At 45.5% G+C, this 288,358-nt stretch overlaps 5 protein-coding genes across 7 annotated transcripts; 2 read left to right on the top strand and 3 right to left on the bottom strand.

The window, feature by feature from the left end:
• Positions 1 to 16,091: 16,091 nt before the first annotated feature.
• On the bottom strand, positions 16,092 to 99,521 carry TPCN1 (two pore segment channel 1). Of its 2 annotated transcripts, none has more exons than XM_088443489.1 (28): positions 99,501 to 99,521; positions 96,800 to 97,091; positions 95,407 to 95,516; positions 81,698 to 81,874; positions 72,313 to 72,426; positions 71,974 to 72,104; positions 66,903 to 66,991; positions 65,931 to 65,965; positions 65,749 to 65,807; positions 65,568 to 65,667; positions 63,209 to 63,325; positions 62,508 to 62,632; positions 62,251 to 62,299; positions 62,083 to 62,146; positions 61,253 to 61,297; positions 40,157 to 40,213; positions 39,109 to 39,162; positions 38,576 to 38,648; positions 38,266 to 38,373; positions 37,942 to 38,013; positions 37,699 to 37,788; positions 25,433 to 25,548; positions 21,469 to 21,515; positions 20,181 to 20,249; positions 19,869 to 19,953; positions 19,378 to 19,505; positions 19,198 to 19,278; positions 16,092 to 16,794 (listed from the first exon to the last, which is right to left on the bottom strand). In XM_088443489.1, exons 2-28 carry the CDS (start codon positions 96,903 to 96,905, stop codon positions 16,696 to 16,698), a joined length of 2,400 nt encoding a protein of 799 aa, XP_088299615.1. In that variant the 5' UTR covers positions 96,906 to 97,091; positions 99,501 to 99,521; the 3' UTR covers positions 16,092 to 16,695. The 2 variants fall into 2 exon arrangements, with proteins under 2 accessions (XP_088299615.1, XP_088299614.1); XM_088443488.1 differs by lacking the exon at positions 99,501 to 99,521 and adding an exon at positions 99,101 to 99,298.
• DRC10 (dynein regulatory complex subunit 10) lies at positions 99,280 to 107,419 on the top strand. The gene is made up of 5 exons (XM_088443490.1): positions 99,280 to 99,527; positions 101,913 to 102,748; positions 104,424 to 104,657; positions 105,694 to 105,765; positions 106,939 to 107,419. The coding sequence occupies exons 2-5, from the start codon at positions 102,008 to 102,010 to the stop codon at positions 107,236 to 107,238; spliced, it is 1,347 nt and encodes a 448-aa protein (XP_088299616.1). The 5' UTR covers positions 99,280 to 99,527; positions 101,913 to 102,007; the 3' UTR covers positions 107,239 to 107,419.
• Positions 107,420 to 108,294: 875 nt separating this feature from the next.
• RITA1 (RBPJ interacting and tubulin associated 1) lies at positions 108,295 to 116,951 on the bottom strand. 2 transcript variants are annotated; one of them, XM_088443493.1, is made up of 3 exons: positions 116,663 to 116,951; positions 113,203 to 113,514; positions 108,295 to 110,904 (listed from the first exon to the last, which is right to left on the bottom strand). In XM_088443493.1, exons 2-3 carry the CDS (start codon positions 113,478 to 113,480, stop codon positions 110,478 to 110,480), a joined length of 705 nt encoding a protein of 234 aa, XP_088299619.1. In that variant the 5' UTR covers positions 113,481 to 113,514; positions 116,663 to 116,951; the 3' UTR covers positions 108,295 to 110,477. The 2 variants fall into 2 exon arrangements, with proteins under 2 accessions (XP_088299619.1, XP_088299618.1); XM_088443492.1 differs by lacking the exon at positions 116,663 to 116,951 and adding an exon at positions 114,943 to 115,208.
• DDX54 (DEAD-box helicase 54) lies at positions 116,841 to 132,083 on the top strand. The gene is made up of 20 exons (XM_088443491.1): positions 116,841 to 117,205; positions 118,890 to 119,004; positions 119,268 to 119,338; positions 119,423 to 119,611; positions 119,732 to 119,781; positions 120,134 to 120,175; positions 120,285 to 120,380; positions 120,478 to 120,599; positions 120,720 to 120,781; positions 120,873 to 121,004; positions 121,229 to 121,439; positions 121,872 to 122,006; positions 122,090 to 122,317; positions 123,348 to 123,421; positions 124,152 to 124,340; positions 124,425 to 124,567; positions 124,986 to 125,093; positions 125,197 to 125,301; positions 129,678 to 129,772; positions 131,395 to 132,083. Exons 1-20 carry the CDS (start codon positions 117,086 to 117,088, stop codon positions 131,646 to 131,648), a joined length of 2,541 nt encoding a protein of 846 aa, XP_088299617.1. The 5' UTR covers positions 116,841 to 117,085; the 3' UTR covers positions 131,649 to 132,083.
• A 57-nt stretch (positions 132,084 to 132,140) lies between these two features.
• CFAP73 (cilia and flagella associated protein 73) lies at positions 132,141 to 165,923 on the bottom strand. The gene is made up of 7 exons (XM_088443494.1): positions 165,838 to 165,923; positions 162,790 to 162,895; positions 160,699 to 160,803; positions 146,944 to 147,144; positions 146,032 to 146,253; positions 144,213 to 144,371; positions 132,141 to 135,831 (listed from the first exon to the last, which is right to left on the bottom strand). Exons 1-7 carry the CDS (start codon positions 165,891 to 165,893, stop codon positions 135,751 to 135,753), a joined length of 930 nt encoding a protein of 309 aa, XP_088299620.1. The 5' UTR covers positions 165,894 to 165,923; the 3' UTR covers positions 132,141 to 135,750.
• Positions 165,924 to 288,358: the final 122,435 nt, after the last annotated feature.

A 288,358-nucleotide genomic window follows, 5' to 3' on the forward strand; every position in this document is an offset into this window, starting at 1 on the left:
TATGGTCAGCTGAAGATGATTTTGTAAAACAACCGGAGTCTGCACCAATATCAGAAGGTCATCCAGATATGGCAGTATTCTGACCTGAATGTCCAGGGAAACCATGTAATCCCGAGGCTCCATTGAGTTTCCATACGAAACTTGGGTACATGAATAAACCTGTTGAGGGTTTTTAGATTTAGAAAAGAGCGATGAGCCCCATTCGGTTTCTGAACCAAGAATAGATTGGAATAATAACCTCTTCCTTGTTGCGACACAGGAACTGGGATTATTACCCCTTAACGATACTGGATCAGAACCTCTATACACACCTTCCTATACCTTCTAATATCCTGCCTATACCTTCTAAGGATGACGCTAATTTGCATACGCAGTCATACAGTAAATAAAGACTTAGACCTGGAATCTGTGGTTCCAAAGCACAAGTATTATTCAAGTAAAAGTTCAGACAGTTACACGCAATTGATCCAGAAACAATTTAGGCGCAAAAGGAATTATACAGACCCAAGTACAGTATACATACACAGCGCTTCCGGTACCAGGTGTTAGGCATCAGCAAGAAACCCCTCGTCTATCAGCATGCAGCACGAAGACTAAAAACCCAGTGTTTGAGCACACATATTTATACCCCCCAGGAATAGAAAAAACAATAGAGACATTTGTTGCTGATGCTATTGGTTCCCAAGGGGGATCCATCTGTTACGGAGCATTTAACAGGCTGGTTCAAATAGACTCTCTCTGCCTCTAACAGCTGGGGGTCTCTCCCTTCCCGCCCCCTGTAACATCCTAACAGTTAATACATTTTGTTGCTTGAAGTCTCTGCGATCCATAACTCGAGAATGCATGATGCTATCTCCCCACCGATAACACCGGAATACTGTAGAAAGAGTACGCATCAGTACGAAACCAAACACGGCTTGTTTAACATGTATAAAACCTTAGTTATCAAATATCTTTATTTCACAGCATTTATATTAACTGAACCAACTTAAATCGTATATCTTAAAGCTAATGGAACCTTGTAAGTGAATATGTAATGTGTGAGTGTACGGGGTTTGATATGAAGACGCTAGTTAACTTGGTGCGGATGCATGCGCATTTAGCTACTAAACGGTGTTTTCATTCGGGGTCTTGTGCATTCACTAATATGCGAAGATTTTAACAGCGCTATTATGCGTATTATTGTGTATATGAGAAATGATGGGAGATGCAATCGCATGGTGCTAATAGTATTATCGCCACATGTACTAAAATGTGAGTTTATCTAAAATGGCGCTTAGGCGGCCATTCGCAAAATGGCGTCTTGTGATCTCATTTTCAAGATGGCGTCTTGCGGCCAGTCGTAAGATGGCATCACCGCGATTCAATTTTGAACTGAACTTGTCTCAGCCAATTACTCAGCTTCGACAGTCCACCCTTTGATAGCAAACATGCTATCACAATCTGCTATTAGAATTTAATTTAGGCTTACATTTACATATTATTTAGTGTTATTGTGGGATGGCACAAGGTGGTTCTTAATCCATCAATAATGTGTCTCTGGGTGGGGACATAAAACTACTATTATACGCACACTGCGGATCTTGGAAGATCATATGAAAGGTGTGGGAATGCACCAGTCTTATAACAGCAGTCTTGAAGGGGAATTGAGACTTTACATTATCTGAGGTGTTCTATAAATAACATTTCAATAATACATTCTATGCATGTCTAAATATAATACATCAAACGATAGTATTTCTAGTTCAGGGTTGTAATGCAGTTCTATATTTACCTCGGTATACATATTGTCATTACTGACCACCATCATAGTTTCGTTCTTACGTTTTACTCTGTTTTTACATTTTCCACACTTCAACACAATAGGAACACACTGGACGCATATGCCAGTTATTATGATGACAATTAGTATAAGGATCAAGAGTTTGCCTATGCTGGCAATCACTTCCCGGACCCATTCCCCTAGACCTGAGAACCATTTCACTGGGTTCAGCCATGAAACCCATCCTTCTATCTTCTCCCCTACTTCAGCCACTGAAGCGTTATGGTTCTTACAAAACTCCCATTTTAGCTGCAGAATTTCATCCATCTTCCGGTCTACCACCTCCTTGGGGTCGCTTGTATCATTGGTTACATAGGTGTAACATTTTACTCCGAACTGGGTGGCCAGTGTTACGCAATATCCTCCAGTAACAGCAGTTAAATAATTCAGCACTAGCCTGTGTTGCACCAGTTCTTTCTTGTACGCTTGCAATTCTCTCCCTGTATACCTGAATGTGTCATCGTACATCTCGGTGATATTATATATCAATTTAGCAAGTTCCTGGATATATCTAAAATTTAATGTACCCCGAGCGATCCTGGTGGGATCCAATGCGACTAAAACTTGAAAGCCAGTTGTCTTACTGATTAACTGAGTGGCTTTATGTACGTCACCAGGTATCATATTTCTTTTGCCTCTGTGTTCATATTGTGTGTGAAGATATGGTGACGGTGTTTTTATGTATACCCAGCATTTCAACATGTGTGAGGGTCATAACTTCTGGGACTACTCTTCCCAGGTAACACAAACCTTCGGAACTCGGGGAGAGCCATTTATACGATTTTCTTCCACAGAAGGCATCCTGGGAGCTGAAATCTTAACTGTTTGGTGCCTGGATCACTCCAACCACATTATCCCCATGGTATCCCTGTGAATCCCTATGGACCCTGAAGAAGAAATACTCAGAGCAGCCTTTGAAAGGTCTACAGTAAGAGATAGAGTGCATCCGGAAAGTATTCACAACGCTTCACTTTTTCTACATTTTGTTATGTTACAGCCTTATTCCAAAATGGAATAAATTAGTTTTTGTCCTCAAAATTCTACACACAATACCCCATAATGAGAACTTGTAAAAAGTGTTTTTGCGAATTTAATAACAAAAAAAAAACTAATATCACATATACATAAGTATTCACAACCTTTGCTCAATACTTTGTTGATGCACCTTTGGCAGCAATTACAGCCTCAAGTCTTTTTGAATATGATGCCACAAGCTTGGAACACCTATCTTTGGGAAGTTTCGCCCCATTCCTCTTTGCAGCACCTCTCATGCTCCATCAGGTTGGATGGGAAGCGTCGGTGCCCAGCCATTTTCAGATATCTACAGAGATGTTCAATCGGATTCAAGTCTGGGCCACTCAAGGACATTCACAGAGTTGTCCTGAAGCCACTCCTTTGCTATCTTGGCTGTGTGCTTAGGGGCGTTGTCCTGCTGAAAGATGAACAGTCGCCCCAGTCTGAGGTCAAGAGCGCTCTGGAGCAGGTTTTCATCCAGGATGTCTCTGTACATTGCTGCATTCATCTTTCCCTCTATCCTGACTAGTCTCCCAGTTCCTGCTGCTGAAAAACATCCCCACAGCATGATGCTGCCACCACCATGCTTCACTGTAGGGATGGTATTGGCCTGGTGATGAGCGGTGCCTGGTTTCCTCCAAACATAACGCCTGGCATTCATGCCAAAGAGTTGAATCTTTGTCTCTCATGATCTAAAAGTCCTCCAGGTGCATTTTGGCAAACTCCAGGCGGGCTGCCATGTGCTTTTTACTAAGGAGTGGCTTCTGTCTGGCCACTCTACCATACAGGCCTGATTGGTGAATTGCTACAGAGATGGTTGTTCTTCTGGAATGTTCTCCTCTCTCCACAGAGGAATGCTGTAGCTCTGACAGAGTGACCATCGAGTTCTTGGTCACCTCCCTGACTAGGGCCCTTCTCCCCCGATCGCTTAGTTTAGATGGCCAGCCAACTATAGGAAGAGTCCTGGTGGTTCCAAATTCTTCCATTTACGGATGATGGAGGCCACTGTGCTCATTGCGACCTTCAAAGCAGCAGATATTTTTCTGTACTCTTTCCCAGATTTGTGCCTCGAGACATATCCTGTCTCGGAGAGCTAGAGACAATTCCTTGGACTTCATTCTTGGTTTGTGCTCTGACATGCACTGTCAAGTGTGGGACCTAATATAGACAAGTGTATGCCTTTCAAAATCATGTCCAATCAACTGAATTTACCACAGGTGGACTCCAATTAAGCTGTAGGAACATCTCAAGGATGATCAGTGGAAAAAGGATGCACCTGAGCTCAATTTTGAGCTTCATGCCAAAGGGCGTAAATACTTATGTACATGTGATTTCTTAGTGCTTTTTTTTTTTTTAAATTAAATTTGCAAAAATCTCGAAAAAACTTTTTACATGTAGTCATTATGGAGTATTGTGTGTAGAATTTTGAGGACAAAGGCTTGCGACGAGACCCTTGTGGTAGGGTCTCGTTGCCGCAAGCCCCAGAGAGATTTCAGCTCTAACAGAGCCGAAATCTCTGCCACTGACATCACTCGTGATGTCAGTGGGGCCGCCCCAAACGGAGGCGTTCACATGGGAACGCCTCCATTTGGGCAGCCACTCTCCCAGTCCGCCCACCAAAGGGGGCGGGCTGTCACTCAACATCGACAGCTCGTCCCCTTTGTTGCGAGACCCGGAGCGACGGAGTGCCCGTCGCTATCCGGGTCTCACGCATGCGCACTGGCCCACCATCGACCCGGTTGCGAGCGCACAGCGCTTGCGACCTGGTCTGAATCAGGCCCTCTGTCCACTAGGTAGTGACAATAGTGAGAGCCAGTTTGCTACGCTATTGGAATCAGTTATTAAATTCCACTTCAGACTCCTAGGTGAGGGGTGTGTTATGGATATTCATCTCCCCAGCATTTTTCACTACCAGCCTTCCTTGTACCAAGTAAAGTGTCTGTCTTGATAGAGGGACATATGTTACAGCTGGTGCAATAATTCCGAAACCAGTGGAACAGAAAGGGCCATGTGACTATGCAAACTTGTTTCATGGTTCAAATCCATTTTGATCCTCAATACACTTAAAAGTTATGGTTGGGTGGACAGGTTGAAGATAGAATCATGGAAATCCTTCAGCAACAGCATGGAACAGGGCAAACTCTTGGTATCCAAGGATGCTTACTTTCATGTTCCAATTTAAAAAAAAAAAAAAGAAATCCACAATGGTTTTTCAGATTTGCATTTTGGTCCCAACATTTCAAGTTTCAGGCTCTGACTTTAGTGTCATGTGTATTCACAAATATGATTGTCATGGTCACTATTCTAAGGTCCAATAATATACGGATTATCCCTTCATGAACAATCTCAGACTTTTCTTCATGTTTTTCTAGGTTTCATTATTGACACGCAGCAGTAGAGGGTGATTCTTCCAGGAGACAAATAGACATATTAAACAGAGCAGTATTAAGGTAATTATGGTTCTCTGACTAATAATCTTTTCTGTTTGAAAGTTAGTGGTAAAATGGTGACAACAGTCAAAGCCATAAAGTTTGCACTATTCCTTTCCATGGCTATTCAAATTGAGCTAATCTCGAAAAGGTCCCATCATCAAATAGCCAGACAATACATCAAACATTCTCCAAGAACACAGCGATCACTCCTCTGGAAGCTGAAGGATGACAACCTCAGTAGGGTTAAACCTATTGCCAAATGTAATTGGTTAAATGTTACATTCGATGCCAACCTTTAGGGTCAACTTTCATTGCCAGTTTCAGGGTCTGTGGTCCCCAGTGGAAAAGAGCTCCTGATCAATTTCTTGGAACAAAGGAGCTTCACTAAACATACTAGTTCAGGTGTATATTCTATTGTGAGAAAGTACCACATGGTGGCGTACATCAACCACTAGCCATGCACAAAAAGTTCCCTTGCTATGAATGAGAGCAGGATCATGTGCTGGGCACAACAAGATGTTCTGATGATATCAGCCATGATTATACAAGAGGTGAAAAACAGAGAGGCCAACTGCTTCATCAGACATGCTATGCACACTGGTAGGTGGTCCCTCAAACACGACATCTTCCAACAAATTGTGTAGATATGGAGTCAACAAGACTCCATATCTTATCTTCTTCAGAGATTGGACCAACTATCCCAGGAACTGATTTACCATTTGTGGTCAAAGTTTCCAGGCCCTGTATTGACTAATATGATAACATTCTTGGAGCTGATGCTGGCTTTGGGGTAGATATACTAAAGTGCGGGTTTTTAGAAGTAGATATGTTGCCTATAGCAACCAAAGAGATTCTAGATATCAATTATCTAGCAACTTCTAGAAGATAATATCTAGAATCTGGTTGCTATGGGCAACATCACTTCTAAAAACCTGCACTTTAGTAAATATACCCCCATTGTCTCTCACTTCTTTGGTGAGCATGTCACCCAGACACCTGCTAATTTATTGTACATGTAGTGTGCTTCTTGCCTTGATCTTTCCCTTCATTAAAGGCACTCTAATACTAGGGGTCCTGTGGCCAAATTCCCTAATGGGAATCACTGATAAAAACATTAAATTAGAGGATATGGTTCAATGGGTCTACAATTTCTAGTTAGACAGTGATTGTGGGGCCCATTTATCAAAGCTAATTTGAGGTAAATTCCCCGAAAACACCTGTTTTCAGGGGTTTACCTCAAATATTAAGTATCCCCCGGATGGATGAAAGAGGGACCGAAGCAGGTATCTCGGATACCTGCTGCGATCCCTCCATTGCCGCCTGCAGCCGCCTCCCCCATAGGTTTCTAAGGTAGATGCGATGCTGCCAAATGTATCAATATCGGGAATGCGAAGCATTCCCGATATTGGCCCCAGCAGCTAACGCCATCTGAAGATAGTGTTAGCCGCTGTAGTCTATGGGGACTTACCGCATTTCAGTCGGCGGAGGGATCTCCCAGAGGATTCACTGTTGTATCTGTGATAATGCAATTGATGCAAGGACCTCTCCATTCATATATTTTCAAGACATGCTTGATCAAAGCTGGTAGTTTAAACAATTCCAGTGAAGTAATGTTGGACTTGATCATGGTGCATCCTGTCAAATTAATCTGTAAATCCATTATTCCTCTCTTTTTCATATTATAGAATGAACCTGTACTTAGCCAGTGCAACCACAAATCTGTTGAAGTAGTTAGACTGTCGTAGCTAAACTGGATTATTATATGTCTACACTACTACTCCACTCATGCACACATAAAAGGAGATGAAGGCCAACATGCAAGCATGACGCTTCTAATTTGCTGAGGAAAACTACAGATCATAAAAGTTTGCCATAGAATCCTCTTAGGCTGTTTCCACTGGTTTCAACCTACAGCATGTAATATATTGTGGTTGTCTGCTTAAGTTAGCTCTAGAGCATGAATAAGGCAATATATAAACTGGCTAAAAGCCAATATACCCATAACATCTTCAGGTGGGTGCACACTAGGACGACGGATCAACAGCAGACTGGTACGTCGTCCTAGCAGCTGATTGGTAAGTATACACACTTACCAATTGGCCGCTCGATATGTCTATGCTGAGATAACAACTATATTAGCAAATTTGAGATGTCAGCGTCATTACACAGTCATATCTTTCAGATATATTGGTATAAGCTGTGATGCAGGGTCGAGGTGATATGTCAGTGATCCATGTTGTTCAGACTTAATGAGTGTACACACCCGCCAATGCACTCGCGATATTTTGCTCAACAATAGAACAAGCACTGTATCGCTACATATGTACCCAGCATAAGCCTTTTACTGAATAGATCTTCTTCCTCTTGTAGGTTACTATGTAGCAACCTATTCAATAGACAAGATAATACCTGCAGAACAGGGCTGGCTCGTGGCACGTTATGTCAGTGGAGTCTCACAAGAGTAGAAGAACCGCTACCTGGCTGACTCCAGGGAAGGGGGGGGGAGGGCAGTGGGAGTGTAGTGAAGAACAGGACGGCTTTGGATACCAAGAAACTTAGCGCCGACCCTGCTGCAGAATCTATAACACTGACCTGATCTCAGACAACACACTTGACTAAGCCAAGGCCACTGCCAACTACTCACATGCAAACATATGTTTACCAGCCTCTTTCTGCGTCTGACATAAAGGCCTCATGAATTAGTTCAATGCACGTGGCAGACTCATACTTATGACAGGGGAAGACACTGGCTGTCATTTACTGACCACTTTGGATTTCATACAAACTGGTGCTATCACACAAATTCATATGTAGATATCACACGCAAAGGATGCCTAGTGAGTTCAGTATTAGCTGTAAGTGACCAATAGCTTTATAATTAGTCAGTGTTAGTTCCAGTAGGGAGGAGGGTGGTATGTGTGCAGATTGGATTATTCTGTACTAGAGGAAACACCAAAAATTGCTGTCAATAACCTAATACAGCAAGGAGATGATGCAATTTAGGCCGTACATCGCCACGATATTCGGCTGCACATATACTTGCCCTCAACATCACTACCTTTCCTGCTCCTCTGTATGATGAAAACATAGCTGTGTTACTTTTCAGAAAAGCATATCATGGCCATTGTGTTTAACAGAATCGCAGACTAGGATTCAAAATCCTTCCTAGAGATAAACTGATGAATTGATGAGAATGGTACACCAGGATCATTAGCTAGTTGTTTCTGATGGCCTGTTTGCAGGTTGACCGTCCAGCTGATAGATCGTGGCAGCTACATTCAGCAGCTGCCTATTTGGACTAATTATAAAAGATGATTCCATTGGATTTCTAAAGCAGTAAACAAGTGTTGGGGGGCTTGTATTTCATTTTTAAATGGAAAATGTGAATTAGCATTTATTAATAATACTGTCAAGAACCACTTTGTAGAAGCACTTATTTATGCAGGAGTGAAACTTAAATCAACTACCCTCACCATGGCAGGCTCCACACTTCTTGTAGTACTTATATAGGGATGGGACTACTGCTACTTACAAGCTTAGCAATCTGAAAAATATAGGGTGAAAAACAGAGTATGTCAGAGAAAATTATTGCAGCCCTACATTGTATATTATGAATTCCCAAACTGCTCAACCTTGTAACCCAGAACACTAGGACTTTTCACACAACCAAATGTATCGTTTTAATTTTCCAGAATGGCAGTGGTAACAATGGTGGCTGAACAAAAGAATGTGAGTGTGGCAGGAGAGGACTGTAAGAGGAAGAAGAATGAAAGTAAAATAAATAACTAAGTTATGATATAAGGAGAATCTTGGTTACTTACCATTGAATCCTTTTCTCTGAATCAGGCTGGGGGACACTGGACCATGGGGTTATAGATGGGACTGCAGGAGCTGGTACTTAAACTAAACTTGTAGCTTTAACCCTAAGCTCCTCCCCTCTGCAACCCCATGACTTCAGTACAACTTCAAGAGTGCCTGGTAAGGAGAAGCAGTAACCCACTGAAACGGTTATAACTAAAAAAAAATTCACGGAACCGCAGGGACCAACTTGGTCAAAAATACAACGCAACACGATTGAGCGTGAGGGAGGGAACACAGTGTCCCCAGCCTGATTCAGAGAAAGGGATTCAAGGATAAGTAACCAAAAATCCCCTTCATCAAGGCTGGGGGACACTGGACCATGGGATGTTCAAAAGCTGCCCCTAGGGGAGGAAATGCTCAGGCTGCCTGACCGGAGAACTGCACAACCAAAGTGGGCGTCGTCACAGGCAAAAACATGAAACCTGTAAAACCGAGGGAACGTTTGGACAGAGGACCAGGTAGCTGCGCCACAGACCTGTTCAGCTGAGGCCCCTGTGGCTTGCCACCCAGGAGGTTGCCACCGCCCGAGTAGAATGAGTCGACACCCTCTGCAGGTGCCAGTCGCCCCACATCTGAATAGGCCTGAAAGATGAAAGAGCGGATCCAACGTGCAATGGTCTGCTTCGTAGCCAGCCAGCAACGTTTCTAAGCGTCGTAGAGAACCAGTAGGGAGTTCGTACGACGGAGGGCAGAAGTTCTGTCCAAGTATATCCGCAGGGCCCGGATGACGTAAAACAGAGCCAGATCGTCCCGGTCCCGGGAAGCCTCCGATGGGGAAAACACAGGAAAGACAATTTCCTGGTTTAAGTGGAAAGCCGAAACAACCTTCTGTTGAAACCGGAGAACAGCCAGATCGTCATGGAATATGAGGAACGGCGGTTTGCAAGACAAGGCCCCCAACTTCGAGACCACTGAGATGAGGCAATGGCCATGAGGAAAATCAATTTCCATGTGACAAATCTATGGTCCACAGAATCCAAAGGCTCAAAAGGAGCCTGCTTAAAAGCGGAGATCAAGGTCAAATCCCACGAAGCTACTGGCGGCTGAAACAGAGGTTGAACCCACAACACTCCCTACAAAAAGGTCCGAACCTCTGGCAGGAGCGCCAGACGCCGCTGAAAATAATTTGACAGAGCCAAAATGTGTACTTTCAATGAGCGAACCCGCAAGCTGGGCGCCAGACCTCCGTGAAGGAAAGCTAAAAACCTCGGAAGGCGAAACCGTGATATGTGAACTTCGCGCCGTTCATACCACAAGATGTAGATCTTCCAGACCCTTTGATAGTTGCACGACGAAATCAGTTTCCAAGCCCGCAACATAGTATGGACCACGGAGGGGGAAAACCCCTTAGCCTTTAAAAGCTCGGTTTCAAAAGCCAAATCGAGGAAGGTGCCAAAACGGACCCTGCAGGAGCAGATCTGGGTGCTGCGGAAGGCGCCAACCTGGACCTACGGCCAGCTTGAGAAGGGAAGCGTACCACGAACTGCGTGGCCAGTTCGGAGCCACGAGAATCACTGGAACCTGTTGCTCCTTGATCCGCCGAAGCACCCGAGGTAACATGGGAATTGGAGGAAAAAGTTATGCCAGACGAAAACACCATGGAATGGTCCTGGAATCCACTGCAAAGGCCAGTGGGTGCCTGGACCTCGCACAAAATCGGGAAACTTTGTAGTTGTTCTGAAATGCCATCAGGTCCACCTCCGGAAGACCCCACTTCCGTACCAACTGATGGAAAACCTCCGGATGGAGAGACCACTCCCATGGCAGGAAGGTGGTCCTGCTGAGGAAGTCCGCCTCCCAATTTTCCACACCCTTAATGAATAACACCAAAAGTGTTGGCACAAAGGCCTCTGCTCATGTTAGAATGCGGGCTGCCTCTGCCATTGCTGCTTCGTTATTGGTGCCACCCTGATGGTTCACATACGCCACAGCCGTGGCATTGTCCGACTGGATCCCCACCGGCCAAACGGCTAGGACGGACTGGGCTGCCAACAGAGCCAGATAGTTGGCATGGAGCTCCAGCACATTGATTGGTAGGGGCAGTCTCCGATAATGACCAAAGACTATGAAGACGAAGACTCGATGTCACAGCACTCCAACAGAGAAGACTTGCAACTGTGGTCACAATGACCCATCTTGGAGAGACCAAGGAACGACCGCGGAGCAGGTGATCGGAAACCAGTCACCAAGGTAGGGATGCAGAGTGCTATCCGATAGAACCAGAAGCTGAGATGAGAGGTCCTCCGTGCATCCTGACCAATTTCGGAGAATTTTCCACCGGAAGTCCCGCAAGTGGAGACCATTGTACCCAGCAGCTTCATGCACAGCCAGAGGGACGGGCGAGGTACAGACAGTATAGTAGTGACCAAATCCTGGAGAGCCCGGGTTTTGGATTTGGGCGGGAAGACTCGCTGGAGTGAGGTGTCGAAGATCACTCCCAGGAACATCAGGCAATGGCAAGGCGTCAGGTGAGACTTCTCGAAGTTCAGGATCCAGCCGTGATCCTGAAGCACCTGCATCGTGTTGTCCAGATGGACCTGCAACTGGGAAGCTAAATCTGCTTTCACTAGCAGATCATCCAAATAGGGAACGACTGTTATCCCGTCCTTGTGCAGCAGGCTCGCCATACCCGCCATGATCTTTGTGAAAACACGCGAGGCTGTTGCCAAACAGAATGGCAGGGGCTGGAACTGATAGTGCGCCGGGCCGAATGTGAACCAAAGGAAAGAGCGATGATCCACCCAAATAGAAACATGGAGTCCCTGACATCGAGCGAGGCCAAAAATTTGTTGGCAGACATTCCCTGGATCACTGATTGGAGAGATTCCATGCAGAAACAGTCCACCCACAGTCTGGTGTTCAAGGCCCGTAGATTAAAGATTGGGCGATCGGTGCCGTTGGGTTTCCGAACAAGGAAGAGGTCAGGGTAAAATCCCCGTTTCCGTTCCGACGCTGGAACCGCAACAATTACTACTTCCGAAAGCAGATAACTGATAGCCTGGTCCAAGCCACTCTCTTTTCCATGTCCTGGGGAAAAAAATGCGGCAGCGGACCCCTGAGGTTGATGACATATCCTTGGGAAATAATGCCCTGGCCGACGACGCCACCCACCGGTCCCTGAGCTGGAGCAGGCGTCCGCCTTCCCTTGACCAGACTGGGTGGGCACAGACCCAGTCAGGCACTAGGCTTCTAAGAAGCCTTGGCTCCCGAGCATCTGTAGGTACCAGAAAACCTGCCCCGAGGAACAGAACCCCTGCTGGGAAAAAAAAATGACCTCAGGCAGACTGACCTCTAGTAAAAGCTCCCCCTTGAAAGGAGGAGCGAAAAGCACAAAACCATGGTCCCCGCTATTTTTGGGCCACCACGGACAGAAAAGTACTTTTCACCCCGGTAGCCTCAGCAATAATGGTGTCCATCTCAGTGCCAAACAGAACGCCCCCGCCAAAGGGGAGAGATTCCAAAGAACTATTGGAAGGATTCAGCGTCAGTATCCCAGGCACAAAGCCAGAGCGCCCTCTGAGCCGAGACGGCTGTAGCCAAAACCATGGAGGCCAGCAGAGCGCCGTCTTCACACATACATTCAGCCACCCCGCGAAGCTGTTCTGCCAAGTCCATTAAAGCATCTCTGGACAAAGTCACCCTGAAGTCTGGCAACAAGTTTGTCGACACATGACTCCATGTCCCAAGCAACCCATGCCGAGGCCAGCAAAGGGCGAATAATGATCCCCGAGCCAATAAAAATAGACTTCAGGCAACCTTCCAACTTCTTATACAGCGGATCCTTGAAGGATGCCGAACCCTGTACCGAAAGCGCAGTGTAATTAGCCAAACGTGCCACTGCCGCATCCACCTTGGGGGGGGTTGCTCCCACTTGGTGACATGGGCTGGCGGAAGTGGGTAAAGGGATGCAAACTTGCGGGGAACACAGAACTTCTTATCTGGGGCCTTCCATGCCTCTACCACGAGATCTGAGGAAGCAGGGAAAGTAACAATCCTCTTGCACCTACGCTTGAACTTTCCCAACGCTTGTGCTTGGGCCTCCAAGTCCTGGCTGGCCAGAGACTGCCGCACCACAATAATGAGGTCTTCCACCCCATGACCTAAAGAAGGCTCCGGATTCTCCCCCTTGGGGAGAACCTCCTCTTCCAGTAGTTCACCTTCCTCCTCCTTGGACTCCAAAATGTCTAGCGGTCCCCTGGAAGAAGGAAGACACTTATGCACCTCGTGCAGCTTAGGATCCTCAAAGAAACGTTCCATATAATAGGAAAGTTTCCCGAATCCCGCCACCATGCGGTCCACGGTACGAAGCCAAGGTGGGTCGTACCCCAGCAGGGGGACCACACCAGCCGCAGCTGGCGACCATGCATCCTGTATGGAAGAAACAAGCGCGGCAGGTGTGAGAGTCTGTTTCACCTGCTGACACACCATGAGCTACACTCATAGCCTGTGCCCACGCCAACTCATCCGGGGTGGACGTGGTGCCTCCCGTTGCCTTCTCACCACTAGCCCCCGCCTTACAGTCTGCGCACAGCGCTCCAGAGTCCAACTGTCCACAGGGAAATTTCACATGAAACTGGGCACACGTAAAACACAATGCCATGGTAGCGTTTTTTGCTCTGACATCCTTCAGTTTGTCCGCCATTGTCTCCACACGTTCCCACTGATTACAGTGGACGCAGGCAGGCAAGAAACTAAACAGGTCACTGAGAACTGTCCCACCAAACTGAGCAAATACTAAAATATTGGATACTTAAGACTTCCTGGACAGGCTAGTAGCCACAGAGGAGAGGGGCTGAAAGAAATCCCAGCATGAATTCCCACTGAGCCTACAGAGGCAGATGCCATGGGAGAGCACAGTTCTCCTGTGCAGTTAGTGAGGCTAAACCAAGCAGCCGCCCAGCAGGGGATAGACCAGCAGTGACAGGCTCCGTCCACCCTGCACTTTGCGCTCTCTTTTACTGTCCATTAAGTGCTACTTCCCCCCGTGTGTAAAAAGCACTTGGAATGCCTCACTGTGGGCAGCCTGTAGCTCAGCCCACCTCACAAAGTGGCCATCCCTGCAAAGCCCAACAAGATAGCTGCCGCCATCCAGGACTTCGCGGCTGCCCGGCACCCTCTATAAGGGTGAGGGTGCGCTGTGTCCCCAGGCGGTCTCTCCATCAGCGCACCCCCGCCACGGCTGCCACACGCTAAGCTGTGGCTCCCTGCCACCGCTGCACTCACACTGTGCGCTGCAATAGGCAACGCACAGAAACCTAGCTAGAAATAATAAAAAAAACATTTTTACAAAGATAAATAAACTAAATAACTACAATTGGCTTCAGAGCAACCCCAACCCGTGCAGAACTCCTCAGGCACTTAAATTTACACTGAAATCATGGGGTTATAGAGGGGAAGAGCTTAGAGTTAAAGCTACAAGTTTAGGTAAGTGCCAGCTCCTGCAGTCCCAGCTACAACCCCATGGTTCAGTGTCCCCCAGCCTCGATGAAGTAGAAAATAATTTTTATCGCTATGTGGATGACTGAGGATCTTATGCCAAATACAGTTGATTAAGTGGGTATTCATAAATGTGCAGCAAAAGTGATTGACATCTGCAAAAGAGAGGGAAGTTTGTCCCTGCAGGGAACTTGCTGAAGAGACTGGTTTTTCCATGTGTGTGGGGGAAGAAAGTAACCTAAAGATACATATTCTGGAGACCACAATCAAACCAAGTCGTGATGCCCATATACAATGCAATTGGTGAGATTGCAGATCTGGTCATTGAGCAATCAACCAAAGAGATAATCAACACACATACTGTGACTGAAAGGTGGTGACTAAGTAAACACATACTGTGACTGAAAGGTAGTGACTAAGTAAACACATACTGTGACTGAAAGGTAGTGACTAAGTAAACACATACTGTGAATGAAAGGTAGTGACTAAGTAAACACGCACACTGTGACTGAAAGGTAGTGACTAAGTAAACACGCACACTGTGACTGAAAGGTAGTAACTACGTAAACACACACTGTGACTGAAAGGTAGTGACTACGTAAACACACACTGTGACTGAAAGGTAGTGACTAAGTAAACACGCACACTGTGACTGAAAGGTAGTAACTACGTAAACACACACTGTGACTGAAAGGTAGTAACTACGTAAACACACACTGTGACTGAAAGGTAGTGACTAAGTAAACACGCACACTGTGACTGAAAGGTAGTGACTAAGTAAACACCCACGCTGTGACTGAAAGGTAGTGACTAAGTAAACACACACTGTGACTGAAAGGTAGTGACTAAGTAAACACACACTGTGACTGAAAGGTAGTGACTAAGTAAACACCCACTGTGACTGAAAGATAGTGACTAAGTAAACACCCACGCTGTGACTGAAAGGTAGTGACTAAGTAAACACACACTGTGACTGAAAGGTAGTGACTAAGTAAACACGCACACTGTGACTGAAAGGTAGTTTCTAAGTAAGTAGTAGTGTGGGAGGTAATACTTTACTCTGTAACCGAGCTGCAGTGTGATGTCAGGTTAAACATTGGACAATGGACCTCATTCAGAGCCGCTCGCAAAAAGCGAGCTCTCGCTCTGAATGAGGACGGGCGCTTTGCAGGAAGCTCACTACTGACATCACTGGTGATGTCAGTAGGGCCGCCCACAAACGGCAGGCGTTCCTTCAGGAACAGGGCGAGCTGTCGATCAATATCGACAGCCACCCCGTTTGTAGCGAGCGAATTTCTCACTCGCTACGGGGCTTGCGCATGCCGCACGTGCGCAAAGCACAACCATCGACCCCCTTGTGAGCGGGTCTGAATCAGGCCCAATATGTTTTACCTTCATTGTTAACATTTGAACATTTCAATGTTAGAGTTTAGAGGTCTTGAAAACTATCACATTAATCACAGCACTAATATACATTAATACATTATAATTATTAACTAAAGTACAAGACAAGATTGGAAATCTGATGCCCTCTACTAGCAACATTTATTATAAAAGAAAATTAATATTACAAATATAGGCTTTTGTATATATATTTATATATGTGTGCTTCTTCTTCACTGCTGTATAGAGCTAGCTAGTGATTCTGTTCTACTGAAGGAACATTGTTGGCGTGGTGACCACCACAGGAGCGAGGCCTGATTGTCTGCAGAGTGGGAAGGGAATACTGGAGGGAGTGTCCATTTACTCAGTAGTCTTATGGAAGCAATATAAAACTTACCAAACAGAATAGAAATTATGGAACCTATATGTAATAATGTGTTGTTCCCATGTGTAGTTGCTGTATCACATTAGCTATGCTGAATATTAAGATGTAACTTTATAAAAACAAACAATAAAATAGATTATATAAAATAAAGTATGTTAAAGTGTCCTGGAAATGTTTCAATTGGACTTACTAACAGTCCTTCACTAGACTGTGGTCAGAAGAGATTGCAAGACTTCTATTAAAGGCGTATACTCATCACACACCATTGGCTTAATATCCTGGTCACTAGCTCGTATAGCAGAGTCCATATATTAAATACTAATGTGATTGCATAGTCATACAAGTAAGAGATGTGAAGACTTTTAGTTAACAGTACGGGAACGAGGTCGCAGGACACCCTGGGCAGGCTGCAACTCCACCATCTTCTTCCTCTGTGTCTGAGCATGCTCCTTGTACCATTCCTGGTGAATCAAAGGAATACAGCAAAATCAGAAATCACCTAATATTGACATAAAACAAACATGAAGCCTGACAATAACTAGAATCTTTCACGTATCCTGAACAAATTGCATCACCTTAATTAACATAAATCTTGCAATGTGTGCAGTTACCCTACGCAGAATGGTTTTATTATAAATCGGAGGAACTGGTTTATGAAATGGATAACAGATTGCTGTATAAAGGCCACATGGGTGTATATTGGGAAATAAGAGACAATACATGGAGAGATTAGAAAGTGAAAGTGGGAATTTGGGCAGCTTATATCTCACTTGCTAGCAGAACCTGGACAGGTCCTTTAGTAGAAGAGAGAGACAAGAAGTGCATGGATTTGCCAACATTAATGTAAGTCCTCTGATGGGCATAGTTGGGTGTAACTTAGATATACTGTATATGAAAACAAGTCATTAGAAATGATTTAATGAGATGTAGGGCAGCTGCAGAGCATTTCTCTCCCTGCATAATGACCTGAGTTTTACAGGTGCTGATGTTGGTAATTGGATGTTTACCCATGGTCAATGATAATTTGGACTTGTTCATAATCCAGCCATGTGACTCTGGAAATGAGAACGGTCTTACTCAATGGATCAGGCCTTCATAATATTATCGGAATACATGATTATGAGCCCCTGATGATGCAGAAGCAAGACTTTGATCCATGGAGACCATAGGAGTATTAGTCCCATGCCTGCTTAGCCCCAGAGGAGTGAAAGGAGCTGGTGCCACTGAAGTAATGTGGGTTTATTTCAAGAACAGTCTTTCTTGAAAAAGGCAAGGAAGACAACAAATTTTAGGAAGTATTGTTGGCCGAAAAAACAAAACAAGAGTATTTAGAGTGCCAGCACTGCAATGGTTGAGGATCTGACACCTAACCTGGCGAAATCCAGGTTTGCAACATTTGTGTAGGACAATGCATGAAAGACATTAGAGGTAAGATGCATCAACTCTGCCCTAGGTGTGCCACTTTGCAATCCATCTAGGAGGTATTCCACCCATGTGAAAATCACTTTGGCCACCCAACCAGCAATAAAGAATGACTTAAGTGGCATAAACAGAGGTGAAAAATGGACTGTCTAACTTCTTGTCCGAGAGATCCATACAGGACGTCACATCCGATAGAGCAATCGTAGTCCATCTAGATAGCTGCAAAATCATAGACTACAAAGGTGGAAGAATGAAAGATTGATGGAGCCCAGCTCACTCCTGCTGGTTGTTTTCTCTGCTTTATGCTCTACTGGCCTCATCTCAGATTTTTTTCTATATGTCCCGCTAAGCTTAAGCAGCAGCCCTAGATTTAATAAGACAGCGGCTAAAACTCACCCGGTGATAAAACAGGATAAGACTATTATTCTTTTCCCAGAGCAGCCGACTTCCATATCACGTGTCTCATCCCCACAATGCAGACAGGTCACAAAGCAGCAAATCTGTGATCAGAGAAGGGATGTGCAGTCTGCACCACATAATCATTCTCCTCCTTCCACAGGACCAGAAGGAGTTCTTAGGCAGGTCATGTTATGCATCACAAGGCTGCAAAGTTGTTGTCTATTTTTATTCTGGACATTCTCTATCACTGGGCATATTAAAAATAACGTTCTACAGGACGATGAAAATATCCCTGTAGAACGGTTATGTGCCTGTTCCACCCATACACTTAAGTTATAAAAGTTGGTGGAAAATCTGGTCATCAAGAAGTCACATTGGATTTTCAGATTTGTCTTTTATAGCTTGTAACACTTATTTATATTACAATAAAATGCCTGTAGGTATATTATTTATTACAGATTATTATTTGAATTTATTACTGAGATTAAGGGTAATGTGCAGTCCTGATGGGGGAAGAGTCAACTGCCTAATGGAGTATGGTTCATTTGTATGTCAACATACACTGAACGAAGATTCATATTTAAAATGTAAATGATACAAATTGCGTATTGGGCTGTCACCGATTTGTATTTGTAACTGCATTTATTGACTGTTTAGTGCGATCTTAAATGTATAGTGGAACTATTGCCCTTTTGTGACCTATATAGGTACGTAACAAGAAACCTGCTCACTATTTTCTTTTCAAGATATGAGCCATTCATGCAGAAAAGAACGTGTCTGTAGAGTACAGGTTTAGTCACCTGGAGCATTACATGACACAGAAAAGCGTGTTTATGGGCAGCACCAAATCTCACAGCTCAGGCAGGATGAGACGGTGTACCTTAGGGGTGAATTTATGACATGCAGGCTTTTTGGTGGTTTGGAAGAGTGGCAGAAGGAGTTTAAGTCCCCAAGCAAGTCAGCACTGTGTGCCTGGTTTGTACACACAATGACAATTGTACCTTCGTTAGAGTACGAAGACATAAAAGAGATTTCCTTCTCACCTGAATCTCTTCCTCATACATCTTCATGCTCAAATCACTCTTAGTTTGAGATCTTCGACCCATGAACCGCACTGATGCTGCCTGAAACAAAAGATTGGAGGGCGATTGAAAAAATAAATGGAAAGAAAAGAAAAGAAAAAAATTGTAAAACTGCTTACGGACTTCAGCTGAGTGACCCACCTGGTTGGATTGTAAATGGGACAGCAATTTCCGTAGTTGACTTTTCTCATCACTGCTTTGTGCATGCATGAGTATCAGGGTCAGCTCTTCTCTGTCCACCTCTTCCTCAAATGTGATTCCCTTTTCATCTACAGAGCAAGTAAAACATCATTACTAATTCCCACAACTAAGATACTCTAACATAAACAGAAATGACAGTACAGCCTCTACTGTCACTCTATTTCACAACATTATACCACCAGGTGATACTTACGCTCTGCTCCAAAACTGCCGGTAAGATACACCAACCGACTGCCGTGCATTTTGCTTCTAAATTTAATATCTAAACTTAATAATGAACGATCCCCCAATGGAACATAAACTGCTGCTTATTTCTCTTACAGTGACTGTGTCTAATAAAGTAGATGTTCAGATGTTATTACACTCTATGATAGTGTCTGCCTGCTTGGTGTCTGTAGGGACAAACCCTCTAAAGCAGTTTTACCACTTACTTTCTGCATCTTTGTTCTTTCTGCCGTAATTCATTCGGAATACAAAGGCATCCAAGATGCAGGCAACAATAATGGTAAGTACCACCTGTAAATATATCAAGGTGTGATCTGGTATGTTTTCTAGTTATTATTTAACATTTTTAAAGGGGAAAACACATTTAAAGGATCAACATGCAAACCCCTGTATACCTTATAATAAGATGCATTCAAGCGTACAACAAATATACATGACAGCAGGCTGGGGATGAGAAGTTTTACAGAGAAGCAGAAATAGTACAAAGGAACAAATGATCTCATGCATAATGTACTCACCATGGTGACAATGTAAAACACCATGAAGTATAGCCGTGCCCAGTGCGAGGTTTGGGATGTGACTCCTTCCTGTAAATACACATCTTACATTTTAAAATTACAATAGTATGGCATAAAAGATTTAGGGATCCATGTACTAGTAATCGCGGTACTGCCATGATTATTACGCATCTATCTCGCAGGGGATATGTTAATTTTTAATGGAATTATCTCCACTATGTACCAAGGGGAACTCGCAGGGACAGTGGCTGCTGTAACTGCTGCCACTGCAATTTATATCCCCGGCAAAATGTGGAGGGCTTTCACAGAAATGAAATACTTCCCAGGGGGAAGCTGACAAAAAGTCCGGCTCCAGGAGAAGCAGCACCCTGTGATAACACGGGATGGCACCCTTAATCACCGCGTGTCCGAAAAGGGGAAGTGGCCTAATTTCCATAGACCATGCCCCCAAGATGACGTAACTTGGGGGCGTGCCCGTATGGCACGCCTCCCATTTGACGTCAGGCTGGGGGCGAGCCCAGCGCTACGTCAGTAGCTGGGCTGGCCCCAGCCCTCTCCCTGCACTGAAAAGACACTGCGCGCATCCATTTAACTTCACCGGCACAGCCGCGCTCTGCTTAGCAAAGCAGAGCTGCAGCGGTTTGGGTCCCCAACTTCCCGAACGCCCACGGGACACTTCGGTCCGCAGTTGGAACAGCGGGACAGTGCCCGAAAAACTGGACTGTCCCACTGAAATGGATGGTTGGGAGGAGTACACCCAACTGGTTGAACACCCCGAGAGCCGGCCCTGGCTGACACTGCGCATGCCCACAGTGTCAGCTTCCGGAGCCCACAGTAGTTTACACCAAGATGATGTAAACTACTGGGGCTGAACTCTGAAAAGCTAAATTTTTTGGAGTTTAGTACATAGGGGTCAGATCGTAGTCCCCATTGTTAATAATGGGGACTGCGATCTGCAGCGCTAACTAGCACTTTGACTGAGAGTTCTGTGAAATCTCCTGCATTGTGCTTTTAGTATATATGAAAAATAAATAAAATTATGCAGAAAATGCAGTTTCTGCATAATTTTATGTGATAAAAAGATTGATACATAGGTCCCTTAATCTGTTACTACCACATCTGAAATGCTACTACAAGATACAGTATGAACACTAACTGTAAAGGGTAGTGCTACAGCCATAAAACAAATTGAAAGAAATAAAATAGCCATTTCAAGCCTACATGAATAAGCCTACAGAAAGGCTAAAGCTATAGAACAGAGTAAACTAATCTAGGATGAGACACTTACCATAATGATGTACCAGTTATTCACCACTGTCAGCTCAAACAACGTCACTACAAAAGAGTACAAAAACAAGCACCATTTATTGAATATTCAGTCTAAATTGAAAAGTAAAAACAGGGGAATTTTACTAGACAATTTTCAAGGAGGCCCCTTATATCTGTGCAGATTACTGAAAATGTTGAAACAATGGAGATAAGGATTTGTGCCCTGTCACTGAAGGTACCATCTTAGTATAATGGTTGCTGCTTTTAAAAGTGGAAGAGGGTTAAAGAACCTCTCGTGGTGACTTTAGAATAGAAAAGATCCTTTGTCACAGGTTCTACCAATTGAAAACTAAGTATCACTTATTATAAATTACTTCAAAGTTCATCACAGTAGGTTCAAATATCACAATGATAGAAAGGAAAGCATCGCCTTGCATGCAGCATATAGAAGAATAATTGCATAAATCAGTTACGCGTTTCATGGGTATGCTGCCCGTTTCTTCAGACTTGTTTATGCCAACTCTGCTTACAGGACATGACTTTTAGTATCAAATATCAAGGCCAGTAAGAATATATACAGAAAAAGGAAAGAACAAGTCAGAAACCAGCAATTTACACGGCACCGTCATAGTACACCCTGAGAACAGGTTTCTATGGCGAGTGAAAAATCCTATTATTTTAAAATGTTATTATGAGAGTACAAAAGACTGGGGATGACCTAAAAGCAGAACATGGCAGAAACGTGATGACGAACCGAACAGGAAGCACAAGCAATTAATGAGGATCAACGGCCTGTAAACCTGTCCTGCGAAAAACCACCAAATGAAGACATAAAATTAACAAACTACAAAATGCAGTGAATGATTGGAAAAATTACAACACCGTAGCCTAACAGAATTGCACTAATGACATCATAGTGAACAGAGCTGGATGAAAAAAAAAACAGCAGTGAGCTGACATGACCCGGACAGCCAATGGGGATATAGAAGTGGAGGAGCTTGAGCTTTTTCCTGTACATTTAAAATGCACAAGTTCCCGCAGTATCCTAAACTCTACACCCCAATGTATCCTGTGTCCCCCAAAAGGTTGTATAGTGTTATGCAGTCTAGCTTACCACAAAACTCCTGCAGACTAATAAAGGTGTTCACCTATAACAGCCGCCTTTCCCGGGTGAAGTAAGTTTACCCGGTACTAAGATGCGCCAGGACTTAACTCAGGCACAACGAGTCAATGTCGAAACTAGGCAGCACAAGGAATGGGCTGAGGTGGGAGCAGGAGGGCATGCAGGTCCAGAAAAGGGTAGATTACCAAGTAGATGCAAGGCTGGCAAAGACAGTGCAGGCAGGGATTCCTACAAGCAGGGACAAGAAGAAATACAAGAATGGCTGGCAAAAACTGGCAGAAAACGACAAGATTACTTGCAGCAGGTCACGTGACTTCTGGCATGACAGAAGCTGTAACCGGCAATGCACCAAGTGCCTGACTGTGCTTCAACCATTCAGGGAGCCAATCAGAACCGCAGAACAGAGACGGTCCCTTTGCAATTCATTACACTGCAGCTGGGTAGCTGCACATACAGAGACAGGCCCCTTGCTATTAATTACACTGCAGCTGAGAAGCTGCACTAAGAGAGGCAACATACAATGAATTATACTGCAGCTGAGTAGCTGCAGGTACAAAGAAAGCATCCCGGATTTAGTAATAGCCAGGACCAACAGGCAGTGCGGCCGCAGAGAGTCACAGTTGCCTAGCAACTGTCAGGATCATCGGTCATTGCGGCTGGCGTGACACAGTGTTCTGGTCGCTTAGCAATGACCGGGACCCGCCGGACCAGTGAGTCTCTGCGGCAGCTCCTAACAGAGTATTGTGATTTGCAGTCATTAACAGCTGTATAGCAATTGCCCTCTATGAGACACACTATAAATGTACTAGGAAAAAGGTCGGTCAAAACAGACAGTCGGACATGATATAAAGCAGCTGAGAGAGTACTGAGTATTTAGAATGGAGCAATAATTTCATTATTTCTAAGAAACATTAATGGGATCCTGTTGATGGAGTTCCTCTCCTGGGCCTTCAGGGGAGACTAGATGTTCAAGGAGGGAATAATAAATGGAAAGTAATCTAGTGCAGAAGATGACTTCCTACTATGTTTTCGGGACGCTAAAAGTTCATTGAGAAGATAGCTTGGAATTTAGGGTCTTTTTCAGGAATTTCCCATGAGACTCCCAGAATATACTACTTGTGGTTTGTGGCTAGTGAAGAAGGATCCTACAAGAAATGGAAAAATTTGGAACTAAAATCTGAATGGCAGTGTTTACCCGCAAGTAGGAAGACCCTTTCCAAAACAGTTGGTACAAAAGCTCTTCAGACAGAATTGGTTTCAGATCAAAACCAGAGAGCCGAGAGTCCTCAAAACCTAAAGAAATCATCTTACTCTTGTTCACAGCATCTAGACTAATACCTAAGCCATGGGACCTGCGTGTGATTGTAAAGCTGACCATTGGCATGGACTTCCAAGGAAATAATGGTGAAGCAGTTGCCCGATAAGATTACGGCTATAAAGTCTTGCTAAACTTCTTTGTCATTGTTTTACTGTAGAGCCTCCTGTGACTACTGCTTAGCAGGGGTAGCCATGGTAGGTCTAAGAGTTGTTGCGAGAAGAGGCGTAAACTGGCAGAAACTACAATGGGCGATCTGATTCAGATCTTCTGCCACTGGAAACTTGCAATAAAGCCCTTTAGTGTTGAATTACCCCGCCTCCAAGTGGTGAATGAGCAAATACTTCAGTTGTCTAAACTACCATAGAACATTAATAAAAAATTACTACAAATAAAACTGTTTTGGCTGGAGATCTATTTTTAAGGTTTGAATGGGGAACTCACTATATTTTATACTGCGACTTGCTCTCTTGTGTTCAGTATAGAGCAGTAGTTCCAAAACGTTCTTGAATCATGGTAACCTGAAGTATCAGCATTTTTTTCATGGCGCCCATAGGCCAAAAGTTTCTTATTGAGAAATTCAGAATTGAATATTAAAGTATATTATGCTTATAGGTCATCTATAGGGTCAGTTATATAGTGATTGACAGGGTTATGCTTCTGTTTGTCCACATATTCTATGATTGGCAGCCACCAGCACTGGTTTTGCCTATCACATTGATCATAAATAATTTGACTTGGTCCTGGACCACCAACTTGTGGTACCCCTGCAAGTGCTCTGCGGCACTCCGTTAGGGAGCCAGTGGTATATACAATAAAAAAACTGGTCCCCCCAGGATGAACAGAGATAGAGCATATTATCATACCAATCTGCCCCCAAACCTCCATTGCCAGTTCCCAGTTTCAAACCACTGCTTCTTATTGGGGTAGATTGAACTTTTGTTTGCCACTTGAGAAAACACTATCAATTAGTTGCCAACCACTAGAAGAAGGAAATGACAGTTTTCCAATATTACTTCATATAAACCAGATTGATCTTCAAATAAGTCTTTCAGAACAGTAGAATATTCCATATTTTGGAATATGTGCATACCATAATGAAATATCTTGGTGAATGGAATCCAAATCTAAGCACAGAATGCGTTTATGTTTTATATACACCTTATACACACAGCCTGAAGGTAATTTTATACAATAATTTCACTAATGTGGCTTAAACAAAGTTTGTGTACATACATGAAATTCATATATGTTTCATATACACTTTATACACACAGCCTGAAGGTAATTTTATACATTATTTTTATTAATGTTGTGCCTTAAACAAAGTTTGTGTACATTGAGCCATCAAATAGCAAAGATTTCACTATCTCAGTCACGATTTAAAAAATTTCGTATTTCGGAATATTCCGTATTTCAGAATTTTTGGGTCTGGGAGACTCAACCTGTAGAGACCATTGTTAGATAGATATAAAAGTTCAATGGACACATAAGATCTTATGTTTTATAGCAAGATCACAGAACAATGCATTTTACAATTCTTACCAAAGCTAATGAGGATGTTGTCAAAGTTGTTTAGGTAGTAATAACCCTGTTCAATTTGGGTTTGGTTGCCCACAGTATGGTTCAGCAAGCGATAAGACTCTGCCACTGTGCTAGTACTATGGGAAAATAGACTGTTAATACTGCATGGCCACAAAAACAATCACAAAATCATCTCTGGCTAAGCAAAACCTACAAAGCTCTCTGCTATACCTAATACTAGATCTGACCATGTTATTTACTTTTAAAAGGGTTGGGTATGGATTGCCGCTGGTCAGAATACCGACAGCGGCATCCCAACAGTCAGAATCCCAACACCCATAGGTAAGTATGCTAGCACTAACCCTAACCCCTGCACTAACCCTCCCTCCTCGGTGTCTAAACCTAACCTCCCACCTAGTGCCTAAGCCTAATATCCCCTCCCTGCACCCTAAACCTCCCTCCCTGGGGCCTAAACCAAACCTTCCCCTCTTCGCACCCTAAACCTCCCTCCCCGGTGCCCGACCCTAACCCTCCCCTTAGTGCCTAACCCTAACCCTGCACCCTAACCCCCCCTAACTGCCAATACTTACCTTTGGGATGCCGGTGGTCGGGACACTGCCGTCAGGATTACGGTACCGATATTTAGACCGTCGGTACCCCGCACGCCGAGATGCCGACTACATCACCTTTTAAATATGGAGTGTGTAAAATAGTGCATCTGTGTGTTTGATGAGAACAGTGGAGCTATGCAGCTTTAATATATACATAACTAAATAAACATAAGCATTAGTAAAGCACCAAAGCATATACTAATATAGAGGACTACCAATCCCAACATCCAAGTGATTTGGTTACTTTGTAAGAATATCATTGTGTCAGAAAGTTAGGAGACAGAATTTAGGGAAATCACCTCCTGTAATAACTTCATTCATTACCAGGGTGATGTATTCAGTAGCTGGCCAGGTACAGACAGAGAAACTTGTGGAGTTTGCAAAGAAAATTATGTACTTTTTGATCAATCATTATGGGCCAAATGTAATAGGTAGTCAGTTTTAGTAACAGTACAAACTCGCACTTTCTCGCACTTTTAAAAAGTGCCAGTTTGTACTGAAACTCGCAAATTCAATAGCCTGCGAACTTTTCAGCTCGAGGCTACTGCATTTGCGAGTGCAGGCGAGTTTAGGACTATGTAAACTGACACCTTTTAATGCGAGTAGCATTAAAAGGTGCGAGTTTTAGAGAAGCCATCACAGATCAGTGAGATCCGTGATGGCTTCTGTGTGTGTTAAAAAAAACAAAACGTGCACCCCCTCCTCCAAAAGCATAACCAGCCCCGGGCTTTATAAAGCCTGTTCTGGTTCTAAAAATACAGGGGCCAAAATGCGTAGGGGGCCCCTGTATATTAAGAACCAGCACAGGGCTTTGTTGAGCTGGTCCTGGTTCTGGAAAATCAGGGGACAAAACGAGTAGGGGTCCCCTGAAAATTCCTGAACCAGCACCAAACTCTTTCTAGCAGGGGGATAATGCCACAGCCAGGGAAAACCTTTCACCGGTTTCCCCGGCCAAAGCATTATCCCTGACTGCTAGTCAGTCCAGGCCGGGAATCCCTGGGGATTTGGGTACCACCCCAATAAAGGGGTACCCCTCTCCAGGGCACCCCAGGCCTAGACTGATAGCCCGGGGCTATCCCCGGCACCCTAGGGCGGTGGGTGCCGGGTTGATAGTGTAAAGTGAAAGTGTAAAATTAAATTTACCATATTGTCTTTATTTGTAGAACCACAAGTACCAGCAAGCCTCCCCTGCATGCTGGTATTTGGAGAACCACAAATACCAGCATGCGGGGCATTACGGGCCCGCTGGCACTTGTAGTTCCACAACTAAAGAAATACGTAAAAAAACAAACTTACACCGTGAAAGTATAATTTTAATAAAACATACATGCACACTCACACATACTCACCTATTATCCAAAGTAATCCATAGGGGTGTACCTGAAAAAAAAATCCATACTCACCTCTCTTATGCGTAGATCACGTCCTCTTCTCCAAGTAGGCAATCCAGGGGTTAAAATAAAAAAACGAAAAAAAACCGATCTATGCGGACTGAGCAAAGGTATGTGTGTACACATACCTTTGCTCCGCGTAAATGACCGGGGCACACGTGTGCCCCGTCAGTGCAGGGGCCGCCAGCCAATCAGGGAGCATCTCCGTCGGAGCAGCTCCCTGATTAGCTGAATGCGGCCAGCCTCTGTCTCCCATAGCCGTCTATGGTGAGAAATCCCCATAGCCCGTCTATGGTGAGAGCCGCTACATAGTAACCGCAAGATTAATTGATGTTAATCCTGTGGTTTACATCAATGATACAATGTCGCGACATTGTATCATTGATGTAACCACAAGATTAACATCAATTAATCTTGCAGCCTAACCCTAAATCTCCGGGGGGGGTGTGCCTAACCCTATACCCCCCCCCCCCCGGGAGCACCTGACCTAACCCCCCCGCGGCTGGCCGCGCCTGGCTAACCTTCATTCGGGATGCCGGGCGTCGGGCTTTTATTTTAAGAAGGTAACCCATCCTGGTACGAAGAACAGCTCTATCCTGTTGAAAAATCAAAGAGAGGGAGCAACAAGAAAGCGCAGCAAAATCAGAGACCATGCGGGCAGAGGAGATAGTGAGAAGAAAAACTGTCTTCGCTGTCAACCACTTGAGGTCTACTGATTTCAGGGGTCAAAATGGGGAAGCCTGTAGAGCCCTGAGAACCAAAAACAAATCCCACGGAGCTACCGGAGGGACAAAGGGAAGCTGAACCCTCAGAACATCCTGCAAAAAATGTTCTAACATCAGGCAGAGGGGCGATCCTTTGCTGAAACCAAACTGATAGTGCAGATACTTGAACTCTCAGGGTGGCCAGGCGGAGACCCAGGTCTAACCCAGCCTGGAGAAAAGCAAGCATTCGTGAGACCCTAAAAACTTCAGGGTCATATTTTCTATGTAAACAACATTGAAAATACGAGTGCCAAATTCTGTAATAGATGCGGGCAGAGAAAGGCTTTCGTGCTCAAGTATCATCTGAATTACAGGGGTAGTAAAACCCTTGGCTCTTAAGATAGAAGACTCAAGAGCAACGCCATCAAATACAGACGAGGAAGGTCCGGATGTAGGCAGGGACCTTGTGCTAACAGGTCCGGCCTTAGAGGAAGAGGCCACAGAGTGTCTATTGACAGACTCCGTAAGTCGGTGAACCAATGGCGTCTGGGCCAAGCAGGAGCTATCAGTATTACTGTGCCGCCCTCTTACTTGAATTTCCTGATGACCCTTAGGAGGAGGGAAAGTGGAGGAAAAAGGTTTGCCAGACTGAAGTCCCATCTTACTTCCAGAGTGGCGGCTGAGGGGTCTCTGGTTCTGGATCCGTACCCGGGGACCTTGTGATTGCGTCGTGAGACCATCAGGTATACTTCTGGTAGTCCCCATTTGTCCACTAGGACCTGAAAGACTTCCGGATGAAAAGCCCATTCCCGTGTATGACCTGACGACTTAGGAAGTCTGCTTTCCAGTTTAAGACTCCGGGGATGAATATTGCAGGAAGATGACATTCTGCCCAGACCAGAATGTTTGTCACTTCCCTCATGGATGCAAGACTTCGTGTGCCTACCTGATAGTTGAGGTAGGCTACTGCGGATACATTGTCCGACTGGATTTGGACAGGCATGCCCTTTAGGATATCCAGTGCTTGAAGGAGTGCTCTGTATACTGGGCCTGATTCAGACCCGCTCGCGAGCGCTCGCAAGTGGGTCGATGTTGGGCCAGTGCGCATGCGCACGACGGACCCGGCTCCGTCGTGCGCACGACGGACCCGGCTCCGTCGTGCGCATGCACGAGACCAGGATAGCGACGGGCAAGCCGTCGCTATGGGTCTCGCTACAAAGGGGGCGTGCCGTCGATGGTGAGTGACAGCACGCCCCCTTTGGTGGGCGTGCCGGGGCAGGGCTGGCCAGACGGAGGCGTTCCCATGGGAACGCCTACCAACTGGGGCCAGCCCCACTGACATCACAAGTTATGTCAGTGGGAGTGCTTTCGGCTCTGATAGAGCCAAAAGCACTCCAGGGCTTGCGGCAGACGAGACCCTACCACAAGGGTCTCGTCGCAAGCCCAATGGTCGCGACCATCTTTTTGGCCGCTCGCTATAGCTGTGGGTGGTCGCCCACAGCTATGCGAGCGGCCAGGAGGCCGCTCTAAAATCAGGAAGGACGGCCCTGATTCAGAGCGAGCGCTCTGTCAGAGCGTCTGGCTCTGAATCAGGGTCACTGCACGAAGTTCCAGGATGTTTATGGACAGGTGACCCTCTTTGGACGTCCATCTTCCCAGAAAAGTATGATGACCTGTCACTGCGCCCCATCCGCGGAGGCTGGCATCCGTGGTGAGGAGCACCCCATCTGGTACCCAGAAGGGGCGACCCTTGTCCAGATGAGACATTTGCAGCCACCATGAGAGGGAAAACCAAACTTCTCAAGAGTGGAGGGTTGCCTGGGACCGTATCAGATGATACTGCCCCTTCCACCGGGAGAGAATCAGTCATTGCAGAGGCCTGGAATGGAACTGGGCATATTCCACAATGTCAAAAGTGGATATCATGGACCCCAGGACCTGCATTGCTGAGTGAATGGATACCCTCTGATTGCGGAGCAATTTGCGCACCCGCAATTGCAGAGCCAAAATCTTGTCCACTGGAAGAAAGAGCCTTTGTGCCAGGGAATCCAATAGCACCCCCAGATGTACTGTACCATCTGCTGTGTTGGAGAAAGGGAAGACTTTTTTCCAATTGATTATCCAGCACTGCTCCTGCAGACAGGCAGTGGTCAGCTGGAGATGATGTTGCAAAACCTCCATAGACTGCCAAAATCAGGAGGTCCCGAGGGGCTGTGGACAAACCAAAGGGCAATGGTAATGTTGCTGACGGACAGCAAAACTCAGAAACCGTTGGTGTAATAGTGCAAAGGTACATGCAGATATGTATCCTGTATGTCCAGGGAACCATGAACTCCCCGGTTCTATTGCCAGCATAATCGACCTAAGGGTCTCCATACGGAACTTTAAGCACATGGATGGACCTGTTGAGAGATTTCCGATTCAGAATTGAGCGATGAGACCCATTTAGCTTCTGAATCAAAAAGAAATCTGAGTAATAACTCCTTCCTTGTTAGTCAAAGGAACCGGGATGATCACCCCTGAATTGAGCAAGACATGAATGGTCTACTAGAGGGCAAGGGCCTAGAAAAAAATCTGATGGGGGAGTTGTGCAAACAACCTTCTGGGGAGTAACCCTTTTGGAAGGCGACACGTAAGAATCCCCAGTAGGGAGGGGGATTTCCCACCTAATGCACTCTCCCTATGGGAGAGGGTAAAAAGACACCAGTCTTTTTGGAATCTGGAACAGATTATCTGAAGTGTTCCATGCTTCCCCCATAAACTCAGTGAGCTGTTCAGATTGAGGTAATCTAGCCTAAATCACTTTTTGGTGTCTGAACACCAGGATTATTAGGCTTTTAGGAACCAGTACTTCATCTTCTATAATGAGGATTGAATTAACCACCCCAGCTAGAGAGGAACATCCACTGATAGTTGACACTATTCTTCTCCAAGATAGGCCCAGAGGGAGAAACGTATGTATCATCTGCCTCCTCAGATGATATATCAGAATGAAAGCAGGGTGGACTGAGAGGATGGTGCAGTCCATTTATATGCTTAGATGGCTGATGCCTTATTTGCATGTAACATCTGAAGATACGTAGATGCTAAAAGCCAGATTCTGAACTGAATGGACATAACCCTCCATCCAGGAAGGCTGTATGGGAAAAGGAAACAAAGCAGGCTGTAATAACTGTGGGAAATCCAAAGTGTGAATCAGTGTGGGGGCTGATAAGCTATCCACTAACTGCGTCACAAACTGAGACCAGGAGGACATTCAAGGTGACTCCTGGACAGGTGCTGGCGAGGCGGACTGTTGTGGTGTATAACAATTAACATACAGTCCATCCAGTATGAAATCCTGAGAGGCCTACTGCACAGGATTTACATAAACCAAGCACAGGGACAACAGTCTCCTGTTTACCCCTTTGTCCTCACGGGAAATATTTGTCAGTAACCTACAACAAGTGTAGGGTTAACAATGCAATGTGACCCCCTTCACAGATACAAATATATGTGAAGTACTCTCTAACCCCTATACAACAGGTAGTTGGGGGCTAGGAAAAAAACAAAAATAAAACAAATATCAACTACCTAAACACATAGGATTGGTAGGATCTACATGCATATAAATATATTTGCAAATGGGCACTAAATCGCAGTCACATTGTTATTATATAAGTGCAATGCATACAACTATACTTACAAATTGGCACTGAATAAATTTATGACCAAATAGTGGTGCGCTAATAAAAAATGATTAAACACACTAAAATAGGATTGACAGGGCAGAATTTAAACCAAGACGCCAATATTTTGCTCAATATATTTTTTATATATCAATAACAAGTATCAAATAACAATATACATATACCAGATACACATAAAAAATTTATAAAATATAGACCACAATTCGGATCCTCATATATCTATACTAGGACCTAACATTTAGTCCATAGTGCCACAGTTAAGTATTAATATTTTAAAAACACTTGACTCTCACCAGACTTGTAAATATAAGGAAGTTCTTTTAATAGTCCCACGGACCAATTTTCTTCAGTTTTAATAAAAGCGGCATATTCACAATGATAGTCCTTTATAATAAAGAACTTTTGGTGTGGACAATCCCAATCAGCCCGCATGCATAGTTAGAAGGCTCCGGTTTGAAGGTACATAAAGGCTCCAGTAACGTCAACCTGTGACCGCCTCTCTTCAGCCGCTTGCACACTCCGACTGCTGGAGATTAACCTCCGTTTGATTTGCAAGTAATCAGCTTCAGTGATGTACAGAGGCACTAATTGAGTCAACCTGTGACCGCCTCTCTCTTACCGCCCGTGTGCTGCTAGTCCTGGGAGTCCGTCTCAGTTAGCATATATGCGGCTCACTGTATCTATGCAGCAAAACTTCCAATCAAAGCAAGATGATGTCTGGCAAGAAGTAACAACACAATAGTAGGTATCTCTGACGCGTTTCACTTCCGCCTATGGAAGCTTTATCAAAGAGTATGGATACTTGTGGCTCCAGATTTTTCCTTTTTAAACCTACTTAATTGAATAATAATTGGCACAAATCTTTACACCTGCTTAAACAGGTGTCTCTAATGGTCATTAATCACATAAAATCCCATGAAGGGTTTTAAAAAATAAAAACAGCACTTTATTGGCGTCAAGGTTAATCATTTTATATTCATAATTATGCATCTACTAAGTCTATACCCATATATGTTGGATGATTATAAATCAAAATAAAAAGTATATATATATATATCTATATAGAGATAAAAGGTAAAAAATAATAAAGATACTATTAAATCAATCCTATACCGGGATTCGAACCCCGGTCTTAAAAACACAGATTCTCAAGATCAGACTCTCTACCTCTACACTATCGTCATATAGGTACCAAACAATCAAATATTAAGTACATCTCTCAATTTTAAATAACTTTACTGAGATACATGCTTTTAGTCAAACTCTCTCGTATTTATCTTATTTTATTTATATTTTGGCAAGTGTACCCACTACTCACTATCAACTTCAATCCTCCAATGAATATTGTGATAGGGAAAGCTACACAGAGAGACAATATGATGTCTGGCAAGAAGTAACAACACAATAGTAGGTATCACTGACGCGTTTCGCTTCCGCCTATGGAAGCTTTATCAAAGAGTATGGATACTTGTGGCTCCAGATTTTTCCTTTTTAAACCTACTTAATTGAATAATAATTGGCACAAATCTTTACACCTGCTTAAAAAGAGGTTTAAGTTACACAGTGTATCTCAACATTTTGATCTAGTACATAACGGTAATCCCGCTGGATTGATGATTACAGGGGTACAACATGTATAGTCCACTACAGGGGGGGGGGGATAGGTATAAAACTTTATGTAGCAAGGAGGCATTATGGATTTTTAGACTCCAAACACTCTTCCCTCTGGGACTTAATGATAATATTGATTTTGAATCATTTGCCAACTAATTCGAGGATTGTAATGGATCTTATGATTGCTTGTTTGGATTTATTCTGTCAGAAGGAGTATGTATGAGAGTGGGACAAGTGGAGTGAGAAACCATCTAGATTACTGAGGGTGAGGGATGCTTTTTTGTTAAAATGCAATATCCTATCGGGCTTGTAGTTTTTACTGGTGATTAGGTTTATTTGCCATAATGAGAGAAGGAGGTTCAACATGCTATATTAGTACAACCAAACAGGGATCGAGAGAGGTGATAGTGTAGAGGTAAAGAACATGATTGTGAAGACTCACACACCTTGAATACGTGGGTTCATATCCCGATGTAGGAATGAGATATATATTTATTATACAATATGTTTAATCTTGTTTATATGGTTATTGACAGGTGAGACAATCAGATAACTCACTCTGGATTTATGTATCTTATTTAGTTAGTTACATCGGGAGGCTAATTTATGAGTGAGAAGTAGTGAGAGGTTTCTTCTAATAATACTAGATGTGAGGGTTGTCATTTTTGATAACATCATGGTAATGTGATATATTGTCTCTCTGTGTAGCTTTCCCTATCACAATATTCATTGGAGGATTGAAGTTGATAGTGAGTAGTGGGTACACTTGCCAAAATATAAATAAAATAAGATAAATACGAGAGAGTTTGACTAAAAGCATGTATCTTAGTAAAGTTATTTAAAATTGAGAGATGTACTTAATATTTGATTGTTTGGTACCTATATGACGATAGTGTAGAGGTAGAGAGTCTGATCTTGAGAATCTGTGTTTTTAAGACCGGGGTTTGAATCCCGGTATAGGATTGATTTAATAGTATCTTTATTATTTTTTACCTTTTATCTCTATATATAAATATATATATATATATATATATACACACACACACTTTTTATTTTGATTTATAATCATCCAACAATATGGGTATAGACTTAGTAGATGCATAATTATGAATATAAAATGATTAACCTTGACGCCAATAAAGTGCTGTTTTTATTTTTTAAAACCCTTCATGGGATTTTGTTGTGTGATTAATGACCATTAGAGACACCTGTTTAAGCAGGTGTAAAGATTTGTGCCAATTATTATTCAATTAAGTAGGTTTAAAAAGGAAAAATCTGGAGCCACAAGTATCCATACTCTTTGATAAAGCTTCCATAGGCGGAAGCGAAACGCGTCAGTGATACCTACTATTGTGTTGTTACTTCTTGCCAGACATCATCTTGCTTTGATTGGAAGTTTTGCTGCATAGATACAGTGAGCCGCATATATGCTAACTGAGACGGACTCCCAGGACTAGCAGCACACGGGCGGTAAGAGAGAGGCGGTCACAGGTTGACTCATTTAGTGCCTCTGTACATCACTGAAGCCGATTACTTGGAAATCAAATGGAGGTTAATCTCCAGCAGTCGGAGTGTGCAAGCGGCTGAAGAGAGGCGGTCACAGGTTGACGTTACTGGAGCATCTATGTACCTTCAAACCGAAGCCTTCTAACTATGCATGCGGGTTCTTTATAATAAAGAACCAAAAGTTCTTTATTATAAAGGACTATCATTGTGAATATCCCGCTTTTATTAAAACTGAAGAAAATTGGTCCATGGGACTATTAAAAGAACTTCCTTATATTTACAAGTCTGGTGAGAGTCAAGTGTTTTTAAAATACTAATACTTAACTGTGGCACTATGGACTAAATGTTAGGTCCTAGTATAGATATGAGGATCCGAATTGTGGTCTATATTTTATAAATTTTTTATGTGTATCTGGTATATGTATATTGTTATTTGATACTTGTTATTGATATATAAAAAATATATTGAGCAAAATATTGGCGTCTTGGTTTAAAATCTGCCCTGTCAATCCTATTTTAGTGTGTTTAATCATTTTTTATTAGCGCACCACTATTTGGTCATTTTCTGTGGTTATTGCCGATTTTCCTGAGAAAATTTATTTTTTAGTAGGTATACACAACCTACTGGTGTGTGCTGCTGTATGGTGATCTAGTGGGATTGTTTTTGATTAGCGCCCAGCTTTTTTGGTGTGTTGGGGTGGTACTGAATCAATTTATACAAGAAACAAAAAGTTGGTAGGATTCTAGTGCTATATACCTTGGTCCTAGGAGAAAGGTATACTCAGAGAAAGAGCCTAAATCTCCCCTCAGTAAACACTCAATTGCAGCTGAGCATCTCTAATTAATTAGGAGAGAGGGGGTGGGCAGCTCAGTCTTCACAAGCAATTGTGAAGTACAATTTAATCATTGCACACCTGTAGTTGAGGGTTAAATGGAGCAATAGCAGTGATAGTTATAACTGACAGTAAAAAATAAAACCTGCATGAACTTGTTTCCCCTTATGCCAGTGGGTCCTAAACTGTGTGCCGTGGCACCCTGGGGTGCCTTGGGACATTTGCAGGGGTGCCTCAGGTTAGTGGTCCAGCATCAAATCAAATTATTTATAGTCAATGTAATGTAAATATGTGGACAAACAGAAGCACAAACCTGTCCACCATCACATAACTGAACCTAAGGATGACAGGCAAGCAGTGTTTACTTCACTGTACTACTTCACTATATTTTTTTCTGAATCTCTCAATAACAAACCTAAACTTAGGGGTGCTGTGAAAACAATGGTGATACTCTAGGGTGCCGTGATTCAAAAAAGTTTGGGAACCACTGCCTTACACTTAGCATATATACATATAAAAAGTAACAATGCAATGTGACCACCTTCAAAAATATTTAGTAAATGGGATGAGGAGAAATAACAGTGATAGTTATAACTGACAGTCTTTCAGAAACAAAAAAGGCAGTATAATACACAGCAGAACTAGCATAAGTCACATACAATGCATTTAAGCAATATATTTGCAATAAGCTCTTTGTCAACTACAAAAAGCACAAAGCTTAGTAGGATATTGAGCTCTGTATAACCTGGCCACCAAAGGAGAGGTATACAGGGAGACTGACCAAACCTCCTGAGATTCGCGGCTACAGTAGAGCATTTGAAAGTGGTCTCTGGGCGTTTCATATACAAGGGAAGCAGGGAGGAGCAACCCAGACGTGCAAAAGCATTGCCTCTGGATCAGCGTCTGGGCTGGGGGAGGGGCTGCCGGGGAGAGCCTACTTCCCCTAGGCTGTATCAGTCCACCGGGCGCACTGGTCTTTTACATGGCCGCCGCCACTGTCCCCAACGCCAGATTTATATGTCCCGGTGGTCTCCCCCGGTTCCCCACAACAGAAACCTCCAGCAGGTCTCCACTGCTGGAGGCACGAACTGCCACATGGTTCCCCACAAGCAGGGAACCACCTTACCTGTGTCCCCGTGTCTTCTGGTTGCAGTCCCGGGCCCAGTGTCATCGCCAGTCAAACTCTGCTGGCGCCCACCGAAATCACCAGTTCCCTCAATGGTGTTGCGGCGCCGGCGGGGGTAGATGGAGCAGCAGCACGGGCGTCCATTAGGACACCTAGTCCTGCATACTCATTGGAAGAAAAAAACAAAAACAAAGCTTGGGACTGCCTGAGCAGTCTAAAAAGGTGCACTGATCCTGCGCACCAAACAAAAAACTGAGTGCCAGTAGCCAGGGGCGGGATATATATGGATGAGGACCCAGTACATCCTGGGAGCTAAAGCTTGTAACTGTTTGGTACCTGGATCACTCCTACCATATAACCCCCAAGGTCCTGTGGACCCTATGGAACCCGAAGAAAAAATGTATAGCAGCATGAGAAACGGATCAACAGATATGTGCTGCAGAGGGGTTGGGTGTGGGATGACGGCAGTCGGAATCCCGGCTGTCCCGACAGGGCTAGCATACCGACACTTGCTATTCTGTATGCTAACCCTGCCCCTCACCCTACCCTACCCTCCCTCCTCAGTGCCTAGCCCTAACCTCCATCCTAGTGCCTGAACCTAACCTCCCCCTCCCCGCACCCTAAAAAAACCTGCCTAACCACTACACCTAACCCTCCCTCCACCCCACTACTTACCTTCGGTATCCCCGCGGGTGGGATGCCGGCGTTGGTATTGTGAGAGAAGTCAGTATTCTGGCACCAGTAATATCAGTGCTGGCATCGCGTTTGCCGGGATACTGACTGTATCCCACTGCAGAGGTAGGTTATACTTACTTGCAGCAGTTGGGGTACAGCACCCCTGAGAAGAACTCCATGCCCACAATGGAAAAGGAATAGTAGAAAATAAGTAGAGTTAAGCCCAGGCTGTGGGGGAGAAAAGCATAATGTTAAGGTAAAGAAACAATGGATAAGGAACTAGATGGACACATAAAACATGTCAGTAAAATGAATAGACAAACAGATGTTCCCATAGGAAGAATCAGGTCTGTGGATTGAGTAAGGAAGAAGTCCTATTACCTGGCCATTCTTGGGAGTAACTCAAACATGGTGTCTAACACTGTTCTGTAACGCTTCTTCAGTTTGAACAGCCTAGAAGGGATCATAGAGAGTGTGTTATGAGATGTGCATTAGAGACTGGAGTTAGAACCTGGGAATCATTATTACTCTGCACTTTCCCCCACAGGTTGCTTGTGTTCCTGTGTTCTAATGGTGAGGTGTGTAAGACACAGATATAATTATATGGCAGGAAGGATACACTAGAGTCTCAGACATGTTATTAGGGCTCTCCAAGTAATCTATGGAACATATGACATAAAAAACATAAATCCGCTACAATCTGACCTGAGCAGCTGCAGGGGTCTCAGCACTACAATAAAATAAAACGGCTTCACGTTAAAGGCCAATGCCAGGAGTCCCAGCAGTGCCAGCATTGTGACAGAGAAATCAAACCTAAGAGAGAAGAATGGGGTATGAACTATTAGTTCAGCACATCAGGCAGCCCAGCACATATACAGAACAGGTGATCATTTACAATACAACATAACAAGCATCTTCATCTTTACAAGCTACACAAGGATGACTGTCAGCAAGAACATTGCCAATGAGATCTGGATATATCTGTGCTATACACTGTACCACAAGGTCCACTCACAGGTTCCACCCTGATGTGAAATATTTCAGTGGGCCCAGACCAGTCACCTTCACAAGCACTTCAGACACGTAAACTAGAGCAGGAGATAAAAACACACTGGGGTTATTAAAGGAATCAGTGGTGGGAGGTAGGTGTATGTGTGCCTGCTGGGGAGGAGGGGTCACATAGCTATAGGTTCTACTTAGCCTCTAAGTAGCTATGATTAGAGAAACTGTCCTTAATACTTTTAGCTTTGTTTATGTCCCACTGGCCTTTACTGTGACAGGCAGAGATCAATTAACATAAAATAGTAATGGGTAGCAGTTTGGGGCTTGGGTCTATCCAATCGCAGATCCTATCCATTCATCAGACACATCATATACAGCTTGAATCTACAGCACCCCTTCATAACAATACCCTCCCCACCCCCCACCCATTTGGCACTAGTTAATAGGAGAACAGCTGTCTGTGATGTGATGGGTCCCATTTCAGCTAACCTTGTGGCCATGTACAAGCTGGTGGTGGGGAGGCACTTAGGAAAGTGTGAGACTTACTTGTGAGGAAAACAATGTAGCTCCATGGAACACCTTGTGGAAAGAAGTTGCCACCTAACGAGAAAAAACATTCAAGGAAAGGTATTTAAGTGAAAGTGCACACACCTCACAGGCAATTGTGATTTACTGTAAGCTGAATATATAGAGGCCACAAGGTGAATTATGTTTTTTTTAGGTAGGTTTAGCTTTTTACCAAATACTACATATTTTCTGCTTATTTGGTACCCACTTCTGTGCAAATTTAGACCAATTCACCCCTTAGGTCTGAATATGTTCAAGTAAACTCCACTTTGATTGGTTTGCTTCTATCTAATTATTTATAAATAAAAAACTTATTGTGATTTAACTTTTATTGGTTTAAGCAACTACCAAAGCTCAAAATATTAATTTCGAGATATGAACTATTGTTGCTTTGAGATAACCTGACGTTACATTACCACGACAAGCAGCTGCCACTAATCCCACTTATTTACTACAGTGTCCTTATGGGGACTGATCTAGGGTAAAAAAACAAAACAGACTGACTGGTTGTCACATCAGTGTCCCTGCCCCTGTGTATCACTCAACTTATCCACTGTGCATTGCCACAAAGCAAGCCTGCCTAGTTACCACTGACTGAGTGTTTAGTTAAAGAACATAGGGGAAGATCTGTACTAAGCCTTGGAGAGAGATAAAGTCCCAACCAATCAGCACCTAAATGTCACTCACTGAAAAATGACAGAAGCTGATTGGTTGGTACTTTATCCCCATCCACTTTCTCTCTCTCCAAGGCTTAGTACATAGACCCCCCCAAATTCCTTACATGGAAAACTGCAGCAAATTATTGATCATGACAGACATTTATATTTAGTCCAGTATAGCAGTCACTCACATCACACACAATATATAGTTGAATGCATTTGTTGCCCAAAATTCTGTAAGGACAGGCAAGTTAGTAAAAGCACATTTCTGTGCACATGTTCAGTCACACGCATCCAGTTATAGAGCACTAGCATTTGCACGTGTACATGTCAGCCATACTAATGTCTAAAGTTTGGGCTGAACTCACTTTTCACCATAAATGTCTCAATCAAAATCCAGAATCCATTTATAGCAACTACAACATCTGGAGAAAGAAGAGAGAGATGATGATGAGAACTTGTAAAACTCGGTATTTGTATCAGAGCAATACAAGATGTTTCCACATTAGGATTAACCTGAAATAGACACAGTGTGATCAGTGATCGCAAAATCTGCGCTACAGCGTGATTTTATGTGCTGCAGGCAGTGAGGGACTAGGTTTTTAAAAATGAGCGAGTCCTGCAGGACGCGCTGTGTGTGCGCCACAGCAGCCAATAACATCCTCAGCATCTTCCCAACCAATCAAGACCAGCAGCGTCTCCTCATACAATCACCTCCAGCAGAGTCTCCTCATCTGCCAGCACGCTCTCCAGGCTCTGCATCACGTAACCTCCTTGGCTACAGCAGCAGCGTTGTCGGTGGTGCTGGGCCCCTCCAGCAGTCTGCGCACCATCCCCGACTCAGTCAGCTCTCTACACACAGGAGGCCAGGGAGCTGGACACTGCCCAGGACAGGAGGGAGCTGGGAGGTTTACACCTGGCTGCTGAGGGACTAGCTGCAGCTCAAACTAGAGGCAAACAACAGTAACCCAGTCCTCCAATCCCCGCCACCTCTTTGGTACTTTCAACAGTCTCCTCCGCCCCCCACCACCACCCCTGCTGCAACCCCGCCTCACCCACCATCCGCACCTCCTGGCCACCTCATCTTGTGCTCCTTCAGCCCCACCACGGGTGATGAGGTCCACTCCCTCATCTTGTCCGCTCCCCCTCCACCTGCCCCCTTGACCCCCTCCCTTCTCGCCTTCTACGCTCCCTCTCCTCCACTGCCTGCTCCCACCTTGCTCACCTTTTCAACTTATCTCTCTCCACCAGCATCTTTTCCTCATCGTTCAAACATGCTCTTGTCACACCTATTCTTAAAAAACCCAACCTCGACCCGTCCTCACCTGCCAATTACCGCCCCATTTCTCTTCTCCCTTTTGCCTCCAAACTACTTGAGCGGCTTGTCTACAGCCGCATCACCAGCTATCTCTCTGACAACTCCATCCTTGATCCTCTCCAATCTGGCTTTCGCCAGCGTCACTCCACTGAAACTGCCCTGGCCAAAGTCACCAATGACCTACTTGCAGCCAAATCCAGGGGCCACTTCTCTCTGCTCATTCTCCTGGACCTCTCTGCAGCCTTTGACACCGTGGATCATACTCAACTCCTTCGCACCCTTTAGACCTTTGGCATCTCTAACGCCGTCCATGCCTGGTTCACTTCTTACCTCACCAACCGCTCCTTCTATGTGTCTACCTCCGGCTCCACCTCCCCCCCTTCCACCCTTCCCATTGGTGTCCCACAGGGTTCTGTCCTGGGCCCACTGCTCTTCTCCCTGTACACTTCTAAACTAGGAGAGCTCATCAGCTCCTTTGGCCTCCAATACCACCTCTATGCCGATGACACACAACTATACCTCTCCTCTCCTGAACTCTCCCCTTCTGTCCTTTCTCAGGTAACCAGTTGCCTCTCCGCCATCTCTTCCTGGATGTCCGAACGCTCTCTGAAGCTCAACATGGACAAAACTGAACTCATCATCTTTTCCACTAATAGAGTCTCCACTCCAACCAATCTCGCTATCACTGTTGACAACACAATCATCTCCCCTGTCCCCCAACTTCGCTGCTTGGGTGTCACCCTTGACTCGACCCTCTCCTTCACAGCCCACATTCAATCTCTGGCTCAATCCTGTCGGCTCCAGCTACGCAACATCGCTTGTATTAGGCCTTTCCTCTCCGAGAAAGCTACCAAACTGATTATTCATTCACTAGTCATTTCTCGACTTGACTACTGCAACCTTCTCCTTACTGGCCTCCCACGTTGCCATCTTGCTCCCCTCCAGTCTGTTCTCAATGCGGCAGCTAGGCTTATCTTCCTCTCCCGCCGTTCCACTTCTGCTGCTCCCCTCTGCCAAAACCTGGACTGGCTCCCATTCCCCTATAGACTCCTCTTCAAACTCCTCACCTTCACATACAAGGCCCTCTCTAACTCTACTGCTCCTTACATCTCAAATCTCATCTCCTTACATGCTCCCTCCCGCTCACTTCGGTCTGCCAATGACTGTTACCTCTCCTCCACCCTGGTTACTTCATCTCATGCACGTATCCAAGATTTTGCTCGTGCAGCCCCCCTTCACTGGAATGAGCTCCCTTGCTCGATTAGGCTCTCCCCGACCTTGCAGAGCTTTAAACGTGCACTGAAAACCCACCTGTTCATCAAAGCGTACCCTTCCAACACATAACCACGTCACCAAGTCTCTGTCCCTCCTGCCTCAGCCATCTCTACCTCGCCTACTTCCTGCACTCAGGTCCCCCCTCTACACACTCATGCCTCATGTCATCTGTCAGTCTCCCCTCTCCCCTAGTTTGTAAGCTCCTAGGAGCAGGGCCCTCCTCCCCACTGTCTCACAGCATTCTTCTCTAGCACTTCTATGACAGCCTTCATCTTCCCAGCTGTATTGTGTATGGAAAATTGTGTTGCTAATTGTTACTTGTGCTCTGTTTATAAGTTGGTTACTGTATTGTAATGTAATGTTCTGTGTACCCTTTACTGTATGTACGGTGCTGCGGTCCTCTTGTGGCGCCCTATAAATAAAATGTAATAATAATAATAATAATAGCAACCCAGCCAGGGGCTCCCAGCAGGAGGTAGCCACTGCCCTGACTATCTACCCTTACCCCCAAGCACTGCCTCCAGTATTGCCTGCCCCTAAACCCTTCCTTCTCCCCAGTACCGTCGTAGCTGCTATCTACACTTACCCCATACCTACAACTAGTATTACCTGGCCTAACCTCCTCCTTGTCCCCCTGCACAGTACCAACTGCTATATGCACATACCCCTTTCCTACACCCAGCACATGCCCTTACCCCCCTCTACCCAAACTTCTCCCTGCCTCAACCCCCAGCTCTACCGCAACTGCTACCTATCCCCAGCACTGCCACCTGCCCCCAGCCCTGTCCCAACTGCTGCCTACCTTTAGCCCCCTCTCTACCCCCAGCACTGCACCTGTTCGCTATGTGAGATCAAGGCAATGTACTTATAAGCATTAACCATACTGAAAATATGAGTGTGGACTTTCCATAGTGTACAGTATGTGTAAGGCATGTGGGGTGGTCTCATGGCATATGAGCTCAAAAGCATACATTGTGACGGTACCCAGAAACTGTGGAGTAGGACCCCTGGGACCAAGACTGTTTTTCGCTCAGCGCAATCACTGATGATATCTACATGCATTCATTTAGATAGCCAGTTTAATCATTTTACACCTCTGTTCCCACATCACTGAACAGGTACCACAACAAGCAATTAAAAATCTACATAGAATACAAAAAATGTCTATCCGGATAAAAAGAAATTAGGTTGGTTGATACACACAATATGCCACAGTAATAAGGCCACAGGGGATCATGTAATTCAATTCCAGCCTGAACAGCCAGCTGTATCCAAGGTCTACCCAAAAATGCAGCATGTGCACAGTAAATGGCCAAAATGAACATGAATGCAGCTCACAGCTTGGTCTGGTTAGTGCTCAGGAGAAACAACTGCATCTGCCCATGTAAGGTTACTGGAGTATTTTTTTTTAGTCACACATGACTAATTTACCTGATTTATGTAAGATATCTATATGAAATAAGCCCCGTAGATATCAGTGAGTGGTACATGAGATTTAATTCTGGTCACATTCACAGGCATTACAGCAAAAAGTGTGAAGCATTGCATATCAAACAGTCACCAGCACGGTGCTCTCATTTATTTGTGCACACTCTGTGACTACAGGGAAGAGGAAGACTGGAATAAAGGGATGAGCGCCATATGTGCACTAACCAGGCCCTACACACACCACAACACTAGGAGTGGTACTGGCCTCTAATGTTTTGCATTTGAGCTGAAGAGGTGAGAGGGCTTTTCTATATAATTAATGTAGAGACACTGCAGTAATCTTAAAATGTATGTGATATAATTATAATACTCTGCATTGCTATGTACTAGGTGTTAATTGCAGTATTATATACTGGACATATACGCTTTAATTATTTACATAGTATATGAAGCTTTATAAAATCCAAGAAACTTCGGCTGTTTAAAATGTAGGTGGGGGTCATCACAGATGGAGTTGCATGCAGCTGGGTGGATGAAGGTCCCAAATCTCAAGTTTGCCCCATAACTCAAAGACCACAAGCTACACCACAGGATAAAAAGTTGGGCGCTATGGAAGGTAATAAATTATGTACAGTAGGTCTGAACTATCCAATGTAAGTTCTATAACCTCTGCAATTATATCCAAATAAACAATTTTACTAAGAAATTAATGGGAAACAGTGCTCATTCCAGCACATCAATATATTACGTAAAGTGTACTACAAGGGGACATTGCTACTGAATTCATGATGAATTGCATTAAATATATGTTACAAGGTTTTGTAGTATTATGCAATTTAAGGGAAAGGGAGAGGTATGGTTAACTATGTTTCTTCGAAGTTCATAGGGTCCACAGGGAGACATTGAGGTGTAGTTTTGACCTGGAGGACTGGACACCAACAGCAAAGCTTTTCAATCCCAGGATGATCCGGTTCTTCCCTCTATAGCCCGGCCACAGCTTGAGGGCACTTCAGTTTTGTTACCAAGCCCAAGGCAGGAGCAGGATAGGAGAGAAGGAAGACTTGTACACTAAGGAATCACACTCACACACAGTAAAGGAAACAAGTGACCAGGAGAAGAAAACCCATAGAAGCTAGGAGCATTAGGGTGGGTACCCTGTGGTCCTTATGGACTTCGAAAAAAGAAAGAGAGTTAACCAAAGGTAAGTTTTACCATAGCTCTCCTTTTCTTCTTCAGGGTCCATAGGGCTCCAAAGGGAGACATTGGGGATGTCCCAAAGCAGTTGTTCAAGGGCAGGAACGCTCCTGAGCTGATAGGAGAACCTTACAGCCGAAGGAAGCATCCTGAGGGGCAAATGTATCAAAGACATAAAACCTAAGAAAGGTGTGGACAGAAGACCAGGTGGCCGCCTTGCATAGCTGTTCAGCTGAGGCGCCACGTCGGGCTGCCCACGAGGGACCCACAGAGCGAGTAGAATGAGTAGAGACTGTAGTCGGCACAGGAAAGCCCGTCTGCGAATTCATCTGGCCAGAGTCTGTTTGTTAGCTGGCCATCCCTTCTTGTGGAATCCATACAGGACAAAGAGGGAGTCCGATTTCCGGATGGAAGCAGTATGGTCCACGTAGATTTTTAGAGCACGGACCACATCCAAAGAGGCCTCACCTGCCAAGAGGTCTGGTGAATTGAAGGCCGGAACCACAATTTCTTCATTCAGATGGAAGAGAGAAACCACCTTGGGAAGGAAGCCTGGGCGTGTTTGAAGAACAGCCCTGTCCTGATGAAATATCAAAAAGGGGGAGCGACATAAAAAGCATCCCTAAATCAGATGGCAGATGCTATAGCTAGAAGAAATAGTCTTCGCAGTGAGCCATTTGACAGCCACATATTCCAGGGGTTCGAATGGAAGTTCCTTAAATGCATGGAGCACCACTGACAAATCCCATGGAGCCACAGGAGGGACAAAGGGAGGTTGTATTCGTAGAAAACCCTGCATGAAGGTGTGAACATCTGGTATAAGAGCAATTCTACGCTGAAACCAGAGACCTGCATTTTCAGAGATGCTAGGCAGAGGCCTAAATCCAATCCAGCTTCAAGAAAGGCAAGAAATCTAGAAACCTTAAAGACCTGAGGGTCATCGTTTCTTGGAGCACACCATTGGAAATATGTATGCCATATTCTGTGGTAAATCCTGGCTGAGGCTGGTTTACGTGCTCTCTCAAGAGCAAAGCCATTAAAGACAGACGGGCTAGGTCCGGATGTAGACATGGACCCTGAGACAACAGGTCTACTCATAGGAGGAAGCTGAAGAGGAATGTCTATGGAGAGCCTTTGCAGATAGGAGTACCAGTGACGTCTGGACCAGGCCGGAGCTATTAACACGTTTGTGCCTCCCTCCTGTCTGAACCTTCGAAGCACTTGAGGAAGCAGGGATATTGGAGGGAAGAGATCTGCTAAATGGAAGTTCTATTTCACCGACAATGCGTCTGCCGCATCGGGGTTCTTTGTTCTAGCTCCATAAATTGGAAGTTTGCTGTTGTGTCTGGAGGCCGTGAGATCCACCTCCGGAAGACCCCATTTGTCCACTAGAAGTAGAAAGACTTCTGGATGTAGAGACCATTCTCCTGCATGCACGTCGTGATGGCTGAGGAAATCCACATCCCAATTGAGAATCCCTGGATTGAAGACTGAGGAGATGGCTGGGAGATTGCGTTCGGCCCAGGTGAGAATGCGAGACACTTCTGTCACTGCTGACTGACTTCGAGTGCCCCCTTTGTGATTGAGGTAAGCAACAGTCGTGGTGTTGTCAGACTGTACTTGTACTGGCCTGTTTTTCAGAATATTCTGAGTCAGAATGAGAGCTCTGTAGATAGCTAGAAGTTCCAGGATGTTGATTGGCAACACTGCCTTGACTGGGGACCATCGGCCATGGAAGGAGTGCTGGACAGTTACTGCTCCTTACCCTCGAGGCTTGCGTCTGTGGTGAGGAAAGCCCAGTCCGTGATCCAAAAGGGACGACCCTGGTTCAAATTGGAAGTCTGTAGCCACAAGGCTAGGGACAGGCGAACCTCTGGGGGGAGGCTCCTCATCTGGGATTTGAGTAGATCGGATAGACTGTTCCACCTGCAGAGGATCAGGTGTTGGAGGGGCTGGAGTGAAACTGGGCGAACTCCACCATGTTGAAGGTGGACACCATTGATCCCAAGGCCTGCATTGCAGAGTGAATTGACACTCTGCGATTGTGAAGCAGTCTGCGTAATCTGTGCTGTAATCTTGTCCGCCGTTAGGAAAATTCTCTGAACTCGAGAGTCCAGGAGGGCTCCCAAATGTACCACCCTTTGAGAGGTTGTCAGGGAAGACTTTTTCCAGTTGATCAGCCAACCGTGCATTTGTAGAAAGGCAATGGTTACCTGCAGATGGCTGCCAACAGCAAGAGATCGTCTAAATACGGGAGTAGTCTGATCCCTTGACGACGAAGAGAGGCCGCCATAACTGCCACGATCTTGCTAAAGACCCGAGGGGCCATTGGGAGGCCAAACGGCAGAGCCTGGAATTGGTAATGTTGCTGCAGTGTAGCAAACTGGAGATATTGTTGATGAGAAGGCGCTATAGGTACATGTAGGTAAGCGTCCTGAATGCCTAGGGATACCATAAAATCTCCAGGCTCCATAGCTAGGATAATAGAACAGAGGGTTTCCATATGAAACCTGGGTACCCTGATAAACTTGTTCAGAGACTTGAGGTTGAGGATAGGCCGATGAGACCCATTGGGCTTCTGAACTAAGAAAAGGGTAGAATAATGGCCCTTGCCGCATTGTGAGGAGGGGACCCAAATTATTACTCCTGAATTCAATAAGGACTGAATGGTTTTTTGAAGCCACAGAACCTTGTCCGATGGAGGTCCTGTGCAAAAGAACTGTTGAGGGGGGTCACCTCAGGAAGGAGAGGACATATCCATGGGAGACCACTTCTCTTACCCAGGCATCTGACGTGGTGTGATGCCAAAGTTGGGCAAATTGAAAAAGTCGGCCTCCCACCCGGCCCAGTCAAGCTGCAGGCTTGTTTTCAGACTTGGCAGGTGGACGTCTAGTAGCCCAGGCTTGTTTGGCCCTAGGCTTGGAGACCTTGGCTGATGTCTATTGGCGTGGAAAGGACTGACCCTTGGGTTGCCTTGAGGACGAAAGGACAACGTCCGCGGCTTTGTATTATATACAGAGGGCAGGAACGCCGTCATGTTAGCCGCCAAAGTAGTCACAATATTATCCAATTCTGGACCAAATAGGATGTCTCCTGAATAAGGCAGAGACTCTAGAGCCCATTTTGATTCTGAATTGGCTTTCCAGGAACGTAGCCAAAGAATACGGCGAGCCACTACTGAAGTGGCAGATATCCTGGAGGCGGGGAGAGCCGTATCCATAGCTGCTTCACCTAGGTAGGAGGCTGCATCTCTAATGTGAGATATGCAGGACAGCTGTTCCCTCGGGCCTCTGCCCAACTCTCAATGGCTTTTGCCACCCAGGCCGTAGCCCTAGCAGGACGCATAATACAGTACAATGAACACCTTGCAGTATGTGTAATATGGCACAATGTAGTGTGCAACCTCGCTGTATATGGCACAGTGTAGTGTGCAACCGCTCTATATAGTATGTGAAAGTCCTCACACTTAAATAGCAGATGTGAGGTACAATGAACCCCCCAATACCTTAGTATGTCAGGGTATAGTAGAAAAAAAGAAACAGGTATAAACTGACAGTATAGAAAATAGAGATTAGCGCTAGCACAAGTCACATACAAACACAAAAAAAAACATTATGTGTCTGTAATGGCCACTAAAATCAACAGACCACAGTGGCTGGTAGGATATAGCGCTGTATAACCTGGACCGTGGGAGAGGTATACAAGCAGACTGGACCCAGCGTTTCCCAGAGACCTGCTTACCTAAAATGTTTGCGCATCTCTGAGGGGGCGGAGGGTGAGGGAGGAGCAACTTAGGGAACACCAAGACCACAGTGGAAAGGCGCCTTGAGCTGGGGGAGGGGCTGCAGGGAGAGCGTCTTATCCCCTGGCTGACGCTAACCACCGGGTCCCCTGGCCTTTATAATATGCCTCTGCGCCAGTATCGTTATGCCCCAGTGGTCTAGTGGAGTAGTGGGTAAGCCAGTGTCCACATCAGCGCTTCCGGTCTGTCTCCTGAGACAAGACTGCACTAAGATGCGGGTCTCTGCGAACGGGGTTCCAGTCTTACCTGTCCCCTGGATTCCGGGCTGCAGTCTGGGGTCTGGGGAGCCTGCTAGCTAGTCCCCCACAGAGCCCCATCAGGAGTACCTAGCACAAGCTTGGTGTGACGGCGCCGTGGAGGGGTGATGGGGTGGCAGCACAGACGTCCGGAGGACAGTCTGGTGCTGCTCGCCCGTTTGGTAAAAAATAAAAAGTAAATTAAATCATAAAATTAAAGTTCTGGCTGCTTAATGCAGCCCTCTGTTATAATGGTGGTCCAGCTCCTGCCGGACACCAAAGAAACTAAAGTGAAGTGCCCTCAGGCTGTAGGTGGGGTATAGGGGGAAGGACCGGAGCATCCTGGGATTGAAAAGCTTTGCTGTTGGTGTCCGGTCCTCCAGGTCTCACCTACACCCCAAAGTCTCCCTGTAGAGCCCTATGGAAGAAAAACAAGAGATATGGTAAGAACTTACCTTTGTTATCTCTGTTTCTACGAAGTCCATAGTGTCCACAGGGTGACCTTGGGGTATAGCTGGATCCTGGATCCTCGGGCACCACGGAGTTAAAGCTTTTAGCTGCTCCCAGGATGCACTTGGGTCCAACCTCCCCTATACCCCGCCCCCGAGCCACAGGCACCTCAGTTGGTAAGCAGCCCAGGCCGGAGGAGGAGACGAAACAGAGAGAAGGAAGACTGGAACACACAAGAACCATACTCACAGAAATGGGAGACGGAAAACCGGTGACCAGTCACAGAGCCCATATGAAGCCAGGTGCGTCAGGGCGGGTGCCCTGTGGACCCTATGGACTTCGTAGAAACAGAGATAACAAAGGTAAGTTCTTACCATATCTCTTGTTTTCTACTTCAGGGGGTCCACAGGGTGACCTTGGGGATGTCCCAAAGCAGTCCAACTAAGGGCGGGGACGCTCCTGTGCTGATAGGAGAACCCGGCGCCCAAAGGATGCATCCTGAGAGGCAAAGGTGTCAAACGCATAGAACCTCAAAAAGGTCTGAATGGAAGACCAGGTGGCCGCCTTACAGAGCTGAACAGCAGAGGCGCCATGGCTAGCAGCCCAAGAAGGGCCCACGGACCGAGTGGAATGAGCCTTAACAGAGGCTGGAACAGGTAAACCCTCCTGCATATAAGCCTCAATAATAACAGAACGAAGCCAACGGGCTAGAGTCTGTTTGTTGGCAGGCCAACCCCTCTTGTGAAAACCAAAGAGGATAAACAAAGAATCCGACTTCCTCACAGAACTAGTCCGGTCCACATAAACCTGGAGTGCCCGGACAACGTCTAAGGAAGTCTCCCCAGCCGAAAGATCAGGTGACTGAAAGGCTGGTACAACAATTTCCTGATTAATGTGGAACCTGGAAACCACCTTAGGCAGGAAATCAGGACGAGTGCGAAGCACCGCTTTGTCCTGATGAAAAATCAGAAAAGGGGGACGACAAGAAAGCGCCCCAAAATCTGAAACCCTCCTGGCAGAAGCAATTGCCAAGAGGAAAACAGTTTTAAAAGTTAGCCACTTGAGCTCCACTGACTCCAAGGGCTCAAAAGGAGGACCCTGTAAGGCCCGAAGAACCACCGCCAAATCCCACGGGGCCACAGGTGGCACAAAGGGAGGCTGGATTCTCAAAACACCCTGGAAAAAGGTGTGTACGTCCGGCATAGCAGCGATCCTGCGCTGGAACCACACCGACAGAGCAGACACGTGTACCTTCAGTGAAGAAAGACGTAATCCTAAGTCCAAACCCGACTGAAGGAAAGCCAGAATACGCGAAACCCGGAACACCTGGGGATCATAGTTTCTGGCCTCGCACCACTGAAAGTAAGTGTGCCACACTCTGTGATAGATCCTCTCGGAAGCAGGCTTGCGCGCCCTCAGAATGGTGGTAATAACGGAGCTAGAAAAGCCCCGAGACCTCAGGACGGCTGTCTCAAGAGCCACGCCGTCAAAGATAGTCGACCCAGATCCGGGTGAAGACAGGGCCCCTGAGACAACAGGTCCCGCCGTTGAGGTAGGAGGTACGGAGCGTCGATGGACAGGCTCCGCAGATCGGAGTACCACGGCCTTCTGGGCCACGCTGGGGCCACCAGAATCAGTGTGCCTCCGTCCTGTTTGAACTTGCGCAGGACCCGAGGCAGCAGAGATATCGGAGGGAACAAGTAAGCCAGTTGAAACAGCCTTTTCACCGACAGCACGTCTATCAGACTTGCGCCTGCGTCCCTTGTCCTTGACCCGTACACAGGCAGCTTGTGATTGTGACGGGACGCCATCAGGTCCAGCTCTGGCAGCCCCCACTTGTCCACGAGTAGTTGGAATACCTCTGGATGAAGCGACCATTCCCCGGGATGCACATCGTAACGGCTGAGGAAGTCTGCCTCCCAATTGAGGACTCCTGGGATGAAAACTGCCGAGAGAGCTGGAAGATAGCGCTCCGCCCAAGCCAGGACGCGGGACACCTCCGACATCGCAGCTCGACTGCGAGTCCCTCCCTGGTGATTGATGTACGCCACCGTGGTGGTGTTGTCTGACTGCACCTGAACGGCCCTTCCGTGAAGAGCGGTGCCGGACGACTGCAGGGCTCTGTATACTGCCCGCAGTTCCAGGATGTTGATGGGAAGAATCGCTTCCTCCGCCGACCAACGACCCTGAAGTGACAAGGAGCCTGTCACCGCCCCCCAACCCCGGAGACTGGCATCTGTCGTGAGCAGAACCCATTCCGGGATCCAAAAGGGGTGCCCCTCCAGAAGATGAGCTGTCTGCAGCCACCAGGCTAGGGACAGACGCACCTCCGAGGACAACACCAGCATCTGAGAGCGGATCCTGTGTGGCAATCCGTTCCATTCCGAAAGAATCAGCCCCTGCAGGGGCCTGGAATGGAACTGGGCAAACTCCACCATGTCGAATGCCGACACCATGGACCCCAAAACTCTCATCGCTGAGTGCACCGACACTCTGCCACTGCTCAGACAACTGTGAATCCGCAGCTGTAAGGAGGAGACCTTCTCTGGAGTCAGAAAAATCCGTTGCTGACGAGAGTCCAGCAGGGCCCCCAAATGAACCATCTGTTGTGATGGGATGAGGGAGGATTTCTTCCAGTTGATCAACCAGCCGTGCGCCTGTAGACAAGCGACCGTCAGGTGGAGATGCTGGATCAGTACCTCCGGGGAGCTTGCCAGCAAGAGGAGGTCGTCTAGATACGGTAGCAACCGTATCCCCTGGCTCCGAAGGTGAGCCGCCATGACCGCCATCACCTTGGTAAATACCCTTGGTGCCGTGGAGAGACCAAAGGGTAGAGCCCTGAATTGGTAGTGGTTGTGGAGAATAGCAAACCGCAGAAACCGTTGGTGCGATGTTGCTATAGGCACATGGAGGTAGGCGTCCTGGATATCCAGGGAGACCATATAATCCCCCGGTTCCATCGCCAGTATGATGGAACGCAAAGTTTCCATCCTGAATTTGGGAACCCTGAGAAACCTGTTCAGGGACTTCAAATTGAGGATGGGGCGATGAGAGCCATTGGGTTTCTGCACCAGAAACAGCGTAGAGTAATACCCCATCCCACGTTGAGACTGTGGTACGGGTATAATGACCCCCGCCGTCAGCAAGGCCTCTATGGCTTCCTGAACCTGCAAGGCCTTGGTTTTGTCCTGAGAAGGACTTGTGCAAAAAAACTGGCAAGGCGGCCTGTGCCGAAAAGACAGGGCGTACCCCTGGGAGACCACTTCTCGCACCCAGGCATCCGTGGTGGTATTGTGCCAGCACTGGGCGAATTGAAGAAGTCGGCCTCCCACTCTGGGGTCCCCCAGAGGGAGGCCCGTCCCATCACGCAGAAGGCTTATCTTCTGGCTTGGAAGAAGGGCGCCTAGCACTCCAGGCTTGCTTCTTTGGCTTTGAGGCGGTCTTGGGTGCGGACTGCCTCGGGAAAGACTGACCCTTTGCCTTGCCCTGAACCCGAAAGGAACGAAACGCCGAGCTCCGGACCTTAGCAGGTGTAGTAGCTGAAGGGAGGAAGGCTGACTTGGATTTTGCCAGGGTATCTACTATTTTGTCCAGGTCCGGACCAAATAGTAATTCCCCATTAAAAGGTAAGGCCTCCAAGCCTTTCTTTGAATCCGCTTCTGCTCTCCAAGACCGCAACCACAAGGATCTACGAGCAGACACTGCTGCCGCCGAAACCCTAGAGGTCAACAGGCTAGCATCCAAAGATGCTTCTCCAATGTAGGAGGCGGCATCTCTCATCTGTCCTAACAACGCCCTCTGGACGTCCGGAGATTCATCCGTAAACGTGTCCTCCAAGGCGTTGGCCCACCCCTCAATGGCCTTGGCCACCCAGGAGATGGCCATGGACGGCCGGGCTACAGCCCCTGAGAGAGAATAAATAGACTTTAGACAAGTCTCCACCTTCCTGTCCGTAGGATCCTTCAGCGAGGATATAGACGGCAATGGCAAAGTAGCACTCCTGATGAGGCGTGTTACATGGGAATCGACTGCAGGCGGAGTTTCCCATTTCTTACAATGCGCTTCCGGGAATGGATAATTGGACGCCAAACGTTTCTGTGGCAGGAAACGCTTACTGGGCGTCTGCCAGGCCACCGCCATGTGATCAGTCAACTGATCAGACAAGGGGAACGCTGTAGAAGTAACCTTAGCTTTTTTTAAAACTAGGATACCTTGACTTGGGAGCGGGTGTCTCATCCTCAATCAGAAGAATGGCCCGCACCGCCTTAACCAGAGCCCGCACATTGATGGAAGACTTAGTGTCTACCTCCTGGACTGAGGCATCTGAGGCTGAGTCATCCTGCACCTCACCATCATCCGAGGACCCCTCAGAATCCGAAAGATGCGCAGCCTGTGCCATGACTGAGCGTTTAGACGCCCTGGAGGGCACGTCACTACGCAACATCGACTGAAAAGCCGAAGATGCTGCCGCCAAATCTTGGACAGTGTGGGAAAGCGCATCCACCCAGGGTGGAGGGGCTGTCACAGGAGCCTGAAACGGCACCACAGCCGGCTGTGCCACAGGGGTGGACTAAATATACATTGGCAACCCCGCATAGGGACCAACAGGCTGAGACCCCGGGGGAGTCTGCAATAATTGTGGGACACCCGGGGAATGGGGGATGGCAGGCTGGGGCAACGCCCTAGTAGGGGCGGCAGTCGGGACCGACAGACGGTCCGCGATGGACACCAGCACCTGGGAAAACATCGCCCATGGTGGCTCCTGCGACATGGGAGGTTTAGACGTACCAGGGACCGCCTGGCACCGTCCGCACAGGCTGTCCTGTGACAAATCCTCCCTATCCACTCCTGCAGAACAGCGCCTGCAGGAGAACAATGCCGGAGCCCCGAAGTGCTCAATCTCCTCCTCAGACATGACTTAGGAAGAAAACGTGCGAACTCACCAGTGTGCTGAACAACAGCCCACAATATGGCACCGTGTAGCACACAACTGTATGTGACGGACCTCACAAATAGGTGATCTATATAGGTGAGGTCTGTAGAAACACCCTTCCCCCGCACACCTGTAGGGCTTGTAGGAGAAGGAAAGGGATAGGTATAGGCTGACAGTAAGTAGAAAAAAGACACAGACAGGCAGCACTAGCAAAAGTCACATACCATGCAGGGAGATATACTCACTGCACCTTTCCACTACAATCAACCTCCCAGATTCAGTGTCTGGGAGGGCTATAGTGCTGTGTACACTGTCCTTGATCGGGGAGAGGTACACAGGGGGACCGGTCCGCGTGCTCCCTGAGAGTATCCACGCTGCCAGTAAGAAAATGGCCGCTGGAGACCTCAGAGGAGGAGTGGCCCGAGTAGCTGCAGCTCAGCGACGCCAGACTCCGAGCTGAAAGGCGCGCTGAGCTGAGGGGAGGAGCCGCTAGACAGGGAAGGCTTCCTCCCCTGGCTAGCATATTTAACCCCCAAGGTTGCGGCATCCCGCTTGCCGCTTAATTTACCCTGGTGGTCTAGTGGTCTGACGGGGTATGCCTCCGATAGAGGGGGGGCCCGCCGCCACCGCTAGTGCCCCCGGTCTGTCCCCTAGACCGGGGGCATGGGACTGCATATAAAAGGCATTACCCGCGCACCGCCGCTAATCAGCGGTGCGTGGCTTACCTTAAGCTCCCCGGCGTCTTCCGGCAGCAGTCCCGGGGGAAGCCAGAGTCCGGCTAGTACAGACTCTGGCTTCCCCCGCCGCGATCCCCAGTTCAGTGCTGGCGTCGCGGCGCCAGCAGGGAGAAGGAGCGGCAGCGTGGGCGTCTGTACAGACAGCCCAGCGCTGCCGCTCTGGAGAAAAAAACTATAGTAAAAATAAATTTAACCTAGTTAAATAAAAAGCTTTAGGGGGCTGCTCCTGCAGCCCCCCCCGCAGGGTGACCCGACTCCGGCCGGGCACCATCTTAAACTGAGGTGCCTGTGGCTCGGGGGCGGGGTATAGGGGAGGTTGGACCAAAGTGCATCCTGGGAGCAGCTAAAAGCTTTAACTCCGTGGTGCCCGAGGATCCAGGATCCAGCTATACCCCAAGGTCACCCTGTGGACCCTGAAGTAGAAAGAGGAATTTTCTCATAATCCATCTGCAGGACTACTCTGATATATATGCCGGACACTAGGAGCAAGCAGTTAACTAAAGTAAGAATCCACCTCCCTATATCAATGCCGTCCTCCGTTTGCCAGTTTATTTTCTAATAAAGTCATAATGGAGAAAAAACACAAGCAGTCCAAACAACAAATAACAGATCCACATGTAAAAACTGAAGAGAAAGAATGTGGTGTCCCCAAGATGGATTATGGGAAATGGATTTTACGGAAAGAACAAAAATTCTGTTTTCTCCAACATCCACTCTAGGGGACACTGCTACTTTGGGATTTTACAAAGCAAGACAAACAGTGGTAGGAACTAGGGATGCGCGCCGGACCATTTTTGCCGGATTTGGATTAGGTTCTAATTCGTCGTCCGGCTTTGGATTTGGATTTGCCAAACTGCGGTGACTGGCTTTGGATTTGGATTTTTTTTACAAAAATTGACAAAAAAAAGCTAAAATCACATAAATTGGTCTTTTTTTTCTTTCTAGAGTATTATTAACCTCAATAACATTAATTTCCAGTCAATTTAGACCATATCACAGCTTATAATATTGTTTTCAACATTATTGGCCAAAGGTTGCAGTGAGCTTACTGGTTACTAAGCGACAAAGCAACGACACAGACACCACAGTATAAAGCACATCTATGACACATTGCCACACAGCAGTGGCAGAAATGAAAAGTAGTGCACCCACCCAGTGGGGTACGGCCAGCAGAATCACAGTACTTGTTTACATAGTGGGCTACGGCCCAAAGAGTCACAGTGCATAATCTTATTCACATTACACCGCACATAGGGCCTGATTCACATTACACCATAAAGTAGTGTCTCTTATTTATGTTACGACACACAGTAGTGCCCCTTTTACACAATGCCCACAGTAGTGACCCTTTTACACAATGCCCACAGTAGTGCCCATTTTACACAATGCCCACAGTAGCGGTGTCCCTTACACAATGCCCCCAGCAGTGGTGCCCCCTATGCAGTCCCCTTAGTAGTAGGGTCCCCTATGCAGTTCCCCCAGTAGAATGCCCCCCAGTAGTATGCCCCCCATTAGCAGGCCCCCCCAGTAGTATGCCCCCCATTAGCATGCCACCCACTAGCAGGCCCCCCCAGTAGTATGCCCCCATTAGCAGGCCCCCCCAGTAGTATGCCCCCATTAGCAGGCCCCCCCAGTAGTATGGCCTCCCCAGTAGTAGGCTGCCCCAGTAGCAGGCCCCCCCCAGTAGTAGCCCCCCCCAGTAGTAGGCTGCCCCAGTAGTAGCCCCCCTGTAGTATGGCCCCCCCAGTAGTAGTAAGCCCCTCCCCAGTAGTATGCCCCCCCCATTAGTAGTAAGCCCCCCCCTGTAGCAGGCCCCTCAGTAGTATGGCCCCCCCAGTAGCAGACCCCCCCTAGTAGCAGACCCCCCAGTAGTATAGCCCCCCCAGTAGTATGGACCCCCCAGTAGTATGGACCCCCCAGTATTATGGACCCCCCAGTATTATGGACCCCCAGTAGCAGACCCCCCCCAGTAGTATAGCCCCCCCAGTAGCAGACCCCCCCCAGTAGTATAGCCCCCTTTCAGTAGCAGGCCCCCCCCCAGTAGTATGGCCCGCCCGCATCCCCAGTAGCAGACCCCCCCAGTAGCAGACCCCCCGCAGTAGCGCCCCCGACCCTTGCACAAGTAAAAAAATAAAAACTTACCTGAATCCCCGCTCCCGCGCCGTCCGCTCTGCTGTCACACGCTGAGGAGGGAGCCGGAAGACGGAGCTCATGTGTGAGCTCCAGCCGGCTCCCTCCGTGCAGCAGCCAATGAGAGTCTGTGTGACTCTCATTGGCTGCTGTAACAAACACACAGCTGCCGCTGGCGGCTGTGTGTTTGTGTCTAGGAGCCCTGATGTCGGATTCTCTAGTGAGAATCCGACATCAGGCGGCCGCCATTCGGCCCCGAACGGGGATCCGAGTCAGACGGTGAACACCCGAACAGGGTTCGGGTGGACTCGGATCCCCAATGTTCGGAGCGGTTCGGATTCCACAGAATCCGAACCGCTTATCTCTAGTAGGAACACACTGTTAAAACTGTGCTCAACAGCTTACGCATAAACTGCCATCTATCGCAATAAAAGTGTGAATTATAAAATGTCAAGAGCATGTTCACAGATGACCAGGTTGCTGCCCTGCACATCTGAATGGTCGAGTCACCCCACCGGACACCACCAAAGGTTGAAAAGATAGATGAGCCGTGAAAAATTCTGTCAGAAGGAAAATCTATCACGGGAGAATTTGCAATAGAAGGCTACCAGCTCTAGCACTCGTCCATGCAGAGGCAATGGCCAACAGAACACAAACTACCAGGTAAAAAAGTGTAGCTCCACTGTTTTCAACAGTATAATAAACACCCACTGGAAGGGAATAAAAAAAACAATAGAAGGTCCAAAGGAGGCAGCAAAGGGACATAAGGGTGTTAGAACTAAGGACCCGATTCAGACGCGCTCGCAAGCGGGTCGATGGTGGCCCAGTGCGCATGACGGAGCCGGCTCTGTCGTGCGCATGCGCGAGACCCGGATAGCGACGGGCTAACCGGCACTCCGGGTCTCATACCAAAGGGGGCGTGCTGTCGATGTTGAGTGACAGCACGCCCCATTTGGTGGGCGGGCCGGGGGAGTGGCTGCCCAAACGGAGGCGTTCCCATGTGAACGCCTCTGTTTGGGGGCGGCCCCACTGACAGCACGAGTGATGTCAGTGGGAGAGATTTCGGCTGTGAGAGAGCCGAAATCTGTCTGGGGCTTGCGGCAACGAGGCCCTACCACAAGGGTCTCATCGCAAGCCTGATGGTCGCGATGGTCAAGACCATCGCGACCATCTTCCTGGCCGCTCGCTATAGCTGTGGGTGGTAACCCACAGCTATGCGAGCGGCCAGGAGGCCGCTCTAAAAAACAAGAAGGCCGGCCCTGATTCAGAGCCGGACGCCTGCTCGCTCTGAATCAGGGCCGGCCTTCTTGTTTTTTAGAGCAGTGAAAAAATTGAGGCTGAGATCGTTCCCTAGTAAATGATTTCAAGGTGGCTCCCACAGCTTGGTCTGAAGATTGGCATACGTAACATTTTGTGGCCAGTATTATGTGTTGAAAAATCATGTGAGCTAGTTCTCTCCTTTAGTTTTAGAGCAGAAGTGGGAACATGGCTTAACGTAGCATCCACCAAGTATACTGGAGAGTCCCAAATCCTAGCTCTGCATATAACGGTACAGGTGGTATACCATGGGGTCTAACTCTGGATTACCCCAGTGAGCAGAGCTCATGTTGAAAATCTCATAATAGAACGTCTGCTACTCAGTGTGAACAGTGTGCCAGCTAAATCGTCCCAATCTAACACCCTGTGAACCACTGAAAGTTTACTTCATGGGCATTAGGCACTGGATCCTACTCCCCTGAAGCTGTGCCATGCCGGGATGCCCCACAACCAATAGACCCTGATCAGGGAATATATGTGACTGCCCTCAGTTCCAATAGTAATGGGATAAGGAGTTTTGTTCTGCAATTGTAGACCCAAAATCACCAACCCACCACCCCAAATTGCCAGCATTTGCAGTCACACAATCCCAGACTGAGGTGTCTATTTACTAAGCCTTGGTTGAGATAAAGTGAACGGAGATAAAGTACCAGCCAATAAGCTCCTAACTGCCATTTTTCAAAAACAACCTGTGACATGGCAGTTAGGAGCCGATTGGTTGGTACTTCATCTCCATTCACTTTATTTCCATCCAAGGCTTAGTATATAGACCCCTAAGAATGGATAATCCTTGAGCAGGTTGGGTGAAAAGAATCCCCACAGAGACGCTTGCGCAGATATACAAAAAAAATCTGCTTCTCCCAACAAATTAATAGTTTTGGACTACCTCACTTGGAACTGAAGTGCAGTGTACTCGAGTGGAACAGAGCAAACGGAACCTCACCAAAAAGAGGCCACCTGCCTCCCTAGCAACAGCCTGCAGTAAAAGACAGGATACCCAGCAGAGATCTCAACTAAGGCTGCATTGCCGTAATATTGGATTCTGGGAAAAAAAACACCTTCCGTCTCCTGATGTCGAAGAAGAGAATTCAAAATATCATACTGTGAGATGGGACAAGACTGGATTTGGGAAAAATAAAGTCTATCCATAATCTTATAGCATTGAAACAACAATGCTCAGATGTTGACAGAATTTTGATTGACAATTTTTTTTCCCTATAGATAACAATTTTCACTATTATTCCGTATACATTAAAATAGGGAATAATAGTGACTCCCTCTGTCTTCAACAAGCGTCCATAGGGGTCATGCCTTAGGTGACCACACGTGGAGCGTGTATTCACAGCACCTGGCATTCCCAGGTGGGTTGCCATACAAGCACTTACTAGGACCAAGGCTGCATAGCCACCAAGATCAGCAAGATTGGGCATGTCAAGGGTGATGTGGCTGTACGTCATTGTCTAGAAATGGAGATTCTATACCAAAAATCATATGATGTGCCCTCAAAAGCTGTATAACACCCCCATTTTTCCAGTTTTGGTTGAAATTTAAAGTTTAGTATCTCAATGCACACTGAAATTAAAGCATAAAATAAACAAAAATAAATAAATCATAGAATCAGTTTTTCTTTAATTGTTTTACAGTTAGAATGAACGGAAAAAGGGGATGGGGGGAATAGAACATATGGCAGAGATACACAGTCAATGGATACACAATGTGTACGTCATAGACCACAAATGTAGAGTCTCTTGGGCACTTGTTTACTGTGAGATGCCTCCCTCACAGAATCATTTTAACAAAATTTAATTTAAATTTTTGACTCATCAAAGTAGCCACATTTTGCAGATATAAACAACACACTTGTGGCATTCTTTCTACAATGAAAATCAATATTGTACTGGAAGCTCTTCCCAACCCTGTTGCAGAAGTTCCCACAACTGTGCTGTAGGTTTCTTTGCTTTCATCCTTTAGTCCAGTTCATCCCAAACCAGCACAATGGAGACTGTGCTTCAGAGGTTTTTCCTTTACTTTTTCTTACTATATATTGAGCTCCCATATTTGCACAGTCCTAAATGTCTGTTTCTTGTTTCTACCTGTTTGCGGGTGACTATACCGTTTGGATTTGCAGTGACTCTTTTGTGACTCCAATAGTCAACATTTCCATGTACTAATATTTGTCACTATTTTCATACTGATTTTTGGTGATTATTTGTTTGTACCGCTACACTAGATACTGACTGAGCAGCTCTCAAGGGTCACTTTTTTTCTCGTTTTCTAATATAAATAAGCCACCATAGGCATCTGCATCATTAGTGTAGGGCTACCACTGTAGCAGCCCCCACTATTCCTTGCCATTGGCCATCAGAGTACTCTCCTGACAGACTCCTCAATAAGCGCAGTTCCTGCCTCTTACAGTGAGTCTGCAGTAGTGATCCAGGAACTTATCATCAGGGAGCCAATATTCTGAGTGGGACTGCGACTAAACAGACATCGCTAATCAGCACCATTGGACCCACTCAGTAGCACCCTGAATCCCGACTGGGCGCGGATTCTAACAGACACTACTATAAGCTTTCAGTTCACTTCCACCACAAATCAGACATAAAGGAAAGTAATGTAAGAAAAGGCATGTCATTGTACTCACATACAGCATATTGAAATGCTCTGGAATTTGCCAAGACATTAAAACCTGAAGAAACAAACAAATCATCAGCAAGTGGATCCAACAAAAGATCATCATGTGCAGCAAGAAAGGTGCTGTACCATTGGCAGTGTACTATCTATGCTCTTGTGACTTGCCTCATTAAGGTATACAGTACATTGAGCCATGTCAACCAAGCAAGATAGTCTGCATTGTGTTCTGCAATGTTGTCCATTTGATTAACGCAGCTAGTATGTTGTGTTACATTGTACACTAAATAGAACGGCTGCAGTGCAAAAGCTACAGCATATTGTCAGGTTGTGTCTTATCACAAAGTGCAGTTGGTGCCTAAAATACAGAGTAATCCTTGTGAGACTAATGGGCTTGAATAAGAGATAGACGCAGCTCACATCGCTGCTGTGATGTGAATATATGCTAATGCAGCAGGAGGCAGCTGAGGAGAAAAGCCGTCTCCTGACAGCATTACCGATCCAAGCATTGGATCATCTGCGAGACCACTGGCCATCTGGAGTAACCCTGAGGTTACTCAGATTGGCCCTCACAGCCCCGTGGCTGAGGCCACGCCCAGGGGGGGGCCCAAAACAGAGAGCGGCACTCTCTACCCCATTCCCAAACTTCCGCAGCCTGTCAATCAGACTGCAGCTCAGGGGGCACTGCGTGCGACGACACAGAACCTGTTCTGCACATATGCAGAATGGGTCCAGTGCATGCGCCCCACCATCCGAGATGTACACAAACCATGTAATTTGCATACGTCTCTGAATGAGGCCTATAGTAGAGCTGGAAGACGGAAGCAGCTATTTCCACATTACCTTTAAATATAAGCAGTGCTGTAGGAGGCAGGTCATCAAACCAATGCTCACGGACACGCTGTACCTGCCAAAGGGAATTGATTCACATAGTCCATAAGTGGAATGTATCATCACACATCACATCATATTGTGTATGCACACGTACAATTACTGTAAGTTATATCTTACCTTCCACTTCAAGTCCACCACTTCATAGAAATGGTAAAAGTCTTTTACTCTGCAAGACAAAAACTGTAATCAGCCATTAAGCAGTCAGTTTTATGCCGCATTTACAAATTGATTAAGATGCTTCATTGAAAATAGAATGACATAATAATGAAGTGTATGCTAATTCAGTAACTCCAATGCGTAATGTACCCTTTAATGTCTGCATATAAAGCTTCTCCCTGACCAAAACAACCTCCATCCTTGAAATAAAAGGTTACCGGAGATTGTCTGTCCTGCTCTGCTTCAAGGCCCTGAAGCATAGATATCGGTCACGAGTTGACATTCGGGGCTTGTAGAACTTCATCATCCCATCAAAGTGCCGAAAGGAAATTCCTGGTGGACCCTGCAAAAATATATATATATGACAGGTGATGGAGCCTTCAACTAGCCAAATACACCGCAAGTCAATCAGCCAGGATAACAGCTGAGTAAATGAATTTGGCAGCAGACGTAAAGGACAAATGTCACAGATCTGGGTATTTCATGGTGGGTGGAACATATGGATTGGATGGTGCACAATGTTTCCTATCATATAACTACATAAATGGATACAGTCATCAGCCGACATGATTTAATGTCCTGGACTATCACAATTCTGTCTGATCTGATCATTTTAGGGCCATACAGTTAGCGAGCAAATGTTTAGCATTCGCTTACAAAGCTGCTTTAGGCCACATATCTCTCCTAAGATCTATTCCTGACAGGTGAACAAATGAAAGGTGGAAGATTACACAGAGATTATGTTGTACTTTCAATCACTGCCTCTGTATCTCTCCATATACATCACAGATCTCTATGTGAGCTTCAATGTCTCCTCTATTCACCTGGCGAAAACAGCACAAAGAGATGGCTTTAAATAATGCCTTTGCCGACACTTACTGATATTATGTTATATTACCTATAGCTTATGTTTCCGTACCTGTGGACTGACCAGCAGTTGATAACTGTGCTGAGTAGCTGTGCGCTTGTGCAGAAGTAGAGACTTGAATTTCTTTTTCTCTATGTCATTGAATGTGTCAAACACAACTGCTAGAAGCTGAGAGAGAGGAATCAGAATCACATAATCAATAAAAGCTAGCATAGCAGTCCCTGCCTTACAGTGAGAGGAGCAAAAGGATTGGTCGCTCAGGTGTTTGGCTCACTTTGCCTATAGGCATAAGGTATTTAGGACCTGATTCAGAGCCGCTCGCATCCAGCGTATGCAAATTTCTCAAAGTGACGCTATGGGAAGCGCTCGCTCGCACGCCAACGCATAAGCACATCCACTTTGGTGGTGCGAGCGATCGCTCTGTGTATGCAGACACCCACTAGCGTATGTAGAGACGCCAACTAGCGCACGTCATCTCCAGGAAGTGTTTTAAAACATTGGTACATCGAGCACCATCGGATGCGATTGAAGCGCTTGTGGTCGCCTTACCCTACCGCAATCACTGCGAGTACTTCAGTGTAAAAACCAGGCATGCGACGTGTACTGTGACGCTGCCTGTTAATTATGCACGCCTTAAAAATGGCGTGGAAACACCCAGGCACGCCTGCGTTCGCACCTCCACTCCCCCGTTATTAGTGTCCTGCCCCTGTCACTGGGCTGTCTTCGCTGGGCGAGCGAGAGGGCTGTGATCGCATAGAGTAGTTCGCGCACGCGCAGAACGAAGCGTGCACATGCGCGTACGCATACCATCGGGCCGCTTGTGAGCGGCTCTGAATCAGGTCCTTAGTTAGCACCCTCCATTAAGCTACATATATTTTTACTGGGTCATATGGGAACTGTAATAATGCAGAGGCACAGCAAAAAGGGTTTCTTTGTCTGTTCTACTGTGCATCTATTTAATCACAGCTGGTGCGGTATCACCAGAGATACACTAGTATGTAAAGTGCCATTGATTGAGATTAAAATAATTTTTGCTCCATAAAAAACAGTACTACAGTAATGATCAGATTCAGTCTACAAATGCAAAAATATTACATGGAAGCGTTACTGTAATGGCATATTTACATGCACAAAGCTTTCAGAAGTGTTGGTAATTGTACCTTTGCCAAGTGAGGACTTGTGTGTTATCTATGCTCACTATAAAGCTGAAACTAATCCCTAATATCAAAGGTATAATTTCATCATAATGCTCTCTATTCATTAGCATAACTGTGCGGGTCTCATACACAGGGCCATTGCTATTCTACTAGTGGGTACGGGGTGATCTTATTAGCTGTTCATTTGCAGTAAATTTTCTCTCCTCCACTTTTTGTTGCTATAAATGGACTGAGACACTTGCCTTTTTACTTTTGGTAGCCTATAGTTATTTATTACCAGTTATTTATATAGCACACACATATTCAGCAGAGCTTTACACTAGAGGTTATTTTTTGTTTGAAGACAATTAACCTACCAGTATATTTTTGGATTGTGGAAGAAAACCAAAGCACCTGGAGGAAACTCCCATGCAAGCACAGAGAGAATATACAACCTCCACACATTTAGGGCCATAGTGGGAATCAAACCCACAACCTGAGTGCTGTGAGGCAGTAACGCTAACCATTACACAGTCTGTGCTGCAGGAAGTCTATAGCTGCCTTCTACACCTCCTGTGGGATGTATTGCATGTCCGGTAACAACCTGGTAAATTTCACTCTCGCTTTGTAATTGTTTACCACTGTTGAGAGTTCGACTGTCAGGAATATCTTAAAACATCTAGTTGCAGATTTATGGAATGAAGATGCTTGCATTTATCATTATCTGAATGAGGACAATAAATAGATATATAGTGTTGGTGACTACTATATATCGATAGATTTTTTAGGTCTTTTCGTCTGGCAGATATGTTCTGGTGAAAAATAATCTGACGTATAGCAAAATTTAAAAATATCACTCTCTGCAGAGGTCCATGGAAAGGGTACCACAATGTGTGTATCAGGAATACAAATAGGCATATTTATGTATAAAATAATGCATGGAGCCTCCTATTTCTTTAGTTTGTAACGTATAAAAATTGACTTAAACAAAAAAGTAGAAGGATACCAATAAGTCAACTAGACTTCACCGAAAAATATTTTCTCAGCAAATACCAACAAAAATGTTGGTACTTTTTTTGCCGAAACTTAGTCATCAAGTATTGTTATATTTTGTAATACGTATTGAATAATACAACTATAAAATATCACTCATCTTACACAACTAAACACACATTGGAGAGGGTGGATGACCAATCTTGCCTGGTTGTAATAAAGTAATATTGCCACATTTATGTGAAATGAAATAAAAACATAGGCTTTGCTTACAAGCTCACCAAATTCATGATTAAATATAGCTCAATAGACAAGTACACAATGAAAAAGACGCAGGACCACTTGTTTCGTGAATATGCCGGCATCATGACATCAGGGAAACTAGAATGCAGAAAGCACATTGTTACCAGGTGGAACAACCACTTTATCTAGGTTATAAATAGGAAAAATAGAAGAACTTACTTGGCAGTTGTCAGGAGCACAAACAGACTGACAAGACTATTCTCCAGAGTGTTGAAATACTGAGTATCAATGGGGACAAGGATTAGTTTAACAAACGTGCAAGAGCAGAACATTTACATATAAAACAGAAACGTTGGTTAGACGTATTAACTACAAGAAGACTGCTTACAAATATCACTCACCAGATCAGATGCATTGGGAGAAAATAAGTAGAATCCTAAAAACAAGGAAAAAAATATTTTTCAACAAAAGCATACACTATGGGTCTGGTTCTGAGGTGGGAGTATAGAAGAAAAAAAAAAAAAACTTTGCAGATGTAAAATGTGCAGAGAGAGTTAGATTTGGCAGGGGTGTGTCCAAACTGAAATCTAAATTGCAGTGTAAAAATAAACCTGCCAAGAATTTGTGGGCTACATGCAAAAGCAGCCTGTATTTACCCTGCATGCAAAATAAATAAATGTATTTGCATCCCTTGCAATGCAGCATGGTTTGTCCAGGTACACAGGGGCTGATTCAGAGATGGACGCAATGTCGATGTGGGATGCATTTTTTGCCAGTGCGCAAGCACCAAATTCTGACTGTGCACGCATGGCGATGAATTAGCGACAGCGGTCGCTGGGAGGTACCGGGGGTGGTTAGAAAAATGTTGGTGTGTCAGGACCATTTTCTAGGTGTGCTCTAGTGAGCCTCTGCAAATTAGTTTGCAGCTGGAGAGGCCCTGGCATGTTAGGAGAGCCGCTCTGTCTGAGACATCATAGGCTTGCTCGATGTGCGATCGATGTTTCCCCTCTTGTACGGCGGATGTGAGACGCCAGGAGGTGGGCGCCTCAGTGCACACGACACCAGCTAATTCATTAGCATATTTGCGAAAGTCAGCTGCGCACGACGTCACAGTCACGTCCGGGATTTGTATCCATCTTTGAATCAGTCCCATAGGTTTTTGCTCTTTTTTAGCTTTACTCCTACCTCAGAATCAAGCCATAAATGTCTCATCTACAAAGTTCTAACTAGAGTGGATTACGGGTTTTGGGAGCTGCTAGTCTACGAACAGTCACTACACTCATACATAGCTCTCTTGTCTGAACGCAAGAGCTCTCTATTCCAGACTGGACAGACACGAGCAATGTTCATTAACACATCTTTTGCTTACGTACCAAGGATGGCAAAAATGACCATGAAGAATAAGAGTAGAAGTAGAATGTCTATAAAAGGTGGCAGGGACTGGAAAATCTGGCGCAGGTTCCTGTGAAGCAATAGCATATATATTTTTTTAGGATTGTGTCCCAGATTCAGTCCATCCAATACTGCACTGACATAGATTAACACCCAATCTCCCCACACATGTACTATCTTAAACTCAACACAATCACCACATATAAAAAAAAAAAGTATGTAAAAGGGTTCACATGAGGTTGCAAAGATGTTAACAACATATGACTGTGGTGCATTAGACCATGGGGATATAGATCCTCTATTAGGACTTTCTCATTTTTAATAAAATCTAAGTATTTGTGCTCCTGCCTTCTACATATAAACTCCGTTCTTTTATTACCAAAGCCAAAACAAGACAGAACCAGAGGAAAACTAGAGCAAGCAATAAATAACTTCGCCCCACCAAAAAAAGAGAAAAATGGGTAATCTTTGGTAAACTTTCATCAAGAGAACTGCAGCACAATAAAGGGTGGGAGCTCAATGACTTCCAATTGATTCACTGAAAGTGTTTTAACAGAAGTATAAACACCCCCAGCTTGTTATTCAGTCAATAGAATAGGGTAACACTGAACCCTTCGGGTGAGTACACTCACATGATTTCTGGTCACAGTACCCTCTAACCAAAAGAAGAGTTTTTGGATGCAAAAACATTATTAAACATTTACAATTTGGTACAAGTTTGTACTGAAGACCACTTGACAGTATCTTAGCAGAAGCTCAATGCTGCTCTGCCCATGAAGTGCTCACTGACATGGCAGAATGAGATATAAGGAACAGGTTTCTCCATCCCAATGTAAATGTGTAGAATCACAGAAGTAATCCATCTAGCTATAGTCTGTTTGGAGGCATCAAAGAGGATCATAAGATCATCAGTCTCTGATTCTGACCCAATCGCAATGTCGTGACTTAAGTGAAAATTATAAACCACCTAAGGTCAAAACAGGAGTTTCATATAGAGAATGGCTCTATCCTCATGAAAATCAGATAGGAACATCTATTAGACAGGACATGGAAATGGTCAGAAGAAATAACCTTCCATGTGAGAAACCTGAGTGCTAGCTTCTTATGGAAGACAACAGAGTGTGCAGAAATCTGAACCTTTAGGGAACTCAGGGCCTGATTCAGAGCCGCTCGTAAGCGACCGCTTGTTCGCTCCGAGCGATGTTCGCACATCAGCGCATGGATCGTAAAGCGCATGCTCCAACCAGTCAGAGCGGTTGGAAATTGTGTGTTCGCAAAATAGCGAGTGCCTGCTAATTTGAGTGACAGGATGAGGTGTTTGTGGGTGGTAACAGGGGAAGCTGCTTGAAAACGGTGAGTGGAGATCCGAACGCAGGCGTGCCAAACGGTCAAAACGGGCGTTTAACGGTGTGCATAATTAACAAAGCAGCGTCATCGGCCACGTCACTTGGTTGTCTCTTAGCCTGAACTGTTCGCATGATTGCGGTAGGAAAATCTAACCACAAGCACTGTGAGCAGTTCAGACGCCTTTCAATGTACTCGATTAATCTAATAAATAGCGGAGATGACGTAGGATGCGAGCGGCCAGGGGGCGTCTTTACAAAATAGCGCGTTCAGACATAGAGGCGTCAACAGACCGCAAAGAGCGAGCGCTCAATATAAATAGTCAGCCCCTTTTTCTAAACGAGCAAGCGCAAATAGCGTCCGGCACTGAATCAGGCCCTCAGTTTCAATCCATTGCTGTAGTCATCCTATCGGAACAGTAGGGAGCGGGTCAACTAGAAAGAAGGTAGTGGAAACTTTATAATCTAAAATAACAATGATCTTACATACTCTATGGGTTTATAACAGCATGATCATCATCACCCTGTTGTACAAGCCCATCTTCTTAAGAATCATGGCTTCTACTGCCACACCGTTAAAGGCATTCATGCTAAGCCCTGATGGTTAAAACAGTCGCAGGGCTTGGAGGACGGTGCCAATAGAGGCCCATTAACATCCTGACAATGTCTGGGTACCAGGACCATCTTGGCCAGTCCGGTGCCAACAACAGCACCCGGAACCCTTCTCTTCTTATGTTTTGAGAAGCATTAATACTTGTGGGAACAGATAAATTAGATGAGAATTGTATGGGATCATTACAACCGTCTACAAGAACCACCTGTGGATTATTGGTTCTTGAGCGCAATCACTCTACCTTGTGATTCATTGGAAATGCCATCATATTGATATCTTGGGCTCAACCCCTCTAAACACAATGTGCTGTAATATATCCTAGTTGAGAGACCATTCCCCTGGGTGTAAGACATCCCTGCTGAGATTATTGGCCAGTAAAAGGGGGTTTGGGGTGTTGTACGAGTGCTGGTGCTGGGCATTGACAAGAGGTTACAAATCTCCATTCTGTTATCACTGACTGTGCCATCCTCAGTACATGTGAGCGAGGGCGAGGCCTCTCTCCTGTCCCTAGCAGCCACTGAGAGGTAACTGGAGAAGGGGGGCTCCCCTCTAATCTACTGTGCAACTAGACATCTGAGGAGATATAACTTACACTGCTACAAATACTTATTTAACTTATGGATGATTTAAAATTAGATGGTTCCTATATATATATATATATATATATATATATATATATAAAAAAGTTAGCTCACCTAAATATACACATTTGTTCTCTGCTGACTGGAGATGCTGTATACAATCATATTTCACAAATGTCTATATACTGTAGATCTGATTTGTTACAGATTACGTCTTTTAGAGACGTGTAACTTTACCCAACATAATTGGAGAATCAGGCTCCCAGTTTATCACCACTGGTACATATGAACATTGCTGATATTGACTGAACCTTTTTGTTCTTCCCAGCACATGATGAGGGGGATTGAGTACAATTGGTCGACATGCAGTAACTGATTAAACACCTCCAGACTTAGAGCCTGATTCAGAGATGGTCGCAATGCTGATGTTTTCACGAAAGACCAATGTATTCTCAGTGTGCATGTGTCGGAGTCGTGCTGCACATGTGCCGCGATGGTCTTGTGATGGCGGTCTCAGAGAGGATTTATGTGCAAAGGGATTGACAGTCAGGGAAAGTTTGCAGGCGGTAAAGTGGGGGAGAGGACGATACTCAAACGCAGGCATGTTGCTACCATTTAAGGGCATGTCACAGCCTGCTACTGTGATACCGTATGCAGTTGTTAAGGCTCCAGAGTCTTAGTTCCGTTGGCGTTCTGCGCGACCATAGGGTTACTAATAAGGTCAACCAATGTGCATCTGATGGTTGCGTCCTTGTACGCAAGCGGGCAATCTGCAATGCTGCAGGAGGGCATATCAATACAAATTCTAGCGGCTGCGACACTTGCATATTTTCGCACAGCTGCTGCATACGGGATCACAACGCATTTAGTGTCCATCTCTGAATCAGGACCTTAGACATGTTAATCTTGATCAGACATGACAGAAGGCCACTACAAATTATACAATAACAAAAGTGGACCTTGCATTCGCAGACACAGAACCCAAAAGTGGAAATGTTAAGATTAACACTAATCCACTCAGACAACCAGCCCCAGCTCTAGAAATCTTTCCTACAGCTGTGGATTCCGGAGAGGAGAGCAGAAGCTGCTGACAATGTGTCTGATTTTTGGTGGGTTTCAAATAAAGAAGTAAAGCTCCCATGGAGGAGATGCTATACTGAATCAATGTTGCACCTCATCCCATGACCCAGTACAGCAATGGCCATCATCTTGAAAGCGACGGCCCCCTCCTGGCCTACATACGGAGGCGCAGGCCATGGGACAGGGAAGTGACTTAAAGGATCACTTTCCTAGGTGCGTGTTCTGAAACTACTGTACCCATAAAAAGGTGCAGTAACAGCACAGGGGCCTTGTGCCTACATGCGCTAGTAGCAAAGTAGTGCCTCCTTAGCAGAGAAGCACACCACCACAGCTGTGAAGTCAAAAGAAAAATATGAGCTGTACATTGAAAATAAAAAAGATAAAAGTACAGACTGTCCTTGCAGCCAAGCTAGAAACATTATAGTCCTGAGTAATGGCGATTAAGATCGAGGAGCACAAACCGTTTAACTTGATGTAAAGTGCCAAACTACTCATGGAGGCTCTATATCCCCATGATCCATGGTTCCAAACTGAATTAATTAGAAACAAATATATACACATTACATATTATATGAATCAAGTAGTTGTAGCTTTACAAATTTACAGATGTGTTCTTCTACACTTAATACGCCGTGCTGCACTGCATTGTACGGATTCATTTGATGTGAAACACTGATATCTGTGTGCGTCCGAGTCTGTAAATGAAGCACGACGGAAAAAAAAGCTGCGGGTGCTGCATCGTAGCAATACGTATACAAATTCAGACTCAATTGTATACAAATATACAAGTGTTGCATATCAAATTAATCAGTGCAGTCTCCTAGTGTGTCCTTGGTGCATTGCATTGCAACTAAAACTCATTTTCGGTTGAAAAGGATGCAAAAAAAAGTCGCACCCACCTAGGGGCTGTTTGGCGTGACGGCAGCAACAGTGTATGAGGACATATCTGTATAAATCTTTTCTAACTGAAGGTATCCTAGATAGACTGTGTGGAACACAGTGATTAAAGGTTTTCCGCACCAAATTTCCTGTGGATAAAAAATCCTGGGTGGCTGTTGGCTGAGTATAGAATGACAATCACTTGGAGCAACTTAATCAATTACAAAAGTCAACGACATGTATTCAGCACAGTGCAATAGCAGGTAACCAGGGGGTGATAGGAGGCAGAGACTAGAAAGATAAAAGTCATTTTACAAAAAGATTTCACTGTCCATTAAGCCTTGGATAAAACTGATGCACGTGTAATATGAAAGCTCTTCATTTAGGTTATTTATAGGGATTTTATATACTGTATAGATCTGAGAATACTAGTACCTGCATAACTTTAAGGTTCCCAAATCCAATAAATTACATAATCTACATTGCAATGTCCACTAGTAACACAAATACAACACCCTGTCACACATATGCACATCACACAAAGGACTGTTCTTACCTTCGCACAGCCCCACAGTACCTGCAGTCAACTAAGAAAATGGGGCGCAGGGCTCTTGTTACCCGCACATGGGAGGTCTGTCTCACTAGCACCACAATGGCTTCAACAAATTGAACCAGAAACACACAACTCTGCAGAGAAGCACAGATAAAGCAAACGTGATTGTGTGTTTGCTGTATGCGTGGTCACGTGTCTGGGTACACGTGTAAATGCAGGGTACCTAATCTCACAAATAAATAAACAATGCTGGATATTCCAATACAAAATATATAAATCTATACTCAATTAGCTATAACAGAACACGGTATGTATGGTCTGCCACACTGGTAGGGTACTGACCTTCAGCATAGTCCTGCGATGCCTCAGAAACGTCCGAAACCCAAGCCATCTCATTTTCATGCCAAGCTCAAATACTACCAATGCCAGGGCCAGCAACTCCAACGTGGCATGGACCTGCAACGTTATACAAGTACAACAGAAAGAGTGAGTGAGTGATATCACTAGGGATGATTTTACAATGATGGGCTCACTATTTCTCTTCCACCAGCAGTACTGTAAACACTAGGCCAGATATTTGATTTTCTGCCCAATAATATTTAACACTTTAACATTAAAACATGAGGGTACAACAGCAAATGTCTCATTTAAAAAAAAATATATGGCATTCAAAATACTTATAGAAATGTATTAGTGAATTGCGCATTAAATATTTTGTTTTGCTTTTGCCAGCAATTACTCAAATGTCCCAATGTATTTACAGTTGAATAAATGTATTCCTATTTATTCCTGGAGCTGTTTGTTTAAGCGGTGAGCGAGTATTAGCCCTAAAATAAAGGTGGAGTAGCAAAGTATCTAAAATGTACAGAAGGGCAAAAACTCTGAGCAGCTTGCTGGAAATGAAGGTTCAAACCCTAGACCCAACTCCTTGTGACAAAACCGTTTATTTCTGTGTCTCAAGTAAAAAAAAAAAAATGGATAAAGTACATACAAAAAATATAACATGTACATATATGATATCATTCATAAATTGTAAACAGTCTAGCAGCTTCCTGAAATCATAAGAATTCCAGGATAACTCATCGGTGACCAACCAACGAGCTTTCCTGGAATTCTTCCTTTTTCCCGTATCTGCAAGACTGTTTACAATTTATGAATGATATCGTATATGTACTTGTTATATATTTTGCATGTACTTTTTATATATTTATATATATATATATATATATATATATACACACACATATATATATATATATTATATATACATACACACTATAATATATATATATATAAATATTTTTTTTTTTTATGCTGTGACATTGCTAATTAATTACATTTTAATTCTATTTATTGGCGCTTCTAGAACTTTTTATGGCATTTCAGTAGGAAGGCTCCACCGCCTCCTGCCCATTCCAATGCTGGTTCACTGGTGTGTCCTCTATAATGTTACTATTCCACTGCCAACTATGAGACTGTATTGACATATTGTTGACTTTAATGATATCCTTTAATGGAATTAGATTAATGTGTTAATAAGTTACTTTCCTAGCCTGTTTATCTATAGTTTACTTCTGCTGTCTCTTAGGCACTAGTCTCTTCTGTGTAAGCTTTACTATTTTCATTATTTTTTGTTTATTTTCCTCCACATTGGGATGGGGGTCCTCCTCCAGTTCGGGTGAGACAATATTTTTTCTCCCAAGTTTTATTGTCAAAGGACTTTAAATGTTTGTCTCATTCATGATCCACTTATTTTAGCGATAATATCAACCATTGGTACAACCCCATTTTGTTCTGGGAGATGTCAAAGGCAGTTATGCAGGGCCATATTATTAGTTATGTACCCAAGTTACAACAAGAAAGCGCAACCCGTTATAGTTCATTGCGTGATGCAGTTTCTCTTAGCTTGTCATTTTGGACCCACCACAGATGACCCTTTGGTTCCTGTATTGCCATTTCAGAGAGTGTACATGCTTTTAACCATTTATGTATGCAAGTACCTGTACACTGAATTATTAAATCTTTACATTTTTTAAAGGATCTCTGCACTACTGTTTTATTTGTGCTCCACACCTGCAGTGTTAATTCACAGGGGAAAGGAGACACATGTCATTTTATAGATATGCAAGGAGAAAGAATGAGCGTGTGTACCACATTTCCACATTCATTGGATTGGAGTTATCCATATAAATCTGCCTTCTTATTGGATTGATTCTTGCTGGACACCATTGGACTGCTGCATGGGAATTTTTCCCATTTTATTTTCAATTTCACATAAATTATGGCACATGGTGTTTAAAGGAATTTGTTATGCAGGAAGCGCTCTAACATTGCATATGATGGTCTGTTTTGTTTGATGTATTTTGGTGTACCTAGATGAACACCTATTTATGCAATTGTTAGCTGTACACCTGTATTGACACTCTGAGTGGCTATCGGATGAGGTAGTCCTGCCCAAACTCACCCAAGCCTAAATGGGACATTTTGTCAGGGGATGTTACCGAACAGGAATTAACTGAGGTCCTTTTGCACTTAAAGACTCATAAGGCCTTGGGCCCAGATGGATACACAGGTTTATACTTTAAATTACTCCGCCATGAGCACGCCCCTACCCTTTTGTAATTGTATAGGACTATTCATACAGAAAATCCTGACTACCCTTCTTTTACCAGTGCACTCACCATGCTTATCCCAAAGCCGGGGAGGGGTCCACTATTGGTAGACTTCTATAGACAAATATATCTTAAGAATATACATTTTTAAATATTTTCAAAAATGATGGCCAAAAGATTACTGTACAACTTATTGTTCTGGATTTGCTCACCTCCCATCAAGTGGGTTTTGTCTGTAATGAACATTTAGTAAAGGCAATCAGTACAGAAACCGCTGTAATGGCGGTGCCTGCTGAAAATTCTAGAGAGAGAAATAGGTTATTGAGCCTAGACACACAGAGGGTTTCCGATACTGTGGCCTGACCTCATATGCTTAAGGTTCTGGAAAGAGGAGAATTTTATGGAGAGCCACATCTTACATAGAGCAGGCTAGACAGTGTTGGTATATGTAATACCACATTATGCCACATACTACACTACAGAGCAAAGCTGCTAAAAATTGCATTTACATTACTCTTCAATTCTGTACAGTTATCTCCTAGCAGAGGGGACATAAACTAGAAAAGTAAAAAAACAAAAACCCTCCAAGTTATATGACTTATAGAGGAATGAAACAACATGACATAATGATGTTAATGCAACTAGAAATGCTCACTACTAAGAGATATAAACATAATTGTAATGAAGGGGAGTTTCCTATTGAAAGCCACCACCATGCTTCACTGTATGGTTGGTATAGGACTGGCGATGAGCGGTGCCTGGTTTCCTCCAAACATAACGCCTGGCATTGACACCAAAAAGTTCAATCTTTGTCTCATCAGACCAGAGAATTTTGTTTCTCATGGTCTGAGAGTCTTTCAGGTGCATTTTGAAAAACTCCAGCCGGGCTGCCATGTGCTTTTTACTAAGGAGTGGCTTCCGTCAGTCCACTATACCATACAGACCTGATTGGTGGATTGCTGCAGAGATGGTTGTCCTTCTGGAAGTTCTCCTCTCTCCACAGAGGAATGCTGTAGCTCTGACAGAGTGACCATCGGGTTCTTGGTCACCTCCCTGACTAGGGCCCTTCTCCCCCGATCGCTCAGTTTAGACGGATGGCCATCTCTCGGAAGAGTCCTGGTGGTTCCAAACTTCTTCCATTTATGGATGATGGAGGCCACTGTGCTCATTGGGACCTTCAAAGCAGCAGATATTTTTCTGTACCCTTCCCCAGATTTGTGCCTCGAGACAATCTTGTCTCGGAGGTCTACAGACAATTCTTTGGACTTCATGCTTAGTTTGTGCTCTGACTTGCACTGTCAAGTGTGGGACCTTATATAGACAGGTGTATGCCTTCCAAAATAATTTCCAAACAACTGAATTTAACACAGGTAGACCCCAATTAAACTGTAGAAACATCTCAAGGATGATCAGTGGAAACAGGATGCACCTGAGCTCAATTTTGAGCTTCATGGCAAAGGCTGTGAATACTTAGTTTTTTTTTAGGACAATAATGAATTTATTCCATTTTGAAATAAGGCTGTAACATAACAAAATGTGGAAAAAGTGAATCGCTGTGAACACTTTCCGGATGCACTGTACATCTTTCTTTTGGCAGGTTCCGAGAATATTGCAGTACTGAAATTCTACACACAAAAAAAAACAGGATTTTGGTACTTACCGATAAATCCCTTTCTCCGATTCCACAGGGGACACTGGAGTTCAAGACAGTGGGCTATAGACGGTGGTAGAGCAGAGCCTGGCACTTTAAATAATTTAAAAGTGTGACTGGCTCCTCCCCCTCTATGCCCCATCAGCTCCAGTTTAAGAACTGAGCCCGAGAGGAGACGGAGGAAAAAAATGAGGAGAAGGAGAAGACCACAGAACGGAACAAGACCGACTGAAGGAGAACAGTGGAACCCATAACAGGGAACCATGCAGTCACACAACCATATAATGAACCCAACAAAACGGCAGTTACGCAGCGCTGGGCGGGCGTCCAGTGTCCCCTGTGGAATCGGAGAAAGGGGTTTATCAGTAAGTACCAAAATCCTGTTTTCTCCTTCATCCACTAGGGGACACTGGAGTTCAAGACAGTGGGGACGTCCCAAAGCCAACCTCCTGGGTGGGAAGCGTGGAGAACTTGCTAACCCCTCGGCCAAACCGAAACAGGGACCGCCAAGAACAATAGGCCCAGCAGAAGCAGAGGATCAAGTGTCGTTTAGCACAGTAGACAAATACTACTCCTCAGAAAACAGACACAGAAAAACTTCCACAACGTACGCACAGCGGAAGCCAAAAGGAACAGAACGGCTGGCGAGAAAACAACCACAGTTGAGAAGCGACTGAAAATAGACCAAACCAGACAGTTGGTGGTAGAGAGCCCCAACAAAAAACCAGGAGAAGGACAGTAAACGAGAAAAAAAGAAAAACTTGTGAACCGTACTAGAGTCTGCACAGGAATCTGCAACAGCTGCAGACAGCAGAATCCCAGCACCGCTTGTCATAATCGTATAGATAGAAGTATGACAATACCAATCAACAGATACAAAGCTAATCCTGTCCTAAGACTACCAACAAAGAGTATGCAGGGAGGCCAAAGACAATACCGAACAGTCGCCCTGAATGATCCTTGAGGTCCAACTACAATAAGTTGTTAATCAGCGGAAAGGTTAGACCATAGAAGTCTCCAAGGAGTGAAGATCCCAAGGGGCATGAGGCAGAGCGAATACGAGAGGATGGAGACTACAATTCCTTTCAGAGAGTCAGACAGCAGTAGAACCCATACTGAAAACAGGGATAAAAACAGACAACTTCCAACCTGCGTAGTCAGTACTAACTGCCGGCCCGAACATAGGGCCTGATTTAGAGCCGGACGCTCTGACCAGAGCGCTAGCTCTGAATCAGTGCCCTCCTACCTGAAAATGGAGCGGCCTCCTGGCCGCTCGCATAGCTGTGGGTTACCATCCACAGCATATGCGAGCGGCCAAAAAGATGGTCGCAAAGGTCAAGACCATCGCGGCCATCGGGCTTGCGACGAGACCCTCCTGTATGGTCTCGGTGACCGCAAGCCCTGCAGTGATTTTGGCTCTATCAGAGCCAAAATCACTCCCACTGACATCACTAGTGATGTCAGTGGGGCCGGACCCAGACAGTAGGCGTTCCCATGGGAACGCCTCCGTCTGGCAGCCACGCCCCTGGCACGCCCACCAAAGGGGGCGTGCTGTCAGTCACCATCGACAGCACGCCCCCTTTGGTGCGAGACACGGAGCGACAGCTTGGCTGTCGCTGTCCCGGTCTCGCGCATGCGCACGACAGAGCTCCTTCCGTCGTGCGCATACGCATTGGGGTAACATCGACACGCTTGCGAGCGTCCTGCGCTCGCGAGCGGGTCTGAATGACCCCCATAGTGTAGGTACCTATCAGTGTGATAAAAATATCAACAGAAACTGAACCCAACCAGGCCCCCTGCATGGAACATAGTGACTGTCACACTTATGCAAAGATGTGCACTAGCCCAGAGATGCGCTTTGGTTCATAACCCCAACAGATCGCTAATCTCAATGTTCAAACTATGCACCCATACACCAGGGAAACTCTAAAGTGTAGAGCCAACTGATTAAAAGAGCAGATGGCTGCTATGACAGCAGTAAGGGAGATTAACGTTATGTATGTCAGGTTGCATGAAATAGAAGCATCTTCCTAGGCATTAGTGAGGTAAGCTCTTACCTGTGAGCGACCAGACGCCCTCTGGACGCTAAGTAGAATGTCACTGACCTTTTTTTATCACACAGCAACCCGCCACGTTAGGTATAGAGAGTAGCTTCAGTGGGCTAAGACCAATGCTCTACAGCACGGACTTCATTCTGGAGAAGTGCAGTAGAAATTACTGTGGAAACTAGTAAAATTTTAGTGGAGACAAGAAGGTCGGAGAATAGGACTCTAAATTGAGCCTATTCCATTAGAGATGTGTATCAGTATAGCAGTGTTAGATTATACATATACCCCAAAACGGTCTACTAGTGTAAGTATCCTACGTATAATGGTGAAGTGCGTATAATGCCCACCAAGCTAATACAACCCAGGCCTGACCCTGCCTATAACTGCAGGCGGCCCAAGGCCTCATGGTATGAATTGTACCTAAGGGCCCTTTTGAGACTCATTTTATTGAGATTTGCAACAAAAATATGGAGTACCGGAATAGATACGGAGAAGGGTACCTGTACCTAGACATAGACTGCATTGGTTATCCCAAGTAAAGAAGGGATATATCAGTAGTGATAACCCCAGTTAGGGTTAAACAAAAAACAGGTTTTTCCCAATTATTAGGAAATATTTATACAAGTGCACCACTGTAGTTGTAATGACAATAGGTCCCCCTAACGGGTGCCGTAGATATAGACTGAAGGGAACCGGACTATAAACCTCGGAGGGTGTAAGTACCTATCTTTATATACATGTGTGTACATACCAGAAGGCCCCAGGACATGTATAGGGTCCACACTGGAAGCAATGCCCAGGGAATTCTGACTGTCACTGTGTAAGCTGCAGAACATGACTCTAGTTTATAGAGCCACCATATAATAGGAATGGATATAGCCTACAGCTTCTGGTAAACCCAGACGGCTACCCATCCGTGGAATAATAGGTAAACCTAATGAATGTAGAAGTATAAACATAATATATATATATATATATATATATATATATATATATATATATATATTTATACACACACACACAACCCAATCCCTAGGGAGAGATAGTGTAAAGCGGAGTCATTGTACCAACTACCGCATCAGGAGCGTCCAGCCTCCAATCGCAGCATCTTTAGTTATGCTAGGTATGATGTGGTAAGGATAAGAAACGATATCCACATATGCATACGTGTACCCAAGTTTAGTAGGTGCCGATATTTAAAATAGAACATTAGCATAATTAGCGCCATGTAAGGACAAATTCACTCCAGCATGTATATATTCTAAAGCAGGGCTACTATAAAATACAATATATACATACATATATACACGTGGCTTACTTCGATGCCGGGAGACTGCTATTGTGTCGCGTGTGGCCGTCATTCTGTTACGGCATAGGGGCAAGATAGGTTAGCAGCGTGCTGTCCCAGACTGGTGTCGATCCTGGGACGTCTGTTACTGGTGTACTCGCCTTATATATTAGCAGCGTGCTTTAGGTGAGCTATTTAGCTCCAGGTGAACCCGTTTTTCGAAGGGGGAATCAAAAAGATTATCTCAGAAAAGGGGAATCTCAGTTTAGGCAGAGTAGCTAGTACACGATGGGGTAGCTTCCACAGGCTATGATATCAGGCCATTAGATTAAGCTAGGCGCCCTTTGTTATAGAACCAAGGGGCAGTCCGACAGGGGGTAACACCCAGCGCTTGCAAACTCCACACAGTTAGGACCATGGTGGGAATTGAACCCATGACCTCATTGCTGTGAGGCAGTAACGCTAACCATTACACTGTCTGGCAAAATGGCGGGACCGTGTCCCGTCAGCACAGCATATTTAGCCGGGAATACTCCTGTCATACAGTGACAGACATCCCCTTTTATTTGCTGAAGCGCTCCCAACGAGAGGGTCGCGTAGGAGACCAGCGCTAAAGCACTCCCTGCTGCAGGTAGTGCACTGAGCTATACTGCTTGTGTGCAGGTAGTTACTGCTGCCCATAAGAGGGAAGCAGGGGGCGCTATTGTAGTCGCTGGACCGCATTTCCTGAAATACCACGCTGTGTGTGCACAACTGCTATACTCCAGTCAACACAGCACTACTTGCCCCCGTAGTAGAACCGCATAAAAGCGGAGTTGAAGGACCGGCCGGCGCCGATAACACGGAAGGAGCGATCAGGGCTCCTACACAAGTGAGGGGGGCTAAATCAGCATTGATGATGGACTTGCTACTGTAGAGGAGCGGGCATGTAAAGGTTGCTCAGCATAGCCAGGAGCTGCGGGACGCAGCGCCTCCTCCTGTTAGTAGATGAGGAGATCTGCTAATAGCTAAGGCAGTGCTGCATTATGCCTAGCCCGCATACTGAAATGGCGGGCACAGGTCTGTAGCACATGTAGCGTGCGCCAACCGCAGTATCTGGAAAGCCTCCTCCCTGTACAAGCATAGCGCCGCTGGAGTACAGGGCGGGAGGGTGCGCGGTGCAACAGAGACCTCACTGCTGTCAGCACTCAGCATACTAACAGCCATGCTGTTGAGCGGTTAACTATAAGCAGGCCGCCTTAGTGCCACTGGCGCTGAACATACTACAACAGCGCCCACACTTCTGTAAGTGACATGTCCTACAGCGCAATTGTGGGGAAGGGGCAGGAGACCTGGACTCAGCCTGTTTTAGCTGCGGCGGGTCCCATCTTCCAGCTTCTCTCCCGAGCAGAGTCAGCGCTAGCCCACCTCAGGGATGCTGCTGCAGTGCAGAGTACTGAGGGGGAGATACAATGGCGCCGCTGTGTTTATTAGCTCCGCTTTCTGAGCCTAAGCCAGCGCGGTGATTCTTACAGAAAACCACCAGCGCAGCATCGAACAGCCGCGCTGAGCTGATTAGCCCAGCCCCGCTATGCAGCTATAATTTACAGCGGGGCTGTGTCATGTAGACTCCCGTTATGGAAACCCGGACACATGCCGGTGTCAGCAGTGGTGGGTCCTCGCAGGGTCCGATGACTCCATGATGTGTGCCCCCTCCTCAGGGTCACCGGACACAGGCTGCAGAAGCCGTGGCGGTGCCCTTCCCGGCGGCTCCCACGTAGCAGGCAGACTGCCACAGTAAGCAGCCTGCCTGTCCTCAGTGCTTGTTAAAAAACACTAAAAAATTAAAATTCTATGAAAAGGCTGGAGACAGCCTGATGTGCGACCGGCTCTCTCGGGCACATTCTAAAAACCGGGGGAGATGGGGCATAGAGGGGGAGGAGCCAGTCACACTTTTAAATTATTTAAAGTGCCAGGCTCTGCTCTACCACCGTCTATACCCCACTGTCTTGAACTCCAGTGTCCCCTAGTGGATGAAGGAGAAATCGGTGTTAAGATTGTAACCTTAATTACATTACACTTTTAATTGTTATAGTGCATCAGGTAATCACATAAAAGACAAAAAAAACAAAACCTATTTCATACATACATAGATGTCAAGGCGCAGAAAGGGGACGGCCGGAGCTTCACACAGGGAAAGCAGCAGCAGCGAAAGCCCAGTACTCAGTTCCAGCATGTAAAACATATGATTGTGAGCGAAGAGGTATGCAGACAAGGCATTAGGATTCTGGGGGTGTGTGTAAAACTTGTCATTATTCTTGCCCTCCTGAAAAACATCAGAAACACAATTGTGTTATTAGTGCAATAATTTGAACTGGAGAAATGGTGAATAGAACTGGCTGTTACAGAATGACTGGATCTGTGGCCAATTTGGACACACAACTGGAAGACCATATTGGACAGATAAGTTCATTAGGGGGTTTAGCTGTATACCCAGAATTTATGGAATGCAGAAAATCTAGCTGGACTATGACCACATACACAATGCTACTGTTCAATCAGACTTTTACAACTTACTACTCTTTATTTACATGGTGTCTTTCTCCCAGTAGGTCTCAAAACACGTTACATTATTGCAAAGGGTGAGTAAGGTATTTCGGGTGTGCTCAGTTGCTTTTTTAAGTAATCATTCACATCAGACCCTGCCCCACTGGAGTATACAGTCTGAATTCCTAATCACAAACACACACCAATAAGGGTCCATTTTTGTCAGAAGCAAATTAACTTGCCAGTATAGTTTTGGGCTTTGTGGGAAGAAACTCTCAGAAACACAGGAATAACATACAAACTCTACACATACAGAGCCTTGATGAAATAAAAACCCATGACTTCAGTGCTACGTGGCAGGCCGATGTCCACTCGTGGTGCATCCTCACAAACACGAGAACAACATACAAACTCTACACATACAGGGGATGACTCAAATGTTTTTTTGGTTGTGCTAATTAATGAGCGCCCAGTTTGCTATTCAATTGTTCTGGGCGCTCATTAATTATCTCCCTCTTCACCGCCTAAAAGACGAGGTTTAGCCGTCTAAGGCCCGTATTCAATTTTAGGCGAAAAGCCGGAATCAGCGAAAAAGTTTCGCCAATGACATCATTTCGCCAGGTGGAAAAGTATCGCCGTATTCAATTTGCAAGACTTTCCGCCTAGGCGGAAAGTCAATGCAATGTAATAGGTGGAAAAGTTTCGCCTATGAATAGCAGGCGGAAAAAAGTGCAGAATTGGGGTTTTGGGGTGCAATTTTGCGGGAACCCCCGTGCAGCCTTCAGACAGTCCCCCAAAGGTAAACTGTGTCAAAAAACTTAACACCCCCAAAAAATCACTTTGAATTAGGGGGTGAAAAAAAAAAAATGTTGGGGGGACAAAGTTCAAAACTAGCGAACTAGACTCTGGCCTAGACCCAAGTATGCCCCAGGTGTTGTGGTGGATTTTTCAAAATTTTTTAAAAACTTAACTTTAGCAACTTTTAAATATGCTGGCCCCCATTTTCAAGTACCCCAAATTTGCTGGGATAAGTTATTTTCTGTAAAAAAAACACCTGAATACTATTCTTCACCACTTGTACAAAAACGCTATTTAGCAGCTATTGAGGCCGTTTAAAAACACCAAATACCTTCAGCAAGCCAAATCGGGGGTAACCATAGCTAACCCCCATGTCAGAGCATCTTTTGGGGGGAGTCAGGCTGATTTCACCCAAATCTGACATAACTTTCCGCTTGTTGAAGTTTCGCCGGGTCCCGTTTTCGTGTACTTTCAAATTGAATACGGGGACACGCGAGTACGAGCGCGATACTTATAAGCAAAAAGTCCAGGAGACGGAAAAGTATTGCGGGTCCGCTCAAACTGAATATGGCTCAAAAACGGCTAAACCCGTCTTAATTTCTGGTTAGGGCGCGCTATCTGCGGTTAGCGTGCCTAAACCAGGGTGTTTCAGACACATTTCTGCTCACGCCGTCCTGAGTGCGTGCAGAATTGCAGGCGCCGTTGGCTATTGCGCCCTGACAGAGCAACAATTGAATTGCTCTGTTGGGCGTCTTAAAAGAAAAAGCCGCCGGTCAAACATTTCAATCGCCCCCACAGAGCCTTGCTGGTAATAAAAACCCATGACTTCAGTGCTATATGGCAGGGCGATGTCCGTCGTGGTGCACCTTTTTTTTTTTTTTTTAAAGATCTGTTTATTTTGGATTTGCAAAATCAAGTGACAGAAAAAATAGAAAATGTTACAGGCAGATATCAATAACAGTAAATCACAATGTGCAATAGTTATATAGAGGTAACATGGAAAAAGCAAACTGGTGTATAGATTTAACCACTAAACATACATTAGGGAAGTATAATTATAGTCCCAGTTCGAATAACAATTGTATAACACTGCAAAAATAGATATCTGGATCAAAACACAAAAACAACAGCAAAAAATACAAATGTTAGTAAAAAGGAGGGGAGGTGGAGGAAGAGAGAAAGGCAGCGTTGCAGTAGAATCAATGAAGAGAGAATATGTGGTCAATATCAGGGTGTCCCCTGAGCATACATACTATATATAGGACTATAGGAAGATCCAGGTTTACAATTGATCAAAAGGAACTCCTATACATAAGAATTTCCGTATCAAGATAACGGTCTGTGTAAATACCAGGAGGTAGTCTCAAACACCTTCAAAATCTGAGCTTGTGTAGGGGAGATGAGTGATTCAATATATGCGCCCCATTTTTTATAAAAGGATGTAACCCCTGCTTCCAGCGCAGGGAAAACTGCTCATCACGTGGTGCACCTTTGTATGCACCACGACGGATTACAGCTGCAGCCAGTGGGCATCCCTAGACAGCCCCATTGGCTGCAGCATTAGTATAGGTCACAGTACCGGCTGCGATAGAAGTCACAGCTGCTACTGTTTAGAGTCCACCTCTGAATCAGGACCACAGACAATGTCCAGAAATCACATTCTCTACCGTGTATTTGTGATGTTCTACACCAGCATCGGAAGCATACGGTGACATAGCTGAAATGGGTAATAGATATAAACATCACATTGATGCTACAAAGAAATACAGTGATAGGGAGGAGAATATAATGCATACCTCTGGTGTAAGAAGACAGGGAAAAAGCTTTATTAACTGAAGTTAATTATTTGCTGAGTGTTAAGTACTGCACTTTGCTCAGAAATTTTATTTCTGCAAGAATAAACTCGGCATTCCAGATTGTGGAATATTATGGTGTAGGGCAGGGGTCAGGGAACTTTTTTACCTTTTACCCCAAAATATATTTAGCTACGCAGATGTTACCCCCTTGATTTGAAAGGAAGGAAATCCTATAGTAGTGCCCCCATATAATGCCCCTGTAGTAGTGCCCCCATAGTTATGCCGGTATGCAGTCAGGAAGCCGGCGAACCTAATCCCGACAGCCGGCTTCCCGACTGCTTTATCCCGGCGAGGGTTAAATGACAGGCGTCTAAATCTAGACGCCTGTCATTTTACTGACGCCGGGAGACCAGCGCCCGGCATCCTGATCGAAGTGATGCCGGCCGCCAAGCGCGGACAGCAGTGGAGGGGGGAGGGTTAGGGCTCCTGGGTGGGATTTAGGGTTAGGCACCCCCCACGGGAGGTTAGGATTAGACATCCCCCCGGGGGACTTAGGTGTAGGCGGCGGGGAAGGGGGGGTTAGGTTTAGGCACTTAGAGGGGGGATTAGGGTTAGGCACTGGGGGGAAGGTTAGGGTTAGGCACCCCTAAGGAGGGTTAGGGGAGGGAATTAGGTTAGTGAATACTTACCATAGGGACGATCGGGATTTTCACCCATGTCGGGATTCCAACCGGCAGACAGGCGGTAAATCATACAGATTCCGTTATGCCCCTGTAGCAGTGCCCCCATAGTTATGCCCCTGTAGCAGTGCCCCCATAGTTATGCCCCTGTAGTGGCGCTTGTAAAAAAACAAAACAAAAACACTTACCTTAATCCCCGCTCCTGCATCCGCCGCCGTTCTGTCTGCCCGGCTGCTCCTTGGAACTATGGGAGAGACGTGCTACATCCATTAACTTCAGGAATTTCAGTTTTACCCCATGTGGGGTAATTTACCCCAGTTCCCCGACCACTGGTGTAGGGTCTTCACTGGTAGACATAGTAACTGCAGAAATAATTATGGCCTCTGCTATTCTATATGTCTCCAAAACAGTGTGTGTTTGTTTTATTATTTTATTCATTCATTTATCAAACTAAGCAAGTTTCCTCCATTCAAAGCAAACAAGTTACACAAAGATAGTGTAAAGAAAAAATAATGAAACAAGGGAGACAGATTCTTCCAAATATCAATTCCAAAAACTGTATTTGGATCCTAGAAATATACATTTCTGTAAAATACGTATTTGTAGACTACTTAAGATCATGTTACAAAAGTAGATCTTTATTATGCCCTAATAACAATAAATAGGAGAAACGATTGCCACTCTATCACTGTCTTACATCGCAATAGTCATAAGAGTTGTCTGAGGTTGTCTGATTCTGTGTCAGGGAAATATGTTACCTGTCATCTGATTGTTAAGGCCCCCATACATCAGGCATCCGATCTCGCGATCCTGCGATCACATACGCCGATCGGAAATGGCGACCGCCGGCCATCGATGTGCCACGATCCATTATAGGATCCGTGAAATTCTACATATTGAATTTCACCAATGTGATCACAATCATTATTTTTTTTAACGTGAACGGCATATCTGTGAAATCCTACATGTTGGATTTCACCAATCCTGCGATGTCGGGTTGTAGGAACGCATTCATCCGTTGCTGATGTATGGGGGCCTTAAGATAGTCATGACGACAGCAGAGAGCAGGATTCTGGAGCTGCTGCGATTTCAAGTAGTTAGCAGTCAAATTTAACGTAGCAATGATATTCGTCTTACTAAACATCGGAGTTTTAAAGTTGACTGCAGTGCTAAGTTGAAAAATATCTGCAGTTTCAGCATCCCAAACCCTACTGCATTTATCTCTAAGGGACTGCAAATAAAAATCAGCGAGTCCGGAGCTACCATAAGTGCAGCATAAAGGTGCACTTACTCACACGGGTGAGCTAATTGAATCAACCCCTAATACTGGGAACACACTGCACAATCCTGGATCGTGGCTGACGGCATGACCGACGGAACGGTATGTTGACCGGCCGTACACACTAATCGATATATCATGCAACAACACAATATATCGTTAAGTGGCGACATCTAGGAGCATGGTGTCGTTCAAGATATCTTCTGATCGGCCTGCAGGCCGATTAGAAGATGTGATGAACGTCCCGCGGAAGAGCGTAATAGTCAGTACACATCAGATGTGCCCGATATGTTGACCCGATCCGCCATATCAGATGAAATATCGGCTCGTGCGTACCCAGTTTAAGACTCTTACAGTGGCTTCATCCGGTTACGAGGGGAATCCAGCCACCCTGAACCAGGCAAGCACCAGGAAATTCTACAATTTATGTCACTACGTTATGAATGATGCAGTAGAGAAAGCTATTTAGGGTATTTTTTTATAGCTTCTGAAATAGCTCTGAGGTCCCTCACCTGCAGTGCAACATGGTTTTGCCAAAGTGAAAATTGCTCCTCTTTTTAAATTTTTTTTTTTTTACATTTCCCCAATTTCATCTATGAGGACACACTGCGGCCAATCCCGATTACTTGGTAAGGTGCTCTGCTATGGCACAGGGTGTGTGTCCGAGAATTATGCAGGACAGCTACATGGACAATAGCAGGATCTTTAAATGTATTCAAAATGCAAACTTATATTGCAAGTGTAAATTACACCCACCTGTATAAACTGACAATCCTTTAGCTATTTAGCCAATGAATAAATCTTTATTAATGGACTTTTTCCTTTAAAATAATATTAATTGAATTAATATTTGTTTCATTTTAATATTTATGTGTAAATGTATTAGTGTGAGTTTGACAAATGTGCGAGATTCCTGCTAGATCCCAGCAAGATAGGATTCGTCATATGTAATAGAATGCAGAGGGTGCCTGTCGAAGTCAGACACAGCTTGCTATTATACACACCCATAATTTAACTGTATAAATTAGGTTCCCCTGGTCCAGAGTGTAGTAGCTGTAATCTACCGGTCATCTGGTGACGACTATACTCTGGATCCAGGGAGCGCATGCGAACGAATGTATACTGGTTTGTAACTCTGACCTTTTTTCCTGAATTGTTTTATACCACTGTATAACTTGTGATAATAATGTTATATCCTTTTAATAGAATATTTACCTTTGTCCGTTGGGCCACAGAAACTGGTGTGTGCGTTCACTTGTTTTCACCTAAGATTATTATACTGTGATCTATATATTGCACTGTAATTCACATTGTGTTTTGATACGAAGATAGCGACTATTACGCATACTGGTGGTGTTACAATAAGGGAAGGTATTGCGTATGTGTCACACGTTGCGTACACTGTGCATCCACATTTGCGTATCGCCATATGCAAGGTGCGTACACTTGGCGTCAACGGCCGTAGAGAGATTTAAATAGGATTCCACATGCCTTAGGCAAGGTTTTGTCTGGTGCCCCCAGCAGAAAATCCCAGGTCCTCCCCTTACAGCACCCCTCTCAGCACACTGCTGTAACTAAAGAGAAAAAGGACAGGTTTTAGGTCAAAGTTCATTATACCTCCACCTCAGAAGGCATTCTACAGGGCAAAATTCTACCCTCACAGCACTCCTCTTCCCTTATTGCACAGCACCTGTACCCCCGACAGCACAGATTACAGCACAGCATCCCTCGCCCAGCACGGCACCTCTAACAACACAGATTACAGTACAGCACCCATCACCCACTACAGTACCCCTCTCCCAGTACTGCACAGATTATAGTACAGCACCTCTTGCCCAGCACAGATTACAGCACAGCACCCATCACCCCTCACCCAGTACAGTACCCCTCTCCCACCACCCATCACAGATTACAGAACAGCACAGATTACAGCACCCCTCACAGCACAGATTATAGTACAGCACCCATCACCCAGTACAGCTTCCCCGACAGCACAGATTATAGTACAGCACTTCTCGCCTAGCACAGATTACAGCACCCATCGCCCCTCATCCAGTACAATGCCCCTCTCCCAGCACCCGTCACCCAGCAACCCTCGCCCAGCACAGCACCCCTCATAGCACAGATTATAGTAAAGCACCCATCACCCCTCATCCAGTACAGTACCCCTCTCCCAGTACAGCACAGATTAAAGTAAAGCACCTCTCGCCCAGCACAAATTATAACAGCACTCATCACCCCTTACCCAGTACAGGTACAGTACTCCCAGCACCTGTCACCCAGAAGATTACAGCACAGCACCCCTCATAGCACAGATTACAGTATAGCACCCATCACCCAGTACAGTACCCCTCTCCCAGCACCTGTTACCCAGCACAGAACAGATCACAGCACAGCGCCCATCACCCCTCACCAAGCATGGCACAGTCAGCAGCCATCACTCACAGCACAGGCATAACCCCACACCCTACCTACTCCCCATATGTCTTTATCTTCCCCCTTCCATAGCAGTGTCATCAGCCCCCACTCCTCATGTATATCTGTCTCCCATTCCCCGCATAGCAGTAACTATTATCAGCTCCCTGAGCCCCTACTCCCCATATGTCTTTGTCTCCCCCTCCCATAGCAGTGTCATCAGCCCCCACTCCCCATATGGTCTGCCTCCCCTCATCCAGCTCTTACCTTTATGCTGTGTCTAGCAGCAGCTCTGCGGGTGTTGCCTGGCTTCTCCTCTGCACAGCTAGATCCCCTTCCGTCCTCCTCTGCACTCTGCAGCAGCTGCCAGCCAGCGAAAGTGAAACTAAACACCTGCCTGTGTGAGAAGTGTCCTGCTTCTACTGTCTCCTGACTGGCCGCACCGAGCCAGCTCAAAGAGAAAAAAAATCTACATCTGGCCCTGGGCTTGGGATGCCCCTAGGCATTCCAGTTGCCCCTAGGCATTTGCCTATAATGCCTATGTCTAGGGCCGGCCCTGATAGAATGTGAATACATTCTAACCCGAATCTCGCTGCGACACAACACGCCCTCCAGATGTCTCTCATGTTAACCATACAACTGGCCAGATGTAATAGGCAGCGATTTGTTAACACACCATAAACTCAGGAGAATAACTTGCCAAACAATAGACTGTTCTGAAGCCAGCGAGCTTGATGAAATCTGAAATTTACTGTAAGTCCTATTAGCTCACATAAGTGGCCTACTTAAACTAGAGATGAGCAATTCGGTTTTGGCTAGGATCTTCCCGCCTAGTTTGGATCTCAGAACGAGGTAAAACGTCATCTTTCATGGACATCTGTGCAAAGATGTCCGTGAATGATGAAGTTTTGCCTCATTCTGAAATCAGAACTTAAGTCGCGTATCCACTAGCAGATACCGGCACGTCAGTAAGATTACAAAATCATAAGCGTACAGTCGTTCCCCTTCCCCCTGCAGTGCCTACACTGAACGCTTGATCGTTCAGGGTAGGCACATTAATCATCTCTGAACATGGGCAAATTGTCGTTATCGGCAGATTGACCAGTATGTTCAGCAGATGATTGTCGGAAACGGCCAGCGGGAGCGCACATCGTTGGTCGTTTGCGACATAATAGTGCCCGACTTGTGCATGATTACTGAGCGATTCTACGATTACGATGTCGTAATCGTGCAATCACTCAGTAAAATCACGTAGTGGATACGCGGCTTTAGGGGGAAGATCCGCATCCAAGCCAAAACCAAACCGCTCAGCTCTAGTTTAAACACATTCAAAGACTAAAGAAATAAGCTCGCAACCAATTATACTACAAAAAAATCAACTATTGTTATGTTTTAATGTTAACAATTTTATTTTAAATACATTTTCAAATATAGTACTATAGTACAACTATTCTTCATGTAAAATGCTGTAATTAATCATAATCAAAATTATCTTTTGATAAAGGTCTGAAAAAATCAAGACCAATGGGTTAATTTTGTATTAATTGGCAGACGCAGTGTAACGCATGTTATGCTGCTGTTACATTTTTCAGTCAAGCACAATTTTTGTGCTAATTTTTTTTTTTATAAGTGTTCTATATGTTTTTTTTTTTTAGCAAATGAAAGAATACAGAATTTAATCATGCACCTTTAATGTTTAATAAAAAACAAATGTAATATACCTGCAAAAGAAAATTTTTTAAATCACACAACAGATTTCATTCTTGTATTTTCAACGCTCCTTATGCTGAGCATACACAATACAGTTATCTGTCAGATATCTGTCCAATCTAGCTGGTTTGGAATGAAAACCTGGTAATGTATGAGAGCAAATGACATTCTACCATATGGTCCCAAACACATGAAAAAGGACAAAAACAATTGTTCAAATTGGTTAAATATGTTTGATTTAACTAAATTTGTCTGGACAACCATTTTGTCTGTTTTCCAGTGTTCATGAGCAAATGGTCAATTACCATTTGCTCCCATACATTACCAGATTTTCATTCCAACCAGCCAGATTGGACAGCTATCTGACAGATAATTGTATAGTGTATGCCCAGCATTAGCAACTGAGACTCTTCAAATTCCTCTCCTCTGTCCTTCTTCACCCATCTCCTCCCCAAAGCTCTCAAAGTTAAATATGCACAAACAAGGCTTATAGAGGGTAAATGAGATCTAATTCACTCCACATCCATCTCCCAGTGCATAGGATTGTTTCTGTCAGAAAAAGCCCCTATGTTTATCTTGTGCAAACACATTGGAAGTCGTGGGAGATTAACATTGGTAGCTTCTTAATTACAGCCTATAGCATCCATCAAAATGCTACGTATTCTCCCACCAAACTCGCAGCCAGCCTAGGCGTGTACAATCATGCACCAAACTCGCAGCCAGCCTAGGCGTGTACAATCATGCACCAAACTCACAGCCAGCCTAGGCGTGTACAATCATGCACCAAACTCACAGCCAGCCTAGGCAGTACAATCTCGCATCAAACTCGCAGCCAGCCTTGGCAAGTACAATTTCCCAAACTCGCAGCCAGCCTAGGCGTGTACAATCTCACACCAAACTCGCAGCCAGCCTAGGCGTGAACAATCTCGCACCAAACTCGGAGCTAGCCTAGCCGTGTACAATCTTGCATCAAACTCGCAGCCAGCCTAGGCGTGAACAATCTCGCACCAAACTCGCAGCCAGCCTAGGCGTGAACAATCTCGCACCAAACTCGCAGCCAGCCTAGGCGTGTACAATCTCCAAAACTAGCAGCCAGCCTAGGCGTGTACAATTTCGCACCAAACTTGCTTCCTATTCCATTCACCCCATACAGTTAAATAATTGGGTCCCTACTACTCAGTCTAGAAAAAGATCTTATTGTATTTTATTTTTTTTAAATGTGACTCCTGTACATGTGAAATATCCTTTTTTACCCCCTAATCTAAATTTAATTTTAGGTCAATAAACAGTAAGGATTTATGGGAAATAGTAATACTCTCATAAAGGATATGAAAGTATTCTAACAGGCATCAGGGAAATATCTGAAGAAAAACACAAAACAAGAACTACAGGCTGTAGCCAAAATACTGGTGATCAGAGGAATAAACCTCAAACCAAAAAACATGATCAATGTAACAACATTTTCTTCTGGTAACAAATCCTTAGTAATGGTGCATACACACGGTCAGATTTTCCTTCAGATCTGAACGATAACTACTTAAAAAATCGTTCATATCTGAAGGAAAATCTGACATACAGTATCTGACATGTCTGAACGATGAACTAGCGTTCCCGCTAGGCTGTTTTAGCAGGGCGCGGCGCCCTGCCCTCCTTCTGGAGGGCAAAAAGCACCATGCCCTCCAGGAGGAGGGCAAAAAGCGCCCTGCCCTAACAGCCCGCGGGAGCCGTTCTCACCCGCGGGACGCAGTGTCCCGTGGGTGGACAAACATGCAGTGATCCGGTCACCGCCGGAGAATAGACGCCGGGCGCATGCGCCCGGCATCTATTCTCCCTTTCTGCAGCGCTTGGGGGCTGCCCGGCATGTCCGTAAGCGCCGGGCACTCCCCCAAGTATGACGAAAAGGGGACGCGTCTTATAGACACGCCCCCTTTTCGGCGTGCACACAAGATTGCCCTCTCTAGCTCCGGCGCCCTGCCTGCCGCCGGAGCTAGAGGGAACACTATGAACGATGCGTGTTCCTGATGGTCAGATAATGATATCTGACATCTGATGTGTTTGCAGTCAGATTTGGATGATTCCAATCATTTGAATGCAGTCAAAAATCGTTCATAGTTCAAATCGTTGATCAAATCGTTCATCTGACAGTGTGTATGCTCGATAATGATCAGATCTGTTTTAATCATCATGCTGTTTAGGACATGTTTTGTTGTGATATTGTTGTTTCTCTGGTCACAGAACTTAAAAGGAAATAGAAGGACAAAAAGGAGAAGTGATTTTTTTTGGATTGGTTTCTGAGCACTCAAGTGATTTATTATATTATTAATAGAACATTTAGTCATTCTTCTAAGTCCCTGCCACACTGGAGTTTGTAGTCTGGCAGAACATATAAACTCCACACCGATTTTACCCAGGTCAGAATTTAAACATGGGCCAAAACTGTTGGGCAGCAATAATAACCAGTGTCCCACTATGCTGCCCATCATTAGTGGTCTTCTATAAAACAAGACCACATTGTGCCAAAGTCTGCACCCTTGCACAGAAAAAAAAAAAATCAACAATAAGTTTACATTATGGTTAATATATTTTTGACAAATATTCAAAGGAGAACATTTAATAAGACTTCTAAAAAGGAAAAGGGAGTGAGTGCATTTAGCAACCAATCAGATTCTAATTCTAATTAACAGACCGTCCAACATGACCCCTTAAGCGGGCCATACATCTTCGGCCCAATTCCCCATTCTACTGACACCGATCAGAGATCAAAAACGCAGATTAGCGAACATCAATGATCGCCAATCTGTTGGGAAGTCGGGGAAATTCAACATGTTCAAAATCCCTGACTCGCTAATTCTAAACTTATTCGGGTCAGAATCGGGGAAACGCAATTGTCCAACATATTGGATTTCCCTGATCCCCCAACCCCAGCATCGCTACAACGGGGAATTGCCCCAATACAAGTTAGGCCCCCCATACATCAGCAATCTGAAAACCACAATTGAACAATTTGAAGATGTATTGCCCGATCTTAGGATTTCCCAATCGAGCAATCTGCACCCATACACTACAGATCTTTTTCAGTGATTTGTAGATCGATTGCAGCAAACACAGATCTGGCAATCTTGAAAGGCCCATCATTTTGCTAAAAACGGTCTGCAAATCTGCTGATCATGTCCATACACTAGCAATCTACAGCCCCAATCCATCTGTGAAATCCAACATGTTGGACAATCTGATTAAACAATTCCAATCACTTTTTGGTTGCAATCTGCGATCTGTGAAGCCCATACATTGCAGATTTTTATACGCAATCGATTGCAAATTGCACGATTGCTGCAATCCATCTCTGATGTATGGGGGCCTTTAGATGTATGGGCCCTATTCCTCAGAGATGGATTGCAGCAATCGTGCAATTTGCAATCGATTGTATATAAAAATCTTTCCCTTTTTCAATCGATTTCAGATTGCAGAATAGCCACAATCGATTGAAAAAGGGAAAGATTTTTATACACAATCGATTGCAAATTGCACGATTGCTGCAATCCATCTCTGATGTATGGGGGCCTTTAGGTACAAAAAGCTCCTGGACTTCCCACTTAATTTATGATTGTAGTCACCTGTGTTGAAAACACCATTCTCATAAATTACTTATGCTGGGCATACACTATACTATTATCTGTCGGATATCTGTCCAATCTGGCTGGTTGGAATGAAAATCTGGTAATGTATGGGAGCAAATGACAATCATCCATTTGCTCACAAACACTGGAAAACAGACAAAAATGGTCGTTCTGACAAATTGGTTAAAACAAACGAATTTAACCAATTTGAATAATTGTTTTGTGTCCGTTTTCCAATGTTTAAGACCATATGATCAACTGTCATGTGCTCCCATACATTACCAGGTTTTCATTCCAACCAACCAGATTGGACATTTATTTAGTATAGTGCAGTGGTTCTCAAACTCTGTCCTCAGGACCCCACACAATTCACATTTTCTAGGTCACCCAGCAGGTGCACTGATGTGTTCGTTACTCACTGACACATTTTAAAAGAGCCACAGGTGGAGGTAATTATTTCACTTGTGATTCTGTGAGGAGACCTTGAAAACATGCACTGTTTGGGGTTCTGAGGACCGAGTTTGAGAACCTGTGGTACAGTGTTTCTCAACCACGATTCTCAGGACCCCTAACAGCTCACATTTTCCAAATCACTAGCAGGGGCACAGGTGTACTGACTGACTGTCATATTTTAAAGATCCACATGTGACCTGGAAAACATGAACTGTTTGGGGGCTTGAAAACAGAGTTTGAGAACCCCTGATCTAGTACATTCCAGAAAATAACTATAATCCGATTGGTTGCTATGGACAGCACCTCCATGTTTCCATAGATACTTTAGACAGTCTACCCCATACTGTCTGATACCAGCCATCCAGCTGTCCTCCAAGTGTCACAAATAAAATCAGGGCTGCCCAAGTGTGTGGCACTATATAACTAAATACTTAGGAAATAAGTCAATGAAGAATACTAGTCTTTATATTATGGCCACATTATATTTAATGGGATTAATCCTGTGAACATGTATTAATAACATACCTGTGACCCTCCCCATAACAGAACAACACTTTGCTAACCTGGAGGTAAATGGAAGCTTCCTGATATCTGGTCTCCCAGGATTGATCTAAATCCTCTGGCACATGTACTTGCTCCATGGTGTCTGTGTGGCAGTCATAGCCATCTGTGGCTGCAAGTGAAGTTTCAGAGACGATTACACACCACAAAAAGGGAACCGAGGCATGCAGTCTAGTAATGCATACCGCTATGTTACACATTAATAGAACATGCTTTTTAAACAGTTATACCTCTAATGAGAAAAACTCATTTATCTAACAATTTGTTTTAAATTACCTGAAAATACAGAAAAATGAAAGCTTATATACCGGGAAAACATTTGTAAAACAATGACTCTTTGAAGTCCTTGCAAAAAACAAACTATTTTATGTATCTTGGAATTGTAGAACACATGAGCAGATTTGGATAAAAGAAAAAAAAATCCACCCTTGTGTTTAGACTGCACTTTCATGACAAGGTTATCCGGGGAGAAAATAAAATGAACCTTGATTAAACACCCACGACCACTAACAGCTGCCAATATTTGCTAAAAGGTCCCTAGGAAACTGATGGTGGTGCTTTCATTTACTTCTATGACGGAATATAAATATATATTTCCCTTCACACTTCCTTGCTTAGTTATGTTCATACATACTCACAGCGATTCTTTCAAGCAAGGTGTCATTTTAAAACAAACTAGAGCTCCTCTACACATGGTGCACAATGCCCAATATGAAATAGATTCAAGTGTGGATCCATGAATCCATTGCTGAGCACTGATTGCGGCACAAGACGTTGAGTACCGCCTTCCCCGGAGTGAGTGTATGTACATATTATAACACACACATACAGCAAATTTTTACCTAAATGCAGTGTTATTGTTACATCATGCCACTACACTTAAATAAATATATAAGCCTCTGTGAGTGTAATTACACGTTGTAACAATATATGGGGTCAATCCAATTCCACGCAATGGTACTCAAGGTGCGAGTCATCACGGCAACAGGCACACTTGCCGGTAGCCGTAATTCGCATAAAAGTGCTTCCAGCCCCATTGTCCTCTGAGCAAGATAATGCAAATTTGGGCTTAGAGCTGGCTGCGACAGGTGCGAGATGCAGTGCCGCATACAGCGTTTTAACGTCGTTGCAACGGAAACTCGCAACCTTCGCATGGAATTGGATTGACCCCTCAGTTGGATGCAATATCCTTTCACCATAGGGGATGAGCAGTAATATGATAAAGTTTGGAACGAGGATAAATCTAAAGACATGGAATAACATTCACTAGTGCAATTATTTGAAAAATACGCAGACCAGACATTAATTAAATTGCAAACTGGGTGGAAAAACAACATTCATTTGTTCTGGGAACTTTGATAGACAGACTATATTAGGCATAAATAGACAACTCACCTAATGGCACATCACTGTTATTGTCCCCAGCAGGAAGGTCAGGGCAACCTCCATTTTCCTCCAAAGTTAGTAAGAGTGGCTCATCATCTTCTGGCTTTCCAGCCATTCCCAAGTACTTCCAGCAACCCTATCTCAAGGGTCTGGATAACTGGTGACTATGTGACTTTCATCTGTGATCTATGCCATTCATCCGACAAGAGTGGAATAATGCTGAGTGTCACGCATGGAGAAAAGCACTCTTCAATGAGATAGCCTGCAGACTAGCACCTTCATTGCCTCAAGTAATCAAGTGCTGCAAATAATACAATTATTTTAATATGAACAATAGCCATGGAATCAAGTAGTTTATAAAACTATGAATAGTACCTTTCACTATCATTTCATGTATGCATTAATAAGGTTGTCTTCGCTCCATTTACAGATCTACATGCCCACACAATTCCAATGTAAGATTTTTTTGCTCCATATTTACCAACTGTCCCACAACATTTATTAGTCCCCAGGAAAAAGGGTTTTGGCTTTGAAACTATGGGCTATATTTACGAAGCAGCGGCTATTGTAAGTTGACGTTTCTCAGTGTGTTGGAGCTGAAACTTTAAATCAGCCCTAACATTCAGTGTAAAGCATGCCAGGCTTTACACTGAATGTTAATGATGCTTTAAATTTTCAGCTCCAACTCGCCAAGAAATGGCGGCTTACAAAAGCCACCGCTTCGTAAATATAGCCCCATATGTGTGTAAGGACATAAAGCCAACATTTACACTGCAAGCACAGATATCTAGCACCTGTAAGACACAAAAGGTGTGCTGCAACTCATTTAAGGCTTGTACTGCCATTGTTAATGTTTCATCTAAAATTACATTAAATTGAACTCATTTATTTTTAGATTTTAGAAATTTACAGATCTATCAGCAAAAATATATAACATTACCATATCTAAATATCCATCATATCAACTAAACACTAGCTCACAATTTGTATGTTCTTCAAGACAGTATTTCCCACCATCGAAGAACTCAGTGAAGTCATTCCACTAATCTAGAATTTGGAAGCTACAATAAATCATGTACAGTGTATCAACTAGGAACCTTAGGTAAGTGAGAACTGGATTTCTCTAGCGGTGCATGTAAATTGGATACAAGTCATACAAACTTCATATCTCTATGTCCATCTGGTAAACCTCAATTCTTCTACAACAGATAGATGTCTATGATACCACACCTGCTCCATCATGCACGTGTCACTTTTTCTCCATGTCAACAGAATTTAACAGGCAAACTTGATATTTCTACATTGATATGTACATCACATCATTGTCCTGCCTGCCCCATTTCTACATGCTGTCCATAGCAACCAATCAGCTTCTAGCTATTCTTTTATCAAATACATTCTATCAAATTTAATGGGTAACATATCATCTTTAAAAGGTTTGTTTCACATTTAAATGTCCTTCACATAAGCATATGATCTCTAGCTACATCAGGCAAATGTCACAGACTGTCTGCGTCTTCTCCACTATTACATTCCCAGCAAATATTACACCTTCTCTACACATCCATCATGTCATTGTGGTAAGTAGACTCTTCATTTTGCCATGCCAAATTAATGTCGTATTATTTGAGTAAACATTTCAGGTACACACTTAACAATGTGTACCCAGCACGATGTCGTCCGCAGCGGGTCCCGATGGGGATGCCGTCATCGGCGAGTGCGTACACACTTGCCAATGCCGGCAGCGAAAAAACAACAGTGGGGGCCATGCTGCCCGCTGACGATATCGCCTGGCGATGTTGCTGATGGCGCGCAAGAGCACGCATCGTCAGCAACAATGCAGGTCGGACATATCGCCGGATCGGACATATCGTCTAGGGTATACCCATAAATCCTGGATACAAAACCATCAGACCACTTGCCCTGTGTCTACTGTATCAAGAGTGATCAAACAAGAATCGCCGGAAAGATGCTCTCATTCTAATGCCAGGGAAACTTGTACTCACTTTGGGGTCTATGTACTAAGCAGTGATAAGTGACAGAGTGAAAAGTGATATGTCTGTGATAAGTGCCAGCCAATCAGCTTCCAACTGTCATCTCACAGGCTGTGTTTGAAAAATGACAGTTGGGAGCTGATTGGCTGGCACTTATCACAGACATCACTTTTCACTGACCCTTTACATAGACCCTTTTATTTTACATACCTGCACAGGATGGGCATGCATCCCATCACACACATCTCTACTATATGCAAGTCCCTGAGATCACACTGTAACAAACAACCCCAACACTGAGCCATGCATCTTTTACCTCCGACCTAGATAGTCACACAGACTCCGCCACCATATTACATGCCCGGCCTCACTTTACTATCACGTGACGCGAGAGTCAGGCAGGGAGCAGCTAAGACACCATCACATTAGCGTCAGCAGCAGAACTTCGGGACAGGAACCCTTCCGCACATGCGCACAGGCTGCGAGAGAGCGAGCTGTGCCACCGCCGTGGTCTCAATACGCGCATGCGCAAACTTTCTTCGCTGCCAAAACAATATTTTTACGATTTTTCGTCTCTGGCTGTTACGCATGCGCTATGCAGGCTGGCGGCGATTGGAGGCGTACGTTCGCCAAGCCACATGATCAGTTTCCATAGCAATTGTAAACGGAAAAGGTACACACACAGGCCGCAGCGTGCTGGAGGCAGACATCGCTACCTGAGGGAGTCCTGCGGCTCGGTGCAGGTGCGCTGCTGTTGCCTATCTATGTGTAGACTCTCTAGTCTAGGATGTAATATTATACAACGGAAAAATACTGCAGCCCCTCCCCACATTTACTAATTTCACCTGGGACATATTGTTCTACGCTAGTTTTTGTTTCTGTACTAATTGCCCTTCGCAATAATAGTACTTTGATCGAGCCCCACCACCCTCTTTGCTGAATTTGCAGTGTAGCCAAGACCTCTGTCAGTCGCCATCCCTGCCTTCTCTATATAGCATTACGGATCTGGGAAAGGCATATACCCATGGTATTAAAATTATATGTTTTCAGTTAAATGCATGGAAAGGACGTAAAATACCTTTGTACCAAATTAGAAAATACAAATTTGTCATTTGTGTTTATCTTGTGTTAAATTGTGGTGCCTACATTTGGATGTTTCTTTTTCAATATTACTATTGCTGGGTACACACTATACCAGTGGTCAGGGAACAGGGGTAAATTACCCCACATGGGATAAAAATGAAATTCCTGGGGGTAAGGGATGGACAACCGGGCATGCATATGAATCATTGTAATATAGAATGATTCATACGCATGCCCGGCTGTACCGCAGGGAGGCTCTAAGTCGGACGCCCGCTGAGATGTTATTACCAGCGGGCGCCCGGCTCCTTCCCTGCAGCGCCGTGTCTCTCCCATAGTTCCGAGGAGCAGCGGGGCGGACAGGATGGCGGCGGATGCAGGAGCGGGGATTAAGGTGTTTTTTTGTACAAACGGCACTACAGGGGCATAACTATGGGGGCACTACTACAGGGGCATAACTAGATGATTTCCTTCCTTTCAAATCAAGGGGGTAACATCGACGTATCTAAATATATAAATATATTTTGGGGTAAAAGGGAAAAAAGTTCCCTGACTCCTGCACTATACAATTATCTGTCAGATATCTGTCCAATCTGGCTGGTTGGAATGAAAATCTGGTAGTGTATGGGAGCAAATGACAATCAAACATTTGTTCACAAACACTGGAAAACAGACAAAAATGGACATTCAGCCAAATTGGTTAAATAAAACAAATTTAACCAATTAGTACAATCGTTTTTGTCTGTTTTCCAGTGATTACAACCATATATTCAATTGTCATTTGCTCCCATACATCACCAGATTTTTATTCCAACCAGCTAGATGGACAGATATCTGACAGATAATTGTATAGTGTATGCCCAGCATAAGGAAGACTAATATTAATCTCTAAATTCATATCAACAGCGTACATGAATGCAGTGTATTTTATATGTACTTTTACTTGCTTTTTAACATACTTTAAAAATGTGCATTCCAAGCACCAGTGGGTATATATTCAGCTGCCATGTTGGATCTCACTTTTTATAGAGAGAGTAAAGTATAACATGTATAATATGATACTGTCAAGGTGCAAAAAACTGCATCATCTAGCTAAATTTACTAACTGTATGTGTGGGGAAAGAGTGGGTGATAAGTGGTACACGGATGGAAGATCTACAGTATCTAGATAGACAGTCAACAGGTTGACACAACATGGTCAACATGCAAATGGTCCACAGGGACAAAATGTCAACAGGGTTAAATGGTCAACAGTTAAAAGGGGATGCAGTCAGGAAGCCGACGGTCGAAATGCTGACCGCCGGCTGACTGTCTAATTCCGGCAGGGGTCTAATGACAGGTGTCGAGATCCCGGCGCCTCTCGTTTTACCTATGCCGGGAGCCCAACTCCCGGCATACCGATCGATGGTAAGCCAGGTGGCGGGCGCACACAGCCGCGGGGGGGAGGGTTAGGGGCTCCTGGGGTGGACTTCGGGTTAGGCACTCCCCCTGGAGGGTTAGGATTAGCTAGGGGAAGGGAGGGTTAGGGTTAGGCACCCCCCCCCCCCCAGGAGACTTAGGTTTAGGCTGCGGGAAAGGGGGGTTAGTGTTAGGCACTTGGGGGGGAGGTGAGGGTTCGGTTAGTAAATATAAAAAATACTTACCTGTTTGGATCTTCACTGCCAGTGTTCCAACCACCGGACATGCGTAAAAGGTTGACATGGACTTAGGTTGACAGTGTCAAAAAGTCAACGCAGTTTTTCTTGATTTTTTTCAGGTTTGGATGAGGTGAAGATTAGGGCTGAAATAAAGAAAAGTTTACCTTTTCTGGCAGTGGCAACCTTAGTCCATGTCGACCTATTGACTATCTAAATACTGTAGCTCCTTCAATCCGTACCCCGTGATAGGCATTAGGGGACTAGTGCATAGTTGAATGTATGCATATCACCTGTTTGAGGAGTGCACCTTGTGTGACTTCAGTCTGCATGCTAGTACTAGGACGGTCTTAAATAATTTTTACTTTTGCTCTGTAGCATTAATAATACATTCTTTTTTATTTGCTATTACAGCCATCCACTTTAATCTTATGTGTGTACAGAACTAAACTGTCTGGAAAGAAATCAGCAAATATCTGTCACCTTAAATTCCGAAGGCTTCTTCGGATATGGCATCGGAGGTCCTCCATGTGGCACAGTCACCGATGCTGTCCTCACCATCACAATCTCCTGTTGGGAGTATTGGCAGACTTCTCAAGCTGAACCATAGTAAGATGCTACCCAATGTTGACAGCCTAAAGCTGCTGGAGCCAGGACGTAAAAAACTAAGTTCAGTAGAGACACAAAGGGTAGTGGCAGTGCTTGATGAGACAATCAAAAAGCTACAACTTGTCAGTCTGTTTCAGCATGCGTTTGAAAACCTGGATAGATATAGTGTAGTCTTTGGTACTGAGCTGATGGGGGCTTTGCGAGAGCACCAGAGGCTACAGGATAGCATGCAGCGACAACTCCGACTACTGAATAAAGAATCATATAAATGCGAGGAAGAGGTCGGCTCCAAATGGTCAAAGAAAAACCTGTCAGAAACATTGGATGTGAATTTTGCAGCATTCTGTGAGGGAGTTAGAAGTTCAGTAAGGAATACTTTGAGGCTGTTTTTGACCAACCCAACTTCTTGTGAAGCATTAAGATCTGAAAGCCATGTAAGAGATGAGGCCTCACAGAAACTCATCCAGTTCCTTTCAGAGTTGAGAGGATTTCTGTTTGAGATGCTCCTGACCAGTCCTCTAGAGCAGAATGAGAAAATGTGTTACCTCCAGGAGATCAGTCTCCGTGACAACAAGAACAGAGAATATTTAGCAACTTTGGAAGAAGAGCTTAATGCAGCCATTCTTGACCGTGAAACTGAGGTAAGCTCTATATATATATATATATATATATATATATATATATATATTTTTTTTTATCATGTTTTGATATTTTTACAGAATAGGAGAATTACCCTTTTTAAAAGATCATTGCACATATGCTACTACTAAAGTAGTAAGAGGAATGAGATCTTTAAGCTGCTCAGGTACAGTATGTATGTAACTCACAGCTATTCAGCAGAATAAATACCTCTGTAGTGCAATTTTTATTGCAGCCATTTGAGTATGTCCTTTATTGACTTGGTGTTTACAGAATAAAACAACCCTTAAGTGCACTCCTTAAATATTCCTCTAAACTAGTTCGGGTCTAATCAACTTTAAAAATAGTTTAGCACAGATAAAAATGATCCTCTCCATTAAAACATGGAATTAATAGAACCAAGTAAAACAGATACCTTGGTTGGGCACAAGTCCATCCTATCATATGTACTGTAAAGAAATGGTTTACCAAGATAGGGAGGGTTGACAAGACACAGCTGTGTAGAAACCATTTCAATTATGGATTCATACACAATGTAGAACAGTTTGGAAATAATCTTGAAACTGTGAGCTTAATATGTGGTGCACCTCATGAGACATTTTGGAGGTCACTCAAAAGAAAAGGTAATTGTTTAATCCCTGAAAGCAGATAGTCAAGTATTTAGATGTAGTGGTACATTTAAACTTTGTGGGCTCAATTCAACTCAACGCGAATTGAATAGCACTGGGAAGGAACTCCTGAAGCTATTCAATTCAGTGCACTGTTAAGCCCAATTGAAGGATTTCTTCTCACACTCCACAACAAAACTCCTGGTGCGATGCTGTTTTCTGGCCTTAGCGCGGTGGAAAGAGGCACTTAAGTCGTAGAATGCCGGTTCTCGTGACTAAACACCGTGTTTAAGGCGCGAGAACGGGCATTCTCCAACATAACAGCACGCTGAATTAAATAGCTCCAGGAGCTCCTTCCCTGTGCTATTCAATTTGCTTTGAATTAAGCCCATTGAGGTTTACCAGTGGCAGAGAAGGCTTTCATTTCGGCATTCAAACTCTAAAGAGACACCCTCACTAACACAATAAATGAAAGAGATCATAATCTAATCAGGCTGTTTATACATTGCTTCACATGCTGAGTAGAAAACCCTATCAGACACGTCTCAACAGGGGTGGAATAGTTTGCGTGTTGGAATTCTTTCTTAATCTGGGTACACACTAGGTCCACGGGTCAGCTATTCGATTGGTAAGTGTATACACACTTACCAATTTGTCTTCCCGATGTGCCAGGCTTGACAGCTCAAATGGGCGGCATTTAAATTGCCCGCCCAGTTGAGCTGTCAATCACCGCCGCGGCCCGTAGACACCAGCAGATGGCCGATATATCTTTCAGATATATTGCCTATCTTCTGTGCTGCACAGCAGATCGGATATGTCTGTGAACCACGTCGTTCACAGACATGTACGCTCTACACACCTGGCGATGCACTATAGATATATCGCCCGTTCAATGGAATGGGCAGTATATCTCTGTGTGTATCCAGCTTTAGGAACAGCCAATATCATGATCATAAAACTGTCAAGTGTTAACTGAAAGGACTTCCTTAAAAAGGGCAAGTTCCAGAAGTCTCCCCTTGTTATATTGAGTTATTAAAGCTAAACTTATAATTGTTATCTTTGTCTGTAGATTGCAAAGAAAAATGAATCTATTCGCCAGCTGAAGATCAGCCTGCATCAGTTAGAAAAGTCTTCAGAGAGCCAGGTGAAACGTATAATGCAGGAGGCAGAGAATCAGCAGAAAGCAGACCAGCGAGCCTTAGAAGGGAAATCTGCAAAGCTTCAACAGGAACTGCAGCATCTAAGATCACAGCTCAATGGTACCATTTCTGAACACCGTGAGATAGAGCTAAGTCTCAGAAAGGTATACTGCCAGCTTTCATTAGGTAGACTTTTTGAATTAGTTATGTGGAATCATTTGACGAAATATAATAAAATAGTAAAAATTTCTGCACACAGAGAAAAAGAAAGTTGATTTACATCGACAGTGGGATAGAATGTCAGAGTAACTAAAATCTACTAATGTATCCAATTTTCAATGAGCTGATCAATATATACTGGAGGATAAATGGGGTCTTATTTATTTCAGAGATCATTTTTGTCCCTAAAAAAAAATCCAACACATTTTACTACCACTTATTTAACAAAGAGAGGGGCCACAGTGTAGTGCTGCCAGTATACGCTGTTGTCCCTTTGGGGCTTCCTTCCTTTGTCATCTCTTCCCGGCAAGTGAGAAGGAATAAGGTAGGCCAATGCTGGAGAGACTCAGATCTGTTCTGCAACTTAGTATGAAAGTTGATACCAGTCTCTCGTCTGAGAAGGAGGCTGGTGAATGGTTGACATTATGTCCCTCTTGTTAGCAAATTGGAAGTTGCAAAACTAAGTAAAGAAAAATATTTTAAAACAAAAACACACTCTTTTACAGACAAGAATCTGTAAAGGATTTGTAACTAAATACAGTTTATATTTTTATTTAAAAATAATTTTTTTGATGCATAAAAGGTAAAATACTGTACAAACATTCACTGCAGCTCTTTTAAAAAGTAAACTATTAACTTCCCAATCCATTAATGACTACTTAATATCCACCATCACCTTTAGAAAAGTATCTTAATGGGATATTGTACAAATTAAAAAGACTGAGTGCGCGATCATTAGAGTGAATCCAAACAATCCACAGTTCATTTTTCACAGCAAGTCTGCCAAGATGTCAGTCACACAGTGGATCCTCTTTCTATCGTGGCAACCTAAATTCATCATTTCCATACGTAAGGAGCATAATGTAAATACAGTGGATCTGGATATGCTATAATTTCTTTATATGTACTCTTTTTAGCAAAGCCGCAGATTAAGAGTTTATTTTCCTCAATGAATTGTGCGTCTTTATTTTAATGTTACAGAAAAAATATAAAGTTGAGACTGAAATTGAGAACTGGATACAGAAATACGATGCAGATATGGATGAGAAACAGGTATGAAAAAGTATCTAAATTTGAGGTATTAACAGGCATCAGACCTGATTTTTAGTCACTCGTAAATCCAAATGCATCCACATCTCAAGATTCTTAGCAAGCTGTGCCTGCGCTGCAGTCAATTTACACAACCTAGAGCAGCTACGAGTGATTCAGATTCATACTCCTCTCAATTCCTTCACACTGACAGCTGAATGGGAGTTACTGGATGGCAACTGGGCAGCAATGGGGCGTTTGCACGTAAGCAAGATGTGTAGCCAGTTGCGACCTATTCTAAATTGTGTATATGAAGTGTGCAAGCCATTTGCAGTCACATCTGCTGCACCAAGCATGGGGTAGGTTTAAGTGCCGTTACTAGTGATGACAGCTACAGATGCGCCCAGGAACATTGTGAGTGATCGCGATAAACGTGCGCACGCATCGCGCTACTGTACACTATGGCGCGTCCCCGCTCACGGGAGTGCATCTCCATTCTAACCTATGGAGGCGCTAATGCGCTTCTGATCGCGGGAGCGCATCTCCATTCTAACCTATGGAGATGCAAATGCGCGTCTCCGATTGCAAGAGTCAGTCTCGCTATGGACAACAATCTAGCGGGACATATCTGTACTCTCGTGGCTGGATGGCGTGGGGTCTTGCAGTCGCATAGATGCATACAACTCAGAAAACGGGCGGATAGTTCCATAGGTCTTACTGATGTCCAGAATTGCAGCCGCATTAGGTGCAACTCAGAGTCAGTGCTATTATCTACTACTAACGCTTTCAGTACCCAAGATTCGGGAAAACATTATCACAATATCATTTTACTTGTACACAAAGCATACTTTTTTAAAAGAAGTTCAGCTCATTATTGGGATCTAATTTTAGTTGAATTTCACAAACTGTGTCACATCATGCTATAAATAATTATTAAAAAATAATTTGTTCTCCTAACAGCATAGTATGTACAGCGAATTAATTAAAAAATAGGGACCTCACTGAGTAAATTGGTACTGCATAGGTGCAGCTTCAGCAAAATTATTTTTCACATGAACTACCTGCCCAAGTGTAACTCTTTACCTTCAATGTAGTGCCGAGGGTATTTAAAGTGCCAGAATGCCTATAATGTTACTGTCGGCAAATAACGTTTTATGAAACACTGAATTATTATCCATCTATCTTATTGACCACCAGACGGAGCTGGAGGACCTGAAGGCTTTGTATGAAGAGGAGAAGGCTCATCTGGCAGAATTGAAAGAGAAGCTGGCAACGGTAGAGGCAGAGTATGCCCAGATTGAGGAGGAGAGACGCCAGGCCCAGTTGAGGAAGGAGGCAGCAGAGAAGGAGCACGCCAACATGGTTCAGGCCGCCACAATTATTCAAGCACATTGGAGAGGGTACCAGGTGCGCAGGACAATGAAATCTAAGAAAAAGAAGAAAAAGAAAGGAAAAAAAACAAGCGGAAAAGGGAAGGGCAAGAAAGGAAAAAAGTAATGGGCTGTATTATACTATGTAAAACAATTATATTGTCTGTAGACCAAAGTTCTTCTGACATACAAGAAATATCCACTTTATAGAGTTTCAGCTATATCTTTTTTTCCTTTTATTATCCTTAAAGTTCTTTACAATTCTATTTGTAAATGCATCTAAACCGAAGGAAAGATTAAAGTTATGATGCCACAAAAGTTGTGTTTTACCTTTTACAGACTCCTGTATCTATATGAAACAAAAGACATATGCATCTATAAAGAGCTCTGCTGCAAAGGTTTACATGTGGGGTGTGGGAGAGCTGAAACATGGTATAGGCAGTAATGCTATCGTTATATTACAGCTGTCAGTGTCTGATGGTGACATTGTGCATATTTGCACACAAAAATTGAACACACACATATGCACCATTCCAGACTTGCCGTATGTAGCACTTGTGTCTCCATGAGGCTGGCGATGGTAAACAGGGAAGTAAAGGGATATGCAAGCGTAGTAAAGATGTTCACACACGTGGACCATGCAGACCTACAGAAACTTGCATATACACCTACTACAGGGCAGGTACTAATACACACTGATAATGAGCTGGCTTGAAAAAGCTGCATATGCTGCCAATGCAGATCCCGACATCTCTTTAGAGGAACCTACTCCCATTTTGGGATCAACCCTGCATCTGCCCCACAGACCCCAACCAGGAATTGCAGAAGCGTTAGGAGAATTTACCTCAACTTGTTAGAGAACCTATTATTGTACTACTAGCATTGTGTTAGTTACAAACTCGACAGACGCATTGTTTCCTGATTGGAATTTTTTTTTCTTCAAAAATTAGATACATACAGAATAAAAATTTATTTCTATTTAGTTACTAGAAGTCAAATTTGTAGATAAAAAAAAAAAAGTTTAAACAAGGCTTAGTTTATTTGATGTTAGAAACACCTCATTGTGCTCTGTAACAACTGAACAAAATTAGCTAATTTGCAGATTTGAAACAGGTCCACCCACATACATGACAGATTTTGGACACAATCACATGAGAACAGATGACATTGTCAGACATTGGGTAATAAAAGCGATTTATTTTTATTTTATTGACAGCATTAAGACAATTATTAACCTTCCTCACTATGTATATTGATGAATATTGTCACAATTACTGATAATTTATATTAGACAATCAAACAATGTAGATAACAAAAATCACACATTAGGCTGCTGCCAAGAGTGAAGTAATACAGACAATGGCTAGGGGACATGAAGAGCTGCATTGAGAGGAAATCACAGAGCTTTATAAAAGCACCAATATTAGAACACAACAGCATTTAAACACAAAGCAAACATTATCACCACAATATACACACAATCCCATATGCATATTGCTGTGCAGGGCACTGTAATAACTGTCACAAGAGCACTTTATTGAAAGGCACTTCTAGATGTTTTGTGCAAGACACTCACAGGAAATCACTTTCAGGTTTCTAAACTGGACTACTGGAAGTATTTGATGCCCTGAACAGCTCAGGGGGCCCCACGCCCAAACGCTCACCCCAAATAAACTGACACTTTGGGCACGATTCTATTCAACGGGAAGTGAATAGCGCGGGGAATCAGCTCACTGAGCTATTCAATTCATTTGCGCTGCTAAGCCCGACTGAGGAGTCTTCTCACATCCCTCCTGGGATGTGAGCAGAAATCCGTCAAAAGTCCAGGCGCAATGCTGTTTTCTGCCCTTAGCGCTGGGAAAACAGCATCGCGCCGGGCAGTTTAGTCGGAGAATGCCATGTTCTCGCGCCTAAACACCCTGTTTAAGGTGCGAGAACGAGCCTTTCCCGACCTAACTTCGTGTAGCATTAAATAGCTCCGGGAGCTCATTCCCAGTGCTATTCACTTCGCGTTAATTGAATCGTACCCTGTATAGATAGGACTTACTTTGGATTATGCCTGTTACCTGGTGCAGTCAAATACTAGGTCCCTGTTTAAAAACATATATAGGGAGGTGGGGGAGGGGTGCCAATCTAGACTGAAATAATCTCAGACTTTATATTATGTGTATTTATACACACTTTTGAAGTATGGGGAGGGGCTCTAGACTGCACATCCTAAAGTGCGTGCAGGCTAGAGCCTCTCCCCTTATCCTATGTGCAGACAGATGCAAATGGAAGTTGTATCAGTTTAGTGTGACTATACTTGTACAGTACAGAGAGGTTAATTAAACAGTTTCTTTGTTAGCTGCATGGTAGTAGATACTGCTGGTTATGCCATGACTTTACTAGTAATGGCAACTTCAGAGCACATCTGTACACTAAAGAATGGCTATTGTTGGAGTACAACCTTATGTTCAACAAGCCCTACATAAGATTGTGGCTATATTGCATTCATTTGTAGTTCTAAAATAGACAACTAAGAACAGTCTGAAAGTCAGATAGTGGAAGGAACAAGGAGCCCAGAAGAGTAATGTTCCTCACTATCTACCCAATCTATGTCATCCCTGTGTCTGCCCATCCCCATTAGAATGTAAGCTCTCACAAGCAGGGCCCTCTTCCCTCATGTGCTTCTCTTTCCTTTACTTATACTATAATTTATTACTAACGGTTGCTGTCGCCCTGCTGCTTATTTAAGTGTTATGCAGTAAAGTCTATAAACCATGTCCTTGTCCTGCATTGTTTGTACGGTCAATAAGCACTTGTGTGCTCATTTGTTTATGTACTTGTTAAGGTGCTGCAGAACCCTTGTGGTTCCATATAAATAAAGGATGATAATAATAATGTTAGGCTACTGTCAAACCGGTGCCAAAACACTGTCAATTTATAAATGCAAAGTGTTCTAAACTAGATCAGATAAAATGACACCTAGAATGCGATTGGTTCTTTCGGAATTACCACTTTTTCTACACAGCTACAAAAATGTGTCCTTTTCAGAATATTTCCTTTGCTTTAAGAACATTAAACTTTGCTATACAGGCACAAACAAAATTGAATAACTGTTCCACCTTTTGCATGTTTCAGTGGCACAATCTGTCTTAAAGTGTTCACACCCTTACCCCAATCCACATATTAAAAAAAAAAAAAAAAAGACTCAATTGTTATAGTCCTCTATTCATAGACTAAAATTTAGGAATTAACAAATACAGTATGAAATGGCGTTTTGCAGAATGGCATATCAAATGCAGAAATTAAAAATTGTACAGCCAAAACTTTGCCCCTATGCAAAATGTCCTTTGTTTCCCATGTCATGTTACTGAGTGTCTGTCATTTCCATGGTGGTTTTGCTGTTCCTGAGCCTTTCCTCGCAGACACTCTTCCAGAATAATTTGAAGATCGCGCTGTGTCCCTTCTGTGCGAGCTCCAGTGAGCTTTTGCACTGGCAAGCGGATCAGCCGAGGACGGGCATCCACCAGATCCAGAGTCACTTTCTGGAGGCTTCCAAAAGTTCCCTTTTTTTTCATGCACCCTCAGAGCACTTGTCCTGTTATCAGGAGGATGTACAGCTCGGAGCGGAAGTTGCTTGGCGTTTGGCTTGGTGCTCTGTGGGCGTACTATTGGGGGTGGGCTCCACAGAAGGGGACGGATTTTGATAGTATCCTCTTTCTTTACCCATGGTGCTTCCCAACCACAGTCCTCCACCTTCGGCCCAAACAGAGACTCGTCACAATAGGAAGGAGAGTGGTTCTTCACCCTGATCAAAGTGGGTCACAGCATTAGAGACAGACACCCCAAATATACACAGGAAATTTGAATTGCAAAAAGGGACCTAAATACTTTTCCGTGTTTGAGGTACACAGCAAAAATACTTATTATGAATAATTAAACTAAGTTAGGATTTTTTCGAAAAACAGTATTACCAATGTCTATTCTTGTCATATTACTAGCCTTTTGATGAAATCAGATGGAATGTTCTCAAATAACGTAATAGAGTACATTAATGTTTTCTACTGACTGGACTCTAATCTTTCTACAGTGAACAAACTTCTTATTTCCAATACAGTTCATATTTTCTACAGCAGAATTTTGCTTCCCAATGTTTAGAAGTGCAAATTATCATGTAGGGATTAGATGTTTCTCCAGCTATCATGTGTAAATGTTGACTTTAGAGTCTACTGATTGGTGCTACCATTAAATGTGCAATCCCACGCAGACTTTTCCTGTATTTAACATGAAGCTGAAGTGAAGAGTCATTTTTATATGGATGCCACTGCAAAAGAGAAGTGTCTATCTCACAGGAACAATCTGTTTTTGCCAGGACAATGTAACCTGATCTCATAGGGGCCAATTCAATTAGGTGCGACAGTCACATCTGCGAGTAAGTGCGGGGAGTGAGATCAGGCTGCAAGTTGCTGGGTCATTGGCTGCAATTCCACATCATTAATACGGCAATTCGCCTCCTTTGTAAATTGACCCCTTGGTCTGAGAAAGTCAGTCACCAAGTTCATCAGTGCTAACATGATGGTGGAGGAAGAAATGGTGGTGGGAGCAGTGTTTATCAAGTTCCCCATCAACGACACTTCTTCAAACAGAAGATGTTTTGAAGGATAGGTGAAAGAAGGCACAGTGATAAAAAGTACTGAAAGTATGGCTGGCACTTTAGTGTGCAGATAAAGGTGGTCCCCTAGACAGAAATCATTTTATATACCCACAACATAGGAAGGTACAAAGGATTTTATTTTTTGTTGCTGTTCAAAATATATTAAAATAAAGAATGTTAAGGTTTAGGGCCATATTCAATATGACTTTTCGCCATCATTGACGTTTTTTACTGGGATAAAGTATCAGGCGCGTGCCCGCTTATCCCAGTATTCAATTAGGATCCGGCGAAAACGAGACCCGATGGAAAGGTATCGAAAAGTCCATTCAATTCGGGAAATCTTCCTGACACACCCCTAAAGATGTCCTGACATGGGGGATCACTATGGGTACCCCCGATTTGGGCTGCTGAAGGTAGTCGGGGTTTTTAATAGCCGCGGCAGGTGCATAAATGCGGCTTTAGAAGAAGGGGTGAAGAATAGCACTTAGGGTTTTTTTTGGGAAAAAATAACTTGTCCCATCAAATTTGGGGTACATGAAAATGGGTGCAAGTACAGGTTGAGTCTCCCATATCCAAATATTCCGAAATACGGAATATTCCGAAATACGGAATATTCCGAAATACGGAATAATTTTGGCATGACTGAGATAATGAAACCTTTGATTTTTGATGGTTCAATGTACACAAACTTTGTCTAAGGCACAAATTATTAAATATATTGTATAAAATTACCTTCAGGCTGTGTGTATAAGGTGTATGTGAAACAAAAATGAATTTCATGTATGTACACAAACTTTGCTTGAGCCACAAAATTATTGAAAATATTGTATAAAATGACCTGCAGGCAGTGTGTATAAGGTGTATATAACACATAAATGCATTCTGTGTGTATATTGGGGTCCCATTTCCAAGATATTTCATTATGATATGCAAATATTCCAAAATACGGAATATTCCGTTATCCAAAATACCCCTGGTCCCAAGCATTTTGGATATGGGAGACTCAACCTGTATATATTTAAGTCGCTAAAGTCATTTTTTTAAATTCTTCAAAAATGCACCTGACGCTACCACCCGCATTCTAGAAAACACCTGGTGTACCCGCAGGAAATCCATGCAAGCACAGGGAGAATATTCAGGCAGTAATGCTAACCATTACACCATCTGTGCTGCTATGGTATTATCATTACACACTCACAATTTAGGTAAAAAACAGGGATATGTTTTTCTTTCTCAGTGTTTTAATACTTTCAATTTTGTATTTTAACATTTTTATTAAGATTTAACACACAATATCAAACTAGGTCGCATATACTCAACATTAAAAGCACTTTCTGGGCAAAGGCGCAAGAGTAAAGAAATATAAAAGTAGAAACTATAGGGCGCCAAAAGGACAGCCTTCTGCCTTTCCCATTATGCTCTTGAATTATGTATCGCAGAGACAACTCTTACCTATATTGGGTTTTCTTCCGTGGAGTCCCTGTTGGTGTGCGGTTAGTCCAGCTAGTGATACTTGTCTTTGCCTCTTGGTCCTCTTCTGGAGTCTGCAAGCAGGGTTCGTGGCCAGAAGTGCCTGTGGTCCACTGTAGAGCTGGATCTACTTTCCCCCCAGAGCTGCTAAAAAGGGTCTCATCGACAAAGGAGCTGGCAGCTTTAAATCTGTAGGCACTTCTGCTCTTTTTTTGAGGAAATAAGGTACGATGCCCCGTAATGGAGAGGTCCAGAGACATATCTATATCAATCACAACATCAGGCCAGCAGAATCTACAAATGATTCACATAAGGTTATCAGAACTAAATGTAAAACATCCATGTCATTATGAACACAATTTATTTTACCTTCAGATTCAAGAACATCGGCAATGTTTCCACCACATATGACATTTATTTATATTGTGTGAACTATGGCCCTCATTCAGAGCCGTTCGCTATTTGCGTTCATTCAAAAACAAGGGGTGGCTATGCAAATGATCTGTTCGCACATTGCAGTCTGTTCACACCTCTAAGTCTGAACGAGCGAGCAAAACATACGCTCGTTTATTTCTTAAAAACGCCCCCTGGCCGCTCGCACCATACGTCATGTCCGCTATTTATTCGATTAATCGAGTACATCGAACAGGATATGAACTGCTCGCTATTCTTGTGGTTGGTTTTTTCAACCGCTATTTTGCGAGCAGTTCTGAGTTAAAAAAAACAAAGTGACGTGGTCATTGACGCTGCTATATTAATTATGCACACCCATAAAACGCCCGTTTTGACCTTTAAGCACGCCTGCGAACGGATCTCCACTCCCCGTTTTCAAGCACCTTCCCCTGTTACCACCCACATACGCCTCATTCTGTCACTCAAAATAGCAGGCACTCGCTATATTGCGTACAAATGATTTTCGGCCACACTGACTGATTCGCGCATGCGTACTAAAAACCGTACGCATGCGCAGATGTGCGAACATCGCTCGGAACGAGCGTACTGCCGCTAGCGAGTGGCTCTGAATGAGGGCCTATAACTCTTAAACCTTTTAAGTTACGCTGCTCAATTAGGCTAGCAACCTGGGACACACTGTACGCTCAGGGTCCTGGACAGAGGAAACATTTTTATTGAAGCAATACCCCAAATCTCTCTTAAGGGGTCAATACCAAGAAAATTCTCATCACAAAACTAACATACATTGCGGCAATGCGCGCAACAGCGAGAAATGACGATTTGCGGGACTCATTTTGAGGGTGCGCAACTCTTCTACAGTAAGCGACCTGGCACAAGTGCATGAAAAAGTAGAGAAATCATCCTGGACCCCCAAAAAGTGGCAAATAAGTAGGACCATATAGGCTGATAATGGCCATAAGGAAAGTAATGGAGGTTTTTAAAAGGTGAGTTATAAATGAAGATTTTTGCATTTCCTGTTAATTGAGGAAAAATTATTTGCAACAAGTGTTATTTTTTTAGCAAATTAAAGTCTTCTCAGTATTTTGGTGTACAGAAAAAATGTCTGTAAAGTAATTTTTCAGTGCTTTTATACAGGTTTTAAAAAGTTGAAATTTTTTAAAAAAAAATTAGCTCACATCGGCAAGTTGCAAAACCCATTTCCCATCGAACCCCTCTACATACATGCCCCACATTATTTAACCCATTATTGAGCTATTTAACTAATTATTTAACTTTTTAAAGAGAAAATAAGAGTTATGGTAGACTTACCTAGAGAACTCCTTTTCTTCGAGGTCCATAGGGTCCACAGGGATACCACGAACACTACCATATTTCAGGTGTAACAGTGATATGCAAATTACACATCTAGGCAGCCTGGAGCCTGGTGTTGATGGGCCTTGTTGTGCACTGGGTGTGGTAGTGACTGAATACACCAGTGCAGAGGTAACGCTCATATAGAGCTGGGCCAGGCCCAATACCTTTCAGGGGCGTGGCCTAATCACTGGAAGTATTTGAAGCGGCACTGCGCGATGAACAGGAGGTGCCATGAGCCCCTCAGCCAGGGCTAAATCCAGCCTATCTGGCCCCACTGCAGCCCAACACACAGCAGCAGCTGTTGGGCTGGAGGAAGAGGATGCTGCTGCTGCTGACAGGTAAGAGGAGCGGGCACCAAGCCCGGGCAATTAGTACCTGCTCCCTCCCCTCTCTTGGCGGCCCTGGCAGAAGTTCCCAACTGTTACAGTCCAGGTTTTAAGGATATCCATGCTTGAATCCAGATGGTTAAATCAAATTGACTGAGGTGCTAATTAAGTCACCTGTGCTCAAGCATGGATATCCTTAAAAATCTGGACTGTAATGGCAGAGTTTGGGAACCTCTGCACCAGTTGATGATAGGGGTGATGTCCTGTACTAGAACGGTGGCGGTATAGTATACTTTCGGTCCAGCTATATGGCTCTAGTCTGTGAGTCTCCAAAGCCTGTCCGTCCTCATTGGGGATGGCCACCGGCCATCAATATTTAGGAACCATCAATGGTTAACTATCAATGGCTGATGGTTTTGCCATCGATGGCAGCGATCCAATGGTTCTCTGCTATCGATGGCAGACTGAGTCCTCATGAAACGCCAGGGAGTGCAGGAACACGTCAGAGGTCAAGCCTGTCTGACTGAGCTCCAGCAGGTCCTATTGTCCACTTGCTCAATCCTACCTGTCAGATGCTGGAGGGAGGCAGCGCAGGAGTGCACTCCTTCCAACAAATAGAAGCCCCTTCCATGATCCTAATAAAGAATCACTTTAAAGTTTAGACCAATGATAGCAAAAATCACCTGTATCAATATTTTAGGTTTGCACAAAGCACATATATGAAATGTTTGGGTACCATTTCTGCCAGGTCATATACGCACACCATGGGACAGATACAACTGGAGCCTATCACTTACAGGTATTGCGGTAAGTAAAACAACACTATATTAGCTTACAAGTATCTATAGTGTAAGGTAAAATAAGCAATGTGAAGCTTCATTGAACGTTTCCAACAAAAACAACCCCAATATATGACAACAGAGCCGTAACTAGACTTTTTGATGCCCTGTGCCAGAGAGAGCATTGGCGTCCCCCTTCCCCCAATTTTCCAAATAGGGACATAAGACGCGCACCCGAAAAATTGCCATGGCCTCATGGGGAAGGGCCAGGGAAGAGATAGGGGAGGCCAGGAAATGCTGGGGATGAAATAAGAGGAAGCTACAAGTGAGAATGATAATAAACAGAAAATTGACAGGCCCAAACAGCGCCCCCTGCCCTGCGGTGCTCGGTGCCATGGCACTGGTCGCACTACCCTAGCTACAGCCCTGTATGACAAATCACGTTAGGGTACCCTGTATGAGATGTCACCACTGCCTGTCTGGTCTTATTACTGTGCATGTTGTTCCCAATGGTATCCTAGCGCCATATAAATAACTAATAGCAGGAGCTGCAGGAGTGTCCGTACTCACCCCCGTATCGCCTCCAGCTGTAACCCGGGCTCCCATAGCAGCAGCAGCAATGCTACAAACAACCGCAACTTGGGAACATCCAATTGTTCAATAGACACCGCAACTCTCCCCCGCCTGCGCCAGGCCGGGCTCTGCTCCCTCCCGGTGCTCTGTCATTGCTGTGAGTTGCCGGCAACGGGCAGCGGGGGAGAGGAGGCGGCAGCAGAGAGAGCGTGAGAGGGACAACTGCTGCAGCATCTCCCCATCCCCGCCCTGGCCAGCACCTTGGTACAATCCAGGAAGTACGTGCTGACGCCACGTCCGGCTGTGCAGGGAACACGTGTGTGGGGTCTGAGACTCTGAGTAAGCCGGGAAGAGGGGGCTAAGACCGGGGCCGCTGTCACGGAAGATCTCCCAGTGTATTCCGCCGGACTGACAGCAACCATGGCCCAGAAGAAGCGCAAGGGATCTCGGACACGGAGACCGCGGAAAGACAGAGAGGGCGATGACAGCGACACCGGGGAGTTTGATGTCAGCGCCGGGGTCCCGGGGCAGGATGAAGTGGTGAGAGGCGATGAGCCGGGGTTGATGCGGTTCTCAGTCTGGTCTCCTGGCCGCCAGGGGAAGGGCCCATATTATGTGTCCCCCACAGGAGTGCTGCAGTCTCTCTCATCACATCGCTAACCCGGGGCTGCGATGCATTACAGCATCACTGGCTACTATATACCAGGACACATTTCTTACAAGAATGTCGGCAAAACTTAAAGGTCATCAAATGGCCTATCTTTCCTATTCTAAAAGAAATGTCACTGTTAAGACTCGAGGATGTTACCCCTGGTGTCCTTTATGTGCGTCTACCTTTCATCCATGTTTTAGACCATTAGACTGAGGCCAGCCATTAGTTGAACATATGAATAACACATAATACGTTTAATTTTCTGGTAACCTGCTGTTTTAGTAGTGCGCTGCAGACACTTTCTGGAGTTTTAAAAATAAAAGATGGTAAATGCAGTATATTCTGTCACCCAAAGTCATGGCCTTCCTATAAACCAGTGATTTTCAACTCGAGACACACTACACAAGATTTTAAAATTGCCAAGGCACACTGGACCTCATTCAGACCCGGTCGCAAGCGCTGCGTGCTCGCAACCGGGTCGATGTTGTGGTCCTGCGCATGCGCAGTGGCCGCACTGCGTGTGCAAGCCCTGGAGCGAGAGAGAAACTCTCTCGCTCCGGAGCTCTCTACAAAAGGGCCAGCTGTCGATGTTGATCAACAGCTCGGCCTGTTTTGCAGGCGGGGGGGGTGGCTACACAAACGGAGACGTTCCTGACGGCCGCAGTGACATCAGCAGTGATGTCAGTGGGAGCTTCATGCTCGATCAGAGCAGGAAGCTCCCTGGGGCTTGCGGTTGCCGAGACCCAACCTCGGTCTCGTCGCAAGCCCCAATGGTCGCGATGGTCTTGACCATCACCCTGGTCGGTCGCTAAGCTGTGGGTGGTAACCCACAGCTTAGCTAGCGACCAGGAGGCCACACTAAAAAAAATAAGCTGCCACCCTCATGCAGAGAGAGCGATCGCTTCTTGCGACCACCTATGAATGAGGGCCGCTATGCGGTGTGCGTGACCAATGAAAAAACATAAACATTAGCTCCCGTATAAAAATATACAAACTTATTGGCCTCCACAGGAATAAAACACACTACAGATCTGCCCAGCTACATTGTTGTCCATAGCACAGCAAATCGCGATATGCGTGCTGCTAGACTGACTCCCGCGATCAGAGACGTGCATTCGCGTCTCCATAAGATATAACGGGAGACGCACTCCCGCGATCAGGGACGCGCTTTTGTGTCCCCATAGGCTTGAATGGAGACGCACTCCCGTGATCAGGGACGCGCCGTAGCGTGGCGCATAGCGCGATTCACGGGTTTGTGCCGTGATCAGCCACAATGAACGTGGGTGCATCTGTACGTTGGCCTCCACAGAAATAAAACACACTAGAAGTGCACTGAGCTGACCGCCGCGGCACACTTGACAACCACTCACATCACACTAGTTGAAAATACGCTGCTATAAATCCTGTCCTGAAAAAACTGCAGACCTTCCATGTTATTGCATATAGAATGTTGTGGACTTTTTCCAGTAATTTTAAAATATATTTTTATTTATTGCATTGAGGTTTGGACATCTCATAGCCTTCCTGTAAGCCTTGATCTGTAAATTAATATTGTGTTTCTTCTCCCTGGAGCATCTGCCATCATTTCCAACCGCTGATGGAGGCTCAGACACAGAACTGGACACCAGACAGTTGGTCCGAGCACAGAACAAGAAGAAAAAGAAGTCTGGGGGATTCCAGTCAATGGGTATGTGATGTGTATAGAGGATGAAACACCTATGCCCTCATGAACACAAAACTAAAAGGTAGTCCAGCCCTCAATTATACCGTCATTAAAGGTCTACAGTGCTACAGTATATGCTCATGTACAGGATACTTGTTGAGGTATCACAATCTTTGGTTTGTCATGTCAATAGGAGTTACTGCCCTATTCAAACATAAATTGTTTAAAATAGATCAGTTTGTGACTCTTTGGCACACATGCATCATTTGTTGTTCTAAACTTTCCAGGTCTTAGTTATCCTGTCTATAAAGGAGTGATGAAGAAAGGTTACAAAGTACCAACTCCCATTCAGAGAAAGGTGAGGCTGTCACAATCCTTCCACAATTGGAATCTTTGTCTATTGTGCCAGTGGATCTTACATGTAACATCCCATCTTCATTAGGTAATCCCTGTCATTCTGGATGGCAAAGATGTGGTAGCTATGGCTAGAACTGGCAGCGGTAAGACTGCTTGTTTCCTCATCCCCATGTTTGAAAAGCTGAAGGCTCACAGTGCACAAACTGGAGTACGTGGGCTCATTTTGTCACCTACCAGAGAACTTTCACTGCAGACACTCAAATTCACTAAAGAGGTACCGAACCCAGTCACAACTCTGTTGGTCTTTTGTTGGCTTTCTTGTCTCTCCTGAAGTTGATGTTGTATTGTGACATTGTTCCATTGTGTATGTATAATGATGACTGTCTTCTCCTAGCTTGGAAAATTTACTGGTTTGAAGACCGCTCTTATCTTGGGTGGAGACAGGTAAATAGCTGACCTTCATTGTATTTATAGATCATTTGTAGGATGCAATCTTTTAAGTGTTGTTCTCCTTTTAATTTAAAAACACAAATATTGCCATATCTTTTATCTTCTACTTTTATAAGGATATTGAACATAGATTAACAGTAATGATGAAGTATAAAATTATAAATACTCCTTACAGCAATAAAGACCTATATGTTTTTTTGGTGTCCATACGACCAGTGTTGCAATGACTAATAAATCTGCGCCTTATGTACTATTTTATATTTCAACAAAAGGTTCACTGTTAGATAGTGGCCTTTATTATTGCAGGAGTTTCTCTCCAAACTAATTTTTATTTTATTCACTGTAGGATGGAAGATCAGTTTGCTGCTCTGCATGAAAATCCTGATATGTGAGTATTTTTGTTCCTTCTCTTTAAACTTGTGGCTGCATAATTTTATCAACCTATTTGATTTTTATCTTTTCACATACTATTCGTACATTGTCCTGTGTCCCTGCAGAATCATTGCCACCCCTGGTCGTCTGATGCATGTAGCAGTTGAGATGAACCTTAAGCTGCGTAGTGTTGAATATGTCGTTTTTGACGAAGCCGACAGGTCTGTAATTTTTGGTGCATGTATTCCACCACCAATGACCCACACTGATGGTGAGCTTTAAAATCTGCTCACTGCCTCCTCCATCCTCACTGCATAGGTTGTTTGAGATGGGCTTCGCTGAGCAGCTGCAAGAAATTCTCGCTCGTCTTCCAGAAACTCGTCAGACCTTACTTTTTTCCGCCACCCTTCCCAAGATGCTGTTGGAGTTTGCACGGGCAGGTGAGGTGCCGAGGAGAACAAGCTGTAGCTGAAATTGCGTTATTGCACTATGAACACTATTAGGCCACTTACATATCATTGTGTCTTACTTTTTGTGTTTTTATTTCTTTGTCAATGCAGGTCTCACTGAGCCTGTGCTCGTCCGTTTAGATGTTGACTCAAAGCTAAGTGACCAGTTGAAGGTAAGTCTTGTAATGATCAGTGGAGTAAGGAGGGAATGCCCTATATCTATGCCAGACAGGGCACTGCTAACTATACTGTCTCCCATATTAGCTATCGTTTTTCCACGTGCGGGCAGAGGATAAACCTGCTGTCCTCCTCCATCTCCTGCGCTGCATTGTGAAGCCTCAGGAACAAACTGTCATCTTTGTGGCCACCAAACACCATGCAGAATATCTAAAAGAGGTGAGAATGGGCTCAAGGTTATGAAATGCGAAGTATCGCTGTTGGCTTTCAAAATAAGTGTCTCCTTTATTAAAATGTTGTTGCTTTAAATGGTTCTACTGACACAGCTGCCTGATCAGATAGATGAGATGGAACTATTTTCTAACTTCTTTCATTTTAAGCAGTGTATTCTCCTGAAGCTGTTCTCTGTCTTATCTAAAGTTGTTTTTATTCTTTCCATCAAGTTGCTAGACATGCAGGGTATCCCCTGTTCTCATATATACAGTGCTCTGGATCAAACCGCTAGGAAAATAAACCTGGGCCTGTTTCTGCATGGAAAAGTACGTGCACTTCTGGTCACTGATGTTGCTGCTCGTGGTATTGATATACCTATGTTGGACAATGTCATCAACTATAGCTTCCCTCCCAAATCCAAGCTTTTCCTGCATCGCGTAGGTAAGACTCCAAGGTTTCTGGTGCAGAATTTTCTCAGTTTTACCTTGTTTTGTTTTTGAGAGATATATATATATATATATATTAGGGATGTGCAGGCTCGGATAGGTTCGAGTTTGCACGTGGAGTTCGGATTTTTCCCTCCAAAAAAACGGAACTCAGAACGAGGCAAAACGTCATCTTACATGGACGAACATCATCATTCCTGGTCTTTTGTCCAGGAATGATGATGTTCGTCCATGTAAGATGACGTTTTGCCTCGTTCTGAGTTCCGTTTTTTTGGAGGGAAAAATCCGAACTCCACGTGCAAACTCGAACCTATCCGAGCCTGCACATCCCTAATATATATATATATATATATATATATATATATATATATATATTTATTATTTTTTTTTACTGCATTTTGACCTTTTCACAATTTCCACAATTCAGGTCGTGTGGCAAGAGCTGGTCGGAGTGGTACAGCTTATTCTCTTGTAGCTCCAGATGAAACACCCTACGTGTACGATCTGCACTTGTTCCTTGGGAGGCCCCTGAAACTGGCCGGAGATCCACAGACAAGTACAGGTAGAGAGATGATTCTAGTTGTGGTAGTTGGAGGAAGGATACAGGAGGCAGAGCTCATTATCTGCTTTGTCACCTTTGTACAGATCCAGAAACAGATGGAGTTCTGGGACGAGTACCTCAGAGTTTGATTGATGACGAAGATGCTTTACTGATCACAGACCGGGAGAGATCCCTGGAGCTGCAAAACCTGCACCGAGTGGCTGAGAATGCTTACAAACAATACTGCAAATCAAGACCAGCACCGGCTCCTGAGTCCATAAAACGAGTTAGAGATACCAATTTTAGCCTTCTAGGAGTACATCCTCACTTCTGTGAGTATTACTAGCTCTCTCTTTGAGCTAATGCTTTACTCATTCTTAAAATGCTATATTTCAATCTCCAGCACAAGAGCTTGTGGTCCTGGGATTTGCCTCGTCTTTGCATATTTGATAAACATTTTAATGTTCAGATATAGCTACAGTGCTTATTGTGAGACAAGAGGCACTATTGTCACTACTGCAGGCTTCAGATCTGACCCTGGGATCCTCTCCCTTAGTCTTTTACCTCCCTCTCTCTCATGTGGTTAATCTCTAGTTTGTTCCAGATATTTCCTTTGGTTGTCACTGGAAGCTGACTGTGAGAGATCCATTTAAGAGTCATTTGATCTCTTTCTTTAGCTGCTTCTTATGCAGTTGTTTTTGGCCGCTGATACCTCCTAGAATAAGGTCATACTTTTAGGAGTAACTTCATCAGAAACCAATTAATTAGTACAGTTTTAGTTTGTGGAAGGAAAACTGAGTACCTGGAGAAACCCATGCAAACACTGGGAGAATACATAAATTCCACACTGATGGTTCCAGGGTTGGAGCTCAATTTATGGCATTAAGTGCTGTGAGGCAATGCTAACCACTGTGCCTTGTGTGAATATACAGTGTTTTGCTTGGAGCTGGCTATTGGCAATATCACCATATAGATGTTTGTGCATACTATTTATTGTAGATTTTGGGAAGCATGCCTCATCGTTCTCCTATCTTCCTGAGCTTAATTATCCTTGAGGTGACCCTAGTGTTACAGAAGAGTTTGTCTATGCCTATCTGACTGTTCCTCATTGTTTGTTTTATTCTTTTGACGCATTGGCTCTCTAATGAGAGCCAATGCTATTGGTAGATTTGTGATTCGCTGCTGATAGGGAGGTTATGTGTTGGGACCAAGATCTAACTCCTAAATGTATTTTCTTCTCCCTAAGAAATTCCCTGCCTCCTATGGCTTGTGCGTAACCCCCATTAAGTTAGCCTGTGTTCTAGATTTGGCTTGATAACCAAAAAACATAGCATTTTCCCTGATATACTTGTTCCTTCTCAGGGTTTCGTCTTGGTGGAGAAGAAATGCAGAGGCTGAAGTTTGTGGACAGCATTAAATCTTACAAATCTAAAGCTGTAAGTAATGTTACACCTGCATGGTGTATGAGGTCTCTTCTGTGAAACCTGCAGATGTAACACTGATGAACCTGCTGCCCTCACATAGCCAACGTAGTTCAATTTCTCCATGCATATTGTTAATGTTTAACACCAAGCCATTGATGATTTTTTTTTACATGCAATTCCGTGGCTAACAGTGTGGTTTGATCCTTTGTAAATATGAGGTTGCTGTGTGAACTGCTTTACACTGAATAACAGATGTGGTCTGAACAGCTATCTGCTAATCCGCGCTGTTTTTGTTTACTGCACAGATGGGCTGTCTCCAACTCCTCAATCATGTCCAGTGCTAGACAGCCCAGGCAGGTTTCCCTTATAACAAGTAGACCACAAGTGTGTTGTCGTCCTGCTATAGTGAGAAACTAGCCCCAGGCTGAATAGCACAGGGCTTTTTGCCATGTACGAGAAGGGGGGGTTTGGGTCACAAATACAAGCATTTCCGCTCCTCTCTCCGAGGCCCTGTCTCACACCCCTGGGTTATGAAGGGTTGATGGCAATCTGAATACCCTGCAGTGGCAACTGTACCATCCCAGTTGTCCCAGTATAATGGAGATAGGGTTCTTTAAAGCTGAAGATGAACAAAATCAGCATAAGAAGGCAATGTGACACTTTAGCATCCAAAAACTTTGTCATCCCATTTAATGTCCTTTTGTTTCTATAGGTGAGATTAACTATTGTTTTCCTTACCCAGACCATATTTGAAATTAATGCCACTAACAAGACCCCTGCAAGTGAAGTCATGCGAGCCAAACGGAATCGTGATTGTAACCTAATAACAAAGTTCCAGAGATTGCAGGACGACAAAGCCAGTAGCGTGGTTCAATCTAGTGCAAAATCCGATCTCCTGTCCTGCCAAGACGAAGCGGAAGATAACATGGAGGTAACCCACATACCTTGAATACCTGCTATATGCCCATATTTACCAGAAGTGCTGATTCCGAGGTTCCATTTATCCTGTTATCAGGGAGTCTTCTCACAAGTACTTGGAAAGAGGAAGAGAACAGACAGAGACCAGGCTGAATTCAGGAAGAAGAAGAAAGGAGGAGCTACTCAGGATCCAGATTTTTATATCCCATACAGACCTAAGGACTTTGACAGTGAAAGGGGGTAAGACAGCATGAGGGAAGGCATGCTATGAACATTAGACATTCTAATAAATTAGATGAGGGAATACTATTCAGTGCTAAAAAGTAAAGGAAGGATACATTCAGAGTAGCGGATAAATTTGGGCTTCTTGACATCGGTATATATATATATATATATATATATATTTATATTATTATAAAATTCGGTATCTCTTCATTTTTCCAAAAAAGAATACAGACATACAAAACAGCCGGATAGGTCATGAAATAATACAGTAACAAACCATCCATTTTCAATATAGGAAAGGTCTTCAGATAGTTTCAGCAGTTATAATATGCAGGGTGACCGATCTACTGACTGCTAAGGCCTATCCTAAACTATGTCATCTTCAGTCAGTTTGATACATAATATAACCAATAATAATATCTTTAATTCACAGGCTGAGCATTGCAGGTAGCAGTTTTGAGCAGGCAGCAGCAGGGGCAGTGCTGGACCTGCTGGGAGACCAGACTGAGGATCTCTCCAAGACGAAGCACGTCATGAAATGGTGAGTTTATGGTGGAGGGACATGGACAATTGGAACTCAACAATATTTTCTTTACATATATTCCTCTGTGTTTATAGGGATATTATAATCTCTTAATTTTTAGGGATCGTAAGAAAAAGAAGTTTGTTGGAGCAGGAGGAAATCAGGATAAGAAGAAAATAAGGACAGAGAGCGGTCGGCTCATTAGCAGCTCCTATAAGAAAAATATGTATCCTTTTGTCTTGAGCATTTTCACCTGAGGAACATCTACTTATCAAAAGCCTAGGAGAGATGGTTTGATATTTCACTCTAGAAATGCTATTTGTTAAAATATGAGGGACCAAATGTAATAGGGTGAGAGTTTAGAAAATGTGAGAGTTTAGCAGTAAACTCTCACATTGGTCAAGTTTTTTTATCCAGATATTTTTTCCATTTTGAAGATGTTTTTTTTTTTTTTTTTTTGTCTGAAAAACAGTCTGTTGCTTTGTTCTTGGACTCTATTACATTGGCTGAGTTTAAAAAGTGTGAGAGAACTTTTACATTTTCTAAACTCTCACCCTATTACATTTGGCCAAAGGTATTGATAATAGTAATATGCAGTAATTATACCTAAATAGATGACCACTATAAACAAGTGGACACATGAGATTTGTGTGACACACTGAGTATTCTCCCCTGGGCCCAGGTGACTTCCATGCAATTCTCCATATCGGAGTTCCCGCGGGGGTGGTCATGGGCGCAACCATATTGTCTGTATGACCTGATAGGATCCTTATCCAATGGTAGCCTTGGACAGCTACCTTTAGGGTATAAAGCAGGACTCCAGGAAGCAAGAAGTTGCCTGCACAACTCTTCACTACACCTAGGAGCTGCTTGTTGCTAAGCACCATTCCAGGCTCCACGCTGTGTCTACCAGTGATTATTCCCAGTGATACTCTCTAGTGTTTACTCCTGTGTTATTCCCAAAGAAGATTCTCTAATGTTACTCCGACGATGTCCTGCGTCTGGTTCATCAGTGGATACTTTAATACAACTTCCTGGTGCTGATTCCTAGTGTTCTACTCCGACGCTATCCTGCGTCTATTTCATCGGTGTATACTTCATTACATTATCCGTGTACTGAGTCCTAGTATATTAAACTCCAGTGCTGGATACTTCAGACTTTACTTCAGTCATAACTGCACACTGATCTTCAGTGATAACCTTCAACGTCCTAACTTCAGTGTCTTTCATAGTTATTGTCCTCAGTCTTTTAGCTAGTTCCCGGGACCTGACCAAGGGTCGGTGACCTGCTTACTGGGTGCAGCAAAGCCCATATCCCAATTGGAGGGTCACTGGCGAAGACCTCCCAGTAAGTTAGACTCTGCGCCTTTGGTCAGGTCTCGCCAACATCCGGATCTAGCTGATGAGGAAGACTTGCATACAACCTCCAGTGACATTCCTCAATGATACTCAGAGAATAGTATACAATGTGACACTCTTCAGTTGTATTCACTTCAGATACTCCTCCGTGTTTCCTGTGTCCTACTGCAGTCACTACCAACACCCTCTAGTGTTTTCCTGCTGCCTCCCCACCTAGTACCCTCGACTCCCAGCCCCCTGGACTGGAGGCCTCTGACCTGAAGATCCCCAGAGCCAGGTCATGATAGTCCCTCCGTATTTTATTTAATTTTATTTGGCATTATTAATTTGAAACACCTAAACAAATTTCTTCCTTCATGGAGTCCCTTCGGTTCTTCATTCTAGCATTGGATCCGGGAGACTTTATGGCATCGTTGGATATACAGGATGCTTATTTGCATATGTCTATATAAGCCTTTTACCAGCATTTTCTCAGGTTTACGATCCAAACCAACCACTACCAATTTCAACGTTACCCGTTGGTCTGTCCTCAGCCCCTCGTTTGTTCACAAAGGTCATGGCAGCACATCTGCGACGCAGGGGCGTCAGAATTGTACCGTATTTGGGCGACTTGCTTCTCTTGGCACAATCTCCAGCAGATCTCAGAGATCACATCCATCTGACTGTAGAGCTTCAGTCACACGGATGGATAATCAATTAGAAGAAATCCATCCCAGGAAATGCTCCACCATGGAGCATTGTTGGAGTCTTTACCCCTCTGGATAAGCTCTTGTCATTACAAGCCAGAATTCGCACCTTTCTCAGTCAGCGTCGAGTGTCCATTCACTCGTGCATGCAAATTCTGAGGACATGGTGGAGTATGGTCAGTTTCTCTGCCGGCCTCTCCAGAGAATCATTTTTGAAGCACTGGATCAAGTCACGCCCAAACCTCAAGGCACAGACTCTAATTCTTCCCCAGGAGGTACGTCCCTCCCTCTATGGTGGCTCCAGCATTCTCATCTGGACAAAGGACCCCCCTCCCCCCTCTCCAAGCCCTCAGGGGTGGGGGAGCTGTAATTTGTCAGCCAACCTTTCAGAGCCATTGGACGCATCCTAAAGAGCCAGCTTTCCATCAACATCCTGGAACTTTGTGCCGTGTACAGTGCTCTGTGTCAGGCACAGCACTTCCTTCGGGGACACCCAGTGAATATACAGTCGGACAATGCTACCGCGGTGGTTTACATAAATCACCAGGGCGGCACTCTGTCTTCATGCAAGAGGTTGTCAGAGTTCTTCGCAGGGCGGAGCGGCATCTTCCAGCACTGTCCGCAGTCTTCATCCCGGGCATTCAGAATTGGGAAGCAGACTTCCTAGGTTGTCTAGACGTCCATGCAGGCAAGTGGGCCTTACATCCAGATGTCTTCCAGCTATTAGTCCGTTGCTGGGGCCTTCCGGACATCGACATGATGGCGTATCGCTACTATCATCAGCTTACGAGTTATTGTTCCCGCACCAGGGATCCGGAAGCTCTCCTGGTAGATGCACTAGCGGTTCCTTGGACCTCCCCTCTGATTTATATCTTCCCTCTCATTGATTCCTCTGGTCCTTCGCAAGTTCAAACTGGAAGGAGGCACTCTAATCCTGGTGGCTCTGGATTGGCCCTGGTAGGTGTGGTATGCAGATCTGCTGGGCCTCTCCATAGATGCCCTTCTGCGTCTTCCACTATGGCTGGACCTTCTGTCTCAGGGCCCCTGCCTCCATCCGGATCTTGCCCATCTCTCTTTGACGGTGTGGCTCTTGTGACGTCCGAACAGAACAACTCTCCAGGAGGGTTTTTCGGCCCATGCTGCAGACTAGGAAGCCTTCATCGGCACGTATTTATCACAGGGTTTGACGTACCTATTTTTGGGGGCGTTCAACTAGGGTTTTAAACCCCAGGTCTTTCCACCTTTCCTGTATCCTTTCTTTTCTGCAGTCAGGTCTGGATTGGGCCTTCGGCTCTCATCTTTGAAGGTCCAGGTTTCGGCTTGTCTGTCCTTTTCAAAGCCAGATAGCTCTGCTGCCGGAAGTGCAAACTTTTTCTGGGGGTTCTCCGTGTTCAGCCACCATTTGTTTCTCCTACGGCTCTCTGGGATTTTTCGAGCTCTCCAGTTGGCTCCATTTGAACCGTTTACAGATAGTGGAATTGCGTTTGCTTATGTGGAACACTGTTTCTATTAGCCATTGCGTCAGCCCGGAGGGTATCTGATTTGAGCACCCTCCTGTGTCGCTCCCCATTTCTTGTGTTCCCTTTGGACAGGGCTGTATTGAGGACTCGCCAGGGATACCTTCCCAAGATGGTATCCCGCTTCCATATTAATCAAGACATAGTTCCTGCATTTCAGACTATGGATCCATCTCAGCTGGTGGCGTCGTTGGATGTGGTGAGGGCTCTCTGGCTTTATGTCGCAAGTCGGACTCTGTTGTCTTATATGATTTTCATATGAGTGGCTGCCTGGCTACTAAGCAGATCTTGGTCTGCTGGCTTCACGTTACCATTTGCCATGCTTCAATCCTTTGTGAACCTTCCTACCCCCTGCCATGGTGACTGCCTATTCCACCCTGTCAGTGGGGACTTCTTGGGCAGCACGCTGTGCTGCTTCTGCTGAACAGCTCTGTAAAGCTTCCACATGGTCATCTGCTCATACCTTCGTCAGGTTTTATGCATTTGATACTTTTGCGTCCTCTGACGCCACCTTCGGGCGTTCTATGCCCTGCAGCTCAGGAGTGTCCCCACCCATAGGGGATAGCTTTAGGATGTCCTAGAGTCATCCCTATGCCTCCTAGTGGAGGAAGAAGAAAAGGAGACTTAAGTCTTACCTGTTATGTCTTTTTCTTCGACTCCATAGGGGGCACAGGGTGCCCGTCCTTACGCACCTGTCTGCTGAGGGGTGTTTTCTTGGTGACCGGTCCGGCTGTACTTTCCATGGCATGTATGGCCTTACTTCTCCTCCTGCAAACTAAACTGGTGAGGAACCTGGGCTTGTAGGTAAATTTCTTGAACCATTTGGTGCCCAGCATCTCCTCTCCAGGCTATACCCAGAGTCATCCCTGTGCTCCTATGGAGTCAAAGAAAAAGACTTAACAGGTAAGACATAAGTCTCCTTTTCTCTGCCAGTGGTCTGTCATGCAGTGTTTCTGTGACACCTTGCAGAAGCTTTACTCCTAAGCATCAGTGGGCTAGGAACATACAAGAGTCTGTCTTTACTCCTTCACTCTATCTAGATATGAGGACTGGAAGAAAAAATATAAAATAGATGATCAGGACTCGGAACAAGAGGAAGAAAGTCAGCCAGGAAGGCCAAATAGAAAAGGGAGAGGTATGTAATGTGAATGGTATAACATGAATGTCTGTGGAGACATACCCTTTCACAGAATAGTGGTTTATAATTAATTTTTTCACATTATGAAAATGCCCCAAGTGTAGTGAATTTTCTTGTAATTTAAATAATGACATTGGTTCCTAGGTTTGTGCGGGACTGCTACCCTGATCCATGATGCTCTCTTGCCCAATTCTGTCTATAACTTGACACTTTTTGAAATGTGTTTTGAGGTCTGTCAGTCAGCAGTACTGTGATGCGTACTCTCCTCTTCCATGATGACTGAAGTCCAGTTATGCAGCATGTCACAGTGATCAGTAAATTAAAATGTAGGGCAATTTCTTTATTAATTGTTTGGCGGTACTGCTTGCATTATAATTCATGGCCATACATGTGAATGGGATCAGTACTCTTAATAGACTGGAACATTTTATTTATTTTGCTCTTCTTAGTGGGCACACTTCTGTGTTGCATGGTCATATCGGTGACCGTAAATGTGGTAATGATTGGAAACAACTATTGTAGTTCCAACTGTGACCTTGTGGGGGCAGTGACTGGAATACAGACTCTGGGCCTGATTCAGCTTTGGGAATAGAGAGATAGCACGTAACGGTGAACCTGGGCAAACCATGTTGCAATGCAAGGGGTGTAAATACATAAATTTTATTTTGCATGTAGGGTAAATTCTGGCTGCTTTTGCATGTAGCCCGTAAATACTGCACAGCTTTATTTTTACACTGCAGTTTAGATGTCTGTTTGGACACACTACTCCCAAGTCTAAATCTCTCTGCACATTTTACATCTGCCCCACCTGCAGTGCAGCATGGTTTCACCAAGATGATCAGTTACGTGCTGTTTCTCACTCTAATCCCAAATCTGAATCAGGCCCTGTGTTAGCTAGATAGTCCAGTATGCTCACCAGTGAACAGTGTGAGTGCCATGTATAAATTACCAAAGCAAGAAACAATGTCCAGGCAGAAAACTATCCAATATAATTAGTCCAGTTATTATTTCTGATAAAAGTGCAGGCCTTCCTCTGTCTGCAGTATACTATAGCAGCAAAGCTACAGATCAGGCTGCATCAATGTTGGGTGAATGATGCGTCGGGGTAAGGGTGCCAGCATGGTTAGTAACTTACACTGGCTGTTTTGAACCACAGTGTTGGGGAGAAGCGGTGCTTTAATGTTTGCCTTGTTGCCTTTAATCATCAGACACAGGAACAGACAAATCACAGGTGCACAACTCCAAATTACTGATTATATATATATAAATACATTATGCAATAAAATTTTACAATCAATAGAGGTTTTTAGCATAATCATGGCCAAGGTTATGGGCCTACCCACCATATCCAGGTAACCTCTTTAAGATAGGTCCCTAACATATTAGGGTTCAAATCCAGAGCGCAGGACACCCCTAAAATCGGCGCAGCCAAGCCACCCCAGGGCATTGCCATAATGAGAAAAGTGACATTTCACTTTTCTCATTATGGCGATGCCCTGGGGTGGCTCGGAGAATTGGATGTAAAGCAGGAAATGATCTGCCCAATGGGTTATTAACATGCCAAAGAAAAAAAAAAAATCTATAATGCTAATGATCCAATCTCCTCTGCTCCCTGACAGGCGGACGCAGCGGCTCTCGGGGAATACCTCGCCCTGAGACCACTGGACCCACTCGCAAGCCCCGCTCTGAGCTGCGCAGCAAGCAGCAGATCCTTAAACAGAGGAAAGCAAAGGAAAAACAGCTATTCTTACAGAAAGGTGGTTTGAAGAAATTAAAGAACAAAACAAGGCAGAGGGTACATGAGATGAAGAAATCTGCTTTCGGCAGGGGTAAGAGCAGTGGATTTAAGAAAGGAAAGATGAAGAAAAGATAGTGGCCGGTGGATAAGCTGCTGTAGTATTTGCCACAATTGCACCAGCTCACTCTGGATGGGATGCCTTGCTGTGTACAGGGGAACGCAGTGCTCTGTACTGTGATTATCCATTAACTGTTCATCATCTACAATTATATGTGCTACATATAGAAGCCGATATCAAAGCCAGGTATCTTGAACAGGAATTGAGTATTACCTCAACTTCACCCACACAAGTATTGCAAGAAGGCTATGACTTCCATATAACTCCCTTTTAGTTGCTTCATCACTGTGCCTCTAAAAGATGGAAGCTGCACCCTGAGACCTTGTACTATGCTATATAGATTCTTCTCCCTACTCTGTTTTGGGACACATGGTATTGAGACTGGATTACAAAGCAAAGATCACTATTTTGATGATATATATGAACTTTATTAAATATATTTGTTCAATTTACTAAGTTTAGCATACAATATTCATACAGCAATGCATTTCAGCACTTGGTGAGGCAAACATGACCTACAGTATACGTGCACATTACTCTCCACTAACACGATTAATACTGCGAGTGGACTGGCCAGCAGCGTGCAAACTGGCAAATGTACTGGAGTGGTAAGAGGAGCAACTTTATTTGTATTCTACTAGAATATTGCGGAATTGGTCCTGCCTATGCTTTGCATATGGGTGACTTTGGCATTTCAAAGGAAATTGTGTTTTACTTAAACTTCTCAGTCTGTCTCCTGAATCTGGAATAAATGACACATATTATAGCTGAATTTTTATAGAAGGTAGTTTTTTCAGTATAATGTAACTTCAATCTGTTTTGTAATATATCCTTATATTACAAGGCTTTAGCAAAGAGCTACCCCATTTAAATTTTTTACCATTTGGATTTTTTTATTTTTTTTTTCACATTTGTGGCAGTAGGTGGCGCTAGAGCATTTCTATTCTGCATCACTCACTTGTGGTTTATGCAAGTTTGAAAAGAGGGGAAAAAAAACTTTTTGAAAACAAATAAATTTTTCTTTATTGATGACTGAAACTACAAATGAAGAGTACATTGTAAACAAGTGGCATATCACATAGTATAAATACAGAACAAGAAAGTGAATATGTGTAGCTGTACCTAAAACAGTTGTAAGAGGAGATAGATCTGGATCCAAAACCAAAGCTATGAACCAATGCCAATTAGAAGAAGGCCACTAGTCATTGTCAATCGGAGGTGTAAGCAGTGGAAAAGTAAATTGGGGGGTCCTGAGTACATACAGGGGTCTCATACCACACTGTACCCCAGAAACTTCCATAGTTGCTCCCTAAGTAAGGGTGTTAATGTAGCTCTCCCACGTCTCAAAGAAGTGTTCATTGAATTTCTCTTTTTTGCAGGGAGGCCTCCAGCCAATAAATTATCAGAACATGAAAGAGCTTTTCTAAAAATAGTGAGAATGGCGGAGGGGTGGGTTGTATCCACATCTGCCGGTTACACTTTTTGACTACAGCATATATAACTAATAACAATTTCCTTGCTCCCTGAACAACCCTTGTACCTTCAGGTAAGATGCCAATGATATCCCATTCAGGTAAGAGAGGTAAATAATTGAACAATTGATGGCCAACATTATGCCACATCTGTGCCCAAAATTTACTTATCACAGGACATGCCCACATAAAATTATTTATTAACAGTTATTGTATAGTGCATATTTATTCCACCGCGCTTTACAGAAAATATTTGGTCATCAATCCCTGCCCCAGTGGAGTTTACAATCTATGTGGGTGCACCAAGGGTACCCTATAACTGCAGCCTAAGGAGAATTAGGGGTTTCCCAACCAAACCCCGCAAGTTAGAACTGTAAAAAATAATTCCTCAGCGTTAGGAAGGGTGAAGAATTGAACCTTGATGTTATATTTTGTGTCTGTGATTAAAAAAAAGACAACAACACTGACTGAACTGATCCGTTATGCACCAAAAGGAGAGCTAGTAAGTATGTTGAGACTGTTCAATAAGTCATTTACAGCTTTTTACAAAAAAAACAACTTTTTACTCACTCGTTAAATGTGGGCTGAAAAATGAATACAAAACATCTAAAGAATTAATTTTATGGATGGCATAATACATGTCATGCATAAACAAATGTAACATCTAAAGAATTTTATGGATGGTATAATGCATGTCATGCATAAACAAATGTAAAATATATAAAAATGTTTTCACTAGTACAGACAATAATAACGAGAAATGTAAATACATTTTAAAAATAGGTATAAAAAATGTATATATTTTATGATTTATTTTTAGGTGTAACATCAAAGTTTAATCCTTCATCCTTTCCAGTGCCGGAATTGACTTGATATTTCTTTAGGTAAATGCACGTTAATTTTTTTGTTAAAAACCAATTAACCTACCAGTATGTTTGTGCAAGAAAACCCATGCAAACAGGGTAGAACATACAAACTGCATACAGAAAGGGCCTTGGTAGGAATCAAATCCAAGACCTCAGTGCTGTGAGGCAGCAAGCCAACCATTGAGCCACCAACTTTACATTTATACTTTTTTTTTTTTTTTTTTTATCCTACAAAATTATCTAAAGTTAAAGAAATAAAATTCTAATTAGGTAGCAACTCCATACTGCACTTTCATGAATATCAGTAAATTGTTTTTGTAGAGGCAATACTATTAGACATTTAAACTAACCAAAACAAAGTCACAGCTAGGTTTTTCGCAACATATAATGTTACCCTTAAATTGTCTGCATTGACAGCCGTGCCAACATATCTGCTTAAAAATGTGTCACTTCAACACTTTATTGGAAAGGGTTTCAGTATATTAGAGTATAATATCACGCACCACTGTTGACTGGTACATTATACGAGGTATGGCTATAAAATAACAAGACTAGTGCTATAACTTGATTAATTATACAGTATATTTTAACTCTGTTTCCCTTCAATGTACTCCCCTTCTGCATCCACACACCGCTGCATTCTTATTTTCCATTGGTCAAAGCCGTGCTGTATCCTCATCTGTCGGCTGTAACTCATGCAAAACGGGTTCCCTTGAGTACAGATTTGACTTCAGGGAAAAGAAAGAAGTCACACGTGCTAGGTCTGGCAGTATGGAGGGTGTTCTAGCACTGCAATCTGTTTCACGGCCAAAAACTGCTTCACAGAGAGCTGTGTGGGCTGGTGCGTTGTTCTGATTGAGGATGAAACCATTTTTCCACCACTCTGGCCTCTTCTGATTCTTTACCGCAAAGTTGATATTACATTTGTGTAGGAATGTTGAGTCACTATTGAGCCTTCTAGTACCCAATCTTCCAAAATAACACCCTTGATATTAAAGAAAACAATTATCATGGCTTTGAATTTGCTTTGACATGCTTTCTTCAATCTTGGTGAAGATGGTATTTTCCAGTGCATGGTCTCAGGATCGTACTGGAAGATCCATGTTTCTTCATGGCACAAACTGTTGTCATGTTAAGATCTTGATGCCAAACTTGCCTAACCGTTTCTTTGTCGATGTTTATCATTTCTGCTATCATTTAGAGTCTGACGGTCAATTTGTACAGTTTTCTCAATTTTGTTCCACATTTTAGTTTGTTTTTGACGCACAAGGCCTTCCGGGACGTTCATCAACTTCATCATCCTCACAACACAATCTTTCGTGCGACTCAAACACACTTGCACGTGACATACAATCTGCCCCGTAAGCCTCGGTTCCCATACAGAAAGATTTGGAGGGTGTTTTGTTCAATTTAACTAAAAATGTTAAGTTAACACGTTGCTCTACTTTTGAACCCAAGCATTTTTACGACACACAGGAAAAACTCAACTTCCCTACAGCTGTGTGACAGCAAACTATCTGTGTGAGAGGGGTGAAACTTGCAAAACTGTTTTGGGATAGTTCAAGATTAATGTTCCCCCACCCCCTTTTAACTCATGCAGTATGTTTTTTTTTTTTTTTTTAAATACAGTCTCGTTAATTAATAGCCACATCTCGTACATAGTATATTAAGGAAAACACAAAGATGGAGCATGTCAATAAGCGCCACAATGACCTTGTAACTTTGGTGCAGAAACTGTGCTCACTGGTATTCCCTTGAAGGTGCGTGGGCAGTGTCAAAGGTTAGTTAGTGATGGACACAATTGGAGTCTGTGGAGTCAGATCCTTGTATATGGCATCCAGATCCATAAAGCAGACCTTAATCTAAATTAAAAAGAAAATGCTGTCAGATTTCAATAGCAGCAAGATAATCGGACATGAATCAGTTCCAAGAACAAAAATCATAGCATTAGCGGATACACTTTAAGTTGTGTACAAGTTATATGATCTATCGTCTGATATATAATTCCGACGTTGGAATGATAGATTGTGGGCATACACGCTATACGATGTGTATGATATATCGTTCAGTGTCGGTGTTCGTTCATTCGTCCCCTCTGCTATCAGACAAGCCAATTCAATGGCTGACACGTTATATGCAGCATGTAACCATACATCACCCCGTCGTACGGAGACGCAATGTATTGTTACATTGCATCACAGGGTCGCACAGTCGTCTAGTCTGTTGAAGATTTGGTGGGAATCTGTTATAAATGGTTAAGTCTGTCATGTTTCTAACATGCAGTTGGACAGACCCGGACCTGTCTATATAATAGCTGAAGATGGCTGTCATGTCATCCCTTCCTACAATGGCTCCCACTGGTAATTATAGCAGGAACGAACTCAAAACTGCTAGTAGGATATTAAATGAAACCTAGCAAGAGCTAAACAGTGCTATTACTAATCAATGTCATATTCTTACTGATCTGGAGCATTGATATGCAGGACGTTTGCCAGTGCAGCCAACACAATAAACAAAGCTCTCACCATGGGTGACTGGCGAGGGAGGAGAGGATTTTGTACACTATATGCAAACTAAGGTGTAAAAAGGAAGATAATGTGCACAGCATGGGACTCGCGTCAGGTTTCTTGTGCCATATGGCGCAAAAAGGATGTGTATGAGGACACATCTGTATTTTAGAATTTAATTGATTCACACAATAACTAGCAAACCAATTAGGCATCCTAATTTAGATAATAAATATGAGGGTTATAAATGGCAAAGTACTAAATATTAGAGGTAACAATGCAAGAAAAATCAGACAGGATTTGCATTCATTAGAGTAGGTATACACAGTAGCCCTGATTCTGAGTTGGTAGCAAGATTATATATACATATATGTTAAAGGAAATGGGCACTCACCAATTTCATTGAAGGCCAACAGGTTTTTTTTATTACTCAGACATTTTCCTTTATGAAATATGTCTCCTTGTAATGCTGGGCATACCTAATAGTAATACAGTATCTGTCCAATCTGGCTGGTTGGAATGAAAACCTGGTAATGTATGGGAGAAAATGACAGTCGATCATATGGTCTTAAACACTGGAAAACGGACAAAAAACAATTGTTCAAATTGGTTAAATTCATCTATTTTAACCAATTTGTCTGTTTTCCAGTGGTTGTGAGCAAATGGTTGATTGTCATTTGCTCCCATACATTACCAGGTTTTCATTCCAACCAGCCAGATTGGACAGATATCTGACAGGTATCGGCAGTGAGTGTAGTCTGCTATTTTATTTATTTATACATACATGAGACAGAGATTTTTGTGTATAGATATATTTATAAATGTGTTGGTTTTTTTGCTTACAGGTTAAATACTGGCTGCTTTTGCATGTAACCCGCAAATGCTGGACAGCTTTATTTATTTTTTAAATTGTATATTTTTATTTATGAGTTTTGAATACATAAATATATACAACATAGTAAAATAATACATTAAAAAGAATAAAAGCAATAGACACAGAATATATATATATATATATATATACGCACAGAGGATAAGGCAAAAGTATGCATTTCACATGTTGGATATGAAAGCAGTGGATGGCTCCTGCTCCAAAGCCAAAAAGACCAAACCTCATCAAACTTATTGGACACTTCCTCTTAGTATACATAAAGCAACTGTGGAATGAACCAGGCCAAGTAATTTTGGAAAAAGTGGAAGTGTGGGAAGCCACCTAGGGCCTAGCTATACATACACTAACACAAAGTTGATTATATTGATTCATTACATTCTTATGTGGAGACCAAATCTACATGGTCAAGGATCTAACACAGGGATTCCCAACCACGTTCCTCAAGGCACACTAACAGTCCAGGTTTTAAGGATAGCCATACTTGAGCACAGGTGACTTAATTAGTACCCAAGTTATTTTCATTTAACTGCCTGTGCTCAAGCATGGATATCACTAAAACCAGAACTGTTAGTGTGCCTTGAGGACCGAGGTTGGGAATCACTAATCTAACAGATGGGTGCTAATTCCAGTACCATGAATACAGAGCACAACCTAAAGCAGATGCACCAATATCTGCAGATATATCGGTGCTGTGCTGCACTGCCGATGCAATATGTCTGTGAACCATGTCGTTCACAGACCTATCAGGGATACACATCTGTTGACGAGCTTGCGATATATTGGCCGTTCAATTGAACGGCTGATATATCGCACAGTGTGTACCCAGCTCAAAGGATTTCAATTTAGAATCTAAATACAACTGACCTATAGTAAAAAACCTCATGAGCTATCCACAAGGACTCCACTTCCAATACTTTTAATTCCAAAACACTTATTACCCCAAAGCCCTGCAGGTGTCTCCAAAATCTGTCACACATATCCAATCTCTAAGATAGACAAGCTGAGAAGGCAAGCAGTACAACGCATATGAGTAAGTGACAATACACCCTCATGCTGAGAATACGGGCGTGCTTATCGCCCCAAACAAAGCAAGAAATATAGGGCCGGATTCAGACCCACTCGCAAGCGGCTGTCCGCTCGCAAGTGGGTCGATGTTGTGCACTGCGCATGCGCACGACGGCGGGAGCTCCGTCGTGCGCATGCGCCAGACGCAACGAGCGAAGGACTTTCCTTCGCTCGTTGTGTCTGATCAAAGGGGGCGTGCTGTCGATGTTGATTGACAGCACGCCCCCTTTGGTGGGCGTGCCTCCCTGACGGGGGCGTTCCCAAGGGAACGCCTACCGTCAGAAGCCGGCCCACTGACATCACTAGTGATGTCAGTGGGAGTGATTTTGGCTCTTATAGAGCCAAATCACTCCGGGCCTTGCGGTTGAAAAACTCAACCGCAGGCTCCGGCTCGCAGTGGCGATGGTCAAGACCATCGCGGCCATCAAACTGCACGCTCGTATATGCTGTGGGTGGTGACCCACAGCTATACGAGCGTCCAGGAGGACGCTCCATAATTATGGAGGGCGGCCCTCATTCAGAGCGTGCGCTCTGCTCAGAGCGTACGGCTCTGAATGAGGGCCATAATGAGCAAAGAGAGATAATGGAAGATAAATTGGGGAATGCTGAAGTACATACAAAAAACTTTGACTGTATTATACTTTCTGCTAGGTTTAACCGGTATGCAGTCGGGAAGCCGGCGGACCTAATCCCGACAGCCGGCTTCCTGACTGCTTAATCCTGACGCCTGTTATTTTACCGACGCCAGGAGACCGGCATCCCGATCGAAGGGACGCCGAGCGTGGTTAGCCGCGAGGGGGGGGAAAGCTTAGGTTTAGGGTTCCCGGGGGGGGGACTTAGGTTTTTTTTTTATCTTTGTCAGGCATGTGACTTCTGTTTGAGATAAGTCAATTCAATCTGTACATTTCACCCCAGAAAAGGATACATAAAATCCACTATTGCTAAAAGAGTCGGTAAAGATGATCAGACAAGAATAATAACATGTCATCAGAATGCTGATGATCTTCTCCTCTCAACCAGCAACCATAAGACCCCTGATGGAAGAAGAAGCCCGAATAGTTCAGGTCAGCAGCTCTATGGTAGTGGAGAAAAGAGGGGGAGAGTGGGCATCCCTGCCTAGTATCCCTGCCAAGAGTAAAAGAATCATTGGCAAACCCACTCACATGTGCCCTAGCAGCTGGGCAGGATTATAGCAATCAAAGCCAGCCAAGGAACCTCACCCTGAATCTAGTTGAGAACCTCTCACAAAAACATACACTACTGTGCAAAAGTTTTAGACAGGTGTGGAAACAATGCTGCAAAGTAAGAATGCTGTCAAAAATAGAAGTGTTAATAGTTTATTTTTATAAATTAACAAAATGCAAAGTGAATGAACAGAAGAAAAATCTAAATCAATATTTGGTGTGACCACCCTTTGCCTTCAAAACAGCATCAATTCATCTAGGTACACTTGCACACAGTGTTTGAAGGAACTCTGCAGTGAAGTTGTTCCAAACATCTTGGAAAACTAACCACTGATCTTCTGTGGATGTAGGCTTGCTCAAATCCTTCTGTATCTTCATGTAATCCCAGATAGACTCGATGATGTTGAGATCAGGGCTCTGTGGGAGCCATATCATCACTTCCAAGGCTTCTTGTTCTTCTTTACGCTGAAGATAGTTCTTAAATGACATTGGCTGTATGTTTGGGGTCGTTGTCCTGCTGCAGAATAAATTTGGAGCCAATCAGATGCCTCCTTGATGATATTGCATGATGGATAAGTACCTGCCTGTATTTCTCAGCATTGAGGACACCATTAATCCTGACCAAATCCCCATTTGCTGAAATGCAGCCCCAAACTTGCAAGGAACATCCACCGTGCTTCACTGTTGCCTGCAGACACTCATTATTGTACCACTCTCCAGCCCTTTCGTGAACAAACTGCCTTCTGTTACAGCCGAACATATACAATTTTGACTCATCAGTCCAGAGCACCTGCTGCCATTTTTCTGCACCCCAGTTCCTATGTTTTCGTTCATAGTTGAGTCGCTTGGCCTTGTTTCCACGTCGAAGGTATGGCTATTTGGCCATAATTCTTCCATGAAGACTACTTTTGGCCAGACTTCTCCAAACAGTAAATGGGTGTACCTGGGTTCCACTGGTTTCTGCCAGTTCTGAGTTGATGGCACTGCTGGATTTAGAAGGGAAGTAAGCATGATGTGTCTTTCATCTGATGCACTAAGTTTCCTTGGCCGACCACTACGTCTATGGTCTTCAACGTTGCCCGTTTCGTTGTGCTTCTTCAAAAGAGTTTGAACAGCACATCTTGAAATCCCAGTCTGCTTTGAAATCTTTGCCTGGGAGAGACCTTGCTGATGCAGTATATCTACCTTGTGTCTTATTGCTGTGCTCAGTCTTGCCATGGTGTATGACATGTAACTGTCTTCTACAACCTCACCTTTGTAGCAGAGTTAGGCTGTTCCTCACCCAGTTTTAAGCCTCCTACACAGCTGTCTCAGTTAATGACTATGTTTCAACCTACATATGAAAATGATGATCATTATCACCTGTTTAGTATGATTGGTTAATCATACACCAGACTATCATCCTACAAAATCTCTGACTTTATGCAAGTGTACCTAGAAGAATGCTGTTTTGAAGGCAAAGGGCGGTCACTCCAAATATTGATTGCATTTTGTTAATTGATAAAAAATAAACAATTTACACTTATATTTTTTAAAGCATTTTTACTTTGTAGCATTTTTTCCACACCTGCCTAAAACTTTTGCACAGTATTGTATATTCCACGGAGACACATGCTTTGGCTGCATCCAAGGACACGACTGCTACCCCAGAGTGACGTAACCTCGAAACATTTAAGAAGCCCATTTCTGCTATCAAATGACAGAATTTAGGGCCTGATTCACTATGGAACGCAATTCTGCTTATACGCACGCACCGAAGTTGCTAATATCAGAGGTGCTATTTAAATGTGTGCATTCACTTTGTGAACGCAGCCAGACATAAGGACGCCCACTTCCCCTCACATCCGTATACTAGGGCAACATAGCAAAACCATCGGTAACATCGGACCCATAGGCACACTTGCACAAGCACTGACCTTACTCAGAAATTGCTAATATCCACGCACACTATCAGTGCTTTTACTGTTTATGGCCACGCAGTGGCTAATTTATGCATGCCCCTGCATTCGCCGGCCACGCCCCCATCACCACCCACAAACGGCACTTCCTGTCGATCACTCTGCTCTGGGTCTGTGTAGCCTCTGCAATCGCAATTCAGTTTGCACAATTGCTAGTTCGTGCACTGCGATGCACACGCAAGCGCAGAACGCAACAATCGACCGATTGCGTGCATCTTTGCAACTGCTTTCCTTGCTGAATCAGGCCCTTAGTTGGCCCACTAACTGGAGATCACCCTTCCACCACCTAGCCAGAGCTTTATCAAGTACAGCATTAAAATCTCCCATACATATAACAAGCACATCACGGAAATCAATTAGAAATTCACAACATTTAGTAAAAACATTGATACAGCAGAGTGATATAAACCACCAGTAGGATAAAGGGGAATCCATGGATAGTACTACAGATAGAGACAAACCGACCCATGGGATCAATCTGCACATTATGACAAACAAAACACAAAGCTTTATGTATAAGAACATATTCTCCCTGAGAATTAAAGTAGAATGTGGAGTGAAAGGACCAGCCCACCCTGGGCTTTTAAAAAAAAAAAATCTTTAAAATTTTACCATCAACAAGATGTGTACAAGGAGGCAAATTACGCCTGAGACACCTCAATTGGCACAGAACTAAGAGACCTCTTATAATTGAGGCCACGTAGGTTCCAGAACACCACTTTTAAAAATAGTGACACTGTTGGACATCTTATGATCCTTTTTAACCAGTACAATTACTGAACATTAAATTGCACCCCAGTGGCGTAACTAGGGTATTTGGAGCCCAGGGCAAATTTGAAAAGGGGGTCCCAGGGCACGCACCCTGCCCGACCCCCCCCTAGTTACGCCACTGTTGCACCCATGGGGACTTCGTAAATCTAACCTAAATAACTAATTAAGAAAGGTGGGGCAACTGGGATGCAGTCAAGAAGCCGATGGTCAAAATGCCGACCGCCAGCTTCCCAACTGTCTAATCCCAGGAGGGGTCTAATGATAGGCGTCGAAATCCTGACGACCTATCATTATCCCTACACCCGGCATACCGAACGAAGGTAAGCCGGGCGGGGGCGCGGACAGCCGCGGGGGGGAGGAGGGTTAGGGTTAGGCACCTCCCCGGGAGACTTAGGTTTAGGCTGCAGGGATGGGGGGGGGGTTAGGTTTAGGCACTTAGGGGAGGGGTAGAGTTAGGCACTAGGGGGGAGGTTAGGGTTAGGCACCCATAAGGGAGGGTAAGGGGGGGGGCAGGGTTAGTTCTACTTACCGAAATCCCCCGTCGGGATCCTCACTGCTGCTGGTCTTCCGGTGTCGGGAAACATACTGATTCCGGGGCAACTATACCCTTGCACCATAAGGCTGGGGCTCATCCAGCTATAAAGGTATTAGGCTGACGGCAGGCCCATACATGTAGCAAGGAGATTGTCATCCCCAGCAGAACAATGTTGCAATAAATCATCAGCATGGAAGGAGGAAGTCGGATCTAAGAGCAGACCCAGCCACAGGTAAAGGGAGACAGGGAGGGAGGACCATAGGAGAAACCTGCTGCACCTCCGGACTTCAGCAAATCCACCGTGGATGAAGAGGAGGAAAATAGAGACCTCCCAGACAGCTTTATTCTTACAATGCAATTTAAATTTTAGATTGGAAGCACCCCTCTCAGATCGAAATCTCTCCACACATTTTAGATCTGCCCCACCTTCAGTGCAAAGTTACTTGCTTTGCTCCTAACTCAGAGTCAGCCCCTGTGATACTTCAACGCTCATGGAGCAATAAGGCATTCAGACACTTGTAGACCTGATTTGAAATAAGTCCTGTTTTTACTATAATTATGTACACACAGAAGCCTGGAATCAGCATGGTCTGGAAGAAAAAAACAAAAACATTTTCTTGTGGCAAAAGTCTGTTCCAGCTATCTCTGTGCACTATGTCAAACAGGAGATCTAGCTAAATGTACTGTAGCTGATCCTTTCCACACTGAGTCACAGGCAGCAGCGTCTATTGGCGGTTGCCAGTCTGTGACCTTATGTGAATGCTGATACAAACACCTTCCCTTGTGTAAAGCATGCGGCCGAATGTGCAATGTCTGAGACGTCCACTTTTAGGGTCCACGTGCGCTGTAATACTGATTGGTGCATCGGTCGCACAATCAACACTTGCATCAGCCCTATGGCAGGTACAGTTTCTCCATCTATGGCCTCCTATGCTGTGTGTGAACACAGCAGCTTCCATTGACACACTTGTGACTCTCCCATAACACGCCCACTGAACAGAACGCCCATCACATTCCTACAACATTTCTAATACCGTCTGTCTCAACCACTACAGCGTCTTTGTGAGCACACTCTGTATGACGCATGCATCATACGAGTCTTTAGAAATTTCATGCATGCGCAGTTGCAAAAAATCACACAACTACATGCACATCGCCATGGCACGCGACTCTGAATAAGGCCCTATCAATGTAGGAGCGCTATTACCACTTATCCAAATTCTAAACTGAGATTGATAGATACTGTATGTGAAAAATAATAGTAATTTGTGGTGAAAATGTAAAGAAAAAAAATATAACAAAATGTTTTGGTGGAGGGGTCTCTTTCATACCTTTTCAAGCTGCAACTCTGTGTCCTCGATGGATACATCGGACTTGATATGCATCTGTTTGGTGATGATCTGGAAGAGATTCAGGGTTGCCATCCTGATTTGCCCCAAGCGTAACGTGTTCTCTGCTGCTGTGTTCTGGATTTGTGCCCAGTGGGACTCCTGCAGCAGTTTCATGTTACAACAAAAATATATATATAATGGTGAAATAGTCTTTTTTTTTTTTTTTTCCTTATATTTATTACCAGTAGCCTGCTGAAACATATAGGGGCCTATTTATCAAATAATATCTACAGGACATCCCACGGAAACACTAATTTTCGGGGGGTACCTACAAATATTAAATATAATGCCAATGTACCATGGGGGGACCACAGCAGATATCTCCATATCTGCAGCGGTCCCTCCATTTACGCCAGCAGCCGCAGCCACCATGGGTTTCTTTAGGGGTTGCTAAACGGTCAGATTTACCAAGATGCTTGGCCCCGGCAGCTAACTCCATCTTTAGCGTTGGCCCGTTGTAGCCTATGGGCTGCACTCCGCAGAATTTTTTGAAAGAAGGATCTGTAGAATCCCTTCCCTCTGCTGCCGAATCGCACATGAGCCGACCGACGTCTGGCCGTGAGTGGAAAGTACAGCAGGAAGTAAAGTGATCCCCAGGACAGCCTCCTATTGGATCTCCTATCCCGGCGACTCGGTAATAATACATTTAGGCAATAAGGAATCCTTATTATCAGGGACTGGCCGCTTGTATTAATAAATACACCCTCCATTTTTAATTATTGAAAGTGGCAACAAACACTTGAAAACAAAGCAAACCTGCTACCAGTGCATTAAAATAAGCAGATCCTAAAACATGCATTTAATAATGGAGTAAGGGACTTATACTGTTACTGGAAAAGTATATTCACATTTCTGCTGCAGTCTAAACCAGAAATGACAAAATAACCTATTGTCTACAATCCTGGCAAGGATATTAAGATGTGTATTATTTCTATAAAGTCATGGAAACTATGCCACCACTGAGAGACAAATAACACCCCCCCCCCCCCCCCCCCCAAAAAAAAAATTAAAAATAATAATATGAAGGCACAGACAGCGCATTACCTAATGGCTAACAGTCTATTAAAACTTCCCAGCCTTGGTATAATCATAGAAGAAAACATTATGGGGTAGATTTACTAAAGTGCAGTTTTTTTTTAGAAGTGGAGATGTTGCCCATAGCAACCAATCAGATTCTACTTATTTATCTAGCACCTTCTAGAAGATGATAGCTAGAGTCTGGTTGCTATTGGCAACATCTCCACTTCTAAAAACTCTCACTTTAGTAAATCTGCCCCTAAATGTGTAATGCTGCATTATCACAGGAGCCAGCAACATACTGTATTCTACGTCATTCTAGTGATGTTTAATGATTCTTTGGGGAGCAGCTGAATAATAAAATACCTACACCTTGCAGGAATGAAGTTGCCCAGTACTTGGAGATAAGTGCTTAGATTGGCTAAGTAGAAGACTGTAATGGTGAAACCAAGGCATGACATGTGCCACATGTAAACTCTAATGGATGCACAGACTCTAATACTTCTATTACCATAAAGAGTATATTTAAGATTGCAATATCTGTGAATACATTTTGCAATCTTGCGTTACTATTTTCCTATATGGCAGAGTTGATTTACAGTATTGCTGGATTATACCAGTTAACGGCTTTGTGCTACTTTTAAAATAATATAATAAGTAATTGACAGTTGACAGTGCATGGAAAAAGACTGTGTACAAACTACTAATTGAAGATGCACCTGTAACAATTGTACATTCATACCCATTCAAGAACCACAGCCCTTGCTTTCTCCAGCTGGGCTTGCAGATCTGCCAGTTGGTTGTTGAGCTCCAGGATCTGGCTGTGTGCCTCTTCCTGATAATGTAGCAGTCGTGCCTTTTCTCTCTCGGTCTTCTCCTGGTGCTCCACCTCCCGCTGCAATAACTTGCCTTGTGTGGCCATTAGAGTGTTAAAGCGGTCAATCATCTCCTGTACTTCTTGGAACTGGAGAGAAAGTAAATAAGTTAATGGTGATGTAATGTCATACTGTATACAACATGACAGTGGTTAATATATGTATTTGTAGACAGAAACAATTATTTTTTGACAAACTTGTAAATAAATCAAAATGCCCCATTTCAATAATTCTCTCAAAGTAACCGTTTTATATTTACAGAAAAACATGTGTCTTCAACTGGTAATGGGTGCAATGTTTACTGTATGTCTCAGTGAAAGGAGCTTGGCCTCATCTTTTTATAGGTGGAAGACTAAACATTATGCAATATGCATTGTCCTAAGACATGGTAACCCTGATACACAGTGGATACGTTCAATATTCCGGCACAGGATGCCGACGCTTAGAATACCGGCGCCGGAATCTCGACACCTGTCAGAATTCCAGCGCTAGCATCCCAAAGATAAAAAGCAGGGTTTGGGGGGGGGGTTGGGGTTAGGCACTAGGAGGGAAGGTTAATTTTAGGGTGCGGGGAGGTTAGGTTTAGGCCCTGGGAGGGGAGGGTTAGGTTTAGGGTAGGGTGGGAGGAAGGTTAGGATACATACAAACAGGTATCCGTATCCTAATCCTGTCGGGATGCCGGCATCGAGATTTTGACCGCCGGGATCCCGAGTGCCGGCATCCTGTACCAATCCCATACACCGTACTAGTAACAGAACATTAGTATGCTGGCTCCATACCTCTTCTGTCCTCTCTAGCACTCTCTGCAGGTAGTATTGGTATAGGCTATTCTTCTCCTGGCGATGCAGCAATCTCTCCTTCCAGGATTGCAGTTGCATATTCTCGGCTTGTAATCGAATTGCTTCCCTTTCCTTCTGTGATGCTAGCTGCCGCTCCTCACCTGCTTTACGCAGGGCACGTTTTCGCTTTGAGTCGTTCTCCTGCAGAGAATCATGATGTTGGCTCTCATGTCTTTTAAAGTTCATCTCCATTAAGTGTAATATGAACATTTATTATCTACCTACCTTTCTGTAATGGTTTGTTAGAGCAGTTAATTAACTGTGACAATGACTATCTGCCCACACTCATTGTTCATTGGGCAAGTCTGAATTTAAATTGTCACCACACAACATAGACTGCCATCAGTGCACCCCCTGCCCCCCCACTAAACTTTGCACTCTTCAGTCATTGTGTAAGAATTTACAAATTAAGAATTTGTGGAGTAATCCAGTCTTTCCCTAGGTACTGATTTAAAAAATATTGGGGAAAAATATTGAGGAAGCACAATATAAAATCCCTCCATGATCTGGCCATCCTATACATATTCCTGGAGTTTCAAGAATTTTAGTAACACTATATAATCAACAAGATCTTTCAGCATCTAACTAAAGCATTTATACTTTGAACGGATCCCTTCACTTTAACAAATTCAACACTCTCCCTTACAGTCCTCTGCCTGGACAGAACTGGTTCAAAAGGATTTATCTTAACTTTCTACAGTTTGTTATGATCCCATAATCAATCCTTGAAGGACATAAAAGGAGATCTTGGACTTTGAGGAATGGGCTTGGAATAGAGACAGTGCAGGATACAAATACATTAGTAATATAGATAACACTTCAAATTCAGCATTTAGGTGGCATATGGATCCTACCCAACTCAAATACATTATTCCAATATTGCTGGACTCTGAGGAATTGTGACACAAGGGCCCCTTGTTCTACATATGGTAGTCCTGCCTTAAAACCATGAGTTACTTGGAATCTATAACCAGCTATCAAACACATCTGTCATTCACCCTAATCCTAAATTTCCAATGAGCCAGAGACACACTAATCTAATATTTTAATACTGCCAACTGCATTTATGTGGCCAACTAGAAATATTCTGCATGAATGTCCTAATAAATTCTACCACATATGGTCTCCTTGGACTAAATGCTTCTACAGATCTAATGCTCTAAGGGGCTGATTCAGAGTTGTATGCTATTTGCATCGCTGATGCATCTTTGTACATAGTAGCAATGTGAAATTATGCTAATGCCACAGAAGTTGTCTTCTGTAAATAGACGCCTCCTGTCAGCTTCTCTGATCAGCTGCTGTGTCCGAGGACGCATCATTAGATAACTCTGTGCGAACATCGGCCTTCTGAGTTCCCAGTTGCTCCTGCATATTTATTTGCTGCTTCTGCAAAAGACTGGCACCTAACCCGTCTGCTGCTTTTGTCAGTAATCTGCTATTACTGCAACTCCTGCTAGTTTGGAGCTTGCTTCCAGTAACGCTGATAATCTCACCTGGTTTAAACTGCATTTCTCCTTCATTGCATATTGGAACTCTGCCACAGTGCTCAATACGCATTCGGTATGAATAGCCAGCTGCCACATGACTGGCGGTTCGATTCCGGCTGCGGCAGCCCAACAAACCAGCAGAGCCCCGCAGCGGAAGCACGACAGCGCTGGAAATCCCAATCGTCCCTAAGGTAAGTACTTACTAACCTAACCAACCCCCCTAACCCTAACCCTCCCTTAGGGGTGCCTAACGCTAACCTCCCCCCAAGTGCCTAACCCTAATCCCCCCTCTAAGTGCCTAACCCTAACCCCCCCTTACCCGCTGCCTAAACCTAAGTCCGCCGGGGGTGCCTAACCCTCCCTCCCCCTAGCCTAACCCTCCCGGGGGGGGGTGCCTTGCCCTGATTCCCCCCTGGGTGCCCTAAACCTAACACTCACCCCCCGCGGCTGTCCACTCGCAGCGCCCGGCATCCCTTTGATCGGGATGCCGGGCGCCTGTCACCCGGCGCCGGGAAAATGACAGGCGTCTAGATTTTAGACGCCAGTCATTTATCCCTAGGCGGGATAGTGGATTCGGGAAGTTTCCTAAACGTATACCCTCAATACTGCTCTCGTGTCTTTTGTGTATATTACAGTCTGAGCCTGTTCTCTATTTCCTTAAGCCTTGTGTGTGTAAACCTGATTGTCTGCATTATTCCAGCAGCACACGTTATCTGTATACCTGTTTCTTTTGTAAGATGTTTCCAGTGTGTGCCTCCAATAGTCCCTGTCACACTGTGTGGTTTAAAAGAATAAAACACATCATCATTAATTCAAATTACAAGTTGTTTCACGCTACATCACTCCTGTTCCTAACAGTGATGCAACATGTAGAAACTAGTAAGCATAAGCCAATTAAGATACCCACTTACCCAGCAGAGTAAAGTATGTGCAGTGAGGTACAAGATGTGCTGGAGTCAGGGCTGAGGAGAGGATACACCAAACCTTGAACTCCTCTATTTTACTACTGTCTGACTCCTACTCCTTCATAAATGACAATATGTATATTTTATTAATCAAAAAAGTTTTAAAACATTGTAAAATAACAAAACAAAAAATAATCAGATATCGAACATAGTATCCCAATAATAAACAAATGATATAAAGTTAAAAATATAAATTGAACATAAGTCAGGTTAAGAGTATATTCGGTAGCCAAAATGGAAAGTATAGGCTAAAATTAGGCAAAGGCACATAATATACAATCAAACAAAATCAATGATAATACAGAATAAGATATAGCAGAGTCACAGAGACAAAAAAAAAATCAAACAGGATCTTGAGAAGGGGCAACAAGAGCATAACGAGAATACTGCCATCGAGACCAAACTTTATCAAATTTAGCGGACATTTTCACTTCTGATACATAAAACGTTTATGTGAAACTGTGGTATTGACTAAAGCCACCCAAGAAGGAAAAGAAAAGGGATCAGGGGCCAGCCATGTTAGGGCAATACTTACCCAGGCCAACGTGCAAAGATTATTCACGTATAATCGTAAGGGGGCAAAAAGAGTTTCCTCCAGGTCGAGACCAAAGAGGCAAATGAGCGGGGTGTGTAAAGAAATCTAGATACCTGTAGTCCATATACAAGTAACCACCCTAGACCAAGAGGTAGCCACACGAGAACATGACCATAGAAGATGCCAGAAATCAGCAGAGGTGATAACAACCACCACAATGCACCATCCTAAAGCCTACAGATCTCTGGAAAGGCTAAATTATTCCAGATTCACACAAATCAATCACAGGATCTCCCTAAACTGTTTTCAACAAAGGTGGGCAGCGAGAAAGAGAAGTCCGAGCCAGCAAAAACTGTAAAGGGGTAAAATGCAAACCTACCTTCTCATGGAAAGCCAGAGGGAGGACTCTTTGATCCATAGGGATAACCCACTATTTTAACTGTGTTAGCTGAGCAGCAAAATAATAAAGGTGTAAATCTGGCAAGGCCAGACCACCTTCACTACAAGGCCAACAGAGTCTTGTAGGCTATACATGGTCTCCTATTCTCCAAAACAAAAGAGGTAATGTGGCTGGAAATTATCGTAAATGGTATAGGGGAACATACACAGGAGAATTTTGTAATATATACACAAAATTTGGGCTGAATTATCATCTTAATAAGATTAACACGGCCAGTAACTGAAAGAGGAAGTTTCCGCCAAATTTCAGACTTAGGGTGAGAGTTTAGAAGTAAACTCTCACATTGGTCAAGTTTTATCTTCAAAATGGGAAAACATCTGGATAAGAGTTTTAATTGTTAGAGTTTTTTGAGTCTAAGTTTGCATGTTCTCAGACTCAATTATATCGGACGAGAAAACTACAGACTTATCCCAATTTATAGGAATACCTGAGTATAGCCCATAGCCCTCAACTAACTCAAGGAGAACAGGTAAAGAAATCCTCATATGTGTTAAAAACAAAATCATATCAGCGTATAATACAATTCTTTCCTCTTTACCCACAATGCGAAGACCGGATATCTCTGAGGATGGTCTAACTGCACAAGCAAATGGTAAAAGGGACAACGGGTAGCCCTGTCTAGTCCCCCTTTCCAACAGAAAAGTCTCTGTAACAAAGCCGTTAACACTATCCTTAGCAGCCGAACATGAATAAACAGATTTTAATCCAAGCTATAAAATTTATTGTCCTATCACAAATCTAGAAAGCAAAGAAACGGCTACTCCCCACTGAATGAAATCCACGGGCCGCGTCCAAAGATACAACTACCGCAACGTGCATCTCCTCAACAGCCACTTGTAGGTAGGTAAATAACCATCTGAGGTTAATGGCAGTGGATCTCCCCGGCATAAAACCCGTTTGATCGGGATGGACAATTTCAAGCACAACTTTATTAAGCCTGAGAGCAAGAATTTTTGCCAGATTTTGATATCTAATTGGATAGTAGTGAGATGGGACGATATGAGTCAGGGTAAATTGGGTCCTTGCCCGGCTACAGGAAGAAGACAATCATGGCCTCTTCCATAGAGGGAGGGAGTGTTACAACTCACAGTGTGGGTTCCACTCCGGTCCTCAGAAGATCCAGGCGTTCCAGGTAGCTTCCGGACCTCCCTTCCACGTGATTGGTTGCTGGTCCTATTTCTATGCTTTGGACGGTCACCGCCCTGCCGGCTATAGCTCATTCCTCCCACATCTCAGCTGGCTGTTGTGACTCTGGGGTTCCAGCCTGCTGCTACCTCTGTTACCTGCTCCATGGAATATCCTCTGGCATACCAGCTTCCCGGAGAGATTGATGTACACCGTGCTGTTGCTGTTCACATTCACTATACACATCCATCATACCTTTGGTGTGTGAGTATAACACACCATTACCAAACCTGCATGTGTAATTATACCAGCTGTATCTGAACTCACTTTGCAAGTTTAAGTTCTACCTTACTGCTGCAGTGGCTGCTTCTATTTCATCTGTGCACACCCTGCATATGTTTAGTGACTGAGTTTTGCACACCATTACCAAGCCTGCATGTATAATTGTACCAACTGTATCTGAACTCACTTTGCAAGTTTAAAGTCCTACCTTACTGCTGCAGTGACTGCTTCCATTTCATCAGTGCACATCCTGCATATGTTTAATGACTGAGTATTGCACACCATTACCAAGCCTGCATGTATAATTATACCAGCTGTATCTTCATCAAATCTGAACTTACTTTGCCTGTTCCGTCTGAGAATTTGATATACCTGCACTTTCAACTGCACACTACAGGTACACCTGTTCCGTGACTTTGTTTCTACCGACTCACTAGCCGCGACTCGGCCCGTGCCGCACCATCTGACCCTCAAGGTCCTATGTCTTCACTGGCGCAATCGCCACTCCATTCGGCTCACTAGCCGTAACTCGGCCTGTGCCGCACCAATTGACCCTCAAGGTCCTACGACTTCACTGGCGCAATCGCCACTTCACCTCGCCTCACTGGCCGTAACTTGGCCCGTGCCGCACCAAGTGACCCTCAAGGTCCTACGTCCTCACTGGCGCAAACACCACTTCACCTCGGCTCACTAGCCGCGACTCGGCCGTGCCACACCAAGTGACCCTCGAGGTCACTCGCCAGTTCTACCGGCTCACCAGCCGCAACTCGGCCCGTGCCGTATCAAATTATTTCCTAGTTTTAGGACTTTATGTTTCATGTACTCTGTTACTAACTAACACTCCTGGACTTGTTGGGATCCAACCTTATTTTATGTTTTGCTGCATGTATGTTCTATTTTGTTCATTTATGTCAGTGTTACTTTTTACTCAATAAACCATAATTGGGTTCCAATCACCCTGTCCCTCAGTAAAGCTTTACTCGGTCTCCGTACCAGGTAGATCATAACAGGGAGAGAACCAACCTCCGATAGGGCCTCAAATATTTCCAGCAGCTTGGGGACAAAAAACCCCAAATGGGTTTTATATAATTCAAGGCAATATGTATATTTTACATTCATTCTATCTTGACAACAATTTTAATGTTAGGGTAATAAATCTGTGCAATACATGAATTCAGTGAGGTTCAAGTACTAGTTTAGGTCATGGATAGAAGAATAATATATGACAGCTGCATGTGGTAACTGGTAATTATCATAGTGCAATGGATGACAGCAGCTTGGGGTAGTTATTGTAGTCTAGTTGTGGGTGTCGTTGGCAGCATTAAGTTATTACAATGGTATAATATACACTGTAGTTGGTGACAATAGCATGGGTAGTTCTTGTGGTCTAGTTGATGGTGTCGGTGGCAGCATGAAGTTATTATAATGGCATAATATACAGTGTAATTGGTGATGGCAGCATGGGGTACTTAATGTAGTCTAGTCGTGGGTGTCGGTGGCAGCATGAGGTTATTACAATGGTATAATATACAGTGTAGTTGGTGACGGTAGCAAGGGGTGGGATGCAACCGGGAAGCCGGCTAACATTATACCGACAGCCGGCTTCCCGACTGTCATATCCCGTCTAGATGTAGACGCCGCTCATTCCCCCGACGCCGGAAGACCGGCGCCCGGCATCCCGATCGAAGGGATGCCGCGGACGCCGCGAGCGGACAGCCGCGAGGGGGGGAGGGTTAGGTTTAGGGCTCTTGGGGGGGACTTAGGGATAGGCACCCCCTCGGGAGGTTAGGTTTAGGCTAGGGGGAAGGAGGGTTAGAGTTAGGCACCCCCGGGGGGAGGTTAGGGTCAGGCACCCCCTCGGGGGACTTAGGTTTAGGCACTTAGAGGGGGGATTAGGGTTAGGCACTTGGGGGGGGGGAGGTTAGGGTTAGGGACCCCTAAAGGGAGGGTTAGGGTTCGTGTCTTGGAAATGGGGAATGATGAGTCATAGATGACTGTACATGAGTTAAATTGGTCACTGATATTTATACGATCATTTTCCTGTGTGCTTGTGCATACTGAAGGTATTTCACCCTGTTTGCACTAGATGGCAATGGCGTACGGACAGGCCTTCTGCTTCTGTAGCCAAAACAATGTAATATTGAGAGGCCAGCTGAATTGGCCCCTCTTTCAGTTGATCCATAATTTGATGCACTATCCATCTGTGGGACTGAACAAGTCTGCTCACTCTCCATTCCGATCATGCATCCAGTAGCCATTTACAACCACAGGCCTTGCGCTCAGACCCAGTTTTTTGTCTGATTGTCCACTTTAACAAATGCCGCCCTTGAACAATTCACCAGTGCAGCCGTTTTGTAAATGCATGCACTGCTGCTGCGGGTACAAACAATCATTCCACATTAAAAGTTCATCAGATAGTGTTGTTAATCCACACCATTAGTCTTTGCATACCTTCACCCTTCCGTTCTTGTACAGACTCACACATCCTATACCAGAAGTATAGTCATAATAATTTGTCTACTCAGCGTATAATAAGTTTTTATTGTGAAGCTGGAGTCGGTACATTTCTTCTGACTCTGATCACCCTCAAAATTAACATGTAGTTTATGGGCAGCCTCCACTGTCTTGGACCCCAAGAAGGACAAGAAACCAGAGTTTTGTATAGTTGAACAATGTGACTATGGTTGCCACCTATACCCTTTTTATGTATTGATTCTAGGTTTGAGGAGTTGGCCAATGTACACATCCCTTCTTGACTTGAGTTTTAATTAATCCTAGAGTCTGAAGAACGGTCAACGTTCATTACTCCATTCAACCAGTACAAGTGTAAGGTCATGCTCTTTGGGATGAGAAATGGCAACATGCTCACCACCTTCCAGCCCCTACCCAACCACCTGTTTGAATTTACTGCTCAGGCTTACTTGGACAATACTGCCTTTCTTAGTTAGACCTGGAAAGACTGTCTAGAGCAGGGGTGGCCTACCAGTCAGAGGCAAAGAGCCCAAAAATATCTGTAGGTATGTCCAAGAGCCGAGAAAAAAGGCTAGGCCACGCCCCTGGTATAATATTTGTAGGAGCGTAGAAGCCCCTCATTTGTCACTCCAGCCCACCATTTGTCACTCCAGCAGCCCATCAATGTGTCTCCACCCATGTGTCACATCAGCAGCCCCTCATGTGTCACCCCTTCCCCCATTTGTCACTCCAGCAGCCCCTCATGTGTAACAGCAGCAGCCCTTCCATGTGTCACTCCACCCATGTGTCACTTCAGCAGCCCCTCGTGCCACTCCAGCCCCCCATTTATCACTCCAGTAGCCCTTTGTGTCACAACATTAGCCCCTCCATGTGTCACTCCACCCATGTGTCACTTCAGCAGCCCCCTGTCACTCCAGCCCTCCCATTAATCACTCTGGCAGCCCCTCATGTGTCACAACACACAATATTAGCCTTTCCATGTGTCACTCCGGTCCCCCATTGGTCACTCCAGGAGCCTCTCATGTGTCACTCTAACAGCCCCTTATGTGTCACAACATTAGCCCATGTGTCACTCCACCCAATTGTCATTCCAGCAGACCCTCCATGTGTCACTCCACCCATTTGTCGCTCCAGCAGCCCCTTATGTGTCACAACAGCAGACCCTCCATGTGCCACTCCAGCCCCTCATGTGTCACATCAGCAGACCCTCATGTGCTACTCAGGTCCCTCATTTGGCACTCCAAGAGCCCCTCCATGTGTCACTCCACGCATTTGTCACTCCAGCAGTACCTCATGTGTCATAACATTAGCCACTCCATGTGTCACTCCACCCATTTTTCACTTCAGCAGACCCTTATGTGTCACTCCAGCCCCTCATGTGCCACAACAGCAGCCCCTCATGTGTCACAACAGCAGACTTTCATGTGCCCCTCCAGCCTCTGCATCTTCCCCCACACTCCCTCCCACTCCACGGGCCACTCAAATAAATTGAAAAAAGAAAAACAACACAGCTCTTCCCTTGCTGCGAACTGTCTGGCGTAGGCGACCACATCCTCGTGGCTACAAGTTCAGTCACAAGTTGAGCACCACCTCCTGTTTGCGGCGTGATGTCATCACGTCACCCATACATGCCTCAGGATCGTGGCAACAAAGGACGAGCTTCCTCTGAACAGCTGCACGCCTATCAGAGGAGGCAGTCAGTGTCAGTCAGGGGAGCCACATCAGAAGAACGGAAGAGCCGCATGCAGCTCGAGAGCCACGGGTTGGCCACCGCTGATCTAGAGCATGTAGGGCTGTGTGGTGACTGATTCCAATGCCTAGAAAACTGAGCCTTGAACTTCACATTTATTATGTTCATAATATCCACAGCAACTGGAGTGGATTGTCACAGCAGGAGAAGCTGAATTTCACAGTTAATCTCTGATTGCCTCAGAGATTGTGGGACCAGGAGTCAAATTGTATCCTGGATTTAAATGAGTTGAGGAGACAAATGCCTTCTGGGATTCACATGAGGTAAAACCAACAGTGGAGCCCAGAGGTCTTCAGAATCGGAACCTTGGATATAACAGGTTTTATTTTTAAACATTTTCGCCATTGTAACTATCTTCCATTTAACATTATGTATACAGTAATTTAAAATAGTAATGCTAAATTGCCTGTAAGTGTGAACACTCAGTAATACCACTTTCAGACAGAAAAATCCCTAAAACCTGGGTTTTTCCCATATCTTTCAACCCGGGAAGGACCCGGGAATTTGCTCCTAACCCCCTTTCACACAGCTCATAATTCCCGAGAAATTCCTGGGTCGACCCCTTTCACACAGAACACAAATTATCCCTGCAATATACAGTGTGTCATAATAAATGGACTGCTTTATGGCACACAGAGATGAGGTCATGAAAAGTGCAGCCCGAGCACCGCCATCTCAGCCAATAAGCGCTGCTTACTATGCCCAGAGTAGAAAAACCCGGGTCGGCACCTTTCAGACAGCCGCCAACCCGTGTAAGACCCGGGAAAAACCCAGGTAAATACTTGGGTCGAAGTACCGGGAATTAGGTCCCGTTTTGACCCTTTCAGACAGAAAAAAAAACCAGGTCGACCCGGCTAGAGCCGGAAAATTACTGGGTTCTTTCCTCTGTCTGAAAGGGGTATAAGCAGGGTATTTCACTGCTAGCTTCAGTATTCAATTAGCATGTCCACAAAAAAACAGTCAATATCATGTATATGAATTACTGATTGATATTAATGAAAACCATCATGCTAAATTGGCAGAACGCACAAAATAATGAGTAATACAACATCCTATTAAAATATTTACGCAAGAAATTATCCTGTGTACAGTTCATATGTAAACTAGAATCTTCACTTGCTATGATCCTATATTAGCTAAAGAATATGTTTTAGGCAAGATAGATTAATCTATTTTCTGGTTAAGTTTAATTATGACCAGTTTTAAAAATGTTACGATATTCTGAGGCAATATGGAAGGATCTACAAAACCAAATACTGAGGCAAACTGATTAGCCTAACTTTGGGACAGAAAAATGCACCAAGGCTAAAACAGAATCAATAGAGGGCAATTCAATTATTCGCCAGTGCAGTTACAATGTAGTATGTTGCAGGGCTGTCAGATCTTCCCACTTATTTTTGCCCTTGTAATAGGGCCTCTTGCATAGAAAATTAGAGCCAAGGACAATGTTTCAGGGAGTTGAGCAGGTCAAACAGTGAAGAGAATTTTACGCTCACATTTTTAGCACAGTATGACCTCCATACCTTACCTGTTTAGGGAATAGCCAGAAATACAGCAGTTTATCTGGTTATAAAATTCAGTGCTGACAAAGCAGAGAATATGAATACACCCTCACCCAGTAAAATGCTATTATTAAATGAGTACTACTGTACCTGCATGTGTATGGGCATATCTATAATGGGGGCAGGGTGTGCGGGGCAAAGTGGCCCTTGGGTCCAGGTAAGCCCACACCGCACACCCTGCACCCATATTTTTATTACTTACCTCTCCGGAGTCCCACGTTGGCGCTATCAGCGCTGTAAAGATCGCCTGGAAAATGGCCACCGTGGTCATTTTCCCAGCGTTTTGCACAGTTAGGAAATTACCGGGAAAATGGCTGCCACACCATTTTCCCGGTGACCTGCACATGCGCAATAGACTCTGGGCACAGACTAGTGCACTAGGCACTACCTAGTTCCCAGAGTCTACTGATACGGCGCTGCGCTCAGTAGAGAGAGGAGGGGGCCCCGGATGGAGACTGCACACTGGCCCCGTCCTCTCTTAATACGCATCTGTGCATGTGTGTGTATCAAGAAAACTGTACTACAGGTGCTATAAGGTAACAACCAGTGAGCATACTTTCTCCCAAACTACCCCTGGAGGCAAATCAGCCACAGTAGTTTAAGGGCCAAGTATAAAATACTAGAAGGTTTCAACATATTTGCGCACAGCAGCCCAATTGGAGTCTCCTAATTCTCTTTGGATATCACCACATCCAAAAACCATAATATTTAACCAGTAACACAATAGAAAAAGAAGTTACACATATGCGCTAGAATGCAAAATGGATCCAAAACAAAGTCCATAAAATACACACAGTACAGTAAAAATAAGGTTACAAAAGTCCTGAGCACTAAAAAAAATGTTGTAAAAAAAGAAGAAGAATAATCACACTTGAGGTAAAACTGGGCAAAAAGATTACTTTGGAAAATGCATCAAAGTTAAATAATCAAAACGCAGACATATCTCATAACAAGGGGATAAAGAAAAACTCACACTTCCTTTTTGGTTGACGCGCGTTTCGGCTTTTTTGATGCTCTGGACTTTTGTAACCTTATTTTTATGTGTACTATTTTTACCGTGTGTATTATATGGACTTTGTTTTGGATCCATGTTGGTGTTTGTATCCATTGGAATAATATATACCTTTTAACTGGCGTATATGAACACATATTTTTTGGGTATAGTCTGCACACCTGTGATAGAACACAGGAGGAGGAACAGAAACCTTTGTATGCAGAGATCCACTACACCACACTGTGAGTTTGGGTACGCCCCTTAAAAAACTTCTCCACCAAAGAAACCTTTACGTGTGTGCTCGCATCCTAATGATGGTATGCAGCATTCTGGTTACAATCTATCCTTTTGACTGATTTGGGTTTTGGTTCACTGTAAAGAAATCTTTTGAGGTCTATACATCTGGTGTCTCCTGTGAGTGGGGTACGCTGGTATTTCATGTGGGATGCTGGGAAAACATGCTGTTTTGTGTTAACAGTGAATTATCATTCAGAATATTTACACATTGGCATATATCTTCCACATGTTACACGTCCGATGAGGAGGAGATTTCATATCAACGAATCCACAAGTTACCAGAAAGGGACACAGACGAAGAATAACAACTTTAATAGATGGGCCAAGTGGTTCTGATCTGCTGTCAAGTTCTGTGTTTCTAGTATTGTCACATATACATGGAAGCTCTGATTTTAAGTCATCCACCCTTTGGAGCAATGTCCAGGACCTGTACCATGCTGTCAGTGATGTCACTGTACCATAGTCGCCTGTATACTTTCTTCTAACCCTTCTTATTGCTGGTGATGATAAATATTTAAACAAATTAATTTGCCACATCTGCAGTGCCATTAAATGCAAGACCGGCATCCTGGAGAGACTCGGTCCCCCACCCCCTTGTGCTTGATTCAGCTATCAACCTTATGTGGCTCAGCTATGACATGAAATATTTGACAAACATCCTCCAAAATGTATCAGTCTCATTTAATAAACTTTGATTGCAATGTATAACCTAGTGTGTGTCACCTAATTTTCGGTCCCTTTTTCGATTTGGATCTACTTGCTTTCAAACTAGATCTCATCTGGACAGGGGCGTATTAAGAGAGGAAGGGACCCGTGTGCAGACTCAGGGGGTCATTCAGACCCGGTCGCAAGCGCTGAGCGCTCGCAACCAGGTCGATGTTTCCCCACTGGGCATGCGCGAGACCCGGCTAGCGACGGGCGCTCCATCGCTACGGGTCTCGCACCAAAGGGGGCTGTCGATGGTGAGTGACAGCTCGCCCCGTTTGGGAGGCAGGCAGGGGGCGTGGCCGGCCAAACGGAGGCGTTCCTGATGGACCGCTTGCCGTTCGATCAGAGCAGAAAGCTCCCTGGGCCTTGCAAGTGCCGAGACCCAACCTTAGGGTCTCGTCGCAAGCCCCTATGGTCCTGACCATCACGACCATCACCCTGATTGATCGCAAGAGCTGTGGGTGGTAACCCACAGCCTAGCCATCGACCAGGAGGCGGCACTTAAAAAAGTAAGCGGCCGCCCTCATTCAGAGCGATCACTTGCAGCAATCGATCGACTCTGAATGAGGTCCTCAGTGCGGGCAGCCTCCTCTCTCCGGCGATCCCTGTGCATGCGCGGGTCTCTGAGAAAATGGTGCCCGTGCCATTTTCCCGGGGACAGCGTCCTGCTTATGCGCAAGTCACCAAGGAAATGTCCGCCGCCATTTTTCCCAGCGATTTTTGCTGCTCTGAAGCCCCGACTCGGCAGGGGACTATGGGTGCATGGTGTGGGGTGTGGGCCCCCGTGGACCATGTGCACCACACACCCTGCACCCATTATAGAAACGCCCCTGCATCTGGAGCCCCCATGGACACGTTTTTGTTCATACTTTTCACAAACATCACAATGATCCAATTACATTAGTATAGCAACTTCTACAAAAGTCACATGTTCTCAAGTAGGCCCCAACTGAGTTATTATCCTATAAGAAAATTAAAAATTCAAATGTAACAGAGAAGAAATCTCCGTCACACTGACAGCTTATTGTGTGATAGTCGTTAAGAGCAGTTTAATGTACCTTGAGGAATTTATCAAATTTAAACAATGAATCCTTCAGCTTCTCTTCCTTGTGCTCCAACTCAGCACGACGCTGCTGCAAACTCTCTGTCTTCATCTGAAACTCCTGCAATACAGAAAAATCCCAGCAATGAATCAGAGGCAGCTCTCTCTCTCTCTCTCTCTCTCTGGAGTATAATACAAATAAAATGTTAAGACAACAAACAATCAATCTAATGGTGCGTACACACGGTACGATAAAAATGTACGACATGAACGATAATGATATAGTTATCGTTCAGTTTGTGCATTGTTTGGTGCCTTCCAACCCTCTAACGACCAGCAATGTGCAGGCACGTATGGATGATAACGATATCGTTCATCACCTGTGCATGCAGGCCAACTTGGACCAGGTTACATAGGGACCCTCGATCAACGGCAAGGCAAGCTGTGACCCATCAGCTGCTGTGGAATTACACATCCCAGCCTGCCCTGCAACAGTTTTAGCATGCACTAGCAGCACACTGTGGCAGGGCATGCTGGAATGTATAGTTCCACAGCAGCTGGAGTGCCACAGGCTGTCTGCTCCTAGTTTAAACAACTTTAAATTTCAAATTCAATGGGAAACATTCAGCTCTCATTTCATCATGGAATATTATATCTAATTTTTACATGGCTGTAGCTTGAGGAACCTGGTGAAATACAGGATGCCATCTATGATCGAGAAAGACTGAATCCCCCTTTCAGTCTATAGAGGAGTGGATAAAATAGATTATGACTGAAATCCCTACTTATTTGTGATCGCAACATACTAATGAGGTAGGAGAATTATTCACAGCAACCCCTGCAAAGAGAACTATTGCTCCTGCTAAATACTTGCTTAGGGTACCCCTATACCCCTTGAGCCCTCACACAAAGAAGGGTATTGATTGGTGATAAATTCCTTATTAACTCAAGGAGTTATTGTTCATAAATAGCCTGCAATCTTTACAATAAAGATGACAGGCAAGAACTCGTACAAGTTTGTCAAGAAACTTAGGGCCCTATTCAGACCCGCTCGCTAGGCTGCGTTCGCACGTAGCCTGCAAATGTTTGCTATGTGCGCATGCGTACAAGACGCAGTGCGCGAACTAGTCCATGCAAAGCGTTCTCATCTTGTACTTAGACGACTCACAAGAATGAGTGACAGATCGTGACATTTGTGGGTGGTAACAGACGGAAACGGGGGAGTGGTGGTGCGAATGGAAGCGTGTCTGTGCGTCTTAACGCCATTTCAGAGGTGTGTATAATTAAAACGCAGCGTCATAGTACACATCACATGGTTGTTTTACACACTGAAGCACTCGGGTATGGTAAGCCACAAGTGCTGCGTATGGGTCCGATGTTACTCGATGTTACCGATTGTTATATACTCTTCCTGGAAATGACGTGTATTACTAAGGGAAAGTGGGCGTCTTAAACAGGCTGGTGGGCGTCTAAATACACACCGCGATCGCATGCCAAGATGTAATGGGCATGCTAATGTCTTGCCATGCGATCGCGGGATTTGCATACTTTGACAGCTGTGTGCAAACGCATCTAGTGAGCGGGTCTGAATCAGGCCCTACGAACGAATAAAGATCTTGGATAAAAATGTTGATATTGTCATTCCCACAGAGTGTGTACTGATCCAGTATGTAGATTACTTCTTGCTTAATCAATCCTTGAAGTATTGGTGCGTACACACGGTACGACTTTCATGAACGATATGAATGATAACAATATTGTTCATTTTTTTGCAGTCACCAACCAACGATGCGCGTTCCCGCATGGACAATAAACTATCTTTCGTCGTCCATGCATGCAGGCCAACTTGGACGGTATCGTCAACTTTGTCTGTGGAGAGATGTGGCAGGATGACTTCACTGAAAGATATCTTTCAAGTCGTTGGTGGGACAGATCCTACCGTGTGTATGCACCATTATTTCAGATGCTGTTTTTGTATACCGTCTTTACAAGCTCTAGGGAGTAAAAATTATCCTAATATAGCAGAGAAACATATATTAAATCCCCACACTATGCTGAATGCAATTATTTTAAACAACATTTTGGAGTAAAGAGATTCTCGATTTACCTCTTTTTGTGTGTTTAATGCTTGTTCAACTTCAATCATTTCTCGCTTTTTCTCTAGAAGTCGAGTAGCTGGCGTAAGAAAATCATCCTCCCGATCTGGCATTCGCCTATATCAAATAGCATACAGTTAGTTACATATATATTTGTACACTGAAACAATTTTTGTTATTTTAGCTGTTTACCAAAACATATTTAATTTACAGTTATATAATGAATATGATTTTTAAGTGCAGACTATCAGCTTTAATTTGAGGGTATCCACATACAAATTGGAGGAAGGGTTTAGGAATTAGAGCTGCTTAATATGTAGCTCCCTCTTTTTCAAAGGACCAAAAGTAATAGGACAATTGACTCAATAGCTGATTTATGGACAGGTGTGGGTTATTCCTTCATTATTTCTTTATCAATTAAACAGGCAAAAAGTCTGGCGTTGATTGCAAGTGTGACTTTTGCCTTTGGAAGCTGTTTCTGTGAACTCACAAAATGCGATCAAAGGAACTCACAATGCAAGTGTAACAGGTCATCCTTAGACCCATAAGCTGGCCACACACTAGACCAACTTTCATCCAACCATCCAACTTGTTGATTGGTTGAAATGAAAATCTGGTAAGGAATGAAAGCAAATGACAATCAGCAATTTGCTCACAAATGCCGGACAATGGACAAAAACTGTTGTTTGAACAAATTGTTTAGATCAAACATTTAATAAACTTGTCTGAATGACCAGTTTCATCTGTTTTCTGGCATTTAGGAGCAAATTGCTGATCATCATTTACTCCCAAACGTTACCAGATTTTCATTCCAACCAATCAACTAGTTGGATGGTTGGATGCAAGTTGGTCTAGTGTGTGGCCAGCTATACACTTGTTGCAGGGACTGCCTCAACAGGGTGGGCAAATTTAAATGCCCGTCCAGTTGTGATGTCAGTGCAGACGCATCGTGCGGCTGATTGGCAAGTGCGTATTGGCTTACCAATCAGCTGCTCGGCCTGCGGATCCCTGGGTGGGCAGACAAGTCGCCCAGGTGTGTACCTAGCCATAGGGACCTATTTATGTACTTTCTCACTCCCCTAAATCATGTGTAAATAGTAGTTCTCGTATAATTTAAATATTCCAACAATTTAACAAAGACTGAATACAGGAGATATCAGCAATGTCTCCATGGTTCAGTTAAGTAATGCAAGTTATTGTCCCCTTTTTTTTCCCACTGGGGACTTCTTCACTTTATCAAGCTGAGAAAAGCAAGCTTTTTGGAGATTGACCCTGGTAGAACGCCATCTTATGATGGATGGGGTTAGCCATTCGGCAGCTTTTTATAATACTTTCACTGGAGAGAGATCTTTGGATCCCTCTCGGGCGGCCTAAATTTGCATCATGAGTGTCCCGAAGGCTGCGCATAAGCAGTAGGTAAGCCGGCTTCAATCCCAGCAGTGAAGTGATGACGTAAGCATACAGGCTGTTATCAGAACCACTGTCCCAGCAAGAGGCTTTTGATAAATTGCCCTGAAAAAATACATTCCACAATGCTGCAATATTTGTCAATAAGGAATGTGCGGCTAATAATATACAGGTCCCTGAAGAATAAATATCACCAGGTTAGGGAGCCTATGCATTAAGCCATTTTTTACATAAAATTATGCAGAAACTGCAGTTTCTGTATAATGTTATACATCGATCCTATGTACTAATGGCACATTGCAGAAGATTTCACAGAAATCTCCTGCAAAGTGCTAATTAGCGCTGCAGACCGCAGTCCCCATTATTATCAAATGGGACTACGATCTGACCCGTGTAATAAAATCCCAAAAGCGAAGCTTTTCGGAGTTTAGCACCGCTAGATTACACCATCTTCAGATAGAGTAAACTACTGTTTGCCTATGTGGGCTCCAGGAGCAGGGGAGAGATCTTATGATCTCTCCCCTGCAGCCCCCGGCCAGTTCCGGAAGCTGACGCTGTACGCATGCGCAGTGTCAGCTTCCCCAGGGGAAGTCTTTCACTTCAGTGAAACACTTTTCCGAAATGCCGGGGATTTATGGGTCTATGTATTAATAATCACAGCACTGCCACGATTATTAACAGTCCAACACGGGGATATTTAATTTTTAATAAAAATATGCCGGCTATGTACTACTGGGAACTCGCAGGGACAGCGGTTACGGTAACCGCTGTCCCCGCAAGTTATATCCCCGGCATTTAGGAGAAGTCTTTCCCAGAAGTGAAAGACTTCCCCGGGGGAAGCTGACATTGCTCAAGTGCACAGCGTCAGCTTCCGGGCCTGGCAGGGGAGAGATCGAAAAATCTCTCTCCTTCCCCTGGACACTCCATAGACGAACAGAAGTTTAAACCACCTGAAGATGGTGCAAACTACCATGGCTAAACTACAGTTTCTGCATAATTTAATGTAAAAATCAGCTTGATACATAGGCCCCATAACTCACGGGGACAGCGGTTACCGCAACCGCTGTCCCTGCGAGTTCCCGGTAGTACATAGCCGTGATATTTTCATTAAAAATGAAAATATTCACGGCGAGTTGGACTGTTAATAATCGCGGCAATACCGCGATTATTAATAGATAGGCTCCAAAGACATAACTGTTACACTGCTTGAGTTAAAAATATACACAATAGTAAAGGTTAAACTTCTTCTTCAGAGCGGGCTGTCATTGAGTCAGTCAGAGAACCTTAAATACAGAAAAAGAAAGTAGAGACAGTTTTCCAGCACAGATGATTGGCTTGCATGTTGTGGTGGCAGATGAGCTAGCATTGTCATCACCCTCCCTCCTTAATTCGCAACTTCATGCAGCAAACATAATGTTAGCGATACACATCATGTTTCTATAGGTAAACGAGGGGTGACTGATAAACTGCTGCACATTACTTATCATCACCCCGCTGCTTAATGACATAAAGTACAGCACACAGTAAGGGAGAGTTCCTGATAGATCCCTAGAGAGCAGCACAAAACACATGTACAGAGACAGCTCAGAGCTAGGCAAGTGTGAAATAAAAAGGAGGAATGCCACAGCCACAATGCTATATGGGGTCCTCACACCAGCAGCTTGTCCTCGAAGACCACCCTGAAATATTCCTGCAGTTCCACCTCCATGTTGAGGACAGGGCACCGGACAGCTCCTCTGAGACAGAACTAGTGTGTGACTTCCTGTGTGTGTGTGTACGTACGGCACCATGGAGACGGCCGGCCCCACCCCCCTCCACAGAAACATTACAGAGGAGGGAACTCGCAAGCTAGACAGCCATCTTTAAGTAGGACAGACTAAGCAATGTGTAGCTGTAGCTCTGGGCGGTCAGGCAGGATATACCTATGTATGCAGATATAATTGTGTAAGTAATGACCTCCACTAAATGCTATTGTTTATTTACCCACTAGTACTAGAGTAATGAATTGTCCAATGGCATTTAGGACAAAGGGGCCTTTATCCACAAGAGGGCATCACCCATTTGATTATAGCCGCCCTAGTAGTGAATGAATAAAAAAAATAATAATGTATTTACTAGGATTATATTATAAAATACAATAAACTAGCATCTTGTATGGTTTTGAGCAGGTGTGAAGGTCAATCAATATTTTTGCATCCTACACCATCAATCTATGTTGATGTCCTTTCTAAACAAAATACACAAAAATAGCTGCAAACATTCAGTAAAAATTCAAATCTTGACACCCAGACTATTATTACACAAGTACCAACCTAATGCTTTTGACTATGCAACATGGAAAACACCCTTTACTTACATATTCTTCTAGATGCTACTTCTTTGATGGCCACACACATGGCGATCTGCACATGAACAGCCGATGTGTACGATTTGTGTACGATTTCCCTTGAAAATCTCCTTGGCAGCTCTGCACACAATCTGCACACAATTTGGTGTCCAATCTTCATATGATCTCTCCTACATCCTGACTTTCGCAGTGCATCGGGTCCTAGATTGTTAGATCTGCCCTACTGCACAGCAGATCTGAAGATGTGATGTGCGACCAGCGGGGACAAGCATTGCATCGTGATCGTGAGTGGGGACTCACGATTTACTCAGGATTTGGCCATATTTTCACTGTCGTTCCAATGTGTCGGAATCGACAAAATATCGCTATGTGTGTGGCCAGCTTTAGAGATGCATTTAGCATGCGCACAGTCAGTGTCAGCTTCTGGGGCTGCAGGGGTGAGATAGAACGATCTCTCTCCTGCACCTGTAGCTACACCATCTGAAGCTTTTTGGAGTATAGTACATACGGGTCAGATCGTAGTCCCCTTGGACAATAATGGGTACTGCAATCTGAAGTTCTTAGCACTTTGCCGGAGATTTCTGTGAAATCTCCTGCATTGTGCTATTAGTACATACTCCTGCATTGTGCTATTAGTACATAGGAGCAATACATAAAATGATGCTCAAAGTGCAGTTTCTGTATAATTTTATGTACAAATCAGCTTGACACATATGCCCCTTTGTCCTTTACAAGGGCATTTGAGGCAGGGTAGGGCCACAGAACCAGAGTGCTGCCCCATTCATCCTGCCAGCTCCTTTAGGCAAACCTATATAGAGGTCTCCTATATTATTATCATTTATGTGGCGCCACAAGTGTTCAGCAGTGCCTTACAAAGTACATAAACACATAGGTTGACCAGTGACTTACAGTACAATACAATACAGGACATTTATAATATACATTGCTACATTAGCGACCATAACACCCAGATAAGCAACAGAGCAAAGCAACCAAGTGTTAGGTGCCCTAGTGGGGAGTAAGAAGTAGATGAAAGGAGAGAACAGAGAAGCACAAGAGGGTAGAGGGCACTGCTCGTAAGAGCTTACATTCTAAAGATATTTAAAACATTCTATATATTTAAGTGTTTGCCACCAACCTCCTGGTACACGAAACAGACAACAATGTGTATAAAGTGTGGTTGATAAGCAGTGGGTAGGTGCTATCCTTTGGGGTTGAAAGATGTTTTGTAGGGACTCAAATATTTCTGGCTTAATCCTGAAAAGGAGTTAAATCCCCCATTGGTTTGGTAAATGAGAGAGTTTTGAGATAATGTACATTTAAGTTAATTTCATATATCTTCAAGTTAGTCATGACCATGATGACTGTCCTTTGAAATTTGTGCATGGCCAAGACTTTAGTGAAAGTCAAGTGAGCTGACAGCTGATTCCAAAGCAAGTCTGCATTCCAGTGGGTATGCTCTAGAACACACTGTATGTCATTGTCAAGTGAGCTGACAGCTGATTGTAAAGCAATTCTGCATTCCAGTGGAGACAAAGGTAGTGACACACTGTACGTCATTGTCAAGTGAGCTGACAGCTGATTCTAAAGCAAGTCTGCATTCCAGTGGGGAGGCTCTAGAACACACTGTATGTCATTGTCCAGTGAGCTGACAGCTGATTCTAAAGCAAGTCTGCATTTCAGTGGGGAGGCTCTAGAACACACTGTATGTCATTGTCAAGTGAGCTGACAGCTGATTGTAAAGTTAGCCTGCATTCTGAGAGAAAGACTGTGAAACTCTGAGATTATCGTGCAGAGTTTGAGATATGTTGAGAATATAAAATCTTGGGGTTAGAAACTAGTGCAAGGTTAGGAAAATGTGACTTGTTGAGTAACAAGACTTTGGAAACCTGACATGGAAGACTGCTAGCAAAGGGCACATGCATAAAGTTTACAACTGAGATGCCCGGCCTAGGGTAACAGCTAAAAGAGAGAAACTCAATGCTGAATGAGAACAAGGGGAACATGAATATCTCCAAATGATTAGTAGGCTGGACATTCACAATTTTAGGGCTCTGTCCTGCTGCTCTACCTAAGCACACATAGGCCCTGTGGACTGGAAAGCTGGGAGTTATGTCCAAGTCACAGCTGCTCTGCTGCTCCAGGCAAGCAACCACACCCCCATCATAACATAGCATGCCCCCCTTTCCACCTTTCTGGTCTATCATAATTTCAGTTGCTGTAATGGTGGAAAATATGAGACTGGAAGCGTGAAGTAAGAGGTTGAGAGTCAGGTCTGCTGTATTAAAATTTTGCTGATCCATGAGATGATTAAAGGGGTCGTGGAAATACCACGATGAGGTCATAGTGATCATGATATGGTGGGGCATGGTCACACACCAGTGGCATGCCTAGAGTTTCTAAGTGTTAAGCTGGTCCTTATGCCACTACCTTTTCACCATTTCACTGTCGCATATGCTATTGCTATGCAGAGCTGCTGTGAAAAGGATATACCTCATACTTGCCCACTATCCTGGAATTTCTGCTAGAGTCACATATTTGAGGGAGAGTCACTCGACCCAGAAATAATGGACAAGTTCCAACATCCCAGCACTTCCTGGGTAAAGTGGGTGTGGCAAGGGGCTTCATGGCATTCGCACCAAGTGTCATGCATGCGCAGTCGGCTAGCACATCACCGGTAAGTAACACTGTGTTATGTTCTGGGTTGTTTGTGGACCCGGGGTGGTTGCAGGAGCGATCACAGAAGCAGATTTGTAAATAAAACTAGGATTTTTAATAAGTGCTTGAGCAGACATATAATGTGACAGTAAATAAAAGTCCAGGAAAATATAAATGTGCACAAGAGTTCTGTGGTGGGAGCAAAAGGGTTAATGTCCAGGTAGAAACAATTAGAGCTGTCCAGGTGTGCAGGTAGTGAAACTGAAAATAATCAAGCCAGGTTTACAGGTAGTGAACTGAAGCGCAGGATGTCAGCAGGCTCAGGCACTCAGGTATGGGCAAGGGTGGTGGAGGTAGCGGGGTAATCCAGTGGGAACTAGGAGCTGACAGGCAGACTGGCAGACAGCGAATTCACAGGAACAGGAAAGCACAGAGAACTCCCTCTCAGCTAGGCTGAGATACACGTTGCACTGGCAAAGAAGGAAGGCACTGACCCTTCCTAAATACCCCATGCCGTGCTGTTACTGGCCGGAGGGAACATGTGACTCACCAGGATTGGCCAGCCGCATCACATGGCCAGAAGGTAAGATGGCGGCGCCCATGCCAAACGGAGCAGAGACGCCGCCAGGCCTCACCAGCGCAGAGTGACAACAGGGCTGCACAACAACGCGCGCAGCCAAAGCCCCCCGCCAGACACCAGCTCCGCCACCAGACAGCCCGCGCCACAACGACCTCACAGGTAACACCTGCCTAGCGCCATGCTGAAATACCCTGGCCGTGACAGTACCCCCCCCTTTTGGGGTGGCCTCAGGACACTCACCAGGCTTCTCCGGATGGGCAGAATGGAATCTCCTGATGAGCGTGGGAGCGTGGACATCACGAGCATCGGTCCAGCAACGTTCCTCTGGACCGTAACCTTTCCAGTCCAACAAATACTGAAGATGACCTCTGCGCAGACGAGAGTCCAAGATCTGGGCGACTTCAAACTCAACTCCTCTCTCCGTCTGGACTCGAGGAGAAGCAGGTAGAGCGTTATGGAACTTATTCAGGACTAGGGGCTTTAATAAGGAAACATGGGAGGAATTGGGAATTTTTAGGTATGGGGGTAACTTTAAACGGTAGGCCACTGGATTAATGACTTCTGTTATGGTGAAGGGACCGATGAAGCGGGGTGCGAATTTCATAGACGGAACTCTTAGACGAAGGTTCCGAGTAGACAACCAGACCTGGTTTCCTACTTGCATGCGTGGAACTATTCTACGCTTCTTATCGGCCTGGGTCTTATAGCGAGAGGATGCCTTCAACAAATCAGACCGTACTTGAGTCCAGATGGCAGCAAAATTCCGCACCGTGTCCTCCACGGCCGGAACATCGAAAACAGGCAGGCTTCGGAATTCGGGAACACGAGGATGAAGGCCATATACAACCTGAAATGGCGTTTGGTTAGTTGACGAGTGGTAGGAAGCATTATGTGCAAACTCAGCCCACGGCAGCAAGGCAGCCCAATTGTCCTGGGAAGATGACATAAAAATTCTTAAGAAAGTCTCTAGATCTTGATTAACTCTCTCGGTGGAGCCGTTGCTTTGCGGATGGTAGGCCGTGGAAAAGTTTAACTTCACTTGAAGAACAGAACACAAAGCCCTCCAGAATTTTGCAGTAAACTGCACACCACGGTCAGAGACAATTTCAGCAGGAAGGCCATGTAGACGAAATATGTGTTGGACAAACAACTGTGCCAGGTCAGGGGCAGAAGGTAACTTCTTCAACGGTATATAGTGGACCATCTTAGAAAATCGGTCTATTACAACCCAGATAGTGTTGAAACCTTGAGAGACTGGCAGGTCTGTGACGAAATCCATGGAGAGATGCGTCCATGGACGTGATGGAGTAGGTAATGGAAGCAATTCCCCAGCTGGAGCTTGTCGTGATGATTTATGCTGGGCACAGGAGGAGCAGGAAGAGATAAACTCCATTATATCTGCCTTCATAGAAGGCCACCAATAGTGTCTTTTCAGGAACTCCAAGGTCTTCCGAGTGCCTGAGTGCCCTGCGAAGCGAGAGGAATGTGCCCAAGTGAGAAGCTGCTTCCTTAATTCCGGGGCCACAAATGATTTTCCCGTAGGAGGCTGAAGTTGTAATGCGGCGAAAACTCTTGATTCCAAGACAGGGGTATTGCTTTGATTTTCAGATTGATCATCACAGAGGAGAGATCTCGATAGGGCATCAGCCTTCTGATTAAGTGCTCCAGACCGGAAGGTCAGGGTGAACTGAAACCTGGCAAAGAATATTGCCCAGCGGGCCAAACGAGGACTCACACATTGGAGGTTTTTGAGAAATAGGAGATTTCTATGGTCCGTAAATACAGTAAATGGAAACTTGGCGCCTTCTAGCAAATATCTCCATTCCTTCAACGCCAACTTTACAGCTAGTAGTTCTTGCTCACCTATGGCGTAGTTCCTTTCGGCAGGAGAGAATTTTTTAGAAAAGAACCCACACGGATGGACTCGGTTGTCCTCATAACGTTGAGACAAGACTGCTCCCACAGCTTCAGATGATGCGTCTACTTCCAACAAAAAAGGCCGGTCCAGATCGGGTTGTCGAAGAACTGGTGCTGAGATAAAGGCCTGTTTTAGAAGATGAAAGGCAGACTCTGCCTCAGGTGACCATTGGGCAGGATTAGCACCTTTGCGAGTCAAGGCTGTAATGGGAGCCAGCAGTGTAGAAAATCCCTTAATGAAGCGTCTATAATAATTTGCGAAGCCCAACAATCTCTGGATGGCCTTCAGTGTTTGAGGTCGGGTCCAATCCAGAATTGCCTGTACCTTCTTGGGGTCCATTTCTAAACTGGAGCCAGATATTACATAGCCGAGAAAAGGTACACTGGGCACTCCAAAGACGCACTTCTCCAGTTTGCAGTAAAGGTGGTTCTCTCTCAAACGGGTCAAAACTTCTTTAACATGTTCTTGATGTTTAGCCACAGAGGGTGAAAAAATCAGTATGTCATCCAGATAGACAACAACCGAAACATATAACAGATCCCGGAAAATCTCATTAACGAAACTTTGAAAGACAGCAGGGGCGTTACACAATCCAAAAGGCATTACTAAATACTCGAAATGTCCATCTCTGGTATTAAAAGCGGTCTTTCATTCATCGCCAGCTCGGATACGAATGAGGTTGTAAGCCCCTCTTAGATCTAATTTCGAAAAAATGACAGAGCCCCTGACCCTATCAAACATCTCAGTAATCAGGGGAAGAGGGTATCGATTCTTTACAGTAATGTCATTAAGGCCTCGATAATTGATACATGGTCTTAGACCACCGTCCTTCTTGCCAACGAAGAAAACCCCAGCTCCGGCAGGTGAAGTAGAGGGGCGAATGAACCCCTTTGCCAGGTTGTCCCGGATGTATTCGGTCATGGCTTGAGTCTCAGGCAAGGACAGCGGATAGGTACGACCACGAGGTGGTATCTTATCAGGTATCAATTCAATTGGACAGTCCCATTCCCTATGAGGGGGTAAGATATTTGCTTGTTGTTCAGAGAAAACGTCGGCGAACATCTGATATTCCTTGGGAATGGCAGAAGAATCTAATGGAACTGTCTTTCTCAGAGGTCGAATTTTTGGAAGACAGGATTTCTGACAGTCCATACCCCATGACAGAATCTGCATAGAACTCCAATCAATCCTGGGATTATGTTGACGTAACCAAGGTAGACCAAGAACAATTTCTTGAGAGGCCTCTGATATCACCAGGAATTTTAAGGACTCAGAATGAAGTGCCCCAATACGGACCAATACTGGTTGAGTCTCTTTGGTGACTATCCCGTTAGTTAGAGGGCGTCTGTCTATAGAGGTCAGAGAGATGGCATGGTTGAGAGACAAACAAGGAATCTGAAATGTATCTATGAAACTAGACGTTATGAAATTTCCGGCTGCTCCCGAGTCGAGTAGAGCAGTAGCAAAGACAGGTTTGGGTTTAAGATCCAAGGCTAGGGTAATCGTGAAATCTTTAATTTTTGGAGACGGGTTCATAACTCCTAACTTGATGTCTCCAGGGTCAGTTGGGATTTGGCATTTCCCGGTTTACAGGGGCAGGATATCAGCAGGTGACCGGACTCTCCGCAGTACAGACAGAGGTTCTTTTGCATTCTTCTCTGACGTTCTTCTTTAGAGAGGTGTGTATGATTCACCTGCATAGGCTCCTCTTCAGTAGGGGAAGGAATGGGACGGGTAGAAATGGAGGGGGTAAATGACCTTTGCCGGTCAGTTCTGTTTTTTTCAGCCTGACGTTCCCTGAAGCGTAGGTCAACTTTGATACACAACGAAATCATGTCGTTCAGATTAGTAGGAAGCTCTCGAGTGACTAGATCGTCCTTTAGTCGGTCTGACAACCCATGCCAGAAGGTCGAGGTGAGGGCTTCCTCATTCCATTTGAGCTCTGATGCTAAAATTTGAAATTGCACGGCATATTGACTGACAGGACGGACCCCTTGTCTCAGTGTCATGATGTTTGATGATGCTGATACAGTACGCCCAGGTTCATCGAAAATCCTCCTGAAGGATGACACAAAGCCTGCGTAATTATCCAGCAGCGGATCTGAGCGCTCCCAGAGTGGGGAATCCCATTCCAAGGCCTGGCCGGATAACAAAGAGACTATATAAGCCACTTTAGTTCTTGCAGTTAGAAAGTTGTCAGGCTGCAGGGTAAAATGTATGTCACACTGATTTAGGAATCCTCGGCAGAGTTTAGGATTGCCGTCAAATTTATTTGGTAAAGGAAGACGTAAGCGGGGAGATGATCTGCCTCCTGTATTCCCAGACGCTGATGCGGATGTAGATGCTGGTACTTCAGGGGTAGAAAAGGAAGTTTGCAAACTGTCCTGTCGCTTGGACATCTCTTGCAGAAATTTAGCCATCTGATGCTGCACGTTTTCCAGATTTTCTAAACGACCAGAAATGCACCTGAACAAATCCACTCCTGATCCGTGGCCGGCTCCATGGGGCCAGTGCAAACTGTTATGTTCTGGGTTGTTTGTGGACCCGGGGTGGTTGCAGGAGCGATCACAGAAGCAGATTTGTAAATAAAACTAGGATTTTTAATAAGTGCTTGAGTAGACATATAATGTGGCAGTAAATAAAAGTCCAGGAAAATATAAATGTGCACAAGAGTTCTGTGGTGGGAGCAAAAGGGTTAATGTCCAGGTAGAAACAATTAGAGCTGTCCAGGTGTGCAGGTAGTGAAACTGAAAATAATCAAGCCAGGTTTACAGGTAGTGAACTGAAGCGCAGGATGTCAGCAGGCTCAGGCACTCAGGTATGGGCAAGGGTGGTGGAGGTAGCGGGGTAATCCAGTGGGAACTAGGAGCTGACAGGCAGACTGGCAGACAGCGAATTCACAGGAACAGGAAAGCACAGAGAACTCCCTCTCAGCTAGGCTGAGATACACGTTGCACTGGCAAAGAAGGAAGGCACTGACCCTTCCTAAATACCCCATGCCGTGCTGTTACTGGCCGGAGGGAACATGTGACTCACCAGGATTGGCCAGCCGCATCACATGGCCAGAAGGTAAGATGGCGGCGCCCATGCCAAACGGAGCAGAGACGCCGCCAGGCCTCACCAGCGCAGAGTGACAACAGGGCTGCACAACAACGCGCGCAGCCAAAGCCCCCCGCCAGACACCAGCTCCGCCACCAGACAGCCCGCGCCACAACGACCTCACAGGTAACACCTGCCTAGCGCCATGCTGAAATACCCTGGCCGTGACAGTACCCCCCCCCTTTTGGGGTGGCCTCAGGACACTCACCAGGCTTCTCCGGATGGGCAGAATGGAATCTCCTGATGAGCGTGGGAGCGTGGACATCACGAGCATCGGTCCAGCAACGTTCCTCTGGACCGTAACCTTTCCAGTCCAACAAATACTGAAGATGACCTCTGCGCAGACGAGAGTCCAAGATCTGGGCGACTTCAAACTCAACTCCTCTCTCCGTCTGGACTCGAGGAGAAGCAGGTAGAGCGTTATGGAACTTATTCAGGACTAGGGGCTTTAATAAGGAAACATGGGAGGAATTGGGAATTTTTAGGTATGGGGGTAACTTTAAACGGTAGGCCACTGGATTAATGACTTCTGTTATGGTGAAGGGACCGATGAAGCGGGGTGCGAATTTCATAGACGGAACTCTTAGACGAAGGTTCCGAGTAGACAACCAGACCTGGTTTCCTACTTGCATGCGTGGAACTATTCTACGCTTCTTATCGGCCTGGGTCTTATAGCGAGAGGATGCCTTCAACAAATCAGACCGTACTTGAGTCCAGATGGCAGCAAAATTCCGCACCGTGTCCTCCACGGCCGGAACATCGAAAACAGGCAGGCTTCGGAATTCGGGAACACGAGGATGAAGGCCATATACAACCTGAAATGGCGTTTGGTTAGTTGACGAGTGGTAGGAAGCATTATGTGCAAACTCAGCCCACGGCAGCAAGGCAGCCCAATTGTCCTGGGAAGATGACATAAAAATTCTTAAGAAAGTCTCTAGATCTTGATTAACTCTCTCGGTGGAGCCGTTGCTTTGCGGATGGTAGGCCGTGGAAAAGTTTAACTTCACTTGAAGAACAGAACACAAAGCCCTCCAGAATTTTACAGTAAACTGCACACCACGGTCAGAGACAATTTCAGCAGGAAGGCCATGTAGACGAAATATGTGTTGGACAAACAACTGTGCCAGGTCAGGGGCAGAAGGTAACTTCTTCAACGGTATATAGTGGACCATCTTAGAAAATCGGTCTATTACAACCCAGATAGTGTTGAAACCTTGAGAGACTGGCAGGTCTGTGACGAAATCCATGGAGAGATGCGTCCATGGACGTGATGGAGTAGGTAATGGAAGCAATTCCCCAGCTGGAGCTTGTCGTGATGATTTATGCTGGGCACAGGAGGAGCAGGAAGAGATAAACTCCATTATATCTGCCTCATAGAAGGCCACCAATAGTGTCTTTTCAGGAACTCCAAGGTCTTCCGAGTGCCTGAGTGCCCTGCGAAGCGAGAGGAATGGGCCCAAGTGAGAAGCTGCTTCCTTAATTCCGGGGCCACAAATGATTTTCCCGTAGGAGGCTGAAGTTGTAATGCGGCGAAAACTCTTGATTCCAAGACAGGGGTATTGCTTTGATTTTCAGATTGATCATCACAGAGGAGAGATCTCGATAGGGCATCAGCCTTCTGATTAAGTGCTCCAGACCGGAAGGTCAGGGTGAACTGAAACCTGGCAAAGAATATTGCCCAGCGGGCCAAACGAGGACTCACACATTGGAGGTTTTTGAGAAATAGGAGATTTCTATGGTCCGTAAATACAGTAAATGGAAACTTGGCGCCTTCTAGCAAATATCTCCATTCCTTCAACGCCAACTTTACAGCTAGTAGTTCTTGCTCACCTATGGCGTAGTTCCTTTCGGCAGGAGAGAATTTTTTAGAAAAGAACCCACACGGATGGACTCGGTTGTCCTCATAACGTTGAGACAAGACTGCTCCCACAGCTTCAGATGATGCGTCTACTTCCAACAAAAAAGGCCGGTCCAGATCGGGTTGTCGAAGAACTGGTGCTGAGATAAAGGCCTGTTTTAGAAGATGAAAGGCAGACTCTGCCTCAGGTGACCATTGGGCAGGATTAGCACCTTTGCGAGTCAAGGCTGTAATGGGAGCCAGCAGTGTAGAAAATCCCTTAATGAAGCGACTATAATAATTTGCGAAGCCCAACAATCTCTGGATGGCCTTCAGTGTTTGAGGTCGGGTCCAATCCAGAATTGCCTGTACCTTCTTGGGGTCCATTTCTAAACTGGAGCCAGATATTACATAGCCGAGAAAAGGTACACTGGGCACTCCAAAGACGCACTTCTCCAGTTTGCAGTAAAGGTGGTTCTCTCTCAAACGGGTCAAAACTTCTTTAACATGTTCTTGATGTTTAGCCACAGAGGGTGAAAAAATCAGTATGTCATCCAGATAGACAACAACCGAAACATATAACAGATCCCGGAACATCTCATTAACGAAACTTTGAAAGACAGCAGAGGCGTTACACAATCCAAAAGGCATTACTAAATACTCGAAATGTCCACCTCTGGTATTAAAAGCGGTCTTCCATTCATCGCCAGCTCGGATACGAATGAGGTTGTAAGCCCCTCTTAGATCTAATTTCGAAAAAATGACAGAGCCCCTGACCCTATCAAACAACTCAGTAATCAGGGGAAGAGGGTATCGATTCTTTACAGTAATGTCATTAAGGCCTCGATAATCGATACATGGTCTTAGACCACCGTCCTTCTTGCCAACGAAGAAAACCCCAGCTCCAGCAGGTGAAGTAGAGGGGCGAATGAACCCCTTTGCCAGGTTGTCCCGGATGTATTCGGTCATGGCTTGAGTCTCAGGCAAGGACAGCGGATAGGTACGACCACGAGGTGGTATCTTATCAGGTATCAATTCAATTGGACAGTCCCATTCCCTATGAGGGGGTAAGATATTTGCTTGTTGTTCAGAGAAAACGTCGGCGAACATCTGATATTCCTTGGGAATGGCAGAAGAATCTAATGGAACTGTCTTTCTCAGAGGTCGAATTTTTGGAAGACAGGATTTCTGACAGTCCATACCCCATGACAGAATCTGCATAGAACTCCAATCAATCCTGGGATTATGTTGACGTAACCAGGGTAGACCAAGAACAATTTCTTGAGAGGCCTCTGATATCACCAGGAATTTTAAGGACTCAGAATGAAGTGCCCCAATACGGACCAATACTGGTTGAGTCTCTTTGGTGACTATCCCGTTAGTTAGAGGGCGTCCGTCTATAGAGGTCAGAGAGATGGCATGGTTGAGAGACAAACAAGGAATCTGAAATTTATCTATGAAACTAGACGTTATGAAATTTCCGGCTGCTCCCGAGTCGAGTAGAGCAGTAGCAAAGACAGGTTTGGGTTTAAGATCCAAGGCTAGGGTAATCGTGAAATCTTTAATTTTTGGAGACGGGTTCATAACTCCTAACTTGATGTCTCCAGGGTCAGTTGGGATTTGGCATTTCCCGGTTTACAGGGGCAGGATATCAGCAGGTGACCGGACTCTCCGCAGTACAGACAGAGGTTCTTTTGCATTCTTCTCTGACGTTCTTCTTTAGAGAGGTGTGTATGATTCACCTGCATAGGCTCCTCTTCAGTAGGGGAAGGAATGGGACGGGTAGAAATGGAGGGGGTAAATGACCTTTGTCGGTCAGTTCTGTTTTTTTCAGCCTGACGTTCCCTGAAGCGTAGGTCAACTTTGATACACAACGAAATCATGTCGTTCAGATTAGTAGGAAGCTCTCAAGTGACTAGATCGTCCTTTAGTCGGTCTGACAACCCATGCCAGAAGGTCGAGGTGAGGGCTTCCTCATTCCATTTGAGCTCTGATGCTAAAATTTGAAATTGCACGGCATATTGACTGACAGGACGGACCCCTTGTCTCAGTGTCATGATGTTTGATGATGCTGATACAGTACGCCCAGGTTCATCGAAAATCCTCCTGAAGGATGACACAAAGCCTGCGTAATTATCCAGCAGCGGATCTGAGCGCTCCCAGAGTGGGGAATCCCATTCCAAGGCCTGGCCGGATAACAAAGAGACTATATAAGCCACTTTAGTTCTTGCAGTTAGAAAGTTGTCAGGCTGCAGGGTAAAATGTATGTCACACTGATTTAGGAATCCTCGGCAGAGTTTAGGATTGCCGTCAAATTTATTTGGTAAAGGAAGACGTAAGCGGGGAGATGATCTGCCTCCTGTATTCCCAGACGCTGATGCGGATGTAGATGCTGGTACTTCAGGGGTAGAAAAGGAAGTTTGCAAACTGTCCTGTCGCTTGGACATCTCTTGCAGAAATTTAGCCATCTGATGCTGCACGTTTTCCAGATTTTCTAAACGTCCAGAAATGCACCTGAACAAATCCACTCCTGATCCGTGGCCGGCTCCATGGGGCCAGTGCAAACTGTTATGTTCTGGGTTGTTTGTGGACCCGGGGTGGTTGCAGGAGCGATCACAGAAGCAGATTTGTAAATAAAACTAGGATTTTTAATAAGTGCTTGAGTAGACATATAATGTGGCAGTAAATAAAAGTCCAGGAAAATATAAATGTGCACAAGAGTTCTGTGGTGGGAGCAAAAGGGTTAATGTCCAGGTAGAAACAATTAGAGCTGTCCAGGTGTGCAGGTAGTGAAACTGAAAATAATCAAGCCAGGTTTACAGGTAGTGAACTGAAGCGCAGGATGTCAGCAGGCTCAGGCACTCAGGTATGGGCAAGGGTGGTGGAGGTAGCGGGGTAATCCAGTGGGAACTAGGAGCTGACAGGCAGACTGGCAGACAGCGAATTCACAGGAACAGGAAAGCACAGAGAACTCCCTCTCAGCTAGGCTGAGATACACGTTGCACTGGCAAAGAAGGAAGGCACTGACCCTTCCTAAATACCCCATGCCGTGCTGTTACTGGCCGGAGGGAACATGTGACTCACCAGGATTGGCCAGCCGCATCACATGGCCAGAAGGTAAGATGGCGGCGCCCATGCCAAACGGAGCAGAGACGCCGCCAGGCCTCACCAGCGCAGAGTGACAACAGGGCTGCACAACAACGCGCGCAGCCAAAGCCCCCCGCCAGACACCAGCTCCGCCACCAGACAGCCCGCGCCACAACGACCTCACAGGTAACACCTGCCTAGCGCCATGCTGAAATACCCTGGCCGTGACAGTACCCCCCCCTTTTGGGGTGGCCACAGGACACTCACCAGGCTTCTCCGGATGGGCAGAATGGAATCTCCTGATGAGCGTGGGAGCGTGGACATCACGAGCATCGGTCCAGCAACGTTCCTCTGGACCGTAACCTTTCCAGTCCAACAAATACTGAAGATGACCTCTGCGCAGACGAGAGTCCAAGATCTGGGCGACTTCAAACTCAACTCCTCTCTCCGTCTGGACTCGAGGAGAAGCAGGTAGAGCGTTATGGAACTTATTCAGGACTAGGGGCTTTAATAAGGAAACATGGGAGGAATTGGGAATTTTTAGGTATGGGGGTAACTTTAAACGGTAGGCCACTGGATTAATGACTTCTGTTATGGTGAAGGGACCGATGAAGCGGGGTGCGAATTTCATAGACGGAACTCTTAGACGAAGGTTCCGAGTAGACAACCAGACCTGGTTTCCTACTTGCATGCGTGGAACTATTCTACGCTTCTTATCGGCCTGGGTCTTATAGCGAGAGGATGCCTTCAACAAATCAGACCGTACTTGAGTCCAGATGGCAGCAAAATTCCGCACCGTGTCCTCCACGGCCGGAACATCGAAAACAGGCAGGCTTCGGAATTCGGGAACACGAGGATGAAGGCCATATACAACCTGAAATGGCGTTTGGTTAGTTGACGAGTGGTAGGAAGCATTATGTGCAAACTCAGCCCACGGCAGCAAGGCAGCCCAATTGTCCTGGGAAGATGACATAAAAATTCTTAAGAAAGTCTCTAGATCTTGATTAACTCTCTCGGTGGAGCCGTTGCTTTGCGGATGGTAGGCCGTGGAAAAGTTTAACTTCACTTGAAGAACAGAACACAAAGCCCTCCAGAATTTTGCAGTAAACTGCACACCACGGTCAGAGACAATTTCAGCAGGAAGGCCATGTAGACGAAATATGTGTTGGACAAACAACTGTGCCAGGTCAGGGGCAGAAGGTAACTTCTTCAACGGTATATAGTGGACCATCTTAGAAAATCGGTCTATTACAACCCAGATAGTGTTGAAACCTTGAGAGACTGGCAGGTCTGTGACGAAATCCATGGAGAGATGCGTCCATGGACGTGATGGAGTAGGTAATGGAAGCAATTCCCCAGCTGGAGCTTGTCGTGATGATTTATGCTGGGCACAGGAGGAGCAGGAAGAGATAAACTCCATTATATCTGCCTTCATAGAAGGCCACCAATAGTGTCTTTTCAGGAACTCCAAGGTCTTCCGAGTGCCTGAGTGCCCTGCGAAGCGAGAGGAATGTGCCCAAGTGAGAAGCTGCTTCCTTAATTCCGGGGCCACAAATGATTTTCCCGTAGGAGGCTGAAGTTGTAATGCGGCGAAAACTCTTGATTCCAAGACAGGGGTATTGCTTTGATTTTCAGATTGATCATCACAGAGGAGAGATCTCGATAGGGCATCAGCCTTCTGATTAAGTGCTCCAGACCGGAAGGTCAGGGTGAACTGAAACCTGGCAAAGAATATTGCCCAGCGGGCCAAACGAGGACTCACACATTGGAGGTTTTTGAGAAATAGGAGATTTCTATGGTCCGTAAATACAGTAAATGGAAACTTGGCGCCTTCTAGCAAATATCTCCATTCCTTCAACGCCAACTTTACAGCTAGTAGTTCTTAATCACCTATGGCGTAGTTCCTTTCGGCAGGAGAGAATTTTTTAGAAAAGAACCCACACGGATGGACTCGGTTGTCCTCATAACGTTGAGACAAGACTGCTCCCACAGCTTCAGATGATGCGTCTACTTCCAACAAAAAAGGCCGGTCCAGATCGGGTTGTCGAAGAACTGGTGCTGAGATAAAGGCCTGTTTTAGAAGATGAAAGGCAGACTCTGCCTCAGGTGACCATTGGGCAGGATTAGCACCTTTGCGAGTCAAGGCTGTAATGGGAGCCAGCAGTGTAGAAAATCCCTTAATGAAGCGTCTATAATAATTTGCGAAGCCCAACAATCTCTGGATGGCCTTCAGTGTTTGAGGTCGGGTCCAATCCAGAATTGCCTGTACCTTCTTGGGGTCCATTTCTAAACTGGAGCCAGATATTACATAGCCGAGAAAAGGTACACTGGGCACTCCAAAGACGCACTTCTCCAGTTTGCAGTAAAGGTGGTTCTCTCTCAAACGGGTCAAAACTTCTTTAACATGTTCTTGATGTTTAGCCACAGAGGGTGAAAAAATCAGTATGTCATCCAGATAGACAACAACCGAAACATATAACAGATCCCGGAAAATCTCATTAACGAAACTTTGAAAGACAGCAGGGGCGTTACACAATCCAAAAGGCATTACTAAATACTCGAAATGTCCATCTCTGGTATTAAAAGCGGTCTTTCATTCATCGCCAGCTCGGATACGAATGAGGTTGTAAGCCCCTCTTAGATCTAATTTCGAAAAAATGACAGAGCCCCTGACCCTATCAAACAACTCAGTAATCAGGGGAAGAGGGTATCGATTCTTTACAGTAATGTCATTAAGGCCTCGATAATCGATACATGGTCTTAGACCACCGTCCTTCTTGCCAACGAAGAAAACCCCAGCTCCGGCAGGTGAAGTAGAGGGGCGAATGAACCCCTTTGCCAGGTTGTCCCGGATGTATTCGGTCATGGCTTGAGTCTCAGGCAAGGACAGCGGATAGGTACGACCACGAGGTGGTATCTTATCAGGTATCAATTCAATTGGACAGTCCCATTCCCTATGAGGGGGTAAGATATTTGCTTGTTGTTCAGAGAAAACGTCGGCGAACATCTGATATTCCTTGGGAATGGCAGAAGAATCTAATGGAACTGTCTTTCTCAGAGGTCGAATTTTTGGAAGACAGGATTTCTGACAGTCCATACCCCATGACAGAATCTGCATAGAACTCCAATCAATCCTGGGATTATGTTGACGTAACCAGGGTAGACCAAGAACAATTTCTTGAGAGGCCTCTGATATCACCAGGAATTTTAAGGACTCAGAATGAAGTGCCCCAATACGGACCAATACTGGTTGAGTCTCTTTGGTGACTATCCCGTTAGTTAGAGGGCGTCCGTCTATAGAGGTCAGAGAGATGGCATGGTTGAGAGACAAACAAGGAATCTGAAATTTATCTATGAAACTAGACGTTATGAAATTTCCGGCTGCTCCCGAGTCGAGTAGAGCAGTAGCAAAGACAGGTTTGGGTTTAAGATCCAAGGCTAGGGTAATCGTGAAATCTTTAATTTTTGGAGACGGGTTCATAACTCCTAACTTGATGTCTCCAGGGTCAGTTGGGATTTGGCATTTCCCGGTTTACAGGGGCAGGATATCAGCAGGTGACCGGACTCTCCGCAGTACAGACAGAGGTTCTTTTGCATTCTTCTCTGACGTTCTTCTTTAGAGAGGTGTGTATGATTCACCTGCATAGGCTCCTCTTCAGTAGGGGAAGGAATGGGACGGGTAGAAATGGAGGGGGTAAATGACCTTTGCCGGTCAGTTCTGTTTTTTTCAGCCTGACGTTCCCTGAAGCGTAGGTCAACTTTGATACACAACGAAATCATGTCGTTCAGATTAGTAGGAAGCTCTCGAGTGACTAGATCGTCCTTTAGTCGGTCTGACAACCCATGCCAGAAGGTCGAGGTGAGGGCTTCCTCATTCCATTTGAGCTCTGATGCTAAAATTTGAAATTGCACGGCATATTGACTGACAGGACGGACCCCTTGTCTCAGTGTCATGATGTTTGATGATGCTGATACAGTACGCCCAGGTTCATCGAAAATCCTCCTGAAGGATGACACAAAGCCTGCGTAATTATCCAGCAGCGGATCTGAGCGCTCCCAGAGTGGGGAATCCCATTCCAAGGCCTGGCCGGATAGCAAAGAGACTATATAAGCCACTTTAGTTCTTGCAGTTAGAAAGTTGTCAGGCTGCAGGGTAAAATGTATGTCACACTGATTTAGGAATCCTCGGCAGAGTTTAGGATTGCCGTCAAATTTATTTGGTAAAGGAAGACGTAAGCGGGGAGATGATCTGCCTCCTGTATTCCCAGACGCTGATGCGGATGTAGATGCTGGTACTTCAGGGGTAGAAAAGGAAGTTTGCAAACTGTCCTGTCGCTTGGACATCTCTTGCAGAAATTTAGCCATCTGATGCTGCACGTTTTCCAGATTTTCTAAACGACCAGAAATGCACCTGAACAAATCCACTCCTGATCCGTGGCCGGCTCCATGGGGCCAGTGCAAACTGTTATGTTCTGGGTTGTTTGTGGACCCGGGGTGGTTGCAGGAGCGATCACAGAAGCAGATTTGTAAATAAAACTAGGATTTTTAATAAGTGCTTGAGTAGACATATAATGTGGCAGTAAATAAAAGTCCAGGAAAATATAAATGTGCACAAGAGTTCTGTGGTGGGAGCAAAAGGGTTAATGTCCAGGTAGAAACAATTAGAGCTGTCCAGGTGTGCAGGTAGTGAAACTGAAAATAATCAAGCCAGGTTTACAGGTAGTGAACTGAAGCGCAGGATGTCAGCAGGCTCAGGCACTCAGGTATGGGCAAGGGTGGTGGAGGTAGCGGGGTAATCCAGTGGGAACTAGGAGCTGACAGGCAGACTGGCAGACAGCGAATTCACAGGAACAGGAAAGCACAGAGAACTCCCTCTCAGCTAGGCTGAGATACACGTTGCACTGGCAAAGAAGGAAGGCACTGACCCTTCCTAAATACCCCATGCCGTGCTGTTACTGGCCGGAGGGAACATGTGACTCACCAGGATTGGCCAGCCGCATCACATGGCCAGAAGGTAAGATGGCGGCGCCCATGCCAAACGGAGCAGAGACGCCGCCAGGCCTCACCAGCGCAGAGTGACAACAGGGCTGCACAACAACGCGCGCAGCCAAAGCCCCCCGCCAGACACCAGCTCCGCCACCAGACAGCCCGCGCCACAACGACCTCACAGGTAACACCTGCCTAGCGCCATGCTGAAATACCCTGGCCGTGACAGTACCCCCCCCCTTTTGGGGTGGCCTCAGGACACTCACCAGGCTTCTCCGGATGGGCAGAATGGAATCTCCTGATGAGCGTGGGAGCGTGGACATCACGAGCATCGGTCCAGCAACGTTCCTCTGGACCGTAACCTTTCCAGTCCAACAAATACTGAAGATGACCTCTGCGCAGACGAGAGTCCAAGATCTGGGCGACTTCAAACTCAACTCCTCTCTCCGTCTGGACTCGAGGAGAAGCAGGTAGAGCGTTATGGAACTTATTCAGGACTAGGGGCTTTAATAAGGAAACATGGGAGGAATTGGGAATTTTTAGGTATGGGGGTAACTTTAAACGGTAGGCCACTGGATTAATGACTTCTGTTATGGTGAAGGGACCGATGAAGCGGGGTGCGAATTTCATAGACGGAACTCTTAGACGAAGGTTCCGAGTAGACAACCAGACCTGGTTTCCTACTTGCATGCGTGGAACTATTCTACGCTTCTTATCGGCCTGGGTCTTATAGCGAGAGGATGCCTTCAACAAATCAGACCGTACTTGAGTCCAGATGGCAGCAAAATTCCGCACCGTGTCCTCCACGGCCGGAACATCGAAAACAGGCAGGCTTCGGAATTCGGGAACACGAGGATGAAGGCCATATACAACCTGAAATGGCGTTTGGTTAGTTGACGAGTGGTAGGAAGCATTATGTGCAAACTCAGCCCACGGCAGCAAGGCAGCCCAATTGTCCTGGGAAGATGACATAAAAATTCTTAAGAAAGTCTCTAGATCTTGATTAACTCTCTCGGTGGAGCCGTTGCTTTGCGGATGGTAGGCCGTGGAAAAGTTTAACTTCACTTGAAGAACAGAACACAAAGCCCTCCAGAATTTTGCAGTAAACTGCACACCACGGTCAGAGACAATTTCAGCAGGAAGGCCATGTAGACGAAATATGTGTTGGACAAACAACTGTGCCAGGTCAGGGGCAGAAGGTAACTTCTTCAACGGTATATAGTGGACCATCTTAGAAAATCGGTCTATTACAACCCAGATAGTGTTGAAACCTTGAGAGACTGGCAGGTCTGTGACGAAATCCATGGAGAGATGCGTCCATGGACGTGATGGAGTAGGTAATGGAAGCAATTCCCCAGCTGGAGCTTGTCGTGATGATTTATGCTGGGCACAGGAGGAGCAGGAAGAGATAAACTCCATTATATCTGCCTTCATAGAAGGCCACCAATAGTGTCTTTTCAGGAACTCCAAGGTCTTCCGAGTGCCTGAGTGCCCTGCGAAGCGAGAGGAATGTGCCCAAGTGAGAAGCTGCTTCCTTAATTCCGGGGCCACAAATGATTTTCCCGTAGGAGGCTGAAGTTGTAATGCGGCGAAAACTCTTGATTCCAAGACGGGTATTGCTTTGATTTTCAGATTGATCATCACAGAGGAGAGATCTCGATAGGGCATCAGCCTTCTGATTAAGTGCTCCAGACCGGAAGGTCAGGGTGAACTGAAACCTGGCAAAGAATATTGCCCAGCGGGCCAAACGAGGACTCACACATTGGAGGTTTTTGAGAAATAGGAGATTTCTATGGTCCGTAAATACAGTAAATGGAAACTTGGCGCCTTCTAGCAAATATCTCCATTCCTTCAACGCCAACTTTACAGCTAGTAGTTCTTGCTCACCTATGGCGTAGTTCCTTTCGGCAGGAGAGAATTTTTTAGAAAAGAACCCACACGGATGGACTCGGTTGTCCTCATAACGTTGAGACAAGACTGCTCCCACAGCTTCAGATGATGCGTCTACTTCCAACAAAAAAGGCCGGTCCAGATCGGGTTGTCGAAGAACTGGTGCTGAGATAAAGGCCTGTTTTAGAAGATGAAAGGCAGACTCTGCCTCAGGTGACCATTGGGCAGGATTAGCACCTTTGCGAGTCAAGGCTGTAATGGGAGCCAGCAGTGTAGAAAATCCCTTAATGAAGCGTCTATAATAATTTGCGAAGCCCAACAATCTCTGGATGGCCTTCAGTGTTTGAGGTCGGGTCCAATCCAGAATTGCCTGTACCTTCTTGGGGTCCATTTCTAAACTGGAGCCAGATATTACATAGCCGAGAAAAGGTACACTGGGCACTCCAAAGACGCACTTCTCCAGTTTGCAGTAAAGGTGGTTCTCTCTCAAACGGGTCAAAACTTCTTTAACATGTTCTTGATGTTTAGCCACAGAGGGTGAAAAAATCAGTATGTCATCCAGATAGACAACAACCGAAACATATAACAGATCCCGGAAAATCTCATTAACGAAACTTTGAAAGACAGCAGAGGCGTTACACAATCCAAAAGGCATTACTAAATACTCGAAATGTCCACCTCTGGTATTAAAAGCGGTCTTCCATTCATCGCCAGCTCGGATACGAATGAGGTTGTAAGCCCCTCTTAGATCTAATTTCGAAAAAATGACAGAGCCCCTGACCCTATCAAACAACTCAGTAATCAGGGGAAGAGGGTATCGATTCTTTACAGTAATGTCATTAAGGCCTCGATAATCGATACATGGTCTTAGACCACCGTCCTTCTTGCCAACGAAGAAAACCCCAGCTCCAGCAGGTGAAGTAGAGGGGCGAATGAACCCCTTTGCCAGGTTGTCCCGGATGTATTCGGTCATGGCTTGAGTCTCAGGCAAGGACAGCGGATAGGTACGACCACGAGGTGGTATCTTATCAGGTATCAATTCAATTGGACAGTCCCATTCCCTATGAGGGGGTAAGATATTTGCTTGTTGTTCAGAGAAAACGTCGGCGAACATCTGATATTCCTTGGGAATGGCAGAAGAATCTAATGGAACTGTCTTTCTCAGAGGTCGAATTTTTGGAAGACAGGATTTCTGACAGTCCATACCCCATGACAGAATCTGCATAGAACTCCAATCAATCCTGGGATTATGTTGACGTAACCAGGGTAGACCAAGAACAATTTCTTGAGAGGCCTCTGATATCACCAGGAATTTTAAGGACTCAGAATGAAGTGCCCCAATACGGACCAATACTGGTTGAGTCTCTTTGGTGACTATCCCGTTAGTTAGAGGGCGTCCGTCTATAGAGGTCAGAGAGATGGCATGGTTGAGAGACAAACAAGGAATCTGAAATTTATCTATGAAACTAGACGTTATGAAATTTCCGGCTGCTCCCGAGTCGAGTAGAGCAGTAGCAAAGACAGGTTTGGGTTTAAGATCCAAGGCTAGGGTAATCGTGAAATCTTTAATTTTTGGAGACGGGTTCATAACTCCTAACTTGATGTCTCCAGGGTCAGTTGGGATTTGGCATTTCCCGGTTTACAGGGGCAGGATATCAGCAGGTGACCGGACTCTCCGCAGTACAGACAGAGGTTCTTTTGCATTCTTCTCTGACGTTCTTCTTTAGAGAGGTGTGTATGATTCACCTGCATAGGCTCCTCTTCAGTAGGGGAAGGAATGGGACGGGTAGAAATGGAGGGGGTAAATGACCTTTGCCGGTCAGTTCTGTTTTTTTCAGCCTGACGTTCCCTGAAGCGTAGGTCAACTTTGATACACAACGAAATCATGTCGTTCAGATTAGTAGGAAGCTCTCGAGTGACTAGATCGTCCTTTAGTCGGTCTGACAACCCATGCCAGAAGGTCGAGGTGAGGGCTTCCTCATTCCATTTGAGCTCTGATGCTAAAATTTGAAATTGCACGGCATATTGACTGACAGGACGGACCCCTTGTCTCAGTGTCATGATGTTTGATGATGCTGATACAGTACGCCCAGGTTCATCGAAAATCCTCCTGAAGGATGACACAAAGCCTGCGTAATTATCCAGCAGCGGATCTGAGCGCTCCCAGAGTGGGGAATCCCATTCCAAGGCCTGGCCGGATAACAAAGAGACTATATAAGCCACTTTAGTTCTTGCAGTTAGAAAGTTGTCAGGCTGCAGGGTAAAATGTATGTCACACTGATTTAGGAATCCTCGGCAGAGTTTAGGATTGCCGTCAAATTTATTTGGTAAAGGAAGACGTAAGCGGGGAGATGATCTGCCTCCTGTATTCCCAGACGCTGATGCGGATGTAGATGCTGGTACTTCAGGGGTAGAAAAGGAAGTTTGCAAACTGTCCTGTCGCTTGGACATCTCTTGCAGAAATTTAGCCATCTGATGCTGCACGTTTTCCAGATTTTCTAAACGACCAGAAATGCACCTGAACAAATCCACTCCTGATCCGTGGCCGGCTCCATGGGGCCAGTGCAAACTGTTATGTTCTGGGTTGTTTGTGGACCCGGGGTGGTTGCAGGAGCGATCACAGAAGCAGATTTGTAAATAAAACTAGGATTTTTAATAAGTGCTTGAGTAGACATATAATGTGGCAGTAAATAAAAGTCCAGGAAAATATAAATGTGCACAAGAGTTCTGTGGTGGGAGCAAAAGGGTTAATGTCCAGGTAGAAACAATTAGAGCTGTCCAGGTGTGCAGGTAGTGAAACTGAAAATAATCAAGCCAGGTTTACAGGTAGTGAACTGAAGCGCAGGATGTCAGCAGGCTCAGGCACTCAGGTATGGGCAAGGGTGGTGGAGGTAGCGGGGTAATCCAGTGGGAACTAGGAGCTGACAGGCAGACAGCGAATTCACAGGAACAGGAAAGCACAGAGAACTCCCTCTCAGCTAGGCTGAGATACACGTTGCACTGGCAAAGAAGGAAGGCACTGACCCTTCCTAAATACCCCATGCCGTGCTGTTACTGGCCGGAGGGAACATGTGACTCACCAGGATTGGCCAGCCGCATCACATGGCCAGAAGGTAAGATGGCGGCGCCCATGCCAAACGGAGCAGAGACGCCGCCAGGCCTCACCAGCGCAGAGTGACAACAGGGCTGCACAACAACGCGCGCAGCCAAAGCCCCCCGCCAGACACCAGCTCCGCCACCAGACAGCCCGCGCCACAACGACCTCACAGGTAACACCTGCCTAGCGCCATGCTGAAATACCCTGGCCGTGACAGTACCCCCCCCTTTTGGGGTGGCCTCAGGACACTCACCAGGCTTCTCCGGATGGGCAGAATGGAATCTCCTGATGAGCGTGGGAGCGTGGACATCACGAGCATCGGTCCAGCAACGTTCCTCTGGACCGTAACCTTTCCAGTCCAACAAATACTGAAGATGACCTCTGCGCAGACGAGAGTCCAAGATCTGGGCGACTTCAAACTCAACTCCTCTCTCCGTCTGGACTCGAGGAGAAGCAGGTAGAGCGTTATGGAACTTATTCAGGACTAGGGGCTTTAATAAGGAAACATGGGAGGAATTGGGAATTTTTAGGTATGGGGGTAACTTTAAACGGTAGGCCACTGGATTAATGACTTCTGTTATGGTGAAGGGACCGATGAAGCGGGGTGCGAATTTCATAGACGGAACTCTTAGACGAAGGTTCCGAGTAGACAACCAGACCTGGTTTCCTACTTGCATGCGTGGAACTATTCTACGCTTCTTATCGGCCTGGGTCTTATAGCGAGAGGATGCCTTCAACAAATCAGACCGTACTTGAGTCCAGATGGCAGCAAAATTCCGCACCGTGTCCTCCACGGCCGGAACATCGAAAACAGGCAGGCTTCGGAATTCGGGAACACGAGGATGAAGGCCATATACAACCTGAAATGGCGTTTGGTTAGTTGACGAGTGGTAGGAAGCATTATGTGCAAACTCAGCCCACGGCAGCAAGGCAGCCCAATTGTCCTGGGAAGATGACATAAAAATTCTTAAGAAAGTCTCTAGATCTTGATTAACTCTCTCGGTGGAGCCGTTGCTTTGCGGATGGTAGGCCGTGGAAAAGTTTAACTTCACTTGAAGAACAGAACACAAAGCCCTCCAGAATTTTGCAGTAAACTGCACACCACGGTCAGAGACAATTTCAGCAGGAAGGCCATGTAGACGAAATATGTGTTGGACAAACAACTGTGCCAGGTCAGGGGCAGAAGGTAACTTCTTCAACGGTATATAGTGGACCATCTTAGAAAATCGGTCTATTACAACCCAGATAGTGTTGAAACCTTGAGAGACTGACAGGTCTGTGACGAAATCCATGGAGAGATGCGTCCATGGACGTGATGGAGTAGGTAATGGAAGCAATTCCCCAGCTGGAGCTTGTCGTGATGATTTATGCTGGGCACAGGAGGAGCAGGAAGAGATAAACTCCATTATATCTGCCTTCATAGAAGGCCACCAATAGTGTCTTTTCAGGAACTCCAAGGTCTTCCGAGTGCCTGAGTGCCCTGCGAAGCGAGAGGAATGTGCCCAAGTGAGAAGCTGCTTCCTTAATTCCGGGGCCACAAATGATTTTCCCGTAGGAGGCTGAAGTTGTAATGCGGCGAAAACTCTTGATTCCAAGACAGGGGTATTGCTTTGATTTTCAGATTGATCATCACAGAGGAGAGATCTCGATAGGGCATCAGCCTTCTGATTAAGTGCTCCAGACCGGAAGGTCAGGGTGAACTGAAACCTGGCAAAGAATATTGCCCAGCGGGCCAAACGAGGACTCACACATTGGAGGTTTTTGAGAAATAGGAGATTTCTATGGTCCGTAAATACAGTAAATGGAAACTTGGCGCCTTCTAGCAAATATCTCCATTCCTTCAACGCCAACTTTACAGCTAGTAGTTCTTGCTCACCTATGGCGTAGTTCCTTTCGGCAGGAGAGAATTTTTTAGAAAAGAACCCACACGGATGGACTCGGTTGTCCTCATAACGTTGAGACAAGACTGCTCCCACAGCTTCAGATGATGCGTCTACTTCCAACAAAAAAGGCCGGTCCAGATCGGGTTGTCGAAGAACTGGTGCTGAGATAAAGGCCTGTTTTAGAAGATGAAAGGCAGACTCTGCCTCAGGTGACCATTGGGCAGGATTAGCACCTTTGCGAGTCAAGGCTGTAATGGGAGCCAGCAGTGTAGAAAATCCCTTAATGAAGCGTCTATAATAATTTGCGAAGCCCAACAATCTCTGGATGGCCTTCAGTGTTTGAGGTCGGGTCCAATCCAGAATTGCCTGTACCTTCTTGGGGTCCATTTCTAAACTGGAGCCAGATATTACATAGCCGAGAAAAGGTACACTGGGCACTCCAAAGACGCACTTCTCCAGTTTGCAGTAAAGGTGGTTCTCTCTCAAACGGGTCAAAACTTCTTTAACATGTTCTTGATGTTTAGCCACAGAGGGTGAAAAAATCAGTATGTCATCCAGATAGACAACAACCGAAACATATAACAGATCCCGGAAAATCTCATTAACGAAACTTTGAAAGACAGCAGGGGCGTTACACAATCCAAAAGGCATTACTAAATACTCGAAATGTCCATCTCTGGTATTAAAAGCGGTCTTTCATTCATCGCCAGCTCGGATACGAATGAGGTTGTAAGCCCCTCTTAGATCTAATTTCGAAAAAATGACAGAGCCCCTGACCCTATCAAACAACTCAGTAATCAGGGGAAGAGGGTATCGATTCTTTACAGTAATGTCATTAAGGCCTCGATAATCGATACATGGTCTTAGACCACCGTCCTTCTTGCCAACGAAGAAAACCCCAGCTCCAGCAGGTGAAGTAGAGGGGCGAATGAACCCCTTTGCCAGGTTGTCCCGGATGTATTCGGTCATGGCTTGAGTCTCAGGCAAGGACAGCGGATAGGTACGACCACGAGGTGGTATCTTATCAGGTATCAATTCAATTGGACAGTCCCATTCCCTATGAGGGGGTAAGATATTTGCTTGTTGTTCAGAGAAAACGTCGGCGAACATCTGATATTCCTTGGGAATGGCAGAAGAATCTAATGGAACTGTCTTTCTCAGAGGTCGAATTTTTGGAAGACAGGATTTCTGACAGTCCATACCCCATGACAGAATCTGCATAGAACTCCAATCAATCCTGGGATTATGTTGACGTAACCAGGGTAGACCAAGAACAATTTCTTGAGAGGCCTCTGATATCACCAGGAATTTTAAGGACTCAGAATGAAGTGCCCCAATACGGACCAATACTGGTTGAGTCTCTTTGGTGACTATCCCGTTAGTTAGAGGGCGTCCGTCTATAGAGGTCAGAGAGATGGCATGGTTGAGAGACAAACAAGGAATCTGAAATTTATCTATGAAACTAGACGTTATGAAATTTCCGGCTGCTCCCGAGTCGAGTAGAGCAGTAGCAAAGACAGGTTTGGGTTTAAGATCCAAGGCTAGGGTAATCGTGAAATCTTTAATTTTTGGAGACGGGTTCATAACTCCTAACTTGATGTCTCCAGGGTCAGTTGGGATTTGGCATTTCCCGGTTTACAGGGGCAGGATATCAGCAGGTGACCGGACTCTCCGCAGTACAGACAGAGGTTCTTTTGCATTCTTCTCTGACGTTCTTCTTTAGAGAGGTGTGTATGATTCACCTGCATAGGCTCCTCTTCAGTAGGGGAAGGAATGGGACGGGTAGAAATGGAGGGGGTAAATTACCTTTGCCGGTCAGTTCTGTTTTTTTCAGCCTGACGTTCCCTGAAGCGTAGGTCAACTTTGATACACAACGAAATCATGTCGTTCAGATTAGTAGGAAGCTCTCGAGTGACTAGATCGTCCTTTAGTCGGTCTGACAACCCATGCCAGAAGGTCGAGGTGAGGGCTTCCTCATTCCATTTGAGCTCTGATGCTAAAATTTGAAATTGCACGGCATATTGACTGACAGGACGGACCCCTTGTCTCAGTGTCATGATGTTTGATGATGCTGATACAGTACGCCCAGGTTCATCGAAAATCCTCCTGAAGGATGACACAAAGCCTGCGTAATTATCCAGCAGCGGATCTGAGCGCTCCCAGAGTGGGGAATCCCATTCCAAGGCCTGGCCGGATAACAAAGAGACTATATAAGCCACTTTAGTTCTTGCAGTTAGAAAGTTGTCAGGCTGCAGGGTAAAATGTATGTCACACTGATTTAGGAATCCTCGGCAGAGTTTAGGATTGCCGTCAAATTTATTTGGTAAAGGAAGACGTAAGCGGGGAGATGATCTGCCTCCTGTATTCCCAGACGCTGATGCGGATGTAGATGCTGGTACTTCAGGGGTAGAAAAGGAAGTTTGCAAACTGTCCTGTCGCTTGGACATCTCTTGCAGAAATTTAGCCATCTGATGCTGCACGTTTTCCAGATTTTCTAAACGACCAGAAATGCACCTGAACAAATCCACTCCTGATCCGTGGCCGGCTCCATGGGGCCAGTGCAAACTGTTATGTTCTGGGTTGTTTGTGGACCCGGGGTGGTTGCAGGAGCGATCACAGAAGCAGATTTGTAAATAAAACTAGGATTTTTAATAAGTGCTTGAGTAGACATATAATGTGGCAGTAAATAAAAGTCCAGGAAAATATAAATGTGCACAAGAGTTCTGTGGTGGGAGCAAAAGGGTTAATGTCCAGGTAGAAACAATTAGAGCTGTCCAGGTGTGCAGGTAGTGAAACTGAAAATAATCAAGCCAGGTTTACAGGTAGTGAACTGAAGCGCAGGATGTCAGCAGGCTCAGGCACTCAGGTATGGGCAAGGGTGGTGGAGGTAGCGGGGTAATCCAGTGGGAACTAGGAGCTGACAGGCAGACTGGCAGACAGCGAATTCACAGGAACAGGAAAGCACAGAGAACTCCCTCTCAGCTAGGCTGAGATACACGTTGCACTGGCAAAGAAGGAAGGCACTGACCCTTCCTAAATACCCCATGCCGTGCTGTTACTGGCCGGAGGGAACATGTGACTCACCAGGATTGGCCAGCCGCATCACATGGCCAGAAGGTAAGATGGCGGCGCCCATGCCAAACGGAGCAGAGACGCCGCCAGGCCTCACCAGCGCAGAGTGACAACAGGGCTGCACAACAACGCGCGCAGCCAAAGCCCCCCGCCAGACACCAGCTCCGCCACCAGACAGCCCGCGCCACAACGACCTCACAGGTAACACCTGCCTAGCGCCATGCTGAAATACCCTGGCCGTGACAGTACCCCCCCCTTTTGGGGTGGCCTCAGGACACTCACCAGGCTTCTCCGGATGGGCAGAATGGAATCTCCTGATGAGCGTGGGAGCGTGGACATCACGAGCATCGGTCCAGCAACGTTCCTCTGGACCGTAACCTTTCCAGTCCAACAAATACTGAAGATGACCTCTGCGCAGACGAGAGTCCAAGATCTGGGCGACTTCAAACTCAACTCCTCTCTCCGTCTGGACTCGAGGAGAAGCAGGTAGAGCGTTATGGAACTTATTCAGGACTAGGGGCTTTAATAAGGAAACATGGGAGGAATTGGGAATTTTTAGGTATGGGGGTAACTTTAAACGGTAGGCCACTGGATTAATGACTTCTGTTATGGTGAAGGGACCGATGAAGCGGGGTGCGAATTTCATAGACGGAACTCTTAGACGAAGGTTCCGAGTAGACAACCAGACCTGGTTTCCTACTTGCATGCGTGGAACTATTCTACGCTTCTTATCGGCCTGGGTCTTATAGCGAGAGGATGCCTTCAACAAATCAGACCGTACTTGAGTCCATATGGCAGCAAAATTCCGCACCGTGTCCTCCACGGCCGGAACATCGAAAACAGGCAGGCTTCGGAATTCGGGAACACGAGGATGAAGGCCATATACAACCTGAAATGGCGTTTGGTTAGTTGACGAGTGGTAGGAAGCATTATGTGCAAACTCAGCCCACGGCAGCAAGGCAGCCCAATTGTCCTGGGAAGATGACATAAAAATTCTTAAGAAAGTCTCTAGATCTTGATTAACTCTCTCGGTGGAGCCGTTGCTTTGCGGATGGTAGGCCGTGGAAAAGTTTAACTTCACTTGAAGAACAGAACACAAAGCCCTCCAGAATTTTGCAGTAAACTGCACACCACGGTCAGAGACAATTTCAGCAGGAAGGCCATGTAGACGAAATATGTGTTGGACAAACAACTGTGCCAGGTCAGGGGCAGAAGGTAACTTCTTCAACGGTATATAGTGGACCATCTTAGAAAATCGGTCTATTACAACCCAGATAGTGTTGAAACCTTGAGAGACTGGCAGGTCTGTGACGAAATCCATGGAGAGATGCGTCCATGGACGTGATGGAGTAGGTAATGGAAGCAATTCCCCAGCTGGAGCTTGTCGTGATGATTTATGCTGGGCACAGGAGGAGCAGGAAGAGATAAACTCCATTATATCTGCCTTCATAGAAGGCCACCAATAGTGTCTTTTCAGGAACTCCAAGGTCTTCCGAGTGCCTGAGTGCCCTGCGAAGCGAGAGGAATGTGCCCAAGTGAGAAGCTGCTTCCTTAATTCCGGGGCCACAAATGATTTTCCCGTAGGAGGCTGAAGTTGTAATGCGGCGAAAACTCTTGATTCCAAGACAGGGGTATTGCTTTGATTTTCAGATTGATCATCACAGAGGAGAGATCTCGATAGGGCATCAGCCTTCTGATTAAGTGCTCCAGACCGGAAGGTCAGGGTGAACTGAAACCTGGCAAAGAATATTGCCCAGCGGGCCAAACGAGGACTCACACATTGGAGGTTTTTGAGAAATAGGAGATTTCTATGGTCCGTAAATACAGTAAATGGAAACTTGGCGCCTTCTAGCAAATATCTCCATTCCTTCAACGCCAACTTTACAGCTAGTAGTTCTTGCTCACCTATGGCGTAGTTCCTTTCGGCAGGAGAGAATTTTTTAGAAAAGAACCCACACGGATGGACTCGGTTGTCCTCATAACGTTGAGACAAGACTGCTCCCACAGCTTCAGATGATGCGTCTACTTCCAACAAAAAAGGCCGGTCCAGATCGGGTTGTCGAAGAACTGGTGCTGAGATAAAGGCCTGTTTTAGAAGATGAAAGGCAGACTCTGCCTCAGGTGACCATTGGGCAGGATTAGCACCTTTGCGAGTCAAGGCTGTAATGGGAGCCAGCAGTGTAGAAAATCCCTTAATGAAGCGTCTATAATAATTTGCGAAGCCCAACAATCTCTGGATGGCCTTCAGTGTTTGAGGTCGGGTCCAAGCCAGAATTGCCTGTACCTTCTTGGGGTCCATTTCTAAACTGGAGCCAGATATTACATAGCCGAGAAAAGGTACACTGGGCACTCCAAAGACGCACTTCTCCAGTTTGCAGTAAAGGTGGTTCTCTCTCAAACGGGTCAAAACTTCTTTAACATGTTCTTGATGTTTAGCCACAGAGGGTGAAAAAATCAGTATGTCATCCAGATAGACAACAACCGAAACATATAACAGATCCCGGAAAATCTCATTAACGAAACTTTGAAAGACAGCAGGGGCGTTACACAATCCAAAAGGCATTACTAAATACTCGAAATGTCCATCTCTGGTATTAAAAGCGGTCTTTCATTCATCGCCAGCTCGGATACGAATGAGGTTGTAAGCCCCTCTTAGATCTAATTTCGAAAAAATGACAGAGCCCCTGACCCTATCAAACAACTCAGTAATCAGGGGAAGAGGGTATCGATTCTTTACAGTAATGTCATTAAGGCCTCGATAATCGATACATGGTCTTAGACCACCGTCCTTCTTGCCAACGAAGAAAACCCCAGCTCCGGCAGGTGAAGTAGAGGGGCGAATGAACCCCTTTGCCAGGTTGTCCCGGATGTATTCGGTCATGGCTTGAGTCTCAGGCAAGGACAGCGGATAGGTACGACCACGAGGTGGTATCTTATCAGGTATCAATTCAATTGGACAGTCCCATTCCCTATGAGGGGGTAAGATATTTGCTTGTTGTTCAGAGAAAACGTCGGCGAACATCTGATATTCCTTGGGAATGGCAGAAGAATCTAATGGAACTGTCTTTCTCAGAGGTCGAATTTTTGGAAGACAGGATTTCTGACAGTCCATACCCCATGACAGAATCTGCATAGAACTCCAATCAATCCTGGGATTATGTTGACGTAACCAGGGTAGACCAAGAACAATTTCTTGAGAGGCCTCTGATATCACCAGGAATTTTAAGGACTCAGAATGAAGTGCCCCAATACGGACCAATACTGGTTGAGTCTCTTTGGTGACTATCCCGTTAGTTAGAGGGCGTCCGTCTATAGAGGTCAGAGAGATGGCATGGTTGAGAGACAAACAAGGAATCTGAAATTTATCTATGAAACTAGACGTTATGAAATTTCCGGCTGCTCCCGAGTCGAGTAGAGCAGTAGCAAAGACAGGTTTGGGTTTAAGATCCAAGGCTAGGGTAATCGTGAAATCTTTAATTTTTGGAGACGGGTTCATAACTCCTAACTTGATGTCTCCAGGGTCAGTTGGGATTTGGCATTTCCCGGTTTACAGGGGCAGGATATCAGCAGGTGACCGGACTCTCCGCAGTACAGACAGAGGTTCTTTTGCATTCTTCTCTGACGTTCTTCTTTAGAGAGGTGTGTATGATTCACCTGCATAGGCTCCTCTTCAGTAGGGGAAGGAATGGGACGGGTAGAAATGGAGGGGGTAAATGACCTTTGTCGGTCAGTTCTGTTTTTTTCAGCCTGACGTTCCCTGAAGCGTAGGTCAACTTTGATACACAACGAAATCATGTCGTTCAGATTAGTAGGAAGCTCTCGAGTGACTAGATCGTCCTTTAGTCGGTCTGACAACCCATGCCAGAAGGTCGAGGTGAGGGCTTCCTCATTCCATTTGAGCTCTGATGCTAAAATTTGAAATTGCACGGCATATTGACTGACAGGACGGACCCCTTGTCTCAGTGTCATGATGTTTGATGATGCTGATACAGTACGCCCAGGTTCATCGAAAATCCTCCTGAAGGATGACACAAAGCCTGCGTAATTATCCAGCAGCGGATCTGAGCGCTCCCAGAGTGGGGAATCCCATTCCAAGGCCTGGCCGGATAACAAAGAGACTATATAAGCCACTTTAGTTCTTGCAGTTAGAAAGTTGTCAGGCTGCAGGGTAAAATGTATGTCACACTGATTTAGGAATCCTCGGCAGAGTTTAGGATTGCCGTCAAATTTATTTGGTAAAGGAAGACGTAAGCGGGGAGATGATCTGCCTCCTGTATTCCCAGACGCTGATGCGGATGTAGATGCTGGTACTTCAGGGGTAGAAAAGGAAGTTTGCAAACTGTCCTGTCGCTTGGACATCTCTTGCAGAAATTTAGCCATCTGATGCTGCACGTTTTCCAGATTTTCTAAACGACCAGAAATGCACCTGAACAAATCCACTCCTGATCCGTGGCCGGCTCCATGGGGCCAGTGCAAACTGTTATGTTCTGGGTTGTTTGTGGACCCGGGGTGGTTGCAGGAGCGATCACAGAAGCAGATTTGTAAATAAAACTAGGATTTTTAATAAGTGCTTGAGTAGACATATAATGTGGCAGTAAATAAAAGTCCAGGAAAATATAAATGTGCACAAGAGTTCTGTGGTGGGAGCAAAAGGGTTAATGTCCAGGTAGAAACAATTAGAGCTGTCCAGGTGTGCAGGTAGTGAAACTGAAAATAATCAAGCCAGGTTTACAGGTAGTGAACTGAAGCGCAGGATGTCAGCAGGCTCAGGCACTCAGGTATGGGCAAGGGTGGTGGAGGTAGCGGGGTAATCCAGTGGGAACTAGGAGCTGACAGGCAGACTGGCAGACAGCGAATTCACAGGAACAGGAAAGCACAGAGAACTCCCTCTCAGCTAGGCTGAGATACACGTTGCACTGGCAAAGAAGGAAGGCACTGACCCTTCCTAAATACCCCATGCCGTGCTGTTACTGGCCGGAGGGAACATGTGACTCACCAGGATTGGCCAGCCGCATCACATGGCCAGAAGGTAAGATGGCGGCGCCCATGCCAAACGGAGCAGAGACGCCGCCAGGCCTCACCAGCGCAGAGTGACAACAGGGCTGCACAACAACGCGCGCAGCCAAAGCCCCCTGCCAGACACCAGCTCCGCCACCAGACAGCCCGCGCCACAACGACCTCACAGGTAACACCTGCCTAGCGCCATGCTGAAATACCCTGGCCGTGACAGTACCCCCCCCCTTTTGGGGTGGCCTCAGGACACTCACCAGGCTTCTCCGGATGGGCAGAATGGAATCTCCTGATGAGCGTGGGAGCGTGGACATCACGAGCATCGGTCCAGCAACGTTCCTCTGGACCGTAACCTTTCCAGTCCAACAAATACTGAAGATGACCTCTGCGCAGACGAGAGTCCAAGATCTGGGCGACTTCAAACTCAACTCCTCTCTCCGTCTGGACTCGAGGAGAAGCAGGTAGAGCGTTATGGAACTTATTCAGGACTAGGGGCTTTAATAAGGAAACATGGGAGGAATTGGGAATTTTTAGGTATGGGGGTAACTTTAAACGGTAGGCCACTGGATTAATGACTTCTGTTATGGTGAAGGGACCGATGAAGCGGGGTGCGAATTTCATAGACGGAACTCTTAGACGAAGGTTCCGAGTAGACAACCAGACCTGGTTTCCTACTTGCATGCGTGGAACTATTCTACGCTTCTTATCGGCCTGGGTCTTATAGCGAGAGGATGCCTTCAACAAATCAGACCGTACTTGAGTCCATATGGCAGCAAAATTCCGCACCGTGTCCTCCACGGCCGGAACATCGAAAACAGGCAGGCTTCGGAATTCGGGAACACGAGGATGAAGGCCATATACAACCTGAAATGGCGTTTGGTTAGTTGACGAGTGGTAGGAAGCATTATGTGCAAACTCAGCCCACGGCAGCAAGGCAGCCCAATTGTCCTGGGAAGATGACATAAAAATTCTTAAGAAAGTCTCTAGATCTTGATTAACTCTCTCGGTGGAGCCGTTGCTTTGTGGATGGTAGGCCGTGGAAAAGTTTAACTTCACTTGAAGAACAGAACACAAAGCCCTCCAGAATTTTGCAGTAAACTGCACACCACGGTCAGAGACAATTTCAGCAGGAAGGCCATGTAGACGAAATATGTGTTGGACAAACAACTGTGCCAGGTCAGGGGCAGAAGGTAACTTCTTCAACGGTATATAGTGGACCATCTTAGAAAATCGGTCTATTACAACCCAGATAGTGTTGAAACCTTGAGAGACTGGCAGGTCTGTGACGAAATCCATGGAGAGATGCGTCCATGGACGTGATGGAGTAGGTAATGGAAGCAATTCCCCAGCTGGAGCTTGTCGTGATGATTTATGCTGGGCACAGGAGGAGCAGGAAGAGATAAACTCCATTATATCTGCCTTCATAGAAGGCCACCAATAGTGTCTTTTCAGGAACTCCAAGGTCTTCCGAGTGCCTGAGTGCCCTGCGAAGCGAGAGGAATGTGCCCAAGTGAGAAGCTGCTTCCTTAATTCCGGGGCCACAAATGATTTTCCCGTAGGAGGCTGAAGTTGTAATGCGGCGAAAACTCTTGATTCCAAGACAGGGGTATTGCTTTGATTTTCAGATTGATCATCACAGAGGAGAGATCTCGATAGGGCATCAGCCTTCTGATTAAGTGCTCCAGACCGGAAGGTCAGGGTGAACTGAAACCTGGCAAAGAATATTGCCCAGCGGGCCAAACGAGGACTCACACATTGGAGGTTTTTGAGAAATAGGAGATTTCTATGGTCCGTAAATACAGTAAATGGAAACTTGGCGCCTTCTAGCAAATATCTCCATTCCTTCAACGCCAACTTTACAGCTAGTAGTTCTTGCTCACCTATGGCGTAGTTCCTTTCGGCAGGAGAGAATTTTTTAGAAAAGAACCCACACGGATGGACTCGGTTGTCCTCATAACGTTGAGACAAGACTGCTCCCACAGCTTCAGATGATGCGTCTACTTCCAACAAAAAAGGCCGGTCCAGATCGGGTTGTCGAAGAACTGGTGCTGAGATAAAGGCCTGTTTTAGAAGATGAAAGGCAGACTCTGCCTCAGGTGACCATTGGGCAGGATTAGCACCTTTGCGAGTCAAGGCTGTAATGGGAGCCAGCAGTGTAGAAAATCCCTTAATGAAGCGTCTATAATAATTTGCGAAGCCCAACAATCTCTGGATGGCCTTCAGTGTTTGAGGTCGGGTCCAAGCCAGAATTGCCTGTACCTTCTTGGGGTCCATTTCTAAACTGGAGCCAGATATTACATAGCCGAGAAAAGGTACACTGGGCACTCCAAAGACGCACTTCTCCAGTTTGCAGTAAAGGTGGTTCTCTCTCAAACGGGTCAAAACTTCTTTAACATGTTCTTGATGTTTAGCCACAGAGGGTGAAAAAATCAGTATGTCATCCAGATAGACAACAACCGAAACATATAACAGATCCCGGAAAATCTCATTAACGAAACTTTGAAAGACAGCAGGGGCGTTACACAATCCAAAAGGCATTACTAAATACTCGAAATGTCCATCTCTGGTATTAAAAGCGGTCTTTCATTCATCGCCAGCTCGGATACGAATGAGGTTGTAAGCCCCTCTTAGATCTAATTTCGAAAAAATGACAGAGCCCCTGACCCTATCAAACAACTCAGTAATCAGGGGAAGAGGGTATCGATTCTTTACAGTAATGTCATTAAGGCCTCGATAATCGATACATGGTCTTAGACCACCGTCCTTCTTGCCAACGAAGAAAACCCCAGCTCCGGCAGGTGAAGTAGAGGGGCGAATGAACCCCTTTGCCAGGTTGTCCCGGATGTATTCGGTCATGGCTTGAGTCTCAGGCAAGGACAGCGGATAGGTACGACCACGAGGTGGTATCTTATCAGGTATCAATTCAATTGGACAGTCCCATTCCCTATGAGGGGGTAAGATATTTGCTTGTTGTTCAGAGAAAACGTCGGCGAACATCTGATATTCCTTGGGAATGGCAGAAGAATCTAATGGAACTGTCTTTCTCAGAGGTCGAATTTTTGGAAGACAGGATTTCTGACAGTCCATACCCCATGACAGAATCTGCATAGAACTCCAATCAATCCTGGGATTATGTTGACGTAACCAGGGTAGACCAAGAACAATTTCTTGAGAGGCCTCTGATATCACCAGGAATTTTAAGGACTCAGAATGAAGTGCCCCAATACGGACCAATACTGGTTGAGTCTCTTTGGTGACTATCCCGTTAGTTAGAGGGCGTCCGTCTATAGAGGTCAGAGAGATGGCATGGTTGAGAGACAAACAAGGAATCTGAAATTTATCTATGAAACTAGACGTTATGAAATTTCCGGCTGCTCCCGAGTCGAGTAGAGCAGTAGCAAAGACAGGTTTGGGTTTAAGATCCAAGGCTAGGGTAATCGTGAAATCTTTAATTTTTGGAGACGGGTTCATAACTCCTAACTTGATGTCTCCAGGGTCAGTTGGGATTTGGCATTTCCCGGTTTACAGGGGCAGGATATCAGCAGGTGACCGGACTCTCCGCAGTACAGACAGAGGTTCTTTTGCATTCTTCTCTGACGTTCTTCTTTAGAGAGGTGTGTATGATTCACCTGCATAGGCTCCTCTTCAGTAGGGGAAGGAATGGGACGGGTAGAAATGGAGGGGGTAAATGACCTTTGCCGGTCAGTTCTGTTTTTTTCAGCCTGACGTTCCCTGAAGCGTAGGTCAACTTTGATACACAACGAAATCATGTAGTTCAGATTAGTAGGAAGCTCTCGAGTGACTAGATCGTCCTTTAGTCGGTCTGACAACCCATGCCAGAAGGTCGAGGTGAGGGCTTCCTCATTCCATTTGAGCTCTGATGCTAAAATTTGAAATTGCACGGCATATTGACTGACAGGACGGACCCCTTGTCTCAGTGTCATGATGTTTGATGATGCTGATACAGTACGCCCAGGTTCATCGAAAATCCTCCTGAAGGATGACACAAAGCCTGCGTAATTATCCAGCAGCGGATCTGAGCGCTCCCAGAGTGGGGAATCCCATTCCAAGGCCTGGCCGGATAACAAAGAGACTATATAAGCCACTTTAGTTCTTGCAGTTAGAAAGTTGTCAGGCTGCAGGGTAAAATGTATGTCACACTGATTTAGGAATCCTCGGCAGAGTTTAGGATTGCCGTCAAATTTATTTGGTAAAGGAAGACGTAAGCGGGGAGATGATCTGCCTCCTGTATTCCCAGACGCTGATGCGGATGTAGATGCTGGTACTTCAGGGGTAGAAAAGGAAGTTTGCAAACTGTCCTGTCGCTTGGACATCTCTTGCAGAAATTTAGCCATCTGATGCTGCACGTTTTCCAGATTTTCTAAACGACCAGAAATGCACCTGAACAAATCCACTCCTGATCCGTGGCCGGCTCCATGGGGCCAGTGCAAACTGTTATGTTCTGGGTTGTTTGTGGACCCGGGGTGGTTGCAGGAGCGATCACAGAAGCAGATTTGTAAATAAAACTAGGATTTTTAATAAGTGCTTGAGTAGACATATAATGTGGCAGTAAATAAAAGTCCAGGAAAATATAAATGTGCACAAGAGTTCTGTGGTGGGAGCAAAAGGGTTAATGTCCAGGTAGAAACAATTAGAGCTGTCCAGGTGTGCAGGTAGTGAAACTGAAAATAATCAAGCCAGGTTTACAGGTAGTGAACTGAAGCGCAGGATGTCAGCAGGCTCAGGCACTCAGGTATGGGCAAGGGTGGTGGAGGTAGCGGGGTAATCCAGTGGGAACTAGGAGCTGACAGGCAGACAGCGAATTCACAGGAACAGGAAAGCACAGAGAACTCCCTCTCAGCTAGGCTGAGATACACGTTGCACTGGCAAAGAAGGAAGGCACTGACCCTTCCTAAATACCCCATGCCGTGCTGTTACTGGCCGGAGGGAACATGTGACTCACCAGGATTGGCCAGCCGCATCACATGGCCAGAAGGTAAGATGGCGGCGCCCATGCCAAACGGAGCAGAGACGCCGCCAGGCCTCACCAGCGCAGAGTGACAACAGGGCTGCACAACAACGCGCGCAGCCAAAGCCCCCGCCAGACACCAGCTCCGCCACCAGACAGCCCGCGCCACAACGACCTCACAGGTAACACCTGCCTAGCGCCATGCTGAAATACCCTGGCCGTGACAGTACCCCCCCCCTTTTGGGGTGGCCTCAGGACACTCACCAGGCTTCTCCGGATGGGCAGAATGGAATCTCCTGATGAGCGTGGGAGCGTGGACATCACGAGCATCGGTCCAGCAACGTTCCTCTGGACCGTAACCTTTCCAGTCCAACAAATACTGAAGATGACCTCTGCGCAGACGAGAGTCCAAGATCTGGGCGACTTCAAACTCAACTCCTCTCTCCGTCTGGACTCGAGGAGAAGCAGGTAGAGCGTTATGGAACTTATTCAGGACTAGGGGCTTTAATAAGGAAACATGGGAGGAATTGGGAATTTTTAGGTATGGGGGTAACTTTAAACGGTAGGCCACTGGATTAATGACTTCTGTTATGGTGAAGGGACCGATGAAGCGGGGTGCGAATTTCATAGACGGAACTCTTAGACGAAGGTTCCGAGTAGACAACCAGACCTGGTTTCCTACTTGCATGCGTGGAACTATTCTACGCTTCTTATCGGCCTGGGTCTTATAGCGAGAGGATGCCTTCAACAAATCAGACCGTACTTGAGTCCAGATGGCAGCAAAATTCCGCACCGTGTCCTCCACGGCCGGAACATCGAAAACAGGCAGGCTTCGGAATTCGGGAACACGAGGATGAAGGCCATATACAACCTGAAATGGCGTTTGGTTAGTTGACGAGTGGTAGGAAGCATTATGTGCAAACTCAGCCCACGGCAGCAAGGCAGCCCAATTGTCCTGGGAAGATGACATAAAAATTCTTAAGAAAGTCTCTAGATCTTGATTAACTCTCTCGGTGGAGCCGTTGCTTTGCGGATGGTAGGCTGTGGAAAAGTTTAACTTCACTTGAAGAACAGAACACAAAGCCCTCCAGAATTTTGCAGTAAACTGCACACCACGGTCAGAGACAATTTCAGCAGGAAGGCCATGTAGACGAAATATGTGTTGGACAAACAACTGTGCCAGGTCAGGGGCAGAAGGTAACTTCTTCAACGGTATATAGTGGACCATCTTAGAAAATCGGTCTATTACAACCCAGATAGTGTTGAAACCTTGAGAGACTGACAGGTCTGTGACGAAATCCATGGAGAGATGCGTCCATGGACGTGATGGAGTAGGTAATGGAAGCAATTCCCCAGCTGGAGCTTGTCGTGATGATTTATGCTGGGCACAGGAGGAGCAGGAAGAGATAAACTCCATTATATCTGCCTTCATAGAAGGCCACCAATAGTGTCTTTTCAGGAACTCCAAGGTCTTCCGAGTGCCTGAGTGCCCTGCGAAGCGAGAGGAATGTGCCCAAGTGAGAAGCTGCTTCCTTAATTCCGGGGCCACAAATGATTTTCCCGTAGGAGGCTGAAGTTGTAATGCGGCGAAAACTCTTGATTCCAAGACAGGGGTATTGCTTTGATTTTCAGATTGATCATCACAGAGGAGAGATCTCGATAGGGCATCAGCCTTCTGATTAAGTGCTCCAGACCGGAAGGTCAGGGTGAACTGAAACCTGGCAAAGAATATTGCCCAGCGGGCCAAACGAGGACTCACACATTGGAGGTTTTTGAGAAATAGGAGATTTCTATGGTCCGTAAATACAGTAAATGGAAACTTGGCGCCTTCTAGCAAATATCTCCATTCCTTCAACGCCAACTTTACAGCTAGTAGTTCTTGCTCACCTATGGCGTAGTTCCTTTCGGCAGGAGAGAATTTTTTAGAAAAGAACCCACACGGATGGACTCGGTTGTCCTCATAACGTTGAGACAAGACTGCTCCCACAGCTTCAGATGATGCGTCTACTTCCAACAAAAAAGGCCGGTCCAGATCGGGTTGTCGAAGAACTGGTGCTGAGATAAAGGCCTGTTTTAGAAGATGAAAGGCAGACTCTGCCTCAGGTGACCATTGGGCAGGATTAGCACCTTTGCGAGTCAAGGCTGTAATGGGAGCCAGCAGTGTAGAAAATCCCTTAATGAAGCGTCTATAATAATTTGCGAAGCCCAACAATCTCTGGATGGCCTTCAGTGTTTGAGGTCGGGTCCAATCCAGAATTGCCTGTACCTTCTTGGGGTCCATTTCTAAACTGGAGCCAGATATTACATAGCCGAGAAAAGGTACACTGGGCACTCCAAAGACGCACTTCTCCAGTTTGCAGTAAAGGTGGTTCTCTCTCAAATGGGTCAAAACTTCTTTAACATGTTCTTGATGTTTAGCCACAGAGGGTGAAAAAATCAGTATGTCATCCAGATAGACAACAACCGAAACATATAACAGATCCCGGAAAATCTCATTAACGAAACTTTGAAAGACAGCAGAGGCGTTACACAATCCAAAAGGCATTACTAAATACTCGAAATGTCCACCTCTGGTATTAAAAGCGGTCTTCCATTCATCGCCAGCTCGGATACGAATGAGGTTGTAAGCCCCTCTTAGATCTAATTTCGAAAAAATGACAGAGCCCCTGACCCTATCAAACAACTCAGTAATCAGGGGAAGAGGGTATCGATTCTTTACAGTAATGTCATTAAGGCCTCGATAATCGATACATGGTCTTAGACCACCGTCCTTCTTGCCAACGAAGAAAACCCCAGCTCCAGCAGGTGAAGTAGAGGGGCGAATGAACCCCTTTGCCAGGTTGTCCCGGATGTATTCGGTCATGGCTTGAGTCTCAGGCAAGGACAGCGGATAGGTACGACCACGAGGTGGTATCTTATCAGGTATCAATTCAATTGGACAGTCCCATTCCCTATGAGGGGGTAAGATATTTGCTTGTTGTTCAGAGAAAACGTCGGCGAACATCTGATATTCCTTGGGAATGGCAGAAGAATCTAATGGAACTGTCTTTCTCAGAGGTCGAATTTTTGGAAGACAGGATTTCTGACAGTCCATACCCCATGACAGAATCTGCATAGAACTCCAATCAATCCTGGGATTATGTTGACGTAACCAGGGTAGACCAAGAACAATTTCTTGAGAGGCCTCTGATATCACCAGGAATTTTAAGGACTCAGAATGAAGTGCCCCAATACGGACCAATACTGGTTGAGTCTCTTTGGTGACTATCCCGTTAGTTAGAGGGCGTCCGTCTATAGAGGTCAGAGAGATGGCATGGTTGAGAGACAAACAAGGAATCTGAAATTTATCTATGAAACTAGACGTTATGAAATTTCCGGCTGCTCCCGAGTCGAGTAGAGCAGTAGCAAAGACAGGTTTGGGTTTAAGATCCAAGGCTAGGGTAATCGTGAAATCTTTAATTTTTGGAGACGGGTTCATAACTCCTAACTTGATGTCTCCAGGGTCAGTTGGGATTTGGCATTTCCCGGTTTACAGGGGCAGGATATCAGCAGGTGACCGGACTCTCCGCAGTACAGACAGAGGTTCTTTTGCATTCTTCTCTGACGTTCTTCTTTAGAGAGGTGTGTATGATTCACCTGCATAGGCTCCTCTTCAGTAGGGGAAGGAATGGGACGGGTAGAAATGGAGGGGGTAAATGACCTTTGCCGGTCAGTTCTGTTTTTTTCAGCCTGACGTTCCCTGAAGCGTAGGTCAACTTTGATACACAACGAAATCATGTCGTTCAGATTAGTAGGAAGCTCTCGAGTGACTAGATCGTCCTTTAGTCGGTCTGACAACCCATGCCAGAAGGTCGAGGTGAGGGCTTCCTCATTCCATTTGAGCTCTGATGCTAAAATTTGAAATTGCACGGCATATTGACTGACAGGACGGACCCCTTGTCTCAGTGTCATGATGTTTGATGATGCTGATACAGTACGCCCAGGTTCATCGAAAATCCTCCTGAAGGATGACACAAAGCCTGCGTAATTATCCAGCAACGGATCTGAGCGCTCCCAGAGTGGGGAATCCCATTCCAAGGCCTGGCCGGATAACAAAGAGACTATATAAGCCACTTTAGTTCTTGCAGTTAGAAAGTTGTCAGGCTGCAGGGTAAAATGTATGTCACACTGATTTAGGAATCCTCGGCAGAGTTTAGGATTGCCGTCAAATTTATTTGGTAAAGGAAGACGTAAGCGGGGAGATGATCTGCCTCCTGTATTCCCAGACGCTGATGCGGATGTAGATGCTGGTACTTCAGGGGTAGAAAAGGAAGTTTGCAAACTGTCCTGTCGCTTGGACATCTCTTGCAGAAATTTAGCCATCTGATGCTGCACGTTTTCCAGATTTTCTAAACGACCAGAAATGCACCTGAACAAATCCACTCCTGATCCGTGGCCGGCTCCATGGGGCCAGTGCAAACTGTTATGTTCTGGGTTGTTTGTGGACCCGGGGTGGTTGCAGGAGCGATCACAGAAGCAGATTTGTAAATAAAACTAGGATTTTTAATAAGTGCTTGAGTAGACATATAATGTGGCAGTAAATAAAAGTCCAGGAAAATATAAATGTGCACAAGAGTTCTGTGGTGGGAGCAAAAGGGTTAATGTCCAGGTAGAAACAATTAGAGCTGTCCAGGTGTGCAGGTAGTGAAACTGAAAATAATCAAGCCAGGTTTACAGGTAGTGAACTGAAGCGCAGGATGTCAGCAGGCTCAGGCACTCAGGTATGGGCAAGGGTGGTGGAGGTAGCGGGGTAATCCAGTGGGAACTAGGAGCTGACAGGCAGACAGCGAATTCACAGGAACAGGAAAGCACAGAGAACTCCCTCTCAGCTAGGCTGAGATACACGTTGCACTGGCAAAGAAGGAAGGCACTGACCCTTCCTAAATACCCCATGCCGTGCTGTTACTGGCCGGAGGGAACATGTGACTCACCAGGATTGGCCAGCCGCATCACATGGCCAGAAGGTAAGATGGCGGCGCCCATGCCAAACGGAGCAGAGACGCCGCCAGGCCTCACCAGCGCAGAGTGACAACAGGGCTGCACAACAACGCGCGCAGCCAAAGCCCCCCGCCAGACACCAGCTCCGCCACCAGACAGCCCGCGCCACAACGACCTCACAGGTAACACCTGCCTAGCGCCATGCTGAAATACCCTGGCCGTGACAGTACCCCCCCCCTTTTGGGGTGGCCTCAGGACACTCACCAGGCTTCTCCGGATGGGCAGAATGGAATCTCCTGATGAGCGTGGGAGCGTGGACATCACGAGCATCGGTCCAGCAACGTTCCTCTGGACCGTAACCTTTCCAGTCCAACAAATACTGAAGATGACCTCTGCGCAGACGAGAGTCCAAGATCTGGGCGACTTCAAACTCAACTCCTCTCTCCGTCTGGACTCGAGGAGAAGCAGGTAGAGCGTTATGGAACTTATTCAGGACTAGGGGCTTTAATAAGGAAACATGGGAGGAATTGGGAATTTTTAGGTATGGGGGTAACTTTAAACGGTAGGCCACTGGATTAATGACTTCTGTTATGGTGAAGGGACCGATGAAGCGGGGTGCGAATTTCATAGACGGAACTCTTAGACGAAGGTTCCGAGTAGACAACCAGACCTGGTTTCCTACTTGCATGCGTGGAACTATTCTACGCTTCTTATCGGCCTGGGTCTTATAGCGAGAGGATGCCTTCAACAAATCAGACCGTACTTGAGTCCAGATGGCAGCAAAATTCCGCACCGTGTCCTCCACGGCCGGAACATCGAAAACAGGCAGGCTTCGGAATTCGGGAACACGAGGATGAAGGCCATATACAACCTGAAATGGCGTTTGGTTAGTTGACGAGTGGTAGGAAGCATTATGTGCAAACTCAGCCCACGGCAGCAAGGCAGCCCAATTGTCCTGGGAAGATGACATAAAAATTCTTAAGAAAGTCTCTAGATCTTGATTAACTCTCTCGGTGGAGCCGTTGCTTTGCGGATGGTAGGCTGTGGAAAAGTTTAACTTCACTTGAAGAACAGAACACAAAGCCCTCCAGAATTTTGCAGTAAACTGCACACCACGGTCAGAGACAATTTCAGCAGGAAGGCCATGTAGACGAAATATGTGTTGGACAAACAACTGTGCCAGGTCAGGGGCAGAAGGTAACTTCTTCAACGGTATATAGTGGACCATCTTAGAAAATCGGTCTATTACAACCCAGATAGTGTTGAAACCTTGAGAGACTGGCAGGTCTGTGACGAAATCCATGGAGAGATGCGTCCATGGACGTGATGGAGTAGGTAATGGAAGCAATTCCCCAGCTGGAGCTTGTCGTGATGATTTATGCTGGGCACAGGAGGAGCAGGAAGAGATAAACTCCATTATATCTGCCTTCATAGAAGGCCACCAATAGTGTCTTTTCAGGAACTCCAAGGTCTTCCGAGTGCCTGAGTGCCCTGCGAAGCGAGAGGAATGTGCCCAAGTGAGAAGCTGCTTCCTTAATTCCGGGGCCACAAATGATTTTCCCGTAGGAGGCTGAAGTTGTAATGCGGCGAAAACTCTTGATTCCAAGACAGGGGTATTGCTTTGATTTTCAGATTGATCATCACAGAGGAGAGATCTCGATAGGGCATCAGCCTTCTGATTAAGTGCTCCAGACCGGAAGGTCAGGGTGAACTGAAACCTGGCAAAGAATATTGCCCAGCGGGCCAAACGAGGACTCACACATTGGAGGTTTTTGAGAAATAGGAGATTTCTATGGTCCGTAAATACAGTAAATGGAAACTTGGCGCCTTCTAGCAAATATCTCCATTCCTTCAACGCCAACTTTACAGCTAGTAGTTCTTGCTCACCTATGGCGTAGTTCCTTTCGGCAGGAGAGAATTTTTTAGAAAAGAACCCACACGGATGGACTCGGTTGTCCTCATAACGTTGAGACAAGACTGCTCCCACAGCTTCAGATGATGCGTCTACTTCCAACAAAAAAGGCCGGTCCAGATCGGGTTGTCGAAGAACTGGTGCTGAGATAAAGGCCTGTTTTAGAAGATGAAAGGCAGACTCTGCCTCAGGTGACCATTGGGCAGGATTAGCACCTTTGCGAGTCAAGGCTGTAATGGGAGCCAGCAGTGTAGAAAATCCCTTAATGAAGCGTCTATAATAATTTGCGAAGCCCAACAATCTCTGGATGGCCTTCAGTGTTTGAGGTCGGGTCCAATCCAGAATTGCCTGTACCTTCTTGGGGTCCATTTCTAAACTGGAGCCAGATATTACATAGCCGAGAAAAGGTACACTGGGCACTCCAAAGACGCACTTCTCCAGTTTGCAGTAAAGGTGGTTCTCTCTCAAATGGGTCAAAACTTCTTTAACATGTTCTTGATGTTTAGCCACAGAGGGTGAAAAAATCAGTATGTCATCCAGATAGACAACAACCGAAACATATAACAGATCCCGGAAAATCTCATTAACGAAACTTTGAAAGACAGCAGAGGCGTTACACAATCCAAAAGGCATTACTAAATACTCGAAATGTCCACCTCTGGTATTAAAAGCGGTCTTCCATTCATCGCCAGCTCGGATACGAATGAGGTTGTAAGCCCCTCTTAGATCTAATTTCGAAAAAATGACAGAGCCCCTGACCCTATCAAACAACTCAGTAATCAGGGGAAGAGGGTATCGATTCTTTACAGTAATGTCATTAAGGCCTCGATAATCGATACATGGTCTTAGACCACCGTCCTTCTTGCCAACGAAGAAAACCCCAGCTCCAGCAGGTGAAGTAGAGGGGCGAATGAACCCCTTTGCCAGGTTGTCCCGGATGTATTCGGTCATGGCTTGAGTCTCAGGCAAGGACAGCGGATAGGTACGACCACGAGGTGGTATCTTATCAGGTATCAATTCAATTGGACAGTCCCATTCCCTATGAGGGGGTAAGATATTTGCTTGTTGTTCAGAGAAAACGTCGGCGAACATCTGATATTCCTTGGGAATGGCAGAAGAATCTAATGGAACTGTCTTTCTCAGAGGTCGAATTTTTGGAAGACAGGATTTCTGACAGTCCATACCCCATGACAGAATCTGCATAGAACTCCAATCAATCCTGGGATTATGTTGACGTAACCAGGGTAGACCAAGAACAATTTCTTGAGAGGCCTCTGATATCACCAGGAATTTTAAGGACTCAGAATGAAGTGCCCCAATACGGACCAATACTGGTTGAGTCTCTTTGGTGACTATCCCGTTAGTTAGAGGGCGTCCGTCTATAGAGGTCAGAGAGATGGCATGGTTGAGAGACAAACAAGGAATCTGAAATTTATCTATGAAACTAGACGTTATGAAATTTCCGGCTGCTCCCGAGTCGAGTAGAGCAGTAGCAAAGACAGGTTTGGGTTTAAGATCCAAGGCTAGGGTAATCGTGAAATCTTTAATTTTTGGAGACGGGTTCATAACTCCTAACTTGATGTCTCCAGGGTCAGTTGGGATTTGGCATTTCCCGGTTTACAGGGGCAGGATATCAGCAGGTGACCGGACTCTCCGCAGTACAGACAGAGGTTCTTTTGCATTCTTCTCTGACGTTCTTCTTTAGAGAGGTGTGTATGATTCACCTGCATAGGCTCCTCTTCAGTAGGGGAAGGAATGGGACGGGTAGAAATGGAGGGGGTAAATGACCTTTGCCGGTCAGTTCTGTTTTTTTCAGCCTGACGTTCCCTGAAGCGTAGGTCAACTTTGATACACAACGAAATCATGTCGTTCAGATTAGTAGGAAGCTCTCGAGTGACTAGATCGTCCTTTAGTCGGTCTGACAACCCATGCCAGAAGGTCGAGGTGAGGGCTTCCTCATTCCATTTGAGCTCTGATGCTAAAATTTGAAATTGCACGGCATATTGACTGACAGGACGGACCCCTTGTCTCAGTGTCATGATGTTTGATGATGCTGATACAGTACGCCCAGGTTCATCGAAAATCCTCCTGAAGGATGACACAAAGCCTGCGTAATTATCCAGCAACGGATCTGAGCGCTCCCAGAGTGGGGAATCCCATTCCAAGGCCTGGCCGGATAACAAAGAGACTATATAAGCCACTTTAGTTCTTGCAGTTAGAAAGTTGTCAGGCTGCAGGGTAAAATGTATGTCACACTGATTTAGGAATCCTCGGCAGAGTTTAGGATTGCCGTCAAATTTATTTGGTAAAGGAAGACGTAAGCGGGGAGATGATCTGCCTCCTGTATTCCCAGACGCTGATGCGGATGTAGATGCTGGTACTTCAGGGGTAGAAAAGGAAGTTTGCAAACTGTCCTGTCGCTTGGACATCTCTTGCAGAAATTTAGCCATCTGATGCTGCACGTTTTCCAGATTTTCTAAACGACCAGAAATGCACCTGAACAAATCCACTCCTGATCCGTGGCCGGCTCCATGGGGCCAGTGCAAACTGTTATGTTCTGGGTTGTTTGTGGACCCGGGGTGGTTGCAGGAGCGATCACAGAAGCAGATTTGTAAATAAAACTAGGATTTTTAATAAGTGCTTGAGTAGACATATAATGTGGCAGTAAATAAAAGTCCAGGAAAATATAAATGTGCACAAGAGTTCTGTGGTGGGAGCAAAAGGGTTAATGTCCAGGTAGAAACAATTAGAGCTGTCCAGGTGTGCAGGTAGTGAAACTGAAAATAATCAAGCCAGGTTTACAGGTAGTGAACTGAAGCGCAGGATGTCAGCAGGCTCAGGCACTCAGGTATGGGCAAGGGTGGTGGAGGTAGCGGGGTAATCCAGTGGGAACTAGGAGCTGACAGGCAGACAGCGAATTCACAGGAACAGGAAAGCACAGAGAACTCCCTCTCAGCTAGGCTGAGATACACGTTGCACTGGCAAAGAAGGAAGGCACTGACCCTTCCTAAATACCCCATGCCGTGCTGTTACTGGCCGGAGGGAACATGTGACTCACCAGGATTGGCCAGCCGCATCACATGGCCAGAAGGTAAGATGGCGGCGCCCATGCCAAACGGAGCAGAGACGCCGCCAGGCCTCACCAGCGCAGAGTGACAACAGGGCTGCACAACAACGCGCGCAGCCAAAGCCCCCCGCCAGACACCAGCTCCGCCACCAGACAGCCCGCGCCACAACGACCTCACAGGTAACACCTGCCTAGCGCCATGCTGAAATACCCTGGCCGTGACAGTACCCCCCCCCTTTTGGGGTGGCCTCAGGACACTCACCAGGCTTCTCCGGATGGGCAGAATGGAATCTCCTGATGAGCGTGGGAGCGTGGACATCACGAGCATCGGTCCAGCAACGTTCCTCTGGACCGTAACCTTTCCAGTCCAACAAATACTGAAGATGACCTCTGCGCAGACGAGAGTCCAAGATCTGGGCGACTTCAAACTCAACTCCTCTCTCCGTCTGGACTCGAGGAGAAGCAGGTAGAGCGTTATGGAACTTATTCAGGACTAGGGGCTTTAATAAGGAAACATGGGAGGAATTGGGAATTTTTAGGTATGGGGGTAACTTTAAACGGTAGGCCACTGGATTAATGACTTCTGTTATGGTGAAGGGACCGATGAAGCGGGGTGCGAATTTCATAGACGGAACTCTTAGACGAAGGTTCCGAGTAGACAACCAGACCTGGTTTCCTACTTGCATGCGTGGAACTATTCTACGCTTCTTATCGGCCTGGGTCTTATAGCGAGAGGATGCCTTCAACAAATCAGACCGTACTTGAGTCCAGATGGCAGCAAAATTCCGCACCGTGTCCTCCACGGCCGGAACATCGAAAACAGGCAGGCTTCGGAATTCGGGAACACGAGGATGAAGGCCATATACAACCTGAAATGGCGTTTGGTTAGTTGACGAGTGGTAGGAAGCATTATGTGCAAACTCAGCCCACGGCAGCAAGGCAGCCCAATTGTCCTGGGAAGATGACATAAAAATTCTTAAGAAAGTCTCTAGATCTTGATTAACTCTCTCGGTGGAGCCGTTGCTTTGCGGATGGTAGGCCGTGGAAAAGTTTAACTTCACTTGAAGAACAGAACACAAAGCCCTCCAGAATTTTGCAGTAAACTGCACACCACGGTCAGAGACAATTTCAGCAGGAAGGCCATGTAGACGAAATATGTGTTGGACAAACAACTGTGCCAGGTCAGGGGCAGAAGGTAACTTCTTCAACGGTATATAGTGGACCATCTTAGAAAATCGGTCTATTACAACCCAGATAGTGTTGAAACCTTGAGAGACTGGCAGGTCTGTGACGAAATCCATGGAGAGATGCGTCCATGGACGTGATGGAGTAGGTAATGGAAGCAATTCCCCAGCTGGAGCTTGTCGTGATGATTTATGCTGGGCACAGGAGGAGCAGGAAGAGATAAACTCCATTATATCTGCCTTCATAGAAGGCCACCAATAGTGTCTTTTCAGGAACTCCAAGGTCTTCCGAGTGCCTGAGTGCCCTGCGAAGCGAGAGGAATGTGCCCAAGTGAGAAGCTGCTTCCTTAATTCCGGGGCCACAAATGATTTTCCCGTAGGAGGCTGAAGTTGTAATGCGGCGAAAACTCTTGATTCCAAGACAGGGGTATTGCTTTGATTTTCAGATTGATCATCACAGAGGAGAGATCTCGATAGGGCATCAGCCTTCTGATTAAGTGCTCCAGACCGGAAGGTCAGGGTGAACTGAAACCTGGCAAAGAATATTGCCCAGCGGGCCAAACGAGGACTCACACATTGGAGGTTTTTGAGAAATAGGAGATTTCTATGGTCCGTAAATACAGTAAATGGAAACTTGGCGCCTTCTAGCAAATATCTCCATTCCTTCAACGCCAACTTTACAGCTAGTAGTTCTTGCTCACCTATGGCGTAGTTCCTTTCGGCAGGAGAGAATTTTTTAGAAAAGAACCCACACGGATGGACTCGGTTGTCCTCATAACGTTGAGACAAGACTGCTCCCACAGCTTCAGATGATGCGTCTACTTCCAACAAAAAAGGCCGGTCCAGATCGGGTTGTCGAAGAACTGGTGCTGAGATAAAGGCCTGTTTTAGAAGATGAAAGGCAGACTCTGCCTCAGGTGACCATTGGGCAGGATTAGCACCTTTGCGAGTCAAGGCTGTAATGGGAGCCAGCAGTGTAGAAAATCCCTTAATGAAGCGTCTATAATAATTTGCGAAGCCCAACAATCTCTGGATGGCCTTCAGTGTTTGAGGTCGGGTCCAATCCAGAATTGCCTGTACCTTCTTGGGGTCCATTTCTAAACTGGAGCCAGATATTACATAGCCGAGAAAAGGTACACTGGGCACTCCAAAGACGCACTTCTCCAGTTTGCAGTAAAGGTGGTTCTCTCTCAAACGGGTCAAAACTTCTTTAACATGTTCTTGATGTTTAGCCACAGAGGGTGAAAAAATCAGTATGTCATCCAGATAGACAACAACCGAAACATATAACAGATCCCGGAAAATCTCATTAACGAAACTTTGAAAGACAGCAGAGGCGTTACACAATCCAAAAGGCATTACTAAATACTCGAAATGTCCACCTCTGGTATTAAAAGCGGTCTTCCATTCATCGCCAGCTCGGATACGAATGAGGTTGTAAGCCCCTCTTAGATCTAATTTCGAAAAAATGACAGAGCCCCTGACCCTATCAAACAACTCAGTAATCAGGGGAAGAGGGTATCGATTCTTTACAGTAATGTCATTAAGGCCTCGATAATCGATACATGGTCTTAGACCACCGTCCTTCTTGCCAACGAAGAAAACCCCAGCTCCAGCAGGTGAAGTAGAGGGGCGAATGAACCCCTTTGCCAGGTTGTCCCGGATGTATTCGGTCATGGCTTGAGTCTCAGGCAAGGACAGCGGATAGGTACGACCACGAGGTGGTATCTTATCAGGTATCAATTCAATTGGACAGTCCCATTCCCTATGAGGGGGTAAGATATTTGCTTGTTGTTCAGAGAAAACGTCGGCGAACATCTGATATTCCTTGGGAATGGCAGAAGAATCTAATGGAACTGTCTTTCTCAGAGGTCGAATTTTTGGAAGACAGGATTTCTGACAGTCCATACCCCATGACAGAATCTGCATAGAACTCCAATCAATCCTGGGATTATGTTGACGTAACCAGGGTAGACCAAGAACAATTTCTTGAGAGGCCTCTGATATCACCAGGAATTTTAAGGACTCAGAATGAAGTGCCCCAATACGGACCAATACTGGTTGAGTCTCTTTGGTGACTATCCCGTTAGTTAGAGGGCGTCCGTCTATAGAGGTCAGAGAGATGGCATGGTTGAGAGACAAACAAGGAATCTGAAATTTATCTATGAAACTAGACGTTATGAAATTTCCGGCTGCTCCCGAGTCGAGTAGAGCAGTAGCAAAGACAGGTTTGGGTTTAAGATCCAAGGCTAGGGTAATCGTGAAATCTTTAATTTTTGGAGACGGGTTCATAACTCCTAACTTGATGTCTCCAGGGTCAGTTGGGATTTGGCATTTCCCGGTTTACAGGGGCAGGATATCAGCAGGTGACCGGACTCTCCGCAGTACAGACAGAGGTTCTTTTGCATTCTTCTCTGACGTTCTTCTTTAGAGAGGTGTGTATGATTCACCTGCATAGGCTCCTCTTCAGTAGGGGAAGGAATGGGACGGGTAGAAATGGAGGGGGTAAATGACCTTTGCCGGTCAGTTCTGTTTTTTTCAGCCTGACGTTCCCTGAAGCGTAGGTCAACTTTGATACACAACGAAATCATGTCGTTCAGATTAGTAGGAAGCTCTCGAGTGACTAGATCGTCCTTTAGTCGGTCTGACAACCCATGCCAGAAGGTCGAGGTGAGGGCTTCCTCATTCCATTTGAGCTCTGATGCTAAAATTTGAAATTGCACGGCATATTGACTGACAGGACGGACCCCTTGTCTCAGTGTCATGATGTTTGATGATGCTGATACAGTACACCCAGGTTCATCGAAAATCCTCCTGAAGGATGACACAAAGCCTGCGTAATTATCCAGCAGCGGATCTGAGCGCTCCCAGAGTGGGGAATCCCATTCCAAGGCCTGGCCGGATAACAAAGAGACTATATAAGCCACTTTAGTTCTTGCAGTTAGAAAGTTGTCAGGCTGCAGGGTAAAATGTATGTCACACTGATTTAGGAATCCTCGGCAGAGTTTAGGATTGCCGTCAAATTTATTTGGTAAAGGAAGACGTAAGCGGGGAGATGATCTGCCTCCTGTATTCCCAGACGCTGATGCGGATGTAGATGCTGGTACTTCAGGGGTAGAAAAGGAAGTTTGCAAACTGTCCTGTCGCTTGGACATCTCTTGCAGAAATTTAGCCATCTGATGCTGCACGTTTTCCAGATTTTCTAAACGACCAGAAATGCACCTGAACAAATCCACTCCTGATCCGTGGCCGGCTCCATGGGGCCAGTGCAAACTGTTATGTTCTGGGTTGTTTGTGGACCCGGGGTGGTTGCAGGAGCGATCACAGAAGCAGATTTGTAAATAAAACTAGGATTTTTAATAAGTGCTTGAGTAGACATATAATGTGGCAGTAAATAAAAGTCCAGGAAAATATAAATGTGCACAAGAGTTCTGTGGTGGGAGCAAAAGGGTTAATGTCCAGGTAGAAACAATTAGAGCTGTCCAGGTGTGCAGGTAGTGAAACTGAAAATAATCAAGCCAGGTTTACAGGTAGTGAACTGAAGCGCAGGATGTCAGCAGGCTCAGGCACTCAGGTATGGGCAAGGGTGGTGGAGGTAGCGGGGTAATCCAGTGGGAACTAGGAGCTGACAGGCAGACTGGCAGACAGCGAATTCACAGGAACAGGAAAGCACAGAGAACTCCCTCTCAGCTAGGCTGAGATACACGTTGCACTGGCAAAGAAGGAAGGCACTGACCCTTCCTAAATACCCCATGCCGTGCTGTTACTGGCCGGAGGGAACATGTGACTCACCAGGATTGGCCAGCCGCATCACATGGCCAGAAGGTAAGATGGCGGCGCCCATGCCAAACGGAGCAGAGACGCCGCCAGGCCTCACCAGCGCAGAGTGACAACAGGGCTGCACAACAACGCGCGCAGCCAAAGCCCCCCGCCAGACACCAGCTCCGCCACCAGACAGCCCGCGCCACAACGACCTCACAGGTAACACCTGCCTAGCGCCATGCTGAAATACCCTGGCCGTGACAGTACCCCCCCCCCTTTTGGGGTGGCCTCAGGACACTCACCAGGCTTCTCCGGATGGGCAGAATGGAATCTCCTGATGAGCGTGGGAGCGTGGACATCACGAGCATCGGTCCAGCAACGTTCCTCTGGACCGTAACCTTTCCAGTCCAACAAATACTGAAGATGACCTCTGCGCAGACGAGAGTCCAAGATCTGGGCGACTTCAAACTCAACTCCTCTCTCCGTCTGGACTCGAGGAGAAGCAGGTAGAGCGTTATGGAACTTATTCAGGACTAGGGGCTTTAATAAGGAAACATGGGAGGAATTGGGAATTTTTAGGTATGGGGGTAACTTTAAACGGTAGGCCACTGGATTAATGACTTCTGTTATGGTGAAGGGACCGATGAAGCGGGGTGCGAATTTCATAGACGGAACTCTTAGACGAAGGTTCCGAGTAGACAACCAGACCTGGTTTCCTACTTGCATGCGTGGAACTATTCTACGCTTCTTATCGGCCTGGGTCTTATAGCGAGAGGATGCCTTCAACAAATCAGACCGTACTTGAGTCCAGATGGCAGCAAAATTCCGCACCGTGTCCTCCACGGCCGGAACATCGAAAACAGGCAGGCTTCGGAATTCGGGAACACGAGGATGAAGGCCATATACAACCTGAAATGGCGTTTGGTTAGTTGACGAGTGGTAGGAAGCATTATGTGCAAACTCAGCCCACGGCAGCAAGGCAGCCCAATTGTCCTGGGAAGATGACATAAAAATTCTTAAGAAAGTCTCTAGATCTTGATTAACTCTCTCGGTGGAGCCGTTGCTTTGCGGATGGTAGGCCGTGGAAAAGTTTAACTTCACTTGAAGAACAGAACACAAAGCCCTCCAGAATTTTGCAGTAAACTGCACACCACGGTCAGAGACAATTTCAGCAGGAAGGCCATGTAGACGAAATATGTGTTGGACAAACAACTGTGCCAGGTCAGGGGCAGAAGGTAACTTCTTCAACGGTATATAGTGGACCATCTTAGAAAATCGGTCTATTACAACCCAGATAGTGTTGAAACCTTGAGAGACTGGCAGGTCTGTGACGAAATCCATGGAGAGATGCGTCCATGGACGTGATGGAGTAGGTAATGGAAGCAATTCCCCAGCTGGAGCTTGTCGTGATGATTTATGCTGGGCACAGGAGGAGCAGGAAGAGATAAACTCCATTATATCTGCCTTCATAGAAGGCCACCAATAGTGTCTTTTCAGGAACTCCAAGGTCTTCCGAGTGCCTGAGTGCCCTGCGAAGCGAGAGGAATGTGCCCAAGTGAGAAGCTGCTTCCTTAATTCCGGGGCCACAAATGATTTTCCCGTAGGAGGCTGAAGTTGTAATGCGGCGAAAACTCTTGATTCCAAGACAGGGGTATTGCTTTGATTTTCAGATTGATCATCACAGAGGAGAGATCTCGATAGGGCATCAGCCTTCTGATTAAGTGCTCCAGACCGGAAGGTCAGGGTGAACTGAAACCTGGCAAAGAATATTGCCCAGCGGGCCAAACGAGGACTCACACATTGGAGGTTTTTGAGAAATAGGAGATTTCTATGGTCCGTAAATACAGTAAATGGAAACTTGGCGCCTTCTAGCAAATATCTCCATTCCTTCAACGCCAACTTTACAGCTAGTAGTTCTTGCTCACCTATGGCGTAGTTCCTTTCGGCAGGAGAGAATTTTTTAGAAAAGAACCCACACGGATGGACTCGGTTGTCCTCATAACGTTGAGACAAGACTGCTCCCACAGCTTCAGATGATGCGTCTACTTCCAACAAAAAAGGCCGGTCCAGATCGGGTTGTCGAAGAACTGGTGCTGAGATAAAGGCCTGTTTTAGAAGATGAAAGGCAGACTCTGCCTCAGGTGACCATTGGGCAGGATTAGCACCTTTGCGAGTCAAGGCTGTAATGGGAGCCAGCAGTGTAGAAAATCCCTTAATGAAGCGTCTATAATAATTTGCGAAGCCCAACAATCTCTGGATGGCCTTCAGTGTTTGAGGTCGGGTCCAATCCAGAATTGCCTGTACCTTCTTGGGGTCCATTTCTAAACTGGAGCCAGATATTACATAGCCGAGAAAAGGTACACTGGGCACTCCAAAGACGCACTTCTCCAGTTTGCAGTAAAGGTGGTTCTCTCTCAAACGGGTCAAAACTTCTTTAACATGTTCTTGATGTTTAGCCACAGAGGGTGAAAAAATCAGTATGTCATCCAGATAGACAACAACCGAAACATATAACAGATCCCGGAAAATCTCATTAACGAAACTTTGAAAGACAGCAGAGGCGTTACACAATCCAAAAGGCATTACTAAATACTCGAAATGTCCACCTCTGGTATTAAAAGCGGTCTTCCATTCATCGCCAGCTCGGATACGAATGAGGTTGTAAGCCCCTCTTAGATCTAATTTCGAAAAAATGACAGAGCCCCTGACCCTATCAAACAACTCAGTAATCAGGGGAAGAGGGTATCGATTCTTTACAGTAATGTCATTAAGGCCTCGATAATCGATACATGGTCTTAGACCACCGTCCTTCTTGCCAACGAAGAAAACCCCAGCTCCAGCAGGTGAAGTAGAGGGGCGAATGAACCCCTTTGCCAGGTTGTCCCGGATGTATTCGGTCATGGCTTGAGTCTCAGGCAAGGACAGCGGATAGGTACGACCACGAGGTGGTATCTTATCAGGTATCAATTCAATTGGACAGTCCCATTCCCTATGAGGGGGTAAGATATTTGCTTGTTGTTCAGAGAAAACGTCGGCGAACATCTGATATTCCTTGGGAATGGCAGAAGAATCTAATGGAACTGTCTTTCTCAGAGGTCGAATTTTTGGAAGACAGGATTTCTGACAGTCCATACCCCATGACAGAATCTGCATAGAACTCCAATCAATCCTGGGATTATGTTGACGTAACCAGGGTAGACCAAGAACAATTTCTTGAGAGGCCTCTGATATCACCAGGAATTTTAAGGACTCAGAATGAAGTGCCCCAATACGGACCAATACTGGTTGAGTCTCTTTGGTGACTATCCCGTTAGTTAGAGGGCGTCCGTCTATAGAGGTCAGAGAGATGGCATGGTTGAGAGACAAACAAGGAATCTGAAATTTATCTATGAAACTAGACGTTATGAAATTTCCGGCTGCTCCCGAGTCGAGTAGAGCAGTAGCAAAGACAGGTTTGGGTTTAAGATCCAAGGCTAGGGTAATCGTGAAATCTTTAATTTTTGGAGACGGGTTCATAACTCCTAACTTGATGTCTCCAGGGTCAGTTGGGATTTGGCATTTCCCGGTTTACAGGGGCAGGATATCAGCAGGTGACCGGACTCTCCGCAGTACAGACAGAGGTTCTTTTGCATTCTTCTCTGACGTTCTTCTTTAGAGAGGTGTGTATGATTCACCTGCATAGGCTCCTCTTCAGTAGGGGAAGGAATGGGACGGGTAGAAATGGAGGGGGTAAATGACCTTTGCCGGTCAGTTCTGTTTTTTTCAGCCTGACGTTCCCTGAAGCGTAGGTCAACTTTGATACACAACGAAATCATGTCGTTCAGATTAGTAGGAAGCTCTCGAGTGACTAGATCGTCCTTTAGTCGGTCTGACAACCCATGCCAGAAGGTCGAGGTGAGGGCTTCCTCATTCCATTTGAGCTCTGATGCTAAAATTTGAAATTGCACGGCATATTGACTGACAGGACGGACCCCTTGTCTCAGTGTCATGATGTTTGATGATGCTGATACAGTACACCCAGGTTCATCGAAAATCCTCCTGAAGGATGACACAAAGCCTGCGTAATTATCCAGCAGCGGATCTGAGCGCTCCCAGAGTGGGGAATCCCATTCCAAGGCCTGGCCGGATAACAAAGAGACTATATAAGCCACTTTAGTTCTTGCAGTTAGAAAGTTGTCAGGCTGCAGGGTAAAATGTATGTCACACTGATTTAGGAATCCTCGGCAGAGTTTAGGATTGCCGTCAAATTTATTTGGTAAAGGAAGACGTAAGCGGGGAGATGATCTGCCTCCTGTATTCCCAGACGCTGATGCGGATGTAGATGCTGGTACTTCAGGGGTAGAAAAGGAAGTTTGCAAACTGTCCTGTCGCTTGGACATCTCTTGCAGAAATTTAGCCATCTGATGCTGCACGTTTTCCAGATTTTCTAAACGACCAGAAATGCACCTGAACAAATCCACTCCTGATCCGTGGCCGGCTCCATGGGGCCAGTGCAAACTGTTATGTTCTGGGTTGTTTGTGGACCCGGGGTGGTTGCAGGAGCGATCACAGAAGCAGATTTGTAAATAAAACTAGGATTTTTAATAAGTGCTTGAGTAGACATATAATGTGGCAGTAAATAAAAGTCCAGGAAAATATAAATGTGCACAAGAGTTCTGTGGTGGGAGCAAAAGGGTTAATGTCCAGGTAGAAACAATTAGAGCTGTCCAGGTGTGCAGGTAGTGAAACTGAAAATAATCAAGCCAGGTTTACAGGTAGTGAACTGAAGCGCAGGATGTCAGCAGGCTCAGGCACTCAGGTATGGGCAAGGGTGGTGGAGGTAGCGGGGTAATCCAGTGGGAACTAGGAGCTGACAGGCAGACTGGCAGACAGCGAATTCACAGGAACAGGAAAGCACAGAGAACTCCCTCTCAGCTAGGCTGAGATACACGTTGCACTGGCAAAGAAGGAAGGCACTGACCCTTCCTAAATACCCCATGCCGTGCTGTTACTGGCCGGAGGGAACATGTGACTCACCAGGATTGGCCAGCCGCATCACATGGCCAGAAGGTAAGATGGCGGCGCCCATGCCAAACGGAGCAGAGACGCCGCCAGGCCTCACCAGCGCAGAGTGACAACAGGGCTGCACAACAACGCGCGCAGCCAAAGCCCCCCGCCAGACACCAGCTCCGCCACCAGACAGCCCGCGCCACAACGACCTCACAGGTAACACCTGCCTAGCGCCATGCTGAAATACCCTGGCCGTGACAGTACCCCCCCCCCTTTTGGGGTGGCCTCAGGACACTCACCAGGCTTCTCCGGATGGGCAGAATGGAATCTCCTGATGAGCGTGGGAGCGTGGACATCACGAGCATCGGTCCAGCAACGTTCCTCTGGACCGTAACCTTTCCAGTCCAACAAATACTGAAGATGACCTCTGCGCAGACGAGAGTCCAAGATCTGGGCGACTTCAAACTCAACTCCTCTCTCCGTCTGGACTCGAGGAGAAGCAGGTAGAGCGTTATGGAACTTATTCAGGACTAGGGGCTTTAATAAGGAAACATGGGAGGAATTGGGAATTTTTAGGTATGGGGGTAACTTTAAACGGTAGGCCACTGGATTAATGACTTCTGTTATGGTGAAGGGACCGATGAAGCGGGGTGCGAATTTCATAGACGGAACTCTTAGACGAAGGTTCCGAGTAGACAACCAGACCTGGTTTCCTACTTGCATGCGTGGAACTATTCTACGCTTCTTATCGGCCTGGGTCTTATAGCGAGAGGATGCCTTCAACAAATCAGACCGTACTTGAGTCCAGATGGCAGCAAAATTCCGCACCGTGTCCTCCACGGCCGGAACATCGAAAACAGGCAGGCTTCGGAATTCGGGAACACGAGGATGAAGGCCATATACAACCTGAAATGGCGTTTGGTTAGTTGACGAGTGGTAGGAAGCATTATGTGCAAACTCAGCCCACGGCAGCAAGGCAGCCCAATTGTCCTTGGAAGATGACATAAAAATTCTTAAGAAAGTCTCTAGATCTTGATTAACTCTCTCGGTGGAGCCGTTGCTTTGCGGATGGTAGGCCGTGGAAAAGTTTAACTTCACTTGAAGAACAGAACACAAAGCCCTCCAGAATTTTGCAGTAAACTGCACACCACGGTCAGAGACAATTTCAGCAGGAAGGCCATGTAGACGAAATATGTGTTGGACAAACAACTGTGCCAGGTCAGGGGCAGAAGGTAACTTCTTCAACGGTATATAGTGGACCATCTTAGAAAATCGGTCTATTACAACCCAGATAGTGTTGAAACCTTGAGAGACTGGCAGGCCTGTGACGAAATCCATGGAGAGATGCGTCCATGGACGTGATGGAGTAGGTAATGGAAGCAATTCCCCAGCTGGAGCTTGTCGTGATGATTTATGCTGGGCACAGGAGGAGCAGGAAGAGATAAACTCCATTATATCTGCCTTCATAGAAGGCCACCAATAGTGTCTTTTCAGGAACTCCAAGGTCTTCCGAGTGCCTGAGTGCCCTGCGAAGCGAGAGGAATGTGCCCAAGTGAGAAGCTGCTTCCTTAATTCCGGGGCCACAAATGATTTTCCCGTAGGAGGCTGAAGTTGTAATGCGGCGAAAACTCTTGATTCCAAGACAGGGGTATTGCTTTGATTTTCAGATTGATCATCACAGAGGAGAGATCTCGATAGGGCATCAGCCTTCTGATTAAGTGCTCCAGACCGGAAGGTCAGGGTGAACTGAAACCTGGCAAAGAATATTGCCCAGCGGGCCAAACGAGGACTCACACATTGGAGGTTTTTGAGAAATAGGAGATTTCTATGGTCCGTAAATACAGTAAATGGAAACTTGGCGCCTTCTAGCAAATATCTCCATTCCTTCAACGCCAACTTTACAGCTAGTAGTTCTTGCTCACCTATGGCGTAGTTCCTTTCGGCAGGAGAGAATTTTTTAGAAAAGAACCCACACGGATGGACTCGGTTGTCCTCATAACGTTGAGACAAGACTGCTCCCACAGCTTCAGATGATGCGTCTACTTCCAACAAAAAAGGCCGGTCCAGATCGGGTTGTCGAAGAACTGGTGCTGAGATAAAGGCCTGTTTTAGAAGATGAAAGGCAGACTCTGCCTCAGGTGACCATTGGACAGGATTAGCACCTTTGCGAGTCAAGGCTGTAATGGGAGCCAGCAGTGTAGAAAATCCCTTAATGAAGCGTCTATAATAATTTGCGAAGCCCAACAATCTCTGGATGGCCTTCAGTGTTTGAGGTCGGGTCCAATCCAGAATTGCCTGTACCTTCTTGGGGTCCATTTCTAAACTGGAGCCAGATATTACATAGCCGAGAAAAGGTACACTGGGCACTCCAAAGACGCACTTCTCCAGTTTGCAGTAAAGGTGGTTCTCTCTCAAACGGGTCAAAACTTCTTTAACATGTTCTTGATGTTTAGCCACAGAGGGTGAAAAAATCAGTATGTCATCCAGATAGACAACAACCGAAACATATAACAGATCCCGGAAAATCTCATTAACGAAACTTTGAAAGACAGCAGAGGCGTTACACAATCCAAAAGGCATTACTAAATACTCGAAATGTCCACCTCTGGTATTAAAAGCGGTCTTCCATTCATCGCCAGCTCGGATACGAATGAGGTTGTAAGCCCCTCTTAGATCTAATTTCGAAAAAATGACAGAGCCCCTGACCCTATCAAACAACTCAGTAATCAGGGGAAGAGGGTATCGATTCTTTACAGTAATGTCATTAAGGCCTCGATAATCGATACATGGTCTTAGACCACCGTCCTTCTTGCCAACGAAGAAAACCCCAGCTCCAGCAGGTGAAGTAGAGGGGCGAATGAACCCCTTTGCCAGGTTGTCCTGGATGTATTCGGTCATGGCTTGAGTCTCAGGCAAGGACAGCGGATAGGTACGACCACGAGGTGGTATCTTATCAGGTATCAATTCAATTGGACAGTCCCATTCCCTATGAGGGGGTAAGATATTTGCTTGTTGTTCAGAGAAAACGTCGGCGAACATCTGATATTCCTTGGGAATGGCAGAAGAATCTAATGGAACTGTCTTTCTCAGAGGTCGAATTTTTGGAAGACAGGATTTCTGACAGTCCATACCCCATGACAGAATCTGCATAGAACTCCAATCAATCCTGGGATTATGTTGACGTAACCAGGGTAGACCAAGAACAATTTCTTGAGAGGCCTCTGATATCACCAGGAATTTTAAGGACTCAGAATGAAGTGCCCCAATACGGACCAATACTGGTTGAGTCTCTTTGGTGACTATCCCGTTAGTTAGAGGGCGTCCGTCTATAGAGGTCAGAGAGATGGCATGGTTGAGAGACAAACAAGGAATCTGAAATTTATCTATGAAACTAGACGTTATGAAATTTCCGGCTGCTCCCGAGTCGAGTAGAGCAGTAGCAAAGACAGGTTTGGGTTTAAGATCCAAGGCTAGGGTAATCGTGAAATCTTTAATTTTTGGAGACGGGTTCATAACTCCTAACTTGATGTCTCCAGGGTCAGTTGGGATTTGGCATTTCCCGGTTTACAGGGGCAGGATATCAGCAGGTGACCGGACTCTCCGCAGTACAGACAGAGGTTCTTTTGCATTCTTCTCTGACGTTCTTCTTTAGAGAGGTGTGTATGATTCACCTGCATAGGCTCCTCTTCAGTAGGGGAAGGAATGGGACGGGTAGAAATGGAGGGGGTAAATGACCTTTGCCGGTCAGTTCTGTTTTTTTCAGCCTGACGTTCCCTGAAGCGTAGGTCAACTTTGATACACAACGAAATCATGTCGTTCAGATTAGTAGGAAGCTCTCGAGTGACTAGATCGTCCTTTAGTCGGTCTGACAACCCATGCCAGAAGGTCGAGGTGAGGGCTTCCTCATTCCATTTGAGCTCTGATGCTAAAATTTGAAATTGCACGGCATATTGACTGACAGGACGGACCCCTTGTCTCAGTGTCATGATGTTTGATGATGCTGATACAGTACACCCAGGTTCATCGAAAATCCTCCTGAAGGATGACACAAAGCCTGCGTAATTATCCAGCAGCGGATCTGAGCGCTCCCAGAGTGGGGAATCCCATTCCAAGGCCTGGCCGGATAACAAAGAGACTATATAAGCCACTTTAGTTCTTGCAGTTAGAAAGTTGTCAGGCTGCAGGGTAAAATGTATGTCACACTGATTTAGGAATCCTCGGCAGAGTTTAGGATTGCCGTCAAATTTATTTGGTAAAGGAAGACGTAAGCGGGGAGATGATCTGCCTCCTGTATTCCCAGACGCTGATGCGGATGTAGATGCTGGTACTTCAGGGGTAGAAAAGGAAGTTTGCAAACTGTCCTGTCGCTTGGACATCTCTTGCAGAAATTTAGCCATCTGATGCTGCACGTTTTCCAGATTTTCTAAACGACCAGAAATGCACCTGAACAAATCCACTCCTGATCCGTGGCCGGCTCCATGGGGCCAGTGCAAACTGTTATGTTCTGGGTTGTTTGTGGACCCGGGGTGGTTGCAGGAGCGATCACAGAAGCAGATTTGTAAATAAAACTAGGATTTTTAATAAGTGCTTGAGTAGACATATAATGTGGCAGTAAATAAAAGTCCAGGAAAATATAAATGTGCACAAGAGTTCTGTGGTGGGAGCAAAAGGGTTAATGTCCAGGTAGAAACAATTAGAGCTGTCCAGGTGTGCAGGTAGTGAAACTGAAAATAATCAAGCCAGGTTTACAGGTAGTGAACTGAAGCGCAGGATGTCAGCAGGCTCAGGCACTCAGGTATGGGCAAGGGTGGTGGAGGTAGCGGGGTAATCCAGTGGGAACTAGGAGCTGACAGGCAGACTGGCAGACAGCGAATTCACAGGAACAGGAAAGCACAGAGAACTCCCTCTCAGCTAGGCTGAGATACACGTTGCACTGGCAAAGAAGGAAGGCACTGACCCTTCCTAAATACCCCATGCCGTGCTGTTACTGGCCGGAGGGAACATGTGACTCACCAGGATTGGCCAGCCGCATCACATGGCCAGAAGGTAAGATGGCGGCACCCATGCCAAACGGAGCAGAGACGCCGCCAGGCCTCACCAGCGCAGAGTGACAACAGGGCTGCACAACAACGCGCGCAGCCAAAGCCCCCCGCCAGACACCAGCTCCGCCACCAGACAGCCCGCGCCACAACGACCTCACAGGTAACACCTGCCTAGCGCCATGCTGAAATACCCTGGCCGTGACAGTACCCCCCCCCCTTTTGGGGTGGCCTCAGGACACTCACCAGGCTTCTCCGGATGGGCAGAATGGAATCTCCTGATGAGCGTGGGAGCGTGGACATCACGAGCATCGGTCCAGCAACGTTCCTCTGGACCGTAACCTTTCCAGTCCAACAAATACTGAAGATGACCTCTGCGCAGACGAGAGTCCAAGATCTGGGCGACTTCAAACTCAACTCCTCTCTCCGTCTGGACTCGAGGAGAAGCAGGTAGAGCGTTATGGAACTTATTCAGGACTAGGGGCTTTAATAAGGAAACATGGGAGGAATTGGGAATTTTTAGGTATGGGGGTAACTTTAAACGGTAGGCCACTGGATTAATGACTTCTGTTATGGTGAAGGGACCGATGAAGCGGGGTGCGAATTTCATAGACGGAACTCTTAGACGAAGGTTCCGAGTAGACAACCAGACCTGGTTTCCTACTTGCATGCGTGGAACTATTCTACGCTTCTTATCGGCCTGGGTCTTATAGCGAGAGGATGCCTTCAACAAATCAGACCGTACTTGAGTCCAGATGGCAGCAAAATTCCGCACCGTGTCCTCCACGGCCGGAACATCGAAAACAGGCAGGCTTCGGAATTCGGGAACACGAGGATGAAGGCCATATACAACCTGAAATGGCGTTTGGTTAGTTGACGAGTGGTAGGAAGCATTATGTGCAAACTCAGCCCACGGCAGCAAGGCAGCCCAATTGTCCTTGGAAGATGACATAAAAATTCTTAAGAAAGTCTCTAGATCTTGATTAACTCTCTCGGTGGAGCCGTTGCTTTGCGGATGGTAGGCCGTGGAAAAGTTTAACTTCACTTGAAGAACAGAACACAAAGCCCTCCAGAATTTTGCAGTAAACTGCACACCACGGTCAGAGACAATTTCAGCAGGAAGGCCATGTAGACGAAATATGTGTTGGACAAACAACTGTGCCAGGTCAGGGGCAGAAGGTAACTTCTTCAACGGTATATAGTGGACCATCTTAGAAAATCGGTCTATTACAACCCAGATAGTGTTGAAACCTTGAGAGACTGGCAGGTCTGTGACGAAATCCATGGAGAGATGCGTCCATGGACGTGATGGAGTAGGTAATGGAAGCAATTCCCCAGCTGGAGCTTGTCGTGATGATTTATGCTGGGCACAGGAGGAGCAGGAAGAGATAAACTCCATTATATCTGCCTTCATAGAAGGCCACCAATAGTGTCTTTTCAGGAACTCCAAGGTCTTCCGAGTGCCTGAGTGCCCTGCGAAGCGAGAGGAATGTGCCCAAGTGAGAAGCTGCTTCCTTAATTCCGGGGCCACAAATGATTTTCCCGTAGGAGGCTGAAGTTGTAATGCGGCGAAAACTCTTGATTCCAAGACAGGGGTATTGCTTTGATTTTCAGATTGATCATCACAGAGGAGAGATCTCGATAGGGCATCAGCCTTCTGATTAAGTGCTCCAGACCGGAAGGTCAGGGTGAACTGAAACCTGGCAAAGAATATTGCCCAGCGGGCCAAACGAGGACTCACACATTGGAGGTTTTTGAGAAATAGGAGATTTCTATGGTCCGTAAATACAGTAAATGGAAACTTGGCGCCTTCTAGCAAATATCTCCATTCCTTCAACGCCAACTTTACAGCTAGTAGTTCTTGCTCACCTATGGCGTAGTTCCTTTCGGCAGGAGAGAATTTTTTAGAAAAGAACCCACACGGATGGACTCGGTTGTCCTCATAACGTTGAGACAAGACTGCTCCCACAGCTTCAGATGATGCGTCTACTTCCAACAAAAAAGGCCGGTCCAGATCGGGTTGTCGAAGAACTGGTGCTGAGATAAAGGCCTGTTTTAGAAGATGAAAGGCAGACTCTGCCTCAGGTGACCATTGGACAGGATTAGCACCTTTGCGAGTCAAGGCTGTAATGGGAGCCAGCAGTGTAGAAAATCCCTTAATGAAGCGTCTATAATAATTTGCGAAGCCCAACAATCTCTGGATGGCCTTCAGTGTTTGAGGTCGGGTCCAATCCAGAATTGCCTGTACCTTCTTGGGGTCCATTTCTAAACTGGAGCCAGATATTACATAGCCGAGAAAAGGTACACTGGGCACTCCAAAGACGCACTTCTCCAGTTTGCAGTAAAGGTGGTTCTCTCTCAAACGGGTCAAAACTTCTTTAACATGTTCTTGATGTTTAGCCACAGAGGGTGAAAAAATCAGTATGTCATCCAGATAGACAACAACCGAAACATATAACAGATCCCGGAAAATCTCATTAACGAAACTTTGAAAGACAGCAGAGGCGTTACACAATCCAAAAGGCATTACTAAATACTCGAAATGTCCACCTCTGGTATTAAAAGCGGTCTTCCATTCATCGCCAGCTCGGATACGAATGAGGTTGTAAGCCCCTCTTAGATCTAATTTCGAAAAAATGACAGAGCCCCTGACCCTATCAAACAACTCAGTAATCAGGGGAAGAGGGTATCGATTCTTTACAGTAATGTCATTAAGGCCTCGATAATCGATACATGGTCTTAGACCACCGTCCTTCTTGCCAACGAAGAAAACCCCAGCTCCAGCAGGTGAAGTAGAGGGGCGAATGAACCCCTTTGCCAGGTTGTCCCGGATGTATTCGGTCATGGCTTGAGTCTCAGGCAAGGACAGCGGATAGGTACGACCACGAGGTGGTATCTTATCAGGTATCAATTCAATTGGACAGTCCCATTCCCTATGAGGGGGTAAGATATTTGCTTGTTGTTCAGAGAAAACGTCGGCGAACATCTGATATTCCTTGGGAATGGCAGAAGAATCTAATGGAACTGTCTTTCTCAGAGGTCGAATTTTTGGAAGACAGGATTTCTGACAGTCCATACCCCATGACAGAATCTGCATAGAACTCCAATCAATCCTGGGATTATGTTGACGTAACCAGGGTAGACCAAGAACAATTTCTTGAGAGGCCTCTGATATCACCAGGAATTTTAAGGACTCAGAATGAAGTGCCCCAATACGGACCAATACTGGTTGAGTCTCTTTGGTGACTATCCCGTTAGTTAGAGGGCGTCCGTCTATAGAGGTCAGAGAGATGGCATGGTTGAGAGACAAACAAGGAATCTGAAATTTATCTATGAAACTAGACGTTATGAAATTTCCGGCTGCTCCCGAGTCGAGTAGAGCAGTAGCAAAGACAGGTTTGGGTTTAAGATCCAAGGCTAGGGTAATCGTGAAATCTTTAATTTTTGGAGACGGGTTCATAACTCCTAACTTGATGTCTCCAGGGTCAGTTGGGATTTGGCATTTCCCGGTTTACAGGGGCAGGATATCAGCAGGTGACCGGACTCTCCGCAGTACAGACAGAGGTTCTTTTGCATTCTTCTCTGACGTTCTTCTTTAGAGAGGTGTGTATGATTCACCTGCATAGGCTCCTCTTCAGTAGGGGAAGGAATGGGACGGGTAGAAATGGAGGGGGTAAATGACCTTTGCCGGTCAGTTCTGTTTTTTTCAGCCTGACGTTCCCTGAAGCGTAGGTCAACTTTGATACACAACGAAATCATGTCGTTCAGATTAGTAGGAAGCTCTCGAGTGACTAGATCGTCCTTTAGTCGGTCTGACAACCCATGCCAGAAGGTCGAGGTGAGGGCTTCCTCATTCCATTTGAGCTCTGATGCTAAAATTTGAAATTGCACGGCATATTGACTGACAGGACGGACCCCTTGTCTCAGTGTCATGATGTTTGATGATGCTGATACAGTACGCCCAGGTTCATCGAAAATCCTCCTGAAGGATGACACAAAGCCTGCGTAATTATCCAGCAGCGGATCTGAGCGCTCCCAGAGTGGGGAATCCCATTCCAAGGCCTGGCCGGATAACAAAGAGACTATATAAGCCACTTTAGTTCTTGCAGTTAGAAAGTTGTCAGGCTGCAGGGTAAAATGTATGTCACACTGATTTAGGAATCCTCGGCAGAGTTTAGGATTGCCGTCAAATTTATTTGGTAAAGGAAGACGTAAGCGGGGAGATGATCTGCCTCCTGTATTCCCAGACGCTGATGCGGATGTAGATGCTGGTACTTCAGGGGTAGAAAAGGAAGTTTGCAAACTGTCCTGTCGCTTGGACATCTCTTGCAGAAATTTAGCCATCTGATGCTGCACGTTTTCCAGATTTTCTAAACGACCAGAAATGCACCTGAACAAATCCACTCCTGATCCGTGGCCGGCTCCATGGGGCCAGTGCAAACTGTTATGTTCTGGGTTGTTTGTGGACCCGGGGTGGTTGCAGGAGCGATCACAGAAGCAGATTTGTAAATAAAACTAGGATTTTTAATAAGTGCTTGAGTAGACATATAATGTGGCAGTAAATAAAAGTCCAGGAAAATATAAATGTGCACAAGAGTTCTGTGGTGGGAGCAAAAGGGTTAATGTCCAGGTAGAAACAATTAGAGCTGTCCAGGTGTGCAGGTAGTGAAACTGAAAATAATCAAGCCAGGTTTACAGGTAGTGAACTGAAGCGCAGGATGTCAGCAGGCTCAGGCACTCAGGTATGGGCAAGGGTGGTGGAGGTAGCGGGGTAATCCAGTGGGAACTAGGAGCTGACAGGCAGACTGGCAGACAGCGAATTCACAGGAACAGGAAAGCACAGAGAACTCCCTCTCAGCTAGGCTGAGATACACGTTGCACTGGCAAAGAAGGAAGGCACTGACCCTTCCTAAATACCCCATGCCGTGCTGTTACTGGCCGGAGGGAACATGTGACTCACCAGGATTGGCCAGCCGCATCACATGGCCAGAAGGTAAGATGGCGGCGCCCATGCCAAACGGAGCAGAGACGCCGCCAGGCCTCACCAGCGCAGAGTGACAACAGGGCTGCACAACAACGCGCGCAGCCAAAGCCCCCCGCCAGACACCAGCTCCGCCACCAGACAGCCCGCGCCACAACGACCTCACAGGTAACACCTGCCTAGCGCCATGCTGAAATACCCTGGCCGTGACAGTACCCCCCCCCTTTTGGGGTGGCCTCAGGACACTCACCAGGCTTCTCCGGATGGGCAGAATGGAATCTCCTGATGAGCGTGGGAGCGTGGACATCACGAGCATCGGTCCAGCAACGTTCCTCTGGACCGTAACCTTTCCAGTCCAACAAATACTGAAGATGACCTCTGCGCAGACGAGAGTCCAAGATCTGGGCGACTTCAAACTCAACTCCTCTCTCCGTCTGGACTCGAGGAGAAGCAGGTAGAGCGTTATGGAACTTATTCAGGACTAGGGGCTTTAATAAGGAAACATGGGAGGAATTGGGAATTTTTAGGTATGGGGTAACTTTAAACGGTAGGCCACTGGATTAATGACTTCTGTTATGGTGAAGGGACCGATGAAGCGGGGTGCGAATTTCATAGACGGAACTCTTAGACGAAGGTTCCGAGTAGACAACCAGACCTGGTTTCCTACTTGCATGCGTGGAACTATTCTACGCTTCTTATCGGCCTGGGTCTTATAGCGAGAGGATGCCTTCAACAAATCAGACCGTACTTGAGTCCAGATGGCAGCAAAATTCCGCACCGTGTCCTCCACGGCCGGAACATCGAAAACAGGCAGGCTTCGGAATTCGGGAACACGAGGATGAAGGCCATATACAACCTGAAATGGCGTTTGGTTAGTTGACGAGTGGTAGGAAGCATTATGTGCAAACTCAGCCCACGGCAGCAAGGCAGCCCAATTGTCCTGGGAAGATGACATAAAAATTCTTAAGAAAGTCTCTAGATCTTGATTAACTCTCTCGGTGGAGCCGTTGCTTTGCGGATGGTAGGCCGTGGAAAAGTTTAACTTCACTTGAAGAACAGAACACAAAGCCCTCCAGAATTTTGCAGTAAACTGCACACCACGGTCAGAGACAATTTCAGCAGGAAGGCCATGTAGACGAAATATGTGTTGGACAAACAACTGTGCCAGGTCAGGGGCAGAAGGTAACTTCTTCAACGGTATATAGTGGACCATCTTAGAAAATCGGTCTATTACAACCCAGATAGTGTTGAAACCTTGAGAGACTGGCAGGTCTGTGACGAAATCCATGGAGAGATGCGTCCATGGACGTGATGGAGTAGGTAATGGAAGCAATTCCCCAGCTGGAGCTTGTCGTGATGATTTATGCTGGGCACAGGAGGAGCAGGAAGAGATAAACTCCATTATATCTGCCTTCATAGAAGGCCACCAATAGTGTCTTTTCAGGAACTCCAAGGTCTTCCGAGTGCCTGAGTGCCCTGCGAAGCGAGAGGAATGTGCCCAAGTGAGAAGCTGCTTCCTTAATTCCGGGGCCACAAATGATTTTCCCGTAGGAGGCTGAAGTTGTAATGCGGCGAAAACTCTTGATTCCAAGACAGGGGTATTGCTTTGATTTTCAGATTGATCATCACAGAGGAGAGATCTCGATAGGGCATCAGCCTTCTGATTAAGTGCTCCAGACCGGAAGGTCAGGGTGAACTGAAACCTGGCAAAGAATATTGCCCAGCGGGCCAAACGAGGACTCACACATTGGAGGTTTTTGAGAAATAGGAGATTTCTATGGTCCGTAAATACAGTAAATGGAAACTTGGCGCCTTCTAGCAAATATCTCCATTCCTTCAACGCCAACTTTACAGCTAGTAGTTCTTGCTCACCTATGGCGTAGTTCCTTTCGGCAGGAGAGAATTTTTTAGAAAAGAACCCACACGGATGGACTCGGTTGTCCTCATAACGTTGAGACAAGACTGCTCCCACAGCTTCAGATGATGCGTCTACTTCCAACAAAAAAGGCCGGTCCAGATCGGGTTGTCGAAGAACTGGTGCTGAGATAAAGGCCTGTTTTAGAAGATGAAAGGCAGACTCTGCCTCAGGTGACCATTGGGCAGGATTAGCACCTTTGCGAGTCAAGGCTGTAATGGGAGCCAGCAGTGTAGAAAATCCCTTAATGAAGCGTCTATAATAATTTGCGAAGCCCAACAATCTCTGGATGGCCTTCAGTGTTTGAGGTCGGGTCCAATCCAGAATTGCCTGTACCTTCTTGGGGTCCATTTCTAAACTGGAGCCAGATATTACATAGCCGAGAAAAGGTACACTGGGCACTCCAAAGACGCACTTCTCCAGTTTGCAGTAAAGGTGGTTCTCTCTCAAACGGGTCAAAACTTCTTTAACATGTTCTTGATGTTTAGCCACAGAGGGTGAAAAAATCAGTATGTCATCCAGATAGACAACAACCGAAACATATAACAGATCCCGGAAAATCTCATTAACGAAACTTTGAAAGACAGCAGAGGCGTTACACAATCCAAAAGGCATTACTAAATACTCGAAATGTCCACCTCTGGTATTAAAAGCGGTCTTCCATTCATCGCCAGCTCGGATACGAATGAGGTTGTAAGCCCCTCTTAGATCTAATTTCGAAAAAATGACAGAGCCCCTGACCCTATCAAACAACTCAGTAATCAGGGGAAGAGGGTATCGATTCTTTACAGTAATGTCATTAAGGCCTCGATAATCGATACATGGTCTTAGACCACCGTCCTTCTTGCCAACGAAGAAAACCCCAGCTCCAGCAGGTGAAGTAGAGGGGCGAATGAACCCCTTTGCCAGGTTGTCCCGGATGTATTCGGTCATGGCTTGAGTCTCAGGCAAGGACAGCGGATAGGTACGACCACGAGGTGGTATCTTATCAGGTATCAATTCAATTGGACAGTCCCATTCCCTATGAGGGGGTAAGATATTTGCTTGTTGTTCAGAGAAAACGTCGGCGAACATCTGATATTCCTTGGGAATGGCAGAAGAATCTAATGGAACTGTCTTTCTCAGAGGTCGAATTTTTGGAAGACAGGATTTCTGACAGTCCATACCCCATGACAGAATCTGCATAGAACTCCAATCAATCCTGGGATTATGTTGACGTAACCAGGGTAGACCAAGAACAATTTCTTGAGAGGCCTCTGATATCACCAGGAATTTTAAGGACTCAGAATGAAGTGCCCCAATACGGACCAATACTGGTTGAGTCTCTTTGGTGACTATCCCGTTAGTTAGAGGGCGTCCGTCTATAGAGGTCAGAGAGATGGCATGGTTGAGAGACAAACAAGGAATCTGAAATTTATCTATGAAACTAGACGTTATGAAATTTCCGGCTGCTCCCGAGTCGAGTAGAGCAGTAGCAAAGACAGGTTTGGGTTTAAGATCCAAGGCTAGGGTAATCGTGAAATCTTTAATTTTTGGAGACGGGTTCATAACTCCTAACTTGATGTCTCCAGGGTCAGTTGGGATTTGGCATTTCCCGGTTTACAGGGGCAGGATATCAGCAGGTGACCGGACTCTCCGCAGTACAGACAGAGGTTCTTTTGCATTCTTCTCTGACGTTCTTCTTTAGAGAGGTGTGTATGATTCACCTGCATAGGCTCCTCTTCAGTAGGGGAAGGAATGGGACGGGTAGAAATGGAGGGGGTAAATGACCTTTGCCGGTCAGTTCTGTTTTTTTCAGCCTGACGTTCCCTGAAGCGTAGGTCAACTTTGATACACAACGAAATCATGTCGTTCAGATTAGTAGGAAGCTCTCGAGTGACTAGATCGTCCTTTAGTCGGTCTGACAACCCATGCCAGAAGGTCGAGGTGAGGGCTTCCTCATTCCATTTGAGCTCTGATGCTAAAATTTGAAATTGCACGGCATATTGACTGACAGGACGGACCCCTTGTCTCAGTGTCATGATGTTTGATGATGCTGATACAGTACGCCCAGGTTCATCGAAAATCCTCCTGAAGGATGACACAAAGCCTGCGTAATTATCCAGCAGCGGATCTGAGCGCTCCCAGAGTGGGGAATCCCATTCCAAGGCCTGGCCGGATAACAAAGAGACTATATAAGCCACTTTAGTTCTTGCAGTTAGAAAGTTGTCAGGCTGCAGGGTAAAATGTATGTCACACTGATTTAGGAATCCTCGGCAGAGTTTAGGATTGCCGTCAAATTTATTTGGTAAAGGAAGACGTAAGCGGGGAGATGATCTGCCTCCTGTATTCCCAGACGCTGATGCGGATGTAGATGCTGGTACTTCAGGGGTAGAAAAGGAAGTTTGCAAACTGTCCTGTCGCTTGGACATCTCTTGCAGAAATTTAGCCATCTGATGCTGCACGTTTTCCAGATTTTCTAAACGACCAGAAATGCACCTGAACAAATCCACTCCTGATCCGTGGCCGGCTCCATGGGGCCAGTGCAAACTGTTATGTTCTGGGTTGTTTGTGGACCCGGGGTGGTTGCAGGAGCGATCACAGAAGCAGATTTGTAAATAAAACTAGGATTTTTAATAAGTGCTTGAGTAGACATATAATGTGGCAGTAAATAAAAGTCCAGGAAAATATAAATGTGCACAAGAGTTCTGTGGTGGGAGCAAAAGGGTTAATGTCCAGGTAGAAACAATTAGAGCTGTCCAGGTGTGCAGGTAGTGAAACTGAAAATAATCAAGCCAGGTTTACAGGTAGTGAACTGAAGCGCAGGATGTCAGCAGGCTCAGGCACTCAGGTATGGGCAAGGGTGGTGGAGGTAGCGGGGTAATCCAGTGGGAACTAGGAGCTGACAGGCAGACTGGCAGACAGCGAATTCACAGGAACAGGAAAGCACAGAGAACTCCCTCTCAGCTAGGCTGAGATACACGTTGCACTGGCAAAGAAGGAAGGCACTGACCCTTCCTAAATACCCCATGCCGTGCTGTTACTGGCCGGAGGGAACATGTGACTCACCAGGATTGGCCAGCCGCATCACATGGCCAGAAGGTAAGATGGCGGCGCCCATGCCAAACGGAGCAGAGACGCCGCCAGGCCTCACCAGCGCAGAGTGACAACAGGGCTGCACAACAACACGCGCAGCCAAAGCCCCCCGCCAGACACCAGCTCCGCCACCAGACAGCCCGCGCCACAACGACCTCACAGGTAACACCTGCCTAGCGCCATGCTGAAATACCCTGGCCGTGACAGTACCCCCCCCCTTTTGGGGTGGCCTCAGGACACTCACCAGGCTTCTCCGGATGGGCAGAATGGAATCTCCTGATGAGCGTGGGAGCGTGGACATCACGAGCATCGGTCCAGCAACGTTCCTCTGGACCGTAACCTTTCCAGTCCAACAAATACTGAAGATGACCTCTGCGCAGACGAGAGTCCAAGATCTGGGCGACTTCAAACTCAACTCCTCTCTCCGTCTGGACTCGAGGAGAAGCAGGTAGAGCGTTATGGAACTTATTCAGGACTAGGGGCTTTAATAAGGAAACATGGGAGGAATTGGGAATTTTTAGGTATGGGGGTAACTTTAAACGGTAGGCCACTGGATTAATGACTTCTGTTATGGTGAAGGGACCGATGAAGCGGGGTGCGAATTTCATAGACGGAACTCTTAGACGAAGGTTCCGAGTAGACAACCAGACCTGGTTTCCTACTTGCATGCGTGGAACTATTCTACGCTTCTTATCGGCCTGGGTCTTATAGCGAGAGGATGCCTTCAACAAATCAGACCGTACTTGAGTCCAGATGGCAGCAAAATTCCGCACCGTGTCCTCCACGGCCGGAACATCGAAAACAGGCAGGCTTCGGAATTCGGGAACACGAGGATGAAGGCCATATACAACCTGAAATGGCGTTTGGTTAGTTGACGAGTGGTAGGAAGCATTATGTGCAAACTCAGCCCACGGCAGCAAGGCAGCCCAATTGTCCTGGGAAGATGACATAAAAATTCTTAAGAAAGTCTCTAGATCTTGATTAACTCTCTCGGTGGAGCCGTTGCTTTGCGGATGGTAGGCCGTGGAAAAGTTTAACTTCACTTGAAGAACAGAACACAAAGCCCTCCAGAATTTTGCAGTAAACTGCACACCACGGTCAGAGACAATTTCAGCAGGAAGGCCATGTAGACGAAATATGTGTTGGACAAACAACTGTGCCAGGTCAGGGGCAGAAGGTAACTTCTTCAACGGTATATAGTGGACCATCTTAGAAAATCGGTCTATTACAACCCAGATAGTGTTGAAACCTTGAGAGACTGGCAGGTCTGTGACGAAATCCATGGAGAGATGCGTCCATGGACGTGATGGAGTAGGTAATGGAAGCAATTCCCCAGCTGGAGCTTGTCGTGATGATTTATGCTGGGCACAGGAGGAGCAGGAAGAGATAAACTCCATTATATCTGCCTTCATAGAAGGCCACCAATAGTGTCTTTTCAGGAACTCCAAGGTCTTCCGAGTGCCTGAGTGCCCTGCGAAGCGAGAGGAATGTGCCCAAGTGAGAAGCTGCTTCCTTAATTCCGGGGCCACAAATGATTTTCCCGTAGGAGGCTGAAGTTGTAATGCGGCGAAAACTCTTGATTCCAAGACAGGGGTATTGCTTTGATTTTCAGATTGATCATCACAGAGGAGAGATCTCGATAGGGCATCAGCCTTCTGATTAAGTGCTCCAGACCGGAAGGTCAGGGTGAACTGAAACCTGGCAAAGAATATTGCCCAGCGGGCCAAACGAGGACTCACACATTGGAGGTTTTTGAGAAATAGGAGATTTCTATGGTCCGTAAATACAGTAAATGGAAACTTGGCGCCTTCTAGCAAATATCTCCATTCCTTCAACGCCAACTTTACAGCTAGTAGTTCTTGCTCACCTATGGCGTAGTTCCTTTCGGCAGGAGAGAATTTTTTAGAAAAGAACCCACACGGATGGACTCGGTTGTCCTCATAACGTTGAGACAAGACTGCTCCCACAGCTTCAGATGATGCGTCTACTTCCAACAAAAAAGGCCGGTCCAGATCGGGTTGTCGAAGAACTGGTGCTGAGATAAAGGCCTGTTTTAGAAGATGAAAGGCAGACTCTGCCTCAGGTGACCATTGGGCAGGATTAGCACCTTTGCGAGTCAAGGCTGTAATGGGAGCCAGCAGTGTAGAAAATCCCTTAATGAAGCGTCTATAATAATTTGCGAAGCCCAACAATCTCTGGATGGCCTTCAGTGTTTGAGGTCGGGTCCAATCCAGAATTGCCTGTACCTTCTTGGGGTCCATTTCTAAACTGGAGCCAGATATTACATAGCCGAGAAAAGGTACACTGGGCACTCCAAAGACGCACTTCTCCAGTTTGCAGTAAAGGTGGTTCTCTCTCAAACGGGTCAAAACTTCTTTAACATGTTCTTGATGTTTAGCCACAGAGGGTGAAAAAATCAGTATGTCATCCAGATAGACAACAACCGAAACATATAACAGATCCCGGAAAATCTCATTAACGAAACTTTGAAAGACAGCAGAGGCGTTACACAATCCAAAAGGCATTACTAAATACTCGAAATGTCCACCTCTGGTATTAAAAGCGGTCTTCCATTCATCGCCAGCTCGGATACGAATGAGGTTGTAAGCCCCTCTTAGATCTAATTTCGAAAAAATGACAGAGCCCCTGACCCTATCAAACAACTCAGTAATCAGGGGAAGAGGGTATCGATTCTTTACAGTAATGTCATTAAGGCCTCGATAATCGATACATGGTCTTAGACCACCGTCCTTCTTGCCAACGAAGAAAACCCCAGCTCCAGCAGGTGAAGTAGAGGGGCGAATGAACCCCTTTGCCAGGTTGTCCCGGATGTATTCGGTCATGGCTTGAGTCTCAGGCAAGGACAGCGGATAGGTACGACCACGAGGTGGTATCTTATCAGGTATCAATTCAATTGGACAGTCCCATTCCCTATGAGGGGGTAAGATATTTGCTTGTTGTTCAGAGAAAACGTCGGCGAACATCTGATATTCCTTGGGAATGGCAGAAGAATCTAATGGAACTGTCTTTCTCAGAGGTCGAATTTTTGGAAGACAGGATTTCTGACAGTCCATACCCCATGACAGAATCTGCATAGAACTCCAATCAATCCTGGGATTATGTTGACGTAACCAGGGTAGACCAAGAACAATTTCTTGAGAGGCCTCTGATATCACCAGGAATTTTAAGGACTCAGAATGAAGTGCCCCAATACGGACCAATACTGGTTGAGTCTCTTTGGTGACTATCCCGTTAGTTAGAGGGCGTCCGTCTATAGAGGTCAGAGAGATGGCATGGTTGAGAGACAAACAAGGAATCTGAAATTTATCTATGAAACTAGACGTTATGAAATTTCCGGCTGCTCCCGAGTCGAGTAGAGCAGTAGCAAAGACAGGTTTGGGTTTAAGATCCAAGGCTAGGGTAATCGTGAAATCTTTAATTTTTGGAGACGGGTTCATAACTCCTAACTTGATGTCTCCAGGGTCAGTTGGGATTTGGCATTTCCCGGTTTACAGGGGCAGGATATCAGCAGGTGACCGGACTCTCCGCAGTACAGACAGAGGTTCTTTTGCATTCTTCTCTGACGTTCTTCTTTAGAGAGGTGTGTATGATTCACCTGCATAGGCTCCTCTTCAGTAGGGGAAGGAATGGGACGGGTAGAAATGGAGGGGGTAAATGACCTTTGCCGGTCAGTTCTGTTTTTTTCAGCCTGACGTTCCCTGAAGCGTAGGTCAACTTTGATACACAACGAAATCATGTCGTTCAGATTAGTAGGAAGCTCTCGAGTGACTAGATCGTCCTTTAGTCGGTCTGACAACCCATGCCAGAAGGTCGAGGTGAGGGCTTCCTCATTCCATTTGAGCTCTGATGCTAAAATTTGAAATTGCACGGCATATTGACTGACAGGACGGACCCCTTGTCTCAGTGTCATGATGTTTGATGATGCTGATACAGTACGCCCAGGTTCATCGAAAATCCTCCTGAAGGATGACACAAAGCCTGCGTAATTATCCAGCAGCGGATCTGAGCGCTCCCAGAGTGGGGAATCCCATTCCAAGGCCTGGCCGGATAACAAAGAGACTATATAAGCCACTTTAGTTCTTGCAGTTAGAAAGTTGTCAGGCTGCAGGGTAAAATGTATGTCACACTGATTTAGGAATCCTCGGCAGAGTTTAGGATTGCCGTCAAATTTATTTGGTAAAGGAAGACGTAAGCGGGGAGATGATCTGCCTCCTGTATTCCCAGACGCTGATGCGGATGTAGATGCTGGTACTTCAGGGGTAGAAAAGGAAGTTTGCAAACTGTCCTGTCGCTTGGACATCTCTTGCAGAAATTTAGCCATCTGATGCTGCACGTTTTCCAGATTTTCTAAACGACCAGAAATGCACCTGAACAAATCCACTCCTGATCCGTGGCCGGCTCCATGGGGCCAGTGCAAACTGTTATGTTCTGGGTTGTTTGTGGACCCGGGGTGGTTGCAGGAGCGATCACAGAAGCAGATTTGTAAATAAAACTAGGATTTTTAATAAGTGCTTGAGTAGACATATAATGTGGCAGTAAATAAAAGTCCAGGAAAATATAAATGTGCACAAGAGTTCTGTGGTGGGAGCAAAAGGGTTAATGTCCAGGTAGAAACAATTAGAGCTGTCCAGGTGTGCAGGTAGTGAAACTGAAAATAATCAAGCCAGGTTTACAGGTAGTGAACTGAAGCGCAGGATGTCAGCAGGCTCAGGCACTCAGGTATGGGCAAGGGTGGTGGAGGTAGCGGGGTAATCCAGTGGGAACTAGGAGCTGACAGGCAGACTGGCAGACAGCGAATTCACAGGAACAGGAAAGCACAGAGAACTCCCTCTCAGCTAGGCTGAGATACACGTTGCACTGGCAAAGAAGGAAGGCACTGACCCTTCCTAAATACCCCATGCCGTGCTGTTACTGGCCGGAGGGAACATGTGACTCACCAGGATTGGCCAGCCGCATCACATGGCCAGAAGGTAAGATGGCGGCGCCCATGCCAAACGGAGCAGAGACGCCGCCAGGCCTCACCAGCGCAGAGTGACAACAGGGCTGCACAACAACGCGCGCAGCCAAAGCCCCCCGCCAGACACCAGCTCCGCCACCAGACAGCCCGCGCCACAACGACCTCACAGGTAACACCTGCCTAGCGCCATGCTGAAATACCCTGGCCGTGACAGTACCCCCCCCCTTTTGGGGTGGCCTCAGGACACTCACCAGGCTTCTCCGGATGGGCAGAATGGAATCTCCTGATGAGCGTGGGAGCGTGGACATCACGAGCATCGGTCCAGCAACGTTCCTCTGGACCGTAACCTTTCCAGTCCAACAAATACTGAAGATGACCTCTGCGCAGACGAGAGTCCAAGATCTGGGCGACTTCAAACTCAACTCCTCTCTCCGTCTGGACTCGAGGAGAAGCAGGTAGAGCGTTATGGAACTTATTCAGGACTAGGGGCTTTAATAAGGAAACATGGGAGGAATTGGGAATTTTTAGGTATGGGGGTAACTTTAAACGGTAGGCCACTGGATTAATGACTTCTGTTATGGTGAAGGGACCGATGAAGCGGGGTGCGAATTTCATAGACGGAACTCTTAGACGAAGGTTCCGAGTAGACAACCAGACCTGGTTTCCTACTTGCATGCGTGGAACTATTCTACGCTTCTTATCGGCCTGGGTCTTATAGCGAGAGGATGCCTTCAACAAATCAGACCGTACTTGAGTCCAGATGGCAGCAAAATTCTGCACCGTGTCCTCCACGGCCGGAACATCGAAAACAGGCAGGCTTCGGAATTCGGGAACACGAGGATGAAGGCCATATACAACCTGAAATGGCGTTTGGTTAGTTGACGAGTGGTAGGAAGCATTATGTGCAAACTCAGCCCACGGCAGCAAGGCAGCCCAATTGTCCTGGGAAGATGACATAAAAATTCTTAAGAAAGTCTCTAGATCTTGATTAACTCTCTCGGTGGAGCCGTTGCTTTGCGGATGGTAGGCCGTGGAAAAGTTTAACTTCACTTGAAGAACAGAACACAAAGCCCTCCAGAATTTTGCAGTAAACTGCACACCACGGTCAGAGACAATTTCAGCAGGAAGGCCATGTAGACGAAATATGTGTTGGACAAACAACTGTGCCAGGTCAGGGGCAGAAGGTAACTTCTTCAACGGTATATAGTGGACCATCTTAGAAAATCGGTCTATTACAACCCAGATAGTGTTGAAACCTTGAGAGACTGGCAGGTCTGTGACGAAATCCATGGAGAGATGCGTCCATGGACGTGATGGAGTAGGTAATGGAAGCAATTCCCCAGCTGGAGCTTGTCGTGATGATTTATGCTGGGCACAGGAGGAGCAGGAAGAGATAAACTCCATTATATCTGCCTTCATAGAAGGCCACCAATAGTGTCTTTTCAGGAACTCCAAGGTCTTCCGAGTGCCTGAGTGCCCTGCGAAGCGAGAGGAATGTGCCCAAGTGAGAAGCTGCTTCCTTAATTCCGGGGCCACAAATGATTTTCCCGTAGGAGGCTGAAGTTGTAATGCGGCGAAAACTCTTGATTCCAAGACAGGGGTATTGCTTTGATTTTCAGATTGATCATCACAGAGGAGAGATCTCGATAGGGCATCAGCCTTCTGATTAAGTGCTCCAGACCGGAAGGTCAGGGTGAACTGAAACCTGGCAAAGAATATTGCCCAGCGGGCCAAACGAGGACTCACACATTGGAGGTTTTTGAGAAATAGGAGATTTCTATGGTCCGTAAATACAGTAAATGGAAACTTGGCGCCTTCTAGCAAATATCTCCATTCCTTCAACGCCAACTTTACAGCTAGTAGTTCTTGCTCACCTATGGCGTAGTTCCTTTCGGCAGGAGAGAATTTTTTAGAAAAGAACCCACACGGATGGACTCGGTTGTCCTCATAACGTTGAGACAAGACTGCTCCCACAGCTTCAGATGATGCGTCTACTTCCAACAAAAAAGGCCGGTCCAGATCGGGTTGTCGAAGAACTGGTGCTGAGATAAAGGCCTGTTTTAGAAGATGAAAGGCAGACTCTGCCTCAGGTGACCATTGGACAGGATTAGCACCTTTGCGAGTCAAGGCTGTAATGGGAGCCAGCAGTGTAGAAAATCCCTTAATGAAGCGTCTATAATAATTTGCGAAGCCCAACAATCTCTGGATGGCCTTCAGTGTTTGAGGTCGGGTCCAATCCAGAATTGCCTGTACCTTCTTGGGGTCCATTTCTAAACTGGAGCCAGATATTACATAGCCGAGAAAAGGTACACTGGGCACTCCAAAGACGCACTTCTCCAGTTTGCAGTAAAGGTGGTTCTCTCTCAAACGGGTCAAAACTTCTTTAACATGTTCTTGATGTTTAGCCACAGAGGGTGAAAAAATCAGTATGTCATCCAGATAGACAACAACCGAAACATATAACAGATCCCGGAAAATCTCATTAACGAAACTTTGAAAGACAGCAGAGGCGTTACACAATCCAAAAGGCATTACTAAATACTCGAAATGTCCACCTCTGGTATTAAAAGCGGTCTTCCATTCATCGCCAGCTCGGATACGAATGAGGTTGTAAGCCCCTCTTAGATCTAATTTCGAAAAAATGACAGAGCCCCTGACCCTATCAAACAACTCAGTAATCAGGGGAAGAGGGTATCGATTCTTTACAGTAATGTCATTAAGGCCTCGATAATCGATACATGGTCTTAGACCACCGTCCTTCTTGCCAACGAAGAAAACCCCAGCTCCAGCAGGTGAAGTAGAGGGGCGAATGAACCCCTTTGCCAGGTTGTCCCGGATGTATTCGGTCATGGCTTGAGTCTCAGGCAAGGACAGCGGATAGGTACGACCACGAGGTGGTATCTTATCAGGTATCAATTCAATTGGACAGTCCCATTCCCTATGAGGGGGTAAGATATTTGCTTGTTGTTCAGAGAAAACGTCGGCGAACATCTGATATTCCTTGGGAATGGCAGAAGAATCTAATGGAACTGTCTTTCTCAGAGGTCGAATTTTTGGAAGACAGGATTTCTGACAGTCCATACCCCATGACAGAATCTGCATAGAACTCCAATCAATCCTGGGATTATGTTGACGTAACCAGGGTAGACCAAGAACAATTTCTTGAGAGGCCTCTGATATCACCAGGAATTTTAAGGACTCAGAATGAAGTGCCCCAATACGGACCAATACTGGTTGAGTCTCTTTGGTGACTATCCCGTTAGTTAGAGGGCGTCCGTCTATAGAGGTCAGAGAGATGGCATGGTTGAGAGACAAACAAGGAATCTGAAATTTATCTATGAAACTAGACGTTATGAAATTTCCGGCTGCTCCCGAGTCGAGTAGAGCAGTAGCAAAGACAGGTTTGGGTTTAAGATCCAAGGCTAGGGTAATCGTGAAATCTTTAATTTTTGGAGACGGGTTCATAACTCCTAACTTGATGTCTCCAGGGTCAGTTGGGATTTGGCATTTCCCGGTTTACAGGGGCAGGATATCAGCAGGTGACCGGACTCTCCGCAGTACAGACAGAGGTTCTTTTGCATTCTTCTCTGACGTTCTTCTTTAGAGAGGTGTGTATGATTCACCTGCATAGGCTCCTCTTCAGTAGGGGAAGGAATGGGACGGGTAGAAATGGAGGGGGTAAATGACCTTTGCCGGTCAGTTCTGTTTTTTTCAGCCTGACGTTCCCTGAAGCGTAGGTCAACTTTGATACACAACGAAATCATGTCGTTCAGATTAGTAGGAAGCTCTCGAGTGACTAGATCGTCCTTTAGTCGGTCTGACAACCCATGCCAGAAGGTCGAGGTGAGGGCTTCCTCATTCCATTTGAGCTCTGATGCTAAAATTTGAAATTGCACGGCATATTGACTGACAGGACGGACCCATTGTCTCAGTGTCATGATGTTTGATGATGCTGATACAGTACGCCCAGGTTCATCGAAAATCCTCCTGAAGGATGACACAAAGCCTGCGTAATTATCCAGCAGCGGATCTGAGCGCTCCCAGAGTGGGGAATCCCATTCCAAGGCCTGGCCGGATAACAAAGAGACTATATAAGCCACTTTAGTTCTTGCAGTTAGAAAGTTGTCAGGCTGCAGGGTAAAATGTATGTCACACTGATTTAGGAATCCTCGGCAGAGTTTAGGATTGCCGTCAAATTTATTTGGTAAAGGAAGACATAAGCGGGGAGATGATCTGCCTCCTGTATTCCCAGACGCTGATGCGGATGTAGATGCTGGTACTTCAGGGGTAGAAAAGGAAGTTTGCAAACTGTCCTGTCGCTTGGACATCTCTTGCAGAAATTTAGCCATCTGATGCTGCACGTTTTCCAGATTTTCTAAACGACCAGAAATGCACCTGAACAAATCCACTCCTGATCCGTGGCCGGCTCCATGGGGCCAGTGCAAACTGTTATGTTCTGGGTTGTTTGTGGACCCGGGGTGGTTGCAGGAGTGATCACAGAAGCAGATTTGTAAATAAAACTAGGATTTTTAATAAGTGCTTGAGTAGACATATAATGTGGCAGTAAATAAAAGTCCAGGAAAATATAAATGTGCACAAGAGTTCTGTGGTGGGAGCAAAAGGGTTAATGTCCAGGTAGAAACAATTAGAGCTGTCCAGGTGTGCAGGTAGTGAAACTGAAAATAATCAAGCCAGGTTTACAGGTAGTGAACTGAAGCGCAGGATGTCAGCAGGCTCAGGCACTCAGGTATGGGCAAGGGTGGTGGAGGTAGCGGGGTAATCCAGTGGGAACTAGGAGCTGACAGGCAGACAGCGAATTCACAGGAACAGGAAAGCACAGAGAACTCCCTCTCAGCTAGGCTGAGATACACGTTGCACTGGCAAAGAAGGAAGGCACTGACCCTTCCTAAATACCCCATGCCGTGCTGTTACTGGCCGGAGGGAACATGTGACTCACCAGGATTGGCCAGCCGCATCACATGGCCAGAAGGTAAGATGGCGGCGCCCATGCCAAATGGAGCAGAGACGCCGCCAGGCCTCACCAGCGCAGAGTGACAACAGGGCTGCACAACAACGCGCGCAGCCAAAGCCCCCCGCCAGACACCAGCTCCGCCACCAGACAGCCCGCGCCACAACGACCTCACAGGTAACACCTGCCTAGCGCCATGCTGAAATACCCTGGCCGTGACAGTACCCCCCCCCTTTTGGGGTGGCCTCAGGACACTCACCAGGCTTCTCCGGATGGGCAGAATGGAATCTCCTGATGAGCGTGGGAGCGTGGACATCACGAGCATCGGTCCAGCAACGTACCTCTGGACCGTAACCTTTCCAGTCCAACAAATACTGAAGATGACCTCTGCGCAGACGAGAGTCCAAGATCTGGGCGACTTCAAACTCAACTCCTCTCTCCGTCTGGACTCGAGGAGAAGCAGGTAGAGCGTTATGGAACTTATTCAGGACTAGGGGCTTTAATAAGGAAACATGGGAGGAATTCGGAATTTTTAGGTATGGGGGTAATTTTAAACGGTAGGCCACTGGATTAATGACTTCTGTTATGGTGAAGGGACCGATGAAGCGGGGTGCGAATTTCATAGACGGAACTCTTAGACGAAGGTTCCGAGTAGACAACCAGACCTGGTTTCCTACTTGCATGCGTGGAACTATTCTACGCTTCTTATCGGCCTGGGTCTTATAGCGAGAGGATGCCTTCAACAAATCAGACCGTACTTGAGTCCAGATGGCAGCAAAATTCCGCACCGTGTCCTCCACGGCCGGAACATCGAAAACAGGCAGGCTTCGGAATTCGGGAACACGAGGATGAAGGCCATATACAACCTGAAATGGCGTTTGGTTAGTTGACGAGTGGTAGGAAGCATTATGTGCAAACTCAGCCCACGGCAGCAAGGCAGCCCAATTGTCCTGGGAAGATGACATAAAAATTCTTAAGAAAGTCTCTAGATCTTGATTAACTCTCTCGGTGGAGCCGTTGCTTTGCGGATGGTAGGCCGTGGAAAAGTTTAACTTCACTTGAAGAACAGAACACAAAGCCCTCCAGAATTTTGCAGTAAACTGCACACCACGGTCAGAGACAATTTCAGCAGGAAGGCCATGTAGACGAAATATGTGTTGGACAAACAACTGTGCCAGGTCAGGGGCAGAAGGTAACTTCTTCAACGGTATATAGTGGACCATCTTAGAAAATCGGTCTATTACAACCCAGATAGTGTTGAAACCTTGAGAGACTGGCAGGTCTGTGACGAAATCCATGGAGAGATGCGTCCATGGACGTGATGGAGTAGGTAATGGAAGCAATTCCCCAGCTGGAGCTTGTCGTGATGATTTATGCTGGGCACAGGAGGAGCAGGAAGAGATAAACTCCATTATATCTGCCTTCATAGAAGGCCACCAATAGTGTCTTTTCAGGAACTCCAAGGTCTTCCGAGTGCCTGAGTGCCCTGCGAAGCGAGAGGAATGTGCCCAAGTGAGAAGCTGCTTCCTTAATTCCGGGGCCACAAATGATTTTCCCGTAGGAGGCTGAAGTTGTAATGCGGCGAAAACTCTTGATTCCAAGACAGGGGTATTGCTTTGATTTTCAGATTGATCATCACAGAGGAGAGATCTCGATAGGGCATCAGCCTTCTGATTAAGTGCTCCAGACCGGAAGGTCAGGGTGAACTGAAACCTGGCAAAGAATATTGCCCAGCGGGCCAAACGAGGACTCACACATTGGAGGTTTTTGAGAAATAGGAGATTTCTATGGTCCGTAAATACAGTAAATGGAAACTTGGCGCCTTCTAGCAAATATCTCCATTCCTTCAACGCCAACTTTACAGCTAGTAGTTCTTGCTCACCTATGGCGTAGTTCCTTTCGGCAGGAGAGAATTTTTTAGAAAAGAACCCACACGGATGGACTCGGTTGTCCTCATAACGTTGAGACAAGACTGCTCCCACAGCTTCAGATGATGCGTCTACTTCCAACAAAAAAGGCCGGTCCAGATCGGGTTGTCGAAGAACTGGTGCTGAGATAAAGGCCTGTTTTAGAAGATGAAAGGCAGACTCTGCCTCAGGTGACCATTGGGCAGGATTAGCACCTTTGCGAGTCAAGGCTGTAATGGGAGCCAGCAGTGTAGAAAATCCCTTAATGAAGCGTCTATAATAATTTGCGAAGCCCAACAATCTCTGGATGGCCTTCAGTGTTTGAGGTCGGGTCCAATCCAGAATTGCCTGTACCTTCTTGGGGTCCATTTCTAAACTGGAGCCAGATATTACATAGCCGAGAAAAGGTACACTGGGCACTCCAAAGACGCACTTCTCCAGTTTGCAGTAAAGGTGGTTCTCTCTCAAACGGGTCAAAACTTCTTTAACATGTTCTTGATGTTTAGCCACAGAGGGTGAAAAAATCAGTATGTCATCCAGATAGACAACAACCGAAACATATAACAGATCCCGGAAAATCTCATTAACGAAACTTTGAAAGACAGCAGAGGCGTTACACAATCCAAAAGGCATTACTAAATACTCGAAATGTCCACCTCTGGTATTAAAAGCGGTCTTCCATTCATCGCCAGCTCGGATACGAATGAGGTTGTAAGCCCCTCTTAGATCTAATTTCGAAAAAATGACAGAGCCCCTGACCCTATCAAACAACTCAGTAATCAGGGGAAGAGGGTATCGATTCTTTACAGTAATGTCATTAAGGCCTCGATAATCGATACATGGTCTTAGACCACCGTCCTTCTTGCCAACGAAGAAAACCCCAGCTCCAGCAGGTGAAGTAGAGGGGCGAATGAACCCCTTTGCCAGGTTGTCCCGGATGTATTCGGTCATGGCTTGAGTCTCAGGCAAGGACAGCGGATAGGTACGACCACGAGGTGGTATCTTATCAGGTATCAATTCAATTGGACAGTCCCATTCCCTATGAGGGGGTAAGATATTTGCTTGTTGTTCAGAGAAAACGTCGGCGAACATCTGATATTCCTTGGGAATGGCAGAAGAATCTAATGGAACTGTCTTTCTCAGAGGTCGAATTTTTGGAAGACAGGATTTCTGACAGTCCATACCCCATGACAGAATCTGCATAGAACTCCAGTCAATCCTGGGATTATGTTGACGTAACCAGGGTAGACCAAGAACAATTTCTTGAGAGGCCTCTGATATCACCAGGAATTTTAAGGACTCAGAATGAAGTGCCCCAATACGGACCAATACTGGTTGAGTCTCTTTGGTGACTATCCCGTTAGTTAGAGGGCGTCCGTCTATAGAGGTCAGAGAGATGGCATGGTTGAGAGACAAACAAGGAATCTGAAATTTATCTATGAAACTAGACGTTATGAAATTTCCGGCTGCTCCCGAGTCGAGTAGAGCAGTAGCAAAGACAGGTTTGGGTTTAAGATCCAAGGCTAGGGTAATCGTGAAATCTTTAATTTTTGGAGACGGGTTCATAACTCCTAACTTGATGTCTCCAGGGTCAGTTGGGATTTGGCATTTCCCGGTTTACAGGGGCAGGATATCAGCAGGTGACCGGACTCTCCGCAGTACAGACAGAGGTTCTTTTGCATTCTTCTCTGACGTTCTTCTTTAGAGAGGTGTGTATGATTCACCTGCATAGGCTCCTCTTCAGTAGGGGAAGGAATGGGACGGGTAGAAATGGAGGGGGTAAATGACCTTTGCCGGTCAGTTCTGTTTTTTTCAGCCTGACGTTCCCTGAAGCGTAGGTCAACTTTGATACACAACGAAATCATGTCGTTCAGATTAGTAGGAAGCTCTCGAGTGACTAGATCGTCCTTTAGTCGGTCTGACAACCCATGCCAGAAGGTCGAGGTGAGGGCTTCCTCATTCCATTTGAGCTCTGATGCTAAAATTTGAAATTGCACGGCATATTGACTGACAGGACGGACCCCTTGTCTCAGTGTCATGATGTTTGATGATGCTGATACAGTACGCCCAGGTTCATCGAAAATCCTCCTGAAGGATGACACAAAGCCTGCGTAATTATCCAGCAGCGGATCTGAGCGCTCCCAGAGTGGGGAATCCCATTCCAAGGCCTGGCCGGATAACAAAGAGACTATATAAGCCACTTTAGTTCTTGCAGTTAGAAAGTTGTCAGGCTGCAGGGTAAAATGTATGTCACACTGATTTAGGAATCCTCGGCAGAGTTTAGGATTGCCGTCAAATTTATTTGGTAAAGGAAGACGTAAGCGGGGAGATGATCTGCCTCCTGTATTCCCAGACGCTGATGCGGATGTAGATGCTGGTACTTCAGGGGTAGAAAAGGAAGTTTGCAAACTGTCCTGTCGCTTGGACATCTCTTGCAGAAATTTAGCCATCTGATGCTGCACGTTTTCCAGATTTTCTAAACGACCAGAAATGCACCTGAACAAATCCACTCCTGATCCGTGGCCGGCTCCATGGGGCCAGTGCAAACTGTTATGTTCTGGGTTGTTTGTGGACCCGGGGTGGTTGCAGGAGCGATCACAGAAGCAGATTTGTAAATAAAACTAGGATTTTTAATAAGTGCTTGAGTAGACATATAATGTGGCAGTAAATAAAAGTCCAGGAAAATATAAATGTGCACAAGAGTTCTGTGGTGGGAGCAAAAGGGTTAATGTCCAGGTAGAAACAATTAGAGCTGTCCAGGTGTGCAGGTAGTGAAACTGAAAATAATCAAGCCAGGTTTACAGGTAGTGAACTGAAGCGCAGGATGTCAGCAGGCTCAGGCACTCAGGTATGGGCAAGGGTGGTGGAGGTAGCGGGGTAATCCAGTGGGAACTAGGAGCTGACAGGCAGACTGGCAGACAGCGAATTCACAGGAACAGGAAAGCACAGAGAACTCCCTCTCAGCTAGGCTGAGATACACGTTGCACTGGCAAAGAAGGAAGGCACTGACCCTTCCTAAATACCCCATGCCGTGCTGTTACTGGCCGGAGGGAACATGTGACTCACCAGGATTGGCCAGCCGCATCACATGGCCAGAAGGTAAGATGGCGGCGCCCATGCCAAACGGAGCAGAGACGCCGCCAGGCCTCACCAGCGCAGAGTGACAACAGGGCTGCACAACAACGCGCGCAGCCAAAGCCCCCCGCCAGACACCAGCTCCGCCACCAGACAGCCCGCGCCACAACGACCTCACAGGTAACACCTGCCTAGCGCCATGCTGAAATACCCTGGCCGTGACAGTACCCCCCCCCTTTTGGGGTGGCCTCAGGACACTCACCAGGCTTCTCCGGATGGGCAGAATGGAATCTCCTGATGAGCGTGGGAGCGTGGACATCACGAGCATCGGTCCAGCAACGTTCCTCTGGACCGTAACCTTTCCAGTCCAACAAATACTGAAGATGACCTCTGCGCAGACGAGAGTCCAAGATCTGGGCGACTTCAAACTCAACTCCTCTCTCCGTCTGGACTCGAGGAGAAGCAGGTAGAGCGTTATGGAACTTATTCAGGACTAGGGGCTTTAATAAGGAAACATGGGAGGAATTGGGAATTTTTAGGTATGGGGGTAACTTTAAACGGTAGGCCACTGGATTAATGACTTCTGTTATGGTGAAGGGACCGATGAAGCGGGGTGCGAATTTCATAGACGGAACTCTTAGACGAAGGTTCCGAGTAGACAACCAGACCTGGTTTCCTACTTGCATGAGTGGAACTATTCTACGCTTCTTATCGGCCTGGGTCTTATAGCGAGAGGATGCCTTCAACAAATCAGACCGTACTTGAGTCCAGATGGCAGCAAAATTCCGCACCGTGTCCTCCACGGCCGGAACATCGAAAACAGGCAGGCTTCGGAATTCGGGAACACGAGGATGAAGGCCATATACAACCTGAAATGGCGTTTGGTTAGTTGACGAGTGGTAGGAAGCATTATGTGCAAACTCAGCCCACGGCAGCAAGGCAGCCCAATTGTCCTGGGAAGATGACATAAAAATTCTTAAGAAAGTCTCTAGATCTTGATTAACTCTCTCGGTGGAGCCGTTGCTTTGCGGATGGTAGGCCGTGGAAAAGTTTAACTTCACTTGAAGAACAGAACACAAAGCCCTCCAGAATTTTGCAGTAAACTGCACACCACGGTCAGAGACAATTTCAGCAGGAAGGCCATGTAGACGAAATATGTGTTGGACAAACAACTGTGCCAGGTCAGGGGCAGAAGGTAACTTCTTCAACGGTATATAGTGGACCATCTTAGAAAATCGGTCTATTACAACCCAGATAGTGTTGAAACCTTGAGAGACTGGCAGGTCTGTGACGAAATCCATGGAGAGATGCGTCCATGGACGTGATGGAGTAGGTAATGGAAGCAATTCCCCAGCTGGAGCTTGTCGTGATGATTTATGCTGGGCACAGGAGGAGCAGGAAGAGATAAACTCCATTATATCTGCCTTCATAGAAGGCCACCAATAGTGTCTTTTCAGGAACTCCAAGGTCTTCCGAGTGCCTGAGTGCCCTGCGAAGCGAGAGGAATGTGCCCAAGTGAGAAGCTGCTTCCTTAATTCCGGGGCCACAAATGATTTTCCCGTAGGAGGCTGAAGTTGTAATGCGGCGAAAACTCTTGATTCCAAGACAGGGGTATTGCTTTGATTTTCAGATTGATCATCACATAGGAGAGATCTCGATAGGGCATCAGCCTTCTGATTAAGTGCTCCAGACCGGAAGGTCAGGGTGAACTGAAACCTGGCAAAGAATATTGCCCAGCGGGCCAAACGAGGACTCACACATTGGAGGTTTTTGAGAAATAGGAGATTTCTATGGTCCGTAAATACAGTAAATGGAAACTTGGCGCCTTCTAGCAAATATCTCCATTCCTTCAACGCCAACTTTACAGCTAGTAGTTCTTGCTCACCTATGGCGTAGTTCCTTTCGGCAGGAGAGAATTTTTTAGAAAAGAACCCACACGGATGGACTCGGTTGTCCTCATAACGTTGAGACAAGACTGCTCCCACAGCTTCAGATGATGCGTCTACTTCCAACAAAAAAGGCCGGTCCAGATCGGGTTGTCGAAGAACTGGTGCTGAGATAAAGGCCTGTTTTAGAAGATGAAAGGCAGACTCTGCCTCAGGTGACCATTGGGCAGGATTAGCACCTTTGCGAGTCAAGGCTGTAATGGGAGCCAGCAGTGTAGAAAATCCCTTAATGAAGCGTCTATAATAATTTGCGAAGCCCAACAATCTCTGGATGGCCTTCAGTGTTTGAGGTCGGGTCCAATCCAGAATTGCCTGTACCTTCTTGGGGTCCATTTCTAAACTGGAGCCAGATATTACATAGCCGAGAAAAGGTACACTGGGCACTCCAAAGACGCACTTCTCCAGTTTGCAGTAAAGGTGGTTCTCTCTCAAACGGGTCAAAACTTCTTTAACATGTTCTTGATGTTTAGCCACAGAGGGTGAAAAAATCAGTATGTCATCCAGATAGACAACAACCGAAACATATAACAGATCCCGGAAAATCTCATTAACGAAACTTTGAAAGACAGCAGAGGCGTTACACAATCCAAAAGGCATTACTAAATACTCGAAATGTCCACCTCTGGTATTAAAAGCGGTCTTCCATTCATCGCCAGCTCGGATACGAATGAGGTTGTAAGCCCCTCTTAGATCTAATTTCGAAAAAATGACAGAGCCCCTGACCCTATCAAACAACTCAGTAATCAGGGGAAGAGGGTATCGATTCTTTACAGTAATGTCATTAAGGCCTCGATAATCGATACATGGTCTTAGACCACCGTCCTTCTTGCCAACGGAGAAAACCCCAGCTCCAGCAGGTGAAGTAGAGGGGCGAATGAACCCCTTTGCCAGGTTGTCCCGGATGTATTCGGTCATGGCTTGAGTCTCAGGCAAGGACAGCGGATAGGTACGACCACGAGGTGGTATCTTATCAGGTATCAATTCAATTGGACAGTCCCATTCCCTATGAGGGGGTAAGATATTTGCTTGTTGTTCAGAGAAAACGTCGGCGAACATCTGATATTCCTTGGGAATGGCAGAAGAATCTAATGGAACTGTCTTTCTCAGAGGTCGAATTTTTGGAAGACAGGATTTCTGACAGTCCATACCCCATGACAGAATCTGCATAGAACTCCAATCAATCCTGGGATTATGTTGACGTAACCAGGGTAGACCAAGAACAATTTCTTGAGAGGCCTCTGATATCACCAGGAATTTTAAGGACTCAGAATGAAGTGCCCCAATACGGACCAATACTGGTTGAGTCTCTTTGGTGACTATCCCGTTAGTTAGAGGGCGTCCATCTATAGAGGTCAGAGAGATGGCATGGTTGAGAGACAAACAAGGAATCTGAAATTTATCTATGAAACTAGACGTTATGAAATTTCCGGCTGCTCCCGAGTCGAGTAGAGCAGTAGCAAAGACAGGTTTGGGTTTAAGATCCAAGGCTAGGGTAATCGTGAAATCTTTAATTTTTGGAGACGGGTTCATAACTCCTAACTTGATGTCTCCAGGGTCAGTTGGGATTTGGCATTTCCCGGTTTACAGGGGCAGGATATCAGCAGGTGACCGGACTCTCCGCAGTACAGACAGAGGTTCTTTTGCATTCTTCTCTGACGTTCTTCTTTAGAGAGGTGTGTATGATTCACCTGCATAGGCTCCTCTTCAGTAGGGGAAGGAATGGGACGGGTAGAAATGGAGGGGGTAAATGACCTTTGCCGGTCAGTTCTGTTTTTTTCAGCCTGACGTTCCCTGAAGCGTAGGTCAACTTTGATACACAACGAAATCATGTCGTTCAGATTAGTATGAAGCTCTCGAGTGACTAGATCGTCCTTTAGTCGGTCTGACAACCCATGCCAGAAGGTCGAGGTGAGGGCTTCCTCATTCCATTTGAGCTCTGATGCTAAAATTTGAAATTGCACGGCATATTGACTGACAGGACGGACCCCTTGTCTCAGTGTCATGATGTTTGATGATGCTGATACAGTACGCCCAGGTTCATCGAAAATCCTCCTGAAGGATGACACAAAGCCTGCGTAATTATCCAGCAGCGGATCTGAGCGCTCCCAGAGTGGGGAATCCCATTCCAAGGCCTGGCCGGATAACAAAGAGACTATATAAGCCACTTTAGTTCTTGCAGTTAGAAAGTTGTCAGGCTGCAGGGTAAAATGTATGTCACACTGATTTAGGAATCCTCGGCAGAGTTTAGGATTGCCGTCAAATTTATTTGGTAAAGGAAGACGTAAGCGGGGAGATGATCTGCCTCCTGTATTCCCAGACGCTGATGCGGATGTAGATGCTGGTACTTCAGGGGTAGAAAAGGAAGTTTGCAAACTGTCCAGTCGCTTGGACATCTCTTGCAGAAATTTAGCCATCTGATGCTGCACGTTTTCCAGATTTTCTAAACGACCAGAAATGCACCTGAACAAATCCACTCCTGATCCGTGGCCGGCTCCATGGGGCCAGTGCAAACTGTTATGTTCTGGGTTGTTTGTGGACCCGGGGTGGTTGCAGGAGCGATCACAGAAGCAGATTTGTAAATAAAACTAGGATTTTTAATAAGTGCTTGAGTAGACATATAATGTGGCAGTAAATAAAAGTCCAGGAAAATATAAATGTGCACAAGAGTTCTGTGGTGGGAGCAAAAGGGTTAATGTCCAGGTAGAAACAATTAGAACTGTCCAGGTGTGCAGGTAGTGAAACTGAAAATAATCAAGCCAGGTTTACAGGTAGTGAACTGAAGCGCAGGATGTCAGCAGGCTCAGGCACTCAGGTATGGGCAAGGGTGGTGGAGGTAGCGGGGTAATCCAGTGGGAACTAGGAGCTGACTGGCAGACAGCGAATTCACAGGAACAGGAAAGCACAGAGAACTCCCTCTCAGCTAGGCTGAGATACACGTTGCACTGGCAAAGAAGGAAGGCACTGACCCTTCCTAAATACCCCATGCCGTGCTGTTACTGGCCGGAGGGAACATGTGACTCACCAGGATTGGCCAGCCGCATCACATGGCCAGAAGGTAAGATGGCGGCGCCCATGCCAAACGGAGCAGAGACGCCGCCAGGCCTCACCAGCGCAGAGTGACAACAGGGCTGCACAACAACGCGCGCAGCCAAAGCCCCCCGCCAGACACCAGCTCCGCCACCAGACAGCCCGCGCCACAACGACCTCACAGGTAACACCTGCCTAGCGCCATGCTGAAATACCCTGGCCGTGACAGTACCCCCCCCCTTTTGGGGTGGCCTCAGGACACTCACCAGGCTTCTCCGGATGGGCAGAATGGAATCTCCTGATGAGCGTGGGAGCGTGGACATCACGAGCATCGGTCCAGCAACGTTCCTCTGGACCGTAACCTTTCCAGTCCAACAAATACTGAAGATGACCTCTGCGCAGACGAGAGTCCAAGATCTGGGCGACTTCAAACTCAACTCCTCTCTCCGTCTGGACTCGAGGAGAAGCAGGTAGAGCGTTATGGAACTTATTCAGGACTAGGGGCTTTAATAAGGAAACATGGGAGGAATTGGGAATTTTTAGGTATGGGGGTAACTTTAAACGGTAGGCCACTGGATTAATGACTTCTGTTATGGTGAAGGGACCGATGAAGCGGGGTGCGAATTTCATAGACGGAACTCTTAGACGAAGGTTCCGAGTAGACAACCAGACCTGGTTTCCTACTTGCATGCGTGGAACTATTCTACGCTTCTTATCGGCCTGGGTCTTATAGCGAGAGGATGCCTTCAACAAATCAGACCGTACTTGAGTCCAGATGGCAGCAAAATTCCGCACCGTGTCCTCCACGGCCGGAACATCGAAAACAGGCAGGCTTCGGAATTCGGGAACACGAGGATGAAGGCCATATACAACCTGAAATGGCGTTTGGTTAGTTGACGAGTGGTAGGAAGCATTATGTGCAAACTCAGCCCACGGCAGCAAGGCAGCCCAATTGTCCTGGGAAGATGACATAAAAATTCTTAAGAAAGTCTCTAGATCTTGATTAACTCTCTCGGTGGAGCCGTTGCTTTGCGGATGGTAGGCCGTGGAAAAGTTTAACTTCACTTGAAGAACAGAACACAAAGCCCTCCAGAATTTTGCAGTAAACTGCACACCACGGTCAGAGACAATTTCAGCAGGAAGGCCATGTAGATGAAATATGTGTTGGACAAACAACTGTGCCAGGTCAGGGGCAGAAGGTAACTTCTTCAACGGTATATAGTGGACCATCTTAGAAAATCGGTCTATTACAACCCAGATAGTGTTGAAACCTTGAGAGACTGGCAGGTCTGTGACGAAATCCATGGAGAGATGCATCCATGGACGTGATGGAGTAGGTAATGGAAGCAATTCCCCAGCTGGAGCTTGTCGTGATGATTTATGCTGGGCACAGGAGGAGCAGGAAGAGATAAACTCCATTATATCTGCCTTCATAGAAGGCCACCAATAGTGTCTTTTCAGGAACTCCAAGGTCTTCCGAGTGCCTGAGTGCCCTGCGAAGCGAGAGGAATGTGCCCAAGTGAGAAGCTGCTTCCTTAATTCCGGGGCCACAAATGATTTTCCCGTAGGAGGCTGAAGTTGTAATGCGGCGAAAACTCTTGATTCCAAGACAGGGGTATTGCTTTGATTTTCAGATTGATCATCACAGAGGAGAGATCTCGATAGGGCATCAGCCTTCTGATTAAGTGCTCCAGACCGGAAGGTCAGGGTGAACTGAAACCTGGCAAAGAATATTGCCCAGCGGGCCAAACGAGGACTCACACATTGGAGGTTTTTGAGAAATAGGAGATTTCTATGGTCCGTAAATACAGTAAATGGAAACTTGGCGCCTTCTAGCAAATATCTCCATTCCTTCAACGCCAACTTTACAGCTAGTAGTTCTTGCTCACCTATGGCGTAGTTCCTTTCGGCAGGAGAGAATTTTTTAGAAAAGAACCCACACGGATGGACTCGGTTGTCCTCATAACGTTGAGACAAGACTGCTCCCACAGCTTCAGATGATGCGTCTACTTCCAACAAAAAAGGCCGGTCCAGATCGGGTTGTCGAAGAACTGGTGCTGAGATAAAGGCCTGTTTTAGAAGATGAAAGGCAGACTCTGCCTCAGGTGACCATTGGGCAGGATTAGCACCTTTGCGAGTCAAGGCTGTAATGGGAGCCAGCAGTGTAGAAAATCCCTTAATGAAGCGTCTATAATAATTTGCGAAGCCCAACAATCTCTGGATGGCCTTCAGTGTTTGAGGTCGGGTCCAATCCAGAATTGCCTGTACCTTCTTGGGGTCCATTTCTAAACTGGAGCCAGATATTACATAGCCGAGAAAAGGTACACTGGGCACTCCAAAGACGCACTTCTCCAGTTTGCAGTAAAGGTGGTTCTCTCTCAAACGGGTCAAAACTTCTTTAACATGTTCTTGATGTTTAGCCACAGAGGGTGAAAAAATCAGTATGTCATCCAGATAGACAACAACCGAAACATATAACAGATCCCGGAAAATCTCATTAACGAAACTTTGAAAGACAGCAGAGGCGTTACACAATCCAAAAGGCATTACTAAATACTCGAAATGTCCACCTCTGGTATTAAAAGCGGTCTTCCATTCATCGCCAGCTCGGATACGAATGAGGTTGTAAGCCCCTCTTAGATCTAATTTCGAAAAAATGACAGAGCCCCTGACCCTATCAAACAACTCAGTAATCAGGGGAAGAGGGTATCGATTCTTTACAGTAATGTCATTAAGGCCTCGATAATCGATACATGGTCTTAGACCACCGTCCTTCTTGCCAACGAAGAAAACTCCAGCTCCGGCAGGTGAAGTAGAGGGGCGAATGAACCCCTTTGCCAGGTTGTCCCGGATGTATTCGGTCATGGCTTGAGTCTCAGGCAAGGACAGCGGATAGGTACGACCACGAGGTGGTATCTTATCAGGTATCAATTCAATTGGACAGTCCCATTCCCTATGAGGGGGTAAGATATTTGCTTGTTGTTCAGAGAAAACGTCGGCGAACATCTGATATTCCTTGGGAATGGCAGAAGAATCTAATGGAACTGTCTTTCTCAGAGGTCGAATTTTTGGAAGACAGGATTTCTGACAGTCCATACCCCATGACAGAATCTGCATAGAACTCCAATCAATCCTGGGATTATGTTGACGTAACCAGGGTAGACCAAGAACAATTTCTTGAGAGGCCTCTGATATCACCAGGAATTTTAAGGACTCAGAATGAAGTGCCCCAATACGGACCAATACTGGTTGAGTCTCTTTGGTGACTATCCCGTTAGTTAGAGGGCGTCCGTCTATAGAGGTCAGAGAGATGGCATGGTTGAGAGACAAACAAGGAATCTGAAATTTATCTATGAAACTAGACGTTATGAAATTTCCGGCTGCTCCCGAGTCGAGTAGAGCAGTAGCAAAGACAGGTTTGGGTTTAAGATCCAAGGCTAGGGTAATCGTGAAATCTTTAATTTTTGGAGACGGGTTCATAACTCCTAACTTGATGTCTCCAGGGTCAGTTGGGATTTGGCATTTCCCGGTTTACAGGGGCAGGATATCAGCAGGTGACCGGACTCTCCGCAGTACAGACAGAGGTTCTTTTGCATTCTTCTCTGACGTTCTTCTTTAGAGAGGTGTGTATGATTCACCTGCATAGGCTCCTCTTCAGTAGGGGAAGGAATGGGACGGGTAGAAATGGAGGGGGTAAATGACCTTTGTCGGTCAGTTCTGTTTTTTTCAGCCTGACGTTCCCTGAAGCGTAGGTCAACTTTGATACACAACGAAATCATGTCGTTCAGATTAGTAGGAAGCTCTCGAGTGACTAGATCGTCCTTTAGTCGGTCTGACAACCCATGCCAGAAGGTCGAGGTGAGGGCTTCCTCATTCCATTTGAGCTCTGATGCTAAAATTTGAAATTGCACGGCATATTGACTGACAGGACGGACCCCTTGTCTCAGTGTCATGATATTTGATGATGCTGATACAGTACGCCCAGGTTCATCGAAAATCCTCCTGAAGGATGACACAAAGCCTGCGTAATTATCCAGCAGCGGATCTGAGCGCTCCCAGAGTGGGGAATCCCATTCCAAGGCCTGGCCGGATAACAAAGAGACTATATAAGCCACTTTAGTTCTTGCAGTTAGAAAGTTGTCAGGCTGCAGGGTAAAATGTATGTCACACTGATTTAGGAATCCTCGGCAGAGTTTAGGATTGCCGTCAAATTTATTTGGTAAAGGAAGACGTAAGCGGGGAGATGATCTGCCTCCTGTATTCCCAGACGCTGATGCGGATGTAGATGCTGGTACTTCAGGGGTAGAAAAGGAAGTTTGCAAACTGTCCTGTCGCTTGGACATCTCTTGCAGAAATTTAGCCATCTGATGCTGCACGTTTTCCAGATTTTCTAAACGACCAGAAATGCACCTGAACAAATCCACTCCTGATCCGTGGCCGGCTCCATGGGGCCAGTGCAAACTGTTATGTTCTGGGTTGTTTGTGGACCCGGGGTGGTTGCAGGAGCGATCACAGAAGCAGATTTGTAAATAAAACTAGGATTTTTAATAAGTGCTTGAGTAGACATATAATGTGGCAGTAAATAAAAGTCCAGGAAAATATAAATGTGCACAAGAGTTCTGTGGTGGGAGCAAAAGGGTTAATGTCCAGGTAGAAACAATTAGAGCTGTCCAGGTGTGCAGGTAGTGAAACTGAAAATAATCAAGCCAGGTTTACAGGTAGTGAACTGAAGCGCAGGATGTCAGCAGGCTCAGGCACTCAGGTATGGGCAAGGGTGGTGGAGGTAGCGGGGTAATCCAGTGGGAACTAGGAGCTGACAGGCAGACTGGCAGACAGCGAATTCACAGGAACAGGAAAGCACAGAGAACTCCCTCTCAGCTAGGCTGAGATACACGTTGCACTGGCAAAGAAGGAAGGCACTGACCCTTCCTAAATACCCCATGCCGTGCTGTTACTGGCCGGAGGGAACATGTGACTCACCAGGATTGGCCAGCCGCATCACATGGCCAGAAGGTAAGATGGCGGCGCCCATGCCAAACGGAGCAGAGACGCCGCCAGGCCTCACCAGCGCAGAGTGACAACAGGGCTGCACAACAACGCGCGCAGCCAAAGCCCCCCGCCAGACACCAGCTCCGCCACCAGACAGCCCGCGCCACAACGACCTCACAGGTAACACCTGCCTAGCGCCATGCTGAAATACCCTGGCCGTGACAGTACCCCCCCCTTTTGGGGTGGCCTCAGGACACTCACCAGGCTTCTCCGGATGGGCAGAATGGAATCTCCTGATGAGCGTGGGAGCGTGGACATCACGAGCATCGGTCCAGGAACGTTCCTCTGGACCGTAACCTTTCCAGTCCAACAAATACTGAAGATGACCTCTGCGCAGACGAGAGTCCAAGATCTGGGCGACTTCAAACTCAACTCCTCTCTCCGTCTGGACTCGAGGAGAAGCAGGTAGAGCGTTATGGAACTTATTCAGGACTAGGGGCTTTAATAAGGAAACATGGGAGGAATTGGGAATTTTTAGGTATGGGGGTAACTTTAAACGGTAGGCCACTGGATTAATGACTTCTGTTATGGTGAAGGGACCGATGAAGCGGGGTGCGAATTTCATAGACGGAACTCTTAGACGAAGGTTCCGAGTAGACAACCAGACCTGGTTTCCTACTTGCATGCGTGGAACTATTCTACGCTTCTTATCGGCCTGGGTCTTATAGCGAGAGGATGCCTTCAACAAATCAGACCGTACTTGAGTCCAGATGGCAGCAAAATTCCGCACCGTGTCCTCCACGGCCGGAACATCGAAAACAGGCAGGCTTCGGAATTCGGGAACACGAGGATGAAGGCCATATACAACCTGAAATGGCGTTTGGTTAGTTGACGAGTGGTAGGAAGCATTATGTGCAAACTCAGCCCACGGCAGCAAGGCAGCCCAATTGTCCTGGGAAGATGACATAAAAATTCTTAAGAAAGTCTCTAGATCTTGATTAACTCTCTCGGTGGAGCCGTTGCTTTGCGGATGGTAGGCCGTGGAAAAGTTTAACTTCACTTGAAGAACAGAACACAAAGCCCTCCAGAATTTTGCAGTAAACTGCACACCACGGTCAGAGACAATTTCAGCAGGAAGGCCATGTAGACGAAATATGTGTTGGACAAACAACTGTGCCAGGTCAGGGGCAGAAGGTAACTTCTTCAACGGTATATAGTGGACCATCTTAGAAAATCGGTCTATTACAACCCAGATAGTGTTGAAACCTTGAGAGACTGGCAGGTCTGTGACGAAATCCATGGAGAGATGCGTCCATGGACGTGATGGAGTAGGTAATGGAAGCAATTCCCCAGCTGGAGCTTGTCGTGATGATTTATGCTGGGCACAGGAGGAGCAGGAAGAGATAAACTCCATTATATCTGCCTTCATAGAAGGCCACCAATAGTGTCTTTTCAGGAACTCCAAGGTCTTCCGAGTGCCTGAGTGCCCTGCGAAGCGAGAGGAATGTGCCCAAGTGAGAAGCTGCTTCCTTAATTCCGGGGCCACAAATGATTTTCCCGTAGGAGGCTGAAGTTGTAATGCGGCGAAAACTCTTGATTCCAAGACAGGGGTATTGCTTTGATTTTCAGATTGATCATCACAGAGGAGAGATCTCGATAGGGCATCAGCCTTCTGATTAAGTGCTCCAGACCGGAAGGTCAGGGTGAACTGAAACCTGGCAAAGAATATTGCCCAGCGGGCCAAACGAGGACTCACACATTGGAGGTTTTTGAGAAATAGGAGATTTCTATGGTCCGTAAATACAGTAAATGGAAACTTGGCGCCTTCTAGCAAATATCTCCATTCCTTCAACGCCAACTTTACAGCTAGTAGTTCTTGCTCACCTATGGCGTAGTTCCTTTCGGCAGGAGAGAATTTTTTAGAAAAGAACCCACACGGATGGACTCGGTTGTCCTCATAACGTTGAGACAAGACTGCTCCCACAGCTTCAGATGATGCGTCTACTTCCAACAAAAAAGGCCGGTCCAGATCGGGTTGTCGAAGAACTGGTGCTGAGATAAAGGCCTGTTTTAGAAGATGAAAGGCAGACTCTGCCTCAGGTGACCATTGGGCAGGATTAGCACCTTTGCGAGTCAAGGCTGTAATGGGAGCCAGCAGTGTAGAAAATCCCTTAATGAAGCGTCTATAATAATTTGCGAAGCCCAACAATCTCTGGATGGCCTTCAGTGTTTGAGGTCGGGTCCAATCCAGAATTGCCTGTACCTTCTTGGGGTCCATTTCTAAACTGGAGCCAGATATTACATAGCCGAGAAAAGGTACACTGGGCACTCCAAAGACGCACTTCTCCAGTTTACAGTAAAGGTGGTTCTCTCTCAAACGGGTCAAAACTTCTTTAACATGTTCTTGATGTTTAGCCACAGAGGGTGAAAAAATCAGTATGTCATCCAGATAGACAACAACCGAAACATATAACAGATCCCGGAAAATCTCATTAACGAAACTTTGAAAGACAGCAGGGGCGTTACACAATCCAAAAGGCATTACTAAATACTCGAAATGTCCATCTCTGGTATTAAAAGCGGTCTTCCATTCATCGCCAGCTCGGATACGAATGAGGTTGTAAGCCCCTCTTAGATCTAATTTCGAAAAAATTACAGAGCCCCTGACCCTATCAAACAACTCAGTAATCAGGGGAAGAGGGTATCGATTCTTTACAGTAATGTCATTAAGGCCTCGATAATCGATACATGGTCTTAGACCACCGTCCTTCTTGCCAACGAAGAAAACCCCAGCTCCGGCAGGTGAAGTAGAGGGGCGAATGAACCCCTTTGCCAGGTTGTCCCGGATGTATTCGGTCATGGCTTGAGTCTCAGGCAAGGACAGCGGATAGGTACGACCACGAGGTGGTATCTTATCAGGTATCAATTCAATTGGACAGTCCCATTCCCTATGAGGGGGTAAGATATTTGCTTGTTGTTCAGAGAAAACGTCGGCGAACATCTGATATTCCTTGGGAATGGCAGAAGAATCTAATGGAACTGTCTTTCTCAGAGGTCGAATTTTTGGAAGACAGGATTTCTGACAGTCCATACCCCATGACAGAATCTGCATAGAACTCCAATCAATCCTGGGATTATGTTGACGTAACCAGGGTAGACCAAGAACAATTTCTTGAGAGGCCTCTGATATCACCAGGAATTTTAAGGACTCAGAATGAAGTGCCCCAATACGGACCAATACTGGTTGAGTCTCTTTGGTGACTATCCCGTTAGTTAGAGGGCGTCCGTCTATAGAGGTCAGAGAGATGGCATGGTTGAGAGACAAACAAGGAATCTGAAATTTATCTATGAAACTAGACGTTATGAAATTTCCGGCTGCTCCCGAGTCGAGTAGAGCAGTAGCAAAGACAGGTTTGGGTTTAAGATCCAAGGCTAGGGTAATCGTGAAATCTTTAATTTTTGGAGACGGGTTCATAACTCCTAACTTGATGTCTCCAGGGTCAGTTGGGATTTGGCATTTCCCGGTTTACAGGGGCAGGATATCAGCAGGTGACCGGACTCTCCGCAGTACAGACAGAGGTTCTTTTGCATTCTTCTCTGACGTTCTTCTTTAGAGAGGTGTGTATGATTCACCTGCATAGGCTCCTCTTCAGTAGGGGAAGGAATGGGACGGGTAGAAATGGAGGGGGTAAATGACCTTTGCCGGTCAGTTCTGTTTTTTTCAGCCTGACGTTCCCTGAAGCGTAGGTCAACTTTGATACACAACGAAATCATGTCGTTCAGATTAGTAGGAAGCTCTCGAGTGACTAGATCGTCCTTTAGTCGGTCTGACAACCCATGCCAGAAGGTCGAGGTGAGGGCTTCCTCATTCCATTTGAGCTCTGATGCTAAAATTTGAAATTGCACGGCATATTGACTGACAGGACGGACCCCTTGTCTCAGTGTCATGATGTTTGATGATGCTGATACAGTACGCCCAGGTTCATCGAAAATCCTCCTGAAGGATGACACAAAGCCTGCGTAATTATCCAGCAGCGGATCTGAGCGCTCCCAGAGTGGGGAATCCCATTCCAAGGCCTGGCCGGATAACAAAGAGACTATATAAGCCACTTTAGTTCTTGCAGTTAGAAAGTTGTCAGGCTGCAGGGTAAAATGTATGTCACACTGATTTAGGAATCCTCGGCAGAGTTTAGGATTGCCGTCAAATTTATTTGGTAAAGGAAGACGTAAGCGGGGAGATGATCTGCCTCCTGTATTCCCAGACGCTGATGCGGATGTAGATGCTGGTACTTCAGGGGTAGAAAAGGAAGTTTGCAAACTGTCCTGTCGCTTGGACATCTCTTGCAGAAATTTAGCCATCTGATGCTGCACGTTTTCCAGATTTTCTAAACGACCAGAAATGCACCTGAACAAATCCACTCCTGATCTGTGGCCGGCTCCATGGGGCCAGTGCAAACTGTTATGTTCTGGGTTGTTTGTGGACCCGGGGTGGTTGCAGGAGCGATCACAGAAGCAGATTTGTAAATAAAACTAGGATTTTTAATAAGTGCTTGAGTAGACATATAATGTGGCAGTAAATAAAAGTCCAGGAAAATATAAATGTGCACAAGAGTTCTGTGGTGGGAGCAAAAGGGTTAATGTCCAGGTAGAAACAATTAGAGCTGTCCAGGTGTGCAGGTAGTGAAACTGAAAATAATCAAGCCAGGTTTACAGGTAGTGAACTGAAGCGCAGGATGTCAGCAGGCTCAGGCACTCAGGTATGGGCAAGGGTGGTGGAGGTAGCGGGGTAATCCAGTGGGAACTAGGAGCTGACAGGCAGACTGGCAGACAGCGAATTCACAGGAACAGGAAAGCACAGAGAACTCCCTCTCAGCTAGGCTGAGATACACGTTGCACTGGCAAAGAAGGAAGGCACTGACCCTTCCTAAATACCCCATGCCGTGCTGTTACTGGCCGGAGGGAACATGTGACTCACCAGGATTGGCCAGCCGCATCACATGGCCAGAAGGTAAGATGGCGGCGCCCATGCCAAACGGAGCAGAGACGCCGCCAGGCCTCACCAGCGCAGAGTGACAACAGGGCTGCACAACAACGCGCGCAGCCAAAGCCCCCCGCCAGACACCAGCTCCGCCACCAGACAGCCCGCGCCACAACGACCTCACAGGTAACACCTGCCTAGCGCCATGCTGAAATACCCTGGCCGTGACAGTACCCCCCCCTTTTGGGGTGGCCTCAGGACACTCACCAGGCTTCTCCGGATGGGCAGAATGGAATCTCCTGATGAGCGTGGGAGCGTGGACATCACGAGCATCGGTCCAGGAACGTTCCTCTGGACCGTAACCTTTCCAGTCCAACAAATACTGAAGATGACCTCTGCGCAGACGAGAGTCCAAGATCTGGGCGACTTCAAACTCAACTCCTCTCTCCGTCTGGACTCGAGGAGAAGCAGGTAGAGCGTTATGGAACTTATTCAGGACTAGGGGCTTTAATAAGGAAACATGGGAGGAATTGGGAATTTTTAGGTATGGGGGTAACTTTAAACGGTAGGCCACTGGATTAATGACTTCTGTTATGGTGAAGGGACCGATGAAGCGGGGTGCGAATTTCATAGACGGAACTCTTAGACGAAGGTTCCGAGTAGACAACCAGACCTGGTTTCCTACTTGCATGCGTGGAACTATTCTACGCTTCTTATCGGCCTGGGTCTTATAGCGAGAGGATGCCTTCAACAAATCAGACCGTACTTGAGTCCAGATGGCAGCAAAATTCCGCACCGTGTCCTCCACGGCCGGAACATCGAAAACAGGCAGGCTTCGGAATTCGGGAACACGAGGATGAAGGCCATATACAACCTGAAATGGCGTTTGGTTAGTTGACGAGTGGTAGGAAGCATTATGTGCAAACTCAGCCCACGGCAGCAAGGCAGCCCAATTGTCCTGGGAAGATGACATAAAAATTCTTAAGAAAGTCTCTAGATCTTGATTAACTCTCTCGGTGGAGCCGTTGCTTTGCGGATGGTAGGCCGTGGAAAAGTTTAACTTCACTTGAAGAACAGAACACAAAGCCCTCCAGAATTTTGCAGTAAACTGCACACCACGGTCAGAGACAATTTCAGCAGGAAGGCCATGTAGACGAAATATGTGTTGGACAAACAACTGTGCCAGGTCAGGGGCAGAAGGTAACTTCTTCAACGGTATATAGTGGACCATCTTAGAAAATCGGTCTATTACAACCCAGATAGTGTTGAAACCTTGAGAGACTGGCAGGTCTGTGACGAAATCCATGGAGAGATGCGTCCATGGACGTGATGGAGTAGGTAATGGAAGCAATTCCCCAGCTGGAGCTTGTCGTGATGATTTATGCTGGGCACAGGAGGAGCAGGAAGAGATAAACTCCATTATATCTGCCTTCATAGAAGGCCACCAATAGTGTCTTTTCAGGAACTCCAAGGTCTTCCGAGTGCCTGAGTGCCCTGCGAAGCGAGAGGAATGTGCCCAAGTGAGAAGCTGCTTCCTTAATTCCGGGGCCACAAATGATTTTCCCGTAGGAGGCTGAAGTTGTAATGCGGCGAAAACTCTTGATTCCAAGACAGGGGTATTGCTTTGATTTTCAGATTGATCATCACAGAGGAGAGATCTCGATAGGGCATCAGCCTTCTGATTAAGTGCTCCAGACCGGAAGGTCAGGGTGAACTGAAACCTGGCAAAGAATATTGCCCAGCGGGCCAAACGAGGACTCACACATTGGAGGTTTTTGAGAAATAGGAGATTTCTATGGTCCGTAAATACAGTAAATGGAAACTTGGCGCCTTCTAGCAAATATCTCCATTCCTTCAACGCCAACTTTACAGCTAGTAGTTCTTGCTCACCTATGGCGTAGTTCCTTTCGGCAGGAGAGAATTTTTTAGAAAAGAACCCACACGGATGGACTCGGTTGTCCTCATAACGTTGAGACAAGACTGCTCCCACAGCTTCAGATGATGCGTCTACTTCCAACAAAAAAGGCCGGTCCAGATCGGGTTGTCGAAGAACTGGTGCTGAGATAAAGGCCTGTTTTAGAAGATGAAAGGCAGACTCTGCCTCAGGTGACCATTGGGCAGGATTAGCACCTTTGCGAGTCAAGGCTGTAATGGGAGCCAGCAGTGTAGAAAATCCCTTAATGAAGCGTCTATAATAATTTGCGAAGCCCAACAATCTCTGGATGGCCTTCAGTGTTTGAGGTCGGGTCCAATCCAGAATTGCCTGTACCTTCTTGGGGTCCATTTCTAAACTGGAGCCAGATATTACATAGCCGAGAAAAGGTACACTGGGCACTCCAAAGACGCACTTCTCCAGTTTGCAGTAAAGGTGGTTCTCTCTCAAACGGGTCAAAACTTCTTTAACATGTTCTTGATGTTTAGCCACAGAGGGTGAAAAAATCAGTATGTCATCCAGATAGACAACAACCGAAACATATAACAGATCCCGGAAAATCTCATTAACGAAACTTTGAAAGACAGCAGGGGCGTTACACAATCCAAAAGGCATTACTAAATACTCGAAATGTCCATCTCTGGTATTAAAAGCGGTCTTCCATTCATCGCCAGCTCGGATATGAATGAGGTTGTAAGCCCCTCTTAGATCTAATTTCGAAAAAATTACAGAGCCCCTGACCCTATCAAACAACTCAGTAATCAGGGGAAGAGGGTATCGATTCTTTACAGTAATGTCATTAAGGCCTCGATAATCGATACATGGTCTTAGACCACCGTCCTTCTTGCCAACGAAGAAAACCCCAGCTCCGGCAGGTGAAGTAGAGGGGCGAATGAACCCCTTTGCCAGGTTGTCCCGGATGTATTCGGTCATGGCTTGAGTCTCAGGCAAGGACAGCGGATAGGTACGACCACGAGGTGGTATCTTATCAGGTATCAATTCAATTGGACAGTCCCATTCCCTATGAGGGGGTAAGATATTTGCTTGTTGTTCAGAGAAAACGTCGGCGAACATCTGATATTCCTTGGGAATGGCAGAAGCATCTAATGGAACTGTCTTTCTCAGAGGTTGAATTTTTGGAAGACAGGATTTCTGACAGTCCATACCCCATGACAGAATCTGCATAGAACTCCAATCAATCCTGGGATTATGTTGACGTAACCAGGGTAGACCAAGAACAATTTCTTGAGAGGCCTCTGATATCACCAGGAATTTTAAGGACTCAGAATGAAGTGCCCCAATACGGACCAATACTGGTTGAGTCTCTTTGGTGACTATCCCGTTAGTTAGAGGGCGTCCGTCTATAGAGGTCAGAGAGATGGCATGGTTGAGAGACAAACAAGGAATCTGAAATTTATCTATGAAACTAGACGTTATGAAATTTCCGGCTGCTCCCGAGTCGAGTAGAGCAGTAGCAAAGACAGGTTTGGGTTTAAGATCCAAGGCTAGGGTAATCGTGAAATCTTTAATTTTTGGAGACGGGTTCATAACTCCTAACTTGATGTCTCCAGGGTCAGTTGGGATTTGGCATTTCCCGGTTTACAGGGGCAGGATATCAGCAGGTGACCGGACTCTCCGCAGTACAGACAGAGGTTCTTTTGCATTCTTCTCTGACGTTCTTCTTTAGAGAGGTGTGTATGATTCACCTGCATAGGCTCCTCTTCAGTAGGGGAAGGAATGGGACGGGTAGAAATGGAGGGGGTAAATGACCTTTGCCGGTCAGTTCTGTTTTTTTCAGCCTGACGTTCCCTGAAGCGTAGGTCAACTTTGATACACAACGAAATCATGTCGTTCAGATTAGTAGGAAGCTCTCGAGTGACTAGATCGTCCTTTAGTCGGTCTGACAACCCATGCCAGAAGGTCGAGGTGAGGGCTTCCTCATTCCATTTGAGCTCTGATGCTAAAATTTGAAATTGCACGGCATATTGACTGACAGGACGGACCCCTTGTCTCAGTGTCATGATGTTTGATGATGCTGATACAGTACGCCCAGGTTCATCGAAAATCCTCCTGAAGGATGACACAAAGCCTGCGTAATTATCCAGCAGCGGATCTGAGCGCTCCCAGAGTGGGGAATCCCATTCCAAGGCCTGGCCGGATAACAAAGAGACTATATAAGCCACTTTAGTTCTTGCAGTTAGAAAGTTGTCAGGCTGCAGGGTAAAATGTATGTCACACTGATTTAGGAATCCTCGGCAGAGTTTAGGATTGCCGTCAAATTTATTTGGTAAAGGAAGACGTAAGCGGGGAGTTGATCTGCCTCCTGTATTCCCAGACGCTGATGCGGATGTAGATGCTGGTACTTCAGGGGTAGAAAAGGAAGTTTGCAAACTGTCCTGTCGCTTGAGCATCTCTTGCAGAAATTTAGCCATCTGATGCTGCACGTTTTCCAGATTTTCTAAACGACCAGAAATGCACCTGAACAAATCCACTCCTGATCCGTGGCCGGCTCCATGGGGCCAGTGCAAACTGTTATGTTCTGGGTTGTTTGTGGACCCGGGGTGGTTGCAGGAGCGATCACAGAAGCAGATTTGTAAATAAAACTAGGATTTTTAATAAGTGCTTGAGTAGACATATAATGTGGCAGTAAATAAAAGTCCAGGAAAATATAAATGTGCACAAGAGTTCTGTGGTGGGAGCAAAAGGGTTAATGTCCAGGTAGAAACAATTAGAGCTGTCCAGGTGTGCAGGTAGTGAAACTGAAAATAATCAAGCCAGGTTTACAGGTAGTGAACTGAAGCGCAGGATGTCAGCAGGCTCAGGCACTCAGGTATGGGCAAGGGTGGTGGAGGTAGCGGGGTAATCCAGTGGGAACTAGGAGCTGACAGGCAGACTGGCAGACAGCGAATTCACAGGAACAGGAAAGCACAGAGAACTCCCTCTCAGCTAGGCTGAGATACACGTTGCACTGGCAAAGAAGGAAGGCACTGACCCTTCCTAAATACCCCATGCCGTGCTGTTACTGGCCGGAGGGAACATGTGACTCACCAGGATTGGCCAGCCGCATAACATAGCCAGAAGGCAAGATGGCGGCGCCCATGCCAAACGGAACGGAGACGCCGCCAGGCCTCACCAGCGCAGAGTGACAACAGGGCCGCACAACAACGCGCGCAGCCAAATCCCCCCGCCAGACACCAGCTCCGCCACCAGACAGCCCGCGCCACAACGACCTCACAGGTAACACCTGCCTAGCGCCATGCTGAAATACCCTGGCCGTGACAGTCTGCTACTTCATTAGCAGTGTTGGAGATCACGGGGACAGTTACTTTTCGGAGTAGCTGTCCTGACTCCTGAGCAATACTGAACTGCTTTGGTAATTATGGATACACCACTGAAATTTGCGTACAGTTGGATACTTAATTATGATGATTAGGCCACTTTGTCTAAGGATTTGTTAGGATAAAATTAAAACCAAGTTAGTGCTCTGTGTTCTGGTCTTGTTTAGTCTGGTCCAATGTACTTTAGCACAAATTGTGGTTTTAACAAATCCAATCCTACGTGAAAAAATTCAAAGAAATTCATAAAAGAAAATGGTAACTAGGAGCATTGTATTGAATAAAGGCAAACACTGCATGCTGAGCTTATAGTTCCAAAATCACTGGAGAGTTATAGATTTCCTATTAGAGAACACGTGGCTCTCCAGCTCCACAAGGTGTCTACATCTAAACTGCCCCATCCTCCCACCTGTCCTATTCTGGTCGCATCCTGTGTAGCAGGGTGAAGTGTCTTCCTCTCTACCTGTTTTTATACATTTAAGGTAGAGCATTTCTGATATTACAGGAGTTTAATGACATCAGTATACTGAAGGCAGACGGATCTCTGTGCAGGTGTGAATTTACATATTTTTGCTAATGTTCTTCGTATTCTGATTCAGACAGAACATGGTTGGATCTAATTTATTTGAAATTGGGTTTTTCGGGGAGGCAACTGGGCAACAACAGTGAGATTGCACATAACCGGCCTGACTTGTTGGGGTGTCATGGGAATGTAATAGGCGTGTATCCAAAGCTCATAAGTTGAGTGTACGGGGAAGGGTAGCCTGCTTCTGATAGATCTCCTGCACCTAGCATGGGGATGGTGCAGGTGCCAATACTAATGAGGACATTTGCGGCGGCTGACATCAAATCAATTGGCTGCGTGGCTTTCCACTTACAGACACACTAATCCTTACATTAGCCCTACAGATTCTTGTGTGGGAGTAAATCAGGCTTCCCTGGCTGCCCACAACTATAGCCACTTTGTTGACTCAGAATCATCCTCTGTTCAGTGCTTTTATTATATACTGCAGGACATCATCAGTTGAATCCTGAAATTAAGTTCTTGCAGTGTCAGCATGAAGGGTCCTTTGGTATGGGCCATGAAATTGTGAATGTGTTGCCACAACCCGTTAGATCCCACATGTACTCTAAGGGTACATGTGGGATCTAGTGAGATTGTGCAACTCAGTAGTCCCTAAGTCCATTTGAGAGGACTATCTATGTGACAGGAAATTGTGCTCCACTTCACATTGGTGTGGTCCCAGCATCTGATGATGGGGTAAGTTTGGATCAAGTACAACGTTAGCTATAGCAGATGCATACTGATAAACAAACTTTTATTTGCAGTTTGAAGTTGTGTCAAGGGGAGTGAATAATGTTACACATTCTGGTGGATATCCCCAATTTAGGGTACGGTGACTAGGCTACATTGTAGCACTTGCTTCATTAATCTCTATCCTGCTCTGCCACTAAAACTTTTGGCTATCTGCTGCTTCTAACACTCTCACTAATGTAAGTTCGGTAAGCAATGCAGCTTGCCCGATCATACAATTATCTGTGGTCACAGAAAAAAATCTATATCAAAAAATATTTTTTATGTGTGTAAAGCTGTTTGTGATGTTAGATTTTTTTTTATTTTAATTGCCGTACAGGTTGAGTCTCCCATATCCAAAATACTTGGGACCAGGGGTATTTTGGATAACGAAATATTTCGTATTTTGGAATAATTGCATACCATAATGACATATCTTGGGAATAGGACACAAATATACACACAGAATGCATTTATGTGTTATATACACCTTATACACACAGCCTGCAGGTACTTTTATACAATATATTCAATAATTTTGTGGCTCAAACAAAGTTTGTGTACAGAAATTAAATTAATTCATGTTTTGTATAGTTCTTATGACTTTGGCTTGTGGCCACAACTTATATTCTACTTTGAATTTTGGTATTTCATGTACCTTCTTATGTAACTCAGCTTGGATTGTTTCTAACCCTGCTACTAGATTCTGATTTAAAATTGTATTCTGGTAACTACCAGTTATCTACCCCTGAATGTCGTATCACTGTTGATATAAGACTATATATTCTGAGGTTTTTTTGGCTTTCCAGCCCAAAGCGAAAAGAAAGCTGTTGCAATAATAATAATGATACTTGCGTACTCTCCTGAAATGTCCTGGGGGTATATTTACTATAGTGCAGGTTTTTGGAAGTGGAGATGTTGCCCATAGCAAACAATCAGATTCTACTTAACATTTATCTAGCATATTATAGACTATAATAGCTATAATCTGATTGGTTGCTATAGGCAACATCTCCACTTATAAAAACCCGCACTTTAGTAAATATACCCCCTGGAGTCTCCCAAATATTGTAGAATTCTCCAGACTCCCAGGAGAGTAGATAATTCCCCCAGATCCAGTCCGCTTCTGCTGCAAGTGGGCAGTCCAGGGGCTTGATATCCAGTGCCAGATTAAGGTCTGCATGGGCCTGGAGCTGAACTTCATGAAGGGCCTATTGTGTGCCGCTGCAGGTATGACCAGCATTGGCAACTGTCTAGAACCACTTTATAGTGGAGCTCCTAAATAAATTGATGGAGGTTTTTTTGTAAAATGGTGAAAACTGTATGGTATGCTTTTTCTTAACCCCCTAGAATAGTTTAGATCAGGGCTCGACAAATCCCGGGGGCCAGGTCGCCATGGCTACCAGATTTTGCTGCCTGGCTACTAGATTTTGCAGTGAGGGAGAAAGCAGATCCTCATCAACTCTGGCGGAGATTCGTGCCTATAGTATTGCGGTGTTCATATCATGCACAGGAGTGCATGTGCTGAGTGTCGCCTGCGGTGACTGCTGTGCCTCTGTCCGTCCCGGCCTGCGCTGATGACTCCTCTCCATCTTGGCCTGCTCTGATCCCTGCTGTCTGTCCCAGTCTATGCTGATCTTCCTGTACGTCCCGGCTGTCTACTGTCTCCTTTCTCCGGCTGCATAGAGCTCTCCAGTAGTAGGGTCTACGGTGTGACCACGATGGGAAGGGGGTTTTGTTGTACTTTCTGGCACCATTATTTTATGTGAAATGTGGTGTGTTATTACTGGAGGGTGGGGGGGGGTGGAGCAGGGGAGCTGTGCAGAGCAATGAGGGGGCCTCCATTTTTCTGCATCCATTCAACTGTGACCATTTTGTGGACTAGTATAGTGTGTATAACAATTGCATAGCACACAGAGCTGTGCTCCTCACTCCTGTAATTTTTTTGGGGGGGATGGTGGTCTGGCTCCTACACTTTCATCCTGGCTCCTAGATTTTAGAAAAATTTGTCAAGCCCTGATTTAGATTAATAAGAAAAGAACAAAAAAATCTTAAAATTGTTCACTGCAAATTGCCATATTTATGTACGTTTTCATCCCACATTCGTAACCACTGTAGTAAAATAATTAGTGAACTGCCTTCTTAGGTGTTGCCTTTTAATAAAAAAAAACAATGGCAATACTGGACCAGGACAGTAAGGGTTAACTTTGACAGAGGACGATTTGGTGCATCCCCACTCTGGCAAGAAACTTAAATCAATTACATCCTTATCTGCAGTAGTAGTTACATGATCTATTTTATTAGCTATCCAAAAGGATTCCTCTACATCGGTGTGTGTAAATATACAGAGAATATATATATATATATATATATATATATATATATATATAGTTAGATAGATAATGCAAATAACAGTGCAGTGACTGCCATATAATATAGAGAGCATCGCAGTGGTCACAGATAATACTGAGAACATCTCAGTTACTGACATATAATACAGAGAACATTGCAGAGTGCCATATAGTACAGAGGACATCACATTGACCCCCATATAATGCAGAGGACATGACAGTGACTCTCATAGAGTACAGAGAACATCACAGTGACCTCCATATAATGCAGAGAACATCACATTGACTGCTATATAATATAGAAAGCATTGCAGTGACCAACATAATATGTAGAAAACATTGTCGTGACTGCCATATAATACATAGAGCATTGCAGTGACTGACATATAAGATCGTGACTGCCATACAATACAGAGCATCGGTGCCTGCCATAATACACCAAGCATTCAAGTGACCACTACAAAGAACATAGCAGTGACCACAATATAACATAAAGAGCATTGCAGTGAGTGCCATATAATACAGCGAACATTGCAGTGAGTGCCATATAATACAGAGAACATTGCAGTGAGTGCCATATAATACAGAGAACATTGCAGTGAGTTCCATATAATACAGAGAACATTGCAGTGAGTGCCATATAATACAGAGAACATTGCAATGAGTGCCATATGAAACAGAGAGCGTCTCAGTGACCAACAGATAATACAGAGATCATTACAGTGACGTCATATTATACAGAGAGCACCGCAGTAAGTGCCATATAATACAGGGGGATGTCTCAACCCTAACACTGTAATCCCGGTAAGGGATTTAACATAGGGCGTCAAATTACCAACGCCTATGTTAGTCCCAATGCCGGAACGCCGAGAGGACGCTGGACCTATCGTTCTCTGCCGGGGGTAAGTATACACGTAGCCGGGGATGGGGGGGTTAGGTTTAGGGACTCCCGGGGGAACTTAGGGCTAGGCACCCCCCCCGGGGAAGGCTAGGGTTAGGGGCCAGGGGAAGGGAGGGTCAGGTTTAGGCACTGGGGGAAGGTTAGGGTTAGACACCCCCAAGTGAGGGTTAGGATTAGGGTGCGGGGAGGGGGGCTAGGTTTAGGCACTGGGAGGGAGGTTAGGGTTAGGCACCCCTAAGGGAGGGTTAGGGGAGGGAGAGGGGTAGAGATAGTATACTTACCTGCGCTGTTGGGATCTTCACCCATCTGGCTGCCGGTGTCGGGATTTGAACCGCCGGGCTCACGTCCGGCGGTCATACATACTTGTTCCAATACAGGGCATCATGATAGATATACTACACTAAGCATAAGTGACCGCCATACACTTTACAAAAAAAACCATTGCAGTGAGTGCCATATAATACAGAGAACTCCAACGGCCACCACAAAATACAGAGGACACCACAGCCACAGACTATGGCCCCTGAAATATGGGATAAACCAGATAACAAGTTGTTGGCAGATAGAGGTCTATAATACAGCACAGCCCCACAGCTGCCTAACGCCTCCATCCGTCACTACTGCCGCCCTCTATACTGTGTGCACCGCAGCTAGTGTGTCAACACAGACACACTGAGCCTGCGGCTGTGCTGTAGTAAAGCAGAGCCAAGGCAGGAGGCCGACATAGATACACATACAAACACACATATATATATTATATATATATATATATATATATATATATATCAGAGCCGTAACTAGACATTTTGGAGCCCTGTGCCAAAAGGAGCAGTGCCGCCCACACCCCCTAATTTTTCAAATAGGGACGTAAGATAATGTCCCTGAAAAAGGGCCATGGCCTCATGGGGAAAGGCCAGGGAAGAGATAGGGGAGGCCAGCAGATGCTGGGGGTAAAAGAAGAGGAGGCTAAAAGTAAGAATTATAATAAACAGGAAAATTGACAGGCCCAAACAGCGCCCCCTGCCCTGCAGTGCCCTGTACCCTGTGTTGTACTACCCTAGTTACGGCCCCGAGAGAATATATATATAAATATATGTATCTATATAAACACACACACAAACCACTCGGACCAGCACTCAATACTTCTCAATTGTGACAATGACATGGGTGCTCACACTTTTGTTATCCTGACGAAGGGGCCGCAGGGGCCTTGAAACATTGAAACAGAAATATTACTTTGTACCAAATCCTGGAGTGACGCACTGTGTTCTGCCACATACCGTGGCTCTGCATACTAACCGAATATATATTATATATATATATATATATATATACAGAGAGAGAGAGAGGCATATAATTACTCTATATATACACATTATCTCTCTTTCTCTCTCTATACAGAGCAGAGGTGTGGCACTCTTAAGGTGCCCATACACGGTGCGATATAGCAGCCGACCCGAATGATTGGTTTGATATCGCTGCTATATCGTACCATGTGTGGGTATGATATCGGCCAGAGCGCGCTCTCGTGGGGTCGTACATCGCACCCCCAGATCTTACTGCAAGTTCAATTGATCTGGAGATGCGATGTACGATCCCACACAGCGCTATGCGGGTGGGGGAGGGGGGTGCCGGCATATGGGGCGGTCTGCAACCCGATCACAGCGTGTGTGGGGACCATCCAATATGTCGGACGTCGGATCTCCCATCGCATCGCAAGGTGCATATTGCACCGTTTATGGGGGCCTTTAGCTTAAACATTTTCTGAGACTGGATGCAGTATCAGTGTGACTCAATGACTGAAATGTTGATAATGCATTCAGTCTCAGAAAATGTTTATTTAAGCTAAAGGCTGGTACACACTAGACGATGCCAGGAGCATTCGACAGCATGGGCCCCGCTAACAATATAGCCTGTCGGACCTGCATGCAGGTCCGACAAGCAATGTCGCTGACAACGCACGGGAGCGCACGTCATCAACGACATAGCTGGTACACGCTGGTTGATGCGGACGATATGTTGGCCCGATCCGCCGGATCGGGCAAAATATCGTCTAGTGTGCACCCGGCATTAGAGTGCCCCAACTCTGCTATGTAGATTTTTCTGACTGTGAGGACTAGGGGGGTCATTCAGACCCACTCGCAAGCGGCAGTACGCTCGCAAGTGGGTCGATGTTCCCCACTGCGCATGCGCACGACGGAGGGAGCTCCGTCGTGCGCATGCGCGAGACCCGGACTGCGACAGCCAAGCTGTCGCTCCGGGTCTCGCACCAAAGGGGGCGTGCTGTCGATGGTGACTGACAGCACGCCCCTTTTGGTGGGCATGCCTGCCAGACGGAGGCGTTCCAATGGGAACGCCTACAGTCTGAAGCCGGCCCCACTGACATCACTAGTGATGTCAGTGGGAATGATTTTGGCTCTGATAGAGCCAAAATCACTCCAGGGCTTGTGGCTGGGAAACCCTACCGCAGAGTTTCCGTCGCAAGTCCGATGGTCAAGACCATCGCGACCATCTTTTTGAACACTCGTATATGCTGTGGGCGGTGACCCACAGCTATACGAGCGTCCAGGAGGACGCTCCATTTTAATGGAGGAGGGCCCTGATTCAGAGCGAGCGCTCTGGTCAGAGCGTCCGGCTCTGAATCAGGGCCTAGGTTCTTTATTGTTGGTAGTGCCAGACAATGGGAAAAAAATAAAAAAATATTATATATATATATATATATATATAATTATATATACACATAATTATATATACACACATACATAGGTGCCAGCCAGTATACCTACCTGTGGGTTGCTTGCTCCTAATGGCTGGTGACAGCTCCCTCCCTCCTGTGCAGGGCTGACATCTCATAATTTCTATGCCAGCAGTCAGCTCAATCAATGGAGGTGGGTGGGGATGAATGGACCGTGCTTCAGATGAAAGGGGACATAACTGCAGATGCAGATGGGACCCCTAGCACGAATTGGGGGCGGAGCTTCGGCCGGTATGGGGGCGGAGCTTCGGCTGGTATGGGGGCGGAGCTTAACACTGCAAGGAGACCCTGCAAGGAGAGGATACTCGGATAACACAGGGGCGGGGCTTCAGACAGTCTGGGGGTAGAGCCTCGAATGACGGAGCTTCGGATTGCCGATGTGGGGTGGGTAGAGAGGGGGCGACTGGCCGGGGGTAGAGAGGGGGTGACTGGCCGGGGCCTGAGGCTTCCCTCCACTGCAGTGCAGACAGCGGTGACAGGGATTTTTTTTTTAAATTCCCTTTCAAAACTGCCTGCACTGCAATGGATCCTGTGGGCCTATTTTCAAGGTGGGCCTGGAGCTGTAGCTCCACCCGCCCCATTAGTAATCCGGCCCTGTTGATATCACTGTCCTGCAGGGCGAGGCACCAGGATTGGACCTCCAGTTTGGGATCTCCTGGAGGGAAGGAAAAAAAGTACACAAGTATATTAATAATAATAATAATCCCACAGGAGACCTGCTTCCCCCCGTATTCCCTACCCCACCCTTTCCTTACTCCTGATACCCTCTCCTTTATTCCTTTATTATTATCACATTATTTGATTCTAGAATTGTGTGCATTTCTGACATGCTTTCCCTTGTAGGATATTAGTCTTATTTTTGATATGTCCATTTTTCTTTTCTTTTGTATTGTTCACTTATGTGGCTGATTTTCTTATTGTCATCATAAAGCACATGATTATGTATTCTCTCTTTTCTATTGTTTCAATAAAAAGATGAAATAATAATAGTGATAATATATATTTCTATATTGCTTTTATCCCCAATACGACTCAAAGCACTTTTTATACTTGCCATCCCCCCACTGAACTCCTGTGATCAGCTGCTGCAATCCTTTGCTCCTTTTGCTATTTTACCCTGCTCCTGGCACACTTGTGCAATAATTGTCAAGTGACGTCATAAAATAGAATTTTGCCAATCATAAATTACATCCACTAAATGGTTTAGTGTCTGTTAAAGCATTAGTCAATAAAGAAAAATTAAAACATTTATGATAATAATAGAACGATTTAGATTTCCACACAAGACGGCTCAATTGCCCTCGCACTTTCATAAAACTAAATGTGGATGTTCACCCATATGCCTTATACCTAGTGCAAGAAATCCCCCTAGACGCTCACAACTCATCCTCACTTAATCTAGATGATTTGCAACTGCCCCATTTACCACTCAGTGATGCCCATTCAGTGGAGGTGCGACTGAAATCCTTACTACTCAAAATTGTCCATAGATGCGTGTGCTTGGCTACAGAGCATGTGCTAAAAATTACCAAAACTGTCATGTAACTCTGAATTGGCCCCTACTTGACATCTTGAAGTTGTTGATTCTATAAGTTTTTTGCTTAATTCCATTTCATCTTCAAGGTTTTTCATGTTTTTGTTATTTTATTACCACAACAAAAAATTGCATTTTTTCTTTCACTAAAAAAAACTTATATTTCTATATTTTAAATATATTTCTAAATACAACTTAGGAACAGAGAGGTTAATATAAGTCTTATTTTATTGCAGCCAAACCCAAGGTTATGCAGAGCACTGCGCCCACCTCATTTTCATAGCCTTCCCTATTGAGGCTGTACATCCTTGTATTCCCATAGTACCTGGTTCATACTCTGTTGCTGTGGCAACTACTTGTAGGATGGTGAGAGACAAGGACGCATTCACACGCCAACTCTCATCCATTACAAAAGAGCTGTGGGATTAGCGGAGGCAGGGAGCTGAAAAGTGCCCCTTTTAAAGTAAACCAATCCTAGCAGAACTATGGGATAAAACAATGATGTCCTCCCCTACATTGTCAGAGGGGCTACAGTGCTTCCGAGAGCAAGCCAAGACTATACCATCTGATAGCAAAACATATGATTGCAGTCAAAGCAATAAGAATTGCCCTTATATCAATTATTTTCTTCAATCCAACATTTTTTCTATGCATTCACCTATTTTCTGAATATGATGCTAATTTTATTTAATCATTAACACAATGAGCAAAATACTGCCCGTCTGCAAAATATCCAATGTGACATTGCTGTTTCAGGGCTAATAGTCAATACATATATAATCCAGCATGCTCCTCCCATTGTGCATACACCATTGGCACAATTGTGCAAATGGTATATGCTGTTGGAATATCAAAACCACAATGTTTTTTAGAAGTGGAGAAAACTGTTTACCAAAAGGCGATGATCCCAGGAGACATCCACCAAATATGAAACGGGTAACTGGGAGAAGTTACTTAATGCTAGCAGAGATCACGAACACAGGGGAACACAGCATGTAACACAATAGTACTGCAGTACCAACTGGAAAGGAATTTGTAATGAGTCTCTAGAGCAACCGTAATTTGGAAACTAACGTGTGTGAGTTGGAATAGTTTTTCCCATTCAGAGTCTTCCTTTAAGAACTGGCAATCTTAATGCCAAGAAAAAGTTAAATCGGGTAAATTGGAGTGTAGGACCTAGTCCAGCAATTGGTAAACTCAGGAAACCAAATGGCGTATTGTAGCTTTAGAGGAGCACAACAATTCAAATGGAGTAATTATTGACCCAAGGGTGAAGATCAGGTCAGCGTATGAATATAAGGCCAAATTTGGGCATAAAACCAGAGAGCTGAGTGGGGCGGCTCCAAGTGTTCATATAATTCGGCAAAGAACCAGAGCAAACCCCGAACCATCAGCTGACCAACCCACAACAGGCCACCCCTATTCCATGATGCAAAGGACCAATTACTAACATTAACCTACAGGCGCTGTTATTATTTGTGTCTGCCGCCATCTAAGCAAACACTGTGAAGTTTATGGATATACAACATAAACAAAAATTACAGACAGCGCAAGTATCCAATGATATACCAGTGTTAGTTCAGAAATAATATAATAACCATTATATACACTACCATTCAAAAGTTTGGGGTCACCCAGACAATTTCATGTTTTACATGTAAATGGACTTTTATCTATCAAATGAGTTGCAAAATGAATAAAACATATAGTCAAGACATTGACAAGGTTAGAAATAATGATTTTTATTTGAAATATTAATTTTGTCCTTCAAACTTTGCTTTCGCCAAAGAATGCTCCTTTTGCAGCAATTACAGCATTGCAGACCTTTGGCATTCTAGCTGTTAATTTGTTGAGGTAATCTGAAGAAATTTCACCCCACGCTTCCTCAAGCACCTCCCACAAGTGGATTGGCTTGATGGGTACATCTTGCGTACCATACGGTCAAGCTGCTCCCACAACAGCTCAATGGGGTTGAGATCTGGTGACTCCATTACAGACAGAATACCAGCTGCCTGTTTCTTCCCTAAATAGTTCTTGCATAATTTGGAGGTGTGCTTTGGGCTTTTGTCCTGTTGGAGGTGGAAATTGGCTCCAATCAAGCGCTCTCCACAGGGTATGGCATGGCGTCTTTGATACTCTGGGATTTGGGTCTTGACAAAGGGCCAGCTATGGTCCGAAACGTCGACATCTTCCGTTTTTTTATGATGTGAGTAATAAAAAATACCTCTTTGTCTACACTCAGAAGACTGGTGAGTGCTCTCTTGTTTTATGGACTATATGATGGCTAAACTATGGATGGATTCTGTTTTTTTGCCTGAGAATTATGCACCCCAGCAATTTTGCACCCCAGCAATTTTGACACTATTAAATTTGTGAGTGCCACTCAATTCTGCACCATATATATATATATATATATATATATATATTTAAGATGAGCATATTATATTTATGAAGAAATTATAAGTCACTTTCACTTTTCTAGAGTGTGCAAAAGTGTTTCCAACTTTTTCCCCTTTTAACCACTTGCCTGGCATGGACGTAAGCTTCTGTCCACACCAGGCAGTTCTTTATCTGTACTGGACGTAAAATTTTGTCCAGACAGATAAACATGAGGGCTGCTGCAGGAAGAGAATCTTCCTGCAGCTGCTGCTCTCAGAGGGACCTTCCGGTCCCTCTGCTTGTCAGCACCCGCTCCCCCTCTGTCTGCTGTGCTGTCAATCACTGCTGATCGGTCAGCAAAGCAGGACCCCCTACCCAGCGCCTGCAGAACTGAGCAGCCGCTGGGGAAAAGTAAGTTAACTTCCCCCCTAACTCCCCTTACGTACCTGGTGCCTGGATCCGGTCTCAAATTGAACTTTGTGATGGTCACGATGTTTCCGATGTTTCTGATTTTCTGATCGTGGTTCCGATGTTCCGGTATTTGAAAAACCGATTTAAAAATAAAAAACTTTAAAAATAAAAATCTTTTTTTTTTTTTTTGATGAAACCAACTTGAATAAGTTAAAATGGATGTTCCTCACCTAATTCACAAAAAAAAAAAACAACAACAATTTTGGAGCGGTTTTTAGAAAAAAATGTGTCAGTTAAGTGGTTAATTAGTGTGCATGTGATACATTTGGCCCAATAGGAAGTAATGAGGGAGTTGAGTTCGATTTTGCATTCTATTTTGCAGTTTAATAGGGATTTGAGGTTTCGATTTTGAAAGGGATTTCATAAACTGAACACAAAATCCCTTCTTATAATCAACTAAAATCAAATTCGATTTGAGAATCGAATATTAGTAAATGCGAGATTTGTTAAGGGATTTTGCAAATTATAGATTCATACAATCGAGTACCAAATGGAACTTTAGTGTGCGAGTTCTGTACGTCACATAGAGCCTGTGAAGGTGGAACTGGCGCATGGCAGCTTGCTTATGATGAATTTCACAACCAATGTTTATTGGTATCACAGCCTCCCAGTGAGAAGAAAAATGATTGCTCCCAGGGTTAATTTAACTTTCTGCAAAATTGTGCCACAAAGCCATGTACATTACAGTGTTATCGCCCTGTACTACTAGAGCAGTCAGAGCCACTCTCTCACATAGATGCCTATGAAGATGGCGAATGCTCTCACACTCAAGCTCTGAAAAAATATTATATTTTCATAGCTTGATGAATTCTGTCCCCAAACTAGTGTATGGGGACAGCGGGCCATTCCGCCACAGGAAGGTAAGTAGGAGATAACTGTGACATCTCCTGCTTTACCTTCTTGATGAATGGCCCGAACACTTAATTTTTACAATTGCAGGTGAAAATGTATTGTGCCACTGTATGGTCTTGCACTTTGGTTAGTACCATTTGGCTCTGGATTCGTAGATTTGGTTTAGAGCATTTGCTCAATTTTGTTCCCTTTACTCCTGAATGGGCCATACTAGGGATCCTTTCTCATGATCAGAGGGTTTGGGAGTCGAAAACTCTTTCTTGCTTTGCGTGCGGCCACTAAAAAGACTGTACTATATGTATGGATTCAGCCAGGGATTCCTCCCCTCTGTCTGTTCAAGGAAAAATAATTTTATTTGTTTAGAATGGATTGGGTGGAGACTTCTCTGTCTAAAGAATCTAAAGTGCAACCTTTTTTTGACGTCTGGGAAAGTTATATATTTACTCTCCTGTTGCAAACTCAACGGTTGCTCATCCAATGCTTTTCGTCCACCTCCTGGTATTTGTTACGCCTAATAAAGACCCTCCTATATCACTGTTAGGGATTCCCTAGTCCCAGAGCCGGATTTAGACCTCATGGGGCCCTAGGCAAAATACCAGTTTGGGGCCCCCCTCCCTCAAATAATCCATAGCATTATACCTTGGCATGTGCGCAGTGCGATCACAGTGCGTACGCAGTCTACCGATAATCGCTCAGCCAATAATTATTAACTATTCAATTTTAAATCAGATTGCACAACATATAAACGACATAAATCAATCTATAGTAGTACTATAGATAGATTGCACACCATAAAAATGATATACGGTAAATCAATCTATAGTACAGGTTGAGTCTCCCATATCCATAATGCTTGGGACCAGGGGTATTTTGGATATCGGAATATTTCGTATTTTGGAATATTTGCATAAAATAATGAAATATCTTGGGAATGGGCTCCAAATCTGATCACAGGATGCATTTATGCTTTATATACACCTTATACACACAGCCTGCAGGTCATTTTATACAATATTTTCAATAATTTTGTGGCTCAAACTAAATTTGTGTACATACATGAAATTTATTTATGTTTCATATACACCTTATACACAGCCTGAAGGTAATTTTATACAATATTTTTAACAATGTTGTGCTTTAAACAAAGTTTGTGCACAATGAACCA

This window comes from Taudactylus pleione, unplaced genomic scaffold (genome assembly GCF_031769625.1).
Source record: "Taudactylus pleione unplaced genomic scaffold, aTauple2 ptg000330l, whole genome shotgun sequence".
Lineage (NCBI taxonomy): Eukaryota > Metazoa > Chordata > Amphibia > Anura > Myobatrachidae > Taudactylus > Taudactylus pleione.

What these genes read in the sequence shown, in the direction of transcription:
- TPCN1 (XM_088443489.1), bottom strand. Translation starts at nt 96,905, where the DNA reads ATGGCTGGAAAGCCAGAAGATGATGAGCCACTCTTACTAACTTTGGAG. An exon ending in AGCATTTCAATATGCTGTAT is followed by an intron (nt 40,214 to 61,252) that starts GTGAGTACAATG and finishes TTCTTTCTCCAG; the next exon opens with ATGTTGTAGTTGCTATAAAT. An exon ending in TGAGACATTTATGGTGAAAA is followed by an intron (nt 39,163 to 40,156) that starts GTGAGTTCAGCC and finishes TTTTCTCGTTAG; the next exon opens with GTGGCAACTTCTTTCCACAA.
- DRC10 (XM_088443490.1), top strand. Translation starts at nt 102,008, where the DNA reads ATGGCATCGGAGGTCCTCCATGTGGCACAGTCACCGATGCTGTCCTCA. An exon ending in TTCTTGACCGTGAAACTGAG is followed by an intron (nt 102,749 to 104,423) that starts GTAAGCTCTATA and finishes CTTTGTCTGTAG; the next exon opens with ATTGCAAAGAAAAATGAATC. An exon ending in CAGATATGGATGAGAAACAG is followed by an intron (nt 105,766 to 106,938) that starts GTATGAAAAAGT and finishes ATTGACCACCAG; the next exon opens with ACGGAGCTGGAGGACCTGAA.
- RITA1 (XM_088443492.1), bottom strand. Translation starts at nt 115,127, where the DNA reads ATGAGCGTTACCTCTGCACTGGTGTATTCAGTCACTACCACACCCAGT. An exon ending in GAAGAAAAGGAGTTCTCTAG is followed by an intron (nt 113,515 to 114,942) that starts GTAAGTCTACCA and finishes AATCATTTGTAG; the next exon opens with ATTCTGCTGGCCTGATGTTG. An exon ending in CGGAAGAAAACCCAATATAG is followed by an intron (nt 110,905 to 113,202) that starts GTAAGAGTTGTC and finishes CACTTTGATCAG; the next exon opens with GGTGAAGAACCACTCTCCTT.
- DDX54 (XM_088443491.1), top strand. Translation starts at nt 117,086, where the DNA reads ATGGCCCAGAAGAAGCGCAAGGGATCTCGGACACGGAGACCGCGGAAA. An exon ending in TGGGGGATTCCAGTCAATGG is followed by an intron (nt 119,005 to 119,267) that starts GTATGTGATGTG and finishes TAAACTTTCCAG; the next exon opens with GTCTTAGTTATCCTGTCTAT. An exon ending in AGCTCCTATAAGAAAAATAT is followed by an intron (nt 125,302 to 129,677) that starts GTATCCTTTTGT and finishes CACTCTATCTAG; the next exon opens with ATATGAGGACTGGAAGAAAA.
- CFAP73 (XM_088443494.1), bottom strand. Translation starts at nt 165,893, where the DNA reads ATGGAGGTGGAACTGCAGGAATATTTCAGGGTGGTCTTCGAGGACAAG. An exon ending in TGCTAGAGAGGACAGAAGAG is followed by an intron (nt 146,254 to 146,943) that starts GTATGGAGCCAG and finishes CTTTCTCTCCAG; the next exon opens with TTCCAAGAAGTACAGGAGAT. An exon ending in CAGAGTTGCAGCTTGAAAAG is followed by an intron (nt 135,832 to 144,212) that starts GTATGAAAGAGA and finishes TTTTTAATTTAG; the next exon opens with ATTAAGGTCTGCTTTATGGA.